Raw genomic sequence first — 288,358 nt, 5'->3', positions numbered from 1 at the left:
GATCTCATAACAAATACTTGGGTCAAAATGATGCAGTGTTGCTTTAATGCATTTGCTTTTCAGAATCCAAAATATGTTAAAAGTCAACTGAAAGCAAAGGCAAAATTAGGAACCTTATTACTAAAGCAAGGTGCTAAATTTCTCTGACATCTTGAAGGCTGTTAGAGAACCTTTGTTGAACTAGTGTCAAATCTACTTCAGCTGCAAACTATCATCTTCACTGGAAATACATCTTTGCAAAATACTGCATTTAATCAAAAATGTTTTGATCATAAAAGCCCAAAAAGAAAGTGTAAAAAAAAAAAAAAAACTTACATTAATTACACAGGCATCTTTTGCTCTACCATCTGCTGTGACGAGACAGCCAATGGGGAAGCCAGGGTTGCAGTATTTTTGCCCATCTTCAACATCATAGCACCATGTTACCGGCATGTTGTCAATTATCCTGAAAATACATTTCAAAAAACAAGTTCCTAAGATCATTTAATGTTGTTTTTCTTTAATTAGCAAAACAATAATATTTTCTTTAGAGTAAGGATGCTACAAAAGAGTGCATCTTTAACCCACCAGTGATGCTGATAGTTCAGCTGCATTCCCATCTTGAGAAATTCCAACTTTGCTGCATCATCTTTGTTGCCTGCCTTGTAACTCTTTGTGCACACCTTGTTGCATTTTAGATCTTCTTTAAAGCCAAACTGTTAAATAGAAAATTAAAAAAAGAAGATACAATAGATGTTTCAGAACATTATATAAACAAACATGTAGCTAATGCACCAACTAGCCTTCCTTAAATCGGACCTCATAATTCCGATTTTGCTTCCCTTTTAAACATTAAGGAAAGATTTTCTGCAGTTTCTCAATGCCGTTGAATTATTTTGTTGTTGTTTTTTTAATGCAGTTGTAAATGGTGGATAAACTTATTCTGATTATCATCAATAGAAAAACAAATTGAGTATTGATTTTAAGATTTTTTTTTATTATTTACAGAGGAAAACGTGTTTTCTTGGAGGAATTATGCAGGATCAAGGGAAAATTGGATGCGTTTTCAGTACATACAGTAAATTTGATGAAGTACTTTATTTTGTTTAGCACTAAAATCAAATTGAAATTAAAATCTTGGATTGTTACGGTCACTGACCTCTAGGGACTCTCTTCTTGAGAGAGCTCTCTCTTTGTGTTTCAGGTCTACCTGGCTGTTACAGGTGCAATGTGTTGAAGCTCATCAGCCACCCCCATAAATAGCTTCAAACTGGAGATGTCAGGCCCATTTCTCTTATTCCCTGGGCCTTGATCTGTACTGATCTTGTCTGAGAGCTGAGTGTTAATGTGTGATTCATGTTGAATAATTGGCTAACTAAAGCATTTTTCTGTTCACAGTGGAAGCTGCAGTTTTTGTTTCACTGTTTTCTCCTTGTTTCGTGGTTACCCAGGGTGTTCAGGTATTGCACTTTGTTTTCAGTTCTCTGTTAGAAAGTGGTTTATTTCATAACTATATAAGAGGGTGTTTAGTTTGTTGTTTTAGCCTTGGGAGACCCATCCATCCATTTTCTTACACGCTTAAGCCCAGGCGGGGTCACGAGGGGTGCTGGTGCCTATGTCCAGCTGTCTACGAGCAAGAGGCAGGGTACACTCTGGACAGGTCGCCAACATGGAGACAAACAACCATTCACACACTCACACCTTAGGAGAATCTAGAGAAACCAATTAACCTAACAGTCATGTTTTTGGACTGTGGGAGGAACCCGGAGAGATCCCACGCATGCTCAGGGAGAACATGCAAACTCCATGCAGAAAGACCCCGGGCAGGGAATAGAACCCGGAACCTTCTTGCTGCGCCACTAAGCAGCTGTTGGGAGACCCTGAGGCTTAGAGCTTCCCTGTTTTGCTGTCTGCTGTGTTTGTGAACTCCTGCAAAATTGTGAAATAAATTATATTTTTCTACTGACATCATCTTATAGGTTCCTGGCTTTTTTGTTACACCCGGTGCCAGAATTTACCCCTAGTGGTCTGGGGGCTACAAAAGAAAATTTCATTAATTTGTGTGCGGCTTAATATAAGCCGTTTGGGTTCATTTCATCAACTTTTTACATTGCCTTACTTCATTATCAAGTTATTTTGTTTTAATAATTTGAAATAAGTAAATACACTTAGTAAATACATCAATGAATGCATATTACGAATGAATAACCAAAATCATATTTACCACCTTTCACTCCTCACCTTGTAAGGGGAAGATTCAATTCTCTCACCAAACAGCACCTGTCCCAGGTTCTCAGATGGTCTCTTCTCATGGTCATCCTTGCAGAAGTCGAACCTTTAGCAAATATTCAGATCAATGGTTCAAAGTGAAATACTGATCAGGATACCGATCAATACGATTCTGATCGAAAATATAAACGGTGCGACTTACACGTCATACTCATAAGGCAGAACAGACTCCACCGAGTCCAAACGATTGACGAACAACTCGATTTGCGTCTGCAATAAAAAAAAAAAGTTTATCTTTTAAAGCACATTAAAGAAAGCGAGAGTTAAGTTGACACATTGCACGCAATAATTCCGACACCGAGATAATAGTTCAGTTGTTATTTAAACTTTTCCTTCCCATCAGCTTTCAATTTTGTTAGTTTTGTTACGTTGGCTAACAGCCGTTGCTTTATGCAGTAGTATGTGTTTAACTTTAAAGACAATTCAAGAAAAAATAAATAAATCCAGGGAGAGTATTTGTGTATAATTTACTTGCAATGGTGAAGGGGGAAAGCACAAAGTGACGACACATCATGATGTGATAATATTCTGCTCCAGCAATTAGCCGGGGCCTAGAGGACAAGTGGCTAGCTACTGCTATTACTGCCAGCTAAATTAAAACGTCCAAAAAAACATTCATGCAGAACATCAATAGATTAAATAAAACATGATTTCAAAAAGAATTGATACCCCAGTTTGAAAACCCCCATACCTGGCAATCTTTGAGATTGTTTTCGTCTTTTGGACAAAAACTCACTGGAGCTAAACCCGGAAGATAAAACGCCAAGCATGAACTGGAATATACAGCTAGCAAATAGACCAATCCAACTAGCTGTCGCGTCTTCATGTTAAGGCCGGTTCAGCTCCCCAGCACTGCTATGTCCTGTAATTTAAAAAGTAGTGTATGTCCTCGTTTAAAAGGGCCTACTGTTCGCCAGGTATATAGAGTTAACTAAAAGCTGCCTCTCTCTTGTTCGGGATGGAGAGACCGATCCAGTCTGACAACGTCCCCCCTCTGTCAAGCTATGCGGATGTCATGGGGTTATCCCTTCAAAATAAAGGTAAGCAAGAATTTGTCTGTTCTAAATACTAGATTTGTTTGTTTTCAGCTCCACTAAAACTACGAATCAAGTCATTTCCATGACGATAATTAACAAATATACATAACTCAATTATTTCAAATGTATATTATGCTACAAGTATAAAGGTATATTTTACATATGATTTATTTTGACAGGTCAAGTATTTTGACACCGTGGAACTTTACGTTGCTTATTAGCTACTATCAGCACCCTTGTTTTCCTTTAACATAGGCCTACGTGCTCTCTAGATGAATAAAAATATAAAATGCAGTACTTGACATTAGTGTTAAAGAAATGGATCTGAAAAGTGCAGGAAAAAGTGAAAACAAGAATTAAAATGAGAAATGTACTGATCATGAACATGCAAATGATGACGACTAGAAAAACCGGAATGTTTCGTTTTTCTTGTTGCAGAAGTATGGAGAGGGCATAACTTAGCGTGGCACGTGTTAAATGTTTTATAATTTGTCTAAATGGTCAACCCCATCATCACCTTCAGTAACAATATTTACTCTTTACTGCAGATGAGCTTCATCTCCAAATGTCGAGATAGGTTCATTCGATATAAAGTAATCTTATATTAAATAATAAAAAAAAAGAAATACTAATTTTAACACAAACATTAACATTTTACTCGAGTAAGATAAGCAGTATTTTGTAAAGACACTACTTACCTAAAAGTAAAAAGTATGGTGCAGTAAATCTGCTCCTAAAAGTATATTATTTAACACAAGTAAATGTAACTAACTATATATAACTAGTTACTACCCTTATGTGGTAATGAGATACATTTATTTTCATTTAGATCATCTAACAACCATGTGTATGTGTGTGTATATATATATATATATATATATATATATATATATATATATATATATATATATATATATATATATATATATATATATATATATATATATATATATGAACTCTTCCTCACCCATCGTGTGTGGTCTTCCTCCACTTTTTCCTCCAAGCTCAGTTCCTCTCCCAGAGGCCTGGGAGCTTGAGGGTTCTGCACCACTGATGCCTTGACCGTCCAGTTTTCCTCCAGCTCTTCTCTGAGCCCCTATCGTTTTTCATGTTGTGTTCCTGATGTTACAGTAACTTGGTATTGCTATGTCAATCACAATGGCTTTCCTCAGCTTTTTGTCCACCACACCAATGTCCAGTTTAATTTCCCATTACCATTCAGTCCATTTGTATCTGGAAGTCCCACAGGATATAAAAGTCATCCAACTCAAAGTCCTCATCATTTTTTATAGCTTTGGCAATTTTATAGATTCGACATCAATATCAGACATCATTTTAAAAATATATCGTATAGTACTAAGAACTGTTTAAGTCTTTTCTGCCAAAGAAATAGATAGTCCCTACCAACTGTCATAACGGGAAAAAGAAAACAGAAATGCTGTCATAGCATTATTTAAATTACCTGGTGGCGTTTTCTTGACATGTTCTTATTTCTATCTTTAAATTAACACCACAGATTATAGATCATCTGAAATAATTAAAAGGATCTTACTGTATATCCAGTTTGTCTCCATAACTGGTGGCAAGATTGATTCATTTCAATAACTGAACATATAATTGATGCTATTTGCAGTCTTTCTAATAGAGTGGGTGTCTCTCACTTTACTTCCTGTTGTCCAACACCTCCTTGGCAGCAACGCACAGCCAGCTACTTATTCTAAAAGATAATAAAATTTGTGTTTTTACCAAAACTAAGGAGAGAATGAGACAGAAACTGCTGAGAGAGACTGTCACAAAAATGACAACAAAAGGAGTGCCTTGACCTATACAGGTGGTAACTACCTTTTGTCTCTATTACTTTCGGGTCAGGCTGTGCCAGAATGAATTTCCTGAGGCAGGTTCAGAGAACCACCTAAAGGTTTTCACTTTTTGATTGGACAAAGTATTTATAACATATTGTATGCATTTGAATAAAATCCACAATTTAGGTGGTTTAAGTGCTTTAATTGTCATTAGCAGCCTGAAAGTAAGAGATGGAACTATTTTGCTGAATTTGGAACATGTGGTTTTCTCTTCGCTTTGGTTGTACCCTGATACACAATGTTAATATCATCTTAGTGATACCTAAAATAATTAGTTTGACAAACTACAAAAAGTAATCTTTGTTTCTGAGTCAGTGTATAGCCTTATTCTTGAATTATAGTTCATCCAGACAACAATGAATAACTAAGTAGTTCTTGTGAAAATCTTTAAAACAAACTTAAAAACATGGATGGGAAAGAAAAAAAGGAACTCAAAACAACCCATCAAAACCCTTAGTTGATATTTAGACATTAGAGGCATTCAAGTGCCAAGACAAGAACTAAAGGCACCCTTTTTTCAAGCCAAATGTATGACAAAACTTTAAGTCTAGGGAAAATGTATTGTGTTCATATGCACCAAAGAGCTCTGCTGTAAATTTGGTTGGGCTGCAGAGATTCACATCTCTGACAGGAATATCTGTTGACAAAAGCAAAAACAGAAAACATTTGCAGTGCACAAAACAGACCTCAACCTCTATTGAGAATGGTAGGAAGAAAGGGATTTAGAAAAATTAAAGAAAATGTAAAAAAAAAAATCTATTTTAAGTGATCACAATTGATGTAGAGAAGAAAAAAAAACATGTTAAAAATGTTTTTTCTGGTAAAAGACACAAAACCTGCAAAAACCTGGTATGTTACTAAAATCACCTTGAACATGTTCGCCCCTTCAGGAAAACTAGTGGTGGTGGCATTATAATGTGGGATGCTAATCTTCATAGGTGTAAGTCTATAATTGCTGGTTATTCCTAATTGTGTGGTGTTTTAGTACCTTTTCTATTTGACCTTATTTTTGCAATATTCTATTTTAATGTTTTTTGTGTGCTTACATTTCCAACTTATCTGCTAATTTCCCCAACTGTAGGATAAAGAACGATTCTATTCTATTCTATTCTGTGTTAGAATCAAAGTTCAGATCAAATCAAGCTCAAAGTTGGTGTTTACATAGGTTATCAATTCATTCTGACAGCCTGAGCTACTTTGCCAAGATTAGTGCTCAAATTTAATCGGATTGTAAAATCATGATTCTATTAAAAAACAAACAAACAAAAAAATGAAAAGCATGGAGACATTTTGCTCCAGACCCACCATGATTAGGTTTTATGCCACTTTTGTTGTGGCATAGAACGATTCAAAACCTGATTGGCTTTAAGGTTCTTTAATTAGTTGGTAATGTGATAATGGTCAGATTCAAAATGGGACGTCCTCTACTGTGACTGAATGATTGGTAAATTTGGATGGATGATTTATCCATGCTGAGCGGTCGCACTTACTGTAGGAGGCCCCCAGGTGGGAGTGAGAGATGAATTTGACCTTATTAGAGTTACAGGGTTAGGTTACCTAACCTAAGGTAAATGAAAGTAGTGTGTGCATAGGTAACTAACACAGCCTTCCTTTCATTAGATGAAACCCAAATTGCAGTTAAATGCTGAAAAAGTGGTCTTGAGTGATAACATTTGGTCTGTGAAATTTTGATTGTGATTACTTTTGATTGAATTTTGATTAATGCTACATCATCAGGGGGACTGTTAATTGTTTATTCCATGATTCTATGATGAAAGAAACAGCGCTTAAAGTTTCTTCTATGATTAATATCCTGTTAATGAGCAGACATTAATGTGGTTGTTTAAAGTGACATTTTTAAAGGTCACCTTTTCAGGGGGAACTGTTAGGATAATTATCATTGATGATGTGTTACACCTTAATGTTAGCTGTCAACACTGATGCTTCCCACAATATTTTATCTAATTACGACAGTTCCTCTGTCAGGATTATAATCTTAAATCTGTACGTGGCAAAATATTTGGAAATGGAGAAAGAGTGGTGTCCTTCAACTAAGGACGAAGTGTAATATTTTGATAAGGCACAAGCCATAGAGGCCTACTGATCTGATAGCATGTATGATGTAATGATATGATGATGATGCAACTCATGTAAACTCTAAGGAATTTCTCTGATCTGAGTAAGATTACAATTTATATTAAAATCTGTTGTCATGTCTCCTGGTTACTTAATACATATAAGGTACGAAGTTTTATTTAAAGAGTTTTTCCCAAGTGATCTCTTTTCAGGAAAAATAACCGGAGAGATAGAGCTTCAAGGTGCATACACATAGCTTTAACACAAATAAATAAAATTTAAATATTGTTAGAGAAATAAGAGAAATAAACAGCAATAATTTGCTAAAGGATAACACAATCTATGAATTAAATCAATGTACAGGTGCTGGTCATAAAATTAGAATATCATGAAAAAGTAGATTGATTTCAGTAATTCCATTTAAAAAGTGAAACTTGTATATTATATTCATACATTACATACAAACTCATATATTTCAGATGTTTATTTTGTTTAATTTTGATGATTACAAATGACAACAAATGAAAATCTCAAATTCATCATATCAGAAAATTAGAATATTACTGAAGACCAATAAAAACAAAGGATTTATAGAAATGTTGGCCAACTGAAAAGTATGAACATGAAAAGTATGAGCATGTACAGCACTCAGTATTTAGTTGGGCCTCCTTTGGCCTGTATTACTGCAGCAATGCGGCGTGGCATGGAGTCGATCAGTCTGTGGCACTGCTCAGGTGTTATGATAGCCCAGGTTGCTCTAATAGTGGCTTTTAGCTCTTCTGAATTGTTGGGTCTGGTGTATTGCATCTTCTTCTTCACAATACCCCATAGATTTTCTATGGGGTTAAGGTCAGGAGAGTTTGCTGGCCAATTAAGAACAGGGATACCATGGTCCTTCAACCAGGTACTGGTAGCTTTGGCACTGTGTGCAGGTGCCAAGTCCTGTTGGAAAATGAAATCTGCATCTCCAAAAAGTTGGTCAGCTGCAGGAAGCATGAAGTGCTCTAAAACTTCCTGGTATGTGGCTGCGTTGACCCTGGACCTCAGAAAACACAATGGACCAACACCAGCAGATGACATGGCACCCCAAACCATCACTGACTGTGGAAACTTTACACTGGACTTCAAGCAACGTGGATGAAGTGCCTCTCTTCTTTTCCTCCAGACTCTGGGACCTTGATTTCCAAAGGAAATGCAAAATTTACTTTCATCAGAGAACATGACTTTGGACCACTCACCAGCAGTCCAGTCCTGTTTCTCTTTAGCCCAGGCAAGACGCTTCTGACGCTGTCTGTGGTTCAAGAGTGGCTTGACACAAGGAATGCGACAGCAGAAACCCATGTCTTTCATACGTCTGTGTGTGGTGGTTCTTGAAGCACTCACTCCAGCTGCAGTCCACTCTTTGTGAATCTCCCCCACATTTTTGAATGGGTTTTGTTTCACAATCCTCTCCAGGGTGCGGTTATCTCTCTTGCTTGTACACTTTTTTCGACCACATCTTTTCCTTCCCTTCGCCTCTCTATTAATGTGCTTGGACACTGAGCTCTGTGAACAGCCAGCCTCTTTAGCGATGACCTTTTGTGTCTTGCCCTCCTTGTGCAAGGTGTCGATGGTCGTCTTTTGGACAACTGTCAAGTCAGCAGTCTTCCCCATGATTGTGTAGCCTATAGAACTAGACTGAAAGACCATTTAAAGGCTTTTGCAGGTGGTTTGAGTTAATTAGCTGATTAGAGTGTGGCACCAGGGGCCATCAATTTTGAACCTTTTCACAATATTCTAATTTTCTGATATGATGAATTTGAGATTTTCATTTGTTGTCATTTGTAATCATCAAAATTAAACAAAATAAACATCTGAAATATATGAGTTTGTATGTAATGTATGAATATAATATACAAGTTTCACTTTTTAAATGGAATTACTGAAATCAATCTACTTTTTCATGATATTCTAATTTTATGACCAGCACCTGTAATTGTAAATCACTTTACACAAAGATCAGTGGTGAGGAATGCATTACGGTGGAGCACCGCTAGGGGGCAGGAACTTGTATTTCAACCGGAAGAACGTGAATAGAAGAAGAAGAGCAACCGTTGTTCACCATTATTGTAACCTTTCAACGCCGCATATATTCTGCAGTTTCGTGTTGTAGTACGTTGTTAGCCTGCATGCTTGTAAGAGACTAACACCGTGTCGTTTTAAACGCGTTGTAAGCTGCCCATTTTATACCTTCAAATCGAAACACTGCCATTTTTTCCGGTCGTGTCTCCCCGATATCGGTGGCGCGTTTATCGCCATTTTGCGCGTTCAACTGCTCGAAACCAGCAAAAAGGTATTCGCCATATTATTAATCCGTTATTGAAAGGAACCTTTATGCTAATTGGGAATGGGAATAAAAACGAATTTCCCGCGTGTTAAACGCTTGTGGTGGTGTTTTCATTGTTTTGCAGAATGGCGGAAGCTGACCGACCCGGGAAGCTGTTTATCGGTGGACTGAACACGGAGACCACCGAGAAGGCCTTGGAGCAGTACTTCAGCAAATATGGCAGGATTGTCGAAGGTGGGACTGAGCTCTCCACGTGGATCATTCTATTTTAACACCCTGGTGCTTTTAGGTTGCTGTAATTATGATCAAAATGTAATTAACCGCACTGTTATGTTTATAGTGTTCCATTATTAGTCGCATCTTACCCTTTGGTTGAGGTATTTTCTTGTATTAAAGCTAAACGAGTTTAATTTTCTCTTTCAATGGGAATGTTTTTATTTTATTTTTTTTTGAAAAGCCACGTGTAGAAATGTTTTTTTAGAACCTTGAAAGGTTAACGTTTTAGTACATATTCTATTTGAAAGACTGAATCCCCTTTTATGCCCCATTTTATATTAGTTAAAAGCGAATCATTGAATCTCCTCATCCCCCCAAAACTCAGACATTTGATTAATGTAATTGCAAAACATTTTTGCAATGTTGAAGGCAAAACTCTTCAAATTAATGGTGATGATTTTGATGATATTTTGATGTTAAAATTGACAATGGCGCTTTTATTCAGACAAAAGATCACATTTTTTATTTTTTTATTTTTTTCAAATTAAGTTACGTTTTATTTTGATATTTAGTGAGGGGCTTTGGCGCTGCATCTGCCAGATATGTTTTCAAGTTTTTTTTTTTTTTTTAAACGTATGTTTTTATTTTTTATTTTAAATGATACTTTAAAATATAAACCAGCTATTTGGAAATTGAAAGAATAATAAAAGACCACCTCATACTAAACCAACCAAAACAAGGTTTTAGTTGGCTGAAATTTTAATAAATCCTTGCTGTAACAATTATACACTGTTGATGGGGCTGGGTGACATGGCTTAAAATGTTTTTCACCACATTGATTTTTTTATTTATTTATTTTTTTTGATGCAACAAACGATGGTCTATAGTTTTTGTTTTACCTGCTCATCAGCCTTCAAACAGCAGCAGCAGCAGACTCTAAATTGGTGACATACAGACTTAAATGACTAGTTACCCAAACCTGAGGGTCAAATACTTTTCTAAATTTTTTTGGTCTTTAAGACACATTCAAAAGAATATAAATTTAGTGATTAAAAAAATACAAAAAAAAAAACTCTGCTAACTTGAATATATCTTAAAACCTGAACATGGTTCTAACTTATTGTTTTACATTAAAATTGTCTTTAAAAAAAAAAAAAGAAAAAAAAATTTTCCAATTCTGGTCTAACATTTTGTTTCCACATTTCAGTTCTTCTAATGAAGGACCGTGAGACAAACAAATCGAGAGGATTTGCATTTGTGACCTTTGAAAATCCAGCCGATGCAAAGGATGCTGCTCGTGAGATGAATGGAAAGGTTTGTTTTTCTCCTCTTGAAGATTTTATTACATTTTAAAGGTGTGGTTTTAAATAATTTTCTTTTTTTATTCAGTCATTGGATGGCAAACCTATTAAAGTGGAGCAAGCAACAAAGCCTCAGTTTGAGAGCTCAGGGAGACGAGGGCCTCCATCCATGCATTCTCGAAGCCGGGGTCCTCCAAGAGGTCCCCGAGGATCAAGAGGAGGCATGAGGGGTCCCCCATCTAGAGGTAAGATGGCACAGAATGATTTGCTCTGAGTAGCAGTGTTTTTGTTGAAAACAAGAGAAAAAATAAGATGATCCCAAATAAAACCAGAACAAGGATGCTAACCCCCAGGCTCCACATACTCTGTCAGCGCTCCACCCCGCTGACGTACGTCGCGCGGAGCACTTTTTTTTCATGTAAATCAATGAGAGCTGTTCCACATCCACCGCTACTCCTCTGCGCGTCTCTGTCCGTCACCGACAAAATACGGAGCCGGGCTATTTTTTTGCTCCGCTCTGGCCAGGTTAAGATCCGCAATTGCAATCGCACCAAATAGGAAAAAGAACATCGAGAAATTCCGGTTCGTCAAATTAAAATATAGTAGCAACAGAACGGTAACTAGAAATTATAGCATACTTCTTATATATTCCAAAAAAACTAACACCGTTTATTTAAATGATTGGATGCAAACTATTGGTTATTCACCAACCAGGAAGCACATTTCTCATCTCCATCAAAATATTTATTTTATACCGAGGGACTAAAAGTTTAATCAAATCCATTCAAAATAAACTTCTTATTGCAGGAATGGATGAAGAGATGCTGAGTTTGAGAGTAGTAGCAGTTTTGAATTATCCTAGTTATCCCAGTTACAAAAATCTACAACAAAAAAATATATATTTGGGCCTAAACTGAACATATGCTGGATGATGGTGGGATTTTTTTTAATATGCCATATTAAATTAAGCGTTCACAGGGTTCAGACAGGAATGAGTGACTCTAATTTAATGCTATTAGAAATGATTTTAATGCTATCAACAAGAACCATGTACACAAGTTATTATTGTACATGAAATATGAAGGAGCTTTAAGCACAGTTCCATGACTCCTGTATGTATGTAAACACACACACACAGACATGCATATACGTATATATATATATATATTCTCTAGCTCTTTCTCCGCCTCCAGCTTTCTTTCCGAACATACGGCTTTATGATCAGTTCCACGCAAATTAATCGCGATATAATATATCTAACTAAATTGTTTTTATAAACCTTTTTATTAAATAATTATAAATGCCACTATAAACATATTTAATACATTTTAGAGTCAATTAAGGCCTTAATTTAATAGTAAAGCTTTAAAGGAAAAGACGAATGAAATTGAAGGTTAATGAAGATTTTTTTTTATATCTTTAAAGACTACTATGATTCAGAAGATGGAGATGGCTACTATAGTCGGATGTCATCCAGAGGTCCGCCAATGAAAAGAGGTCCCGCCATTCGAAACGGAGGTCCACCACCCAAGAGGTCTGCCCCTTCTGGTCCCATGAGCAGGCGTGAGTATTCAAAATGGTCTTTCTTGGAATCTTAAGGGTTTTATTAGCTTATCAATCTTTGTCATTTCAGCTCCTATGTCCAGAGACAGGGATCCCTATGGCCCTCCACCTCGCAGAGATTCAATGATGTCCAGGAGGGATGATTATCCATCACCAAGAGATGACCATTACAACCCCAAAGACGGGTAGGAAATATTGAAACCCGCATTCATTGTAATTAAACCAAAGTTCTGTAAAATAAAACTGTCCACTGGGGAAGCAACACTGATTGCCAATAGCAATGCTGGTGGTGCTTTCACTCATGGTAGCATGAGATTGACTCTACAACAGACACAAGGGGCTCAGGTAGTGTAGCTCATCCATGATGGCACATCAATGTGAGCTGTGGGATGAAGACTTGCTGTGTCTGGCAGTATACTGTGTAGAGGCTGGAAGCACTGCCAGGAGACTGGCCAGTACACCAGAAGGTGTTGAGGATGGCAACAACCCAGCAGAAGGGCTACTACCTCCATCTTTGTGAAAGGAGGAAAACGAGGAGCACTGCCATGGTCCTGCAATATGACCTCCAGGAGGACAGTCTGTAGCCTGAGCAACCTGCTGCCGGTTGGCCCTGGTTTCCTGCTAATGCAGGACAATGCTAGATCTCATGTGGGTCAGCAGGTCCTGCAAGATGAAGGAATTGAAGCTATGGACTGGCCCACTCAAACACATGAATACGATTGAACACATCTGGGGCGTCGTATCACGTTCCATCCTCAAACATTACGTTACACCATATACTGTCCAGGAGTTCAGTCTGGGAGGAGATCCCCCATGAGACCACCCACCACGTTATCTGGAGCAGGCCCAGGCGTTGTAGGGAGGTCATAATCAATACTGGGCCTCATTTTGACCTGTTTGAAAGACATTACATCAAAGTTGGATCCTCTTTAATTATCTGTGTGACTCCTAATCCAGGAGTCGTTAATAATTTTGATTTCCATTGAGGTTTGTTTTGGGATTTTTGTCAGCACATTCAACTTTGTTCTGTAGAAAGTATTCAATGAGAATATTTGAGTGATTCATTCAAATCTAGAATATATTGAGTGTTCCCTTTATTTTTTGTTTTGGCAATGTAGTAAAGCTTAATTGATAAGGTTTAGTAATATTCCTTGTTGTAACCCTCAATGGCTAGGTTTAAATAACGTTTTTAAATCATGTAGTTTTTGCATCCGTCTTTGATTGTTTTTAGGTACTCTAGCCGGGATTACAGTTCAAGGGACCGGGACTATGGCCCTCCCCCCAGAGATTACTCGTACAGAGAGTATTCCAGTTCTGGCTCCAGAGATGATTATGGCTCAATGTCAAGAGGATACAGGTATGATTTGATTCAGAAGTTGTAAAGGGGGGTAAAAAAAATTCTTGCTCATGCAACATCAACGCTTTATTTTAGTGACCGAGATGGTTATGGAGGTGGTCGAGAACCGAGGGGTTATATCGATCGTCCCAGTGGTGGCTCCTATCGCGATTCCTATGATGGTTATGGTAAGATACAGCTCCATGAGCATAACGAATTACAATCACACAGGGAAAAGCTGCAAAAATAATTCATGGCGCAGGCTGCAACAGAGAGCCAAGGTTCACTACATTCCAAGAGAAGAGTTTTCCCCCCTGAACAAATCTCCAACTGGCACTTGTGTATTTCGTTCAGACCATTGGCATCTAAGCCTAAAAGAAAAAAACAAACTTAAAAGCTGAGTAAACAGTCCTACTGCCATAACTATCAAGAAGTTTGTGGCAATTTCAGAAAGAGGCACTAGTTGATTAGTCTGAGTATTCAACGAAAAGGATCCCTCAAAATCCTTGGAAATGCTCGTTTAATGTTTTCTAGCAAAGCACTCCCTCAAGGAGTCATCATCAAAATCAAAAACCACCAAGACAAGGCAGAAAACCTCGTCCTTTTCTCCACCTGGAACTCTGAAAAGGGAAAAAAATGGCTACCTGAGTAAATGGCATGCAGAAAGGACTGACACTACCTACTTAATAAATGTAGTGGATGGATGTTAGTTGTTTATCAACTTCAACTGCTCATCACCTAAAATATCTACATTAATTTTAGAATCGTAATCTGATGAAGAATAAAAACTAACAATGAAATTTGTCACAGGATAAGTTCTATTGGCAGAAATTGAGCACTTAAAAGTGCAAGTAATTTGCTGCAGTTGAACCTTGCCTGAAACATTACCTGAACCATTGACCCTGCAGGTAACTCTCGCAGTGCCCCACCTTCACGGGGCCCCCCACCATCCTATGGTGGAAGCGGTGGAAGCAGTCGTTACGATGACTATGGCAGCAGCTCCAGGGACGGCTATGGAAGTCGTGACAGTTACCCCAGCAGTCGGAGTGATCCCTATCCTCCCAGCCGTGGAGAGAGAATGGGTAGACAGGAAAGGGGCCCAGCCCCGCCTGGCGATAGAGGTTACCCTCCTCGTGACTCGTATGGCTCAAGTCGTGGAGGGCCTCGTGGCGGCCGTGGCGCCGGTCGACCTGATAGAGGAATGGCTCGCAGCAGATACTAAATGGACTTGGAAGTCGCATTAATGCAAATTTCGATCTTCATACATGTTTTGGAGGAAATCTGATTTATTCAAACAGACAAAATGTGTCTAATCTGTGACTTAGGAAGTTTAGCTTTGTACTTTTACTTTCCCAGTATGTGTATTTTTATTTTTCAGTTTTTATACATAGTGTTTCTTTCCCTATGTCACAGTATAGTGTGTTTTTTTTGTCAGTTAAGTGTGATTGGAATCTGCAATGCCCTATAAAAATGGCTTTCATACGCTAATAAAGATCTTAGTTGTAAAGAAATCTGCTCATCAATTTTTCACCTCAAGATTTCTGACATGAATGTGGAAACAAAATCAACACCACCATCTCCTTTGCAAAGCTCTGTAATGCATAGGTGAGTCTGTCTGTGCTATGTGATGGAGTGGAAAGAAATATTTTTAAACAAATGTGCTTCCAACTGGACAATACTGTTGGAAAATGAAGTGGGGAAAATGTTACTGTCAAAATGTTCCAATGTAGTTCCCTTTGGAAATGGATGCATCACCATAGAGCCAATTGATGGCATGCAACGACAAAACCAAAGACAACAAGCAAACACAACTCGACATAGTCATCAGCTGGTAAGCAAAGCAAACCTCTTTTTCTCACCTGTAAATAAGTTTCTCATTGTCCTGCATTACACAATCTTCAGCCCAGACAACTTTTTGCATCAGGGGACAATGCAATGAGGAAGTCGACTGAAATAAGCCATTGTATTATAGCAGACACATCTTTTAAGAGCAACACCCATGAAGATTACTTTCCTTTGACCAACAAGATTTTGACAATTTGAACTTTTGAAACTTTTATGCCCAACAAGTTGTGAAATTTCAAACAATTGATAATATATTTCCACACAAGTGACATCTAGTAAAAGTAATCTTGGTTTAAAAAAACAAAAAAAACCAAGGAGGCATAAATTATTTTCTGTAACCAAAATTCCTCAAGCATGCCCATTCAAAACTGGAGATCTATGGAGAAACGCCATCAACCCAACAGCCAAACTGGAAAAGAATCACCATGAGGAAGCTTGAAGCTGGATTAAGGACAATATTATAACTTTCAATATCGTTTAATTTATATATATATATATATACATAGTTAGGAAAAGGACACGAAGGTTAATTGTTTTTTTCTTTATTGCAGGATAACCCTCCAGGAAACGGCAGATGAAATGTACTTGAGTAAAACCCAGTTGTTGGTCCCAATTACCAGGGCATCTTTATTGGCCCAGGTACGTCCAGTACCTTATGTAGCTTCAGCTTGAAATATGTACACTTGGACCCAATTAATTCTAATGTAGAATGTTTATACATGGTGCATGTGGGTGGCATAACCATTTTTTTTTTCTCAACAAGGGTGTATGTCTAGTATATTTCCTGAAATAAATTGCTTTCTGTCTCAAAATGTCAGTAAATCTGTGCAAATGTGAAATATGTAGGAGCAAAAACAGTATGTTACCCATTTCTAAAGCTTGGTTCAGTGTAGCTTACCTTTTGGTTTGGTAGGTAAATCATATGGAAAGCATAGCAAAGTTCAGCCCTGTTTCATAAACTGGGAGTCAGACTTCGCAGTAAGATAAGTAATTAAGTTTGAGGTTAACAAATGGCCGTTAACTCGAGATGAAATAATTGTGCAAGTTACTCATGTGGGTAGCAGCTTTTCTAAAGCTACCCAGTCTGCACATCTGAGTCAAGACCAGACAAAAAAGCCTCAGAAATGGTGTCCTTTGTTGATTGAGCTTGTAGATGTTGGAGAAAAATGCTCATAATGTGCATTGTGAGTAGATTCATCTTAATACATATTCTTTGATTTTTGAGCATCAGGGAAAATATTTTTGAGTTTCCAAGTATAATCTGAAGGGTAGAAGTCAACTACATTAACTGCTCCTTCACTAAACAAAGGATGTTTTATTTTTGTATGCTTTTTGTTTTTTTATTTAACAGGTATTTAAATCTTTTTGCTATATAATTGGCACATACTGGCTAATAGCTGGCCCTTACATGTTTTAACTTTTTTTGTAATGTATCTAGATTTACTGCTTCATCCTTCATGCACTCCTGGGTTACACCTAGACTCATTCTATGCACAAACACGCATATTTTTTCCCCCCTCAATGTTAAATTAATGTTGACAAAGCAACTTAAACTTAACTGCATGTGCAAGAAAAGCACACTTTGGGGCTTATATCTCTCCATTGCCATGATGGATGGTATTTTCTGCTTCTTATGCTCGTGTTCACCTTTATTTCTGGGCTGACTCGAGTTAAAAGTCCTACATTTCAGAGAGCCGAGTAAGTTGACTCTGAATAACTGCACTCTGATAGGTCCAGGAGAACTGGAATCCTGCATTTTTGAGGTTGTTCTCCCAACACACCTGAAAAAGATAAATGGCTTGTTGGCAAGCATCTGCAGAACTGAATGAAGATATTTAGCCATTTCATCAGGGTATTTTGGAGAGAAGATTCATCCAATATTTGCAGGGTTTTAGCTGTGGATGTTTTTGTTTCCTCGTTTCAGGCTCTTTTCGCTTGTGGCTTTAGCATTTGTTGTCATTTCATTTTTAGATCTAGACTTTTGTCTTAGTATTAGAAACTTCAGCACCGGTGCTATCGTTGTGACACATTCCAAATTTCGTTTTTATATGCTTCCTACACTCTGCTCTTTAGCATTTTTTGGGAAGTTTTTTTTTTTTTTTTTTTTATGCGAGCATCCATGGAATATATTAGTCAAAAGCTGCACCCTAGTCATTTTGTTTTGTAGTATACACACTGGTATTAAAATGGTCTATTTGCAGCATATTGCACAGCCCTACACGGATTTATTTGGAGCACTGATATTCTAAAGTCTTACCTAAATGAAAAACTTTTCATCCTAGATTAGTGTTGGCTAAATAAACTATTTGAATAATGTTGATTTATAAAACAAACTTTGCAAATGAGATGTGTGTGTGTCTATAGATCTAATTTTTTTTCTTCACTTTGTTCTCTAATTTTTAGGTGCCTTTGCAGCCCACTGCCGCAGGAGTTGGTTGAAACTCTGCGACTGGAAAAGTTGGTTGAAACGGGATTCAGACTGGAGGGCATTCTGATTTGGTTTTGTAATGAGAAATCCAGGATCGGTGAATGAACCATTATCTGATTTCCACATAAAACAATATGAAAAACAAAAAACAAGCTATTTATTTTTAATCTGTTTTCTAAGTACTTAATAAATGTTTTTTTTTTTTTTTAACCCCCTCATGATTCAGCTCCCCCTCCCTTGCCCTCTGTCTTCTGTTTTGGTACTGACCCAGTCATAGCAATGGCATAGGGACACTATTTTTTCATTTCAAAAAGTTTTTTTGTACCATTCATTTGTGTCAGAACTATTGTACTTATAGTTATTATTGCCAGTTTGCCAATTTAATTGTCGGTACACAAACAAATTTATTGAAGTAAAAAGCTATAAAGATCTGATGGTTTACCTCTTGGCCCAGTTAGAATGGGAGATGCCGTCATGTATGCCTATGGTGGTAATAACTGAAGGAACTTTATTGGGAATGTCAATGATGCGATTGTATGAATGTTTTATATTGTACCACACCTACGGTGGTGCGGATGCACACATGATTGATGAGGGAGGGAGTCGGGAAAGGATGTCTAGATTTTTTTAATTTTCGTTTTGGTCGAATTATGTTTCCCCAATTTGGGGTTTGGAAAAGCGAAAAACTGGCTTTTTCAGAAACTTTGTTATTTAAAACTAAGAAAACGGTTTGTTCTGATTTTGGATTTCTCATTACAAAACTGAAATCAAATAGCCAGCATGTACATGGACCCTGGAGACTTATTGAAATGTATTCGAATAAAGTGAGAGCTTTGATTTACTTCTTGCATTTCTCATAATAAAATAGAAGAACTGGAACCGATCTTGGTAAATAAATTTTGAGTATTTGTTTTTTAACTACATACTAGCAAATAAGCTTTAATCCTTCCATTGAGTTTGTTAAATAGTTTTGCTAGAGTTACTAGATAAAATCAGGCCTTTCACTTCTCATGGATCAAAGTATTTGAATGCAGTCTAAAAAGGTAACCTGGTTAAATCTGTAAAATCAGAGTTATGCGTGAATTGTTACTTCACTATAACGTTCACAAACATGTAACTACAATTACGATTTTATTTTAGATGCAAACTTACATTATTGTGCATTTCTATTAAACTCAAAGACTTGTATAGCAACTTCTGCTAGAAGTTCCCCCCCCCCAAACCCATCCCACAATTCCAAACACTTAATCAGATTCTAATTAAAGTGTAGTCATTAGACTGTAAAGAAAAAAAAAACAAAAAAACAATCAAAACCTGGAGTGGCTAGCTCTAGTCCTAAAAGGCTACTTCCCTGCCTTTTTTAATATATTTTTTTATCCTGACCCTTGAGAAATGCTACATGGCATATATTTAGAGGTTTCCTTGTTTCAGTCTTTTTGGTTTCATATTGCCCCTTTATGTATAATTTTTTTTCTAAACCATTAGTTTCTGAGTTGATGGAGTCAAACTGCATTCAAAGATCTAGATTGTTGAATTTTAGCATCGACCAAATCAGTGTTTGATAGAAAACTGCGGAAGCGTACAAAGTCGGTTACAGTTCTCAATACATTTCTTATATTAGTTTGCACAGAAGCTTTCATTAGTTTGTATCTTTATTGAATATACAGTTTTATTTCAATGATAAGGTTTTAACTTGACTTGCACTGAGATAAGGATCACCGTTTAATGGTTGCACCTACTGTACATGGTGGATAGCTGATCTTAAAAATCCTGAGATGCCTATTTAAATTTCGACTGATAAGGAAGTTGCCTATAACAATCCCAAATAAATGTTTTAATGTAACTTTGTTCAAAAAGGATGTGTAACAAAAACTTGTTTTAACTACACAAAACACTCAAATATAAAAGTTTTTGAGCATTGAAAGTGACTGTTGTGTTTGCCCTTTGCATAGTTAAAAAGATTGGTGGTTAAAGTCACCTTCACATCTAAGTATTGGAGAATCTCAGATCTCCCAGAATTGGGGTGACCCTAGTGTTTATGTTATATCTGGACTGTCCAGAGCCAAAGGTGGTCTTTTCAGTTCTGGTTCCCACTGAATATATCAAACGATTCTTTTGTTGGTCCCCCCACCCCATTTAAAAACAACACTGGCCCTCGTCTGGTCCCCCTGATTATTTGGGTCTAGAAACGCCACTGCCTTTAATGCTCCTGTAGCTATATAAGTCAGTCATGTTTTGGTAGGTCTTCAGTTCCTCTTACAGATAGGGTACATACTGGTGGGATCTTAACTGTAACTGGATACATGTTTAGATAGAAATAGAAAACCCCCTTATTGCCCCACTGAGGAAATTCTGGTGTTTACAGCAGCAAAAAGATGATAGAAAACATGGTCACACAAATGTGGACCTTGGAAAAATGTATAACAATGAAGAGTTAAAGAGAAAATAAAGTACTGTAAAGTGTTTTAACAATATAAATACTGTGCACCTGGAGAAAAATCTGATGTGCAAAATGACAGAAGCATTTTACTTCACTAAGGTAGAAACTGCAAAATCAGCATGAATGTAACAAGTTTGTTGGAAACGGTGGTTGTAGAGTGGTTACAGCTGCTGGGAGAAAGATCTGTGATAACGCTCCCTGGTGCATTTAGGGTGCAAGACTGTCACTGAAGGAGCTCTCTAGTTCTACAGGGGTGGCCATGGCCACCCTTATCCAATCTGTGGCCACCCCTACCATTTTTTCCCTCTAATACAGATGGTAGCAGCAGTAATACTCTCAAGTGGAATGTTCTAACTTTAATTTCCTATATGTAAACAATTACCTGACAACAAAAACACTGGTCAATTATGCACATCAATATACTAACGTTAAAGATAAATACAGAATTCATGGCCTTTTCAGAACTAGATTTTGTCTTATATGGGGTAGAGAGAAAATTATGTGCTTCTGCAAGTTATCTAGGAATTTTGACTGAAATCAGAGATAAATAACTACTTTTATATTGAGTAATCCATTTAATGTAGAGATTAGTACATGTAAATATTAATTTTATGCAGAATAATTATTAATAAAAGTAAGTAAGTAATGACAATGAATAAGATGTTCGTCCCAGAACTCAGAAATGAAAGAATTTTGTCCACTACACCTTTAATTTAGACAGCATGGATGTTTAAATATATGCGTCTATTTGTTAGGAAAGGCTGTAGGAAAATATAGTTTGTCTTTATTTAGAAAATATGGATGTTGTTATTGTTCATTTTCCTTTTGGAACTGTGTAGATTGACCCCTCAGTGTGCATTGGTTATTTCCTGGCCACCCTTATTAAACTTTTCTGGCTACAGCTCTGCAGTTCTGTAACACCTTCATGCATGGGATGGTAGATATTATCCAAAAGTGATGTTTATTTAGTTGGGATCCTTTGTTTCCCAACCCCTACACTGAGTCCAGAGGGCATCCAGTCACAGAGCTGGCCTTCCTGATCAGTTTATCCAGGACTTTCTCTCAGGTACAGATAAGCCACTGAGACAGACAGCTCCATAAAATGAAATAGCAGATAAGATAGCTAAAAAGGCTTTAGGAAAGCAGAATATAGATCAGATTCCATTTGGGAAAGGTAAATCAATAATTAAAAAGAAAGAAACAGAATTATAGCAAAAAATATGGGATGAAGATGAGAAAAGAAGGTTATATATATATATATGAAAGCAAATCGTTACCATGTTTCAAGTATTTAAAGAAGAAAATGCAAACAGGATTATTGATGACTAATTTCATTTATGAGTCAAACAATGCAGCCACATTCTTAAAAAGAAAAAGCATTTCTGAAAATGCTTTTTAATTTGAAATATGGTAATGATTTGCTTCCATATACAGGTGCTGGTCATAAAATTAGAATATCATGAAAAAGATTGATTTCAGTAATTCCATTTAAAAAGTGAAACTTGTATATTATATTCATACATTACATACAAACTCATATATTTCAGATGTTTATTTTGTTTAATTTTGATGATTACAAATGACAACAAATGAAAATCTCAAATTCATCATATCAGAAAATTAGAATATTGTGAAAAGGTTCAAAATTGATGGCCCCTGGTGCCACACTCTAATCAGCTAATTAACTCAAACCACCTGCAAAAGCCTTTAAATGGTCTTTCAGTCTAGTTCTATAGGCTACACAATCATGGGGAAGACTGCTGACTTGACAGTTGTCCAAAAGACGACCATCGACACCTTGCACAAGGAGGGCAAGACACAAAAGGTCATCGCTAAAGAGGCTGGCTGTTCACAGAGCTCAGTGTCCAAGCACATTAATAGAGAGGCGAAGGGAAGGAAAAGATGTGGTCGAAAAAAGTGTACAAGCAAGAGAGATAACCGCACCCTGGAGAGGATTGTGAAACAAAACCCATTTCAAAAATGTGGGGGAGATTCACAAAGAGTGGATTGCAGCTGGAGTGAGTGCTTCAAGAACCACCACACACAGACGTATGAAAGACATGGGTTTCTGCTGTCGCATTCCTTGTGTCAAGCCACTCTTGAACCACAGACAGCGTCAGAAGCGTCTTGCCTGGGCTAAAGAGAAACAGGACTGGACTGCTGGTGAGTGGTCCAAAGTCATGTTCTCTGATGAAAGTAAATTTTGCATTTCCTTTGGAAATCAAGGTCCCAGAGTCTGGAGGAAAAGAAGAGAGGCACTTCATCCACGTTGCTTGAAGTCCAGTGTAAAGTTTCCACAGTCAGTGATGGTTTGGGGTGCCATGTCATCTGCTGGTGTTGGTCCATTGTGTTTTCTGAGGTCCAGGGTCAACGCAGCCACATACCAGGAAGTTTTAGAGCACTTCATGCTTCCTGCAGCTGACCAACTTTTTGGAGATGCAGATTTCATTTTCCAACAGGACTTGGCACCTGCACACAGTGCCAAAGCTACCAGTACCTGGTTGAAGGACCATGGTATCCCTGTTCTTAATTGGCCAGCAAACTCTCCTGACCTTAACCCCATAGAAAATCTATGGGGTATTGTGAAGAAGAATACACCAGACCCAACAATTCAGAAGAGCTAAAAGCCACTATTAGAGCAACCTGGGCTATCATAACACCTGAGCAGTGCCACAGACTGATCGACTCCATGCCACGCCGCATTGCTGCAGTAATACAGGCCAAAGGAGGCCCAACTAAATACTGAGTGCTGTACATGCTCATACTTTTCATGTTCATACTTTTCAGTTGGCCAACATTTCTATAAATCCTTTGTTTTTATTGGTCTTCAGTAATATTCTAATTTTCTGATATGATGAATTTGAGATTTTCATTTGTTGTCATTTGTAATCATCAAAATTAAACAAAATAAACATCTGAAATATATGAGTTTGTATGTAATGTATGAATATAATATACAAGTTTCACTTTTTAAATGGAATTACTGAAATCAATCTACTTTTTCATGATATTCTAATTTTATGACCAGCACCTGTATATTGGGTTCAAAAATCTGTCATTGTAAAAATTATGGAGAAAGAAGCAGAAGGGAAGAGATCATTTATACTAGATTAAGAACTGGACATACCTACTTAAATGAGTTTTTGTTTGTACTAGGGAAGAGAAATGATATATGTGAGGGTTGTGAAATAAAATAAAATGTGGATCATGTTTTGATGGATTTCATGCAACTGAAATAGGATGAGGAAAGTAATTTTGTAAAAAGAGAATGGAGTATTAAAGGAATTTTAGGGACAGAAAGAGATAGGGAGGAAAAAATTGTTATTAATAAAGCACTGTTTTTATTTTTACATAACACGAAAATAAAAAATAGAATATGGTAAGTGGAACTATAGAGTTACACACTTGTGTACAGTAGGGGCAGTATGCACCTGTAAATTGTTTGCAATCCGCCAATCTAACAAAGAAGAACAAGACTTATTTCATATTTTTGGACTACTACAGTCTGGAAAGATACTGAAGTGTCAACGTGACAAAATTGGAAACATCGGAGTCTTTTTGCAATAAATTAAGTGTAATCTCCAAACCCTATTCCCAAATCATCAGTTTTTGGTACAGAGGCTGCTTTTCCCTTATGCAAATAAAATAAAAAAAATGATGCATTTAAGATATCTGTTACTTTCCTCTTTTTCTTAGCCTTGCTGCTCACACAGCATGTGCTTCTTTGCAGGGACATAGCATAACACAGCAGCCTGTGTATTTTTGAGGTACCGTGTTTGCCAGTAGGGGTGATCATCAGTTCTGCGTGTAGTAACTGCGTCGTCCAACCCCCCCTCTCACCGCCTCGCTTTTTTTTTTTTTTAACTTCTAGCAGAAGTGCGGATGTGAGTTGCATATTGATACGGAACAGGCCGTCGCTTTTCAGTTTTAGCAATGCGGGCTTAGGAAATGCTCATCGTGCGGAGCTATGAATCCCGAGGAGCAGACGGTAACGTGGTTGATTTCTTTAGGAGTGCTCAGCTCGCCCAAAAAGAACATAGCAGACCCAGAGGAGTTCTTGAAAACATCCCTCAAGGATGGGGTCGTCCTGTGCAAGCTCACGGAGCGACTCATACCGGGATTCACACCCAAGGTAAGCTGGTCATTTATCAAAGTAAACAAATGTCAAAACCGATCGACGGTGTGAAGAAGGGCGGGGTTTGATGAAAGTGATATCCGACAGGAACTTGTGTCTGCAGCCGCTGGCCTTGCGTTTTCTGTCCGAGCTCTAAGTTTTTTTGACAGCCGACCGGGTTTTTTTCTATATGTAAACCGAGCGCTGCATCGAATTAAAGCAATTATTTTACGAGTTTACAGACAACAGATTTCAATATTTGATTTCCTGTGGAAAAAAAATGTTCCGCATTCTTGATATGACTGAGTAGGTCAGTGGGAACAGCTACTAAAACCTTAAACTAAAACACTTTTTGTCAGGAGTGCATCAACAATTCAGCGGGCAAACAGTTCTACCAGGAGGATCCACCAGAGCAATGACTACTGATTGAGATTAAAGTTGGTTTGTATGTCAAATGGAGAGATAACAAAGTTGATCATGATAACAGTTGCAAATTTAGGTCGTCACTTCCTCTTGAGTGGCTGTACTTCCCGGTGTTGTGTCGAGATGTGTTTCCCTAATGCCTGCTTCACTGATACCTGGTTGGCCCCCTACCAATGGTGGACTAGGAAGTGTCTTTGCAGATAAAATGGTGCGAAAAATTCCTAAACACACCTGATACTAAATTGATTGACCAGACCGCATTTATATCCCAACACACGGCAGATTTCAACAGGATACCAGTAGCAAAGCAGACAGTGGTACTTTTAATTACTATGTTAATAACTGTGTATAGTTAATTAGACGGTTGGTGAAAAACACACTCATATAATATGTTTAAAACCGCAATAAAGATCTTAAAAGAACAATGTATTTGAGTATTTTTTTTCTCCAATACAACTTGGAATTATGGGTAATCCAGAGCGTAGATTAAAACCATAACCATTACCTACGATGTGTTAGCGACTGGGAGCGGGTAGGTGGGTGTTGTACTTCATATGGGCCCACCTAGGTAATGTTGCTTACGGGCCTATTTTTGTGTCATTACGCCATTGTGAATAAGGTAACTGAATTTCAGTCTCTTCACAGGCATCCTTAAAAAGTCTTAAAAGGCACTGAATTCTTCTATATAGAAATAAGGCCTTAATTGGTATTAAAATTTCTTAAATCAGTCTTTCGTAGGTCTTAAAATTGTTAACAAGTCATAAATAGGATTTTATTTTCATAGTTCATATCAAAAATTAAAATAAGTCGCAATAATTTTTTTGACATTTACCAAACAGCTTTGCTGTAACCGTTATTAGTTCCATCCTGACAGCAGAACCAATAAAAACAACGTTGCAAACAGACCTTGGGGTGATGCGGCAATAACTTTTTAACCTTTTTTTCAAGAACTTTCATTGTAAATTCAATGAAAGTTGGCTATCCAGCTAATAGTGTTGTGCATGGCTTAAAAAAGTACCAAGTAATGTATATGAGGAATGGAGTATTTTGAGAAAGAAGGCATTCAAGCTCGGCAGGATGGGAATCAAAGCTGTGGAGTCAGACCAGGGGCGGAGCTAGATGGGGGCCAAGAGTGGCCATGGCCACCCTTGGTTGAGAAATGGTTTGATAATTGATAATAATCAGTTGAAGCACCATAAAATAATTTTAAAAACAAATAAAACACTTTTTTTTTTTTGACAAAATTTTTCTGTTAATAAAAGTCAGAGATGGTTGTACCTCATAGAATGAGCCATGGGACATGTCCCCTGCACTTTTTCAAACATCCGTTTTGGTCCCCTGCATGTTTTACTGTCCAAAAACAATGTTACGCTAGAGTACAAAGACATTCGTCGAGCACTAGGACCAAGCAGAAAACCGCAGGTCAAATTGAAGCCTGCTTACCTGAGTTTAGAACGCCCACAAGCTCCTGATTGGCATTCATCTTTTCTTGTGTGATTGACTGTCACCACTGTCACTCCTGAGAAGCTCACTTTGCAAACATCTGATGCGTCACTGAATGGGTCTGTGATTGGATGGTCAAACACGCTGAGGTTAGTTATATTGAAAAATACTTAATCAAAAATTTCATCAATGGAAGGAACTGAATGCATGAGTGGTTCTAGACCGGGGCCAACGGTCTAATCTAGCTGTGGACCCTGTTATGGTCCATGTAAGGAAAACATACAGTACGAAAATTGAAAACATTTCTCATTGTAGGTTAGACAATTTTCAAACTGATTAAGATAACATTTAAAATAAAAGGAAAACAAGTTCATCTTCTTTTAGGTATGTGATATTTATATAATTTTTAAGAGCAAAAATACCAATTTCTTTGGCAAATAATCATAATTATGTTATTAAATTAGGATACATACATTTATTTTAAGAAAGTTTTACTTTTAAAGATCAGCGTTTGCATTGTAATGCTAAACCAATTTCTCAGGATGATATGCACTGGCAAAAAGAGACTACATTTGATTTACTTGTTCGGACCAATTCAATATTTTGCTATTTCCATTTACTCTAACAAGTATTTAGAAACTGCAATTAACCACAAGCTTCAGTTGTACCAAGATTGGATGATAGTATTAATCTGTTTGATCAGGAGTCTGCAACCTTTTTGGCTCAATTAACATACTTGCCCCATCAGTTTTTTTGTTCTGTGTTTTTTCTTTTCTTTTTTCTGTGTCCCCATTAAAAATCACTGAAAAACTAATGTTGATTTTGTGAATTAAGGCTCTGGATGCTGAATACACTAAGACTGAATCTCATCTCTAAATGTTGTCGGTACCTGCATACAAACACTTCTCTTTTATATGGTTAAATCAAGCTGTGTTACTGTCTATTGCAGTAGTTTTCAAGCTCAGTCTTCAAGACCAACTATACTGCAGGCGATGGTGGGTCCTGATGAATGAGCGTGATTTGACGCCACCTTAGCAGCAAATGTCTGTTGTTCCACATCATGTGACATCTGTATAATTGCAAGTCCCCATGGTAATTTATTTTAGGTCTTTGACTGTACTGTGGGTGGATGGATTTGAATCACAGTTGCATGAGGGCAACTGGTGTAAAAACCTGAATAGATGAAAGAATAAACTATGGAAAAGCAGTAATCTTTAATAGTGGTACTTGGGGCCCACTCTCCTGCACGTTTTATACGTACCGCTGGTCGCCTGAAACTCATCAGCCATCAAGGGCCAAAAAGTCAATTTATTTAGGATAGGAGTGTGGAGGCAAGGATGAGGTCTAAGTTTACATGGTGGTAAAAAATGCTAAAAACATTGATTTGAAGAGTAAATTTTCTCTGTCTAAATGTCTTATTGTATGTCTAATTTATTATATTTATATTATAACTGGACTTGTGCTGAAAGTTTCAAACAACCTGAAATAGTCACAGATTTGACTTTAGAAGTTTTTGATACACTTATGTTAACGTTGAATCTTCAGCCAATTAGCTCTATTGGATTGAGCATACTTTGTACGACTGCACCTGAATGCACCGCGAGTGCTGTCAAATAGCTGTGGACTCGACAGAACGCAACCGGAAGTCGTAGCTTCTGTTTTTACGAACCCAATTTGGTTTAGTTTCATATATTGACTCCTGCAGTCACACCCGTATTTCAAACATAAACGTTTGGCTTCGCGAACAGTCATGGCTTTTCTGCCCCTGCGTAGTTTTTGCTTGTTGGTTTTTGTAGACCTTTATTTTGAAAGTCATCAAAATGAGCCGGATGTTTTGCGTAAATGTGGCTTTTGCGTTTCATTTGCTTCACGATAAGTCGGAGTGGATTCATATGTTTGATTTATGAAGTGGCAACGCTTGGATAGCTTTTAAAATCTGATTTTGAGTGACACTAAAGCTGAAGGTCGGGGCTTGAAGAGTTAATGTGTGTCATATTCTAGCCTTTCTCACTCAGCCGAGCTGTGAGTTTATATATGTATTTTTTGTGTTCAGTATTCCCAGGATCCGAGAACTGAAGCTGACTGCCTCGGCAACATAAAGGAGTTTTTAAGAGGATGCTCGTCGTTGAAAGTGGAGGTCAGTTATTTAAGTTTTTCAACTTTTTTCGTTGTTGCTTTTTATAGTCTCATCTATCTATCTATCTATCTATCTATCTATCTATCTATCTATCTATCTATCTATCTATCTATCTATCTATCTATCTATCTATCTATCTATCTATCTATCTATCTATCTATCTATCTAACTTTTTTAAACTCCCTTATAAGATGTTGCTTTCTTTTTAATTTTTATGTAAATGAAACTCCTTTACCTGCATGTCAGGCATCTATTCTAGGTATTGGGTTATGGACTTTATTCTACTATGAGATTCCCATGGTATAAAATTGAGTAAAATAGTACAGTATTATTGAATGTGCGATTCTATTACATGATCTTATAGTCTGTATTATTAGAGAGCAACATGTCATTCATCCTGCTAACAGACCTTTCCAGTAAAAATACATTGGTGTGATTTTACACACAAGCTGAGGCTGACATTTTGAACATAACCAATAAAATGAGCTGCTTTTCATGCTTATTGGGCAGAGCATAATACACTTTTATTGCAAATGGTTATAGATGACATGGTAAAGATATCCTTATATACCAAATAAAAAGGTATCATAGTATAGTAGAGTATGACAAAAAACTGGAATAAATATCCACTAGATTTAATGATAGTTTTGTAATAAACATTCTTACTACAAAGAGTAGGACATCTTTCTGGTTAATTTGCTCATTGCAGCAGTGTAATGGTGGCAGAATCATAAATACTGTCTGCTGGCTATTTAGTCAGATTTAAGCCCAGCCAATAGTCTGCTGATAAACAGTGAGCTGTAGATTAAAAAAAGGCGATTCTAACATAAAAAATCAGTTTGATATGGGCCAAAAAAATGAGTATCTAAATGTATATCGGCCTGCATCTAAAATCTCAGATATAAGCAAGCCGAAGTAACACTCTGCTTCTGTTTAAAATTAATGTAACCCTTTGGTTAATAAACAGGCCAGTTTTTCTCATTCTTATTGTAGTTGTTCTGTTTAAGTACTGTCACTTGATCAAGACTTTTCAATGTTCCACACTACAAATGGGTCATTTGTATATGTATGACTGATGCTGATATTTTATCTGATAAATATTCAAAGTTTTGATATCTGTATCTGATATGAAAGAGTTGCATCAGTTTTAAATACACCACTATTTAAAACAGAAGCCACTACTGACTTCTCCCTTAGTTTGTGCAAAATGGTGATCGACTGCTTTTGTAAAAAATTATAATTTTTTTAAAGCAAATAAAAAATGTTTTTCTAGAGGTGAAAATCATAGAAGGCTTCCTTTTGTCAGCAGTTTCGGTCTAGCACTGTTCAGCAGCAAGTGGGAGAGTTTTTTTTTTTTTTTTATTCTGTGTTCTATACAGGCTGGAAAACGACTAATTCTGGTGTACCATGAATGTAATGAACAAATATATTTGTTTAAAAAACAACAACAAAATGACTAAAACTTTAGCAAACCTTGACAACAGCCACTAACTCATACTAAAACATGAACACTCCATGTCAGTATTAGCTTTCAAAGGAGTTGCTTTCTACATGGGGTAGCCAGCCTGCCGTAAGCTTCCTAACAGACTGAGCATTTACAGCTGACCAACATGAAAACGATGTGATCTAAGGTGAATGCTGATGCTTTAGTTTTCATGATCACGATCATCTAACATTATTTTCTCTTTTAACAACTCTTAATGTTTCCAAACAGCTGAATTTGTCTGCTGAAAAGTATAGAGCTTCTTGTCAAGCCTGCTGACAGGCAGACAATGCAACAAGTGAGGAATGCAAAAGGTGTTTGTTTGCGAATAAGTGCAGTTTTGAATCTTAACTTTATTACACTGTTATTAGATTTGTTCTTGTAAGTGTTCCTCGCTTCCAGCCGGTTTTACAACCTAACAGGACGGCGGACATTAATGCGTCTCCCAGGCTTTTATAAATAATCTGTTGTGGTTCTAAAGCACATCACTCGCTCTCTTTAAACAGCAGTTTGTGTCAGCCTGCCCAGCTCACTTTAATGGCTCAGTAGTTTTGCCCAGCTGGCTTGTTATGTCTGGGAGGTCCTCTTTGCTTTGTATCCACCTAGTGTGGTGTAGCCCATAATTAGATGTTCTGCAACCAGCCAGTAGGTCACTGGCAGGAGGTTTCGGAGAGGCACTGTCTACATGGTTACAATAAACCCTGCCCTTCCCTCAATGATTAAAGTTGGAGTGTTTTCTTTTTTTGCCTTTCGCTCTAATAAATAAATAGTGCCTGTCCTGTGACTGCATGAAGCAAGAAGGGTAACTGCTTTCACTTCTGCTTGCAGATGACAAAGAGGAAGCAGTAATTACTGCTCATTCCTAGCATTTTTATTTATTACTATCTTGTGAAATGTAGATGTGTTTGCTCCTCATTTTGCATGGTGCAACTACCACTTGGAGCAACATGTATTCATAGCATGACTTAATTAAGGTCAACACCTTTTAACCCATTTAGGCCGGGAAAGCATTACCGCATTTCTACCATTCAAGCCGGGGGCGCTGTTGCGTAATTCTACCATTGACGCCGGGAGAGCATATAAGTCAAGCAAGAAGAAAGAAGTTTTTTTCAAGCAAACATGGAGGAGTTTGACAGAGAAGAGATGTCGGAAGGCAGTGATTTTGAGGAGTGTGTCGGCTTTGATGACGGTATAGATGAAAATGATGACTTTGAACGCGCTGAACCAATCGAACTACCACCGCAATGCACGGAGTGTTTTCAACCGCACACCTGGAGTGAAAGTTGATTTGCCTGCAGACACCACACCGCTGCAGGCATTTGAGCATATTTTTAATGAAGAACTTTGGATGCATCTTGTTACCGAGACGAATAGGTACAGTGACCAAACAAACCAAACTCCAACAAGAGCAAAGATGGCAAAGTGGTCACCCGTGACTGTGACGGAGATGAAGACATTTATTGGGCTGTGTATGGGCATGGGACTTCTTGTGTTGCCAGTAGGCTACGAAGAGATTATTGGCGACAGAGTAAACCTCTCTTCAGGACGCAGTTCCCCCAAAATATGTCCCGGGACAGATTTGTGGCCATCTGGAGGTAAGTTGTATGCAATTTATAACACAGACATATGCATTATTATGCATAATAATACTGTTAATAAGTAATCATCAGATAGTTATTTATGTAATGTTTGTTCTTTATTTTAAAAACGTTTTATATTGCACATTCTCAATGAAGACATGATCACATATGGAAAAAATAAAGGTTGAATTTTTAATTTTTTTATTACTGCTTTTCACTTTTTTTTTTTGGAAGAATTTCAAAGATAAAATATATTTTGAGTTCTATCTGCTACAGAAGCTGAGATATCAATAATTTACTAGGCGTTGACACAGTTGCTGAATTTACAGAAAAACTTCAGGTTTTAGGGGTATTTTTTAAAATCGGCCATAGGTTTTTAAGGTGTTTTTTCCAGGCGTTTTAGGCCTAAATGGGTTAAAACAAGTGTACCTCAGCATTAAAACTTAGTGTTAGCGAGTTTTCTCTAAATTATGTTAGCATTTTGCCCCCTTTTCAAAAGCAATGATCATAATTGAAGCACACATTCTAAATAGGAGCTTTTTTTTATTTTATTCAAAGAAATGATATTGGAGTTTAAAAGACACTCATGATTAATTCCTTAACAAATCATATAAAAACAAAAAAACAAACACAAATGTTGAAGTACTCGCACTCTTTATTTAAGATGCATTATTTAAAATTGGAAACTTTATCTCCTGGAAGAAAGGTGATAGGTGTCTGAGTTGGGCCAACCTGCAGAGTGTGTGCAGGGATGTGGAGGCAGATTGCAAATGAGTGTCGTCAGGTTTGTTGTATTGCAAAAATAAAATAAATAAAAAGAGATATATTTACCACATATGTTTTAATCTTTGTTTAAAGCAAACCGCTTTATGTATGCTAGATTCTGTGTGGGTCTCTTTCTGCTAGTGCTGTTAGTGTGAACCATGAAACTCGCTCATGAGTTTTTCTTCTTACAGACAGGTCATTTTGGACTATTCTTAAGCTGCGTTTTTGCCAGCAGAAAACTCATGTGGGTAGTTTTCCAGGCCATTATTTAACACTATAGTTCCACTGCATCTACTTATGGTACTGCATCTACTTATGGTAGAAACAGGTTATTCGGGTGGAATTTTACTCTTAGAATAGTAGCCCTGGCAAGGGAGTAGATATGCTTTTGGAGAGAATCCTCTTAGTAATTGTTTTTTTTGTTGAACAACCTTTTTTTTTCCTGTTACCTGCAAACGACTTTAATTAGCCACTTTCTCCCCTTGGGAATCCGATTTTTATTAAGTTTGAGTTAAGTCATGAAAGCAAATACAATGGCACCCATGGACTGAATTTTGACAAAAAAAAGTCCAAGGTTTAGTGCATCTGGGCTCCGTTTTAGAAGCTGATCTAAGTTAGTCTGAGTAGAGAGCAGTCAGACTGAGTCAACTCATCCTGCTTCGTTATATTTAGGATTTTCAGAAGAAAGTAAACTGAATGATTTCAGCTCAGAGTGAGGGCAAGCAAAATAAGAAGACCTCATCAATGGAACCTAGAAAACGTGATCCACCATGGCAACGAGAGGAAATGAGAAGCCTTGAAGTGAACCTTACTCTTAAGTACAACTTAAAATATTAATGGCCGCTTATGGAGATGATCAAAATGTATGTGACAGAAAATGCAATACGCTTCCTGCTAAATAACAGAATTTATTGTAGTAGAGACCAGTCAGTGGGTGACTGGGATTTGATAGAGAATTTAAGTTTCTTTCTAATGCTACACTTACTTAACATAAGAAATAATGTGTGTGCATGAAATATATGTCTAGGTATATCTCAGCGGGCACATAAGAAATATATCAGTAAATCAAGATAAGGTATTAAAATCTAGTAAGATTAGATAAGGTCCAGTTATCAGATCTTTTTCTGTTTAAATTTACCAGCTGAATTTTGCAGCTTTCCTTGGCTTTATTACAAATGCATTTAATAATTTGTAACGTTAAACCTTGGTGTATGACATAATATTAAGAAGAGCAGATATGCAGCAGAAAAGGAATTTTCTCTGTTCCATAAGCCCCCTGTGAAATGGCTGTACAAGATGTATTTACAACAAAAATGAAAATTTATTGAAGCAAAAAGAAACGCCTGAAAAGCATAAAAATTAATATGCTATGATTAGCGAAGGAGCCCGGAAACCAGAAAATATATGAACATATTTTGATAGACATCTAAATGTTTGGCTTTGATGATAATCTAATCTTTTATTTGTCTGGAGGGTTTGTGATAAGAGAATGCCACACAACTGTGTGTGAGTGGAAAGGCATACCTTTAAATGCTTGTAAAGTTGACCTGTCTGCAAAGCTATGGTGTAAAATATAATCTAACAAACCTGAGATTAAAAAAAAAAAAAGATTTTCTAGCTACTTTATTCTCTGTCTGGGTTTCAGCCTCCTTGTCCTGCTCAGCAGCTAAATACTCTTTCCTCTCTACCAATGGAGATTGCTGATAATGACCAAAAATATTCATAAATAATAATTGGTCTCTAATTTGATCATCTAACCTGTACAATACTGGTAAGAGTATTAAATTGCAGTGTAAAACAAGAAACTTTTTGTTTATTAATTTGTCAATTTTACTGAGAGAAATTATTGAGTTGATGCTCATTGGTCTTTGAATCAGGTAGTAAAAAATGATCTAATTACACGAGGCATAACGAACATTTGCTCTCTAACATCAACAGGCCACTTCAGCCATTTCTGATGTTTTTTCTTCTGTCAGTTCTCAGCAGAAATGTCAGAAATAAAATACTAATTTCAGCAAATCCTGCTACTGACCAGACTTTATTCCGGGTTCTGACTTATCCTGCTTTCTGAAACAGGGCCCTGGAGTTCAATTTGAAATATGCCTCCTTCACATTGCAAACAGTAAAAGCTTCAGAAATAGCCTAAATAAATAAATACCCATCATTCTTATCTCACTAACATATTACTGTAAAGCCTGTAATGTCTGCTGTGTTCCATTAACTGTGTGAAAACATAAAAAGGAGAGAAATATCATATTTTGTTTCCAGTAGTAATTAGCATCATAACAGCTGGTCTATTCTGATAGTTCTGTTACTTGCATCTAAAAAGACATTACACACAGGTGTGGCATCATACCCAGATGTGACCTCTGACATTAGAGACAAATCTGACGCAGCATGAATTTTTCAATAAATGTAACATTTTAAGTTTTTACATTTGAGTGTCTTCAGCTCCTATGTTTAGAGACAGGAATGTGTTTTATGGGCCGACAATATGGACTCAAAACTCTATCTCAATATTTTTGAATGGCTAAAGGGCGATAGATATTTACCCTGATATGTTTTTTTTTTCCATTACGTACTTTTTAAAAGGAACACTTGAATCAAAGCTTTGTCCCAAATGTCACACAAGAATATTTGGTTAAAAAACACATGTTGAAAAACATAAAAAAATTGCTGAAAATAACCTACCAACATAGGTAAAAGTATAATTATAATACAATATAGACTGTTTTGATATAAAAGATATAATCTTATCTTATTTCTCTATTGAAAAAAGAGATATAAGATAGATTGCTCAGCACTATTTGTATCATAGATTAATTTTTAGGTTTTAAAGAAATTAGTCGTGTAATTCATTCGGGTTTAGCTTTTCCGCCGAGTTTGAACTTTGATTTATTTGAGTTTGGACTTTCAGATCTGCAACATTTAAACCGTTTGAACTTTTTTTTTTAGATTTGAGCAAAACCAAGGGAGGGACTACTCCTTTCATAAGACCATAGACGTTTATGAGTGCTTATGAATTTAAGGGCTGTAGACCCAGTGGTGGCATAAGGGAGAGTTTTGGGGGTTTTTTTGCAAACAAAAATTTAGAGGTGGCCAATATAGCAGTTGCATGCAATGTTATTGGAATAACAATGCGTGTATCGTTGTATTTCTATTTGTATTCTATTTGAGTTGCTTTGCATGTTATGGGCAGACTTGAGCATCCCTCAAAGCTAACACTACGCCTCAATGCCATTCTCATAAATTAGCTGCTGGGTCTCATAGACAATAGAGCAACAAGAGTCTCACTAATCTTACCTCAATCAAACCAGATTTCACTTATGAAGGTGTCCGCATTCTCATAGTGGTGTAATTTTTTTCATTGTTGTTTTAAGAAAATGGAAAAAAAAAACTGTTAAAGTATATAAACTGTTTAGGAGTTTCCACTGGAAGATTAGTGAAACAAAATGCTTTTAACATTTAACCAGTGGAGGATGTTTTTTTTCTTTGCACTTTAAAACTCCCCCCATAGTCCACGGCAGCTCCAGATTTACCTCACTCCGTCCTTTTTATAGGAAAACTGTATTATGGTTATCTTATTTACCTGTGGTTCCTGCAGTAGAAATGTAAATAATGGAGAAAATTAGTAGCTGCAGCAAAAGTTAAAACATTATGATCCCTATAAAGGACCTCAGCTCCCTTCTTCAGTGCAACTGAGCCTTTTTGCTTTGTTGGAATAGTTGTGATTGGGATATGTAGAAATTTGGAGAATGTAGGTTCAGGGTAGCAACACAAAACCTTGTTTTGTGGCCAGGATTCATGTTTGTATTAGGAGATGGTTTTTAGTTGCTTTTTTTTTGTTGACTAACTGTTTTCTTTCCTCTTGCTTTTCCATCCAGGGATTTGAACCTGAGTGGTTATACACTGGAGAGAATTTTGGCAAAGTCCTGAATACGTTGCTGGGATTCAACTTTGCCACACAAGGTAAATGGTTTTCAAACATTTTTTTATTCTTATTTTATTCAGAAAGTCCTACATTTGCTGGGTTTATTGACAATGAATAACACCTATTACTGAGATCTAGCAACATGTGTTTGGTTTTAAATTAATAATGGACTCTTTGATTAAAGTCATGTAGTCGACTTCAGTTATGAAAAGCCTGTCACTCCGAGATTCATAACGTTACATTGATTGTTTATGTAGCATTTTTTGCTTTTATTGATGGGTAGTTAGTAGAAGACTATTTTCAGCAAGCTGACAGTAAGTGTGCAGCTACAGGTGTGATAGAGGCAGCATTTGTGCTCATTAGAATTCTTATGCTATGTTCACACCTAACGGGATTGTAAAAGCAGAAGTAGCCATTTTAAATGCAGTCATTGGTTGACTCACATCAAGGCGCATCAAAAGGTCCTGCAACATTTCTAGAGAAGCAGGAGCAGCGAATCTTGATGCATCTGAGCAGATGAAGCAACGCCTCATGAGCTTCTGAGGTGCCGGACGCGCTTCACTAGCAGCAGCCGCTGGAGTTGGAAAAATTTTACTTTTCCTGCTTGACGCGTCATATCAACCAATCAGAGAAGCTGATCTGGGAGCTGGCAGGGAGACAGACACTGCAATGCTGAGGCAGATGGTATGATCACTCATCTGAAACAGTTTATTAAAGCCTAAATTTACTTAAAATCTCGAAACCTGCTGGCAGAATAAGTTTGCTATTTCTTATTCTGATGCCTGCAGTTTGTACCACATACCTTAAAAAAGCTAACACCTTCTTCCAAAAAAATTCCCCAAAAAAACGTTGGGGTCTATGCCGCTCCAACGACAAAATAATACTTTAAGGCATGATTGTAATCTTGATGAACTGACTGCACAGACTATGTTTTGAGGAGCGCTTTCTCACTTAAAAACATATTAAAACTACTTTTTACCAGCTTATCACAGCAAATATAGCAAAGCCACTCTCTTCCATTGAACACAGGACAAGCAGAAGCATCAGACGCATCTGGACACACTTTACTGGACAGGCTTTAGGAGTATCAAAGAGGCTCCTGAGGCGCGTTTGACTTTAATGTGGACAAGCATCAAAAATGAGGCAGCAGAAGCCTTTTTGCTGCTAAAATCGCGTCCGGTCTGAACCTAGCATTAAACCGTGCAAACCGTATTTTTGTAAATGTCAGAGAACTTCCTTTTTTTGGCTTATTTCTTAGAATTTAGTATATAATTACTGTTTTATATTGAGTGACACCAGTAATCAATCTGTGACATGGCTCAATTTAAAAAGTAGTGAATAAATTGGAGTTGGAATTCTGAATCATCAGGATGATAATGATGTTTGGGGATGGCCAGATATAAGTAAATCAGTTGTTCGTATTCAAGGTGATTCAGCTACATGTTTCCTGGATTTACAGACAGGCAGCTTGCATAGCAGTGAGCGCTTGTGTCATGCTGTGTGCAACATTTATTTATGCCTTATTGCACCTCAGACAGCGTCCTGCTTTTGTATGTGTTTAAAACTGTAATAAACATGTTGCTAAATCTATATGGTGTTGGAATGCGAAACCTTAACCAGTTTAAGAGAAGCTGCTTCCTGGAAGAGTCCATGCTTAGTGTCTTAGAGAAACCAACTTCCATCTTCTGTGTTGAATAAAATTAGTCCTTTAAAGGGATTAATTCACACTTTAGAGCGATATTTGCACTGCAGCTAATCAGTTTTGAGAGTCGTGTAATACCATCAATGGCACAAAGCAGATGCTTTCATCTAAAGAAATGGTACCGGTCCACTGCCTTACGTCTGAGCTGTGAATCCTATTTAGAATAAAGTGGATCATATTTAGCGGCTATGGAAAGGTTCGGTATTCGTCAAGGAAATTTTGTTTAAAAGAGGAAGGTGTAATGAACACAATCGTCATTTAGGCTAAAGTAGCCCTTTTACCCCTGAGTTAAAGTTGTTCTGTGTTGTTTTATAGGATTCATGTTTCTTTGTTGCCGCTCAGAATATAAAAGATTTGTGTCAACCATTCAGAGTAACAGGAATCAGAGCTGAATTTTAATCATTTTTTCGAGTGCAATGCTAAGGACTACATATGCAATATTATAAAAGCAAATAACCCAATAAACTTGGAGGACAAGGGGTCGGACACCAGGTGTCCTCATTTATTTATGTAAGCATGTTAGTGAGTTATGAATGAATGTTTGTTACATCTGTTAAAAAAGTAATGCATTTTAAAATTGGTGCACAGGCAAAACATGTTGAACAAGCGTTGACAATGTGAAGTTTTTATAGTTAGTTTTCACCCTTGTCATACAGTGCAAATAGGTCTTCTTAGGATTTTCCAATCTTTCTAGGGGATTGGTGTTGAGATGCATTAACCAGGCGTTTCCCATCTATATCCATTCCTATCAGATAAACGGTTTTATTCTAAGTCTGATATGTTAATTTAAAATTTTAACTTATTCTAATAGATGTTTTTTTAAACTAATCTATGCATTACAGAGATGTTTCTGCTGTGAAATCTTTTGAATCCAATGATATTTATAACAATATGGCTTTCGATACATCAGAGCCTTTCTCTAAACCTTTATATCAACAGAGCTGAAACAAGTGCGTTCTTAGACCAAAATTAAAGATTATTCACTATATGAGCCTCTGATCAACAACTGGAGGCGATCCAGGGAGGATTGTCTGATTCTAAACTATGACTATGGTTGTTCAAAATTTAAACTTTGTAATCTAACATGAAATCTGTCCTCCTGAATGCTCTCATATGTACAGATGCACACACAGAAGGGCTTTTTACGCCTGGGCTTGTTGCATATGGGATTTATGAGTACCACCTGTCACCGCCTTAAAAGCATCTGTGTTTAATCATAATTCATATGAAAGCAATGTACGCTGGCTGGTGTATGGAAAGCAGACGCTCTCCGTTTTTCAATCTAAACTTCAGAGTTGCAAGGATTTCAAATGCTAAAAAAAAAAACAAGATCACACAAAATGTGGCTGTTTTACTGCCAATAACAGAGCACATACTAAAAACATGTCAGATTTAGATCCTCCCTGCTTGAATTTTGAGGGTTCAAATGTTAAATGTCTAATTCCTGCCCGATCCATTGTGATTTTAACAATATTCGTTATTAGCAACAAAAGTGACGATTACCAATAATCCAATGACAAACCTGGCTAGCTTGAAGTTGGCACTAAATGAGTGTCGTTCTGTGAGTGCTTCTGCCTGTTGGCCTGTAGCAGATTGGCTTTGCTGTCCTGCTGTTTCCTTCTGCATGAAGGTTACAGCTCTTCTGAGAGAACTGCACTCATACTGCAGGGCAGCTTTCCTCCACTCACTCTAAATCAAAGGCTCCTCTGCAGCAGTGGCTGCTTGATGACACGGTGCAGGAGCTGACATAAATCTGATTTAAATGTTGCTACATGGCTCTACGTACAGTAAAATTCATATCAGAGGTTGGGAGCTTTGGTTAAATTATGTTCCAATAAAGCAAGGAGGATGCTGTGGGATGATCTCTGATATTCGTTTGCATTGTTCATCTGAGGGCTGCAAGCTGCTTGTTTATTTTAGGATTGCATTGTCAGGTTGGGTTAAATCTAATTATCCTATGAGAAATCAGAAGTTTGCTTTGTGCCCCAGAGCAGTGCAGAGCAGCAGAGCGTATTGACATGAATTATCTTCAGGTTGTCTGCCTTTACTGTGATTATGCACTTGAATGACATGTTTGTGAACTTTTCCAAGGTGAGAGCAGAGAAATTCAAATTTAGATCTAAACTTAATCTGAAGCTTCCTGTGTTTTTTCATGTTTGTTTATAGATTGTGCTGCTGAGCGATGTCCTAAGCCTGGATCTTCCTCCCCCAATCAGACGTCTTCACATGCGCTGTCCTCCCTCAAATCCAAAGGGTCTCTGTGTAGACAATCTAAATCAGTGGTATGATCGCTCTGTATTTTCTGCCTTTTTAAAGTTTTTTACTCTGTGTATTGTTTTATTAAAGTTGGCTTTTTTTAAAGATGTTTTTTTTCCAGCATAAACTGAAATTGCCAAACTTTCTATTAAGAATTAAATTCAAAAAGATCCAGCGTCTTGGTGGAAGGAGTCATTTAGTAAAAAATCTTGAGAAGCTGAACATATCAGACCTCAGATGATATCAACCTTTTCAGGTTATAGATTAATTGGATAGTAATAAAATGCCACATAATAACCTTCAGCTTTATTTACTGAAAAGTAAAAAAAATAGCAAAACCATTACCAAAAAGAACATTATTTCATGTTTTTTTAATTCCATTTCAAAAGGAAACACCGATTTGTTAAAAAAGGAGAAATAATTATTCTTAATATCTTTGCAGAAAAGCTCTTTAGTTCTTGACACTCAATAAATAATATATTTCCAAGTTGTTGTGAAAACCAGCTAACAACGTATTTTACTTTTTCAATCTAGTAGAATAAACAGGATAGAACAAAAAATTGAATTGAATTACCTTCCTTTGAGACAGATGGTGCTTAGCACTGTTCTACATGTAATAAATTAAATATAATCTTTGGATTTACTGTAAGGCCTACTCACACAGCGTGTCTCAGTTCAAAGTAGACAGCTTTAAATATGACTAGCATTAAAATTGGTGTGGAGTGTTTAGACTCCTTGTATCGTCTCGACATGCAAAGCATGTGGCAGGGAGATGTCAACCACACAGTTAGCAGACGGTGAGCTAAAGAGCTTATGTTGACATTGTTGTTCAGGGTAATGTGATGTGAGCGAAGAAAAGTAGACTAGCGTGAATAAAACTGACTATTTTAATCCCATAAAATCCCAGTGGATAATAGATCTTTTTAGCTAGTTTTATTTATGTATTCATTGCAAATATAAAAGCTTTGTTTAAGTTGGGATGCAGACGGCATCCCAACAAAACAAAAAAAACAAGGTTCACATAGAAAACACTGTTAGACCTATTTATTCATTATGCATCAGAGTTTACTGAACACTGTTCTTTAAAATACTTCAGATGGCTGGATAATTGTTTTTTCTGAAGTTATAAACATCTAGAATTAACCTGCAGATAATGTTATATGATTTCTTTTCAACAAATTTAGAGACACCCAGATACCAATTGCATAAATGCAAATACCTATATGTGAAATGCATTAACACTAGGAAATCCCTCTAGTGTTTTAACTTATAAACACTCGGATGAACCGGTATGCTCATTTACTTGCATAAATGGAGTCAATCGCGTAATTCTTTCTTTCCTTTTTTTGTTCAAAGCTACTCAAATGATTAAATAACGTGCTGCTCTTTCTTTGGGTTTGTTATAGCCCTCTTTTCTTTTTTTACCTGTCAAATTGATCCCAACCAGAAGAATGTTGACCTTTGTATTGTAGATTAATAAAATGTAATATATTCAAAATGCCGTACTAATTCAGTTGGTCTAAAAATAATCTTAGAGAATTTGTCCAGGATTAGTGTGATTTACATCAGTCCAAATGCATTCAGATTGTAGAGAATTGATGTTACTCTAGATGGGAATTCCTTTTAACTTTTTTAATTTTGTCTGTTTTTCTTAGTATGAGCACAATTTTCATGCTTTGATTGAGCATAATCACTAGACGAGTCAATAGTTTTTAAGTAAGGGGTCTTTCCCTCTCTCTATACCAGTCAAAGGGTCGCCAACATAATGTTTCCTCTTGAGCATATCCAGAAGTATAGAATGAGCTCTAAGTAATCTAAACATTGTTGTAAGCAGGCCTTTTTTACTGATTCTTTTATGTAATTCAGAGATACTCCACACAATTAAATTCCAGCCTGTCTCTTAGAGTAATGAGTCCACATAAATTACACAACGCTACTTTCTTACAGGGACAGTCTCTGTTGTAATGGATCAGTTTTGCATAGCATACTGCCTAGATATGGAAACATGGGCATATGTGTATTTATCCACGCAGATATGACTGAATAAATACTCAAACTATGGTGTCACTTTTTTTCTTTTATCTTTTGCTGTTGACCGTAACTGACCCTGGTCTTTGCACAGGAAATGTCTGAAAATGGTGGCGGCGGGCAGGTGATGGTGAAAGCCCGCTTCAACTTCAAGCAAAACAATGAGGATGAGCTATCCTTCAGTAAAGGTGAAGTGATCCTTGTCACGCGACAGGAGGAGGGAGGATGGTGGGAAGGGACGCTCAACGGCAAGACGGGCTGGTTCCCCAGCAACTACGTCCGAGAGATCAAACCCTGTGGTGAGTCGGGTTGCTCCTCCCTCTCCATAAAGCCTTTGTACTCTTGTAGCATTGGTGTTCATTTTTCTTCATTTTCTGTACTTAATTTCACCTTAATCTTAAAACGTCAGTAAATTTATAGAGCTTTTTTTTTTTTGCTCATAACTAATATTCTTTCACTAAAGATTGATTTAATCAGAGAATGTTAGATCAAAAATATTGACATATAAATGTTGTTTGGAGTGTAAAGGTGTTTTCGTTAATATCTCCTTATTTCTCTTCAGAAAAGCCTTTATCTCCTAAAGGAATTCCTCTGACCAAGAACTACTACAGTGTGGTGAGTCTTCTGTCAAATGTAATAAAAAAAATGCACAGTTGGGGGGTAAAATGAATTAGCACACATATGAACACCACAGTGGGATCAAAACCATTGCTCTAGGTCTTCAGATGGTAGATTGCAACAGTTTATGAAACTGTTTAGGAATTTAAAGCGGTCTCAAATACCTTGAAATCATCTGTCTCACTGTGCAAAAATATTTTAAAAAGTGTAGGGCGAGCCTAAAAATTTGAACAAGTACACTTTACATGTCCCTCAATATGCTGGGCTAAAGCCCCTGCTTGTCAGCTGCCTCTTCCCACAGTGGAGCCTGGCAGGAGTGTGCAGGCAGATAAGCATGATGACTAGATTAACAGCTATGGTACTTTTACTTGTTGGGGAAAAAACAGAGATGATATGCTCTACATTGAAGCAAAGCTGCAATCTTAAGCTTAAATGATGGTATGCAGAGGAGCGGCGTGAGCAGTGCATACACAAGAGTGATGTAAGAATGCTTATAGACAACTCTTTTTTTCCACAGATTTTTCAGAAAATAGTTAGTTTTAACAAATAGGTAAAAAAAAGTCTTTTTTTTTTTTTTACAAACATTCCCTACTGCACCTTTAAAAGCCACCATAGGACCTATAGCAGCTTCTTCCTACCGTTGATGTAAATGTACATGTACTGGTTTAACTTAATGTGTGCAAGGAGAAATGTTTTGCCACGAGAGAATGCAAATGAATACTTTTGCAAAAAACATTTTGGAACACATGAGTCTATAACTGAATTATTTGGAAACATTGACATAGGACATATTTGGAATACACCAACTACAGCTTTCCGGGAAAATAACTTCACACTGCGAATGTGTTTCCATCAATATTTTTTTTGTTTATTTTGAAGTTTTGCATCAGAAGAGCTTGATGGAAACAGCTTAATTAAAATCTGCTAAAAAGGAAACGGAAACGCGTTTTTCGATTAGGTTCTAACGTAGCGAATATTTACCTCACATGACCGATCAGCTGTTTCCCCAGCTGCTCACACCCTCATTGCAGCATTAGAGTAACACTTCTCTCTTTCAATATCTCTGGATGGCAAAAACTATTGCCAATAAGATCTGATTTGATGAAGAAGGTAGCTCCTGACTGATTAAAACACATTTATTAAAACCTCGGTTCATCACTAATCTGTAGGGTGTGTTCGGTTTCAGCAGCTGCATCCTCCAAGTACCCCTTCTATCTGGAATGGATCCTTTGACGTCCTTGAAAATAAGGAGGCCGGAAGGTTTTGGATATGGATTCAAACAGTTCTAGCCTTCTCCAGCATTCACTGCCTGTAACCCTCTGTCGCCTAGCAACAGTAATAGTTGAAACACAAAGCAGGCAAAGAATGGATGCCGAACTTCTTGCTACTGTTCTGGATGTTAATAACATTTTCGAGGAGTTTTAGCAGCAGTATCATCATCATCATGTATATCATATTTATAGTCCCCACACTGCAGATATATTAGAATCTGCGCTTAAATTGCAGCCAAACCAAATATCCGCCACATATCTGACTCAATAACCGTTTAAAAAAATTACTTTCATTCATTTCACATACTTGTATTATATTAAAGTGCACTTACAATATTCTCCACTGTTTGGCGTCATTTATCTTTTTCCTCTGAGCACGGAGCAGCCGGCTTGCTTGGACTCGCAATGAATCATGGGATACCCAAGGCTATGTAGGATACACAGGAATCGTCCTTCAAAATGAGCAAAAAGAAGGTGGCATTCATCTGTCACATAACGAGGAGTATTCCAACCTGAACAGGCCTTGGCGCCACGCTATGACGTAATCGACCGACACATCTTGCCTTCAGAGGACGCAGCCACTAAATGCAAACTCGACAGTAGTTTGCTAACTGTACTTCCTATTTACCATAGCGAATCGTAACGCCAACATTTGATGACATTACGCATGCATCGCCTCATTAATTTGCTCCAATATATAAAAAAACAAAACAAAACAAAAACGCTGCTTCTCATGCATAAAGGTGGATGTGTCTTGGAATGGGATTGCTATACAGCAACAGGATCAGGCCAGTCTACCATCATAGACGGCTTTCTCGTATGTCTTAGAGGTTGTTTGAAGAAAAATGTGAGAATATTTGTCAAGAAAATGTATAGCTGCATCCTTTAATATGACGAACCAAAACATACCAGTAAATCCATCACAGATGGGCTGAGAATTTAAACTGCTGGGTCCTGGGCCTTGTCAAAGCACAGAGCTTTTTGTCTCAAAGATCTGCCAAGACACCAAATAAGTCACAGCCATAGTGGTCATGGATATGCCGACAGCTCTGAGATAGAGTTTTGAATTTTTTAAACATAATTTATATCAGCTTAGCACAATGTTTTCATCCTATACTCAATTTGACAACAAGCCTAAATAATTTCTTTTTCATATAATGTTAGTTTCAAAACTCTTTACAGTTGACTTTTGACACAGGCTTAATGTCCCACTAAGAAAAGATGGAGAACCTTCACTGATGTAATTTCAGTAAGAGAGGGATAACATTGCTATTAAGTTCGAGACTTATCTTAGTATTAGTCACCTAAAAAAAACAAAATCTTTCTATTTTCCACAAATGGATAAAAAAATATATAGGATTATACTTTAATTTTGATACATTGGCTGATATGCAACTGAATATTTCTAGGGGTGTCCTATTTTTTTCTAGCCTGACGTAGTCCGACTCAATTCTAGTCAGAATATGAGTCTGATGCTGCTCCATAGAGCTGTAATTATGGGGCGTGTTTCGAACGAACCAGGAAAAAAAATGCCTCTGCACTCAATTGGATAGACCTACAATCAATAAGAGCAACGGAGTGCGTGACGTATGTCAAGCGAGGCATAGTTGTTGTCCACAAAAATCAAAGCGTGCAGTTTCACGCCTAGAATAAGAAGATGAGACTTGATCGCGTTTCTCTGTTCCTCTTTTAAAATTAATTTGCTGTCGATATCTTCTAGAACAGACCTAATAGCAGAATCTACTCACCCAAACTCTCCAGCGGCAGCCATTATTGTTGTCACCCTAGCGCGCTTTGGTCACGTGGTTGATTACGTTACTGTTGATCATCTGTCCATCATCGTATAAAGTCCGCCCTGACAATTTGATTGGATCACCTGACAGTGGGCGATAATACTCGCGCTACTATGGAGCAGAGCCAGACCGAACTTCCCCGAACTCAAACCTTGTGGGCGGGACTAAGTTCTGACTGGCACCCAGGCTAATTTTTTTCTCCCACATGCCTGAAAATATTACCCCATTGGCCGTTATTCAAAACATGTTACTTAGTAAATATCTATTTTTAATTCAGTTGATAATAGTGTTCAGCTTAAAACATAGTTTATTTCTGCCATGTTTCCCCCTTTTCCTCTTTGAAAAAGAAAAGCAAAAAACTATTTAAACTGTTTAATCTAATATATGTGAATTCACACTTCATCACTTTTTGTTGTGTTCCTTAAAGTTATTTTCAGGCCACCCTAAGTTTTTATGTGATCTGATCATTTGAAATGTTCTGTTTTTTTTGTCATAGGTGGTTCAGGATATCTTGGAGCATGAGAGGGAGTTTGTTAAAGAACTGCAAACAGTGCTCACTTCTTACCTGCGACCTCTGCAAGCCAGCGACAAGTAAGGGCAAAAGCACGAGATGGGTTCATTACCAAAACTTGGATGAAATGTTGTTGGGTAGTTAACAAACTGTTATCTTTCTTTTGTCGGTATGTTTATCACAAATACACTCTTTGTAAATTTTACGACACAATCTTTAACCTGCAGTTTTAAAATTTTTAAATGACCAAAGTCCAAAATTGGATAAGCAAAATTTTACGACTTTACTTAAGAATTTTATTTGTCCTCTATGCAGAAATTCTCAACAACTTTTGGTCCTGTTGAAATGTAGAATATAAACATCAGGGAGCTTCGAAATGAAATAAATTTAGCAAGAGTCGGTTCTGTGAAAGCAGAAGTTGTGACAGTTCGCTGGTCTGAGGTCTGTCTAAATATATTACCATTGAAAGAAGACAACTATGCAATGACTTCAGATAAGTGTTGAAATTATTTGAGCCCATCAATCTAAAAATGCTAAAAAAAAGCCTCTTTCAATTAATCTAAAACCCATTATCTTACAGAGAGAAATATTATTTACAAGTGGAAGTATTCACATTGGCTCCCAGTCTTTCAGAAAAAGGGACGTTCCAGCAAGTTTACGCAGAAGTTAAGATGGGCAATCCTAAGCAGAAAAGCGAAAAATATAGAAAGCTGTAACTGTAGAGTCCTTAATCTGTATGTTAAAGTTTAAATGTGCTGTTGAAGAAAAAACAAAATAAACCTATCATCAATTGGAGAACAGTTTCTATATAAGGTCTACTGTATGTTCTGCAAAAATCTACTTTTTTAATTAGCCTTTAGCTTTTCTTAAAGCTATTCCTTTACCAAAATCATGCATCAAGTGTTCTTTCCCTTGGAATATACATCTATTAATCCTTATGAGGTCTGCCATCTGAGCAGCAGCTCCTTCCTATCCTGAGAAAATGAGCAGCTGGAGAATATCTACTTATGAAGGCTTCCTCCAGGAAGCAGCTACCTTAACTGGGCTGTGCCAGCACTTTAAACAAACATCCACTTTCTCTGATCACGAAGGAGTGATGTGAGGCAGAGCATTATGATTTAGGCCAATTTGGCTTTTTTAAATGTTAATTCGCAAAGGGCTGGAAATGTGTTGTGAATATCTTTTTATTGTCGGTGAGGTATCTCAGACTGTTCAGCCTTTAGAAATGGTGTTAGATGGCAAGGTCATGAAGTGGGCGACACTCAGATGGGGGGAAAAGTGGCTTCGCTTTGAGGGCAAGAGATTTTCTTCTGGGTTGAAAACTATTTAATAGCAAATTAATTATTTCCCCATATGTTTCCCTATAGGTTACTTGGAAAAACCATAAAAAAAAAGCTTATTATAGGCAGTGTGAACTAGTTCAAAGTTCAGTTCACACATTATAAAATGAACTAGTTCAGTTCATAATTCAAATTTTTGAACTAAGTTCACATTTTCAAAAAATGAACTAGTTCAGTTCTTTTTTTTTTTTTTTCATATATTGCTCAATTACACCATAGCCTACTGTAGAACCACAGACAGCAATTATTTTATCAGTTGTAACTCTGAAGCTGCGCGTCAGATTTCATCTTCATATCCAGTTTTGAATCCTTATCCAACCAGGGTTTACATTAGCATTGAGGGGACAGCATTTCCCCATTGTTGCTTTAACGCTTTGTTGCTGTTCATTCACTTCACACTAGTAGCAGCTGCGGCTTTCACCCCTACAGTATATTCTCAAAAACATCAGGAAAAATGTGCTGCTTGAATGGTCTTTTTTATGAGGAATTATTAAAAGAAAAACAGGAAAGTAGTCTTTAAGGTGCAAATGTTTTTTTTAATTTTAATATTTTTTTCAATTTGAAATTCCATTTGAGTACATACTAAAAAGGAATACTGGAAAATTATACCAGGCAGGTTTAACAAACAAGTTACATGAATAGTAAAACCCTCAAGAACATTTTACTAACACAAACTGAGGGACCAGGCTGAGGTAGGAATTTAAGGTTTCTGAAGTGCGGATTTTTTTACTGAAAGCCGGTGGGCAAAGTTTGCAGAGAAATGTAAGATTGTTGCCATCATCCTCACCGACCACCTGGTCATAAACCTGTTTTAAGCGATCATACTGCTGCTTTGTCGCCTCCACGGTCGCCTCCACGCTGCTGTGGCTTCCACGCTGGTAGCTGGTGTTGCTAGATTGGGTGTTTTCCCCACTACATATTAAGGCTTGTTTACGGTTTGATTTAGCCGGGGTTTCGCCTGGAGGACTCTATAGAAATCTGGCAACCTATTGAACAGAGTGGAACTGAGAGAGCGTGCCGTTCACAGACACCAGAATGAACGAGTTCACAATAACGTTCATCAGGCAGTAATGCAAAAGCAAAAGCAAAGTTGTGGCTTTAAGTATTGTTTTACAAGCTGCTGAAACATTGGATGTAATTATTTTTAACAAACCACTTCTCCATTTTGATTCAGCTAAAAAAAAAAAGAAAATGTCCTACACTTTTATTCAGCTGAGGTTGTTTTAAACTAACCTCAAACGCAGTGAGGACCATTTTCCATCATATTCTCCAGTGTAAAACCTCAGGAGGGACTCTTTACAGTGAGGGTATTTGTTGCTTAATTGAACATGTTTGTGAATAGTCAGTATTACTTGCGTTCAACTTTATAAAATGTAGGAAATAGATCACAAATTAGAAAAAGTTGATTGTTTTCTGTGTTTATTCTCCTGCTTGCATGTTTAGGTTAAGTAGTGGAGACAGCGCCACCCTGTGTGGGAATCTGGAGGAGATCCTCAGCTTCCAGCAGGGCTTGTGTTTAAGTTTGGAGGACTGCACCAAGTAAGTAATGGAGGAAATGGTTTGAACATCACTGATTCATCACTTCCAACTGTTTTTTAAAGTTTAATAGACCCAGAAGGCTGGGAAGTTAATGCGATCATTCCCTGTTTTGTAGTAAGGCTCATTTCCTTTTATGTGCATTTACCGCCGTAGAGTTCTGCAAAGCTTCCCACATGTGTTTATGTTTTTGCAATCACTTCCTTCCCCCAGACATCACTGCCTGTTAATCTGTGCAAACGCCACCTTGTAAAGTCTTCACAGTTGCTGCCATGTTGGACAGATTTCTATGTATAGTCTCTTCTATGTATAGTCTATCTCTATGCAGAGAGGGAATTTCCCCAGTGTGGGATAATAAAAGGATTTACATTAAATTTTTTTACATTGTTACCAACAGGCTGGTGCCAGTCTAATCTGCCTCCATGATGAAGTCTTTCTTCATTATGGGTGCAGAAATCATAGCACATTTTTGTCATTAAAGTTAGAAACATATTAAGAAAAAGTTAAATGTTAAACTTTGAAAGCTAAGATTATTCAAATGTTTTTGTTGGTTTCCATGTTTTTCTTCTCTTAACCCAGCCCTCAGTTTCTTCCCCTTCCCATTTTTACCTCTGTTTCTCTTATTTTCCAGAGTTGCTGAGGGCCAGCAGAGAGTAGCAGGCTGCTATCTAAATCTGATGAGTCAGATCAGGAGCCTGTACCTGAATTACTGTTCGAGCCATCCCTCAGCGGTCTGCATCCTTACTGACCACAGGTCAGCCCCTGCACACAAAAACAGTACTGTACTGTCACTAAAAGGTCTCAGTATTAAACTACTGCTCTGGTTTTGATTTAGTCTCTAAATCTCCCACATTCTGTCACATATAAATTCTAATTAATTATCCTCATACCTTGAGGCCTTTCAATTCTTCTCTAAAAAAGTTTAAGATTTAATACCATCTAATACCATTAAATACCATTTAAATACCATTAATACCGTATTGCCATTTCAGAAGAGAAAGGAAATCGATATCAAAAAACATTTTTTGCTGTATTTTACTGATATTTGCAGTTCGTTTTAATAAACTTAGAAACCTAAACAAAAAACAAAAAACATAATGATACTTAATGATTGGTAAAAATCTGATGATTTCATGTTAAGGATTAAATATGTCCAGTGTGTTTAGCCCTCCTGCTTTAGCTTTAAATGTGAGGTTTGCTTGCATAATCTTTCCCTTCCACTGTTATCATAATTGGACAAATACATACGCCCTGTGATGCAGGGAAGCAGTGAATCCTATTTTATCCAAGACTTTCAAACAGCATTAAACTTTGCTGCAGAAACAGTTTTGCTGCATGTTTAGGAACTAATAGACAAAACATTTGCATTACATTATGCCCTATTCAGCTTATTTATTTTTGAAATAGTTTTTTTTTAACATAGCTTTGTTTATAACTACTAATTTAAACAGTTGACTAAAATGTACTGACAGGTATGGTGACACTTGTGCTTTAAACATTAAGAGACTCTAGTTGTAAACGCACTCTAGTCATATGCTGATAAATGCAGTAATTCGCTTATATAATGTTATTTCAGTCTTGTTAAGTCATTATATTCACAAAGTGCTGCTTTATTTATAGAATATCATATGATAGATACGCATAAAAAAAAAGAAGAGGCATCAATTTAACAAGATTTAAGTAAAGAAAACTACTTTTAATACACTGAATTTTATAAATTAGCAAAAAGATTAAATCCAAGTTAGATTATGAGATAATTTTACATGATACACTATATAAAAAGACACATCTTTATTTAACTTATTTTAGATCACACTTTATATTTTCAGTTTTAGGGCAGTTCAGATTGCCAAAATTATTTCTATTTGCTTTGTGCAAAAATTAGAAATTTTTTTTTTTTTTTTTTTTGCTCTTTAAATTCAGAAGTTTTCATATGGAGTTTAACGGTCTCAACGTTTTTCCTATTCTGTTCAGGCTTTGTGAGCTTTCAACAGGTTATTTTTAGGTAGATTTTAGTTACATGGAGCTACGCAAACACGCTTCCACATGTTTAATATAATTGGAAAAGTCTGGTTCATACAATGGCAGTAAGATCGATTTATAAACACCATGTGAATCTACCATTTCCACTGAATTTCAATGAAACCTTTTCTAAACTTCTGATTTTCTGCTGAAATGAAAGAAGATTAATGCTTTTTCCAATTATATGATGACTGTTTTCTTTTATGTGGGGGGGAACATCTGCTATTGATATGCTGTAGTTCTGCCTTTATCCAGAAGATGTCAGGGTATCCTTCTTTAAATGCAAATTACTTTTAGCTTCCTCTGAGGCACTACAGAGGGGCTTTGTGATTAAATGCTCCTTCTCTTCTTCTAAAATGCTTCATTTAGTTGTTGTTTTTTTCTGTATTTTTATTGTAAATGCCTGGATTCAAAGTGATTAAAGAATAAGCTAAGGTCCAGCCGTGATGGAGGGGTCTTACTTAACATCTATATGTCATGTGAAGCTCTGTGTTGAGCAAACCCACACACACACTGCTTACACATGTCGAGTTACACACAGGAAGTTGTCTGTTGACAGGATATATAGAGTTGCGGTTATATTGAAAACCCGACAGGCAGCTTTTTTCACAGTAAGCACATTTTCTTTTCCTCTCTTATTGCCTTCTTTGCTCAGAGTTACACATTGGTGCAAGTTGGCAGAGATACTGCAGGATTCTTTGCTACTTTTTTTCTTTGGATCATGAAAACTCATTTTGTTCCTTATGCAACACATAAGGACAGTTGCAGGGAGTTAAACTTAAGCCCGCACAATAAATCCAAATTCTGACTTGCACCTCGTTACATGATTGCTGGTTATAAGATCCTTCTTTTTCCAAATTGCTTCTTTCAATTTAGTGTTTGAGTCTGCCAGAAGATTTTAGAGACTTTATCCAGAAGCAACTAAGGATGCACCAATCGACATTCTCTCACTTCTGATACAGTATCCTGGATCTCTGCAGATCCGGATGCTTTTCCAATACCGGAGATGTGGAAAAATGGCATCCTGTAAACTAATGTGCAAAATAATGGATTCAAATTAAAATCATTTAGTAAATCAAAGAAAGATTTTTTTGAATTCAAGAGATCATTAATTTGAAATTCTTATGGAAATAGGCTCAATGGATATGCCCCTATGAATCTGAACATCTTATCTAGAATTTCCGCCAACATCAGGGCTGATACTGATATTAATATTGGATCTGTGCATCTATAGAAGCAGCAAAACCTTTTACTAAAGAACTATGTTATGATAATTTATCCACGCTGTTCATTGGAAAGTCTTTTCTTTTTGGCAACTGACTTCCATTATGCCCTTCGACTTCTATTAGTCACATCCCTTGTGTGCAGAGTTTTCGCACCTTTGTGCATACCACAAACCATACCAGTATTTATACGGTGGAAACACTACTAGACATCTATACATATTGACAAATACACAGTGACTGATTAGTAATAGTTTCAATTCTCACAAATTAGCTGTTAATGCAAAAACATGGTGTATGTCTGCATTAACTATGATGACTAACAGTGAAAAACTGAAAAAGCAAATGCCAAATTTATATGGTGAATGTACATAAAATCACTTTTTTTATCACTTTTTATTAGAATGTGCTTTTTCATTAACAATACGATGGGGGTTTGTGTGTTTTCTATAGTGATGAACTTGGTAAGTTTATGGAGAGCCAGGGAGCAAGCACTCCAGGAATCCTGACTCTGACCACCAGCCTCAGTAAGCCCTTCATGAGGCTCGACAAATACCCGACACTGCTGCAGGAGCTGGAGAGACATGTGGAGGTACACATAAATGTCTAAAAGAAAAAGAAGAAATACAAGTCAAATTGTGACGTTGAGGGTGTTGTAGTTTGATGTAGCTTTAACTAAAGACAAATTCTAAAAGTTTCCGATATTTGTAAGAATCAGTATTTGTAAGCCATGTTTACCTAACTACTGATAATTTAAGTAAGTCTAATAGTTAATTAGGTCTTACAGATTGTGGTGTAAAGGAATATTAATTAAAGACAGGAAAATATAAGCAAGCATTCAGTATTCAAATACTCAATGTTTGATATTTTTGTCTTTTTTATGTGCAAACCAGGAAGTTAGATCATCTATATTTTTGCCAATTCCCCCCATGCTAATAAATAAATTAAAATTCCCATCACCCTATGAAGTGAAGTCATTTTTTATTAGGGTGGAATATAGATGGGGATAGAAGAGAAACAGGCTCCCTACCATAATGGATCATCCACTGTGCTACATAACAGTTGGCTTGAGGTATTTTTATATTTTAACACTTTATTTGTCTGTTGTTAAAACTAAACCCAAGTATCAGTACAAGGCAATATCCCACTGATAATGAGCTCTTCCCACAGGATTAGGTTTGTGATAGCAGGAGAGTTGAAAGAAATGCTGGCTCAACTATTCCTTACGTTTATTCAGATGTTTTGTTTGTTTGGTTTTTTTTTTGTTTTTTATTCCCAGGAAGCTCATCCCGACTATCCGGACATCATAAAGGCAACAGCAGCATTTAAGAACCTAGTGGTAAGCCATTAATCCTCCGTTATTTATTGGGAGATCTTGTTTTCATGAATGCACCTCAAACCCTACTCGGTTTGTAACTCTGTTATGATAGCTTTTTTTTTTTTGTCTCATCTTTCTTCATTACTTCCGTAATTAAAACATTCAGTGTACTAGAAGCCTGTGTGAAAGGGTAAAGTAGAAGAATAATTTAATGCATCTCGATGGGAAACCTGACAAAATGTGCAAAAAGTCTATTTATATCATCAGGACGCTTTTGACAGGATTGAAACAAGCGGTGCAAATGTGTCAGTATATGCTTAGGTTTTCATTTTTTCTGAATAATCTCAGTTGATAACAGAGGAAACATGAAGTTTCCCCTCAGCCTCCTCGTCCTTTTGTGTTGCACCGTCAAACGGCAACCCTTCAAAAAATAATCTGCTCCTTTTTTTTTTCTACCTTGTGTCGAGTGATTACATTGTTCCAAAAGTAGGTGTTAAGTAAAGCACCATCATTAAAGAACTGGTTGCGAAATGGTTGACCACATTGAACCTCAGTGAACAATGCTTTGAAGCACTGTTTCCCCGGCGAGGTTCTGAGTTCCCTGTAAGAGCAGAAGTGACTCACTTGTCTTTTTAGCAGGGCTTCACTGGAAACGGGACAGAGAGAGAAAAAAAAAAACACATCAGACATCTCTGGGTGGTTTCATTTGCAAGTTTAATTTTTCTTTTGTTTCTTGGATGTGTGGTTGAATGGGTAGGTACTCAAGATTGTCTCTGTAGATCCGTGTCAACAGTCTTGATGGAAAGTCATAGATGTTGCATAGTCACTTTTTTGCATGAGAAGGGAGAGTCCCTGTATAGCACCTGAGAAAGTGCTTCTTGATGCGACTTTTTTGGCACACATTTACCCAAGAAATTGATAAAAAAAAAAGAACAAAAAAAAAGAAAATTCTGGTTGCACTGTCGTCACCAAAAATCACTTTCATTTAATATTTCTGCTAATTTCTCCAAGAAATGTTGGCGATTTTTAGGGTATTCTAAAACAATGCAGACTATTTTCAAAAACTTTATTGTAATTAGTCTGTTTGTGTGTTTTAAGGCGCAGTGCCAGGACCTAAGAAAGCGCAAGAACCTGGAGATTCAGATCCTGTCAGAACCAGTCCGGGGCTGGGAGGGAGACAGCATGAAGAGCCTGGGACAAGTGGCCTATATGTCCCAGGTTCATGTGAGAAGTGGAAGCAATGAGGTGAGAGACGGGTTTGAACTGATACCGTCTGGAACACACAGAGCAAAAATTCATCACCTGCGAGTGGTATACATTTTAAAACCATATGTTTTCCAACACCTTTGTCATTCTTCTTAAGCTCTGGTACAGTTGATATAAAATGAGGCTACTCGTATGTTAACAAACTAAACTCTGAAATTATTGAAACTTTTTTCGGTCATCAGTATGACACGTATCTAGAAAATGGAAAGTAGATCTGTTATAAGGGATAAAGAAAGATCTGAAAATCGAAGAATTACCTGCATGTCTAAATGCAGACCCAATAAAAAAACACCTTAAAGCCCTGAACACACCAAATCCGATTTTGCATCCGATCCAACAGAAAATCATTTCGTACGAGGTTGTGGCATTTAGCACTCTTTGTAAGTCAATGGGGATGATCACACCCGGCACGATTTTACTCAAGAGAATTTGCGTAGCTCCGACTGAGATACACACCAGGTCTATTTTATTCGGACTATGCAGCAATTCAGCGACAATTTCATGGGTCGGACAGGAAGAGAGACGTGGTTACAAAGTAAAACACGTCTGCTTTGGAGGAAAATACAAGACAAAATCTGTTAATCACATGGGAAAACATTCTGTTTTGGAGTCACACAATCGCATACATAACAAGTGAGAAAGACTCATGCAAATAAAACATAAAAAAAAATACTTTATCCGTTTTCTGTCCTATTTATCTCCTATCATTGGTAAAGTAGTGATCCTCTTTGAGCCTTGCTAAAACGAGGGACAGAAAGCGCAGTTAATCACTCTCCTTAAAAAACAAAACAAAATTAAGGACAGAAAACAGATATAGTAAAACAGTAATCCTCTTTGAGCCTCATAAAAAAACAAAACAATGAGGGGCAGACAGAGCAGGTCAGCGGGACTCCTCACTCTCCCCTCTTGATGGAAAAAAAAAGAAAACATAACAAATCTCTCTGTGAGAATCACCTCTCTCTGCCTCAGTCGGCATATAGCCACCCCATGGCGATTATTGCTGCATTTTTCTTTTCTTTAGACATAGATCTCATTATGTTTTTAATATAGACCTTTATGATATGAGATGCTGCACAGACCTGTTAAGTGGGGCTTTGCTTCATAGAAATCGCCCGTGGTTTTGTTTTATTTTTAATACATTTCCATAATCTGTCCAAGTCAAATGTAGGAAAGCGTTTCAATTTGTGTATAGCACAGAGACTGAAGTGAATAAAAAGATATACACAAATCTGCTCGCCCTGCCTAGTGGGAGCATACTCTATACCCAGTCAGTGTGATATTGGAAAAAAAAAACTGGATCGAATATTAAAAAGTCATATGCAGCCTGTTTGTTCAGGCCTTAATGAACTTTTAGAGTCACTTTAATTCAGGTTTTTCTGTTTTCTTGAGTAGGACTCTGATTTAAAAGATTTTGTCTACCCTTTTAGTTATATCTTAGTTATAGCTGTACAATTGTTGGGACAATTTTTGTAAAAACCTTCTTAAAAACATTTTCCCCCCTCTTAAATCATAGTTTTGGTTTATTGATTCACTTTGTTTACTTCAAATCGACTTGATGCTGTATCTTTGGTACAAAAACCAAAAAAAATAAACAAGCCTACAATTATTCACACACCTGGTGCATTAAATGATTAAAAGATATGTTTTAATTTCCCCAAAGGGTTTACAATTACAAGCTATATTAATACTTTAAGTTGCCCTACAAGAATATTGACGTGGTCCTGATCATGGAAAGTCATCTAGTTTGTCTTTTGTGGTCTGTTCCTGGTGATTGTGGATATGGTGCACTAGATTTTATCTTCCTCTGTCACTTAAAGCAATTTCTCCCTCAAGTATCACAATAGAAACCTAAATAGGCCACATGCAGAGGACAAAGAAAGATCTGCTTTATTGTGGGGTTTCTGTCTAAGGGTCTACATCGACGCCGTGGTTGGAATACAGCCCAAGATAGCTGTTTAGTTTCAGCCTTTATTAGTCATGCCGAACCACTTTCCAACCACGTTTGCTGTCATTAATTGTTTGGGTGTTTTTTCTGTTTATACAAAAAGTTTTGTTGGCTGTGCCGACCATGTTTATGCCAACAGATTGTTGGGTTTGCAAGTGTGGGCTGAGATTATGGTTTTGCATTACCAGGTGCAATCTAAGCATGCATGGGTTCTGATGAGAAATGCTATAATCTAGTTTCAAGGTTACTATGCAGTCAGAAAATGTCTGGCTTTACGTTTGATAATTTTCTAGATTCAAATTATGAATAAAAAAACATTTTCACACCTTTTTCTCATCTATTGTTGTGTACTTAAATTGATAGTATTTGTTTACACGTCTCATATTTATTCTAAGATTTAAATCAGTGTTTTATTTATTTGTAACTAACCAACTGAATTAATACAAAAAACCTAAATATTTGTTTTTGCTGTTTTTTTTGGACTTTAGAAACCTAGAGAAATAAGATTGAGGTGGGCCTTTTGTCTTTAAATGGAGTCTGGTTAAACAGTATACTTCAAAGTAAAACATTTTTTCTTTTAAGAAATGTTCCTAAATTACATAAAGCTACCAATGTACTTCAAGTCAGAATCAAAGTTTGAAGAATTTGCACCCGATAAAAAAAACCTATAGCCCACCAAGCAACAGTGAAATGATTGACATCTAAATTTGGCTGAAAAAATGAAAGCTGGAAATCCCTAACTTTCACATTTTTGTCTATTGTTGGACAAAAGTGGGACAAAATCAGACCAACCAAACACAGCCTAATTTTTAACAACAATTTCTTGACTAAATTAAGGCTATGATGAACCGACCAGCAAATCTGGCAACCAGCCAATCTGTTGTTTTGGGGGGGTCGTGTTCAGGTTGATCCAGATTGCCCCATGTCACTTTCAAGAAATCTGAACCCAGTTTCTCACTGTGTTGGTCGGTGTTTCGGGGAACCTGAAAATAAGACGATTAAAAAATCAGTTCCATGTGTTAATTAATCAAGCCTTTTTATCTGCCTTTCAGGAAAAGGAGGAGCGCTACCTAATGCTTTTCCCAAATGTCCTAGTTATGCTCTCTGCCAGTCCCCGGATGAGTGGCTTTATTTATCAGGTAAGCCATAAGGTACTGTGTTTTGCAAAATGGGAAATATTGTCAGATAAAAACATGAAATAAAAAACTTTGGATGGGGCTGCAGCTTGCGTGAAGGTTGAGAGAAGCGTTGTTTGTATGACATCTTATTTTGGTCTACAGTGCTTAGCAGCCCACCTATTGACGTTTTGCTTATTGATTCTTTTAGACGGAATGCTGATCCTTGAACATTTTTTAATACTGAAATTTTTACACTTAAATCATACAGAAATTTCTCTGAGAAGAGCTACATTAATGGAGGAGCTTGAAGAAAAAAGAAACTAGGGAAAAAGATGCAATTTCTAACTTACCACTGTATTCCTTGTTCTAACAGATCAAATCTGATGTGTATTTGTTGTAACAGCACCTTTTGGTAATTCATTTTTTTTAACATTAGAAAGCCTCCATTGTTTCCCCTTCAATTATGCCACGCTTCTGTTGGCTGGGAAGAGGAGCTGTACCCACAGAAACAAGGCTTTGACTGAGTCAGTGAGATTGGTCGACATCTCACTCATTGGAATTAACCCCAGCTTTTGTCATCACTGGAGGTCATTTTGGTGTAGAGACCAAACAAAACAGATTTCTTTATATAAAAGCAGAAATCTGAAACAACCTCAGTCTGGGGATTAATTGGTTGACCAAGGCAAGAAGACTTGAGGCTGGTTTATTTGAAACTTCTTCCAATGAAGAGAATCGGAAAGCTAGACACAGTGTTGACCTTTTTGGTCGTTAAATTTACTGCCTCTTGAAACTTCTGTCACCCAGTTTGATAATCAACACTAAATAGAGTAGGAAAAAGAACCAGCTGGTATTCAGCTAATACCAGCATTCATGAAAAATGCGTTTTTTGTGGATTTTATAAAAAAAAAAATGGAGTGACAGCGAGATCCAAAAGCAGTTTCTGGCATGCCAGTTTTGAAAAATGGTATATGCCAGTTGGGAACCAGCCTATGCCAGTTGGAAAGTGGTTTATGCCAGTTGCTAATCAGCATATGCCAGTTGGAAATTGTTTTATGCCATTTGCTAACTGACTTATGCCAGTTGGAAACTAGATTATGCAAGTTGCTAATCAGCATATGCTAGTTGGAAACTGGTTTATGCCAGTTGCTAACCAGCATTTGCCAGTTGGAAACTGGTTTATGTCAGTTGCTAAACAGCATATACCAGTTGCTAACCAGCATATGCCAGTTAGAAACTGGTTTATGCCAGTTGCTGACTTATGCCAGTTGGCAATTGGGTTATGCCAGTTACTAACCAGCATATGCCAGTTGCTAACCAGCATATGGCAGTTGCTAAACAGCATATGCCAGCTGCTAACCAGCATATGCCTGTTGGAACTGGTTTATGCCAGTTGCTAAACAGCACATACCAGTTGCTAACCAGCATATGCCAGTTGGAAACTGGTTTATGCCAGTTGCTAACCAGCATATGTCAGTTGGAAACTGGCTTATGCCAGTTGCTTATCTGCATGTGCCAGTTGGAAACTGGATTATGGAAGTTGCTAACCAGCATATGCCAGTTGGAAACCGGTTTATGCCAGTGGATAACCAGCATATGCCAGTTGGAAACTGGTTTATGTCAGTTGTTAACCGGCTTATGCCAGTTGGAAACTGGTTTATGCCAGTTGCTGACTTATGGCAGTTGGCAACTGGTTTATGCCAGTTGCTAAACAGCATATGCCAGTTGCTAACCAGCATATGCCAGTTGGAAACTGGTTTATGCCAGTTGCTAACCAGCATATGCCAGTTGGAAACCGGTTTATGCCAGTTGCTGACTTATGGCAGTTGGCAAATGGTTTATGCCAGTTGCTAAACAGCATATGCCAGTTGCTAACCAGCAAATGGCAGTTGGCAAGTGGTTTATGCCAGTTGCTAAACAGCATATGCCAGTTGCTAACCAGCAAATGCCAGTAGGAAACTGGTTTATGCCAGTTGCTAAACAGCATATGCCAGTTGGCAACTGGTTTATGCCAGTTGCTCACCAGCATATGTCAGTTGGAAACTGGCTTATGCCAGTTGCTTATCTGCATGTGCCAGTTGAAAACTGGATTATGGAAGTTGCTAACCAGCATATGCCAGTTGGAAACCGGTTTATGCCAGTTGTTAACCGGCTTATGCCAGTTGGAAACTGTTTTATGCCCATCCCTAACCAGCATATAATAACATATGACCAGCATAAAAATGTGTCTCATTAAAAAAGGAGCAAACTTTTCAAATGGCTTAAGGGTGTGTTTCCAAGTATTACAGTCAAAAATCATTCAATTGACCAAACATAAAATTCTTTTCTTCAAAAGTTTTCCTTTTTAATCACAATGTGCTTTTTTTTTCCCTTTGTGGCTTTTCTTCAAATCAGGGAAGGCTCCCGCTGATGGGCACCACGATAATGAGGCATGTAGAAGATGCAGAAAACTCTCATCATGCATTTGACATCACAGGTTGGCATCTGACAAAGAAAAACCTCAGATCACTAAGCTGCAGAGAGCTAGTTGGTCAAATAGTTGCTGCATGTTTTTTCTAAAAGATTTAAAAACGAGCACAGATATTTGGTTCACTTTTGACTGGGGCTGGGCAGTACTGTGAAAACAGATTCAGTAGTTTAGGAATCCTCCATGTTTGGGATAGACACATTGCACATCATAGCAGTGACGATATTTTTTAAATGTATCATCCAACCCGACTAGACTAGTTTTAAGTGCAATTCTAACTCTTGGTTAAATAGTGTCAATTTAAATGGTGAAGTCAAATTATAATTTTTGTTTTGTTGATTTTAAATCTATTCTTTTCTTGCAAAATTGTCAATTAACTTAAATTACTGAGTCAATCCAACAGATTTCAGCATGTTTTCACCAGATTTGGCTTTAATATTTAATTTTGTTTTCATTTCTCCGCCTCGCCTCCTCAAACAGTGCAAGTTTGAATAATGAGAATATGAAAAGTCTCGGTGACATTGAATGTTATTGTTCATTGGCTCTTCTGCTCTTAAACCCTCTTTCTCCTTTCAGTTGTGGTTGATATTATCTCACTCTAATGAGTGGTGTGTCAGCAGCACATTCCACTTTCACTGAAGGAGATCTGTTTTCCTTGCTCCTCTATAGGTAACCTGATCGATCGCTTTGCAGTATTCTGCAGCAATGCTCAAGAGTTGCAAGAGTGGCTGGAGCACCTGCAACCTTATACCAAATCAGGAAGTCCTGCCGGTACTATTTCAAAGGTCAGGACACCCACACACAATGAAAAACGCATACAGTGTATAAATTCAAAACGATACTCAGAGTGGTCCTCCCACCTCTCAAACTGTTTGACGTTGTTTGTAATTCTAAAATGACAAAATAATCGACTGCTTATTTGGTCTCCCCAGCAGAATATTGATGGGAAGCCACAGAGCACAGTCAGCACCCCTGCACACCTTCCCCACATAGGTCCGAGCGCTGTCAGCCGTGGTCCCCTGGAACCACCAAAGACCAGCAAGCCATGGACCCTCAGCTGCCTTCGTCCTGCACCGCCTCTCAAGCCCTCTGCAGCTCTGGGTTACAAGGAGGTAGGAAGCTGCAGAGCTGCACAAACCCACACCTGTTTCTCACAATCAGTCATGTAGCATCGTGGTAGACAGAACCTGCAAAAAGTCCCCCTCCTCTACATGTCCACCTTCCCATCTCTAATTGATCTCAGATATATTCATATCGTGGAGGTCCTGGGGGATTTTTTTGTTACATTTCCAGCACATCCTTATAAAAAAAAATAAAAAATAACCCACCTTTAATGAGTTTTCAGCTGAAAATGAGATAATTTCAGTCGTAAAAATCAAAGATTTATTTTTCCACACAGGCCGCTATCCTATGTAGATATTCCATGTATCACTGTGTACATGGAAAAGCTTCGAAACAAATACAAGTGTCCCTAAAATGTGGTAGGAGATGTTTATTCCAGTAATGTCTGTATGGCCATCAAATATGTGACTGGCATTTCAGAGCAGTGAGTTGACTGGTGGTTATGAATAACTTGGCTTTTGATATAAGTTGAAGCTCGACGTGTGGTCCACGTAGGCGGTGGAAGCTTTCATAAGTCAGCACTTTCAGCTAAAACTTTCAGCTATTACACATTCCTACCACACAATCAGACCCTGAACATACCGACAGACAGCCTTGTGATCCCTTATGTGTCTTCTTGAAGATGCTCCCTAACTTTAAAAAAAATGCATATTCTTTACACTTTTTTCCCCCCCTTTCATTTGGAGACAAAGGAAGAGGAGTGCTTTCAGCTACTTTAGTGTTTCTATCTACTTTTCAAAGATTGTTTCCACAGTCTCCTGAATGCAAGTGTGTTCGATTTATCACTTCCCTCATCTATATCCTTTGAGTGCATCTCTAGCCCAAAAAAGTATGCAAATTATGTAACATAAAAAAAGGGGAGAAAGACTTACAAGTTTAGTTTTATAAAATAGACAAAACATTTGAATTTTTTATGTTTTTTTTTCTTTCTGCATTTACTGCTTTTTGATTTTTCATATATACTGCTAAGGAACTAAATAAACACATTGTTTAGATAAGGCCAGATTAGTTAGGAAGTTTGACAGATTTTTTAATGAATTATATTCATAGAAAATGTTAAGGTTCCCTCTAATTATTGTGAAATTTCAACTAATTTCTTTTCGATTCTAAAACAACATTGAAACCTTTTAAAGAAAGTTTTAAAACTATAAAAAAGAGCAATTGAACTTTATAATCCACTAGAACGAAAATATTTATTTTCTTTAAAATCACTGCAAGTTACATAGTCCTTGCTCGCTGTAACTAGAATTCTATACATCACCATGAAGTTCTCCAGAGATTAAAGGACTTGTATCATCTTTATAAGTTGTTCAAAGTCACCTGTAGGAAAATATATGACGAAACTAGAAAAGCACTTGGGGAGGGCACATTTCCTCTGACATATTGTGACTTCATTTTTAAAATCTTTCCAAAAATTCCTGGATCCAGATGGTGATCCGGATCATCACCAATATATAATAATTTGTTGCCAGCCACAATGTTTACCTTCCCTGAAAATGTCATTAAAATCTGTCCATAACTTTTTTAGTTATTTTGAAAACGAAAAAGCCAACATCGATGCAAACATATTTCCTTACACAACATTTGAATTTTTATTTGAAATATTAGCTCTTGTTTTCCAGCCCCCATAGCATATATCGATACTCAAATGCTGTATCTGGATACTATACAGTACCTAATTGGTGTAGTATCGATATCAAGTAATGTTGTTTGCATGTTTTTAATTTTGCTAATTTTAGATTTCTCAATTTTTAGCACAATAAAATTATAATACTTCAGACATCGTTAAAATGTTGTCAAATTATGTTTTGTTTAGGTTATTTATTTTCCCTTTATTTGCAAAATTATTAAGGTAGCATCTGCGATTTCTGTTGAGAGAGCAGGATCCATGTTGAGATTTTTCTTTTTTTTCTCCCTATGGTGAAGAAAGCAGTATGATTTGTGGAATATTTACTTTGGTGACAATATGGATAATTCTAATACAGGCTGAAAAAAGTCTTGTGACTTCTTTAGGCCAAAGAACAGATTCTTACGACCTAGATATTAGCTAAAATAAAAGGAAAGTTTCTCCCATGTGCAGATCAGGTGTTACAAAAAAGTCACTTCGTCTTAACCTTGAGCCACAATCATCGCGCCCTGCCTCACATCACTCCTCCCTGATCAGAGAAATTGTTCATTTATTTACAGTGTTGAAGCATGGCTAAGGGAGCTGCCTCCTAAGGGGGGCTATTATGTAAACACTGTTTTTCACAGGCCAGGGAGGGGCTGCTGCTGAGCAAAGCTCATGATGATTACTCAGAGATGCATGAACCGAGCCAAATGCCACTTTTTGTATGAGTTCGATAAAGGAAGGAGCATTATGACACATGAGCAATATCAGAAAATGTCATTTTGCATGACTATGCCCTTTAATCAAGTTTATTAATCCCACAAATGTGTTATTTTGTTAGATTTTGCAGGGCGACATAAAGCAACTAACATGCTTCTGACAAGTTAATTTAATGTTGTACTCCTTTTTAAATTTAAGGCAAAGATACCTTATTGTTTTATCATTTTTAGTGCAGAAATAAAGTAAATAAGAAACAAGAAGCTCTTAAGGCGATTGTGAAGTAAAGCCCATTCTAAAGTTTGCTCAGGGATATAAGCTTGAACCGATGCTTCAAGAGGCCCCCCCCACACAAACATCTCTAGAGCAAGCTCGTCCCTTTGATTAAGCCTTTTCTAAAATAAAGACGGCATCGCAAGGTTCTGTTTTGGCCTAAAGGGGAAAAAGTTGTTCAAAGTCCTGTTTCCTGGTAAAGGCATATTTACCATTTTATAGGGAAATCAAGGTCTTAATGTTTAGAGAAATAATGTGGATCCACTTAATGTCAGGGATAGTTTTGGGAGCCATTTTATCTTGTGTTGCTGTCTGGTTTTCATTGAGCAAAATGTCAGTGCTGCGCTTTACCCAGAGATTTTACGACAGTTCACGCCTCAATCTTCTCACCAGATATCTGTAGATGCTGCTTTGATTTTCCAGCAGAACTTGTAGCAGCCAAAGCTACCAAAAGCCAAACCAATGACCATGGCTTTGTTGAGTTGCCCACAAACTCAGCGGAGTTTAACTTTTCGGGTCATTTATTGGATGTTTCCATGAGGAAAACAAGGGACTGACACATCTGAGCAGAACAGCAGGCCTATGCTACACTGCACGGATACAGTTGCTAATTCCAAAATAGCCTGACCAATTACTGAGTACCTCTACTTTGATCATAATTTATACATAACTTATTTATTCTATATCACTTTTCCAATATTGTGGTAATCTGACATTATTTTTTGACCATAATGATCACAAACACAAAAAAGTTCCAGTGCATGTTGTGGTTTGGCCATTTTCAGGTCGCGCAGAGAGCTAAATCGCAAATGCAAAGAGGACTCTGTAAAAGCTTGCAAACTTTCTGCACAGTCATCGTTATGTTACTGCTGGTGATTTCCGGCATAACCCATCTACTGCGGAGGTCTTGAAGTGCTCTTAACGCCACACAGAAGGGAAGAAATTTTAAGCCAAATCCTGGCATGCATGTGGAAGTAAATAGTTTTGCACACAGAGGTTACAGTACAGTCCTGCTGCAATGGACTCTGGACAAGTATTCAGGTCATGAAAAAAAACGGAAACCCTGAAATGAAACCTCTACATGCCTGTGGTTAGTGCACTTCCAGGCCACCGTAGGTTAGTGCAAAAGAATAAACAAAATAAAACGGCAGTTGCCGTGAAAATAATCACAATCTTGATTTTTGGCAAGATCGTTCAGCCCTTCTGCAGATATAGTCTTGTTAGATCAGGTTATCTGTTGAGGGTTGGTGCATTCAATGGCAAAAGAAAGAAAAATATAATACAGATTTGTGGTCATCAAATCGCATTTCTACTCTGTTTCATTAATAAACACATGGTCTAACCTCTATACTTATACCTGTTAGCATTCGTTGTGAGAATGAGAACAAATTGCTTTAAATAAAATGCAGTTATGGAGACTTTTTTACCTTATTTCTTTTTCTTTAGTCATGAAAATTACACACATTAGCCTTTTGATTTTTCTCCTGTCCTTTCTTGCCCTCTTGTTCACAGCATATTGATATATCCATGAGAGATTAAGGTTTTAATTGCTTACCAATTTTTTTGTAATAATTATAGAAAAATTCTTTTTATAATATCCGTTTTTCAATAAGCAGGTTTAAGCAACTAGCCACCTGCATGCAGCTTTTTAAGAACGCACATCTGCTTTCCTTGAATGTCTTGTTCTCTCTTGGAGGAGACGAGAAAGAGACCCAGGAAACAGGAAGTTGTCGATGAGCACTATAATAATCCGGTGCACAGATTAATTTAAAGATATGTTGTACAAGGATATTTATTGTATTCAAAAGAATTTGTTTGCAGGTTTTTATAAATCTTTATAAATCTTTCATAGTTACATAGTTTTCTTGAACATTTTTTTATTTTTTTGGTAAAAGGTAAAAATCACATTTTAGGCTTAAGTTTGTTAATTAACTGCATACATTTAATTAAGGTTTGGATATCTGAAATTAGTTTAAAGTAGATTCTATTACTGTGCTTACCCTCTTTTTAATGGTCTTTTTCTAAATTTTTTCTATCACTTAAATGTTAGGTTATTCATCCTGTTCTGCAAAGAGAAAAATTTTGATCCAGCAAGGGTGTTTGAAATGTTCTCTCTCTCATCAAACCCTTCACTCATTGTAATGTTTCATGCACATTTTTTCCCCTTTTTTCTCTTTTTCCGTTCTGCCTTCTTTAGAGGATGTCTTATATCATGAAGGTAAGGTTAGATGTGTCTATGTTTCTGTGTGTGTGCTTGTGGTTCAAAATGTGGGCAGGGGAGGTGGGATGGGGGTTGCCTGTATGCGAGTATGTGCGCGTGTTGAGCTGACATGCCATTGCTCTGTTTGCTTTACTCATTCTCTTTCATTCTCATCTTGTTGGTTTCCTGTTTTCTGTTGCCCTGCGAGTTTTCTTTTCCCTCCATTCCCTCTGCGACAAGTCAGTCAGCCAGCGATACCTTTTTTTTTTTCTTTTTTTCATATTTCGAAATTCTGACGCACAGGAGCAATAAAATTCCACCTGAGCAGCTACTTTTCTGGAAAGCTTAGTTGGGTTTGTCCCTCAGCGATGGATTTTTTTTGGATGCAATCGAATAAGCATACTACTTATGTTGACATCATAGAATAAAGGATGTCATTTCAAGTGACATTCTAAAGAAAGGACAAAAAAGCGAGAGTTGCTTTCCGCGCATGGGTTTCTGCAGTCTTCTACACGCTATAATCATGCAAATGATTTTCCAAGCGGCCTGGAAAACTGCCTGTGAGACATATTACTCATATTTAATTTTTTTTTTAAATTGACATACCTGTGGATTATTTGTGCACTTTTTCCTACTTTTAATGTGATCGTCATGCTTGTGCAAGGAGCACAGTATAAAATATAAAACAAATTTACCTAAACTGCAGCAAAAGTTTCTCCAGCTATGTAACATGAAAACTCAATCAATAGAGGTGTGCACTGTGGTGATTTGTTTAGCTAGAGCCAGTGTTCTGTCAGATCAGCACACCCTGTCAGACCATCATACCCATAGTTCAGATCACCATACGCTTCAAAAAATAACCCAAAAGTAAGTAATTAAATAGTTTTTTTTGTACAGGACTAAAGGGATACATACCTGTTGACGTAGTTTAAATTGTATTTCTCGAACAAAACAAAAGGGATAAACGGGTATTGACTATGGGTATGCTGGTCTGACAGAACACCAGCCCTCATGGATGCACTAAGGAATAGTGTGTTAAACCATTAATGAACCGGTGACATCAGAGTTTATTTATTTAAGTGAAGGCTAAATTTAACCATCAAGCATTTGCTTTAGCTGCAGGCAGCAATTAGGCTTAAATTAGCACTGAAGAAGTATTCAGTGTTTTTACTAAATTACACATAAACATACTTTTAACTAAATCCCATATTTAAAACAAAACAAAAAGATAATTTTTTTTAAATATCTTCAAGATCCTATTCAAAAGCACCAAATTTTATGTAAAACATTGACGCTTTTTTCCCCCTATTTATACTCATATAAAGATGAGCTTTTACTATGAATGCTTTAAAACAATAGGAGGACCATTGATTTCCAAACATTGTGTAATGCCTGCAGGGTGACTGCATGGGACAAATTACTAATAACAAAAGAAATTCCATGAGTTATTGTTTTCACTACTCAAGTGCTGACATAAGCATGTCACACAATGACTTCACTGTTTTTTGTTTGTTTTTTTCTGTGAATTTATTCATCCCACATCTGGTTTTTGATGTTTCACAGAGGAAACTTTTTTTTTTTTTGAGAATTATATAAAATATATGAAAACACAGGAGGAAGAGTTAACCCTTATATTCATAAAACCGTATCTCTGTGGTTCGATATTTAAAAGATAAAAAAAAGAATTTTAAATGTTAAGGCTTTATTTCAAAGGCTTTGCAGCGATACTAGAGATAAAATACTTAGTTGGTAGTTAGATGAGTTTTACATCGCTTTATATGTTGTCAACAGCGGAGATATTTTTGAATAAATATTGTTAGACATACAGCATATGACCTTTAGTACATGTAATTAAATCCTTTTAAAGCTACAGTGTGTAATAATTACAGGGATATACAGTCAGAAATGTAATATATTATACATAACTATATTATTTATCATCATCTACGAGCTCAGCCTCTTAACCTTAATATTTGCGTTGCCTTAGAATTCGTTATTTATAATTACATAGGAGCGGGTCTCGCAGCCATGGAGGCAGACATCTTTGCGCTACGGCAGCGCAGAGCCAACAAACTTGCGATTGCGAGAGCACCAAAACCTCACAACGATGTAGAAAAAATAACTGGTATATTTATTATCTTAAGTCTACATCTATACCCTACACAGACTAATGAAATACTATCTGTAAAATTATCTATGTAAACAAACCTCATCACTTGAGAAGGTAGGTGATGCGGACGTCGTGGAAGACATTTTGTCCCGTAACGCTCGCTGTACTGTTGGGGGGGAGAAGCGGTGGGGGGGAGATGTTCATGTTGCTGCAGTCTGCAGTCTGACCGCTAGATGTCGCTAAAAGTTACACACTGTAGCTTTAAGCAGAGTGTAGTTCTACTCAGAGACGTTTTCCTGCCAGTTTGGTCTTGGTTAACTCATGCTTGCTGCCCTGTTTGTTGATGGTCCTTTTGTTTCTTCACTGTGTGTACATTCGGGATGCACATCCCCATAAGCTTGCAATCTGTTTGGACTGGAGCCTCATGTTTCAGCTCTGTGTAGATCTGAGATGTTTGTGTTTACAGAAATTCATTGAGTTTGTTATTGTGCTCCTACAGGACTCCAGTAAAAGCCCACGACCAATGAAAAAGTTCCTGCCCGGCAACAGGAAGAAAGAACGCAAGCCCTCTGATGACGAGTTTCAGATAAGGAAAAGTAAGAGTTTCACTCTAATGGATGTTATTCTACCAGTTCAACCCGAACAGGAACCTTTCTTCAACTAAATTTCCAAATATAACGTTCTTTAACTAAAGAGGCCCTTTATTTTATTTATGAAAAGTCTTTAAAAACGTAATGACCGTAATGTCATACATCAGTTTTATCAACGTACTATGTGCAGCATTTGCAACATGGGCTTATATTTACTTCCAGCTTTCTCCTGTTCTCTGTGCTTCATTAATTGAATTTTAGAATATCTCAATTCTCTAAGACACTGCTGTGATTTACAGATTTCCATGTTTTAGTGGTAAAAAAATTTAAATTATCCATGAATTCTTATAGAATATTTCCACATTAAGGCAACGTCTTTAATTGCAGACACTTTTAAAGAACTATTAGGTTGTTATACCTCCTGATCCTGATTAGAAATCCTCAATTACATAGATTTAAACATCGTTGCTGTCATCTAAGCTTTACTCTTTCTATATTAGTTTTATAGAGCAAAGTAGAAGCAGTGTTTGAATAACCTTGTTGTATAATTATTTATGGAGGACCTAGAGAGGCACTGAAAAATAAAACCAGCCATTTAAATCCTGCATTTTCAAAAGCATTTTCTAACTGCACATTTTAAAGTGAATTATCAAAGAGGAATAGTAAATTATATGTTTTGATCCATTATTAAGTAGTGCAGCTTGAAAATGTATTTTCAAACTCTATTCCTAAATGGAGATTTAAAAATTAAAATTCATAAATCTGGTTATAAATACCTTTCCTAATCACACATTTAAAAATATCAATGATTTTTCCGTCTTCTTTGTCAACCGACATTTTCAAATCCTTCCTTAAATTGTTAAAAGAATCAAAGTTGTTCCTGAGATGTAACCAGCTCACTCTTTGGTCATTTTTTTATACCAAACATGGCGGTGGACCAGAAGGGTCACAGAAAAGGTCAATTGGAGCAGGTAAAGAAAAACAAAATACAATTTCAGTAAGGATGAAAATGCAAGTTGAAAAATAAAATAGAAATTGATAAGGAATTACTTTTTTAAATGTGTTATATGGGATGGTATTTATAATCAGATTTATGAATTTTCTTTTTTAGATTTCCATTTACAAATAGGGTTGAAAATACATTTTCAAATTCCAGTACTTAATGATGGATTAACAAATACAATTTATAATTCTTCTTTAATTGTTCAATTTAAAATATGTAACTAGAAAATACTATTTAATTTGGATTTCAGATTGCATGATTTAAATGTTTTGTTTTCTTTATCAGTGACTCTCTAAGTCCTCCTTACTTCTTAGTCTTTACTTAAAGTTACAAATGTTCAAGATGATGGTTCACTTTTTTTTAAGCAAAGCTGAATTTTTAATTAAAGAAACAACATCTCAGTAGATTGGGATATTTTAAGAGGCTATCTAGATTTTTGAGAGGGAGAACCACAAACTATTGAGATTTATGGTGATAAATTATTTACACCACTATCATAATAAATCACTCCCTAGTTTGTGCAAATCTAAGATCTCAATTGGAGTTTGGCTTTTCATTTAGAAACAGTTATTTAGGTTGGAGAAGGTTGTGGCAAAAAATGGCAATAAGTATTTTTTTGGGGGGAAGAAAAATCCTATTGATCAGTGATGAAATCACCACAGTGCCAAATAACAGCCATTGATTAATAAATGTAAATGCAAATACATAGAGCTGATGTTGTGCTTAAAAGCTAAGCATCATGATTTCAAAACCGGCATTGAGGGACCAGTGATTAGAAAGCATTTTATTAGATAAGAGGCTGATATAAACTAGTCCTGAAACAATTCATTGGATTAATCGTGATTAATCAATTATTGAAATAATCGTCAACTGATTTAGTATTCAACTAGTCGTTAAATGGAGAGTAGAGACTCTAAAATGTGTCTTTAGCTGACAGAGCGTCTCACCAATTAAACCAAAATTGTACAAAAAATATGTAAACATTTAGCATTAAGATAAAAATCTTTTTCGTCTGTCAATCTGGTCTATTCAGAACATCTCAAGTGGAAAAGTTTAAGTTTATCTTGTTTGATATTTGTAAAATGTCTTCTTTAAGAACCTTTGGCTATCCGATTATTAATCGGCTAATCAAAAAAATAATCGACAGATTAATCGATTTGCAAAATAATCGTTAGTTGCGGCCCGAATAAAAACCACCATGCTATGATTTTATGTTTGATATAGATTTTGGGCTGGACAATCTCAATAAAAAAAAAAAAAAAAAAAAAATATTTTCAAATCGCTTGGGCAGATGATTTTTGGTGACATCACATTTAACTTTCTCACAAAAATATTTTGATTTTTGGGGAACACTGCACAGCCTTAATATATGTAATAACATTTTTAAATCAATTAAAATTTTTATGCATCTTTCCGTTGGTTGAAAACATGTTGATCATGATGTTTGATTGTCTAAACAGCACAAACACAATTTATACATGCTAAGGTAGCATTTATAGTTTGTTCATACTGTAGATGAGGGAAATGCACCTTGCTTGTTTTATTGCAAACAAAACAAAAGGTATAGTGCCATTCTTTGAATTAAAACCCATAGGCTCCTTGATAGGCACAGCTGCCCTGGAGGAGGACGCTCAGATACTTCGGGTGATTGAGGCTTATTGCACAGGAGCCAGCCTTCATCAGACCACCACAGGTGTGTGGATTACACAGAGATAAATCAAAATGTTTTATATTAAGCAAAAGCTCACCTGTTTTTCCGTGTATACGTGTGCAGCTGTGCGGAAAGAGTGTATCCCCCAGGTCCTACTTCCTGAAGAAGAGAAGATCATTGTGGAAGAAATTAAAAGCAACGGACAGACGGTGACAGAGGAAAAGTATGTCGTTGCTTTCATCAATGAAAGCCTATCCTATTTTAGCATTTTCTTACAATAAAAGAAGCAGACTGCAGAACTCTATAAATTACTGCTTGCATTTTGTTATACAATATCAATCTTTTCATATTTGAACTTGCAGGAGCCTGGTTGATGCAGTTTATGCTTTAAAGGATGAGGTTCATGAGTTGAAAAAGGTAAGCTGGAAGCATTGGTATAACAACCTGAATCAGCAATTAAGCAGTGGTTGCAAACTTTTCTTAACCTATTTAAAGGTATAGTGAGGGATGTACTTTTTCTGGGTGGATCATCTCAATAAGTGGTCCTTCTAATTTTCAATCATCCTGGTGATATGTTTATGTAAGGCCGTCCTATGTGCTCGTCCCCAGTTAGCTATCTTTTTTGCACATGCACACTTTCAGGCTTACATGTGTGGTGAGCGTCATTGAAGTTTAACTCATTGAAGTTCAACTTTCTCTCTTGTGAGGCCGAGAAACAAGACCAGTTTTTTTTGGGAGATTCTTTCACATGATGGCGTACACTGAAATCGCAGGTGGGGGTTTCCATTGATGCCTCGGTTGCGAAGTTTCTACTCGACAAAAGTTTTGCACACGATTCGGAAAAATCCACTTCACATCACTGCTAGTAATAGTTATCTACCTCGATATTGTAACTTTCAGGGAAGATGCGTTTATTTATTTTGTAATTTGCATCGTTAGTAGTTATACAGTTGCCATAGATCCTTATTTACCCTGCAAACATGTCCACATTTCCACTGCAGCTCACACACATACAAGCATGTCATGATTTTTTTTAATGTACCGTATTTTCACGACCATAAGGCGCACTGTACTAAAAGGCACAGTCTCAGTTATGTGTGCCATTACTGTATTTAACACACACATAAGGCGCACCAGATTATAGGGCGCAGGTTTTTAAATACCTCTACTGCGTATTTAAAAATAGAGCGGGAGCAAAACTGAGTATGATTGTGCTTTATTCATGTATTTATTACAAAGTATTAATTGAACCCATCAAAGTCATCATCCTCTGTTTCTGAATTTAACAGCTGCGCTAAATCAGACATGCCAATTTCCCCTTCGCTGTCAGAGTCACTTTCCGTGCCGTGCGGCTCCTCGGAAATAATGCCGGCTTTTGCGAAAGCTCGAACAACAGAGCCAGCAGACACGTTAGTCCAAGCATCTACAATCCATCCGCAAACGGTGGCGTAACTTGCCCGGCGCTGCCTTCCACTTTTCGTGAAACTGTGGTCTCCGTCTTTCATCCATCGCTTCCATGCCGCTCGCAGCCTTACTTTGAACGGCCGGTTCACACCGATGTCGAGCGGTTGAAGTTCCTTTGTCAGTTCTCCCGGAATAACAGCAAGCACAGCGTTCATTTGTTTCACCTTGTTTTTCACATCAGCTGTGAGATGGGCACGCATGGAGTCACAGATTAACAGCGATGGTGATGCGTGGAAAAAACCACGTGGTCTCCTTACATACACCTCCCTCAGCCACTCTTTCATCATCTCCTCATCCATCCAGCCCTTTTCATTTGCCTTAATAACGACTCCAGCTGGAAGAGTCTTTCTCTTAAAAATCACCATAGGCGGCAGTTTCTGTCCATTTGCGTGGCAGCCAAGCACAACACAAAAAAAAGACGTTTATATGCGCCTTCTAGTCGCAAAAATACGGTACCAGTAGTCTTATTTGCGGGGAAACCTTTTATATATAAATATGGGTGAGATGAGCAATGTTGAATTCCACTTGTTAAGAAACTCTTTTTTTTTCCCCCCAGTTCTGGTGGGCAAATGAAGATAATTATCTTCAGTGTCTTTGTTTTTGTCCTAAAGAGAATTCTACCATTTTGTGCACTATTGATCCATCCGAGCTAGAGTCTTATCATTGTGTCTCCTCACCTCCTCGATGAGAAATGGATTTTTAATAGGTGTTTCCCCTCAGGAACGGGTACAGGGTTGTGCATGTGCATTGTTTTTTTAAAGTGGAAAGGGCGGGTCTTTTCAAGAATTTGCAAAAATCCTCCACTATACCTTTAACAGTTAAAGTGCGTCTGAAGTAAATTACATATTGCAAAAAATGTAGATATATAAATTAAAATCTCCTTTAAACGAAAAAACTACCGCCTTTAATGTGTAATTACTTAATGATTAACTGTTTAAGGATTCAGTATCATAACTTTTTTTTGTCAATTTTTATCCTGCCCCCCTGCAGTTAGCATTGCCCCATTCTGACTAAGCTATTAGTTGACAGGTTAGATGCTTACTGATGTAAATTCTCAGCAGAATCCATTGGATAACATGTGACCCATTGCTCAGAAAGTTGAGTTAGACGTGAGAAGTACGTAACGGCGAGGCTTAGATTGGAGTTCTTCATTGATTCCATCATCATAGGAATCTTTTTTTCCAAAGCCAATGGGTTCCTTTCCAAGTCGCCTGTTTTCATCAGTTGAAATGCCTCTTCTTGTAAAATGTTTTTAGTATCCCATCGTTCCTACTTGTTGATATTTCAAAAGAAGGAAATAGGAAACATAGTGAGATCGTCTCTCCATCATTTTGACTTAAGATCAGCTTTTACCACCAGCTTCTTGGTAGAGGAGCTAATGTTTTGACAGTCCAAACAGCTGGTGGTTAGAGTCAGATCTGACTTTGATCTCTAAATTGATCATGAAACAGCTCTGTGGAAACCCCCCTCTGTGAAGACAACAGGATGTTGGTCTAACACATTCCTGTCTGATCTGTGCTGCTTAGACTATTCTTTAATATTTCAATGTCCAGTTGTCTCCTCAGATGTGCTCTTAAACGCAGCACAGGCAGACCCGACAACCCCAAAAGGCAAAGACGGGGCCCTTTGCCCTTTGGGGTCGTCAGACCCTACTCCACTGCCGTGCCTTAGGTTGATTCTTTCTGATCTGTCATGACAGTTAGATTGGATTTAGTTGGTTGAAAAATACATGCCACACTTTTTGATTTCCAATAAAATCTTAAACATGTATCATCTTCCTTCCACTGCACACGTGTGCAGCAGCACTTTGTGTTGATGTCATATAAAGCTCATTGACATGACTTCATGATTTTATTATAAAGTTTAAAAATGGAAACGCGTCATAGAGGGTATCTATAGGACACTGTAATTGATGAATGGAATAATTGCAATTTCTCTAAGCAGTAGAAAACCATTAGTGACCCCGTTCTTCTGATCCTTCATGTTTTACAGGAGAATAAGTGGATGAAGCAGTTTCTGGAGGAGGAGCAGAAGTCTCGTAAAGAGCTGGAAAAGTTAGTGAGAAAGCTGAGTAAGCAGAAGAACGACTGTGGCTGGGAGGACAGCAACCATTGAAACAGCCAACCGTCCTCACACCACAGCTCCTTGTTCACAGGAGTAGACTTTTTGCGTGTTTATTTTTGTATGCCTGTCTTCCGTCTTCACATTTCAGTCAAAGTAAGTCAGACATTACAGACGATACTTCGAGTTTCTTTCGCCTCCATCCTGATGCACCGTTTGACAATGTGATGGAATCCGATCCGTCTTCCTGATCCAGCTGTATCAGCCTTGTTGCTCCTGCACAGCTCGGCTAATCCTCCGTGTTTCAAGCAATCTTCAGCATATGGACTGCAGGATCCATCCAGCTCATGGAGCGATTTCGGAAGAAGAGAGAAAAAAAAGGAAATCTTTTGCTGTCTTTGAAATAGAAAAGGAGTAAAAAGCCATCGAGTCGCCCCACTGACAACGTTCTCCTCTAATCATGACTTTGTCACTGTTATATTTTATCACCATAGGGCTTCCTTGTTAAGAAGTATCGACAAGTTTTTCATGAAAATACAGGATTTTTAACATAGCAAAGATTCACGTAGTTTATGTCTATGGGATTTATACAAAGATTTTAATAAAAGCCAGACTCATTTAAGCCTCCAAACGCAGCTATATGCTGTTTATTTAAAAAGTGCATGGATGTACAGTTTTTCTACATTATGAATTCTGCATCAGAAATGCGATAATCGCTATATACTCAGACATATATATATATAATCCAAAGCATTGCATCTGCATAATAAAATAGGAAAGACTTAACTGTACCATCTGTTATTATTACAATTGACAAAGAGGTAACCCCTCATTAAAGCATAAAGAAGAATCGTTTTAACATTAAATACATAACCTTTCTTTGTTTGAGGTTTTTAAATATACTCTATATTTATTGCTAACCCAAGAATTTAAAATATGATAGAAGCCTTATTTTTTACAAAGAAAGCCCTGACGTGTTTGTGTTGCTAAAGAGGAAATAGCAAATAAGTAGTTATGTTTGCATTGAGAATTTAAAAGATTTCTGTCTGGGAACAGAGGAAGTAAACAGATGTTTGTGTGGAATATTGTTAACATTTCCAAGTGCCTCCCGAATGGGTCTGAAAACCAAAAGAGTTGAAGACCGACTGGGACTAAATACATGAAATATATTCAAAGTGTCAAGCTTAGAGTTATAATGTTGTGTATGTTGGGTTTAAAAAAAAAAACAACAAAAAAACAGCGCTTATCTTTCTATTTAAGGTCGTGGCCTCTTTCTGAGGACGGGCCGCGGTACATTTCCTCATGGGGGGACGAGCGTGTGAACTGGCTACACAGTTCTGTGGTGTCGCTGTGCTGCACAGAACTGAGTGAATGTAACTATAATGCAAAAAGTGACTGCTTTACCGAGAGACGTCTGCATTAAAACCAGCAGTGATCGTTCAGATTCAAAACAACCCGCAACACTGAGGACTGAATTCATTTACTACCCAACCCCCAAAATAACGCTCCAGGCCACCATTACTGTTTGGTATTTTATTTAGCTTTATTCAATTGATTGTCTTGGCAAAAAAAAAAAAAAAAGAAAAAGCTGAGGTTAATATTTGTTCTCATGCAAATAATCAAAACTGTTGAATTTGTCTGCTGCTGCGTGGGAGGTGGCGGTTTTTGTTCTTTTTTTTGTTGTTTTAGTTTTCTTTTTTGTTGTTGCATACACCTCATTACAGAAACTTTGCAGCACTTTGTAGCGTTTGTCAGTTTGACGCTCTCTGGTCTGCAGAGGTGTAAATTTGAAGCTGAAGAACATCTGAGCTCACCAGCTAGATCTTTAACTGTGGGACACTTTCATCGGTGACGTTGCAGTGATGCACCCCCACCCCTCTCTAAATAAAAACAGTTATTAAAAAAAGCTGACTGTTTCCATTAAGCACCACACACTGTAATTCAAATTTCTCAATAGCTTCTGTAAGCACTTAAAGGTGTATTTCCACACCGCTGATTTTTTTTTTTTTTTTTTTTTTTTTAAAGCTATTTCTATGCAAAGATTGTTGCAAGTATTTTATCCTTTTATTTTCTCAACATTCTGTACTGTATGTTTGGTTTGATTGTTCTTTTAATAAAAGTTTAATATAACAAGTGGAGTTTGGATTGAAAGTCAGTTTAAACCATGAATAAGTAATGGAAATCCATAACTGGTAGGCAGGTATGTGCAAGGCAGGAATTTGTAGGTTGTTCAGCCTTGCTATCAAGAAACCCTTTACACGATGGAAGGAGTGACTAGAGATGCAACAGATACTGTAAGAGTGGGTTTCCTCTGCACCTGCACGCCTCTATGGAGATTCACACTTTCCGAGCCGTGGTAATCCATTTAAAAAGCACGTTTTACGTGCCAACTTTGACCCACAGTTTAGAGTGTTTCGCTCACTATATAAATTAATCATTCAGTACTGCTTTTAATTTTAAACCTTGTTTTACTCCCTACCTTGGCTTCCTACTTGGAGGAAATGCTTTAATTAGCAGATTACTCATTATTTAACATGACGAAACAATGTGAAACTAATTTTAAACACCTAAAGCCTCTTAAAAAAACTGGTATGAGTTAAAAGGCTATTGCTTATCCTGATTTTATTATGAAACACACTTTGATACACCTTTACAAAATAAAGAATAATAACACTGGAAAAACTATTGAAATATGAATAACTGATTTTTTCTTCAGTTTAGGAGAAAAGTGAGACACTTTTCCAATGGAACAAGAAAATTTGCATTTAAATAAGGTAAAAACAATTGCTTTGTCTTATTTCAAGTGCATTTTATCTATCTTATTTTAAGAGTAAAAATACTCATTCCATTGGCAGATCATCTTTTTTACCTACTCAAATTAAGGGTATATACACTTAATTTAAGAAATGCTGACATATTTCTAGTTCGGTTTTACAGTGAAATAAGACATTCTGAGCCTGGGCATTCTAACATGATCGTAATGACTCTCTATATAAATGTTTATAATTGTTTTTTAACACATGGAATAAATGTTTTATTAATCTCAAGCGTTTTAAAGGATCTCTGTGCAGCATGGAATTATCCTGCTGGGATATGCTTGCCCAAATTCCTGTAATTGCAGTGAATACAGTCCCTTTGCTTGCTCTGTCCGTTTTTGCAGATCTGTAGGAAACATGATTGAAGCACCACTGACATAACTTTCAAAGCTAAAGAAAAATGCTCAAGTTCCTTCCAACGCCGTGCCTTGCTGCTCTAAAAGTCATGTCAACCAAAATGGAGCACTGGGGATATATGAAAATCTGAAGGAGGAATTAAAACATTTGAGGGCAATGATGCGGTATTACAGACAAGACAAGGGTCTCTAAAGTTTCCTGGATCTGCTTCAGAGCTGCTCCTTGAACAGATGTCTGAATAGTCTCAGAAGCTTTTCACATCATCTCCATGAACTGCTGCCATCCAGCAAACCCTTCAGCAGGAAAAACTACCAGGCTGTTTTTTATGTTTTTCCCACGTGGTTCTTCTCTGTTTTAGAAAGTCAAAGAATAAATTTGTAAACCTAAATGAAGTTGCCAATTAATGGGAAAATATTACCCAATGACAAACAAAGATGGCCTCATTAGATTTCTAGAGATGCTTTCCATCTTTAGGGCATTTTTGGTTTTTGTTGGCTGCCCTAGAAAATCAAAACCACAGTGGTTCATTCTGAGCAAGAGGAAGCAGTTTATCTGCTTTGTGTCATTAAAAAGTGTTGGTTTTTTTCACTCTCAAATGCTCAGTTTTCTTCTGAAGAAATATTCTACCAGAGCCCGCTGTAACTGCAATCCTAAATTTAAACCGCAAGGATGTTGATTCTTGAAATGGACAAAAAAAAAAAAAGCCAAACAGATTATTTTAGATTGTATACAAAAATATTTTAAATATAATTCATCTTACATTAATAAATATAAAGTAATCATTGACAAAACAAATAAGGACACAATATATTTAATAAATTATAGTTTGTAAATGTGTCTATGTCACAAAAAAGGTTCGTTGATCCACTCCTTTGAGTATTCTTAGTATCTATATCCCATCCATAGTCGCAGATCCCTCTTTTGGAGTCCTGGTGCATTGTGGGTCCTACACCTTATACATCCCAAAGCTTATTGCAGAGATATCATAGTCCACAAGTGAGCGGTCCTCCACCCAGATGCTGAGCTGGTTTCCTCTTTCCAGCTCAATCATGTCCTGCTGTGTGGCTGTGCACATATGAGGGTTGGACCCAGATTTCATATCGTTGTTCAGGCTGCAGTAGGCGATCATCACTGATTTCTCCTCTTCCTTCTCGCTCTTCCTCAGCTTGACCAAGCTGACCAGCGGGGTGATGGAGCTTCCCTTGGAGAATGTCACCTTGGAGTAGACAAAGTAGATGCCAGGCTCAAGGATAGTCAGCCAGCTGTTGTGGAAGTAGTTGATGTTCTTAAAAACTGAGTGCTGCATGTCCCACTCGATATAACCAGCTAGAAAGAAAAAGTTAAAAGATTCAAGCAAACGTTGAAATATACTCTTAGAATGGAAGTTTAATAAGAAATGTGAATTTTCTTACATCGATCCCCGTATAGAGTGGATGAATTCTTCACTACCATGGATGCTAGGGCTCTGTAGGTTGTTTCCTGTTTTCCAATGGGGGGAGCACCAACTGGAAAAGGGAAAAAAAAACAAATGCATGTCAAGTTTCTTTATCTGTCTTTTCTCTCTAGAGAAACAAATACAGCTCTAATCAGTAAAATCAATGTACCTCTTCTTTGTGGCGAGGAGTAGGTTGCCTGAAAGAACAAGAAAAAAAGATATATATCAAAAGAGCAACAGACAAAAACAATTCCCCCCATGCTGTATTAGATCTACTTTTACAGAACGCTGAAGAAGGGGGGAAGAATACAAATGCATGAGGTGTGATGTTTGTGTCATATTTAGAGGAGGATTTCCTGTGCATTTAACACAAAATTGTACATGAGAGCAAACGCTTGAATCCGTATCAGTACCTGCCTCATATGTTATTGGCTTCTGATTGTTATTTAAAAAAGGAGATTTAAACATGGTGCTCAGCTAAAGACTAGTATAAAAGTAATTTTTTTCTGTATTGAATAAAAAAAAAACAAGAACAAATGTGCTACTTACTTGTGAAATTTGTCTTTCATTGTAGTAAAGATAAAAAAATCCTACAACAGATAGGAACAATTGCAGCACCACCACACAAACCAAAAAGCGCAGAAGACTTTTGCTTTGGCCTGGTGAAGGAAGAGGAGCTGGGATGAGGACCGGCTGAGATCTGCCAAGGCGAGGAGGCACCGGTGGAGGCGCCTGAGGCAGCGCCACGCTGGTCTGGTAGGTGTTGATCATGATGGAGGGGAACGGCAAAACCCAGAGAGGCCTGTCGCCCCTGACATCCCATGCGCTTCTGAGCAGATGCTCCCTGAAGCAGATGAGTTTTACTGCATGTACTTCCTGGAAGCTTTGAGCCCTTCAGATGTGTGAGAGATATGACCTTTGGTTAAGAGTGTGTTGTGTGAAATACATCATATGCAGTCTTGTTTCCTGCATGTCACTTCCATGTATTGCAGAGTTAGTTTGTATTACTCAGGAAAACCAGCACTCAAAAAAAAAAAAAACTATTTTTAGGTTATTGTAAAATGTTGCTCAGCAGAGAGCTTCCTCAATGGGTCAATTTTAAAACAGGTCTTCATAAAGATATGTTATTTAGGTTTTTGTTTTTTTACCAGTGAGCTTTTATGATCACCACAGCAGCAATTTTCACATTAATCATCTAACTATATTTGAAAGGAGTAGAAAAATCTGCAACGTTGGTTTCTGCAATATGTTGCACACTGGTGTGCATCGGTGCACATTTTCATGCCATTTAGAATTTTGTACAACTGGAAGTACATTTATATACAGGCAGGGGTTTTTTTCAGTTTGAAGTTATTCTGTAAATCTTTTTTTTTTTTTTTTTTTTTTTGGTAAGAAGTGAAGAAAAAACTCATTCTATAATATATTATCAAAATCTTTTGATAAATAATCAAAGGTAAATGGCAGCCCCTACCCAGTGACTGCTGGAATCCGGTCAGCCTATACTGCAACTCTAAACAGGATGTAGAAGTCATAGATAATTTTATAATCAACTGGATTTTGTGTCTTTTTTTCCCCCAAGACGTCCAGCAAATCATTCTTTAAGTTTTTATATATCAAAATTCCTTATTGATGGAGTTAGCCATCTGAAACTCCATGGTTAGGAAACACTGCAGATCCTCCGTTCTTGTTGTTTAGGACCGGTGAGGACCCCACACACTGTGATTAATCTTCAGATTTATGAAACAAAGCTGCTGGTTTAGCTTCCCATACATAACAGGCTGTGTATGGGAATCACTACTTCACCACAGTATATTGGTTGTGGTAGAAACAGTAAGGCTACAGTGAACCATCTGAATGTGAGACAGTTTCACTGTTGCTAATTGGATGTTGCATGCAACAGTAGAGCTGTTATAGTGTGACTTAGACTGACAAGAGTTGATGGTTCTTGGTCTACAATTTTTCTTCATAAACTCGTCCCCATATTGACTAAGTTTTTTTCTTCCCAGGTTTGAAAGAAATTGATATTTTTTTTGTTTTGTTTTTCAAAAGCACCTAAACATTTTGAATATTTAACTTTCTAACATCTTAAATGTAAATTTCTACCCAAAATGATTCTTACACTGACAGAATATGTGATTTGATTGGTTAAAATGCAACCTACTCTTTTTTTTTTCCTTTTATATGCAAATGTAGCATTTTAAAAAAATAAGAACATGTTTATTGCAATAATGTTTATTTTTCTTTTAAGTGGATATAAATTTCTATAAATTTGAATGTGGTTTAACATTTTAAAGTTCATTGAAAAAGAAATAGCCAACGAAGGAAAACATAAGCAATGGCTAAACTGAGAATATCACTTAATCCTAATATAAACCATTATTTTTGCATATGAAGAATAAAAAAACCATAATGCTATCTTTATTTTAGAAAAAAAAAAAAAAAAAAACAAGCTACTGCATTTGCATCTGTGATTGAATCCATTGACCCTGATTGAAAAGAAAAAAAAAGATACCATGAGCAAACATGAGCAATCTGCAACTTTCATTGCATGAGTGCAATACAGTTTTCTGCACTTGTCTGAACACTTAGTGTTTAATTATAGCATCATATCTACCCTTAGAATATAACTTAGTGAAGTGAGAGTGATGGTTTATGTTGACACATTTTATTGTGTATCATAGTTTCCCCCTAGTGGTTAAGAATATTCTCAGTGTCAGTAAAATAACACTGCAGAGTTTGCATTCATTCTGGTATTATAAATTGATTAACAAACTAAATGTTATTGGATCCATTATTAGGCTTAAGCACCAAATGTTTAAAATTTGATAAACTTGAGATGTTTGTAACCCAGAAAAATTATAAATTGGCTTTTGGTCATTTGACAAAAATCAACAGTGTTTTGTTTTTTTTATCAGGAATCATAATGTGTTAACACTTTCTTTATTTGTAACAATGTGTTCACACACACCTGCAGTGTGACAAATACAATTTAACGGAGAAACTCAAATGTAACAGGAAGAGAGGCTGCAAATACATATGATCCCTTTGGTTTCTTGTGCAACCTTCTTATGCGGCAATATTGCACCTGAATGTTTGTAATAATTCTGGAGAAGTCTTTAGTTTTAGAAAACTTCTTGGCAAATAGCTGTTTTCTTCTACAGAATGATTAAAGGATAATATAGGAATTAATAATAATAAAGACTTTAACAAATGGAAACCAGGCAATTGAAAATGTAAGAATGAATGTTTCATGGTGTGTAATGGACAAACAGGATGTTTTTGTCACTGCGGTGGCTGCAGGGAGTAGTTTTTCTGGTGCTGCAGAGGAACTGAGGCTGTGTTGGGCTGGAGGAGGTTTGTTTCCGACCATCAAAGGCATCTGACTTCTGAATTCTTGGAGCTGGCTTTTCCGCTCCTTGAACAGAGTGTGGTTCCCCGCTGCACTTTACAAAGGCCACGAAGCACCTGTAAAACTGTGGGAAATACAAAATCAGCCTGATGAATATCTTGTTAAAAGCACCTAAACAGGGAAAAATACATCAACATGTTAAAAAGGGAAGTTTACAGTCATTTGTTCATTTATAGTTTGGAAAAATAACTGCATAATTTGCCTTTCAAGAGCCTGTTTTAATCGTTGACAGTGGTTTTAATAGATTTTTAGCCTATTTGTAGTTTTTCTTCACCACTTAATATTTAAATTAACCCATTTTCAGTCATCTTTTTATCTTTTCACTGTAGCCAAACTGAAGGACAAAGTGAAGTCAAAAGGCAACACAGTGGAAAAGGGATAAAATTTGATTTAATTTAAATCAGATTTGATTTTCAAGTCCCACAAAACTTTATTCTATCAAACTTCTTGGATAAAAGATAAAGTATAATTTTCATTTCCATGAAACTAAGTTCTTATTTATTATTTTTTAATGGATTCAGACAAATGTGCATCAAAACAAGAGTTAGCTAATTTTAATTTTATGTAACGTCTCAATGGTTGGGTTTCAGAATATTTCAGTATATATAGGATTTATAGATTTAAAAGAAATTCCACAGAGAATGATCAAGAGCTGGACTTTAAAATCGAAAAAACAACTGATGTATCTACAGAAAATCTATGAAAACCTTTAAGAAAGACTTGAGAAGTCTTGATAACACTTAAAAGACGAAGAAAAGGGGAATGAAAGAGAACTAATCATATCCTAGCAGCCTTCTTGAGAAGTCTCCTTTGTTAAAAAACTGTTTTAGTTTTATTTGGTATTGCTCATTCAATGATGGGAGCAGATTTAAACATTCAAAATTATCTAATATATATTCTGACACTTTTGACAAATTAAACCAGGGATCTTATATATTTTATAACTTCCCTAACAAAGTTTTCCCCTCACATTTTGTCATTTTGCAGACAAAAACCTTGATTAAATCAATTGAGACAAATGAAAAATTCAGAATCTGGGTCACATTTTATTATTCCTTCATTATACATACATACATATATATAGAAAGGGATAAGGCTTTGTGTTCAGAGTCCTTAACCCTCATAGCCTTATTGTTATAGTGCTAACAATAGCCTTCAGACATCATCCTATGTGTAAACAAAATATTATTGAACAAGCAGCACTATGAATACCAAAGAACAAGGGCAAAGGGGTCATGGACAAAGTCCATGAGATCTATAATGCAGGTTTAGGTTCAACTGAGTGGCTCTGAATAATTTTGGATAAAAACCAATGAAGAACAAAGTAGTACTCTTAAAAACTGCTTATGATAATAACAGTTTTTTTTCCTTTTTTTTTTTAAAGAAAAGCTGTATAAAATATATTCCCACAACAGAATGATACTGAAATCATAGGTAATACATCTTTTAAGAACTTTATTTTTCTCGTCATGCACTTTTTTTGTTACCTTTTCCCACATGCAAAGTGTATCCATCCTCTTTTTATTTGCTTTCCTTAGTCTAAAACCTAAAAATACCATAAATGATGGAACTAACCGAAGTTTGTGCTTTTAAAATGACATGTGAAAAAGTTCAAGCACTATTCGTCATCAAGTTTTTCTTGGAAAGCTGTTTTCTGTTATCTGTCATTGTTTTAAAGATTCTCCTATTTAGAGAAAACCCTTATAATGATTGTCCCTGAGCTCTTACCTGGTTATTGAAGAATACATAGATAATCGGATTGACCACCGTGCTAAACTTGGCAAGGATGGAGGGCACCACACTGGCCAGGGGAGTGATGAGCCCAGTCCTACCAAAGGTGGCCATCAGCGCTGTGATGCCATAGGGCATCCAGCACAGCATGTAGCAGGACACCATGGACAACACCATGAGCAGAATGTGTTGCTCTCTACGCTGAGCCGCCAGTAGATTAACCTTACCGACCTGGAGCCAGGAAAAAGAGAAAAAGACTAATCAAGCGATATAGAGTTCAACTTTAAGACTTTTTTTGCCATTAGTTTTGCATAATTTGACAGATTTAAAACTTCCTGTTTGTATAGTTTGTTGATTTAGTGCCATCCAGTGGTAATGAAAAGAATAACACAAAGATAATGAATCTGTAATCCTATTCTTTAATTGTCACTTTGGATCCCTGCAGAATGGAAGGGAGCTCTATGGCGCATATAAAATTAAAAATCCTTTGCTTTCCAGTTGTTATTTAAAACTAAACACTAAGCTTTTAATTGGCTGCAGCATCCAGCTGTATCTTTTCATTTCTTTTAGATAAGTAATGCTCATGCTCCAAATGGCAGGAAGTATAGATCTATTTACATTGTGAAATTGTTATGCAATTTGGGGAATACTACATAAAAAATAGATAAAAGTTGCAGCTTTACTAAGCCTCCTCCTTCAAGGGTATTTTGGAAAATAGGCCATCCTTTTAAAATTGAGCTGAAATTATCTGTCTTAAAAAAGAAATTTGTAATGTGAATATAATATTTAGCTGCTTAAATAAAGGTTACATGCATTCAAATTGATTTTGTTCTCATTCAGCAGTCGGTTGGCAGAGAAGGGACCTGAAATCAGACAAAGGAAATCCCCCACCACCTGCTTCTGCCGTTGCTTGTACAGATTTAACACCAAGATTAATGAAAGCAGTTAAAGTAGATTTTAAGAAATTACTTCAATGAATTAAACATTTTTTCAATTAAAAAGTACTTTAATATGGATACATTACAAAGTGTTATGTATTTTTGTAAGCTGGTGTAAGCGCTATAGCTTTTATTTACTCTATGAAGTACGGTAATCTCATCTATGTTGGCACATTTAATCCACAACAATCTAGGCTTTGAATGTTGAATCTTTGCATGAATGTTCCTGCAGTTTCTGGAGTTTATTATTTTTTTTCCCCTTTAGGTTTGGTATACCGCACTGAGCTGTTAAATCAAGCCGAGGACATGCAGATTTGTTACACTGACCCTTACTATCAAACACTTTCATTTTAAAGGATTGAGCTTTGCAGAGGAATTTGTACAGGTTCTTAATACCGGTAGATGATTTTTTTAAATTAGAAGATAAAATATAGAAACTTTGCAAGCTGAACCAATGAATTTAAAGTTGATTTCTTATTATAGTTGTTAATAATTTTGATACTTCAGAAAACAGGAGACATTTAATATTTGTAAACAACCATATCTAGTAGTGTTGTCCATCTAAAATGTGTGCTGTTTTACTGCAACTGAAGACAAGATAATCTAAATAAAAATAAAATCTAATATCTTCTAAACAGATTTATATAAACTTCTTTCTTTCTTTCTGCTGCAAGAGCACATTATCCAACAGGCATATTTTTAGGCACAATCTAAAACATCCCCTTGCAAACAGCCCTAAGAAAAGCCCCTGACTTGCTTTGGAGCTGATAATCTAATGATGTCTGCTGGACCCTTTTAACGCTCCGACTCCCCTGCAAAGACAGATTCTAGAAAAAAGAAACATGCTTGTATAATATTGGGTATCCAATGGTAACAGGTAGCTCACTGGGTCTAAAAATACCATCTGGGTGATTCATTCATAACAGTAGTGGTAGCAAAGAGCAACTTAGAGCCCTTAATTACCAATTATGGAAATGATTGACATGTTTATATTAAACTCAATAAAGGCAGCTACCATTTACCTGAAACTAACAAGGAATCATTGCAGAGTGCAAGGTCGCTTTCCCTAAATAAAATCTTGCCTCTTTCCTTCTCCTGCTGTATGAATTGATTTACAGATTCTAAACACACACCAGTGGCCTCTTCAGTGCTTTTGCCTTGATGAAGGAAACTTCAGACAGACACCACCTAAACTCAGACACACACGTTTCTGTTTATTACAAGTAAGTAGGAAGAAAAAAACTTTAGCTACAAGGGTGGATAACAACAATGGAAGCTTTTGTGGGAAATATTCCCTTGAAAATTACAGCTTTTGTTTGAGCTATGTATGGTTTCAGTGAACTGAAAATTTACATTTTATTCAGTTCTGATTGCTTAAGTCTTTAGGTATTGATATGATGTGCATGATTATGCGATACAATTGAGCTGCTCAGAGATACAGCAATGGTGTAATTCTGAAAAATCTGCTCAGAAGGTTTGCTTTTCCTTTAAGGTGAAGAAGCAGCTTTTTACTGCGACATTTATATTATTTTCATTATAGATCATGGAGACTTATTTAGTGGCCATTAATTGTGGGCAGTCTAAGGCACACATGTGCACTTATCATGACATCTAATCAGCATCATGATATGGCACACCTGTGAGGTGGGATAGGTTATCTCAGCAAAGGTGAAGTGCTCACTATCACAGATTTAAACTGGTTTGTGAACAATATTTATTGTGTATGTGGAAAAAGTTGTACATCTTTGTGTTCATATCAGAAAAAATGGGAGCAAAGCAGATTTGTTGCATTTATATTTTTGTTGAGTGTAGTTTGATGGTTGATTATATAAAATATCAAGAAGGCTATCTCCATAATTATTCATTTGTTATGGAAAAACAAAACACACTACATGATGTGCAAGAAATTAATGCTCTAGATTTTATAGGATTGGCCAAAGCAACCTTAAAATAAATGGTCAAAAACCATTGAGAGAAAAAAGAATTCCTCATGGTTCCACATTCCAAATTTTTTACTTACAAAAACTGGGAGGAATATAATTTTTATTGGTTTGTGATTCTGAGATTATTAAAGCACTACGTTTATCTAAATACCACAAACAAATGCTGCAGTTTTCAAAGTTAATTATTTAACCATATCCTTTTATCCCATAATTTCACCCTATAGAATAACAGAACAACTGTAAATTGTTCTGTTAATATTGTATGTATTGTTTGTAAATACTGTATGAAAAGCATTTTCATAAAGTCTTAGTTGGATAAAATATATTTGTAAATGATTTATTGGACAAAAACAACACTGTTTGGACACACTGAGCCTGGTTCTGCTGGAGGTTTCTTCCTGTTAAAGGGGTTTTTTTCCTCTCCACTGTCGCTACAAGCATGCTTAGTGTGCGGGATTGCCTTCAAGAGTCGATAAAATAAAGTTGTTTTCCTTAGATAGAAAACTTTGAGTCAATTTGACTGTATGATCTGGTGAACTGTAACATGCCTTGAGATGACGTGTTGTGAATTGGCGCTATATATATAAACAGAATTGAAATGGCTAATTATTAACTGTCTCTTTAAATCACATTTTGAAAAAATTTAACTGTAATTCTATTCCGTATTCATTGATAAATTTGATTAAGAAAAATACACTTTTGTATTCTCGAGTAACGGTTGCACTACCCAAGTTGATGGTTAATATTGTAATCTATTGGATGACAGGTGTAATAACAACACTACCTTTGAAGGACTGAGACATTATCAACCGTGATTATAAAAGACATTCCTTTAAGACATTGCATAGTTCTAAAAACAATCTATTAATGGTTAAAGCTCACTGTTATTTTTTAGAGGGCCAATTTTTTCAGAGGTAATAGAGACTAACTGTTAACCCATGTATAATTTGTAATCAATGAACGTTTGTATGGCATTTTTCTTCAATAACAACAATAACAAAAAAGGATCTGCAAATGTGCAGAATGCTTTACGGTATACGTCACTTTCCCTTTTCCCCATTAGTTATAAAGACTGAACTCTATTTGACTAAGTTTCCCTGAGACACTGTGGCTGTGTTCAAACACAGGCACTAACCCTTGTATGAAGCACTATATATGCCATTTTATATGAGTGTCTGAACATCTAGTGGATAACTCAAATTTCTAAAATGCACCTTGAAAAGTAGGTGGATCTGTCCAAACTGTTAGTTAACAGTGTTCACTATAAAATTCCCTATATAGTCCCTGCTCTATATAGTGATTTAGTGTTGTAGAGGTTAGGGCAGATGTTAAAACGCTACGGTCTTTACAATGGTCTTCATGGGAAATGCTGTCTCCCATCTGGCAGAACAATACAGCTTTTGTCCACTGGGGGGAGCCAAAATCGAACAAAACTGAAAGTTTTTTAGTACTGCTTTCACTTTAATAAATGATCAGAGATGATGAGTCTTATATTCCAGCAGAACTTTCTATGAGTGCCTCACTGACTTTAGAAGGATGATGGCATTTTTTTATTTTTGTTTTTTTGTTTATTAAGTTCTTTTTCATTGAAGGTGAAACAATGAAATAAAAGAAACACAACAATAGAGGAATTAGTGAAAATGATCTGATATAAAACAGATGTGTTTATATTAGGATTCAAATATTTTTTTCACTTAGCTTTACAGTTACAAGCATAATACCAAAACTACTATGTGTTACTGTAGACATCTCCTCTAACTTTGCACTCACCCTCCTCAAAGCTAGTAGGATTCTCCCATAAGAGTAGATCATGAGAATCAGGGGTAGCAGCAAACAGAAGATGAAAAGACACAGCACGTAGGATACACTGGTGGGTGAGCGAAGGTGCCACTGGATGGAACAAGTGGTTCCAGGACCTTCTGGACCATAGCTGCTCCAACCCAGGAAGGGTGGCAGTGTCCAGAGGAGCGAGTAGACCCAGATGCCTCCAATGAAGAGCCAGGCCTTCCTGAAGTCTGAGATGTCTACCTTGGAGGATTGCAGCACAGCATTGTGGCGCTCGAAGGAGAGAACTGACAATGAAACCAGGGACACAATACCTAGTAAAAAGGTGAAAAGAGTGAAAATATTAAATTTGAGGGCAATGGCCTCTTCCTTTCAACTGCTTCAGTCATATAATGCGTCTCTGTAAAAGTAAATATTCATTCATTTATCTTCCAAGGCTTTCAGTTCCATCATCATAAACATGATTAAAGAAAACGTCAACGACCCATGTACGGAGGCCTTAGTCCTCGATGCGGCTGACCCGGGTTCGAATTTTACCTGTGGTCCTTTGCCGCATGCCAAAACTTAAAAAAAAAATATATATAATAAAAAATAAAAATAAATAAAACTACAGTGGGAAGACTTAAAAAAACGAGATTTGAATCAAGGGATTGTGATGGGCTAATCAAAGGGCACCTCAGTCTGATTACAATGCTCCAGCTGGATTTTAAGAGGACCATAAAAAAACTTAATGCAGAAAAAACTGAAGATGGTTGGATACAGCTCCTTTACAATGTGAGCGATAGTTATATCAAACACACCTTTCATATATCTACATAAGACATGATTAGGCATCACTCTTATGCTACACACACACACACAATTGTTGACCTAACAATCTATACATAAATAATCTAAACTAAATGTTGCCTCTTTGAAACACAATCTTTATGTGGTAGAAAGGTTTCAGTGCTCGTATGATCCAGAAAACTACTACATGTTTTCTGAGACTTAACTAAAGCTTCACCGTTCACAGGCTCTGGGTGATGGATCAGACAAATAGCATTTCAAAAGCGTTCATGATGCTAAAAAGAAAGAGCAAATCTGATGCTCACTGTTGCTCATCAAGTGAAGAACATTATAGACAGACCAGTGAGCATTGAATTTAAATGAGGTAATTAATCTTTGAAATATATTTTTTATAGCTTAAACATACTTTGTAAATGTTCAGTGGGTTTATATCAGCTCAATCACTTTCACTATTTAAAAACTTTAAATAAGATTTATTAGAAGTTGTTAAATTGTTGTCTGATGATTTTCAATTATGTCTTTGAAGGATATTAAGGGTCACCATTTTCTTATTACTGTTTGGTCTTGTCATTCTTTCTTTTCAACTCACGGTAATTGGAAATTTTAGTCTCAATCCCTGTTTGTTTTGGCCTTCTTCTTGATGAATCCTGTGGGCATAAAACACCTCCAGAAATTTGGTCAGCACATATTCTGCATTTTAAAGTCAGTTTCCCCTAAATTTTCAAATGATATTCCTTTACCTATCTCACTTATGCAATTAAAGTTAACTCAAAGTTATACATTGACAGTTTTTTTTTTTTTTTTTTAAGAATACATTAATTTAAATGACTATCAAAAAACTATATCATTCATCGCTAGCACTATTCATTTAAGGGGCCAAAAACTTATAGATTGTGTAAATTATCTCCACTAACGCTTCAATTCAACTTGTCAAAACTGCCTAAAGGAAACATTTTCCTTGTTTTAAGCAATTAAACTATAACTGATGACTGTCTACAGTAATAGCAGTCACCCTTTGAATCTCATGTCATCACCTCAGATATAATGGAGAGATGTAGCAAGTTCTCATGTCTAGCTATCTTTGGTCAAAGAGCAAAAGAAAGCAATTCTAGGATTGTGATAAATGTGCAATATTCTATAGCCACTGGTGATTTCAGAGTTTTTGATTTGTGAAACAGAATTTATATTGTCCTCTTTTCCTTAGAAGTTTTCAAAAATTCACAGTTTTTTTTAATATTTATTTTAAATATAAAACATGGGAAATGTGTCCCAAAAGTGCTTTAACCATGCACATGAAGCAACTATATAAAATCTTTTCCTTCTTTAAAGTGATTATAATTCAGTTTAACAGTTAAGTATACAGTGTGCTTTGTAATCATTTGGTTATAAAGGAACAGAGCGCTGTGCTTTCCCTTTTTGTCTCACTTCAGTGCAAGTGAATGTAAAATCTGTTTGACAAAATCCCTTTCAAATTTGTTACAGCTGCACCTTTTAATGCACAGGTTATAAACTATAAATTCAGTGGCAAAATGATCTGTTCTAGATTTAATACAGAAATCTTTTTTTTTTTTTTTTTTTTTTTTTTTTTTTTTTTTGGGGGACCCTTTCACCATACAGATGGTTTGGGAAGACATTTACAAATTGTAGAACCTAGCTGATCAGCCTCTACTGGCACAGTTTACAAAGCAGCTTTGAATCCCCCAGTGGAAAACCACACAATAAATGTACAGTGTATGATGAAGTCTCAGTATACATTTCAGGTCTAATATTTAAAACATAACTACTATGCAAGAAGAAAAAAACCCTTTGCCAGAGTCATATTTTTGGTTCAAGTCCAAAAATATCACTAGTTGACAGGGATGTTTTGTGGTTTAGATTTCTAGTGTGGGAATGTAATTTTAATGACCATGGTTCCTGTAACAGAAAACTATACTGGGTCCTGAAGAAGGGGGGTTCCTGCAGTAGGAACAGACCTTAACATGGCTAACAATGTGGTGTCAGAGACAGGCCTGACCCTAAAGTTAAAGCAACATTTAAATAGTTGTTCCCAAGCACATTTAAAATCAATCTTAACAGATGTTAACTTTAGAGAACAGTTGAATTTGTAAAAATATTAGACTTTTCAGGGAAGGAAAAAAAAAATAACGCCCAACTTTTGAATAACACAGTAACACACTATAACACTCAAATTTTGTTAAAAGAAATAAAAAGAAAAAGGAAAAAAATATGAAAAAGAAGATAGTTCTGAGTTTACTTCGCAGGGGACGTTAAAAATAAATAGGAAAACGAACAAACAAACAAAAACAGGAGACACAATGGGAAAAGAAAACCTTTTAACACCTCTGATATGATAACTTACCAAAAAGGGAATTGGCGAAGCCGTACCATTTACAGCCGAACTCTCCAATCAGCCACCTACCGCGCAGACTCGCTGCGAAGCTGAACGGCGTCCCAAAGACGCACACCAGAACGTCGCTTAGACTAATGTTCAGCAGGATGAGGTTGATGGGGGTCCTTAGAGAGCGGAACTTTGCGAAGACCAGAAGAGTCAGAGAGTTATTGAGGATCCCAGCCACTAAAATAAAGCCGAGGCAAACCGCCACCGCCGTGTGTCCGCTCCTGCTCAGCCCATCGCGGCTGTGGGGCGTCGTGGAGTTGGGCAGGGTCGCGTCGCTGCTGAAGCTGGAGCTGTCCGTGGTGCTTAAATTATAGCCCTGGAAATAGAGGACCATAGCAAAGGAGCGAGAATTCACAGGAGTTAAACAGACAGAGGGGGAGTCAGACAGCGTCTCCAAACGCTCCAGGCTGGTATTAGGGAGTTCAAAATGACCAGAGCACATCTTTATACCTGCACACATGAAATGCATAAATACTCCCACCCCTTCAGCCTGCCCGGCACTAGCACTGATGTATTTCTTTCTTTCTTTCTTTCTTTCTTTTTGTAATCTTTCATTAACTAGTATGAGTCTTTTTGATCACAACAGCCTGCATGAATAAATCCATCAAAATTGATGGCTTTCCAATTGGGAATGCGTTGCCTTTCAATGTGATGTACTTATTCGTGCAAAATTGCATCCTTACAAGTTCTATTGGGGGTCTTTGCTTTTTCATGGTAGATGTAGGTCAGATTAAGTGAGTGTCCATAATAAACTTTCAATTTCCATGTTTAGGAGGACCCAATTACTCCTGGTGCCCCACATTAGAAATACAAACTTTGTTGCATGGTTTTGCTAAGCGGTGCATTTCTTCCTCAGCTTTCTATGCCACACTGCTCCTGCATTTAGCTGCATAAACAGGATGGCAAAATATTTCTGCTCGTCACTTTTAGAGGAATCTGTTGTTCTGTTTTGATTTCATTTTTGCCCAAGTTTCTCATAAATGTTCGATTCTGTGAATTAAATTACTTCGTTCCAGTTCGCCTTTTACTCCATTTATTTTGCTTTCCTAATCTAACCCAAGGTTTATTGTTAATAGGTCTAAACATTATTTTTTCTCTGTTGATTTAGGTTATTTGAACTGGTTGATCAATTCTACATGGTAAATTTTGGTAATCACTTCAGACCGAATGCTTCACTCTTTTGCTGTCACATAGGAGCCCAACAGCAGCCCTAGTTTCACTAAAGCACGTGAAAAGAAGGGAAGATATATGTCTGCTATCACCATGTCTACCTCCTGGAGAGAAAAAGATTGGCTGCTGCTTCTCTTTTACACCTGCTGCTGGTCTTCCTCAGAAACTGTCCACAGTTTTTTCCACAGAAACAGAGAAGATGTTACTGAAAGTCCCTTCAAGTCCTTTACAGCACTACATAATGCACCACAAGAACTGGTATTTATTATTAGTTTTAATAATATAAAATATGCATAGCATAATAAGGAAATCAATAATTATGTAATAATAACTCTGCCTCCATTCAATTTATTTAACGTATAATTCAACATTTATGTACAGTTTGTGTGCAACTACTCACACACCTTCAATATGCTATATAATATCTTTTAAAGGGGTTGGGTGTATCTATTTATTTTACAAATAACGTCAGAAAAGACTGGAATTAGTCTGCATCCTTGTTCCTTCACTCTAAAACAGACAAATTTTTTTTAGCGCAATTAAACCAACAACAGTAACCTTATTAGTTATCAGAGTCCCTTTTTCCCTGATTTGATCTCAGCATAAATCAAAAATTTATAGGAAAGCCTAAGAAGGTTTCTAAAGAACATACATGAAAACATATCCTCATGAAGACCAGGAAACACCGTATATCAGGGATGTAGTTGTTGAGAAGTCTAAACATGCTGCCAAACTATAACTTCAGCTTCATAGAAAAATAAAAAAATGGATTAGATACCTAAAAAATGTGAGAACAGCAGTCTGCAGAGAGAACAGCAGAGAGGATCACCGGGGCTCCTCTTCCCTCCATTAAAGTCATTTCATCCCAGCACTGCCTGTAACATTATAAATGACCCCTCACATCCACACCATGGACTGTTCTCCCTGCTGCCCTCTGGAAAGAGACTTTGAAGCATCCGATGTAGGTCCAGCAGATTCCAGACCAGCTTCTTCCCGCTGCCATTAGACTGCTGAATGTTGATTAAATGGGGTTATAAAAAACAAACAAACAAGAAAACTGTAAATAATATACAGTCGTATGTTTACATTTTTCACTGCTCCTTACGTTTCATCACTGCTGCACTTTAAAAAATGAAAATGTCTTGTCAGCTGTACTAAATGAAATTTGTTTTTGCATACACTCTGTGTGTACAAAATGACAATGAGAGTCTGTCTAAGTCTATAAAAAAATACAAGCAGGACATGACATGTCACCAAAACTAATGGGATTAAGCCAGAAGAGCATTAATCAGGATTAGTATTAGCTGTGTACTCATTTAATCTGGCCTTTATGAAAGAGAGGAAAAAAAAAAGGATTGATAAAAAATATCAAAAACATTTTTTGTGGTTTGCCACAAAGTTAGCGCAGCACAACAAACATATGGAAGATTAGGCAGTCATTAGGTAGGGACCAAAATTTCCTTTTGGCATACTGGAAAAATTATATTCTGTTCAGAAATCATATAATAAATATCACACTGAATTAAATCCTATTCAAAGATACTTACTTAACTGATTAAATGTTGATGTAACTCATAGGAGTTTGTTAAATTAAAATTACTTATATAGCGCCTTATTAAGTGAGAGGCCTCCAAAGAGCTTAACACTGAATTTATACCCTTTCACACAGATTCATACAGCTGCCCTGCAGCTCAGTGAGCTCAGTAAGTTTCTTCCAAGACTTTAGCATTTCGATGGATATTGGAGAAGTAAGCATTCCTCCTTTTAAATCTAGGAAGAGTCATAGAACAATTTCTAGACACATTTAAATGTATTATTTAAAACCTGGGAAAAGGGATCAGTCCAAACATCAGTGGCCAGTATCACTCACTGACACAGTAAAGTTTATGAATGAACTAAAGATGAAAAAAATATTATAAAAACCAAATAAATTAAGTTGTCTATAACTCATTTGAATGAAGATTCTGTGGCAGTACCTTAATAAAGTTCTGCTTAAAAACTTTCACATGAACTTTAGGGACCTAAAACTGAAGGAAAAAGAAACTTGCAAGTATGTCTGTAGTGAAGTGGTTACAGAGAGCGATTTAGTCAAACGGTTGGCTGATACTGAAGGACACTAAGAAGGGGAAAGAGGCAGATCAATAATTGACTATGTGAATTCAAATTTCTCAGCTGAATACCAAGAAAATGCCATTTAAGATTACTATTGCGCTGCAACTGAATGGAAGTGCGTTGCTGAATTGTTTCTGAAGTGCCTCAAAGGGCATCAATGTGGGACTTAGTGCGAAACTGTCTGATTAACTATAGTTGTTAATTATAACATTTAAATGGCAATGATAACTTAAATTCCATCTGAAAAATTACACCATCTGCAAATAACAAATTACCATATGAAAAGCTGATTTAAAACTCTGGAAAGTTGGTACCCTACCTAATTCTTGTGGTTTATGCTCATGTTATACATGCAGCTTGTAGATCAAAGTACATTTGCAAAGTCCAAGATAAATTATTTCAAATTGCATGTTATGTAAACTTCCTTTTCTTTTTTATTTCAAATATACAATTCTTTTCACTTGTGATTTTAAATTCTGGATGAAGAATATAAACAGTTTTTTTTTTTTTTACATATTTATATACATACATATAGAGTGCTTGAAAGTTTACATATCCTCCCAATGAAGAAAATTGCAGATTCACTAGTAATTTGAAAAAAAAAAAAAAAAAAGTAAAAATGAATAAAACAAGTACTAAAGAGTTTTATAGTAAAATAAAATATTGATTTAGATTTTTTTTTTTTTATAAAAAAATAATTTTAAAAAACAAACTGTCCCAGATAAATTAAGTACCCGGCTCACGACCAGTAAACTAACACACCTGCAACAAGTGCAGGTCTGAACATTACACTAAACACCTGATTTCAGTGATTACTCAAGTGCACTCCTTGGTGTTGACCAACAAAATTTTAGGAGTTAGGAATTTTAGGAATTTCAGGAGTTCTATTAGGCTTGATTAAATGTATTATTTATTGATATACAAATTATTAAAGCCAATATCACATTTTATTTTTACAAAATAATTCACAGTTTAGGATGAAACAATGTGGCAAATCAATGTAGCGGATTCTAGCATCATATTAAATTGTTTCTCTTCATAGGTCAATGATTTTGTGATGGCGATGCTAGTTGTCTACGTACTGCCTTAGATAATGCAGCCCCTTTGAAAAAGAAAAACTTTAAAAATAGCCATCTTTTTTGCCATCTTTGTTGAGCCTCTAGCTGCTACAATCAGACAAACTAATGTGCTTAAAGGTATAAAAGGTATGAAAATAGAGCATAAAATTAGTCTTAGACTAATTTAGATTACTTAGATTACTCTATAAATTGGTCTATAAATCTATAGTACTACTGTTACCAATCTTTAGATTCTTCCATCTCTAAATTTCTTTGGAAGGAAAAACCCCCTCTTATCAGCTTCAAGACACTACAGAAAACCAAAGACAGAGGGGGGACTAGATTTACTTAACTTCCAAAACTACTTCTTAACAAATACAATGGATAAAACATAAGCCCTTAGATGAGCCCTGGATAGACACAGAACAGGAAATATGCAGTAATATCATAGTTTCAAATTTGCCGTTTATTAGCTCTAATATCAAGCAGCACTCATGTTTTAAAAATATTAACATCAGCTCTTCCCTGACAGCATGGTGGGAATTTCTTAAAATGACAAAGTCATCAGTTATCCTATGCAGTTGTACGCCCATCTGGAATAACCCTGACATTCTACCAAAAATAATATGATAAACTTTCCAAACTGGAGGAATAAAGGTATTACATATCTGGATAATTTATTTGAAGGTACAGAGTTGATTACATTTGCTAGATTAAATTTGCAATATGGCATTAACAAATGGATGTGAAAAAAAAATTGAACGCTGGCCTATATATACATATATATATATATATATATATATATATATATATATATATATATATATATATATATATATATATATATATATATATATATATATATATATATATATATATATATATATAGGCCAGCTTTATATATATATATATATATATATATATATATATATTTAGAGCATTTAAAAAATCTAAAAAATCATTTTAAGTCAGAATCATTAAAGGACCTAAAATTTCTTTAAAATTCCATCACAATCATTTGTAATACCCGCAGCACCCAATATAAATATAAAAACAAATATCAAAAAGAGGCATAAAAAAAGGTGCTTCAAGCTCACAGCATAACGCCATGAATGCTTATATGAGAAATAAATAGAGACTAGAGTTAGAAATAACATCATTGGGGACCTGGGGAAGATTTTCCATTTAAGGTTAGCATAACAAAGCCCAAAATTCATAACTAGAAATAACCTAAACAAATTGATTGTACTAGAGATTCAGATTCAGTAAAGTCATAGCATCTCATGGAAAGAAACTCCACGTGATCTAATACTGTAGCAACAAAGTCAAAACACTAATTTTAATATATAACTTCATAAAAATGACCTTGTATAGTAATAATATAACTAATACCTGGTTTGGATTTTACTCAAAGTAGCGAGAGGAATCGCAATTTAGAAATAATTCTGCTAATAATGAATTACATTATAATTCTTTTCACTCAATAAAATACTTAAGCTGTTTTTTGTTTTCATATGTATCAGAGTGTTAAACATAACTTTAAGTTAGGGATCAAATGACAAATTTTGAACTTTATTGCAAAATTCCAATTGTTGAGGCAGGGAGTAAAAGGAGTGCAAATGTTTTTATTGTGTCTGAGAGAAAAGTCAAATAGAAGTTGTTTCTTCCTGAATTACCAACAGTACCATCTGAGGAATGAATTTACAAATATCTCTCAATAAAGGATGTTGGCTGTGATTTAACACTGAGAGCAGCAGTACTTTGGAAATCTTTGAAATATACTTGAAATACTGAGGGAAGATTGGAGAATGACACTGAAAGCAGGTGAGATTATTAAGAGTTTAGGGACATTAGTGAAGGAGACCAAACAGGCAGATCGAGGACCAGTCCACATGGAGAAAAAAGTGCTATACTACCATTTTAAAGATGTTTTTTTTTAAGTGCACACAGAACTACTACAAAACATTGTAATGTGCATGTCTGGCCCATTAGTGGCGCTGTGACACAGCATTATAAAAACACAAAAGTGTCAAAACACAGAGCATACACTGAAAAAAAGAATTTGAATTGGTTGAATTTATTTCAGCCCCTTTAGTTACCCGATTGTTTCATTTTTTTAACCCTTTCAGCAGGATAAGATATGAAAAATAGTAATCAATAATTAAAGTGTTAAAGTAATTGAAGGGTCTTAAATAGACCCAATAGATGCTTGAATTCTTTTTTTCATTGTATACATGTCAGTTTCCCTTTTTCTACAATGTCAATTTATCAGGCTATATAAATTTCAGTGTACACTGGGAAACACAGAACCATCCATCCATCCATCTTCTCCAGCTTATTCTGCCAGGGAGGCGGTGGGGCCGGTGCGGATGCAGTCTATGGGTGAGAGGCAGGGGAAAATTCTGGACAGGTCGCCATTCTGTTGCAGGGCAACAACCATGGACACACACACTCACACATAAGGACAATTTAGAGATGCTAATTACAGTCGTGTTTTTGGACTGTGGCAGGAACCCAGAATACTCCATGTAGAAAGGCCCCAGGCCGGGAATCAAATCCGAAACCTTCTTGCTGCAAGGCAGCAGTGCCACACAGAAATGGGGTGCTACTCAGATAAGACTGTACTTTTCTGTGTGGTTTTCAAAAATTCTTTTTCGCTTTTTTAAGTTTAAAGGTATAGTGGAGGATTTTCGCAACATTTTTAGAAAGACCCACCCTCTCCACACAAAAAAAGTGCATGCACAACCCTGTGCTTCTGAGAGAGAACGAGTGCACGCTCTGCTTTAATGTTGCTGTTTGCATCGCTCATACAAGCTGACTGTCCAAGAGAAAATGTGCAATTTTCCACTATGTCAGACTCACTACAGCTAAGTGAACATGGGGATGAGCTCATAGGACGGCCTTAGATAAAACATGTCACCAGAACGATTGACAATTAGGCCGACCACTTATTTTGATGATCAACCCAGAAAAAGAACATCTTCCACTAGTCCGTTAAATTTTTCATTTTCAGGTAAAAGTTTTATTTTTTTAAAGTTTTTTCTTATAAAATTCTTTCACCACCCAGAAGATGGCATACATTTATGGATACACCCAAGCTTGTCGAGATGTGGACAGGGCCTGAGAGAAAAAGAATGTTTACCACCATATTAATTTGCAATGAATAATACAATTAATAACATCTGTTGAGCAATAATTAAAAAAATATATATACATGCAAGTATGTCAAAGCCAAGACCTTTTAAACAATGATGAAAAACTAAAATGTAATCAAAAAACAAACACCTTCACTGACTGTTCCTTTTAGTGAGGTATTAATTTTGCAACAGCTTTTAAAAAGTTTATTTAAAAAGTAATACATTTAATGCCCAACATTGTTTTTTTTTAGGAAGCTTACAGAGTTCAACCACACAGAATTAAGACCGTCTCTACATTTCAAAAGCACAAGAATGCAAATCTTACCATCAGTTCATACATTTCTGTTAAATATAAATGTTTGTGCTTTAGTAGGTTAACTTATATTTTTAAACTACATGTGCTCATAAACTGATCACCACAGTAGGAGCAAAGTGGAACATAAAAGGTGACAAAAAATTAGTTTCTTCATATAGATAATCAAATATTAACATACACAGTATAAAGAGGCTGTACTTTTCCTTACTGTCTGACAATAACTCAGTAAAACTTGAACTTATTTTGGTTATTGACAAATAATTTAATTATGACTTATTATGACTAATTATGCCAGAATAATAATAAGATGTAGTTTTTCAGGTTTTATGTGCAACTCTTCATTAACATCTTCTTACACTGTTAAACTCACAGACATCAGTCTAGTATAATTACAGTGTAAGAGGTGTTGAATACTAACTAATGCCTTTAAATATTCTCAGCAGTATTTTTCACAATACAAAAAAAAAAGTTATAATTTTCATCAACTTATCGACTAAACACAGCTTTACTTCCCTGTTTCTATAATATCCGAGAAACCTAAACCAGCCAAGTAAACTTTAGGTAGATCAGTTTTTAGTCATTTTTTACACATAATAGAGGCTCAAAAGTTTTTGTGATTTAACACTGGTATGTTGACAGCAGAAAAACCCACCCAAGTGCACTGTGTCCAACTTCACCTCCAAACATGTGAAAACACAGCCTGTGCTCAGGGTGATTTCAAGGAGGAATTAGAAAAGCTGAAGAACTGGTTTGTCGGCGAGCTTTTCTTTCAGTAGAGGCTGTCCCAGTGCGCGCTCAGGTTCTGATGTCATTTCGGTGAAGAATGGAGAAAGAACTCGTAAGGAAATCAAAATGCTGCTCTGCTCGGTGAACAGAATGAGGCCTGGTGAACTACAGCTATCCTCTGTTCATTTCACACGTCTTGCTTTCACCTCAGTACCAGTACAAGTCCTTCTTATCCGCATGTCGCCCTGAATGCAAGGGAAAAAATGATCAAATAGAGTCAAACAATGCATGGTTAGGGAATCATAATCAATCCACCATCACAGTTTTAATATATTTTTGTATGTTTTTTTACTGCATGTTAGTCTAATCTAGATTAGATTACTTTAATTACCAGGTTCAAAGACAATAGGAGAGTCCACAGACTCCCTAAACCCTGGGGGGACGCTCCAGCTTGGTAAAGGGTCCGGCTTAGAGCTAGAGGCAATGCTTGCTCCAAGTTCTCCCCTGTCACCATGCAGCAGGTTAAGCAGGGATGTGGAGTACTGCTGTCCAGTGAGATTTAACCCATCTGGGGACAGGGAGCACATGATGGTTGATAGGGCCGGACCTTCACTCGATCTGAATGTGTTCCAGGAACCCGGGGTCTCCTCTGCTGAGCTGAGGGTGAGGATGTGTCCGCCTACAGGTGGTACCTGGGATTCAGAATAAGGGACGGACATTCTACGCTGACAGTCGTCTGTGCTCTCTGTGGGGGGCAAAAAATAATAATACTCTGAGAAATTGCAGTTAAATCATGTGTGATTTCAGGTATTTATTGTAAACACCTACCCATTTTTACAGTTTTGCGGATTTTCTTTGATCTTGCAGCGGTCTCGTTTGCCTTGATTTTGCCAAGAGCTCGCGAGAAGTGTTCATCCACCATGCTGTTGATGTCCCCCTGGAAGTATGTCAGGATGATGCTGTGAGGGTTTCCCTCCACTTTCACCGCTTTGGGGCTCTCTCCTTGTTCCTCCATGGTTCAACTGCAATTAAAACACATTTTAAAACAAAGCATCAAAAGAACACATTTCTTCATTTTCTTTTCTCAATAAAAAAATAATATAATGCAACCATTTTTGGCATTTACTAAATCACATATAGTTACTTTAACACAATTGTTTCATGTTAGCAGGATAGGACACAAAACAATTGTGTAAAAATAACTAAATATGATTAAGTAAATGCCAAAAGCGGATGCATTACTTTTTTCAGTATATAGAAATTGTTTTCTTTTGCGTAAAAGAATAAAAAAGCAGATTTTTTTTAACTGTTCCTGACATAACCTATTAAAAATAGCAGCAAAGCAGCTATAGTTATCCAAAAAAAAAGTAAAACAATGACAAGTTTAGCTTACTTTGTTTAAAAAACAACAACATTTTAATTTATCTGGGAATAAACAGCCCATACAGCTTGAATAGCAGAAACACAGAACCCATCTTGTACTCCATTTTAGTCCAATGGATGCAGCCCGTCAGCAAGTTTAAAAGAAATACATCCAAGTTAGAAATTTGTCTCTAGATAGAAAGCCTCTATCAAATATCACAATACATTGTACAATGGGTTTCATTCACAAAAAACTCATGGTATTCTATTTAATTTACGTTTGAAAAAAGCCTAACAGTGATAAAACTCCTTTTAAGATCGAAGAGAATCCTTTTTTCTGGCCTTTTTCGTCACTCTCCAAAGATTCTCTATCATATTTAGTTAAAGACCTAAGACTGCTTCAAAATATTGATTTTACTTTCAATTAGACAGAGCATGTCGATCTTTAAAATATTAAAAGATGACACTTAAGTTTCAATCTCTCAAAGGTATGCACAGGTATTAGCTTAATTGTACATTTATATACATCAGAAATTTTGCAATTTGCTAAAGAAGTAGTTCATACTGTAGCTCTAAAAAAAGTTTATAGTTCATGTTGTTAATTTTTTGGTATTTCCAAAAAGGTTTGCATTTTAGTGAATATTATTAAAATAACTTTGTACATGCTTTTAACTTGTTTTAAATGTAACTGAACCTTTGCCTACTTTCTGTGTACCGACTCATCCCGTGTATCTGATAAGAAGAGACATACTTGTCTTACCCGTCCTGATGACTGAACAATGTTGAACGAGGACCACAGCTTGCATTGACTGCTCGATCGAACAGAAGAACAGCAGAGTTCACAAGAAGATTGGGAAAATAGAGCATCGATTTAGTTAGCTGCTATCGTTCTCACCGTCTCCTCTACAAAGTGAGTTTTTTTTACCCACAGAGAGTGTAAGCTCACTGGATAATTTAGCTGGGGAGGGTGACAGCTATGATTAGAATGCTATCCAGCAGGTTCCTCTGGAGTTTAAACCGCAACTTAATCAAAACATTCCTGGTTAACACAGTTCAACTACAGCTCTTCTTTGACTTTATCTCAGCCTCAACTTTACTAAGATTGCTTTTGCAGTTACTGAAGATAAAAAAATATTCTTTCTCTATTTAAAGAGCAATTTGACATCAAATGGTCCAGGGTTGTTTAGTGGTCATTTTTAACCCTCCAAATTAGTGCCTGGTTACAGAAGTTACATCCCTTTAATTTTTACGCATTTTGTCCCATCATAACCACAAATTTGGGGATTTTATGTAGTTAATGATGTAGTAAATGTAGATCAGGGCCTCTGCTACCTTTCTTTCTGGCACCAAATTGCTCTTTAAATCCTCTAAAGTGGCTCTTGATACCTTGAGATAAAAACTGATAAATATAAAATTTATGTTTAATATAGGCAAGATATATTAATGACAATTATTTTAGCAAGTTTTCTTCTTCTTAAATGGGCCAGTGGTACGGTATATCAGATTAATTCATCTGTTCTGTATTTTCAAAACTATGTCTCTTTTTTATAACATACGTTTCCCCCCAACATTAGGATCCTGTTTGGGAAAATTTATATTTTTTTATACAAAGTTTTATTTTACTCTATTTTAAATGAAAATATACTAAATTGTGGCTATTAAGAAAATGCATTTAAGTAGTAGAAATTTAAATATATAAGTAGTCTTTTTAAAAAAGGTCATATAAGATTAGCTCCAGTTTTTTTTTTTTTTTTTTGGCTGGACTCAATGTCAAAGTGGCTTTTTAGACCTTTAAGTTTGCAGACTATACAAATACACAAATATATATATTTTTAGAAACAAAGGTCTATTGCTGTATATATTTTTTTATATTCCTTAAGACAACATCTACACAAACCACCAATCTTAAACTCAGTCAGATTAGCACATTTCCATTTCCGACAATCGGATGTTTTGCAGTCTGAATGTTTCAGGGCCTTTCTAATTATGATAAATTAAATAAACTCTATTGCACCTTTGGGTTTATGCTAAGGGTTGTTACACTGTTAGTAAAATAAAACGTTTTTGTGCGCACCAAATCATAACTTACTACCTTAGAGTTTGCCATTTTTTGGCCCCGATACCGATACCTGGCTGTGCAGTATCGGCCGATACCATAATAATGTAAAATAATTGCCATCATGGCTTTGTCGAGCTGCTGCCTACCTTTGTGAAGCAGGAAAAAATCTAATACAAAGTGAATCCAGTAGAACTTTTTATTGCCTACCAGGAGTGGGTGACAATAGTTGAATAAACTTATGGCTCTCAAAATGGTATCGGTGCCCTATTTGTTGGTACTCGCCGATACCGATACCACCATTTTAGGGCAGTATCGGGGCCCCCTCCGATACTGGTATCGGTATCGGTGCAACACTAGTTTGAAGTAATGAAAAAGTAAATGTTTTTATAGTTTTAATTTCCAAATATGTATAAAGGTCCATTAATGCTTAAGATTATTTTTTTTCCTCTAACAACATTTCATTTGTTGTACTGTTTTATTTGTTAAAAGTGTTTAAATTAAAACTCATTTGAAAGTAATATATCAAATAAACTGGTATGGAGCAGGGTGGTCCAAAGGTCTTGCATAAACAAAATCAGAAATCAAATTAAAATCTGAAAACTGAAAAAATAACAACAAAAAAGATCCATCCATCCATCCATCCATCCATCCATCCATCCATCCACCCACCCATCCATCCATCCATCCATCCATCCATCCATCCATCCACCCACCCATCCATCCATCCATCCATCCATCCATCCATCCATCCATCCATCCATCCATCCATCCATCCATCCATCCATCCATCCATCCATCCAGCCAGCCAGCCAGCCAGCCAGCCAGCCAGCCAGCCAGCCAGCCAGCCAGCCAGCCATAGATACACAAATGTACAGTCATATTAATAATCTTAATAGTCATGTTTTTGGATTGAGGGAAGAAGCTGGAGTATCTGAGGAGAACACCTTTATGCACAGGGAGAACATGCAACATCCATGCTCCCAGGACCTTTTTGCTGCACCACTAAGTGAAAAATAACATTTATTTTTAGAAAATAGAAAAACATGACTTCTTTCTCGGGTAGCTTTAGAATTTCAAAGCTCTGTTGTAGCTTCAACATAAAGTGGTTTTAAAAATTAAGAACTCCAAGTAAAAAAAAAAAAAGAAAGAAAATAATTGCATTATTTTATTTCAACAATAAATTATACAGAAGATATCTTATAAATGTTATTATTCCTATGCACTCACTGTGTTTAGTTATTTACATTACATTGCTACAATTTGTCTACAATAAAACACAAATACAGGCAAAACAAAAAAGTCCAGACTCTGATTCTCATCAGCTTATTAGTTTAAATAAAGGTAAATCAAGATTGATAGGTCACTTCAAGGTCAAAATTTGTGACACTTAAAGAAAAAAGAGTTAAACAAACAAAGAGTTAAAGAAAGCAGGGGCAGCATTTTTATTAGAATATAAAATAATTTTGATGTATGTGACAATAAAAACTCTTTGTGCATCAAAGCATTACAATAACTGGACTTTTGATATAAAGGATTTTCAGTTCCTTATAACTGACCATGCTGTTTATAACAATGCTTGTCCCATGTGAAAACACCTGAAACCTAAAAAGGTCTTTTTTGTGATCTCTCATTGTTTATTACAAAAGGAAAAAAAGGCTATTTTTGGAATTTGTGTCCTATCAATGAATCTCGGTACTCATTAAAATAATCATTACTGCCACCTAGCGGTGTGAGTGTGTTGTGGATTGTTAGGTGGAGTTGTTGGATCTGATGGAGGAGCTGTTATCTGAGGGAAGGGAGTCAGAGTTGACAAGATTGCGCTTTTTGTTACGGCGGCCCACCGTTACAGAGCGAGTCCATTCTGCATGGTAGAATAAAAAGGGAATAATAATCACTGAAAACACATTATTCTTGTGTTTATTTAATGCAAGGTAGAAATCAACATACCTAAGCTTTCAATGATCCTGAAACGTCGACAGCACAAATAAATCCTCCACTGTTTCCTCACATTTTCCTTCATCAAACAGTGAAACAGAAAAACAAAAAACCCTGAATGTAAAAACAAAAACAAACAAAAAAAAAACTTTATAATTATGCAAAAAAACACATACAAAAGTCATGGTAGTAAAATGAGACAGATCAATTCACCTTGAAAAGAATTAAGTATGGCAAACAAGCACAACACGACCCCCCGTCCAGGCCCGAATGAGAGGAAGCCCACTGACCAAGTCAGGCCCAGCAGCACGGTCAGACCAACAAGCACTCCCAAGTCCTGTACAGCGGTGCGGCTGTTGGCTGACGGATTGTTGGCCCTCATTTTTTTAATCTGGATCACAACCAAAATGAACACGGTTATGTTGCCCAAGAAGATGAGGAGAATAAATCCTACCACTGTGACATTGTAGAAAACTTTCTTCTGAAGCCAGCAACTGAGGGAGCAGAAAAGAAGGAAAAGAGGTGTTTATTTTCAGTTTTCCCTAAATATCCTCACAAATTCTTTATGTTAGTGCCTTGCTGCTGTACTCACAACTTTTCACTGGATTGAAGTGCCACACCTACTAGTTCAGGTGTTGAGCTACCATAAGCATCTTTATCAATAGCAAGCACCAGACTGACTATCAGCAAAGGAACACCTGTGGAGGACAAAATATAGAAAATATGATACTCTCTTATATAGAACATAGTTGTTGTGGTGTTGTTTATTTAATTTAAACAAATTCATATTATTGCCTTATTTATTTATTTATTTTGTCATGCTGTATTTTATTTATTATTTTTTTCAATATTTTTTCATTATTTTCAGCTGTGTTCAGCACTTTGTTTTCGGCTGTAGATGTTTTAAAACGCTTTTTATAGAAAACTCATACAGTCAGATGTTTTCATAGAAGGTAACGACTAAATGAAAAAGTTAATTGTGCAGGTGTTTAAAATTTGTACTTGAATTTCATATAAAAAAATCCGGATTTTTTATTTATTATCCTTCTACAAAAACAATAGAACATTTTTTTATTTACCCATCATTACAATGTCTCTATTATCACTTTATCTTCCGTCAGACATTGGTATTTTATTAGTTAACTGAAGTTGCTTTGGATAATAGATGATTCTTAGAACAGATCAAAAAATCATTTTTTTAATTTCTATCTCTTTAAATCTGCATTGTTTAAGGGATTTGACTCCGGTTAGGAATGTAAGATCAGACAGAGTTTGAGAATTACTTTATATTCTTTCGTTTTACGAAAACAGATAGTGAACTCATAATAAATGTAGAAGAAAAAGGTTTGAACCATTTCTTCATTTAGGTTCTTTGAAGTAATTTACTAAATTTGTTGTTTTTTTAGGAGACATGTGGTTTATCGTAATGAACATTGTTTTATCCAATATGCAGACTGAAGTGAAATGTTGCAAAAAATGAATAAAACATTGAACAAACTTTACATTTTTAAAATAGTAAAGGTTTATATTAGGGTCTTTCTTACCCCATCCAATAATGCATAGTCTCAATATATAGAAGGGCATATAGATGTTGAACACCTTCACCAGTGCAATGTACATGTGAACAGCTTCCAGGCCCATCCAGGTGCAAGAGGCCAAGAGGAAATAATGGAGGAAAGCAGCTGCTGCGATACACAGACCGTAGTTGGAGAAGGATGAAAGCCAAGGGTCAACAAGAAAGAAAATGTTCAAACCCAGCAGTGCAGTGGACAGGTTGATAAGAATCTTTGATGGATAGTCCTGACGCAGCTTCCTGTACGAGAAACACAGAGTCAGTCTCTTTGGGTTGCATAGATAACTATTTCCATAACATTCAAACTGCAGATGTTAAGCCATTAGTTGGAGCCAATAAAATATGAGAAAGAAGTTCTGTTTTTTTTTTTGCTTGTTTGTTTTTTGAAAACTGTTTAATTCACCGTTTAATTTATGACGGATTGGGAAAACAAGCTTTAGGGCTGTTTTTCTTCAAAATGTTTTTGAAAAGACAGAGAAATATGTAAAAAAAAAAGAAGGAAATTGGCAAAATTTGAAAAATGGATAAAAGATTAAAAACTATGTGGCCACAGGGACAAAGTAAAAATGTTTGTTTTGAAAGATTTCAATCTAAGGCTTTTTCTCATGATCAACGTCTTCATGTGCCTTAACAAATCAGATAAAACAGCTAAACCATAAATAATACTGAAAAAATATTTAAATTTGAGTGCTAGAAGGGTCAGAAGATTTTCGATGCAAAGTTTCATGTTTTTTCATTAAATAGTGGAGAAGAGGCGGGGATGCAAAAATATGTGTCATTTTGGATTTTCGTTTGTGATTTTTGAAAACTCTCCCAATGGATTTCTACTGAGGGAGTTTGGACTTCATGCTGGTCTAAGCCAAAGTGTAAGAAAAGTGTAAATCCCACACCATTTCCTGTATCCTGACAAAAATATCTACGTTTTGATGTATAATAGTAGTTTAAACATTTAGTGAGTAAGCAGAAGTTGTTTGCCAAAAGTAAAATGTTTGAAAGCGCTAGAGTGGCCCAGTCTAGGAGCACAAAGATTCCCACATTGACTTCCATTACAAAACCAAAAATCTTTAAAAAATCTTGAAAGGTTTGAAGCTTCACTGAAGCACAACTGTAAAAGATAGCAAAAAGCTCAGTTAAACATTAATAGCTGAAGGATGCTGAAAAGTCTTAAAATTTGAATGGTATTTTTAGCTAAAAATATGCAGAAGTTGAAATTTAGACTTACTCAAGAATAAGGTAGGTGAGTAAAGTTATTCCTAGAAAGAATCCGGAGATACCACAACCAAGGTATGAGATCACTGTGAGAACCTCTGTATAAGTATCACTGAGGGGGCTTCTGGTTACATCCTGAAAAACACAAACATGAAAAAAATTTTTATTTCACTGCAATTTTCTGTCTTAATATATAATAAAGGTAAAATCTAGATATTCACTAAGGCAGTGGTTCCCTAATGGTGTGCCGCGGCACACTGGTGTGCCATGAGTAAAGTGCGGGTGTGCTGTGGAATTTTGTGACAACCATGTATGGTTATTACAATATAATAACAGAAAAATAAAAAGCCTATACGGTCATATCACTACTTTTTTTGCATTCATTTTCACAAAACAGAGGCAAACTACATTAAAATAATCTAAAAAGAAAAAAAAACCTCAAGGAGAACTCCCTGACCACGGAGATGCGCAGGTAGGAATTATCATCCTGTGGCGCAAGGCTTTGGAACAGGGCACGATGGACATGTTCCCGCTGGCATCAGCTGCGCCGCAGGCAGCAAAGGAGCACGCATTATATGCCGAACACCTTAAGAGCTTAAAAGAGAGGTTTGAGCACTACTTTCCACATGTTGCTGATTACGACTGGATCCGAGACCCATTCAACCAGGAATCTTCAACAGAAAAACTGACAATGAAAGAAAGAGAGGAGTGCGCAGAGCTCCGTGCGGACCGCACATTAATACTCAAATTTAGTGAGCTCCCACTGGATCAGTTTTGGTTGGCTTCTGCATCAGAATACCCAAACATCTCACGCCACGCAATTGAGCAACTTCTTCTTTTCCCCACTACTTACCTGTGTGAGGTGGCGTTCTCTACTCTGGTCTACATGAAGAACAACAGGAGGTTACGGCTCTCTGTTGAACAGGACTTGCGTGTGGCCCTCTCCTCAGTGCCACCAAGGATTAAAAAAATCTGTTCGCACCGACAGGCACACGTGTCTCACTAATTTGTAAGCAGACAAAATATTTACAACAGCACACGTTTCAATGCTGATAAAAAAAAATGTTACATTTATTATTTGTAGTTCAGGACAATGGACAGTGCAGCTTCCTTGCATTGACAGTTCTTTGTGCTTAATTTTTGCTGAGTTTTCTTTGCTTCGTTTTTAATTTTCTGAACCATGATTTAAATAGGCGTGTGGCTGCTTTGATGAAGCCTATTTTGATGAAGTTTCAAATTAAATTTTGGAATATTTTGTTAATAAATATTTTAATGAGTAATATTGTTGTCTTGTCACAATTTATTTTGAATTAGTACATAATTATAACAAATATTCTGCTAAACACGATGGATGACACAGGTTTTAAATGCTCTTTAGCACAATAAGTGTGCCTTGAGATTTTTACTTGTCCTTTGGTGTGCCTTGGGCACAAAAAGTTTGGGAACCACTGCACTAAGGGATGGAGAGATGAAGCCTCTAGAAGCCCTAAGCCCCTCCTTTCAATTCCTTGACTCCTAAGCCAAGATGTCAAGATGCTTCAACAGCTCTACTGTGCCATCAAGTGGACAATAAAATGAAAACAAAAGTGGTCACCTGTTGTCAAAACAAGCCTTGATTACTACTTTGCAAAAAAAATCTGTCAACATCTCCTCACTTTTTAAAAATGCCCTTACTCCGAAGGTTAAAAACTGAAATTGGTCCTCATTCTTCTTCTTCTTAGTCAGTCTCCACTATGTGGTAGGATTGATGGAAAATGGTCCTCACAGTAACTAGACAGGTACACCGTACGACTAGACTTGCATTCATTTTATATGGCCTGAATGTTACTCTAACCCTAACCTAACATATAACTAAACCTAACCCCAACCCTACCTTACCCTAACCACAACCCTAACCTCATCCTGAAAGGACAGAACTTTACCATATGGGGACCAGTTGAATGTCCCCATATGGACCTGTAAGTCCCCACATGTAGGATATCTTAGAAAATACTGCCCCCCATTGTAGGTACAACACGTCCATTTGGTCACATTATATGTCTCTAAATGCAACAGTCTTTGTACCTGAGTGCATTTGCAAACTGAAATCTGGCTTTTTTTCAGTTTCTTCTTCATAACAGAATCTGTTTTACTTGGAAAGAATTCTCCTATCAGCTTCAGCCAGTGACTTCTGAAATTAATTTGGTTTTGTTCTGGGTTAAAATGGATATTTCCAACAAAAGCCAAATCATCACCTGGGCACAAAACTTTGTGAAACGGATCATGGCTGCACACTGCCTTGTTTTTTTTTTAAAATATTGTCAGTGGTTTGAACAGATTTACATGGCACCTTCCAGCATCAGGTAAAAGTACCCATGTAGAACCAGACTTGTGGAGTTCAACAGTTAGTTTTTCTAATTTTCCGGTTGATTTAATTTTACTTTTCATTCAACTGAAAAGTAAAAGTAAATCTAATCTATGTTCTTTTTAAATCGAATAAAGTTTGAAAATGTTGACTTTGGAAGTATATATCTGGTTTCTCCTGCATAGACTACAGGAAGCTTAGGCGAGATGTCCAGCTGAATTTTTTAAGGTAAAAATAAAATAAGGATTTGCATTGTAATATCTAAGTTTAGGTTCATGGGTTTATTCTAAGGATGCTCAGCAGTGACTCACCAGCAGGACAGCAAAATGTGTGAGGTGATCACAAAGACAGCTGGTCCAGTAAGCAGATTCACTCAGGGTTTCACAGCCACTGTTATTCCAACCACCATGGCCATCTGAAAATACACACAAACAAGCAAAAGAATACATTTACGTCCTTTTAAAAAAAAACAAAAAAACCTTTCTGTCAACTCAGCCTCCTATGAGTAAAACACTTTATGAATCATGTTTGTTCCCTAACAAGGTTCAGTTACGGTAAGTCCAACTGTACACACTGAGAATAATAATCAAAGATCAACTCACCGTACTTCTGGAAATCCCAGAACATACATTGCACTTCGTCCTCTGTCTACAAACAGGGAAATATTCATCATGCAGAACAAACAGTGAAAAGATTTGATGTAAAATGAAAAAGAAATGTTTATACCATTTTGGGTGTTTTATGTTTGAGGGTCACCACCACTCTTTCCTTTAGGTTGATGACTTGGCTGTTATTAACACTGGCAGATACTACAAAAGAGTTTAATGTCATATTCCTGGTGGTTTCATTGTTTAAATATGGATCCTGTAAATGACAACACAATAGTGGCTAGTAAAGCTACCATTATAAAACATCCTTTACAAATTTACTTTCTTTATTCATATTACAAATATACTACAGTAGGTACAAATAACATTCAAATTTAACCATTTTGTTTTGAAAGCACTTCAAACTATGCTTCTTTTTCTTTGCCTGTGTGGCAAGCACAGATTTAACAATTAAAATATTAATAAAAAAAACAGATATCTCTTTCTAAAGACAGCAAAAAACACATATCTTCTTATATGTGTAAAAAAGTACTATAAAGCAAAAAGGTTACTGAGCAACCTCAAAAATTGAATACACTTAGCTAGAGAAGCAATTAAATTAAACATTTTAGATATCTATAGAGTCATTATTTTCTTTCTAAAGTTGCAATTTCTATTTCAGTAAATTTAGAACATATGGAATGTGATCACCTTACTTCTATCACTTTTTGCTTTTTAATTTAAAATATACGTTTCCTTCTTTCGTGAATTATCCGTTTATTTGTACTTATTCTAATCGCTTTTCCTTTATCCAGGACTGAGTTGCGGGAACAGCAGTCTCAGCGGAGCCGCCCACACTTCCCTTTGCTCAGACACTCTTCCAGTTCCTCTGAGGGAGGCCATTCCAAAGCCATCCGAGAGACACATTCCCCCAAGCATGTCCAGGGTCATCCCCTGGGCCTCATCTCACTGAGACATGTATCAACACCTCCCGGGGGAGGTGTCCAGGGGACGTCTGACTGATGTTTGAGCCACCTCAACTGACTCCTCTCAAAGTGGAGAAGAAGCAAGACTCTACCAGATTGCTGAGCTTCTGATCCTATCTCTAAGAGAGTGCCCAACCACTATGTGAGAAAAAATATTATTGGTGGATTTTATATGGGATTTTGTTTTTTCAGTCATGACACAATTTTCATGGCTGTAGGTGAGGGTAGGAACGTAGACTGGCAAGAAAATCCAGAGCTTTGCCTTTTGGCTCGGCTCCTTCTTCACCGTAAGACAGAGGTCTTCAACAGGGGGGCCGCGACCCCTAGGGGGTCCACAGAGGTACTGCATGGGGGTCGCAAAAGATTTAGTTGATTTAGATTTTCTTTTATATTCCCCCCTGCAATTGTTTCCACTAATTGCAATGTCTTTAAAACACACTGTAGTAGATAAATGTAGGCAGAAGATGTCTTTCAGTCAACAATGCACACATTCAGCGACACACAGGAGCTCTTTCAAGCTGGGCACCATTTCATTCACAACACCTGTCCCATCAACCAGGAATCAGAATCAGAAATACTCTAATAATCCCAATATAACATAATTTCATACAATATATATAATTAGGGGTCCCCGCTCCATCTCGCCATCAGTTCGGGGGTCCTTGGCCTAGAAAACGTTGAAGACCTCTGCCGTAAGAGACCGCTGCAGTGTCTGTATTACCACAGCAGCTGCATCGATCCATCTGTTGATCTCTTGCACCATTCTTCGCACACTTGTGAACAGGATCCCAGGATCCCCTTGAAGTCCTGCACTTGAAACATGAACTCTCGTCCAACCTGAAGAGGGGCAGCCACTTTTTTTCAGTAAAAAAACATGGAAATGGACTTGGAGGAGCTGATCTTCATCCTGGTTGCTTTACACTCAGCTGTGAGTCACCCCAGTGCATGCTGTTAGTGTTAGCAGTTCAGCATGAATTGGAAAAAAGTCCAACTTAATTCTGGAAATGCAGACCATACATTATCTCTGCTTGTAGAGAGACTGAATGGCCCCAAGTAAAGGGCAACAAACTCCATACTTCTAAATTTGCCCCCTTAGGGCACCAAGAGGAATATGTTCAAATGCCTTTTCCAAGTCCACAAAGTACATGTGGTCCAGTTGGGCAAACTCCTTTGAGAACCCTCCAGAGGGCTTAGAGTTGGTCCAGTGTTCTACAGCCGCAAAGAAAACCACACTGCTCCTCTTAAAGAGAAGGTTTGATGATCAGCTGAACTCTTCACTTCCTGAGTTTCCCTTCTTGTGAAGGGGAACCACCAGCCCAGTGTCTGCCAGTCCAGAGGCACTGTTCCTGGCTGCCCCGTGATGATGGAAAGGTGTGTCAATAACAACGGTCAAACAACATCCAGATATACTCACGGGAGTCACATCTACCCTTATATAGTCTTTCCATCATGGAGTTTTTAACAACTTCTGTGACTTTGGCCTGGATGATAAACAAGCCTGACCCTGAACATCCAGTTTCTGCCTCCAACAGGGAAAGTGTGAAAGCCAGGTTGAGGAAATGGCTTCAGTCAAGTTAGGCCATTGGTCTGACAGGTAAGACAGATATATATTGGACTATACCACTAAATGCCCACATGATGTTTTGATGACAAATGTAATGCAGTGTTGATTCCTAAAACAAACCTTGCAATATTTGTCTGCTACTACTTTCATCTTTACAACTGCATCATCTATGTCTCAATAATAGATTTATTTATTTTGTTTATCTTACCTTGTTTTATGGTTGATTTTAGTTTGATGTGTAATAGAAGAGGCTTCTGTGGTCTAATTTTATGTAATATGTAATTGTATATGTAATATAATGACAGCAAAGCTATTCTAATTTAAATTCAAATTTCTGCTAGCATATTTTTTTTATTAGAAGAATTACCTGAAAAAGGTCAAGTGTTCCGTAAAAATGAAACTGCACCCTTGTTGTGTTTCTGACTCCATGTGGAAAAAAGTTGATAAGCTCAGTGGGCAAAGAAATCGTTGCGTGTGCCTCTGCATGTGATTGGTTGACAAAACTCTGGTTAACAAAGACCTGGAAAAAAAAGTAAGACAGACATTTAAAATCTTTTCAGCTTAGATTTTCAAATTCTATCAATACAGTAAAATTTCTCCTTTACTAGCTTTTGCCGTTTTCTATTTTATGATGCCAAAATGTGACACTTTATTCACTTCATTATCATTATCTCCTCGACCATATGGCTGTATAAAGAGAGGGTTTTTATTAAGGAATTGTCTGCAGCTATTTCTTTTCAGACCATATTAACACTGTAATATCTCCTGATACATAGATCTTGAGTCCTCAGAAAGTGTATATACTGTATGTTGTCATGTCTGGGAGGATATAAAAGAGATTTTGTTTAAAAATAAATAGCAATTCTTAAAATTTTATCAAAAGATTTAACCAGATTTCTGATCTCTATTTTTCGTTTCACAGTGGGTTTGTTTGGAATAAAGTCCTCCTTGGTTTAGTAAAGTCCTTTGGCTCGAACATTCTCACATTGGATGTTTGAAGGTCACCAATCCATCATACAACAGTTACCAAACAAGTACTACCAACTTATCAAACAAATACAAACACTACTAACCATATATTTTGAGTAGTATTATCCATTATTTCAGGGTTTGTTTTTTTCATTTCACAAGAGACATGTTAGTAAAGTGCAATTTTATTGTACGAGGTGTGTGTAAAATCCACTGTGCTACTGTATCAGATGGAGTAGATTACAGTTCTGTTGTAATGTTTGTTAGGCTATCTTTATCTGCCTCTTTTCCACAGTAGAGATGTGTTGCAGCTTGTCAGCTACTACAAACAAGCTGTATCTCAAAATGCCTTTGTCCCCTCCTTAGGACCTTTTCTATTCTGAACTGCAGTTCTTTAAATGTACTGTATAAAGATTGATGTAAGTCTTTTTAAACAAAGGTGAAAACATGTTAATTGTTAAAATAAATACTTTTTTATTCTTTCGTTAAAAAATTCAAAATCTGAATTTACTCAAATGACACTATAAGTCTTAGCTGCTTAATCATTAAATGGGTTGGCCAGAAAATTGAGTTGCTCAACCTGTAATGGTTTATTTTCATCCATGAAGACAACATCTCTACATAGCACAGAGTATGTAAATTCTGTAAGGTTATTATCCGCTGTCATAAGAAGTCAAGGTACCAGGCACGCATGTTGGGCATATGAGAAGATTACATGCAGCATCAGTTTTTTGAAGAAGGAATGGGGGATGATTATCTAATTTAACGATCATACCACAGCATTATGCTGCAGTCCTGTAGTGTTGTGTACCATCAAAATGTAAGAGAGATGTCCTACGTTACCACTTTACCTCAGGGTTCATTGTAGATGAGAGGGACACACTAAATGTGAGACCGTTAAACTCTTCTGGATCGACATTGATCATGGAAAAAGCAAGTGCATGAGCCTTGATGTTTGCATATTCCCCACTGAATTCCATATTGTTACCCATCTGGTCTGTCAGATCAAGGAAACTTTCACAGAGGAAAAAAAGGAAAATTAGCAAAGTAAAATATAAGTTAAATACAGAGTTTTATTTGAATTCATTGAGTCTGTAACTTTTCTCTTACATGTCAGCCACTGGTGTTATATCAGTTTCAGAAAGCAGGATATTGGCCACAATGTGGACAATACGATTCCCAACTATAGTCTCAATGATGCTTACATCAACCACTTCACTTAGCTTTTCCATCACCGATCCCAACTCTGAGAAAGACAGCCCCGGCTTATTACTGAGCTGAGCATCGACAGCGTCCTGAATGATGTCCACAACCTCAGCTGCATTACCTAAGAATCATTCATATTTATCATTTGTATAAGTAATGCCATGTATAGAAAGAGATGTATGTGTAGCTGATTGATCCTCTTACCAGGTGTGACTGTAATGTTGCTGATCTCTGATATAGTTACGACCTTATCACAGTATTTCATATCAGGATAAGCCCAGTTGGTTGTGTCAGATTTAATGTCTAGTTTACTAAAAAAAAAATAAAAAAGACAATTAAGTTGTACAAATTAAAAGCAGTAGTATCCATAATATACAGCTGCTGATCATTAGCTCAATACGCATCAACCATCTATTGACAGACCATATAAAACTGATTATTATACAGTAATATTGTAGATAGTGAAAAGCCTTTCATTACAGCAATAATGCACGTGTATTGAATCAATTTCCTGTTCAGGCTGCAGGATGGCAAAGATTGAGCTGAATTACATAATTAGAGTTAAGTCTCTGAGGGTAGTTTGAGTCATATTGTTCATTATGTGACAGGTTCGGGTTTTTGCCATTAGGTCTCAGTGAAAACATAGCAAACATATTATTATGATCAGCTTTTGTAAAAGATAGAAAGAGAGCTACAAAAACAACATCTCTAATGATTTGAGGCTTTAAAAAAGCTGCATGTCTTGTTTAAAATATATTTGATAATAATTTGTAATACATCAAATAAAAAATATTTTTTCCATTCTTGTAGTATAGGGTTTTGCACAACATGGTAAAATCTTAAACCCCTAGCATCGTCCCTTTGCTGCAAAGACTGGTTGAAGTTGGAATGAAAAAACAGACTTCTTACCAAAGTCTGTAGGCTCTATTTGAAACTGGTTTGATACATCCCATCTCTGCAATGTCTTGTGGAAATGTTTCCGGCCAATTGTATTGCCCATAAATAGATGAAATGTCCTGTTTTAAACAGTTTTTTGGCTCTGAAAGACAAAAAATAATAACGAAAGGATTATGCAGCATGTTTATAGGTTGCCTTTAATTATGTAATTTCATTCCAACTCCTTATATTTTGACACGTTACTGTAAAAAAACTTCAAATGTAGATATTTCATTTCGGTTTTAGGAGCAAAAGCAACATAAAGTAGTGGATAATTGTGAATTTTAAGGAAAACAATTTTCTGTTTTTATATATATTTTACAAATAAAAATCTGAAAAGGATAATTTCCATTTACAGTATATTCCATGAATTTTATTTCCATACTTCTAAAACAAACTCCACTGTAAGCAAATGTCTTTAAAAGTCCATCTGTGTAAACAGTAGCTTAAATTTTACAGTATAGCTGTTCAGTGAGCGGCTCAAAGGAACGGATAACACCCTGAGGACTACAAAGATGAGGCAGCATGTCTGAGATGAGATGTGGAGAAAATAAAAGCATGATTAGGTTATAAAATGAATAATCAATAGTCAGAGAGCTGTTAGATTCATTGCTCTAAAATATGGAAAAGACATGGCACAATTATTAAACTAAAATAACGTGACCATCCACTTGAAATTACAAGCTGATTATTAATCAACAGTAAAGGTTACCCTGGAGGAGCACCACAGATCCACAGCTCAGTTGAAAAAAAATTTCACTAGGGACCTACAAGACTTCTTCACAAACTTTGATTTTTGTTTCTTTTTTTAAGTGCACCTGGACAGAGTCATTGTTAAATGACAGCCATGTGCTCGCCATAAGCTATGCAGTACTATTCAATTCAATTCAGTTTATTTATATACATGTAGCACAATTCACAACAAGTCATCTCTAGGCACTGTACAGTTCACCAGATCATACAGTGATTCAAAGTTTTCTATCTAAGGAAAACCAGTTGATTGCATCGACTCATTGACTCGAATGCAATCCTTCACACTAAGCATGCTTGTAGCGAGAGTGGAGAGGAAAAACTCCCTTTAACAGGAACAAACCTCCAGCAGAACCAGGCTCAGTGTGAGCGGCCATCTGCCGAGGCCGACTGGGGTTCAAGGAGACTGAAGCAGAGATACAAAAAGAAGCTGTAAAAGGTGTTCCCGTCCAGGAAGCACACAGCCAGGCATGTAAATGGGGATGGTTTAACCGGATGAAACCAATTTTGTACATTCTTTTTCAGAGAGCAATGAACTCTTAGAGATGTTAAAAGGATGCTTGTGCCAATGACCAATTGGTATATTTAGTCCATTGGACTGCCCTGATCCTTAATAACAAAAACAGATAAACTATGTGAAGCTTTGGATGAAAGCATATCCATCTGCAATAATAGTCTAGTCAAAATCCCAAACTTGAATTAAGTCCTGAATTAAGTCCTGAATCAGCTTTTAGTAGAATTTTCCAAGGAAGAGCTGGGAAAAACTTGGCAAAACTATTAGTTATTGCTCAGAAGACGTGCAGCAATGAAAGGTGGTTCTACAATATTGTCTCAGTAGAGCTAAAAAAATTTATAAAATTATAAATATCATCGTGTTGGTCTCTTACAGAAAATGGCAATAAGATAGGTTTGCTGTTGTAATGTGTCAAAATTAAGCTTGCGTGGAGATGTTTACGGTTTAAATGGATTGTGTTAAAAACAGCTTACCTATGTGTTTGATGGATACATTCTTTGTCTGAATTTCAAAAGAAGCATTTCCATATTTTGATATCAAGGCAAAATAAATAATGGACTCAACATCAGCCACATTGCTTTTGCGAAACTCCCGAACATGGAAGGCGCAGTTGTACCTACAGATAAGATAAATTAAAATGAAGGACATAGGACTAAACAATAAACTAACATAATATTTTACTTATAGTCACATACTGTTCCTCTTCAGTGTAGGAAGTCTGGAATACAGGAAAGCAGATATTTAAGCTTCATTTAGACTGATTTTTTTTTTTTTTTGATGATGTGGTTTGTTTTGGTACTAAACTGAAGTGAATACTTACCATCAAATTAGTATATTCTTTCATGCTTCTGTAATTCATAGAACAGTTAAAGCCAGAATTGAATTAAAAGTGTTAATGACTATGATATAGCACCAAATATACATAAAGACAAAATAATAAAAACACACCTACTAGAACTGTCCTTTATAATAAGATTCACCACTGTCATTGTGCCATTGGTCTCAAGCTGATGCTTTAGCTTTAAGGAAAGAAGGACAATGTAAATGGTTTTGGAAATATGATTTTAGAGAGATCATTTCAAGATCTTACCCAGTTCTCAATGAAGTCTTTTGGTCTTAAAAGGCTCCCTCTAATGCATAAGGTCAGATTAACCCGGAAAAACTGGTCTGGCATGACTGCAAAAGGGATTCATGGAGAGTAAGCAGACAAGTTCTATTATACATTGTACTGCAACTTACTGTATGTGCCCCTCATCAAATCCTGTGTTATACTAACTGTCACCAGTTGTGTTTCTTATAGGACACCATTTAGAGAATACTTGTTTTGTCTGACAAGCTATTTCAGAGTTCATTTTACCAGCTGTTATGCACCTTTACTTTGGACAATGATCCAGTGAAGACAAAGTGTTAGTTTTATGGCAGCAACCGTAACACCCATCCTCCAACTTATATTTTCATAAATTCCCCAAAACATGTAATTTACACATATTGCTAAAACATCTACCACTTTTCTCAAAAGCATTTTGTGTTGAATTATATACCTATAGTAAAGAAGGATCTAAGTAGTAAAGGCTGCTGGTGACCTTTCACTGAAGTCAAGTTGTCCATATTCAACTTCTAAAATTAGTTTCTATCTTGTGTAAAGCCTTTTTGTATGGTAACGGTGAGTAAAATACTGGACGCCATGCGTGATGTCAACATTAGCAAAGCCAAAGAACCGGATGGAGTACTGGGAAAGTTGTTAAAATCTCGCGTCCTTAAGCTTGCTGCAGTTTTCATTAGCATCTTTATCCATTCGCTCAAATAAGCTAAAGTTCAACACAAGCCTAAATAATGCTAAAATGATCCATGTGCCCTAATACTCTGCCTTTTAATGATCTTTTTACAATCTATATATAAATCTGGTTTCTAGAGGACTAACCCAATGCGACGGTGCGATCTAAAGGTCCTCCTGTTGTTGACTTGTTGACAGGCTGCGGTTGGGGACTCCTTGTTAGACCTTTTTCTGTAAAGAAAATGAATACTTTTATTGCAATTCCTTGCAATACACTTGTTTTATGATTTGAACCTTTGATCTAGAACCTTACCTGAGGTGGTTAATGAGGCTGAAAGGGTTGGTGGTGGTCCAGTCACATGAGGCAAAATTACTGAAAAATGGAGACTTAATCGAACCAAATATTACCAAATTATGGAAGGTTGTATTTAAAGATTTTTACAAAAAATGCATTGGAGACATTACTCATCTGTTTTAATCTGATACTTTATACAGCCTTTTATTAATGATAGTTTAACCCGAGAGCAAAACAATAAAGGAACAAAAAGAATGAAGACATGTCTAAAGTTGACACTTTATATAGCTTTAATATTACATAATGCTGGTACTACACCAGAAATGAAAAAGTAAAGTAGTTACTTTATGTGTTTAAATCAATACCGCCCCTTTACTACTGTTCTTTGTCAGTTCTGTTTGATGGGTGAATTGTAGCATACAGGACTCACCAGAAGGAAGCACCATGATGCTGTCATAAACAACCTCTATGGTGAGGAAGTTGAAAGAGAAGATTGAACTCAGTAAGGCACTAATGTCCGTCTGAACCTTTTTTACATCAGCTGTAGGATCCACAATCACATAGACCTCACAGCTGAAACTAAAGAGGGAAATTATTAGAGCTTGTCAACAGATCATTCAGACTAGTTTACATGATCCAATCTCACCATTTCTCACAAGTTGTGTTAGATCTCTCTGCCATATCCTGTAAAACGTGAACAATTTACACCTTTTAAAGCTGGATTTAAAAGTTACTTTTGTATTAAGGTATTTTCTTTGTGAGACGAATTCTTGGCTGTTTAAAATTAAATTTTCCTTGGGGATTAATAAAATATTTTCATTGCAAATTGAATTTTTACGTGCTCTTTCATCAGCATGTAGTATTTAGTTGCATACCTGCTTTTGATGTACATTGCAGGTTGGCCTGTAGAGGAGACAGAGAAGTCAGAAATGCTTTTTGCTTTATTTCTTTTTTCTTTAGTACATTTCACCTGCATCCGTAAAGACATACTATGTCAATGTATTTTGATTATGTAATTATAGATAGCGTTAAAAAAAACGTAAAGTTACACCAAATGTTTGATTAAACCTCCTAGATTCTGTGTACTTTTACTACAGTACAGCAGTTAGTTAAACACAGACTGAAAGGAGAACATATTTTACCTTTGAGATGAAATAAAAATGTCCTGGACAGAAGTGCTGTTAGGAAAAATGCTCACAAGCTGAAAAACAGAAACATAGTAAGCTACTCAACATTTTTTTTTTTGTATTTTAGCCCTCTAGCACTTTTGATTATCCACCTCATCTTACAATGACTGTTAAATATATACTGCTTAAAATAAATAACTCTAATATCAACTTTGCATGGGTCTGATATTGTAGCGTTGCATCCTTAGTGAGGCCAGACCATCAAAAACATGTTGGAGATGTTGAAAAGTTGTGACATGTGCATCAGAGCATCAGTGCTGCCACATGCCACCTGTCAAATTTCTTATGTTACACCTACATTCTTTCAAATTACAAACAGCTTTATCCTTAGACAAACATAACCAGAGTAGATACAAAGTACAGCTTTCAAATGTCGATTTCATTCATTAATAAAAAAACTATCCAAACCCCACGTAAAAAAAAAAAAAATTTATATATATATATTTAAAACAAAGCTAATCGAACTGTGTGGAAAGACCAACTAAGATATTTATGAGGCTTTAAGGCTCCAATTAACTGTCAAAAAAGGTAAAATGAAAAAACACAGAGTAGTGAACCATCCCAATAGTGACCGACCGAGCCTAAAGTATTCCAAAAAAAACACAAATTTCCCTCTGACATTTTTCATATGATACTTTTAGTGTAAAGATAACATAGCATTTATGAAAGCATTGAATACTGACAGTCAAACACAACTTTGGTAGTGTCTGCATCTGTTTTACTACCTTAGGAGGATTTGTTTTAACTAAAGAAACCAGGATTAGAGCTCTAAATCAGAAAAAGAGAATTTCAAGTCCTCAGTCTCTGATATTAAGCCTGGAAACAGATTGAAATCATTCAACAAGACAGTAAATCCACCCAAGAATAACTCTATCCAAAAGTCACAGTCGAGGCTTAAACCATTACGTGACAATGTGACCTAAAAGATGTTGTTAATGCAATAATTCCTCCACTGTACAGTAAAAGACCCAATACCCCAACTATGCATAAAGTATGGTTGCTAAAGGTGGTGGAAGCCGTTATTTGGTTTATAAGGCAATCATTTTCCTACATTAAACTTTCAGGGTTTGGACAGCTTTTCTCTGTTGAAAATTATTTCTTCATTTCAAAAAAACACATTGAACTTGTTTATCTGTGTTATTCTTCTAATTCGTATGATTGGAAGTATTTAACATTAATAAAAAAGCAAATCCTTATTAATGAAATGCTTTTTCACAGCTAATATGGACTGCTTTCAAAATTTGCCCAAGTGTTTGTTTGTTTATTTATTTATTAAAGCAAAAGCCCAATGTTCCTCATTTATTCAATTTATTAATCTTTACTCTAATGCTGTTATACCAAATGAGGATTTTCTGACATTGGCGTGCAGAATACTTGGAGGGGCATTGGTCTTTATATTAACTAATTTGATAATGATCTTAACACTCAAAGCCCCAAACAGATTGTAAACAGTCATTTGACTTTCACCTTTAGAGCTAGAATCTTCAGAAGGTTGGTGAACCATTGAGTATTACAAACTAATATTGTATATTTAACACCCTTTTTCCCAATATAGCTGTAATTGGGATCAGTATCAAAGCTTTTTTTAAATTGCTAAATTCATTTACATTTAGAACCCAACAAAACAAGTTTTTATATGCATAGCAAGTCAGGAAGCAGAATAAAGTGTTGTGTTTGTACCCAGTATCTTGTGATTTCTTCTAGTAGCAGGGAGCAGTTTTCAGAGTTTCTAGGAGGACTTATGGATGTCCACATTTGAACTTTGTATTCAGACCAGCCTAAAAATTGAAAAAAGATCATGTTAGCACAGTCAAAGAGTCCATGAACCTCAAAACAAGGTTATTCAGAAAACATGTTCTTTGATACCAAAATCAGTCAAATATAATAATTGATAGAATCACTATTTCAGGGCTTTCATAAGAAATGTACACCACTTGAACATCTTTCACATTACAGCGACATACTAGAGTATTCTCCTGGCTTATAGCATTGGTTATTGCAATGTGACTGTTAGCAAAGATCCAATTTAATACAATTGTTAAGTAGGAAATTAAAATATGAAATAGTTGGTAATCATTAGTATTCAGTCCCTCTAAATACTTCTTAAAATAACTTAGAATTTCAACTGGAAGCCTTTTGAGTTCACTATTCACAGACTTAACTGTTCCCCCAACTGTTTTATGCAAAACTGCTCCAGGTCTGTTTGACTGAATGGATAACATCTGTAAATAGTTATATTTTAAGCTTTGGCACAGACTCTTAGTTGGATTCAGGTCAGAAATTTGACTGGACCATAATCATTCTATTGCAGTTATAGTTGTTTTCTAATAAAAGGCGAAGCTCTGCCCCCCAAGAGCGGTTTTTTAATCCCTGTTTGTATCTTTATGAAGCTCATTCAAATGAGCTCGTCACATTAAAAATGGGTAATTAAATGAATTCGTTTTTTTAGAGATCAGTGCATTTTCCTTAAAAAGAATGTATTTTGCTCAGCTTTGAGTTGAAAGAGTATTATAAGTAAACATAAGAGCAAATTTGAAGAGAAACAAAAAAAAGGGTAAACCTTGAGTAAAAGTTAAGCTTCCTTTTCTCCACCACATTGGTTCTGACTTCTCTGGTCATCTATTCTGTACTGAAGAGGCTTTGAAAGAGCTGGGGCTGCTGAAATTGGTGACTTTTAATCTATCTAACAGTAACTCTGAATGAAGGAAATTTTACACTTAATAATATTCCTATCAAATGAATAGTTTTTACTTTTTAGAGAGGTTTTTTTTATCTGTGTTCAAGAAAATGTTTTATTTAAGTTGAAGACATTTTGCTCCAAACATTTCCTGTGTTTCTTCCCTGTCTTGCAGAAAGTTCTATTTTTTTATTATTCTGAGCAGAGGACTCTTTTAAAATTGGCTTGTAATAGTATTTCTTACAACAACTGTCACTCTTTAGTAAATGCCGGATTTAGCAAGTGGGCCATGTTTTATTCCCCCACTTAAACCATAAATATTTACAGCTCATCTAGGCTTGATATTGATTTCTCGAGTGGTTCTCTTAATAATGCCTTTATCAGATTTGTCAGTTTTATTTGATAGCCATCACATTTCTGCTAATAGTTTTGCATCTCTAATTGATTCAGAATTGTTTCTTGGTTGAGGTATCGCTTTCTTCACTCCATTAATTTAGAAGCATCATTACTAAGGTGTAAAGTCAGACAAATTAGAGATTATTATTTTAAGATAATTTTTTTTCTCCATTTCAAGTTAATTTGTGTTAACCTGTCACTTTAAAGAGCCCTGTAATAAAAAAGTTCACTAAGCTTTACTCTTTTAACACCAATCCCTTTGCAGACCTAAATCATCAATTATATCAGAAAAAAAAAATGCAAATACTAACTGCAGTATAGATTGTTGACAGGCACAGGAGGGCAGTCATATTCCCACTGCTGCAGATCCCATCTCAACACGTCCCCATCTGCGCAGCCCAGGCTGCTCACTTCCTCAGCGCTCCATTCTCTCCCCCACATTCTGAATAGACCTATCTCACCAAGCAGGTTGGTAGCACTCTCTGGCTGCACTTCACCATCAGGTCGAATAATATGAGACACCCCCAGAGTCAGAGTGCCATGCTGTCCCAGTTGCTGGTGTGTATCTACTGAAAAAACAGGTTCTTCTCTCAGGATGGTTCCATTTAAGTAAACCCTCAGTCTCTGGTTTTCAGCAGACCATGTAAGACAGATGGAATTCCATTCCTTTGTTCCGAGTTCCTTATATATTTTGTATTGTTTTCCAAAAAGCCAAACTTTCAAGATGTCAGCCTTGCCTCCAAGTCCCAACTCTCTCAGTTTGGAGTCTCTAGATCTATAAAGAAATCCTGTCCACTCTGTTGAGAGAGTACGTTTTAAAAGGATGCAGATGCTCAGCTCTGTCAGAGCTGGAACCTTCACTTCTGGTCGGAGCTGCCAAAGACACTGGGGGCCTTTGAACTCCAGCTTCTTTCCCCACAGACTGGCATATGCAGAGCTGGCTGCTTAAAAGACACAGAAAAGACAGATGATAATCTAAACTGTAGTTATTAGTCTCAGCATACATTGCTGCAAATGTATAAAATAATGAAAAAAGAGTTTAGAGACCCATGGATAGAGCAATGAATGCATTAATAAGCAACGTGTTAGTGGCTTTCACAGTAAACTGATTTCTAATAAGCCAACTGACATAAAAAATGTGCTAGATGTGGGTAACAAACCAAGGAAGTAACACATTAGACAAATAATGGCAAATAGATTAATAAATTATGTTTGGCTTAGGAAGCAGAATAATCAACGCCTTTATAAAAACAAGATGTGAATTATCATACACAGCCAAAGATTTCTACACATCATCTTCCACTTTATCCAGGATTGGGTTGTGTTGGAAGCCGTCTTAGCAGATGACATCACAGGGTTCTTCAATGCTGGCCTAAAGACCAGTGTGTGTTAGCCCATCCCTACTACCATCATTTCACCCAAGGCAGAAAGCATGTAATGCGCTATACAAGTTACTTTTTAAAGAGTGGAAGCAGTTTTTACAACACAACAGATGGAGGGCTTCAGAAAAATGTAGCTTGACACAACCTACCAGTTTTTTATCCGGAAAAATACCTGCAGATGTTGCTTAGTGTCAAATTAAAATATATGATTTAAAAAAAAACACTTTATTTGGCACTATATAGAGTTTTTTAGAGCCAGAGTAGTGAAGGACTTAAAAATAACCCTTGATTCTCATTATTTATTTTTTTGTTCTCCATGTCCTTAGCCTAGTACTCTGTGTGGATTAGGCATATTAGATATATTTCTAAACTATACATCTTAATTGATTCTCCTTGTATTCCTGCTGGTAGAAATTCTGGTTCTTTCAATGACTTTAAATCTAATTAAGATAATCTTGCGTATGGCAATCCATGAGAAACTACAGCTGTTCCTTATCTGGTTACTTAATGTAAGTAATAATGAGCATTTATACCCTTAAAATAAGATAATATGCACTTGAAATAAGAGACTGCAGTTGATTTTTCTTATTCTAAATGTAAATTGTTTTGTTCAATTAGCAAAATGTCACCAAAAATAAAAAATTTCTTACTTAAATTTTAATTTTTTGCAGTATAGATAGATAGATAGATAGATAGATAGATAGATAGATAGATAGATAGATAGATAGATAGATAGATAGATAGATAGATAGATAGCAGATTTGCTGCCATATGCAATATTATTCTTACCTGAAACTAGAGGACACACTAGGATCAGTATAGACAAACAGATGAACAGTGGCGTTAGGCCTCCAATTGACTTCATGACAGCAATAACTAATAGAAATAACCTCAGGACTTCTGCAGAAACCAAGTTTTCATGTGCTGCAAGAGAAAAATAAAATTAGTCATGTTTTTGTTTATTTGCTTTCTTCTCAAGAAATAATCAAATGCAAAGGATGTATCCATGACTGCATGACTACATTGAGTAAAATAAAGCTAACTTACCACCATCTTCCCACCTCAACAATAATCCAGTTTGATGGTAAAAGAAAAGAAAAAAGTCAGCTCTCACCTCAATCAAGAAGCTGCCTGGGCCGTGACATCTAGAAAATACCCCTTTATTACTCTATGGGAACATCTCCACTCCCTCTCCCTTTGGTTGCTTGAGTTACTCATTAATCACAAGCAGTAAAATTAACCAACAAACATGATATTGCTTAACACAAAACCTTATGAAACAAAAAAAATATCTTTTGTACGTCTCATAAGGTTTCATGGCGATGTTGACAATTTGTTTCTTGCAATTTGAAAGACCACGATATAGATCTCTGTCTCATTGCAAAAAAAAAAAACAAATAATCCTTTAGCTGCTTCCACAAATACATTGATTAAAGAATCAGAAACATTTTTCAGCCAAGTGTTTAATGTTTTATGTCTTAATAAGTGACCATGGTGACAGCCACATCATGTTGACGTTTCTTTTCTGCTCCTCTGTGTATGTTTGTCCAGAGGATTTATCAAGTCATGAGTTCAACTTAATATTCTTATGCTTTGAGGGTTATCTTCAAGTGATAACTATCCAAACAAACTTAATTGCCTTTTCCATGACACATAAAATGACTTTCAGTGGTAAATGTCTGAGGGTAAGAAAAGGTCACTACGACATTGAAAAGGTTTGACAATTTGTGTGTTCTAAGATATTTTTTACACTATTACCAAGATAAATTTTTCATCAAAATTGGTGCTTTGTGTTGTTTTTCCTTCTACCTCTTCTTTTCCCATCCAGTGGTAAAACCTTGTATTGCAACTTTTTGAATTCAGTGATGTTGTGCACCCTCTGTTACCCACCATATGAGTCGAGACTGCAGCAAGGTATTGCTTACAGTAGAATTTGACCCCAGAAACACAGAGACAAACAAAGGCCCTATGTTGCAAACAAGGGCCCCATTCATCTATTTTTGTCCTTCCTTTTCATTTTAGTGCTCCAGACTAAAATAAGAAGGTTCCCCATGAGAGAATCTGATACGACCAACTGGTGTGTGACGTTGGGTGCCCATTTTGGGGACTTATATCAATGGATCTAAAGGCTGATTATCTCTGGTTGGGAACCCCTACTGCGTCACTAGTGAGGTTAAAAAAAAGGGATTTCCCAAGGCTCTTTCCCACCATTGCCTTCCTCTTCAAAATTTCGAAGAAAGTTTGGGAGATGGTTGAGATCAGGAAAAACACTTAAAAATTATACCTATATAACAAAATATTTGGATCTTTTGGAATTGGGTAAGTGATTAAAGTTTTGACTCTATCTATTATTTTCACAAAATATTTTTAACATCTGAACTCATTTTATCTTTTTTAAGGTTGTGTGTGTTTTTTTGAAGCCATGTTTACTTTTCTGATTGGAACTTCCTTCATAATGATGGTATGTTTGTTCATTTATTAGTTTCCTCTTCCAGAGGCTATCAATTCAATGACAGTGAAGAGTTTGGCTGAATGTTCTGTTAATGTGTTTGAACTTTTCCTGTATTTCATTGTGTTATGTAATGCAACCAACTATTTTTTTGTGATGGACAAATACAAAGAAGTGCATCATAATGAAGTGTATAAAATATTACCTATTTTTCTACATTATATCTACAAATATGAATCTAAACGGTGTCGCTTGAACTCATATTTACCCTGTCATCACCCTTAAGGAAATCCTGTGCAAACAATTTCCTTTAAAAAAGTTGCCTAATTAGTTCAGCGTCCACATGTGTGTGATTTTATATTAGCATGAACACATCTGTTTACATGAGTTTTCTATTGAGCAATCAACAGCATCTCGGACGACACATCACATTCTAATGAGAAAGAGATTAACGTTTAAGTTTTGTTGCATCTGAAATACGTAAAGAGTGAGTAGCACTCAAAAACATTCACGTTTCACTGTGGGAATGAAAGCATCATTCAGCAGGGACAGGGCATTTATGTTTAGGTGGATAAAACTGAATACAGGAAAATACAGAAAGAAAAACTCTTGGCTATAAAAAAAAAATTTAATAAATAGCTTTTGCACATACAAAAACACAAGGACTTTTGTAGAGCAGCACTTTCCAGCAAAACTGACTTAAATAAACCCATAGCTCCAATGAAATGCTGTAGATCAGAAGTTCTCAAGTTTAAGTCCTCTGGGACCAGTGCCCTCTAAATTGTATTTTATGCTTCAACACACCGGAATAAAATGCTCAGGAGGGAATTCAATGCATGTGTTTGAAACGTCTAAAGCAGCTTCAGAGGGCAGGGGTTTCAGACCACGAACTTATATGTATAATATCCAGGTCTTAGAAATGTCAAGTCCACTTTTGTTCAACGTCAATCCTCAAGGCCTTACAACCGTACAACATAGCTGAATCAAATAAATTGTGGTTGCATGAATTTTCTCCAAAATTTTAAGATTAAAGCAATTTAATTTCATAGCAAATACTCATTAACTTTTTTTCTTTCTTTTTTTCCCCCTTCCTTTTAAAAGGGAGTTTTCCTCTCCACTGTCGCTACAAGCATCTTTGTGTTGATGCAATCAGCTGGTTTTCCTTAGATAGAAAACTTTGAACCGATCTGACTGTATGATCTGGTTGAATCAACTCTGTAAAGTGCCATGAGATGACATGTGGTGAATTGGCGCTAAATAAATAAACTGAATTTAATAGATAATTTTAACATAGACCTATTAAATAAAGCTTACACTTTGAATATTAATTTGAATGATAAAGCTTATTTATTTGAAATACATAATTATTAAATGTATATATTTAGTATAAATAAAATATACTTACTTAGAATTAATAATAATGAATGTATTTATTTCAAATACATAAAATAGTTTGTCTAAATGGCATAAAAGTTACCTGATTATTATGCTATTCAAACAATATTTAATATTCAAACTATGTATATTTTACTAATTCTAAATTAATAAACCTCACAATTATGTATTTTGAATAAATAAGCTTTACCAATCTAATTAATATGCATCATGTAAGGTTTATTCAATCGTTTTGTGTTCAAATTATCCTAAAAAAAGTTTGGAATTTGTTATGTTATAAAATTACATAAATTTGGTAGAAATATTTTGGTGAGTGTGGATTCAGTTGGTCTAAAACAATAAATATCTAAAACATGCAGGACAGCAGCTTATATATAGACACTGCACTGACTGAAAATGTATACAGCCCATTCTATATATAGCCCAACTTTTTTGCAAAGGACAGTTTCTAAAATAAAATCCCATCCTTTAGATGTTAAAAAGCTGTTAGAGATCTATCTAAAAAGGAACTGCTGTGAGATGTGGATCTAAAAAGTTATAACTCAAGGGGCAAATCACATGCAGGTAATCCGCTTTATAAAATAGTTTATGATTTTGTTTTTTGTTTTTTTTACATTTTCAGATGATGCAATACTTCGTGCTTGTCTATTACAAAATCAATAAAAATATGCTGAATGTTGTGTTTGTGGCAACCTGTGAGGAACTTTAGGTGGTAAATCTTTTGCAAGGTATCATATGCTGATGATAAAAAATAAGAATAGATCTAAGGATGGCTTGCAAAACATTTACCAGTGTGTTTCTAAACTTTGACAATCCCTGATCTTTGTGTGTGTAGGTGCTATCTGAGCCCAGATGTGATCAGACAGAGTTCTTACACCAAAATGGCACCTGTGTTGAATGCCCTGTTTGTAAGCCTGGAGAGCAGCTATCCGGGGTAATGCACCACCTTTTTAGCTGCATGATTTCCTGCATTTAAATTTGTTGACTAAATCTAAACCATGTTTGTTTTCAGGATTGTGGCTTTGGTTATGGTGGAGATGGGGTTTGCATTCTCTGTGAAAGGGGGACCTTCAGCACAGTTACAGGTGTGGAGCCCTGCAGGAGATGCACTCAGTGCAACCTGCTGAACCGCCATATGCTGACCGATTGTTTTCCCACCAGTGACACTATGTGTGGGAAGTGTCTCCCAGGGTGAATCCCATCCACAATGCTGAAGCAAACCCCAGCTACATTTCAGTAGTATTTCAAAGCTTATATATATGTATGTATGTGTTTTATGAGCAGATATTATGAACTTAAGAGCATGACAGGGGATGTGGAGCTGCTATGTATTCCTTGTGAGAGCCAGGATGCACTCCATAAAGAGTGTAGAAGCTTTGCATCTCGAGGCTCTAAAGCGCGTATGAATCAAAACTCACAGACACAACAGTGGAAAAATTATGTTTAACTTTTCGTATGTATTGATAATTGTCTAAAAACTGTCATTTTTGACATCTGACAGAGAGCGCCATCATGTTACCTGTTGGAAAGTCGGACAAACAGACCGAAACAGGTAGTTTCACAGTTCCAGAGGGAGGTTTACATGAAATCTTAATGTTCTTGGATATCATCAAAGTTTGGGGCATTTAATGATTTATTTGAACAATGTTTTATTTTTATTTTTTATTGGTTGTTTGTATTTTTATTATCATAATTAGAATGATCATATACGTTGAATTAATAAAATGCTTAAATACAAGACTTTAGAAAACAAGTTAGAATTTCTTTTGAATTAAATATAATAAAATATACTGTATTTGGAAAGATATATAAAAGTCACTGATGTTGGTTGAATGACCACAGAATCCTGAGAAAAATGCAATTTTTTTTATTTCTTATTCATGACTTTAGCATGACTGGCTTAATTGTTCTCCTTTTAGGAATGAAGGAGGAAAGTATTTCTGCTGGCCTTATTGGTGCTGTAATAGCCTCCTTGTTTCTTCTTATTGCTACGTTACTTTGGGTTGTCCTCCTGACTGCTAAAAGATTCAGTAAGTAAGATTATTTTTAATATTTCAGCCATATTTGCTGTCTTATTTATGCATGGTTAGGATATGTCAGATTCTAAACACATTACCTCGTTCAGAGCAGATTCCTGAACGATGTATAAAACCTGAGGGGTTACTGTCTGGAGCAAACCTTCGGTACGAGTGTCCCTCTGGTCACACAGGGAAAGCAACGCAACAAGACACACCTTTAGAGACCAGTTTAACCGAAGATACAAGGTACATTTTCTGTAAATGCTGGAACAAAGAACATTACAATAAGCATTCATAGAATCTAAGTCAAATTTTGTTTTTTTTTAACTACCGGTACATCCATACCCAGAGGGCAGAACTCACTGAACCATGAGAGTGAGCTGCATCCCACTTCTATCGTGATTAATGTCACCACCAACATCAAGCCCTGCAGTCAGAAACAAGATAACATCATGCAGGACGGACAAACAGGCTTTAATACAGAGGAGGTATTTTGTTTTCCTTCTTAAAACTCTGAGAATCTTGCAAAAAATACTGAGCTCTGTCTTCAGGTTTGGGCAAATAACTTTCAAACTTCAGTTTTAAAGTAAATTCTAAATAACTTTTACGTTTAAAAAAAAACACTTCAGGATACTCTGATGAAACGATTGTATTTTTTTTTATGTTGCAGAGAGTTTTACTCTGAATATTGATTAACTTGCTTTTAACCCTTTACATCAGTTTGCCAAAAATATTCATTCATTCATTTAAATCGCAGACTTTTTTTTGTTCTAATCACTTCTATTATCCTGTATGTAAAATCAGACAAATAGGTATGCAGGTTGCTTTGACCATTATTAAATCTTGTGGGGTACCATGATAGGATGTCAAGTAAGTTTAGTTAAAACATTTTCTCTATGCTATTTATTACACAGTCTGCTGTTAGCAATTTTACAACAAAAAATGATCGGGAAAAAAGCGAGTTTAGTTGCAAATGGCTCAAACCACAGACCAGGGTTTCTTTCATGGCTTAGCAGATGCATCAAGTCTTACATCACCAGGTACATTAGAATTAAATAGATGCAGCAGAGGCGTGTAATCCAGGTTCAGAAATTAACAAGCTTGAACAGAGATTACCTCCAATATTTGTGTTTCCATGTCCAAAGCAAAGGATGCAGGAAGTCTTGATGGGGAAATTTACTTTCTGGAGCTGGAATTACCCTTCTCCGGGATGCAGTGCAGGAAGGAAGTGTCTGATCTGCACAAAATTCTCATCTAAAACTGATGTCATCTAACATCAATGTCTGACCTGAGAAATTACAAAACAAAAGAAAAAAGTCCTCTGAACACACGCTGAAGCAGTGTTGATATATAATCATATATAAAGGATTTATATATTATTATGAATGATTATCCTAGTTACTAAAGTACAGTGAAAAGCCGCATTAAAAGAGTGAGGCTGTTTAAATAAACATCAATAGTCTGTAATGTGCTCTGGTTTTTGAACCAGTTAAACACTAGAGGGCAGTAAGAGGCATTTTCTTTGGGAAAACTTCAGCATCATCTTGCTTTTCTCTGTGCCTTTATGAGTATCAATATAAATGAGTAGTTGATACGGTCAAGATTATTCTAAATCAGTGTTCCGTCTTTATGATCAAATAAAATTATTTAGATACTGAACAAACAAAGGTGGAGAGTTGGCCTAGTGATTAGAGCAGTGAGCTTGTGCTCTGAAAAGGTTGCAAAGTATCCGGTTCGATCCCCACAGCCTGCATTCTGGCTCCCTGAGCAAGACCCTTAACCCCACACTGCTCCTCGGACGCTGCACAATAGCAGCCCACTGCTCCCCAAGGGGATGGGTTAAATGCAGAGGTGAATTTCTCCAGTGTTAGATCAATAAAGTTCAATTATTTATATATTTAAAAAAGTGACCATGACTAATTTTCTATATCGACTTCAGATGGAGCAAAAACTGCAGAGAATATGGGAGATTGCCCAAGGTACGTACTTTATGTTCTCTGATAAATTTCTGCCGTAAAAAGGTATTAAAGTTCTTCAATTGGATGAGTTTTTATTTTGTTAAACCTTTTTTCTGTCACTTCTGTTCTGTATTTATTCAGGTCAGAGTATTGAGATACTGAACTATGACACCATTCAGGATTTGTCCCTGCTGCTCGACTCTCCTAACCACCTTTACATTTTAAGGAAGCTGGGGCTGTCTTTGGGTGTGCCCCCTCAGCTCACTGCTCATTTTCACAGTTTCCAGGACCTTTTTCAGTATCTCCGTACCTCCACCTACACTCAGCTTCCTCAACTGGCCCAGGCCGCTGCACTCCTTCCTAATTTTGAAGTTGTTTCAAGGATATACAGAGCTCTGGTGAACAAGTGATTGCTTACACCCTGAGGGTGTGTTCCCATGACTTGAACTATACCCTGATCTGCTTTAGATGATGAACCAGTCACCTGATCACAGTGTATACCTGTACCTACTCCTGGAGCAAAAGGACAATAGAAAATACTGAAAAAAAAAATAGTCTCCAAGTGAAATGTGATATTAATGAATGTAAATTGATCATTCATAAGAGGTTTGACTACACTAACTTCCTTTGTAAATAAATGCTGAAAATCTTAAGACACTAAACTACAAATGACATATAAGTATCAGAATGCAGTAGTACAAAAGAAACAGATTTCAGACTTTGTGTGTTTTGTCAACAATTTATATTATATCCATTTTAATTCAGTCACAGCTCTAAGCAAGGGTTTTTGCCTGTTTACAAAGTAAACAGGGTTAGCAGCCCTCTGGCTAAAGCATGTGAGACAAAGCCGGACAGAGAATACTGTGTTCACGGTAAAAGAGAATAACTTGAGCTCTGAAACCATTTTCAAATCCTCTTATTGGGAGATGCCTGTGAATTGATCATCTCTAGAAATTATTTGGCACATTAAATCTGGTAAGCGTTTAAATTATTCTATTCTTTCTTGTCAAACTTATGTTGAAAACTGTTTATTTATTTTTTTTGTTATAATAATAAAAGTGTTCTTAATTTATAGTTCCCAACGTCTGAAATTAATAAAATGTTCTATCCTAATTAATAAATAACACCAGGATAAGCTGATATGTTTTAAACAATAGTACTGGAATGGGGCCTTTTTTTTTAATAAATATATATATTGCAACTTAAAAACTTTTTTTAGGCAGGTGAAATACACTCTCTGAACGCCAGAGGGCGCTTGAATCATAATAGGATATTACCACAGTTGACTCGCCTTTCTCCTTCTTTATGCGCGATCGTTTATTGAACAGATGAAGTGCTAAAAACGTTTTCAGAAAAACTGGACGGAAGTCGAGTTCGAGAAAATGTATTTAACACTTAATGAAACATGAAAAAATAATATAAAGAACGCATTTAAATACAATTAGTAGCCAAATATTTTGCTAGAAATTATAGAAATTGTGAAAAACATTGATGCATTTACCTATATTTGCAGCAGTATGTTGAGCTTGTCGAATTGTTTATTGTTATACTTTGAGTTCTCACCTTTTTTTTTTTTTTACTTGTGTGTACCTGTATGTTTATATAGCCTATTTGATCTGCCGCCAGCACTTGATTTTTTTCTCTTGATATATTTTATATTATTTACCCATGAATTTATTACTTTAAAAATAAATACTGTTTCATTACACATGAGTTGTATAGCTGTCCCTTTTTAGAATTGAGTTAACGTGACTATATTAGGACATTGTCGGGCCTTGCTTTGTGTTATGGTTTTATGTAAATGGACAGAGTGAGACCTCACCTTCAACCATCTTTGATGTCCACGTACCCGCGGTGTCCGAGTCCAACCGGCTGTGCCGCTGTGTCGCGCGCCCCTGGTGTAGAAAAAAAAACACAGAGGGAAAACTTCATAGAAATGGCGGAAAGTACTACGACGCTCAAGGGCTTGAGAGCCCAGATGGGTAAGCGAAAACAGAAGGTTAACTTGCTATCGTTTCAGTTGTTTTTGCCGCACGGTGTGGAAATAAGGCTATGATCTTTTCAGGCTGCTTTAATCGTTCACCGGTTTTTTTTTTTGAGCGGCAAGTTTTTCCTGGCTAGGAAACGTTAGCTCCCAGTTCGGTCACCTGCTTACAATGGACGCAGACAGAGCTGCAACTTCTATATCTCAAGTTAACCGTGTGTTTTCTCTTCGTTCTTTCTTTCTATTTTTCCTTTAAGTGCTTCTCAGAAGTAAGCATAAACTTTATGAAAGCCAAACCGACTAATGCCACACATTAAAAGTTGACGTATTTAGCTAAATGTGCTAATGCCGGCTGATGTATCACAACGAAATATCACTCTTGACAAATATTCTCCATTAACTTTATCACTGTGTCCTCTTTGGATAACAACGTGCCATGTTTTTAATGACAAATTGCACACAAAGGCTGCTAACTAGCTTTAAATTGCAAACTCTGATGTTTTCTATCCTTCTGTTTTTATAATAATTTAGCAATGAACATTTGTCATCTCATCTTTTACATATTGTTTACAGTGATAAACTGCTTTTTTTATGGGTGCCACGTTCTGCTCTGCTACCAGTCAGTAGGCTCATGGTGCATTCATGTTGCAGCTTCCTGTTTGAAATTCCTCTTTATCTTCTTTCGCCCCCTCCTCATATGTTGTTGGTCATTTGTTTCTGTTTTGTTGGCATATGGCATAACCCCCTCCACCCCTAAAAGGGTGTATAGCAACAACGACTGACCTGAATTTTTAGGAGAGAAAGCTGGAGTGTCAGCCTCTGATTGGATCATTTCAGTCTAAAGCTGTTTTGTTGTTGTTTTGAGAGATGCACTGATCATTGATGTCTGTTTTGTTTTTGTTTTTTTTTTGTAGGTCTGACTGGTCGATTCTTTTATATATATATATATATATATATATATATATATATATAAAAGGGGTCTGAGCTACTGAATCAGATTAATATATTTGTGTAAGAGCTTACAAATGATGATGTTTTATATAACTGTTTAATATAAAACTCCAAAAATGCAATTCTGCACTTGTTATTAGTTTGTACATTTAAAGCCTGAAACTAGATGAGGTTCCTACTTTTGTTGGAATGAATGAAGAGCTGAATGCTGATATGTATTTATTTTTGTTCCAGTATTTGACCTGCAGATTTATTTATTTTTTACAACAAGGATTTTTTTTTATCCCCTAAAGCCTACAACTCATAAAAGATTAAATGTGAATGGAATCTTGAATGCTTTGGTAATTTAGTTGAAATGTTCCTGGAGTAGAGATGCATTGATAGGGATTTTCTCTAAAGTCTCATGTCTGATTTACTGATATTTTTGTTTAATTTTTTTCACTCCACCATTAAACATAACAGATACAATGTGTAGAAGATTTGTTGATAAAGGTGATACATTTTCATTTAGCAGGAAATTAACTTCTTCCCAGTTCATGCATCGAATTGCATTTCCCCTAGCCTAATCTATTGATTTAGAAAAAAATACATATTTTTTTTGTTCCTAAGCTCATTTATAACCTGAACATACTAAGTTTCTTACATTTACAAATAATGTTAAATTAAATAAGATATTTCACTAAGTTAGCTTCAGATAAAGGGGAAATTGTCAGATTCCAGTCCCTCGATTGATTGAAACCTTAAACTAGCTTTAGTTTTAAGGTCAGAAACCTGCTTTGTTAAGCAAAAGAATCCCAGCATTTTTGGATGCGGAGACATGTGGGTAGACTGAAGCAGCAGTCTCTATCAGTGCTTTTCATCTCTGCTTAACTGGGCTCATGCAGACTTGGATGTTTACTGTGTTTGCATCTGTGGGCATGAATGCTAGGCTTGTTATGGCTGTAGCAGCAGTCAGGCTGTGTGTTCAAGCGATTTAGGGTATGAGGGAGTTCTCTGCATACCCAGTATGGGTGTAGGCACGTTTTTACTCCTGGCTACAAGTGCACCATATTTAGAACTGATCTTCCGGTTTCTCCCTTAAATTTCCAGTCAGTATTTTCTATCAGGAATTTGCGTCCACCCAGTTCTGTGGTTTTATGAAAATGTCCACTGAGTGTCGAGTTACATGTCGGAATTCAGGCTTTGTGGGAATTAAAAAAGGAATCGTTTGACTGACCTTGAATGAGACTGGAGGACTCGAATTGATAAAATAATGCAAGAAATCTTGCTAGTGAGCATTGTCTTTTCCACAAGAATGTGAAGAAGGAGAAGATTCACCCTGAAGAAGCCAAAAATGATCTAAAAAATGCATGTAAAAATGTAAGCTTGTTCAGAGCTTGGAAGAAATGCTTCTGCAGAAATAATGAAGTAATTTATTGTGTGATGTGGGCTCCTGAAAAAAAGCACAAAAAAAGCCTCAAAGCACGAAATTTCAGTTTTAGTTTGCAGCTATTGTTTTGAATTATCGCTTCAAATATGTATGTTTCCTTACTTTGAAATATGTTTATTACATTTATGAATTTAACTCAAGTTTACTGAATAAGTAAGAAGTTTAGTTTAGTCTATTTTTTATTGATTGGTTGTATAAATATTAACCTTGTTAGCTTTCTGACTGTGATGTCAACACCCTTACAAAAATGAGGTTAACATTAAGAGTAGATTGACTTGAATGCTAAAGGGTTTTTCCTTTTTAAGCAGTTAATGTGCACTAGGTAACTTTAAAACTTACATATTTTTACTTTATGCCTAAAAATGTTACTATGTACTCACAGTAACTTGCAAACGGTTATCCTTCTTTCAGAGGTGTGCATTATTGTGTAATGTAATTAGTATCTAGGTATGGGTTAGGCATGAGTATGACATCCTCACACTGTGATTATCTTTGTGCAACACTAGGAGAATAGCAAAATGATTTTAACTGCTTAATTAGTTGGGCTGTCTGCTTAGACAGCCACGTTGAACTTTCTTACCTGCTGTAGTTACAAAATAGTCATCTTTGTATGAGTGACTGGTGCTTTATTTTCCAACCAAGTCTTTCTTTTTTTAAACTATGAAAAAGTGTATTAGTCTTTCTGCCTGCTGCCTGGCAGTGTGCAGTAACAGCTATGGTAGACCCAGAGCTGTGTTGCTTTTTAGCTCCATGCAGCCTTAGAAATCCCAGTCACTTCAGCAATACAGCTGACCTCTCATTCAAGAAGACTTTAAACCTTGGCAATGCTGTGGTAGAAAAATATTGCACTTTTTAAACACTGGGACTTCGAGTCGATCCATGCCTACTCAGTTATGAACACAATTTAGCATTTTCCCAAGAAAACTATTATTTTTCCACACTATAAATTGCTACTATATATTATATATTGCTAAAAACAGTTGCCTTCTGTTTATGCTGTTAACCTGATGTTGTGTCCTTAGGTTTAAATCAATATATAGATGAATTGAATGCTCCTTTATTAGCTGAACTATTAGAATTGAATTATATCATAAGCAAAATCATAGGGGCACAGAAGCGTACAGCATACACCCAATAGAAAAGTTATATTGCAAATAAAAAAAAGTAAATTTGTTACCAAAAATAAAATTGGAAGTCAGCCTTATATCAATATGTGGGGAATAAAGGTCTGTGATATATAGTGTATTGAATATAGGGCTGAAACAAATAATGCTGATTAATTCATTATTGAAATAATTGTTAATAAAATAATTGTTAACTGGCATGCCATTTTCGAAATACTATGGGCAGTTGATAAGAATAGATAGAATAAGTATACATTTTTTGCGTTTAATATAAAAAAAAGCGTAAATTGCCAGTAAATTTGCTCTAGCCAGAGCTCCTAAAGTAGCAGTTTTAGCTTCACCTGGTTAAAATACTGTCATAGAAGTATCTTCTATTAGCAACATTTTTTTTTATTTGATAAGTATCTTGATTTAATTATACAAATACTCAACATAATAACAATGGTTAGTTGAAAAAAAAACAGGCTATATAAAAGAAGAGCATCCCTTGGTTATTGGGAGTTAAACTGAATTTATCCTGATTCTTCATTTCTGATTTGTTTTGGCTCTATGTAGCCTATAAATAAATAATTACAGAAAAATGCATAGAAACAAAGGTTGACAGCAGGCACAATGGATTTATTCTGCTTTATTATGAAATAGACAAAGTATTACAACTTGTATGTTGAATAAATATTGTTTGTGTATATGAATAAAATAATTATTGCCTGCAGCTCTAAGAAAAATGGGTCTACCTGGAGGATGGTACTCTCAAACTGTGATGTGTCATCATTTCCTGCTTATACTGCAAATAGCCATGGCTTACGGTTGCATAAACAGGCCTTGGTAATCCTACAGCAGGTTTAGTGTGTGTGTTTTAAGATTTATCAGCTGTGTCATTTGACCTGACATTATTGGATGGTTGATTGTCTGAGATGTCTGGCGTGGTACCGTTGAACATTTGGTTTGTTTTAAAAAGAAGGGAAAAAGAAAAAGATGTTTTAAATATTTTTAATAAATATTTATCTATCATAGCCCACTTCCTTTTCTGATCCACCCCATTTATCAAATTGGTAATAAAAATCATGGTATAGCAGGATCTCATTACTAAAGAGTTCTTTCATTGATATTCTTCGTGTCCTTGCTGTGGGGCTGTGGAGATCATGGGGAGAAACTTTACTCCCCTACTTCCTTCTTTGTGGGTCGTCTGTGAATGAGAAGGTGTTATACATGCAAATTATCCTTAACTCTGAAATATTGTAGTTTAGCAGATCACCATAAGATAAAGAGCAAATCTTTTAACTTTTTTCTTCTAAACTGTTGAAGAAATACTTTCATATTTCTTATCTGTTTGTTAGTCCTGAATAATTGCTAATGAGCATTTTTGTTGATTTCATATCATCACAGCAAATTTTTAAGGAGCATGTTTCTCCAACCCTCTAACTAATAGCCTATTGCCCCCAAAATTAGTTTTCTGCTTCGGTCCCTTTGCCTTTTAATCAGAATCATCTTTATTTGAGCTTGATTGTCTGCATAGTGGAAGTTGTAGTTGTGGTACAGACTCACAGCGTGCAGACATTTATATGTAAAAGTGTGCTTTTTTGTAATAAGGAAATAAAAGAAAAAGGAGGAAGGTCATGATGGTGCAGATATGCTAACTCTCTTCACAGCAGTGTGGCTGACTGACTGTGAGGTGTTTATGCTCTTCTTACTGATGGCCCATGGAAAGAGACTGTTTCTATAGAAGCTATTTTTCCAAATAGCACTCTGTATTGGCAGCTCGACATTTGTGTGCAGGTTTTGTACTTTACTGTACTATGTTTACGTAAGGCCGTCCAATGTCCCGCGGTTCTTTGAAAATGACTTGCTTTGAAATGCTTTGCACGGAGAGCTCCCCTCGCAAAGCATTATGGGATTCGCTGTAACAGCGTCCCACTGTCGCCACCGTACAGTGGTGACTAATAACTAGAGGTGAGTATTGGCATGAGTGTTGAGATTCGATACATGTCACGATACTTGGGTCACGATAAGATATTATCACGATATTGCAGTATCTCTATATATTGCCATATTTTCAAATGATGAGATAAAACAGCAAGTGCTGTATATTTTCATCAGAAAATATTGATTAGGTATTATTATCCATGTTTTTTTGGGGTTTTCTTCCACTGTGACTGCCTCAAATACAGATTTGGTGCTGCACGCACAGTTAAAGGGCTCCACAGCGCTTTCTGCCAGAGTGGTGGTGCAAAGGTTGCCCATTTTCCCATCAATGTTTTATGCAACCATTTATTTTTTAATCGATACTAAGAAGTGAAAGATCTTTATTATATTGGGCAGCCGAATATCACGATATATCGCCAAAACGATTATTTCCCACACCCCTACTAATAACAAAGATGGCGCAGGCATCGTGCAGTGAAGGAGGAGTTATATGACCAACGGGTAGCAAAAAGCACTGATCATCTGTCCGAAGGCTAAGTTAACTGGGGGTTGGGTACAGGGTTGTGCATGTTTTTCTTTTTAAAGTGGAGAGGGCGGGTCTTTTAAAAAAAATCACAGTACCTTTAAGTTATCACCTAACAGTGCCCTTTTAGCTGCGCTGTATGGTGGCGCAGCATCCACTTCTCAAATTGACACATTTTTTCAGAAGGTTAGGATGTGATAACAGCAAAGTTATTAGCATTATGCTAAGCATAAAAAACAAAACATCATGCTAACAAGCAGGGTTTTTTTTTTTAGGTCTTTTTCGAGTTAACACACTACTTGGAGCCAAGTTAAAAAAAAAAAAATTTATGAGCTATAATTACCATGTGTTTAGGACCTCTGCTAACGTTAGTGTCTCTCCAAAACAGTCATATCAGTAGCCTGGCCAGCCAGACTGACTGACGCCATATACATGACGTATCACTCTGCCAAGGAGCTGGTAGAGCCCGATTATAAAGACCCTCTCCTTATGAGAGAAAACAAAAATTTTCTGTTAAGAAAATGACCGTTCATCAACTGATTTAGTTGATAGATCAAATCAATCAACTAAATAGTTTGGAGCCATCTTGCTTTTGCATGACAGAGGAAAAATACAGTGATCAATGAACTCAGGAAAGTTTAATATCTTTACAGGCCAGTTTAAGGAAGTGTTTACTTTTTCCTTTGTGCTGAGGCCTATTTGGGCAGTCTATTAACCTTTATTTATTGAATAAATCAAATTTCATATACTTTTAATTGAATATTCAAGTCTCCATTCATGTTTAAAGATTCAATAATGTCTCATTGAACAGGAAACAAAATGTTACCTCTCATGTGAACATTGTTGCACAAATGTAATGGAGCCTTTTGCTAATCTTTGAACTCAACAGCGTGGCTGTGGTGGAGGTTGGATGTGTTACTTTGGGTAGTCCCGAAAGTTTTCAGACAAACTTTGCATATTGTGTTCTTTTGCTCAACATGGCGTAATTTTCGAACCACCGAACTGAATATAGAGCGAGAACGATGTGTATCGTTTAAACTTGCACACCCTCGTTTAAGACCGGTCTGCTGCGCGCTCAGCTCTGACAACGCTCCCTTGACGACTTCTCTGTGCGCTCAGCTTCATCTCTGCCTCGCTCAGCTCGCCAGGATTAACTGATAAACAGCAGAATTAAGTTTCTTTCATTTACTGACATGGGAAATTTGTCACCGGTTATCATAGCGAATGACGGTAACGGTAAAAGTCCGATTTGTCGCCCAGCACTATAGTCTATAGGGTTATCAAGATGCATTACTACTAGTGCTTTAAAAAAAAAATATCTACCCATTTGTTAAAAAGAATAGTTCATGACTATGACTTCCTGATGAGGCCAAAAAAATGCTATGCGAAATGTTTCATTTAAGAAGAAAGGGCCTCCAACCTGAAGGGGTTAAATATCTCATGGCTTTAAATATAACAGCTCATTAAATGGGATAAATTCAAGCCTTCTTAGCCAAAAACAGGAACTAGACAACAAAATAAATTCTTTCACATTCAGGAAAATAATTTAATATCTATGTATTTTGGTAAGCATACTGTTATCCTTTTGTGTCAGGGTTGGACAAAACATTGTGGACTTAAAGTTTTAAATACCGCAAGGTCCTCCCTTTCATTTAGTTGTTACGCTTCCTTGGCACAAAGCAATTTAGCTGCAGGGAGTGAAGCCATCAAAAAGCCACAGAAAAATAATCATACCAGCTGGTCTAACTGGATTTTTAGTCATATTATTTCCCTCATTACTTGATGGAGGCTTGTACAATATCCTTATAAATGTTGCTATAATGGACTTGTTATAATGCGGACAGGCCTGTTTCATGTTTAGTTTTTCCTTTTTTGTGCAGCCTGTCGAGCTTAGCAGCAAGGTCATCATTAGCCCTGCCTGGTGGTCTCCTACTTTAAGCAATTATTGCCCTAATAGTTCACTTTTCTTTTTTCCAGTTTCTATTAACCAAAATTCTAAAAATGCAAACAATTGATCATTCCTTTACTATCTGTGCTACTTTATTGCAAGATGAAGGGAGTTAAGATGCATTCCATTACTAAATCATATGTGAGTATCGGGCAAGTTACTTTCTGCAGGCCTGAGTTTAATTCAATACATTTAAACCGACGTCCCTCTGCTTAGAAAAAAAAAAATGCATGTCATGATTTGCATAGAAACCAGCCCTCAGCAGGCTTAATAACCAGAATGTGCTCGAGATCTTTTAAAGTGTTTTCTAAGTTTGTCTCATCATCAGTAGTGATGTATGTTAATGTGTGCAAATCTCCATAGTGATAACATGCTGAGAGGGAGCTCTTTCGTTGCCTTTTTTTCATTTCTTTGAGCACACCTGGCTCTTCTCTGCCTCTTTAGGTTAGTAACAAAGCTTTTTGTTTATCAAGGTCAGTTGACATCCTTGGAGAGCCTTGAACATTTAAATCTAAGATGTTTCTGATATAACTTAACACAAACTGAAATTGTCAGCAGTTCTAAAGTAAAATCATGAAATTATAAGTTTTTATTTATAAACTGATGTTTTTACATAGACTGGTATTATGCTTAGATACTCTCCACAGTTGGATTGAACAGCTGCTACCTCAATTCCTTCCTGTCAGCTTTTACTTCCCTCTATGAGCCAGTTTTACTGAACTTTAAAGTCTAACAACAAAAAGTGGTGGTGTTAATTATTATAACTCTTATTTTGAATATTTTGCAGTTGCTTTTGGCAGCATATTTAAAGTCAAAATGTCAGAAATATGCATTCATAACTTAAATATAGAGGACAAATTTTATTATGGGACACTTCTTATGTTAAGTCAATAATTCTTCTGTCCTTCTATTTATTTATGATTTATCCTGGTTATGAATCCAAATTTGCCTTCATATGGGCCTTTAAGTGTTCTGAGCCTTTGACTGCTCAGAGTATTACTTAGCAACTGTTACCCTGCAGCGCTCTGCCTTTCTGTCCCCATGAGAATATTAGATTGTATTGTGTAAGTTGTCATTTCAGAAGCTGTGCTTTTATTTTTTGCTTATATACATTCATTTGTACAGTAATTAGGTATGTTTAATCAGTCGGAGTCTTATGGCAGCAGATGCTCACACTGGTCATAGGTGACATGGTCCCAAATACTTAATGTCACAGGTATGATATAAATCCATGAGATAAAGAGAAAAAACACAGAACAGACATTTATAGAAACTGATTCTGTCACCTAATATTTACCAGTACTATTGCCATCAGATTTTCATATATTGTGCAGGACAATAGTCCAGACCAAATCAGTAATCAAATATTAATTGTTCACTCACAATTGGAGCAGAAGAGGTAGAATGTGGGAGTAGAAGTGACTTTTACCCAGAGGTAATTAGTATTGACTTGCATTTAATTTTGTTGCAAAAAACAACTAACAAGCTGAGCTGTTCTTATGTTATTTACTGTCTGTTTAGCCTGCTGTAGGTTTTGATGGGCAATTGGATATATTCCATCTGTCGTCACAATTTGTTTGCACTTTTCAAACCTAGAGAAATTACCCTTTAAATTTGTTTTTAACACTTTTTAACATAAAGCTAATTATTGTTGAATTATTTAACCTACCAGAATTTGCATTATATGATTTCATGACTTCCTTTACTACAATTAAAATGTTATTCTATAGTAGAGATAAAATTATTAAATGCATGTTAAAAATGCTTCACTCAACTCCTGGTCATTCAGATATCATTACCATGGTTTAAATATCCTAAAATAAAATACCCAAATGTTAATTAGTAGGATTTTGACATATGTAAATTATGCATGCACTTCTGGGAGACTTCCTCCAATAGGCTACAAAATGTACTGGCATACGTCAGGTAGGCTTGTCCCGATCCGATCCACGTATCGGATCGGGACGCCGATATTGGCAAAAAAATCCGTATCGGCAAAGCATGTAAAATGCCGATCCAGACTGCCGATCCAGTTAAAAAAAAAAAATCTGGTCCGTATTTTCCAGTTTCGCCGATTGAAACGATCCATTCCACTATTTTGCGCCAGTGTTCCCCTGTTTTGCATTTTTATTAAAACTTACAGTAATACTTGCACCTTTAACTGTTTACGGTTTTACTGCTCACTGTGCAATTTCAGATTGCTATTCATAATTTTGTCCAGTTTGTGTTTATCTCTTAATAAACAGGAAAGTTTGTTGTTACCAAACATTGTGTTTTATTCAATCTCACCTAATTCAGCTGGCTAGATGTTATCAAGAGTACTAAAACCCTTTTCAACATGAGTCTTACAACTAAGGCTAAATACTTTCACTTAAACTTAAATACATGCTCGGATAGGCTGGTATCGGCCAGTATCGGTATCGGATCGGAAGTCCAAAAACAATATCGGTATCGGATCGGAAGTGCAAAAACCTGGATCGGGACATCTCTAACGTCAGGTAGCAACTATTGCATTTCAACCATGCCTTTGATAAGTTGTGGATTTTGATGAATAACTCTAAGATAAAAGCAGCAAAGAGTTGTCTTGACCTGAAAGCTCTGCAGTCAGAGCAAAGACAGCAGAGAGGAAACTTGCTCAGTTTTCCGACAGCTAATGTTTAATGCATGCGCAAAGCTGCCAATGATTGCGCCCTGGATTACAAAGCAGTACATAATAGGACTGGGTATTTTAGCCAAAGTCCTGAATCGATTCCCTATTGATTCATACAGTTCTAAATCGGTTAATTTCGATTCGATCTGTTTTTACAATAATGAAAGTGGTTCAACTGTGTTTAAATAAAACACTCATGTATTAAATTTTTTCCTGTCATATTAAACACAAAGTGCAAACTTGTAAATCAGACAGTTAAAACTGTCTCAAAAGTGCAAACTTCTTTGTGAAAAGTGAAAAAGTGAAGCTTCACTCGGGCGAGCAGATGTGACAGGGGGGACACAGCAGACATGCATGAGCTGCATTATCTCCACTGCACAAACGGTATGTGCAGCGTTGTCTGGAACAACTACAGGATGTTTGCTGGTCATCCCCCTTTTGTAAATGTCTTCAGTCAACCTATTGACTATATTTGTAGCTGTCTGTCTTGAAGTAATCTTGAGTGCAATTTTCCTGCTCATTTGAATGTGAACAACACGCGGGTCACTATAAAATGAATTGATCTCATTCCCTAGACATCGATTTTTTTTTTTACCCAGCCCTAGTACATAAATATGTCAATATAGTGTTTTTTATCTATATAATTACCAGATTGCCACACAGTCTAAATAACTTATTCACCTCCTAACCAGCTTGCCTCTGAGTTAGAGTTGCAGCTTACGTTTATTTTGATTATCAGATAATCTGCTTATTAATATTTTTTGATTAATTATTGGATAGCAGAAGCTTCCTTAAAAGATTTTATACAGAATTTTAACCAGGTGCAGCTAGAAATATGTAACTTGATGTCTTATTAATAGAGCATATTGATAGACAATGGTTTTTAATCCTGAGAGCAAAATATATTTTTTTACAATTTTGTTGGTGAAGTAGGTTGCCTTTTCAGCAAATGACATGTTGAGAGTCTCTGTATACCAGTTAATGATAAATTGATTACCTAATTAGTTGATTATTTCATTATTCAAATTTAATCCAGCTTAATTGTTTCAGCTTTACAATGATTTCTTTTCTTTAATAAAATTAGGTGTATGAAGTGTGAATTTAGGCAATGTATAAAAATTCATGCCTTAAGTTTTTCATAGTTTGGACTAAATGGCGATCATCTATGAGGTACCCCCAGGGACATAAATCAGAATTAACTTGCATATACACTAGGGCTGCAACTAACGATTATTTTAAAAATCGATGAATCGGACGATTATTTTTTCGATTAATCGATGAATCGGACAAAAAATATTTTTTATATTAACCTCTTTATTCCAAAATAAACATTATAGACAGAACAAACAAGCACACAAGTACAGGTTGCTCATTAACTGTACTGGTGCAATATGAAAAATAAATGTTTGTGTTAAAACTACGCAAACTTACATGAGAAATGTAGATGTACATCCACAAAATATAGGGTACTTTGTTTCATAAAGCGCAAAAAAAGACATTTTTGTTTTTAAAAGCCTCTAAGGGGTTCAAACAATAGGCCCCCCCATTTCAACAAATGAGTTTTTTTTAGACTAGAAGAGTTCTGCCTTTTAAGACAGGAAAGTACAGCAGTTAAAGTTGCTACTTGAGAAAATACTGAACCATAGAGATAAAAATAGCCCTGTGATTCAAATTATAAATTGTATTTGGAATAAAAATGAGAGAACTAGGGGTGCTAAAAAACACATCCTCCAAAGACAGATATTTACATGGGAATGTGGCATATAATTAATTGACATATTACTGATCTTGCTGGATTTTATTCTGCTTTACTTCTATAAATTGCAGGATCATCTTTACTTTATCTTTGCCAGATTTAAACTTTAAAAGTCTTGCCCTCATAATTTGCAAGTTAATTTATTTATAAAGTAAATGTAAACGCTGCTTAAGCTAGTTCAAATGAAATTTAAAGTAAAATAAGTAGCCAACCTTATCACTGTCTGTAACCTACTAACAAGATAAGGAAAGCATCAGATGAGCTACCTGAGAAACTAACGTAACGTTTCCCCACTTTAAAACCAAACAAACATGGTGGTTCCGTGCCATGTTAATTTCTTTTGAAAAAAGTTGCATGTTATCACTTTTTTCACTTTACAAAGCGCAGGCTATTTTAATTATTGTGATCAATTTGCGCCGTCAATCCCGGTGCATGCGCGCTTCATTTGCAGTCTGGACGCTGAGGCTCTGACTGAGAGGGACTCCTGCGGGAAAACGCGGTTGGGGTGGGGGAGGCGCCCCACGGCAGAGTAGGAATGATACATGCTTTCACGTAAGAGTCTCCAAAAGCCACCAGTGACACCGAAAAAAGTCGCCAGATTTGTCGCTAGTCGCTTTTTTGAAAAATAGTCGCTGGAGGGGTCTGAAAAGTCGCGGAGTTGGCAACACTGCTCCTGCGGCGCTGACTCGCTCTGCCGTATTTTTTTTCCTTCCTCTTTCAGTCAAGAGGCAGTGATGACGGCGCAGCGGATGACGCAATAATCGCGCGACACAACTAATCGATGATGAAATTCGTTGCCAACGCTTTTAAAAGTCGATTTTTATCGATTTTATCGATTCGTTGTTGCAGCCCTAATATACACATATTAAATTACACTCTTCCATATAATATACTGAAAACCTCACACAAACACTAGTAAAAAGCTCTCACATAAACTAGTGAAAACATTGACCTCTTATATAATCTACTCAAAAGCTCTCATACAAAGTAGTGAGAACTGTTCATATAAACTGGTGAAAAGCTTTACCTTTCATACACACTACTAGAAAGCTTTCATATACACTATTAAAAAGCTCTCATATACACTACTAGAACACTCTCATATACACTATTAGAAAGCTCTCATATACACTATTAGAACGCTCTCATATACACTATTAGAAAGCTCTCATATACACTATTAGACCGCTCTCATAAACACTATTACAACGCTCTCATAAACACTATTAGAACGCTCTCATATACACTATTAGAACGCTCTCATAAACACTATTAGAACGCTCTCATAAACACTATTAGAACGCTCTCATATACACTATTAGAACGCTCTCATATACACTATTAGAACGCTCTCATAAACACTTTTAGAACGCTCTCATATACACTATTAGAACGCTCTCATAAACACTATTAGAACGCTCTCATAAACACTATTAGAACGCTCTCATATACACTATTAGAACACTCTCATATACACTATTAGAACGCTCTCATATACACTATTAGAACGCTCTCATAAACACTATTAGAACGCTCTCATAAACACTATTAGAACGCTCTCATAAACACTATTAGAACGCTCTCATATACGCTATTAGAACGCTCTCATACACGCTACTAGAAAGCTCTCATACACACTACTGAAAAGCTATTAGCGGATTTCAGTTGAAACGGAAGGCGTTTCAGTGAAACAGGAAGGACCGTCATTACACCGGAAGTTGTTTTAAACGGAGGTCATTCTGGCTAGCTCCGTACATTTTGTGCTATCTCCGGCCGAAATTGTATCAAATAAAATTATTGATTCATGCTCAGCTATCCGCTAAACAACTCACAGAAGCATGGGCATTACTCGACTTTATTTTTTATGTTTTTGCTTCAACAGAGATCCTTTTCCGGTGTTGTGCGAAATTCTGTTCCCATGTGAAAATCTGTTCCACCTGTGTCGGGAGCGCGCCGCGCGTTGCAGCCACATAAGCGGATCTGATCATTTCCCAGGCCTTTCGGATCATTTCTTGGTTAAATAAAAAGTCGTAAAATTATACAAGGTTGAGACATTTAGTTTAATCAGCCGCTGTTGTTTACAAAATTGTAAAATAAAAAAAATAAATGCGGTTTTCTTATTATGTTTTGTGTTGTTATTTTAAACGGCAAGAGAATCAGTCTCTTTCCAAGTTTTTTCACTTCAGCCTGACAGAAATAAAAGTCAAGTCACCAAATACCAAATTTGTATTTATAATTTTTTATTACTGATATAAGATGATGGGAAGTGCCTGATAGCAGTTCCATAATATGGAAACAAATTAATTTAGCTGCAAATCTTAAACTGTGTTTATTCCTCTCTTCATCAACAACAAACCATCTGGATTCGGTGATATTTGAGCAATGTTTGCCTAAATTAAAGGAGGGGGACCATATATTTTAGCTTTCTAATAGTGTGTATGAAAGCTTTCCAGTAGTGTGTTTGAGAGCTTTCTAGTAGCGTGTATGAGAGCGTTCTAGTAGTGTATATGAGAGCTTTCTAATAGTGTATATGAGAGCGTTCTAATAGTGTATATGACAGCTTTCTAATAGTGTATATGAGAGCGTTCTAATAGTGTATATGAGAGCTTTCTAATAGTGTATATGAGAGCGTTCTAATAGTGTATATGAGAGCTTTCTAATAGTGTATATGAGAGCTTTCTAATAGTGTTTATGAGAGCTTTCTAATAGTGTATATGAGAGCGTTCTAATAGTGTATATGAGAGCTTTCTAATAGTGTATATGAGAGCGTTCTAATAGTGTATATGAGAGCTTTCTAATAGTGTATATGAGAGCTTTCTAATAGTGTGTATGAGAGCGTTCTAATAGTGTATATGAGAGCGTTCTAATAGTGTATATGAGAGCGTTCTAATAGTGTATATGAGAGCTTTCTAGTAGCGTGTATGAGAGCGTTCTAATAGTGTATATGAGAGCGTTCTAATAGTGTTTATGAGAGCGTTCTAATAGTGTTTATGAGAGCGTTCTAGTAGTGTATATGAGAGCTTTCTAATAGTGTATATGAGAGCTTTCTAATAGTGTATATGAGAGCGTTCTAATAGTGTTTATGAGAGCTTTCTAATAGTGTATATGAGAGCGTTCTAATAGTGTTTATGAGAGCGTTCTAATAGTGTTTATGAGAGCGTTCTAATAGTGTTTATGAGAGCGTTCTAATAGTGTATATGAGAGCGTTCTAATAGTGTTTATGAGAGCGTTCTAATAGTGTATATGAGAGCGTTCTAATAGTGTATATGAGAGCGTTCTAATAGTGTATATGAGAGCGTTCTAATAGTGTATATGAGAGCGTTCTAATAGTGTATATGAGAGCTTTCTAATAGTGTATATGAGAGCTTTCTAATAGTGTATATGAGAGCGTTCTAATAGTGTATATGAGAGCGTTCTAATAGTGTATATGAGAGCTTTCTAATAGTGTATATGAGAGCTTTCTAATAGTGTATATGAGAGCATTCTAGTAGTGTATATGAGAGCTTTTTAATAGTGTATATGAAAGCTTTCTAGTAGTGTGTATGAAAGGTAAAGCTTTTCACCAGTTTATATGAACAGTTCTCACTACTTTGTATGAGAGCTTTTGAGTAGATTATATAAGAGGTCAATGTTTTCACTAGTTTATGTGAGAGCTTTTTACTAGTGTTTGTGTGAGGTTTTCAGTATATTATATGGAAGAGTGTAATTTAATATGTGTATATGCAAGTTAATTCTGATTTATGTCCCTGGGGGCACCTCATAATCATCTGTATTGTGCTTCTTTTATGCAGGGTTTGGCTTTCCTCTCCTTGCTTAGTCACTGGAAGGGAGTTTATTTCCATGCAGGCAGGCGGATATACGTATCATGTTACTCTGTAGTGTGAGAAATCATGATCACTGCATGTGGTGTATGCAGGATGATTTGGTTACCACAGAAGAATAAAGATTGAAAGAAAAACGTATGTTGTAAAACATTTCTTTAATTCTCTTGTGGTTATCTTGGTATTTAACTGCATCTGCACATTAAGTTTCACTTCTTGTTTGGTATCCATTTTGAAGGCACAATACTCTTTTAGTTTAGACAATGGATGAATTATCTTGCAGAAGTATGGTTAAATGGAAAATAAGAAAACCTAGGGAATTTATTTTTTTCTAAGCATAATCATTACTGCCATAAATAGTTGTTTTCTGTCTTTGCAGGGATGCAAGTTTTATGTCTTTAAAACTAGACCTAACAATATAAAAGCACTTTCCAGATTGCTGTCCATGTGTGCAATTTGCCAGTCATCATAGAAGTTGTAGATTTGAATTTTATTTTTAATAAACAATAGATAGTAAAATTAAGCTTTGAATTTAGTTTGTCAACAGTATTTAGTTTTGTAAGTCTCCTTGACTTTTTATTTCCTCAATATGTTCAAACTTGCTGTATAATTTGCACCTTTACACTTATATTTGGCTATATACATACTATTTAAAAAGACTTCTGTTTTTTGGTCCCTTTGTAGTAGAGATAAACTGATATTTTTGGCCGACATTAGCATTATGTGCATTCAGCAGGTTTGGAAGTTTCTTCCGGATGCTGTTTTTTCCCAGGATTTTTTCAGTTTCTTTCGGAAGAAATTGTGAAGGTCAGATTTACTGGAAAGTTTTTTTGTGTTTTTGAGACTATTTTGCAGGCCCAAATTCAGTAATAATTTTGAGGTGGGGTTCAATATCTATAAACCTAGTGCATGAATAGCAGATGTGGAAAAGGTTTTAAAATTTTAATATTGTTTCCGAATGCTACGTAGCAAGAATAAACTGAACTACTGAACTGTATTTTGCTGCTATATTGCTGCTGTTGTGTATGTGTAAATACAGTGTTTTAACACAGTTGGTACTTTGCAAGTTTTGTGACCAATAGTTATTCAGTCATCCAGATTTTTTATTAAATACCCTTAATAAATTATATAAATTCTTAATTTGTGTCTATTATCATTAGGGGTGTAAATCACATCCATCATGGCGATTCGATTCAGTATCGATTTCCTGACCCAACGATTCGATTATTTTCGATACTCAGGAATACACCACGATTCGATTCGATTAATCGGTTAATTTTTTTTTTTTTTATTATTATTATTTTTTTTACACCTTACAGGCTAAACAAAGTTTCAAGTTTGAAATAAATCAATGAAAGCTGTAATATCATTATGCATTTTCTTTAGAAACAACAGCAAATAACAGAAGTAGAAAAGTTGCATCAAAAAATACTGCAAAAATACTGCACAATATCAGTGTAATGAGTTCAATGCAATACCTTGGCTCCAGAGAAACTGTCCAACATATTTTTTTAGAATGTAATAAATATACTCAGGAAAGAGAGATGTTGCGTAGAGAGTTAGACAGGAATAAAAATAAACTAGATATAAGGAAATTGTTTCAAAGGTCATCTGGGGATGTAGTTTTTGGTAGTATTTTTAATTTTCTAAGAAGAACGGGTATTTTAGGGAGAATATAATAGTTTGTCTGGTCCATACTCCATTCTGGAAGGTGGCGGTAATGCACCTATTAAGTTGTTTGCCAACCGCCATTAAAAAAAAAGAAGAAGAAGGCTCCAGTGTCGACGTCACCGCCCCCTTGAGAGACGCTCCGCTGCACCTCTCCCAGATTGTAGCTGATTGCAAACAGTGCACCAGACAGGAGGCCGGCTTGTTTTGTTTTTATGACCGAAATTGCGGAAAACAACTCGTGAAGTTTGACCCGCTAGATGAGCGAGGTGCGCGAGAACGCTGGGACCCTTTTTCCAGCTGAATCTCCGCTCTTTTTGCCCCATTGTCCCTCCGTCGTCGGACTAAACTCGCCCCCACTTCCTCATCGCCTCGGCCGTATCTAGACCCACAGTGTGTAGCACAGACCACGGTTCAATACTGAGCATAATTTAAAAATGTCTGTGTGTAGCTTGCTGCAACAAACTGCTGTAAGAGTATAACCAGGAAGCGCGGTAGGAGGGCAAAATAGGTTTAGCGGCACCGCAGCACGGGAGGGAGAATTACGCCCAGGAGCAAATGGATAAAAATAGACCGGAGGAAAAAAAAAACATGAATCGATTATCTTGCGGACGTGTCGATGCATCGGATCGTCGGCTTTTGGATCGATGCATCGATACAAAACGATTATTATTTACACCCCTAATTATCATACAGACTTCTCCTTATGTAGCCCGGTGGATATAGTGAGTTGACTTTTCAATTGAACTATCCTGGTTCTCCTAAATATGATCTATTACCAGGACTTTACCTGGACTTTTTTCCAGTTTCTTCCACTTATCTGAAAGAAACTCAACCCTGGCATTCAGCATTCATGCCTTGAGACCTTATAGAGTGTATGCATTGCTACTCCCATACATTTGCTATGTATTATTAATGCTTTGTTTAATTCGAGAATTGCATAACATTTATCATTTAGTCATTTTTACCATGGAGGAAGGAAATGCAATTTTGGCACAAAAATCCACCCAAAAATATTGGCAGCATATATCGGGGATCGGTTTAACTGATGTCAAGGTATTGACAACTGATCTACAAAAAAACTGTATCAGTCAATCTCTACTTTAAAGTCTTGTGTAACTGGTAATCAACTTTAAAGGAGATGGTATCTTGCAAAATTTTTAATACTGAGTAAAACATTTACAAAGTCGTCACATTCCAAACTAGAAATTTGAGGAAGAAACTCTTCAGTGCAAGTTCAGTCTGATATTACATTTACCCTTTGGTACCTACACTTGTGTCCTTGGTTAAAGTTTGTTTTCCGCAATAGTAACAAGGTTTTTTTTTTTTTTTTAGGACATCCCTTTTGATAAATGTTCAAAACATCAAATTATTAAAGGACGCACATTTTAAGTAGGTTTTAGATCTGGCACAGGTTAAATTTTTACTTTTTTTTTTGTTTTGTTTTTTTTTAAATATATCGCAGGTGTAGAAGATGCATTAGTGACACTTTTATTCATGTTTTTTAATTCATTGTCAGACTGCTGTTTATGGAGTTTTGTTCAACTAATAACTGCATTCAGTTAGGTTTAAAAGATATGACCAAAACGTATATCACAATATATTTCCTCATTTTAAAAATTACGATATAATTCCAATGTTAGTACAAACATATTCTCAGAAAGACAAGGCAAGAATGTAAACAAAAGGTGCCAATACAAACTTGTGACAATTGTGCCATGTTTAGAAAACTCCTTCTATGTAACATTTAAAAAATATATTTTCTTTAAAAAGTATAAAACTACATCAAACAAGGAATGTCACTCAGGGAAAAAGGCTGTGATTATAGACTACATATTGAAGTAATTGTAAGTTAAATTATATATCAGTATACAGTATATTGATATTGAATTGTTGCCTAACCCTACAGTACATCAGGGTTTCCGCGGATCATCAAAAATAATTAAAACTTATTAAATAATTATTTTTTAAATAAAGGCCTGAATTGGCATTAAAATTGATTAAATGTGATTATTTTGGCATTTAAAATGCTTTATTTAGAAAAAAAATGTTATAAAAACAATTTATTAAACGATATATATATTTGCAAATATGCAAATATATTGCAATATATTATATCTCGATATATTTGCATATTTGCGTGGAACTGCTTCCAGCTGATTATCAAGCCATATGTTCAGAAAAGAAGCTCAAGGCGGAGAAAAAGCTGTTGAATGGGTGAAATGCTAATTTCAACAAAAGTGGCTGGAAATCGAGGAATTGCAGCCTGCCGACAGTAAAGATGAAGGAATTTGCTGTGTATATATGAGAGTCATGGGTAGTTGTTGCATTAAAATTATTTCTAAGAGCATTAAAATAGCGTTAAAAAGTGTTAAATTAGAGTTGCTCAGTCCGGTGTAAACCCTGTACATACATCCACGTATTTCAGTACACAAAGAACAAAGAAGATTTTGATATGGTTGATTTGCTTCTTCTATTTGTTTTATTTACAAGTGATTGCCAGGGTCTCATCTCAATTTATAGCCACATAAAATTTGCAGACAGCTCTGTTATTGTTTTACTCTTTAGCAGTAAGTCTAAAAATGGCCTATTTCTAAGTGCGGTCTTGAAATGATGCAAAGCTTTGTTTCTAAAAATTGGTATAGAGACAAAAGAAATGTGCCAAGAATCTGGAGAAGGACTACATCGATCTCTTTAGAAACTATCTCTAATCAAACTGTTGAACTGGTGCAACAGAATAATTACCTTGACATTGTTATTGATAAAAATAATTACATCTGAGCCACAGGTTGAGTCATTGGCCAGAAGGTCACACAAGCATGGGCACTTTTCTCAAAAGTTTTTTCATATCAGTTTTGTTTAATGTGTTTGTTTTATTAAATTTTCTTTGCTGGCAAGAGTCACTTTCACTTAAAAACAAGAAATCTGCAGGGTATTTTCAACCTCTGCAGTAATAGAAAAGACTGTATATCTCTAAATGAACTCTGTCACTTTACAACACCAGATCTATAACAGAGGTTAAAACCATCCCGCTGTGGCCATCCTTTAAGGGGAGATAACTCCCTTCTACCTACAGGAAGGAGGTACAGGATGCCACACAGTAGAAAGAGCACACCAATAATAAAAAATAAAAAAAACACATATTTTTTAGCTGCTTTCAGTTGAATGAATTAGATTTTTTATTTTAACGTTGCCCTTATGCTTGTGTTTATGTGACTGCTGTCTGGCCAACAAATTACTCCTCTGGGATGATAAAGGTTACCTTTGACCTTTTATATTGGTTTTGGAGTGAGTGAAACCTTTCTGGATCGGTTTTAAAGTGTCAGTCAATACTGTGAGTACCATAGAAGTGCTAGTCATTTTGCTCTTCGTCAGCAGTTCCATAGTGCTGAATAGACGTCAACGAGAGGAAAAGGAGCTCTTGATTGATTCCAGGCCTCATGAAAAAATAATCGCATTCTCTCCATTTCCTTGCCTTGTGGCCTTTGGGTTTTAGTGAAGCAATAGAAATGTGTCCCATATTTACTGGATCTGTTTGGTTGAAATATTCTGGAGTTCTTTTGATCTAGGATTCACATAATGTCAGTGGCATAGAATTAACTAAAATCACTTGGTATGTTGCAGTAGGGCCGGAAATTCAAAAATACTGTAATTTTATTTTATTTGTTTTTCAAAAGAGATTAGTTTTAATTTCTATTAATGTAGTCGTTTTATAATCATAATTTGGGTTATGTTTCAGCCATTTTCCATGTTTATCTACTGCTGTTTGTTCATTTATGAGCGTGTTTGGCATCTAAGACGAAGCTCTGACTTGATGGGCCTTTTTGTAATTGCTGCAGTAAAGAAAGCATCTTGATGAATATCCTATATAGCCACTGAGTTATATCGAGATATTATATTTCGCCCATATAGCTCAGTGCTTGGCTATGTCCAAGCATTCACTTCTTTTCATATGAGCTAAGAGACCAAGCCAAGCTTCTGGGAAAACACAATTCCCCTTTCACCAAATGTTATCCCTTCCTCTATAGTCAGAGAATTTGCTGTTCTTCTGGCAACTGTTAAACCCAAACTAATCCATCAGATGGCCAGATGAAGAAGAACCAATTGTTGCTGCAGGAAAATCCCCGCCACTGCTCTAGAGTCCAGAGGATGCTGCATCCAAACTTTGCATAGTGATGCTTGTTTTGGAATGCATGTTTTCACTTAATTAATCTAAATTGTATGGATTTTATCCATCAACTGATTGATAAGGGGCCATTAAAAAAACAAAACAATTTTCTCTTAATCATTAGTGCATACATATCTATTAGAATATGCTGAATCAAAAAAAAAGTGCATTGTACATCATTATATTTCAACAATTTATTAAATACTCTGAATAAAAAAACTAAACTTTTCTTGTACATTATTAGATTAGACATATTAAGAAGATATACTAAAACAGGAGCCTGGGTTACTGAATATAAAAAGATAAATAGAATATGTGAAAAGCTATCATTAAAAGAAGATATGTCGCACTGGTTTTTCAGTGGTGTGGGCTGTAATTGTGATGTAGCTCTCACTTTATGCTGCTAGCAGTGCCTTTAAACGACTGAGTGCTGATGTTTATAAGAAGGACCACATAAATTGCATTCTGCATTCTTCTCGCATTAAACACTGTAAATAATTTGCGACTGAACTCTTGATGGATTCATCTTTTTCTGCCTTTTATGCCTCCACTCCAGCATTGCTTCAAATACCAGCAAGCCTCTTCTTAACATACAGAGACATATACCTAAAATAGCTTGAAAATCTAATCTGATTTTTTTTTTTCATATCAAATTTGATTATTCATTTTTTTTCTTCTTCAAAATGTTCTTTCATTTCAATCATCTCCTCTAGGAGTTGATCTTAATTTAAAGGGCCACAGAATTCATGATTGTTTCACACTTGGTAATGTAAACATACCAAATGTTTGCACCTAGTAGAACTAAACATTGAGCTTGTTTATCAGTTATTAGCAGACCTCAAAAAAAATAAACTAATGTCAGTTTTTGCTATGGAAGCCAAAGGAATGCATTGGGGCAAAAAAACTTTTTTCTTTTCTTAAAAAGTAATCTTAACAGAAAATATGAATAATTAAAATTGATTAATCACTCTTCCCAAAGTAGAAAAAATACTTATAAATTGTGGATAAATAACCCATTAATGAATCGTAAGTCAGTTATTGTTTACATGTCTATCTCGCATACAGCTGCTCGGCCGTGAACTCCCTCCTGCTCTGTTCTTGAGCAAATCTGAAGGCCGCATGATGTTTTGAGGTCTGTAGTGATTGACTTAGAAGAAAGTGGGCAACATGCTCATTAACATCCGCCGCCTTTGCACTTTATTTATGTGGCTTAGTCGCTTCCCCTTGATTATTTTACCACCGAGCTTTTACAGTGGGATATTTACAAGTGTTGCAGAGGTGGCATCCTATTATAGTACCACATTGAATTCCCTTAGCTCTAGAGAGTAACGTCTTCTTTCACAAATGCTAATAGAAATGGTGTCCATGCCTAGGTTTTTTATGTGACACGCCTGCAGTCATGGAATTGATCGATTTGCCCAATTTTCATGATTTGGATGGGTGAATGAATACCATGGAACTAAAGTCGATTATTATGGTTTATATGTAGTTGATTTTTATAGAACATGCATGTGTTTGTCTCCTTACAGCTGCGGCTGCACAGGCACAAGCTGAGGAGCGACGTAGCTTAGCAGGGAACAGTCCGGGACCTGCAACCAACTCACCATCTAAACCTCAGGGCTGTAAGCCAGGTATACGTCACCATACACATTGACACAGATGCTCAAGGCTCTTACAGCTTTACCTTTCATATTGTTAACCATTGAAACACGATCCACCTCCGCCATCCTCCTGGTGTGGCTTAAAGGAGGTCAGTCATCATCTTATTACTGTAACAGTTGCCAAAGCTCATTAATGACAGTCACATGGACACATCTGCTAGCATGATACAAAGCCTTCCATACACTCTGCTTCTGCATAATCCACCTGCAAGTTGTACGAGTTTCTGCGCATGCTTTTAGATTTTAAACCCGATTCATACCTGCATGTTTTTAGTAATTGACGGTGCAGCACTTAGAGTAGACGACCGGCTGCGAGTGGCAAAAGAGAGGCGGGAAGAGGCTGAAAGACAGCAAGGTAAGCAACGGCATTGGTTTGTAGGAAGTTACATTTAAAATACTTTTTTTTTTTTTTTTTAACACCTAGGTAAAACTTTTCTTTTGTTCATTATGTTATACACTCTAGATGGTGTTTTGCTGTTAGTTCGAGCTTTAAGACAAAAACAAGCCCAATATGCCTTCTGGTGTTTCTGTATAGAGATTATACCACACACATACATAGAGGACAATAGATAGTCTCTCATATTCAGGGACACACTTTGACAATCCTTATGTTGTCAGCATTACGGGAGTCCCAGATCATGGAGCGTGAGCGCAAAGCTAAGCTGCAAGTAGAACGGCAGATGGAGGAACGGCAGAAAAAGGTTGAGGAGCAGCGAAGAAAGGAGGAGCAGAAACGATTGGCAGTGGAGGAGAAGAGGAAGCAGAAGCTGGAAGAGGAAAAGGTAAAATGTCAAGGATTGTTTTATTATATAGATTTTCTTATAAAGTCATTTTAAAACTATAAGATCTTGGAGTATTTTCTCTACATATAGTGGATTGATAGTGCCAGTGAAGGACATCTTAATATTTGAATCCTACTACTTCTATCTAGAAGCCAGTCAGAAGATGATGACTAGACTTTTCACAATAAACAATAAATCAGTTCATCACAAATTTGAATGACCTCAGTAATTTATGTTTACACACTCGTTTATCTTGTGTCTCCCTCTCTTCCTACTGTAGAGTCTGGATGGCTAAAGGTTTCACCCTGCTTTATTAGTCTCCATTCACCCTTATCATTTCCTTAGCATAGCGAGTGTAGCATGAGAGCCTTGTGACTGAGGCTCAGCAAGCCAGAGAAAAAAAACATTTGCCTCTTTTGAAAAACAGAATTGGAATTGAAAGCTGCTATGTGAGAGCTTTTTGTATTCAAACAGAATTAGAATATTAACAACTTCTGGGACAATTATAATCCAGAAAAAAGTTTTATTGCTGCAGGCCTAACAATGACAAGCACAACGCCGGTGCCATGAGTATAACAGCATAATTTTAACCAGGGCTGGAGATGAATTGCGTTAGCAATTAGCAGAAGCACTGGTCACGTACCATTTATCAAGACTAAGAGACAATTTGTTGAGGTGGCGGTCGTATGTTTACATTGGCTTTGCTGCCAAAAGAAAGGAAAGAAAAACTTCCAGCAAGCATGCAGATCCTATGCATGCAAGTAGAAGTAAGCACTTTCCTAGCAGAGGGTACAGTACAGTCATGGAAAAGCTGAAACCCTGGAGTAACATATTTACATATTTATATTTAGTGCAAAGGAAAATTGAAATAAAATGTACAATTGGTTGAAAATGATTGTAATTTTGATTTTTTGTTTAAATCCTTTAGCTCTTATTTTATCTTTATTAGACTCATCTAAAAATGCAATCAGTAAAGATTGTCATTGTAAAAGTTACCCAAAATTAAGCTTTGTCTTGCAGTTCAAAACATATATATAACATTATGCAATAATATCTATATTAATTAACTGTGTTATCATCACTTGAATGCAGCATAGGTCAATGTTAAGGTTGTTTTCACAACCTAAAAATTCATTCAACATAACCTTTAGGTATCTTTCTTTTTCCTTTTCTCCCTCTACTCCAATGCAATGATCCATGCTTTGATGCGCATAGCCGAGAGGAAGGTCCCTTTTGGCGAGGCAAAGTGATTTGAAAATAAAATGTGAACTTTATGTAACAATTTCAAGTAGTCAGTAATAGATTACCTGCACTTAAACTAAATAGATCAATCCGATGTTACCAAATTTGACTTAAAGACGGTAAGCAGAGCAACACACAGTGGATTCGGCTGTGTATGAATTAAATGTAGGGAGGGTTCTATTTTAATGCAATACTTTCAAAGAGTAAGGAAAAAAAACATTACGCTAAAATGTATATTTACCTTCTGCCTTAATGTAGGACGAAAACAGTGAAAGCTTCACAAATGTGTGACTCTCTTAACAGAGGTGAGCCTCTCTTCTCCCTGACTGCAGGGATGGTTTCCTGCTGAGGCTGACTGCCTCTCAGGGCTTAGGATGATTGAGGGGCTCACAGCAGTCCCAGCTGCTCGCTGAGGATGATCAACTCAGTGATCTGTGTTTTCACATTGTAACCACAATCTCCAAAAAGATGGTAGATTTGTCGCTTTCTAGAGAAGTCTGAAAAGTTGCTAAATATAGCATCCAAATTGCTAAGTTGGTACCATGTCGGATTGTAATCTATATTTTTCCTCTTAGTATCACTATGGACAGAAGCCAGCCTTGTAGACAGGAAGTAGCTAGAGTTTTTATTTTGTTTTTTTCTTTTCAAAAAAAAAAAAAACTTCTTAGGTTTCATTATATCTCAATTAATTTACAAACCTGATTCTGGTTAGGGTACATCTGCAAATGTAGGCTATGTATATATAGCTCCTATTCATTATGTCGTATTAACATATATTTGAAATAAATAAATAAATCAACTTCAGTTTGAAGGTGTGGCAACTTTTCTTAAGCTTCGGCGGTGCGCCACAATCAATTACATGAAGTGGAAACCCTGATGTCTTGTCATTCTTCAGGAGCACTACGAGGCAGTCATGAGGCGAACCCTAGAACGCAGCCAGCGTGTTGAGCAGAGACAGAAGAGGTGGTCTTGGGGAGGACTGTCGGCAGACCAAGATGGAAGAGCAGGTAAAGGATCGAGTTTTCAGTTGTTGTTTTTTTAAGGCATGATAAACTCTTAAGAACAACACATGAGGTCATCAAGTAGGTTGACATTTCAACAGAAGTTAGTAGTTAGCACATCCTTTAGGAATGTTGCACAGTCAAAATGGAAGTGTTTTTTTTTCACTATGTGATTTGGTGCCTTGAAAAGTCTATTCTCTGTTGAACATATTCCAAATTCTGGTTTTATAACTAACCAACTTCAGTGTATTTCGGTGGGATTTATTGAAAGAAGCATAAGCATAAAAGGAAAGTGAAAGGAAGATATATGAATCTCTTCAAAGTTTGATAAGATCTATATACCACTCCCTCTACTCTGATACCTCTAAATTCAATCCGGTGCAGCCACATTGCCCTCATACCATAGTTATTTCTAAATGGTGAACCTGTGTCTAATTTAACCTCAGTATGAAAGAAGCTGTTGTATGAGCGCCATAGACGTTTTTCAGAGAAAGCTAGTGAGTGGACAGTTCATAGGTCAGTTATGTGATGCTTTTTGATGATCTATCACAAACATTTCCCAAGATATGCGTTGATTGTTTTGGTTATAATGAGAAAATATTAAACTGGTATGGCTAGTTTGGATGTTGAAGCTCTATTTCTTTAGTACATTTAATAAACTTAAAGCACCTTTTTTGTTAACCAGTATTAGTATGAATTAACCATATTAACAAAGACATTTACAAAGTCCATCAATATCCTCTTCTATCACTTTGTATAGGTGTCATGTACAATATGCCATTCTGTTTATCATTTGAAGGATGTGTCCCTTCCTCATGATTTGCTCCTGTCTGAGAGTTTTGTTTTCCCACAGGAGATTCTGACACCACCATCTCTTCTCCAGTAGCTATAGTTGTCTCCTCTCCCTCGCCAGAAAAGCCACCAAGGAGTGGACAAGGTTTTGTTTGTCAATTTGTTTACCTTTGCACAGCATGGACTTTTAGTGGCATCGCAAATGGCTTGGTTGCCGTCTGTTCTTTCAGCAAGCACATGTCCCATCTATTCCTTCCATGCATTCTAACTGGCACCTTTTCACTAACATTTTTTTTTTCCTCTGGTATATTTTCCTGATGGCTTCATAAGTCTTATTAGCTTCACATGTGGCTCTCTCACCCTCACTGTTGAGTATATTTGTGAAGAATAATGGAGTTATTTCTGTTTCTGTAACTTTTATTCAGAAAATGGCATCTCTATCTAGGCTGTCGGCCTGACGTTGGCGTGGTTTAGCTGCTAGAGTAATGCTGCAGTAGAAAAAAAGCTGCATTTAAAAGAGAAATTACTATTTTCCTCATTCATTGCATAAAGAAACATGAATGGTAAGGACCTAATATCATATGAAGTATCAAAATGGGAAATTAGCATATCCACCCTCTTCAGATTCAATGCTAAACATTATGAATTAGTCAACCTGCACTGCTAACGCTTTAAGGCCTTAATCAAAATCATATTATAGTGAGTCCCTGGTGAATAAAAGAAACAGCAGGTAGTTATGTATTACAGAAGTAGAACTGTACTCTTTAAATAGTTTTGGAAGGAATTGCTTGGACTCCAAAAGGCACCGCTGATTCAGAGTGTCTACCATAGTTATATCTTAAAACACTGTGGGAAAATGTCTATACTTTTTTCGGTAATTTCAGTAAAAAAAAAATTCTTATATAGCATGATTACAAATGGTTTCATGTCTTACTTTTCTGATATTGGTAATGATTATGGCTTACAGATAATAAAAAGCCTATATTTTTTTACTGAAAATCTGAATAATGTGAATTCGTAAATATTGATAAATCGGCTTAATAACTCAAAGCAGCTGCAAAGTTTTAGCTTGTTAATGACTTCTCAGCCTTGATCAATTGGACACACATCATGGGGAGAACTGCTGAGGTGATGCATGTCCAGAGGACAGTAGTTGACATCCTCTAGAAGGAGAATGAGCTAGAAAAAGGGTTTGATAAAGAAGCTGGTTGTTTAGGGTGCTGTATATTCATAGAAAGTAGAGTTGAAGAAAACGGTTTGATAGGTAAAGCAGCAGCAAGCTTCTGCAGCATTTGAAGATATGGCTGGGACTTATACCGTATTTTCACGACCATAAGGCGCACCGTACTAAAAGGCGCACTCTCAGTTATGTGTCCCATTTCTGTATTTAACACACACATAAGGCGCACCGGACTATAGGGCGCGTTTTTTATATACCGGTACATGTCCTCTTCTACCTTTAAATACCTCAACTGCGTATTTAAAAATACAGCGGGGGCAAAACTGAGTATGACTGTGCTTTATTCATGTATTTATTACAAAGTATTAATCAAACCTGGGTGCTGGCCGTGAGACAGACACATCGCAGATGACACAGCGCTGTGATCACTCCTAAATTAACTTAAAATCCTGAAACCTGCCGACGGAATTTGTTCGCTTTTATTACCGGTATCCTGGTGCCTGCAGCTAAAATTATTTAGATGAAAAACACCTGCCAGCAGCCGCCGGTGAACCTGGAGGCTGCCCAGCCTAGAGGCTGCTGATGAAAGGATTTCTACTGTCGGTGCACCGCTGGTATGTGGGGGTCTGAGCGCCTCCGACAGAAATAGATAATCTGGATGAACTGACTGCAATTATGAAGTTTTCAGGTGGACTTTCTCACTTAAAAACATATTAAAACTAGGGCTGCAACTAACGATTATTTTAAAAATCGATGAATCGGCCGATTATTTTTTCGATTAATCGATGAATCGGACAAAAACATTTTTTATATTAACCTCTTTATTCCAAAATAAACATTTTAGACAGAACAAACAAGCACACAAGTACAGGTTGCTCATTAACTGTACTGGTGCAATATGACAAATAAATGTTTGTGTAAAAACTACGCAAATTTACATGAGAAATGTAGCTGTACATCCACAAAATATAGGGTACTTTGTTTCATAAAGCGCAAAAAGAGACAGGCATTTTTGTTTTTTAAAGCCCCTAAGGGGTTCAAACAATAGGTCCCCCCATTTCAACAAATGAGTTTTTTTAGACTAGAAGAGTTCTGCCTTTTAAGACAGGAAAGTATAGCAGTTAAAGTTGCTGCTTGAGAAAATACTGAACCATAGAGATAAAAATAGCCCTGTGATTCAAATTATAAATTGTATTTGGAATAAAAATGAGAGAATTAGGGGTGCTAAAAAACACATCCTCCAAAGACAGATATTTACATGGGAATGTGGCAGATAATTAATTGACATATTACTGATCTTGCTGGATTTTATTCTGCTTTACTTCCATAAATTGCAGGATCTTCTTTTCTTTATCTTTGCCAGAAGATTTAAACTTTAAAAGCCTTGCCCTCATAATTTGCAAGTTAATTTATTTATAAAGAAAATATAAACGCTGCTTAAACAAATTTAAATGAAATTAAAAGTAAAATAAGTAGCCAACCTTATCACTGTCTGTAACCTACTAACAAGGTAAGGAAAGCATCAGATGAGCTACCTGAGAAACTAACGTTACGTTTCCCCACTTTAAAACCAAACAAACATGGTTACTCATCCTGCTGATCAGCTCTCTTCACTGCCATCAAAGGCTCCAACGTGTTTTCTTTTCAGGTGCTGCGTCATAACAGTGGTGCTTCTGTGCCATGTTCATTTGTTTTTACAAAAGTTGCATGTTACGACTTTTTTCACTTTACAAAGCACAGGCTATTTTAATTATTGTGATCAATTTGCGCCGTCAACCCCGGCGCATGCGCGCTTCATTTGCAGTCTGGACGCTGAGGGTAAACTCCTCACTAAAATCCTGCGGCTCTGACTCTGACTGCCGCGCTGAGAGGGATTCCTGTGGGAGAGGGAGAAAGGCGTTGGGATGGGGGAGGCGCCCCACGGCAGGCAAAAGCCGCCAGTGACACCGTAAAAAGTTGCCAGTTTTGTCGCTAGTTGCTTTTTTGAAAAATAGTCGCTGGGGGGGTCTGAAGAGTCGCTGAGTTGGCAACACTGCAACTGCGGCGCTGACTCGCTCCGCCATATTTTTTTCTTCCCCCGGATGACGGCGGCGGCGGATGACGCATTAATCGCGCGACACAACTAATCGATGATTAAATTCGTTGCCAACGCTTTTAAAAGTCGATTTTTATCGATTTTATCGATTCGTTGTTGCAGCCCTAATTAAAACTACTTTATTCCCACAGCAAATATAGCTGCAAGATTTAGATTATTTAGATGAAAAAAACACCTGCCAGCCACCGCGGTGAAGAGGAGGAGACCCGGCCCAGAGGCTGCTGTTGAATTAAGTTTTCAGGTAGAAAAATAGAGCGGGAGCAAAACTGAGTATGATTGTGCTTTATTCATGTATTTATTACAAAGTATTAATCAAACCCATCAAAGTCATCATCCTCTGTTTCTGAATTAAACAGCTGCGCTAAATCAGACATGCCAGTTTCCCCTTCTGCGCTGTCAGAGTCACTTTCCGTGCAGCGCAGCTCCTCAGAAATAATGCCGGCTTTTGCGAAAGCTTGAACAACAGAGCCAGCAGACACGTTAGTCCAAGCATCTACAATCCATCCGCTAACGGTGGCATAACTTGCCCGGCGCTGCCTTCCACTTATCCTGAAACTGTGGTCTCAGTCTGTCATCCATCGCTCCCACGCCGCTCGCAGCCTTACTTTGAACGGCCGCTTCACACCGATGTCGAGCGATGGAAGTTCCTTTGTCAGACCCCCGAGATAACGGCGAGCACAGCGTTTATTTTTTATCACCATGTTTTTCACATCAGCTGTGAGATGGGCAAGCATGGAGTCACATATTAAAAGCGATGGTGATGCGTGGAAAAAAACCACCTGGTCTCCTCACATAGCCTACACCTCCCTCAGCCACGCTTTCATCATCTCCTCGTCCATCCAGCCCTTTCATTTGCTTTAAAATCATATGTCATCAGAGCGCTGTGTCTGTCTCGCTGTCAGCTCCCAGATCAGCTTCTCTGATTCGTTGAAGCGGCGCTTCCAGCAGCAAAACTTCAATTTTTTCCATCTCGAGCAGCGTATAGACGCAGAAAAAGGTCCCGCAGCGCGTTTTGAGCGAGTCGGGAGCGCACGCCAACGCGCTGCGGGACCTTTTGCTGCGTCTATACGCTCGTCAACCGTTGACTTTGCATGTAAACTCGCTGCTTCTGCTGCACCTGCTGCGTCCGGTTCACAGCGAGCACAGCATTAATTTGTTTCACCATGTTTTTCACATCAGCTGTGAGATGGGCACGCATGGAGTCAGATTAACAGCGATGGTGTGGTGATGAGTGGGAAAAAAACACCTGGTCTCCTTACATTCAGCCACTCTTTCATCATCTCCTCAATGAGGTGGTCTCAAAAGTCGCAGTTGCAACACACATAGGGCGCACCGCACCATAGGGCGCACCGCACATTTTGAGGGGAAAAAAAGACGTTTATGTGCCCCTTATAGTCGTGAAAATACGGTAATGGATTTGACTCATCAGGAATCGCTATGCATGAACAAATCCCATTCAAGGGCTCCGAGGACAAAACCTATAGGAATGATACTCAATCGTGTTATATTAGTTGTATTTTGGTAGCTTAGGGGCAATAAATCTGCACATAAAGCTCATAATGCGTTTAGAGACTACTTTAAAGACTAATACTGGTAATGCAGTAAAGAAGCGTATTTAGTGTGGTTAACTCAAATTTATTTAGATGTTTATTTATGTGCTCAAAGGTAGATAGCAGGGCAACATTCACCAACATTACTGCTGTTTTTTTTATGCTTTGCACCTCTAAACAGAAAGGGTGTTTTAATCCAGGTCATGTTTTTTTATCCCCTTCATTGTTTCGTAATTTTTTCTATTGTACCCACACAAATAAGTGGTCTGCTGAAAGGTTTTTCATGTTCAATTTGAGTCAATTTACATCCACCACAGGGAGAGTTTGTTTGTGCCTTCAAAACTAATAATGCATTTCTTCCTAATCTGTTAGACTGAAATGTGGTTGTGTGACTCATCTTACTTTGGTTTGAACAGAGCTTTTAATTCTTTATTTCTAAAAAATGTACTAAACTATGTGAGAAGTAGAGGTAGAATTGACGTTAATGGTGTGCTATTTAAAAGTGTGATATTCATTGCATATTCCATGATATATCAAATATTTAACTACCCCAAAAATAAACATATACACAACATTTTAGATGCTTTTTTACAAAGTGATATATAATTACAAATTCAAAGTATAATGGAAAGAAACGGGTCAGCAGCAGGATATTCAGAGCCTTTTCAGACACACGGATCTTGCTGTTTATTTGCCATTTGTTCCCCATTCTTTTTTCCACTGTAATGGATACAAATGGGAGCATTGATTCTTGTGATTGCTTAAGCTAATATTACCCAGCCCTACGGATATGCATTTCCCGGTGACACAGGCTTCTCATCATTGAAACCTTTTCATGTGAAATTTAACAAAGAACATCTATTGTGTCTCTACAATATAGCTATGTTGATGCTTTCTCCTTATGGTTGGTTAAACCCAACATCTGTTGTCTGCAAGCCACAAACTTGTCTCTTCCAGTTTTGTATTGTATCGCATTGGCTAAATATTTGCTGTTTTTCTAATAATGAACTCATAAGATAAAATGATATGGAAACAATAATTTAGCAGGTTATACCCCTCTAATGTTAGAGGAATAGTAAATAGTAAAACCTTGTAGTCCCTTTTTCTGCACCTAAAATCCCTTCCCTATTGCCTGGCTCCCTGTGTAAATCCCTCCTCCCATGTCTGTTCTTCCTCCCTGCTCTTAGCCGACAAACGCTCCACATCCACCACTAACCTGAAACAACCTCCCGAGGCTGGCATCAGTAAACGCTTATCCTCCTCCTCTGCCGCCCTCGGTAAATCACCTGACAAAAGTAAGTCCTTCCCTCCCTCCTCTTCTCTCCTCCTCCTCTATTGAAAAGCCAAATTTATTTATAATTTACAGTTTTTTCTTTCTCTCAGTTGAGAGTCTGCATGTAGGGCTATATTTTATTTTTGATATCAATAATCTTTGTAACTAACAAGATTTTGCTAAGCCTCTCCCTTTGTCAGTACTAATTGTATTAAAAGCTCTGACCTCAGTCTGTTTTCTAATCAAATGCTTTAAACAGTCCTTTCCTGATGTGCATGAAAAAATGGATAAAAGTGACACAGGTTTCCTCATTGACACTGCTGCCTGTGTTTACTTGTCTTTTTTTTGGCACAGTATTTTTTAGTATAAGTAAATTGACTGATATATTTAATTACCAGCTGGTAGTGTGTTCTCTCTGTGTCATTTTACTGCTATGTTTTGAACTATTTTGACTGTTTTAGCTCTAGAAAAGAGAAATCCAGCAGCCCCTTAAGCTTTCTATTTTTGTGGCCTACCCTCTATGTGAAGGTGGTCTGTGGCCATTTGCTGGACATCTGTTAATTCTGAAGTATTTCCCTTAATTATAGGAGCTGTAACAAATCTGTTTTCAGCTCTTTTTTTCCTGTAGTCTTTAGTACCTTCAACACTTTTTTTTCCTCTTTCACATTTGATTTTTTTTCACTTCATTGCATTCTCTCTCAATTGTTGTGGGTGTTTGATTATTGTCTCCCAGGTGTTAGGCTAAGGAGTTCGTCTTGTAACCGGTTGCCAAGCAAAGGCAATGATGCTCAGGCCACTAAGGAAGATGGCAAAAAGCTTCAGGTGGAACAGACAGGTGCAAATGATCCCCTCTTCTCTCATTTTGCTTTGAGAAAAAACTGTGTGCTATATGTCTCTTTCTTGTATGAAAACATATCATAAGGTATAATTATTCTTAACTGGTTTTAGAAGAAAAAGCTTGCATAGACGGTGAAGAGGCTTGTCTCTGTGTTAAGCCATTATCTCCTAAACTAGGCCATCAGCTGCTGCAAGCTCTGACCCTGGTGACTTGCATAAGGGCCAAATGAAATGCACATGACTCGCAAACTCCTTCCTGGGCTTTAACTTGTTGATTCCCTCCCAGTGTCTGGTTTTCTGTAACTCCACTTTCATGTCCGTAGGCCTTTCTGTGAAGAAGAGAAGTTCCTCCCTCACACGAGTAAGTGTGGGCAGAGCACAGACCCCTGCCAAGCCTGATAGGGGAACAACGGATGATCAAGGTGGCTAGCATATAAAATCAGCATGCTTTGCTCGGGTCTCCTTTTTAACAACAAGCTATGAGCTCTGATGGCTTCCTTCCTCTGAACTCAGAACCTTTTACAGAAATATATTATAAGTCTATTGTTGTGGAGCTCATGGTTGGTTTTCCTTTAAGCGTCTGGTCTGTGTTCTGTGCTATAACTTGTTCTTAAAGCAGAGACTATTTTTCATGATACTGTTTTTCATCCTGATAAAATGCTTAACCTTTCTGCCTTTCTAACCCACCAGATCTAACCCTGTTCAGTTTTTTCTCTGCTAATATTTTTCTTTTCCATAACTAAGCATCACTACAGAAAAGGTTTTGTTTTGTGGTGTGTGCTCTAACAGTGTTTTGCCTTGTTGTATCAAAGTGTTGGTTGTCTTCTCTCTTTAAGATGACATCATTGTTTCAATGCTGTGTCTGTCAGTGCCATCCCTCCACAGAAACAGGAGAGCTAAGGAGTAACAACAGTGGCTTTTGGCAGTCTTCATGTTGCTGTTTACCACAAGTGCCTTTTTGTTTTTGCTTCAGCCATATTTGTGCCAGTTAAGCTCCCATGATGTTGTTTTGTACTGTTCTAATTTTTTTTTTTTTTTTTTTTGTCTGTTTAACACAACTGTTATGCAAACTGAACGTTACGTCTGTAACCCAGAAATTCTTTTAAACACTGATTTTTATCTTTTCATACCTATCTGAGTCATAGAGTAAAAACTGAGTTTTGAGGTTGAATTAAACACAATTCTTCATGGAGATCCTCTTCGATAAAGCTTTTAAAAAAGGGAAATTGCTGGGGAAATATTGGTCAAATAATAAATAATTCTGTCACTTGATAGAAGTTAATCCATTTAATTTGTTGGGAAAAAAATTACAATTTGCGTTGCATTTTATCCTTTAATATTATTAGATCTAGTGAAAACTACCTTCAGAGATCAATTAATTGGTGAATTGAGTCCCTGTCTACATGATTTAATCTTGGTCATTTGGCCTCAGTAGTTTGATAAAGAATGTTAGAGGAAACAGCAGAAAGGTCTTGTTTAAGTTTTGGAGAAGTTTGAAGCAGAGTAAGAAATCCTAAGCTGGCTATCCCACAGAGCAGTGTTCATCTGAACATGGGAAGAGTTTACCTCAAAACCGGGAGATTGTCCTGAAACGACTGGTAGGAGAGTAGAGCAATCAAACAATAATGAATCTGAAGGAGATATAAAGGCGGGAGAATCTATCACTAATGGTCTGAACTAATGGGAAACTTGCATTGTGTTCATCAGTTTCATAAAGACAACAGTTCTTTGTTTCTGCTGTGATAAAATAATCCATCAAAGTGACTTAATACTATCTTTTTATTTGGATGTCTTATATATTCCACATCTTCGTGTCTTAAGATGTGCAGCAGAAGCAAAATATCCCTGCATGGTCACATTCACTCAATCTGTCACTTAGTTATAACCATTTTCCCTCTTCAAACTCAGTTAACGTATTTTTCTTTTTCATCAGCCTTCTTTCTTCCTCCTCAAGGGACCATTAATTTGACCTCGTCTGATTTACTCTCTGTTTTCAGATGATTTATCTCTGTGCTCATCCATGGCTTCCTTTTATTTACTCCACCATGTCACTGAATGTTGCGAAAGCCAAAAGGTTTCCGGATGATAAACAGCCCATGCATGACTACAGAGACTTAACTTTGAGCTCAATGTGATTCTGTCCTGTAAAATCACCTGGTGACTTCTCTTTTTGCCTTCATCCCCCCCAACTCTCATCCACCTATTCCTTCCTCTGCTGTTTTTGGGTGATTTTTCGGCCGTGTAGCCCGCAAGCCACCGGCCAGTACTGTGGATGAAGGGGTCCTTAGTCGCCTACTCACTCCCACCCAGGCCTCACTAGCTAGGAGCAAGAGCGCCGCCGCCCTGTCCGCTGAAGGATCAGATGCTTCAGGTAACTCTGACTCAGGAGACCCTGACTCAGAAGAAAGATGGCTATACCAACACCCATCTTCTGCCTATTAGAGAAGCTTAGCACATGCCGTCTCCTTTAGTAATGTTTCCCTAGGTGCATCCTAATGCCTTACTTCCCTTTTATTGATGTAGAATTACTGAACAATGTCTACAAAGCATCTGTCTTAGCAATCGACTGTTTGCTGCCTTTGCACACAAATTACTTGCAGTACATTACACTCATGTGAGAGAAGGTGTTCAGGTATCAATATTGACATGAACACTGTTCCAGCTCCCATGTTGTTCCAGTTCTGACACAATTGGCTGTTTGTTGAGCTGAGTTGTGCTGCAGCCTTGGTCACAGGCGTTTGAGAAGCGGCATGGTCCATGCTGGGAGATTTACTCTAAGCTGATTACCTATTGGTTCTAGTTACTTCCGAAAAGGTCTGCTATGTGTTTCCACACATGTTGTAGTAGTGTGACTGCCTTTCTGCTGATTTAATTTACATTTAATTATATTATGAAGTTATTTGGGTTCTGAAATCCAGTGTTTTATGTACCAGTGGATGATAGGAATACAATTCAAATATTTGCTTTTATACTCGATGTGTTACTAAGCAACAACTTACTCGATAACTGCAAGCTTTCTAGTGTTGGTGTTGTGTGTTATAGGATCCGACCCATTAACAGTAATATATTCCTGCTAATAGTAGGCCCAGTAGAAACATCATTCACAGAAGTGGTGCTAGCTCATGACAGGGTGTGTTAGTCACTCCTGCAGCCCAGTGTGCTGTCACAATGAATTACAGAGCAAGTTTGGAGCCATGTTGTGACAGGAAGAGTCTTCCAGTTCTCAGGATTATGATGGCTAATCCTCCAATCTGACACAGCAAGCTGGTGGAGAAAGCTATTTTCTCTCCCAGCTGTAAACATGATTACCATAGTTCTTAAAAGCCTCTGCCATTTACAAGTAGGCATGGGGCCAGTGACTTTAATAGGTGTTTGTTCTAGGCTTGTCTTTATTAAAACCAATTTATAATCTAGATACTGCTGACATTATTACACTAATGATAAATATGTTTTAGTTTTGTTTTTCAGAAGCACTAGCTCTGCTTGTTCCTCTCTCTGGTAGATTGGAGAGATGTATATCATCCAAATTGATCCGACAGATTTTTTGTTTGTACCTGATTTAAAAAAAAAAAAAAAAAAAAAAAAAAAAAAAAGCTTCAATGCTAGGACCCGCAGTTTTCTGTCTTCAAACACACCGACCAACAGAGCTCTCTTTAATTTAACTTTTATTTAATTTCCCTTAGGGTTTATTAATTTTTTATTTTTTTTATTGAAATGATCCCTTCAATCAAATAACCTGCAGCTCTTTTTTATCTTTGTGTTTACAAAGAAAATCTCTAATTTGTCAATATCAATTCATTCAACACTGTTCTTTAAAAAAAAAAAAAGTAATTTTAAATACTATAATCATTTATATTATCTTAAAGACCTTGACTTTTACCAAGTTATTTGTCAAAGCTAGAAACACCAATTCTGAATTTTAGATCAGTTTTTTTACCTCAAATTTACCATTAAATCTGTTTTCTATTATTAAAGCTGTAACAAAAAAGCTCCATATGACTTTTGACTCATGAAAAGTTTTTCAGATTTTATGACTTTTTTTTTTTTTTTTTTTTTTTTTTTACCCCTTTTTTAATCTTTGTAGTGAACTGTGTTTTAAGTGTTGGCGTCTGTCTTTTGACATTGTTTGTAGTATTTGTGCTCTTTTTGTTATGACGCGCTCTGTGTTTAAATGTGTGCAGAGGCTTTGGTGAAAGCAGTGCTTGTTTGGAACTTACGTTAGATTGTTGCTCGTCGCTAGTTGTATCCCCCAACTATTCCCCCATTAGAGAAACATGTAGAAATCCTCATGCTTAAATGCTACATCTAACAGATTGCTCTTTGTGTGCTTTGTTTCCTTACCAATCACCCTTCCTTCATTTCCTCCAACCATCATCTGCCTCTCCATCCTCTTTCTTTTCTCCCCAAACCTCCCTCTGTTTCCCCTTCAACTCTCTTCATTCTTTGCTCTTTTTGTTGCTGCTTTGCTGCCCGACTCGGCCGCTTCTCACCCCTCCCATTGGTTGTGCTCTCCTGGCCCTGCGATGACTGTGTCCTTTACCAGAGTATCACCTGTGTCCTCGTTCAGCCTCTGCCAGCCCCCTGAACCCACCGCGCGGACCCGTGCGCAGCCGCAGCATCGACCGACAGAAGAGCGGCATGACAACGTCAAAGTCGGCTAGCGAAGCCCTCGATACATCTATGGTGAGCGGTCTTTTATTGAATTCATTGTAGTCATTAATATTAAAAATTCCTATTCAATGTGTGTCTTTTGGAAAGTTGTGTTTTACTGGATCGCTGAAAACCGTATCCTAGTTTGGATTACATGGATGCCGCACCTGATCCCAACCATATTTAAATTCTGGAGTGACTCATTGAAAAGGGCGTCTGCTATTGGACTTTTTCTGGGTAGAAAATTATCAATATGTCAGTGTTTCAGCACTTGTAATGTTTAACAAGAGCTGGTTTTATATTTCATGCCCGGCCATTTTAACATAACGATACAGAATTCATACTATAACACTTAAATGGCTTTCTCCTGATTAGAAAATGACATGAGAGACTCAGATTTTTATGCACATATTTACATTTGACTGTCAAACTACTTCTGCAGGATGCTAACCATAGGGAAATATCCTCTCCTTTGCTTTGAACATTCCTGGTCTTTTGTATGTTGCATTTGCTTTTACTTCAGATAATTAGTTTCCTACTCCTAGGCACAAGTCTACCTCTGTTCTGACATGGTGGCTTTTGGTCCCTGACTCTCTGGCATGTCCTGCATGTTCTCATCCTCCTGTATAGTTGTGAATGGATTTATTGTTGTTTAATGACACAAAGGGATCCACAGTGGCCTGATTGTTTTTGCCTGGTTTAGGCCATGCAAAGCAGGCCCCACCTTGGTCATGGAGCCTTTGACTTCCTTTACATCATTATTCTCTCTCCTCCTGATCCGCCCATATTGGTGAGAAATAATGTAGATTTTAAGCTCCATGTATGACAGCTTAAAATTAACAATCTTTTTGATTAAATTTTTATAAGATAAGCCAACAGACATATTGATATGAAAAACTATCCATACAGTAAGAATATGCACTGCAGCTGTTCAATTCCATGTCTCAGATCCTAACAGAGTACAGAGATATTCTAATGATTGAAGGATATATTTAGCTACACGTTTTAATTTTCAGAAACTAAATTCATATGTTATACAGTTAACCATAATCTGAATTTTATTAGATTTCTTTTGCTTTGCATTGATATATAAACATAAAAATCACTCTCCTTTAGAGACTATGTTAATCTAGTTTTAAGCTAAAGGATAAACCAGGTTATTTTAAACAACAGGCTGACATGCACAGGGTTAAACATTCTGAGCAAATGGCTGAGTGTAAAGAGATTTATCTTTGCCTCTTGGAGTCCTACCGACGATCTTGCTGGCTGTTGTTATGTTTACGTTACGTTACGTTTACTAAAGCACTTGGAACATTTAAAAATATGTGGTTTTTGACTTGGGGAATCTTCCCCTTTTTGGGGCCCCTAGATTTGGAAAAAACTGACTTTTCTACTGTGACCCTGAACGCTATGTCTGATAACTGGGTAGTTGAGTATCAATAAGTACTAATTAGCATAACTGTCATTGTTGCAGTGTTTTTAAAATCATTACTTTATATTTTATGATAGATTTCAGTTAATTCTATCCCTTTTTTCCCTTAATCCACAGAAAGAGAAACGATTAACCTCCCCTGGGGGGCAGCGTCCTGCTTCACCGTCAACCCCCATAGGACGCCACCGTTCACCATCCCCAGCACCCAGTCCAAATCCAAAAAGAACCCCCTCCCCAGCAGCCAAGTAAGACCCTACAGAGGCCTTTTGTTTTTATTATGAATAAATAATTTAACCCCTCAATTTTACTGTGACAGGCAAGCTCCCAAGATGCGTCCACCTTCACCAGCTGCTACAAAACAGAGACCCCCGTCTCCCCAACCTGCATCAACCAAGCCCCCACCCATCCAGAAACCAGCACTCACTCCAGCTGGACCACCGACTTTGCGGAAGCGGGATTCTAAGTCAAAGGATCTGGGTCCTGTACAGCCTGTGGTCACACAGGCTTCTGATAACAGCAAGACCAAAGACAAAGATGGTGAGCTATGAACTATTCACATTAGTCTATTTATTTTGTACCATTTCACACTAAATTGAAACTCAAGGCAGTTTACACAAAACAAACTGGGTTCAAATCATGCTTCATTATATAGAATCCAGTTTAGTTTAGGAAATTTTGTTTTGTATACACTCTGTGTACACAAAACGACAATAAAAGTTGTCCAAGTCTATTGTCCAGATTATTTTCATACAATCCAATCATATAGTCTAATTCAGGTACAACTATATACTGAGTTTAACTGCATTCCAAATTATTAGATCTTTTGATATGAAAAAGTTCTTAAAGCAAGGTTGGATGATGCTGTAATAAGGCCTGAACAGCATAAACTATTATTATGTAACGCAGCCTTACTTTCTCAGTCAGCTGGCATTAATAGTGATTTACCCGCTCTAATACTCAAGTATCTAGGTTATTATCTGGGTTGCATCTGAAATGTTATCACTTACACCGGGCGCAAGTCAGTTTGATAAGGCGCAATATGCTCCACTCTAAAACAAACCAGCAACATCTCAAGATTGCAGCTGCAACAGAGGAACATTCTATTTATACACTTTATTATGTGCAGAACAAGCTCTTATATTCACTAACATTTCTACAACTGCCTGCTATTAAAGTGTTTTTTTAAAGATGTTTTTGATTGATTTTTTTCACTGTCCTGGATATCATAGTCATGCATTTGAAATCATGCTCCACCTGCTCCATTCCAAGTAATATATACCGTGTACATGGCTTAAATATGTCTCGTTGGACAGATTTTAAGTCTACACCAATGCTCAAAATCTGGACTGATGTTAACCCTTGGTGTGCTTTTTTTGGTTTGCTTGAATCTCAAAAATCTAATGCTGGGAAGCAATTTCTCAGTGATATCATTGAGCTACTAGGATCTGGTGACACTTAAGATCCGTCCGTGACTATTGGTACATAATCCTTTTGCATTGACCTTAGAATTGTAATCAAAAATAAATGTTTACAGATTTAGGACCTGTCAGAAGTCATAAAACAATCATCTATTTTATTTTTTTATCTCAATAAAGTTAACGCTTTTATTCCATACCACAGAGATGTTCTGTGGATTTGTCTTTTTAATTGTTTGTTTTGATGAATAAGTTGTAGCCATGCCCTTTAAAATGCTAATTTTCACAGCAACTTTTAGTTTAGTGATGTGGGTCCAAACGGAGGTCTATTTTGTCAGACTGGACAAACATTTGTTCTGATATGTTGTGGCGGATCTTGTTCTGATCATTTACATCCAAATGACTGGTTTCCTTTAGTCCTTTGCAAGTAAAATATTAAGCTCCTCCTCCTCGACTTATTATCCATGTACAGCCCAGTTGACACTACATTGACTCTCTGTCAACAGAAGTACAGCAAAATATGGCATTGCTTTATTAGATTTCTTTATTATTATTATTACATAGGTTGAGAAAACTTTCTAAATCTCTGATATCCATGAATTATCTGTTGTTATAAACAGGCCATAAGTAAAAAGAACAAACACAAACCAAACAAAACATTGTGTTTGTTGCATATTGACGTGGCAGTAGCTTTGTGAGCATTAAATCCCCTTAGAGAAGGAGACCATTATGTCCTAGCTGAAGTTACATCCATTGTAAGCTTTGTGTTTGTCGCTACTTCTGCCACCTTATGGATAGAATGGTGTACTGCAAGACGAGTGTTAATTTTTTTTATTTTATTTTAGGATGCATTTTAATGAACAAAGAGTAAATATGTGAGACTATAGCTGGACTGTTCGAGTATTAGGAAAATTAAGATGAAGTTACTAAAAATCTGTGCTGTTGAGAATATTTTCTTTGGTATGCTGTATATGGAAAAAAATGTGATTAAGGCAAATTTAAATCAGCTGTAATTGTCTGTTCTTATCCACTTTAATTCCTATATTACATGGTGTTATATCTTTGTTACTTACAGTAACAGAATCTGCTTGTACAAGAAAATGCTATACAGCTTAAATTCTGTGGAACTTCAGGAAAACTGCCAGAGGGGATGATTGAAATGAAAGCTGGTTTTTAAAAGTAATTTCTGTCCTATGCTATTCGTTTTCATGAAATGAAAGGGAGAACAAAATGGTTAATTGGGAAAACAAAAATCTTAGATTTTATTTACAAACTATATCACCTTAGGCTCTACACTACTAGTCAGGAGTTTCTTTGTATGGTTTTCTTTCAATAATTACTTCTTCCACTCCTCTATGTAACCTAGAAGGCAGTTGATTCTATGGGATTTATTGAGGGAGAAAAGTCAAGGAGGATAAATACAATGCACTTTCCCTTTAAGCCAAAATTACTTGCTACTTAGTGTTGCTTTTTCTAATGAAACCTTTCAAATTTAGGTTAAGGTTTGTTGATAAAATGTATGAAAAGAACTTTGATTGTTCTTGCAGTGCACTTCATGGCAGTATCCATGTAAAAATATAGTTTATTTGACCATAATGTTCCCTTACTCTGATTCCTGACATGAGTTTAAATACATTCTCTTGATGTAATCATGTAAAACCTATAGATCTCTATCAGGCCTGTTCACTCGTTTAGTTGTCAGGTAAAATAAGTTCACCATCCCTTTAGGTCTGCATCCTATTGATATAAAGTGCCAAACTTCTCATCTGGGTTGACTTTTCTTCCTGTTAGACTCAAAGACAACCAGCACTAACTCAGCTGCTGAGGCGGCCAAGATCTTGGCCGAAAATCGAAGACTCATGAGAGAGCAGAAGGAGCGAGAGGAGCAGCTTAGGATACAGAGGGAGGAAGAGGAGAGGTGAGTTTTAAACTGCAAAGTTATCCATTACTATTCATTTTTAGTGCAATATGTACAAATGTCTATATTCTTCTATACTATGAAAGATTGTTACTTTACACGATATTTAAAGATATTTTTATGTGAATCAAACACTTATCTAGGCAGAGAAAGGAAGAGGAGCAGCGATTAGCTGAAGAGGCTCGACTTCAACGCCTAGAGGAAGAGAAAAGGGTGGCCGAAGAAAGGAAAATAAAAGAAGAAGAAGAAGCTCGTCTAGCAGAGGAAGAAAGAAAAAGAATGGAAGAAGAAGAAGCACTAAGGCAGGTCGAGCTCCAGAAGGAACGAGAGGAGGCTGAGGCCAAGGCCCTGGAGGAGGCAGAGAGAGTCCGTCAGGAAAGAGACCGCATAATGCAGCAGAACCACCAAGAGAGGATGGAGAGGAAAAAGGTAGAATATGTGGAGCAGATCACAGCCTGGAAGAATAATTTTTCTTGCATGCATAAAGGAAGAAAGCATAGATGGTGTGTTTCATATGTCATCTGAAGTCTAAAGTATGAATCTGTACGTAAGAGTCTTTATTCTGTAACACAAATTTACAAGTTGGAGTGACCTAATCTCCGAGGTGAATGCTGTTACGATATATATATATATATATAACAAAGACAAAAACACTGTTCAGTGCAGTATTTTGCACACATACGCAGTAATAAAATTAGGGAACAACCAATGAAAATTAATTTAGGGTTGATAACAAGTATTTTGACAATAGTCTAACCGATTCCTGATATGTGCTGCCAATCTTTTTTTTTTCTTTCCGATGTTGCTTTTACTTCCTCCATTTCCTTGACAGAATTGTCACCATGATAACAAAAGTCTCAGTGTAAACAAAACAAACATTCACAAATCAAACAAAATGTCAGATTTCAGCAATGGATAGAAAAAGGGGGAAGCAGCAATCTGTGTCCTTGACCTGATCTCAAGGCTTTTGAACGCGCTAATAAATCGCTTAACTCATCCTCAAATCTGATACAAGAAAAAACACCTTAATATCGTTCTACAGGTATTTGAAACATATCATCTTATAAACACAGTAGTACCTGAGCAACTGACTGAAGGCTGCATTCACAATTAAGAAATGCTACAAACCATCAAAGTGAGAGATAGACACTGTTGATGTGAGTAGCATCCATCTGAAGTTTTGAAGTTGAAACGTTTGAGCTCAGATGACAAATGAACCATTTGTTTCTCATTTTCTCTTTGCTTCTCTCTTTCTTATTGTGTTGTCCTCTCATTCTTTTATTCTTTTATTTGTCATTTCTCCTTTTTTTCCCTTTCACCCCATAGTTCCTCTTGACTTTCCCTTTTTCTTTCATTCGCTTTCTTACTTTGGTTCCTTTTTATACCTTACTTTTTCCCTTTTTATTTTTGTTTTTATCAATTCTTTTTTTGTCCAGGTCCTACAATTTAGTGTTTTATATCTCAAGATAAAAACTGAGAACTAAATACTTAGAACTTAGAGAAGTTAAGTCTTTAATGGTTGAACATTTCCATATGAATGCCTCATATGAGCCTCGTCTTTTTGAAGTCACTTTTGTTTTTAATTTTCAGAGAATTGAGGAAATAATGAAGCGAACTAGAAAAGGGGACAACACTGACTTTAAGGTGAGATTAACCTGTGATTGCAAATTCATACGGTTTCTAAATGTTAAGTGTTTCTTTGAGTGATCAACGATGCCTTGATATTTCCGCTGTGCAGAGAGAGGACGATAAAGATGGCGATGAAGGCCTGGATGAGATGAAAAGTGAAGCCAAAGGCAAGTGTGCGAAGATTTTCACATTTAGATTATTTTTTATGTTTTAGTCTGAGTGAAAGTCTGACTTGTATCAAACTCAAACAGATGACATTAACATGGAGGACGACTGTGATAATTTGTCCACTGGTGACCCTGGACTTAGCCAAGAAGGTGAGATGAATGGGAATCCAGAGATGGAAGACAAGGAGAAGACCAACGGAACAACCTGTGAGGAAACCCAGGCAGGAAGGTGTGAAATCATTGAACGCAGCACTGACCAGACTTCTCCTTACAGTAGCTTTCTTAAGATTAAGAAATAAAATGGAAATGTTTTCCTGTAGGTTAGAATAACATATTAATAAGTTGTCTTTCCCCCGATCCATAACACCTAATTCAAGTAGAGAGTCAACTATTTCAATGAAAAATAGTGGTTTCCCTAAAGCATCTGATGTATTGTTAGTCATTCAGTTAAAGGACACCTTTTAAATGTCCTGTGCTTTTATTGTCCTTTTTTCAAATCTGGATCTCCAAAGCTACTCACACCACAATCAGTCATTCACCCATTTAAACACACACTCCCTGTTGATCCTGCCTCTGGGCAGATGACAGGAACAGACTGTAAAACCTGACATTAAATCCTACAGACAGCTCACCAAAAAAAAAAAAAAAACAGGATTCACAGTGATTTAAGTGTAATGATAACGACCCTTAGTTGGAAAACCTCAATGTGGAAACTTGGGAAACTTTGAATGAACTCTCTTTGCTCTCCTCAGTCGGTATGAATGGAACATGTGGTTGACTCCTGCAGCCAGTAATCTGATTCTTATTTTATCCTTTCTGCTCCTGTTTGTTTGCTCTTTTATGAAAAACTGATTCTTAAGAAAAGTCATATACGTTTAGAACTTTTCCTTAATCAGGATGGGAAGTTCTGTCCATCCAAATCACCCAGAGGACTGTATGATCCGATGCTGTCAGCTGGGTTTCCTTAGATCTGTTTATTTGATCTAATTGAATTGTCTCTGCAATGAGCCGTGAGGTGATATGTGCTGTGAACTGGCGCTATATTGATAAACTGAATTGAATCCGTCTATCCATTGTCTGTCTGTTCCATAGATCCTGTTCCTTGGGACCCATTGTCCCACATGTTTTAGGGCTTTTTTTCCTACCACCCATGACATAAATAATATGTGATTAGCAGACTTCTGCTGCTGTAGATTTAAAGCAATAATTTTAATCTGTGTGCTAAAGTGAAGGGCACTTGGTCCTGAGGGCCAGGGTTGATGACCACTGGTCCAGTCTGTCCAATCGGTCTTTGTCAGCCACGTGACTGACACGCCCCCTAGCGCCATTTTTGTGGTGAGCGGAAGAAAAACAAAACAGCAGAAAACAAGAGGAGAGCGCTGCAAGCCAGCAGCGAGGATTATCAGTTAAATGGAAAAGAACAAGAAAACTGAACGGATACCCTACCCACACAAACTTTCTAAAGCTGCTAGGGAACGATATTATATATTATTATTACAGTGACAAGGCAGATGTTGTGGGCAGTTGCACAGATCGCTGCAGTTATTAGAGTAGTTTGTGCTGCTCATCAGACTGAACGGAAAAACTTGTCAGAATTTTTGCACATTGATAAGTTGCACACTGTATTTGCTGTTCACTTTACCCAGGCCTGTTTTCACTGGGATCTGCAGTCTTCTTCACAGATATCACCTGTTAGGTCATATCTCTACGGAAGACCACAGTGAAAACAAGTCCAGGGAAAATGAAAATCGTCTAATTTAATCTAAAGAGCAATCTGCTATATACGAGGGAGGAAGACAAAGTAAAACATTTGAAGCTTTGCACTGTTCTGCATTATTTATGTATTTGAGATTTTGTATTGCATTTTCATAACTTCTCTGCTTGATTGAAAAGATAATAACAACGCTTGTTTCAAATTTCAAACTCCACTCTTTATTGTACACACATTTTTACAACTTCAGAAACATTGTTAATATTTGAAGTGATGGTGAAACTTATATTTGTTTTGCTGTTATTTTTCAAAAGTAACTTTAAAAAAAGCAAAATTCTATTTGTGTGAAAAGAAGAATAAAAAAAGAAGAAGAAAGTTGAAACAGTACTTGATCTGGCATTCATTTATTAGCTGGTTTCTCTGTGAAAATTTCAAAACAGTCACTAATCACTGTGACTCTATGTCCAAAGGCCTCCACAAACGGATGAGGCATAATTTTGTGCAAGGTGTCTCTATCTGGCCACACAATTGCACGCTTTAGATTTGCATATAAAAATGACACCATTTCATTGAATGTTCTGTACACTGTCTTTGGTGAAACACAGAAGAGATAAGCAAGGTGTTGTGAGGGCAGATCCAATCTCAGACGCATGAAGGTTAACAGAAGCATTTGAAATGGACTGAGAATTTTATTTTGAGCAGACATGAGAGGCAGCATAAAATTAAACAAAGCCATAAAGGTCACCAAGTTTGGTAGACCCGTATAGTACTGGACTTTTTCATTAGTGTCTCCAAAGAAGCAATCAGAGATCCGCAGCTCATCAAGTTCACGCCGCAGCTCTCTGTTTTCTTCCAAAAGATGGTTCATCTCTGCACACCTGAGCACACACAGGTTACATTCTGTCTGTCCTTCCTGACGACCACCTTCTGTGTCATCCTTGGTGTTTGGCCGGCCAACGTTTTCAGCAGCCTTCTGCGTGTCAGTCTGTTGCTGGTTAGGGTTCTCTGTCGCCTCATTTGTTACTTCATCCTGTTGCTCAAGGATTTCATCAGCCCGATGGAGCCCCGTTTCAGTTGCTTGCAGGGCATTCTTTTTCAGCTGTTCCCGATAACCACGTCTTAAAGAGCGGTCTGTGTCTGTTGGTTTGATGTCAGTGTGGCCCAGATGCAGGGATGGAGCCCAGTCTGGGTCAGTCTCCATCATCTCATATGCGGGTTGACCTGCAAAGTAGATGAAAGGTTGAGTGTTTTACACATCTATTCAAAACACTATATAAAGCACCTAAATAACAGAGCCCATTAGATTAGATGTGTAATAAATTAAGATAACCTTATGTGTCCCACAGTGGGGAAATTTGCTATACCGAAACAGCACAAGTACATCGGACTAGTAAGGCCAGAGGTAAATAAATAAACTGAAAAGCTTACAGACGAACAAGTAGATTGCACAGGATAAATAAATACAGTGAGTTGGCTGACGAGTGGGTATGTACAGTGTTTTTATATGTACAGTGTATTTACATATATTTATTCATTTAAAAAAAAAAATTGTATTGCAGATTGTGTAAATGATTATATACAGAGAATGCATTATTTATTAAATTTTAGCGGTCTAAAAAAGAAATAAAACAAACATCACTTTCCGCTTCTCTTCCACAGCATGTTTCAGTAGGTTTACATGAACTCCTGCAACTTTATAAGCAAACCATTTCAGCGTGTTGATTTCTATTAGTGTATATTTATAAGGACTTACCTTTTTGAAAATGCAAAGAGCAAACACGAGCATGAGGAGATATTTTATGAAACGTGATGTCTTTCCTTCTTACAGCAGCGACCCATGCAGCCCGACGCCTCTTTGTTAAGTCCTCTGTCTGCGGTCCGTATTTTTTTTTCCAAGTGTGGAATACGAAAAACCGTAAGGCCCCATCTGCTGTTTTCTGTTTAGAATTACTGTTGCATCCTTTGACGCAGCACCAGTGTCCCATTATTTCCAACGGAAGCAACTAGAACACCTCTACTCTCTGTTAGTTTTCTGTTGTTAGTTGCTGCTGTCTCTTCACCACAGAAATGGCGCTAACTACCCTAAATGCATTGCGCTTTTGCGGAAGTGACGCACACTGTCAAAGACCGATTAACCATTGGTTGTTGGTCTATCCTAAAAGTCAGTCTGTTATTGTAGGTTTTTCCTAATATGCATTGAAATACTTTAACTATCTTCCAAAACAATTACAATTTAGAATTCTCAGCTTTATTAATCCCAGAGGGAAATAAACTCCTGCTGAATCTGCATATTTATTCTTTAAATGTTGATTTAAAGTTGACTTAGAACTGAAAAAAGTCTGTGAAAGTAAAAAAAACAACTAGTATCTGCCCCTCGTATTAATTGTCTTCTCCACATCTCCAGTCCAGTTCCAGAGAGCCGCCTCGTTGAGGGCTCCGAATTCCTGAATGAAGAGGACTCCACCAAGGAGGAGCTGGTGTCCAGCCTCAATGGGAAGTCCAGCCAGTGGAGCTTCGAGGAGCTCATCGACACCAACGTCCACTCCAAGACTCGCATCGAGTCCGGGGACTGTAACCAGGTTTTAATCAACTGTGACGGGAGTGCAGATGGGACCAGGGTGGCCTTTGAGGACAAGGGGGCCCCCATCAGCACCCTCCACTCCTCTAATCAACCTATAGAAGCCATGTCAGGTAGGATTCCACTGCTTTAAATACTCACCATATGTAATCTCCCTGCAGACTTTAACTTTACTTTTTATCTCTGCAGAAATGTAATGCTGTAGCTGTCGCTGAGAAGCCTCTTCATGTTGCACTCCAACTTTTCCTTCCAGCTGACATCCCTAAAAGAATCTTCCAGCCGTTCCAAACAGCTTCACCTCTTTCTGCAGGAGGCGCACAAGATGAAACAGAAAGACTACCCTAAGTGCTGCATTTGCACCCCAAACAAAATAGAAACACATTGGATTAAGTTTATATATATATCTATAAATATACATGAAAATGTCACTCACACACTTCAGGGAAATGTTTCATATTCCTCTTCATTCGTTTTGTTTTCAATTCTTTACAATTTTGTGTCAGAAACTTTTTTATTAGGGGTGCATTCTTATAATTTATTAATTTTTGCTTCATTGTAATTATTATCACGTTTAGTCTTGTTTTCTCTCTTGTATGAAAAATGTTTTGTGACCAATTTAAGTCAGGCCATGTGAAATATATACTATTATTGAAAGAAATGTTAATACATCACTAGATCTGTCTGGGTTCAGACAGAATGCTTTTTATTTCATGTGGTTCAACTAAATTTACTTGACCAGCTGCTTTTTGTGGCACACAGCAACGTATGGCCTTACCTTTTATCTCCCAATGTGGAATTTTCTTCTAAGCGCTAAAAAGAGTATCAGTTTTAAGGCTCATGCTCACAGCCTGGTGACCTGCGTCCTGCTCTACAACATGGAGGTTTGTCTGTTTTTGAGGACCGGCTTTCTCACTCCCTTCGTTTGTTTTGTTTTCTGGCCACTAGAGGGCTTCATAACCACAGAGGGGAAAGGTTTTGACTCGGCACAGTTCAGTGCTGTTTATTTAGCATTCATGGTCGCTGTCTGTGAATAGAACTAATGTTTACTAACATCACTGTAATTAATCTGGTTTTGGTTTCAAACTCTTATTTTTGCATAAAAAAAAAAAAAAAACTGTCAATGTAACAAACTTGATAAAGGGATAGTTTGGATTTTTTAAAGTTGTGTGAATATATCTGTTATTCTCTTATCTGCAGCGGGCAGAGCTATTACTGATGAGAAAATCCACAGAACATCACTCCAAGCAATCCAAGGTATCTCTTTAGGATATGTTTGTTGTGAGCTTTGTAGTTCACTTTTAATTAATGTAAAAATTTGAGTGCTTGGGGTTTTTTTTCCCTCTGCCTCAGTTTCACCTCCTCTCATTAGCTGCTACGCCTGACAAAATGCATTTCAGCTTTTTTCTTGTGTAGAAATTGGCAGATTGTTTATATTTGTATTTAAGTGTTCTGTTTTGTAAATAAGCAGTATTAGGCAAGTGACGCCATGTTTAGGAAGGAGCGGCTCAGGGTGTGGTTTATAAGGGTGTTCTTATTTGTTACTGTTAGGTTTAAGATGGTTTGAAAGGTGCGCTGTGACTGGTTGGGTTCAGCTTGGCTTGCTTAAGTTAGTGGAATAAATCCTCTGACAAAGAGGCTCTGTGAAGAAAAAGGTCCAACTAGAGGTTCACTATTTGACTCACTGATATGTTCACCTTGTTTTCAGTTTGTTTAAAACTAATTAAAGCAAACGCGCAGTAGTTTTTATAGCCGGTTTGGTCCTTGGCAGCATGTTTAACCCATCGTTTCTATCCTGTTAAATGATGCGGCACATCAGCTCAGGTTTCAGCTGTCCTGCTCTAGTAAAGGGGAGCTTCTTCACCAAACAAAAAAAATGTCTTGTTTTTTTCTTTTGTCTAACTATTCCTCTTTCTCTTTTTTTTTTCTTGAAATGTGATGTAACATTAATACTTTCTTTGCTTTAATGATCCAAATCTGAGGTTTTGGGCACCTTTTTCTTTGCCTTGTTCTCTGCTGAGTAACTAAGAATCTCTTTGTACATGAACAGACTGTGGGCCTAAATTATTCGAGCTTTGATTAACAAGCTCCATGAATGTTACATAATCCATACACCGTCCTTCATGACTTACCATATTTCTAATAGCTGCTTGCTTTCAGCTTTTATTTTATAAAGTCCTGTAGCAAATGCAACGCCCTATCAGAGATGACTTGTTACTGAGTAGCTTCACTGTAAGACGAGCTAGAAGAGCTGTGATATTTTTCTGTTTCTTTTTAGCTGTTCATTCAAATCCACCCTGTTACCTTTCATCATTTTTGTAGTTGCAAATAATGTTTTTTTTTTTTTGGGTCCTGCTGCATCTAAGTACTACAACTTTAAATGATCTGTCCTCCATGTTATCATTGATAGAATAGAAAGGTGTTAGTTTGAGATGTACTGTTTTTATTGCATTCTTACAGTTGACGTTGTCTTCAACCTCCGCCTCGACAATCAGTCCACCCAACCAGGGCGACTCTGTGAATATTAATATTTCTCTGAACGATTTGCTATAAACGCCCTATCTGCAAATAAAACCTGTACTGTACATTTATCTAAAGAGAACAGATATGATACAGGCTGTTAAAACAATAAAGTCTAAAGCGGAAATATTCCTTTCTTGTGATTCTGTTTCCTGTACTGAAGGCAAAAAAAAGGGGGTTTAATGTTTTTTATTTCCTTTAAACTTCAACTTTTAATAATACAACTGGTTTATTATCCAGCTTTTTTATTTCAAATCCAGCAATATTATTAATCAAAGCAAGTATTTTCAGACAGCAGGCAGGATAAAAGCATTTCATCCAGGAACGATTCCTAGAAGGCACTGACATTCTTACAAAGCAACAGATGATCTTAAAAACATCAGAATTAAACCCTCTCATACAAATTCTGTTGCCGTGTTGCAGACGGAGTCTAGATGCAGTTTGCATGGTTGCCAGGAAGCTCTAGTGCAGAAGCAGTTTGCAGAAACCTTGAGACTAGCATGTTATTCAGAAAAAATTCATTTTAGTCATAAACTACAATTGAAGCGGTTTCCTCATGAATAAAGATGTTTTGCGTATCTGTTTACAGCTTCTTAGCGCAGTCGGGGCAGTAAATCTGCTCCGCGTTGATAACGAAGCGCTTATTGGCGAGGGAGAGGGAGCATTTCTTGCAGCTGAAGCAGTACTCGTGCCAGGAGTATCCTTCATAGTTCACCACGTTGGTGCCATGGCCAAACCCTGCAGAACAGACATTCAAAGACATCAGTGGGTATTACCTTGATTATACAGAAAAATATATTAACCTCCCCAATTGAGAACTCCATGTCAGAAAGTCTGAACTATTTCTTTAAATGCCTCATTGATGTTATATTTCCACTTATTAAAGATCTAAACTTCTGTTGCTTTAACCAGAAACAACCAATCTGGATAAGACACTCCCATACCACAGTATGGTTCCTAGCTCTTATTTAAATGCAAAATGGAACCAACCTATAAAACAGGACAGTTTGTCTACTCCTAATATTGACAGACGGGTCTAAAAGGGTCATAGTTCACATAATTTGAAGATTGTGTTGCTGTAGGTTCTGTTGTGTCTCTATGATGTACTGTTCTTGTATTCATTGAATTATTACAGTGTAAAGTTCCTCAGCATCTTCATTTTCCAAGAGTTTCCCCGTTAAGATAAAAATATATATTTTTTTTTCATATCACACATAAATACAATTATTAAATATAATTATGTAGTGAATAGGGCTGACAACAATTAATTTAATTGTGATTAATCGATTATTGAAATAATCATCAACTAATTTAGTAATCGGTTAATCGTTAGTTATGGAGACTAAAATATCCCCTTACCTGACAGAGCAACTCATTTAGAACAGCAATTATATGAAAATTAAAAAATATATCAACATTTAGCATTTAAGATAAAAAAAATAAATTTTTTCGTCTTTTCAGAACTCAAGTGGACAAGTTTTAGTTTCACCTCGTTTAATTAAGTAAAAAATCTTTTTTTAAGGAACCTTTGATTATCTGATTATTAATCAAAAAAATAGTCCACATGTTGTCCATTTGCAAAATAATCATTAGTTGCAGCCTCGAGAGACAAACACCATCTCTTGTTAAGATTTAATAAAAATCCAGTGTGTTATTTTACTTTTTCTTTATAATAAGACCATATATTTAACGTTGGTCCTACCTGTGATTGGGTTCTTGCAGCCGTGGCATTTCTTAGCCACGTCGGTCTTGTAGCAGTCCACGCAATAAACGTGGTCCTCGTGAGCGGTGAATCGAGTTCCCGCCAACGGTTTACGGCAGGTTTCGCACACAAAACACTCAGAGTGCCAGGGATGGTCCTGGTAGCTGATCCCTCCAGAGGTGATAGGCTTGATAAAACAAGGAAAGGAGCATGTTGACAAAGATGTTGAGCTGACAACGCATGTACCATAACACTGTAGCTCCCTGTACCTGCTTGCACTTATAGCATTTCTTGGCAAACTTCTTGTCATGGCAAGGAGCGCAGAAGATGTCATCACCCCTGGCAAGGAAACTCTGTGTACGGATTGGCTGCTTGCACTCAAAGCAGGTGAAGCATTCCTCATGCCACACTTTGTTCTTATACTCCACGTTCTGGGATCCTACAAAAACAAAATACAATTTTTAAATATAGTGAATTTTTATCAAATTTTTAAAGAATTTCCTCCATTTTCCATCCCGACAGTGGCTTTCTGGATGGCGTTTCAAAGTAATCTTTGGATCTTAGCTACCATTTCATGCATTTAGTGACTAGCAGTTATACTTGAACATGTCTGCACACAGCATGGCCTCTAATAACATTGAGGAATAGAAAACAAATGCTTGGGGGGCAGCAGCTTGTATCATGCAGTGTGCATCCTGCAGCATGTATAAAGTATATTAAAGTCATGCTTTCTAAGCAGTAGAATGGAATCCAGCAGACATGACAAATACATACAGTTGTGTTCGAAATAATAGCAGTGCCTTTAGAAAAATGAGTAAATGTCAAAATTCTTCAAAGAAATTGTACTTTAATGAACACAGATACATTGGGGACACAGTACATTCTATTCCAAAGCAAAACAATTGCGCAAAGTCATCAAAACTTAAATAATAATAATATTTCAAATAAAGTAAGAAATGGCATGTTCAAAAGAATAGCAGTGTTGCCATCTTTCCGTGGAAACTCAAAAATGTACTGTACAAACAAAGAAATTCTTGATAAGTGAACCTAGCTGAGTATCCTAAACTAATATTTTGTTGCAAAACCACGGTTTCTGATGACTGCTTCACATCTGTGGTGCATGGAGTCAACCAACTTCTGGCATCGTTCCACAGGTATTGCAGCCCAGGATAATTGCACTGTATTCCACAATTCCTCAGCGTTTCTTGGTTTTGCCTCATGCACTGCACTTTTTATGTCAGCCCACAAGTTTTCAATGGGATTAAGGTCCGGGGATTGTGCTGGGCACTCCATCAGTTGAATCTTGTTCATCTGGAACCATGCTTTTGCTCGCTTGCTGGTGTGTTTGGGGTCATTATCCTGTTGAAAGGTCCACCTCAAAGGCATTTCCTCCTCAGCATATGGCAGCATGACCTCTTCCAGGATCCTGATGTACTGGAACAGATCCATGATCCCTTGTATGCGGTGAATCGGACCAACACCATAGTATGAAAAACATCCCCATATCATGATGCTTGCACCACCATGCTTAATGGTCTTCAGTGAGTACTGTGGCTTGAATTCTGTGTTTGCAGGGCGTCTGACATACTGCCCGTGACCCTTAGACCCAAAAAGAACAATCTTGCTTTCATCTGTCCACAAGATATTATGCCATTTCTTTTCAGGCCAGTCAATGTGCTCTTTGGCAAATTGTAAACGCTTCTGCACATGTCTTTTTCTCAGCAGTGGGACTTTGCGGGGGCTTCTTGCTGGAAGGTTAACCTCAGTAAGACGTCTTCTGATTGTCACAGTACTCACTGTCAACTGAAGGTCTTGCTTGATCCTCTTGGATCCCATCATTGGCTGAGTCTTCGCCAGTTTGGCTATTCTTCTGTCCATTCGAGGGGTTGTCTTTCTTTTTCTTCCTCGTTTTTCAGTTTTTTGCTCCCATTTCAGGGCATTTGAGATCATTTTAGCTGAACAGCCAATGATTTTCTGCACCTCTTTGTATGTTTTCCCTTCTTTAATCAATTTTTTTATTAGGAAACGCTCATCTTCAGAACAGTGTCTTGAACGACCCATTTTCCTTGTTTTTTCAGGACAAATGCACAGCCAGCATGCCAGTTGTCTTGATCCTTAAATACGGATCACCTGTTAACACCCTTTTTTCCCAGAATACCCTCCCTAATTGATGCCCTCTCTAATTGAACTCACCACTGCTATTTTTTTGAACACACCCTTTTCAGTTAATCATTCAATTTCACAGAATCCACAGTATGCATTGCTGTCCTGTTGGGTTTGTTGGTTTTCTATACCTTTATTTTACCCCCCCAGAAACTTATCTGGGGTATAGAGTTTGAAATGTTAATAAAACAAGTGATTTTCTTGCTGCTGTTGAGGCACTGCTATTATTTCGAACACAACTGTAGCTCTTCAATTGATCATCCAAATTACTTCCCACACTTCATACCCAATTTATGTTTTTTTATAAAAAAGAAATTGGGATAAACTGAATTCACGGATTTATCCCAACAGTCATTTATAAAAACCTTAGAAGATATTTTCCATTATTTATTCATTTAAAACAAATCAGAGAGTACTTAGAAAAAACACCTGATCAACAGAGCTTTGGATTACAATAAAGTCTGCCTCCTAGGAAGCAAAATATTAAGACAGTGAGAATGACTTTTACACTGCCATTTTGAACGTGAGAAAATAAAGCCAGTTTCAACAGTGGATAATGAATAATCTGGTCAGCCAGCCTTTTCAATAAAAACCTCCTTATGGTCCAGAACGAGTCTGCTATTTAATCAGCACCTCTGTTCACCACTCTGTGGGTATCGAGGGATTTCTAGAGGCCCATAACATGTTTAAGATAATCCAAGGTGTTATTTTTGGTAAAATCACCAACTGAGCACTAGTCTAAAACAAGGATAACCTTAAAGATGGGATCTCAAACTGTAGCAAAGACAGAGGTTTTTTAATAACAAAGCACAAATCCTTGATCACCTCACTTAAGTAGAAATGTTGGCTATCTATACTGTCGTAATTATTTTTAGACAACTTTTTACTTCTACTCTTTATATTTTTTTGCAATTATTTCTACTTCTACTACTACTACTTTAATTTAATTTAAGCTCATTTTTGTTATGACTCGGTGTTTTAAAAAAAAAATGTAAACCATCTAAAAAATAATTTGGTTCATTCAGACAATTTATTTCTTTGTGGTTGAACTTGGTGCTGCACCAACCTGTTGTTTGCCACATAAATGAATCGTTATTCAAGATGATGCAAAGTTAAATTTGGCAATGTTGCCATTAGATATAAAACTAAGAAAATGAAGTACAAGGAAGATATTCAGAATTGTAGAAAAATGTTCCTTTAATAGGGTTGTGACGTAGATAATCTGTCCTTAACATGTTTTCCTGCATTACCTTTAATAGTTTTGAAAATTCTACTTTTATAGTTTTACTTGATTAAAAAGCTTAAGTTGATACTCTAATTAAACAGTAGGATTTATAATTCTACTGTACTTGAGTAATAAACATTAATACTTTTGATACCTCTGAGCACCAACCTTCTCTACTCTATTTCTGCACTTCCCACCCAAATCCCTCTCATAGAATGTGAATAGTGGTAATTTGCAAAATGCATAACCATAATATAAACTTAGTGGAGTTCAAGAAAACAGTCGTAACTATAGGAGGCGTCCAACCCACCTGGCATCACCACCTTGTAGCAGCCCTGGCAGCGGTTGCCGTCCTCTCTGGCACCACACTTGCCGCACATGATCTTGCCATCATCTCGGGCGCTGAAAGGCTCATTTGCCAGCGGCGTGTAGCATTTGGCACAGCGGAAACAGTCTTCATGCCAATAGCGGTTCTTATGGTGCAGCTCCTGAAACCAAAGAATAGGAGGTAGGTCATTCATTTTTAACATTTGAAAATGTTTTCCAGGCTTTAGCTTTAGGACAGGCCCTTTTACTTTTGTAATATAAAACAATATATATATTTTTATGGCAAAAATTTATGTCAATATAATAACAAGACACACCCGATTGCCTTAATATATTGAGAAGAATAACAAAAGTGTTTCTATAAGAGATCCATGAAAAACACACAGAGTGAATGAAACACATTTTTTTTTACAGCGTAACCATAGAGCATTAATGCTGATACAGCCACTTACAGTTTTTACTTTTTAACTCAGCTTATTAACTTTTTAACCGTTCAATTAGATTTTTAACTTTTTCATTTAGCTTTACCCTTTTTTTCTTAACTTATCTTTTTTAGAGCTTCATTTACAGTCAGTAATATATAATTCAAGGGCTCATCTACTTGGTCTAATGCCAAAATAACATGTACAGCCACACAGCTGTAGCTTTGCTGAATTGCTGATATATAAATATTGTGCTTCTAGACCTCACTGATGCTCTATAAAGGGTTATTGGTGGAAATATTAAGTGAGCCGAAGAGCCACTTGCATCCAAGGTCACCTAAGATTTAGCAGCTAAAAGCTTGAGCCTGCTGGAATTTGACATAAGCTAAATGTGGAGCAACTTAAATTTTCAATCATTATTAAAAAGAAACTGTGAGGAAAACAACCTCAATTTTTTTTATGGTTTCTGTGCCAGTGTATATCATAACTGGACATTTATTTAGTATTATTTATTTGGTTCAGGGGCCAGGGACATATCTACAGGGACACTGGCCCCTGTCCAGCCCATTAATAGGGGACTTAATAAAAAAAAGCTTCTCATTTAGAAAATGAAAAAGATAAAAGTCCTTTTCATTATGCATCATGAATATGTTCTACTTTATCTTGTCATGTAAAATCTATAAAAAAAAAAAACATTAAAGTCATATCAGTGTGTTTAGCTCAACGTGTTTAAAATTGGTTTAAATTGTGTTTGTGTTTTGGTAACTTTACCTTTGAATCAGCTCCAATCGGGCGCCGGCACTCGGCACAGGTGTTGGCACAGAGTTTGTCAAAGCACTTGGTGCACACATGCTTCTCATCCTTCTTTACATACTTCTTCCCATGCAGGTTATCCCGGCAGTAGTAACAGTCGAAGCGATCTGTCATGGTGGAGGTGAGGTAACTCCTGGGACCTAAATGGTGAAGGAAACAAATCTAGTTTGTGCTGAGTCACCAGATGGGGGCAGAGTTTCCCTAAAAATAAAAAGCAGATAAAAGCTAAAGGCTCATTTAGGAAATAGGGAGAAGGGCTGCATTTTATCCTTGGTACCATGTGTGAAGAAAAAAAAAAATGAAACAAATTTGAAACGGCAATACAACCGAAGTGTTTCCAACAGTTTTTGTCAACAAATAATTTTAAGGATGTTATATAGTAGACAATCACAGAATGGCCTATTTCTGGACTTTAACTAGGCCACTCTAATGTTCAAACATGCTTTCATCTAAACCTTTCTCCTGCAGGGCTTGCTGTGGCTTTTACCATCCAGAATGTGAACCATGGTTCTAGTGTTCAGTCTTGTGCAGCCTCTAGCTGATTGTGCAGCTATATTTTCTTTTTTGAGCATTATCCATCTTTCCCCTAAGTGCTGCTGACACCTCCACCCTCTCCCAAATTACATGCCATATCCCCACAGTATGATCGTGCCACTTCCATGTTTGACTGTGGGGGTTGTAAAAGCTTGGATTTTATGCGATAAACCAACACAAAGTCAAGCATCATTTTTAAGAAGAGAAAGGCACGGTTATTTCACAACAAAAAAATGACAAGTTAAATTGCCATTAAATTATGTTTGCACTCTCTCTCTCTCGGCTGATTTCTACAAAGGGTTTAAGTCAGTTTTCCTAGCCCTGAAAAAACAAAACAAAAACAACTCTAGCTCAGTCAGACTGAAAGATCATTTATAAAAAGTAACTTTCAGATTTTGCTAAACATCCTGTATTTGATTTAGATCTAGATTTTGACCCGCCATTTTAACACTTGGATGTGCTTTGATTAAAAACCCTTTCACTATATCTGTGGTTGTGGTTGACTCACTGAGAGGTGAGCTATCAACTTCATTAGTATTAACTAGGGCTGCACCGATCCACTTTTTTCACCTCTGATACGATACAGATATTTGAAGTTTAAAGTCGGCCGATACCGATACCAAAAACAGCACCAAAAACAGACACATTACCTAAAAAATTGTTTTATTGTGTAAAAAAAAACTGGGATCATTCTTCTGTGCATATGCTTTGACTTCCCTTTTCTTAAATAAATAAAAGTGGAAACAACCCAAATATAAAAGTTATGACTCATTTATTTAACAACTGTGCACAAAATATTAAACCAAAAGTCCTCTGACTTGATCAACATTTTTAAAAAAGTGTCATTATCAAGTATCATCTCTGTGATTTTTTTGAACTCTATACTGTTGCATGGAAAAATTTCATTTCTTTCCAAAGAAGTAAGCTGCTTCCTTTTTGTTTGCCGAATCCGATAATCTCAGCATCTTCCTTGTTATGAAACTTCTGGAAGTGTTTCAATAAGTTGGTGGCGTTATAGTTTGAAGATTTAATACCGCCCCTCGGAACATTTCTCCCACAAATATTGCACGTAGCCATTGGAGTAGTAGGCTGAGAGAGCGTGAAAAACCTCCACACCACAGATCCTTTCACTCGCTCCATTGTAAACAATATGGCCGTGTTGTGTTGTTGTGCTGCTGCATGACGGCAGAGCATAGCATAGAGTTAGAATGAATAGATCGGCCCCTATATCAATTCAATTTTCAGCGATACCGATCTATTTTTTTCCCCTTATATCTGGACCGATACCGATAAAAATATCGGATCGGTGCATCCCTTGTATTAACCATCTTTAACATGGACTGTTACATTTTCAACATTTATTTATACAATAACTTTATCTGATGTGATTTTTGCTTGGCTAGACATGTTTTCCCTTCTTGCATGTGAAGCTGGCCCTATTTTGGAGCATTAAAAAGTAGAAATGCAAACACATTTTAGGAAAAAATATATAAAATGTGGTTTTACATTTTATTCTGTCTATCTGCAATCTTTGTGACTCTTTGTCTCTCAAAATGAATTTATCAGACAACTTTACTGTAAAGCAAAACGAGAAATATAGCCTAAATGAAGGGCAAATCTTTCTCCAAATTCTGCGACAGACATGCTAGACCCGGTCAGAATTCAGGCTCTTTCAATCAGCAACATACCAAACCGATGAGAGATGTGTGAGTGAGGTAACACAGATGGCTGCTCGCTCTGGTTTTATCAGACTTCCCCTGCAAAGCCCTTGTATCTTAAAAGGCTCATTCTTCCCAAACCTCATCTGAACTCTGCATCGTTAAACTCTTCAGCTGCTTGGGTAAACAACTCAGCTTAGCCTGTATTCATCAGCAGTTTGGATTTTCACCACAGAAACTGTAGTTTCATGTAACCGGATATCTATCTACATCACCCTTTCCATCAGCTGATCATTACCTGCACAGCAGCACAGTTGTTTTGATCTGATCTACAACAACAGGAACTAAGCAGGAAACAATGGGTGGAATGACATTTTGACCGGGTAACCATGGGAACGAAGCAAATATTAATGATGCTATTTAAGTGGGATGTATTAAACAGCCATGAGTGAGCGTGTTGAGCCTCCCACAGCACGGTCTGACCCCTGTTGTGTGCGGACGGACGGATGGGAAGTTCTGGTGCCAGGCAGCAATGTGCAGCTGTGCTGCAGGGATAAGGGATGGAGTGGGGACCCAGAAATAACACAACCTGTCTGACACAGGCTTCTGGTGAGCCGAGCGGATCAGAATATCTATTTAAAGAACTAAAGGGCCACAAAGTGATGCCTGTTGGGGATAAGCAGCTATTGTTGGTCCTTACTTTAATCTTTGTTGCAAACAGAGTGCCAGCTGCCATCTGTCTATACGCACTAACCCTCAGTTATGGAGGGAGGGGGTTATAAAAATTGCGTCCACTTTGGAGAGAAGTCCTCTACAGTGGAAAGGGTCACCTCAGTTAAGAGATGATCTGACCAACAACATGACTTATAATCTATTTTTCCACAAAAAACAACGTCTGTGGCATTCTGATAGTCAGATATTAGCATGACATCCAGGGAAAATAGATTAAGGTATCTTTACGCTATAATTTCAAATTCCTCTAACAGAAATCTGGACTTATGGAGAGCATCTTTCATGACTACAGTAAAATAAGATCCATTTCAATCCCTTTAATGCCTTGACTGGGTTATCTTACATTATATAGAGGCCATAGTATCCCATTGATACAACTTGATACTCAAGTTGTATCAATCAAGCTCTTTTAGCTGATTGTGATTTATAGAGGACTATCCAGCCAGAGCCAATTTTCCTACTTTAGTGACTCTATGATAGAGTTAGTAGTGGTGAACTAATAAGAAACTCTTGATCATCCCTATTTGCATGTTAAAGCATAGGTTTAATTCCAATAGGTCCATTAAAGTACCAGCTAATGCACTGATGGACCAATAACATTACATCTTACCTAGATCTTAGTTTTAAACCATATTCAGAATAGAGAAAGTCATTATATCATAGTATCTAACCAGTTGATTGCCGACGCTCTGATTCGAATACGATCAAAGGTGTAATTTTAATAGAAATAAATGTAAAACATTCTTTCATGTTCTTAAAATACTTATTTTGTCATATAGATAAAAGCAAAATTATAAATTCTGGATTTATGTGATTGTTTCTATAATTTGTTGCTTTTAAATGAAATGTCATACAGATTTTTAGGCATTTGGCAAACGCTTTTATTTGAAGCAAATAAAAAAAAAGAGGATAACGATGTAGCTATTGTTACAGATAACATGCTGAAGCCTGTTATGAACTTTGATAGATGTTTGATAAATATTTAGGTGGTTACAATAGCAAACTATTTTTTTTTTCTGAACACAGAAAGATAATAATAAAAAGATTCTCTGTACAAAATACCTTGTTTTAGATTGATTTGTTGTCTATTGCTGAGCTTACAGGGAAACGACGTGCAGAATATATTTTTATTTGTTTTAAGCAAGCAATGCCACATTACTCAACATGTTGAATGTGTTTACAAGCTTGCAGGTGGTTGTTGTTGTTTTTTTAATATCTAATTAAGAATCATACTTTATAGATACTGCCAAAACAGCAGAAAAAATAACAATAGCATACAAAAATACAAGTAAAAGTTTCCCAAGAGCTACAAAATCCTTAGATGTAAAGAACAATAAAATAAGAATCAGAAAAATATGTAGATACTGTATAATTTTACTTTCCTAAGATTCCTTTGTAAGTTAGTTCTTAATCTTTTTAGGGAATGATGAGTAGTTTTTAATTCTTATCAAAATGAATGGTAAACACCACAATGCATTAAAATCAATAGTTAGACCATTAATTATCAGTCAAGAAATAATCAGTGTCATAGCAGTTTACAAACTATATGAGAAAAGGCAGAAAAATGATATTCCAGTTTATGGACAATAATGGATTAGCCTGCTGATTTTAACATGGTTTTATATTATTAGTAAGGCTTGTGTTGTAGAAATTAAACTACATCTTACATAATGAGTAAAAACCAGCTTCAGCATAAGGCTAAGGTGAAACATATTGCGTAAATGTGAAGTTATTCAGCACCTGATTCATTTTTTTCCTTCCGAAGAACAGGAAGTGTTATGTTTTATCATTAAAACCTTTTACACAAGTCATCTGAGAGGAGCACATCAGTTTTCTAATCAGCCAAACAAGGATAAATGTTAATGTAAATGTTCAATTTTTTTATTAGAATTTGCAAAACTAAAAATAAGATGAATCTTTGCAGGAATGAAAATGATAAATTTGATTATTGTTGATCTGATAACTATTAAAAAACTGAAGAAAAAAAGACTTTCCAAAATGCAAACTCTGTTTCTTGAGGAAAACACATTCCTTCTAATTTTTCTTTGACATTTTTTGGAATACGCTTCTGCTTAATAAAAAAAAAACACTCAACTTTTGAAGCTCTGATGATGAGAGCACGCCAAAACAAACAAGAGTCCCGGTTTTTTTTTATTGTGAAGTAAGAGGTACATTTTTAAACTCATCAATCTGCTTTTTTAGATTAATTTTTACCTGAATGTCTGTAGAAAGTCATGCTTGGTTCCAATCAGGGGAAAAAAGAGATAAAAAAAAGAAAAATGGAGTTGTAGCATCCACAGAGAGTCAGACCAAGAAACCGTGAGCATCAGTGTACTATGGCGGCCTGTTTATACCCCTCTGTGACCCAGACCACCACTGACCCCTCATCCAAATCCAACCTTCATCTCCCCTGTCCTTTTTAGGATATGGATTATAGAATATAGCTGGGTAGAGGGAGGATAGATTAGGGGATATATTTTGGATTCCATAACACTGACATCAGATATTATATAAAGAGAAAATGTGAACTAAAGGTTTACTCCACTGTGGATAACAGATACTCCCTCTGCCCTGGGATGAGATGTTTTGTTGGACAGTTTAGAACATGAACAAATGTTAAATCAACTCCTAAAGGATGAGTGACAGAGAAGACAAGCTGACACTGAGCAGAGTGGACCAGTGAAGCAGGACTATGCAGGATATTTCCCAATTTTCTTGGGAAAATACTTGAACTTGTTTAGATTGGGTGGGGACCATCTTTTAGCATCCATTTTAAGCCCTGTTAAGATAATGGGTTTGATTTAGGTCTTTTATTTTCCCTTTTCATCTTTTTTATCCATAAATCATTTTTGCCTTCTCTGTTTTGCCAAAGAGCATCATTCCACAGCATCATGTTTTCCACCATGTGTCAGTGTTTGGATGAAGAGGTCAGAATGAGCCATCTTAACACCAGAGAAGATGTTTTCCATTTTGACAAGTAAGTTTTATTTTGGTCTAACCTGACCTGAGGAACCTTTTACATCAGCTTGTCTCTAACTTTAAATGGGGTTCATAAAGCCCTAAATTTAAAGCTTTTTTCGATCACAGCAGCTCCTCTAGAGTCAATTTATAGGTTGTTCTTCCTGCCATGTCTTTAGCAAACCTCCGAGGCCTTCACAGAAAAACTGTAATTACAATAACATGTAAATACATAAAAACTGGCACTAACTATTAATTAGCTGAGATTGGCTTCCACCAGCTTTACATTTTCTGTCTGTGCTATGGAAGAGCATCCCCACAGCATAAAGCTGCCACCACCACATTTTACTCTTTAAAAAAATGTTTGAAAACCATAAATCATCTTCAACTTTAGTTATGCTTTACTTAATTCTGTTATGTCACACAATAGCCTTAAAGTACATTCATTCTTGTTTTTGTAACAAGACAAAATGTAAAAAAAAATGTAAATACTTTTACCAAACTGTTAATTTCAAGAAAAAAATATACAAAAGACAGAAAAAGCACAAACATTGGTGAATTTGTGTATCTGATGTGGCGTTTTAAAAGGCATCTGCTTGTAATTATTGATTTGATTTGCTCCATTACCACAGGACACTACATTACATTCGTCCTTCTTTTAGGATCTGTCCCCCAATTACTCTGAATCCACCAAAACCAAACCAGCCAACACATACCTCCTGAGGAGATAATTTCTCCTGCACATTATTTATTGCTTAATTTTGAAAAGGTTTTGTTTGTCATGTTTTTAATCTGGCTGAGTTGAGCTCAACCTGATTCTTCAAATTAAACTCTTTTTATCGCGGGTCTCGTGGGTCAGTGCCCACTGGGCCAACAAGATCCTGGTCCAACAAACCCAAATCAAGAGGCTGATTGGTTTTTGGAGGCATGCAGCTACATTTCTTTGTCCTGATTATTACCTGGATCTTTGACTCTGGCGAAGAAACCAAATACTGTGTAAGAAACTGCACAGTGTTGATCCTTAAGGACTGGAGTTGAAACCTCTACTCAAAAGATGGTAGTGAGTAACACAACAAAAGATGGTATCATTTCCTTCCAGCTCTTTGTGATCCACAATAATGTATGGATTCAAAACCCTAAAAACAAAATAAATAAATTGAAGGTTCTGGTTTCAATTTGACAAAACTTTAAAAAGCTCAAGAGGAATGCATACTTTCACACTGCAAAAATCACCCAGAAATAAGTAAAAATGTCTTAAAATAAACATATTTCCGCTAAATTTGAGTGGGTAAATAAGATGATTTGCAAACGAAATGAGTATTTTTCTATCTTAAAACTAGATAATTAGATAATATGCACTTGAAATAAGACAATGCAATTGTTTTTTTCTTATTTTGAATGTTAATTGTATAGTTCTGTTGGCAAAGTGTCTCACGTACCTCCTCAATTCTACAAAAAATGCAGTTATTTTAAGAAAAAATTTCATATTTAGATTTGATTGTTTTTGCAGTGCATTAAGATATTGTGTGACCCTGTCATTTAGAAGTTTTATTCCCTGATAATCATTATTACCTGAACTGAATACCTATTTGGTATAAATACATAAAATAAATTGTGATACTTTTAGTTTGAAACTTTGTTCAGGAATGTTTAGAATTAAAAAGAGTGTTTACTAGAATAATCCAACATATCATATGCGTCCAATTTCTGGGTTTATAGCAAGATACACTATATTGCCAAAAGTATTTGCTCACCCATCCAAATTATTGGAATCAGGTGTTCCAATCACTTTCATGGCCACAGGTGTATAAATTCAAGCACCTAGGCATGCAGACTGTTTTTACAAACATTTGTGAAAGAATGGGTCGCTCTCAGGAGCTCAGTGAATTCCAGCGTGGAACTGTGATAGGATGCCACCTGTGCAACAAATCCAGTCGTGAAATTTCCTCGCTCCTAAATATTCCACAGTCAACTGTCAGCTGTATTATAAGAAAATGGAAGTGTTTGGGAACGACAGCAACTCAGCCACGAAGTGGTAGGCCACGTAAACTGACGGAGCGGGGTCAGCGGATGCTGACGCGCATAGTGCGAAGAGGTCGCCAACTTTCTGCAGAGTCAATCACTACAGACCTCCAAACTTCATGTGGCCTTCAGATTAGCTCAAGAACAGTGCGCAGAGAGCTTCATGGAATGGGTTTCCATGGTCGAGCAGCTGCATCCAAGCCATACATCACCAAGTGCAATGCAAAGCGTCGGATGCGGTGGTGTAAAGCACGCCGCCACTGGACTCTAGAGCAGTGGAGACGCGTTCTCTGGAGTGACGAATCGCGCTTCTCCATCTGGCAATCTGATGGACGGGTCTGGGTTTGGCGGTTGCCAGGAGAACGGTACTTGTCTGACTGCATTGTGCCAAGTGTAAAGTTTGGTGGAGGGGGGATTATGGTGTGGGGTTGTTTTTCAGGAGCTGGGCTTGGCCCCTTAGTTCCAGTGAAAGGAACTCTGAATGCTTCAGCATACCAAGACATTTTGGACAATTCCATGCTCCCAACTTTGTGGGAACAGTTTGGAGCTGGCCCCTTCCTCTTCCAACATGACTGTGCACCAGTGCACAAAGCAAGGTCCATAAAGACATGGATGACAGAGTCTGGTGTGGATGAACTTGACTGGCCTGCACAGAGTCCTGACCTCAACCCGATAGAACACCTTTGGGATGAATTAGAGCGGAGACTGAGAGCCAGGCCTTCTCGTCCAACATCAGTGTGCAACCTCACAAATGCGCTTCTGGAAGAATGGTCAAAAATTCCCATAAACACACTCCTAAACCTTGTGGACAGCCTTCCCAGAAGAGTTGAAGCTGTTCTAGCTGCAAAGGGTGGACCGACGTCATATTGAACCCTATGGATTAGGAACGGGATGTCACTTAAGCTCATATGTGAGTCAAGGCAGGTGAGCAAATACTTTTGGCAATATAGTGTATATTAAGATGAAATGCTGGGAAATATTTTTTGCTTATCTTCATGTTCTCATGTTGGCTATAATTTAAAAATATTATATTTCAGGTTGAGAAACAGAGGAAAATTTATTTAAATTTATGACAACTGAGCTAACATGAAGTAAGGCTGCCAAGAAGAGGCCTAGTTTCCATCTACTGCCTTTAATATACCAGCAACAAATCAAAAATAATCCAGAAAAACTAACAAAACTGTTTAACTGATCTTAAATGAAATAAGTCAGGATAATATGTAACATTTTTGTAATTTTTTAAAATGCAAGATGCAAAGGGGAAGAACGTTTACAACACAGAACACATTATTTTTAAGAAGATCTAAGATCGCATCATTGAGGCATAAATGGGGAAAGAAACACCAACCTTGTCTATAAACTGCAAAAACAAAATTGTTTACATGGCAGCAACTTGTTTCCACAGATGACCTTTTGCCCTGAACTTTTATGAGACTCTGTCGCCCTCCAAATCTGGTAGCAGGCAGATGACCTGAGCCAAATGATCTCCATCAGGGGAAATGGTGACTCACCAGCACACCCAAAGCACTCCACATGCTTCCTCACACAGGGAGCCGTGTTACAGCGCAGACATAAGGTCAGGATTTGGCTGCTACACTCAGACATACCGATGTTGAAAATATGTTTGAACAAAAGGCCATGAGGAGAGCTCTATCAATACACAAACAACTTCCAACCAAAGGGGTTGGTGCTTGGAAACAATTTGGACATTTTCAGATAAGGCTGGTGTTCATTGGGCCCACACTATGGTTCAGGAAATACAGGAAAGAGGCAGTTCCTTTTGCTGATACTGGGAACTACACTTAAATTAATGTGGAAAATAACAGCTTGTATAGTTGGTTTACGTCTTATGAGGTTTTTCTACAAACTAGAGGCGGAAAAAAAGAGTAAAAGTTTGAAAATGGATGAAAAAGAACAAAATCAGAGCAGATTTAAGTTTTTCATTCTTACCTCTATAAATGAGATGTTAAGTGCATTAAAAACTAGCCCTGGTTTGTTTCTCCCCTTGGTGCAATCCAACCAAACAATCACACTATTGTGCATATCACAACATCAGCACAATGAGCCATAGGAGATGGGTGGTCTCAGTACATTCCCAAACAAACACTAAAGCGGTTGATCCAACCTCAATCTGATACATTTTTGGAATGCATAGCCGTAGTCAGGTATTCATTACATTGTGGGGTGCAGCAGAGTAAACAAACAAATAAATAAAGCCCACGGCACATTTTTGTAAAGCATTAGCACCTTAAGCAAATTTGGAGACATCTTCTCAAAATCCAGTATGTCTGAAAATGTCATGAACCTGGAACCATCAAGTGAGATGTCATTTTTGCGGAATATATTTCTAATCTCCTTATGATAACTGACAAAGCTCAAATCTGGCATTTATATATCATAGTCAATAAACATTTAATGACAGAGGTGAAGCATGAGACAGATATTCACTCAAGCAGCAGTTTTAATATGACAATAAGATTCAGCAGAATAACTCCTGAATTCCCTTCATGGTGGGAGCAGCTGCTCATAGAGAGAGAAGCCAAATGCCTCCTAGAGGAATAGATCTATGGTTGGACCAAACAAAATCTCAGCTGTTTAGCCACAATGACAAGATGAATGTTGGGAGGAGTCATGATGAGGTTTGAGTGAGGTATGACTAGCATGGTGGCGCTACCATCATGCCGAGGGTCAGTTAAAATATTAAATACAGCAAAACCTTATTTATTAAATGTTGTAATTCCTCATTTCTAAGTATTGAAAGACATTCATTCAGCAGTTAACACTTTATAATGTTGTGCATGTTACCTTGACCTTCCTTTCTTTGTAATATCACTAATATCAATATTTTATATTGGTTAAATATTACATCTGTTTATCTAATAGCAAAACTATGATTCTGATTCATTCATATTTTTCCTGGCACCTTTTTCTACTCTCACATTGCTCTATAATTCACCAAACACTCTTGCATAATTCGGTTTACGTTTTGCTCTCTTGAAGGGGACAGCAGTTTATCCTCCACAGACCTCTAAGCCCATGTAGAGAAACAGGCAGCCCTGCCTGTTTAAGGCAGCGTAGACCTGCTGAGAGCGCTGTTGCTTACCATTCATCAAAGTGGAAAGCACCGAGACGCACCCTCTTTCTCACTCTCTGCTCCATTTGCAATAATAAAAAAAGAGTGATTAGATTGTCTCTTCAACAAAAGTTTCCCTCTGGCACTGAAATACCTCCGTCTGCCAGATATCCTGATTTGTTGACCCCTGATCAACAAAAAAGATTCATTATCTCCAAAGTTGTGTTTGCTTTAGAGGTTAATGAAATGATGTGAGAGCTACAGTTAAAAACTTATCCTGGCTAAAGTAGGATTTAATTCTTTACTTAGTCACATATAAAGACTTTGTGGTTGTTAGGGGATGATGAGGTCATACTGGGGGAGATGTGGGCACAGTGGGCGAGCTAGAAAAGGAGCCTTAAGCTCCTGCTCCCCAAGATGACATCATTTCCTTGGTTTGGCAGCATCCCAGACAAAAAAGGGAGAGGACGTATGTCTTAATGGCTGAGTCACATGTAGTAGGCTCAGTATTATCCACAGCTGCCCTGGGGCAGACCAGACAGGTAAAGAGGCTGCTCAAGGACATAACTACTGAAGTCAGACTGGAAAATGTTTGTATGTTACTAGGAAATATTCAGATATTGATACTCAATCCAATTTTGTTCAAATTTTTTTCTTTCTGATAAAAATGTCAGGACACCCTTAATAGTTTTACCGTCTTCTGGAAACAACTTTGTAACTTACCAGTATCCGCCATTGGTCTAAGGAAAGCATGGCAAGAAATCAACTAATTGAAAATCACACTTTTTCTTGAAATAACTGGATTTTAATTTTTAAACTAATCTTTGCAGCGAGTTTGCCCCACTCATCACTTGCAGCTGTGAGATGCTTGACACTCTACAAAGTGTCTTCCTAGGCCTTGCCTTGTCTTTACTGGTGTCTGTTTAGCTATTGTCATACAGGGTAAGGTTTCGTTATTTTTCAGATGGTCTCTTTAGACGCTCCCTGATGCACAGTAGACTTCATAGTGGATCCTGTGAAGGTGAGCTGCCTAGCTCCAGTTACAGTTAGGCTCTCCCAAACAATAAAGCCTTTTCCATCTATTTTAATTGGGAGGAGGTTCATTTCTTTAACTTCTGTATTAAGTTTAGATTAAACATGTTCCCTGTTTCAGTGTCCAAATAGTTCAGATAAATATAAGATTATATTCTCTTTCCCCAAAACATCATTCCAGAAAATCATACTATTTATCCACTTTTTCCTTTGGAACCTTTTATTTTTTCTGCTTTTTGTACTTTTTTTCTTAAATAGCAAATGTTTCCTTAATGTATTTCTCCTAAAAAGGAACCGTAACAAACTTTGCCATATGTGTTTATAAACTATTTAAATGAAGGTTACTTGCACAATTCGACAATCATTGGCGTTCCCTTTAAGCAAGAAGATCCTGGATTTGAATCCTGATTCTGGGGTATTTCCTGCATGTTCTCCCTGTAAATGCATGGGCTCTCACTATGTAATCTTATTCTTCCAATGGTTAATTGGCCACTCTTCAATGGATAAGAGGCAGTCCATTGATAGATTTATAGTGTTTTGATTATAAAACCATGAAAAGCTATATCCCTGAACTTAATGATGCAAAATGATCTTGTTTTCTTACTGTTTTGACAACTTTTTGTTTGACTTACATCCACTGCTAATGAGCTGCCTGACTAGGTCTTCTTATATTTAGAGATACATTTTTCAGTGAATAACCAATGTGATTTCTAATTATGTCATTATCTGATACTGTTGCTCCCAGTCCAACACATTTTTCCTATGCATGGGGATCCTGGAGGATGCATCACCTTTGGCTACATTTCTTAATCATCTTTTACGTCTCAACATACAATATTGATTGCCAAGCTGTTGTTTGCTCTGATGCTTTCTATGTGCAGACAAAGCCCTGGTTGTCTAAAGGTTAGGAACTCTTTTCTGTTTAAATGACTCATAGGTAATGGGGGAGTGTTGGCCTAGTGGTTAGAGCCGTGTGTTTGTGCTCTGAGAAGGTTGCAAATACCCAATTCCATCCCCACAGCCTGCACTCTGGGTTCCTGAGCAAAACCCTTAACCCATAACTGCTCCTCTGGTGCTGCACAATGGCAGCCCACTGCTCCCCAAGGGGATGGGGGCTGATCTTAAATTCCTCCAATTTAAGATCATTTAACTTTAATTATGTAAGTGTTAAGTAGCATTATAAATAGTAATAAAACAGTTCCATGATGATGCAAGTTTAATTACCACTTATGGGATCTAACAGAACTCTGTAGCTATTAATTTCTGTTTCAGCGTTTTAAGTCCCACCCAGAGATGGCTTCTGGAAAGAAGAGTTTTTCAAAACACTAGCTAATAAGCAATTCTTTACTAAAATCCTGCTAACTTTAATTTCTTAATAAAGCTCAACTTACCTGTTTAATTACATTATCTCTTGTGTTACATGCAGCTATACTTCCCTGCTATATTCGAACAAGAAAATACCTAGAAAACCTAATAAAACTGACAACAAAGATCAATATCACATCTTTAATTTATTATTTTTTCCTCAAGAACAAAGGAAGGGGAATGGTCTCAGACATAAATCGCATGGAAATCCTGGTGAGTCAGTGATAGATGTTTAATATATTGAAAGATTGGACAAAGTTTAATTAGCTTCAAAGCAGTAAACTTACACCAGAATCAAAAGCTAAAATAACAAATAGGGCGAGTTAAAAATCATATAGGGACTCAGCATTTCCTGGTCTCTTTTAAATAATCAAATCTGTTGTTTTTTAACCTACTATCTTGAAATAATTAAGTAGTTTTGAAAAAAAAAAAGTATATGAAGTGGAATGTTGTTGTTTTTTTGTTGACGTTATTAAGGTAATTGTTTTATCAGACTTACATTTAGGACCCACCTTATCCATGATAGCAACAATAACTCTCCTAAAAGTGTTTTATTGTTTTTTGTTGTGCCAAACCTCCTGACATTATTGGTGCTGTGCATCTGGTCACATTTAAAATATCCTAGAGTTACTTCTGTTTAAACTAGGATATGTTTTTTAAAATGCGCCCTAGAGGACGTTGTGCATAAAATACGCGCATCGAGTCACTGAAAATTAAAAGAAAATATACCTTAGTACTTTTAACAAAGTAAACATTGAACCTCAGGTAAATCAACTCGGATGTGCTCTCAAATATGAAAACAGTGGCGCTTGCCTTGTCCTTAAATGCCCCCAAAACATCCTTATGAACATCCCTGCTTAACAAATTCGTGAAAATCCTTTAAAATTGACTAAATATCAGCTTAATAACCATATGCCAGATATATATGTGCGGGTTTTACTCACCTATGCAGAGAAGGAGCGCCTGTCAGTGTGCGCCAGCAGCGACGCCTCTGTTTGCTTTATTGGAGATGATTCCAATGAGCGCAAACTGCGCAGCTTTAAGACGAGCAGAGAGCGCAGCTGGAAAAAAGAAAAAAAACTCTAGAAACACTAATAAACAATGATCTCAACCAGGAATCTACAGGCACTCTTAGTTGGTTCTCATTGGCTTTGCACAAACGGAAACTGGAGAAAAGTGGTCAGAAATGTTTCTGCATAGATGAGAGCAACAAGACTCAACAGTCACAGCTCTGCTCTGAAGTAATATTCAGCTGCTACATGATTTATCTTGGCAGATCTTCAGCTGTTTACAACTATTTAAGAAAATTGAGTAATTTTCTCACTTGACACATAAGTCCCTCTTCACTTCCAGCCTCACTCATCTCCTTCTTTGGTAAAGAAACCATGATGACTCAGCCCAAAGTAAATACAGACACCCTGCTGTTACCCCCAATTTTTATTTAATAGCATCACAAAGAATGACGAAAAGCTCCGAAAGAGCAGCAACAGATGTTTGCATCATTTAAAATGTAAGACTAAAATGTAATCTTAACAGAAGAAAGTTGTTTGAGTTGTAGGAATACATTTCAGAGACCAGAAAATTGCATTGACTGTCGTAAAAGATGACGGTGTTACCAAAATATTAAGTTTAAGACATTTGTCTGACCTACAGATTTCAGTGCCCTGAGCAATACTCTTTCCACTTCACATTTTGCAACCTCAGATTCAAAGTTTGGGATTTATACTAAACGAAGTAAACAAAGTGTTGTATTGTTGTGAAGGAAAATTGTACTCCGCTTTCAAAGAATGCACAATTGTTTAGTCTTCTCTATTCACTGACCCATGAGACAACCCAGAGTCAACCTGTGTGCAATTTAATCCAGCTGTTCTGTGAAGACCTCAGAGGTTTCAGTTATGTATGACTTCATATTCATAAAAATCCAGATAAAAGACTTAGAAATTTTTGGTTTTAATGTGGAACATTTTATAAATATTTTGTAAAGTATTTTTTCTCCCCAGATTTTCTGACAAATGCTTTTGTCAGAAACGTATATGGTAGATAGTAAAACTTCACAATATAATAATAAAAAATATATCTGAACACGTTTCTAAGATGGTGTTCATTTAGAAGATCCAGTTAGTGGAGGAAAAAAGAAGAAATCCTTCATTACATCTTATTTTCTAGTTTAAACAAGACTCTCTGATTGAAGTCTACACAATAAACCTTTGCTGACTGATAATCACAATTAACATTTGGGAATGTTTAAGCAAAGTGCTCCTTGTAAATCCCTACTTCTTTGTCTAATATACATTCTTGAGCAGACTGGATGAACTTGTGTCCATATTAGGAACACGTAACCTGGAATGTGGCAGAGGGAGCATTGAATGTGACGGATTTGATTTCGGTCCAGAGACATGTCTTTGTAAACAACAGATATATACGAACATCAACAAAGTTTAAGCAAGCAATTCCATGTTGACTCAACATGGCATAAAATTACCTCATAGGTGTAAAATCGACCATTGAGAGACAAGGCTGTGCTAAAGACAAAATACCACTGAGCTCCAGGTGCAGTCCATGGTCATATCCACCCTTAACTACATCTATGCTTCCATGTCCTGGAAAGCTCTGCAGATGGTCCCACAGGTAGCCTCTGGTCTATTGCATCAAATTCAAGTTTCATTGCACAGCAAAGCACTTCATTGAACAGCTCCCATCTCTTTACATGATTCAATCCCTCCAGTCATCAAGGATTTGCTAGCAAAGCCTACAGCCCACTCAAGAGAATCAAAACACTTAAAATGTAACTCTGTAAACCCACAGAACTCCAGAACAGAGGCATGTCTATGTCTTTAAAAAACTCTTGCAGACCGTGACAGCTTTCTTACCCCACACAACTCAACCCTCTACTGCAATCTGTTTGCTCTCTTTCTACTCTGTCACCAGACATCCATTTTCTTTACGAGGGGTGCTGGTGCCTATCTCTAGATTTCAATGGGCAAGAGGTGGGGTACACCCTGGACAGGTCGCCAGTCCATCGCAGGGCAACACAGAGACAAACAGGACAAACAACCATTCATGCACACAACCATTCATGCAGCCAATTAACCTAACAGTCATGTTTTTTGGACTGTGGGAGGAAGCCAGAGTACCCAGAGAGAACCCACGCATGCTCAGGGAGAACATGCAAAGTCCATGCAGAAAGACCCCGGGCCACAAATCGAACCTTCTTGCTGCAAGGCAGCAGTGCTGCCCACTGCTCCACTGAGCAGCCCCACTCTGTCACCTATTATATAAATTGTAATTTGCTTTGGATAAGATCATCTGTCAAAAAACAACATAACAATTAAACATAAGCCCATAATAAGCTCTGAGGGCCAGACCGTATGAACTCAGCATAAGGTAATCATTTGCAGTTGATCACTATGTCTTCAAAAGTCTTTTGAACATTTCAGCTGATGATTTCATGGCTCTGAAAATCTCTGATAGCAGGACAGAAGATGCATTAAAGCTCATCCTCTAAATTTATTGAAAAAGAAAAGGTTTTTGAGGTGTAAAAGTTATTTTTTTAATGTGGTTTATTTCTGACATCCTGTACAGTTTATGTTAATTAGTTGCAGCTTAGTTCGATTGAGTCATTGTTTAGTTTACTTCAAACTAACATGGTTAGAATAATAAATAATTTAACTTTATTCATCTCACATTGCAGAAATTTACATTTGCATTTAACCCATCCCCTTGTGGAGCAGTGGGCTGCCATCGTAGGGCATCCTGGGAGCAATCGGGGGATAAGGGTCTTGCTCAGAGAGCCAGAATTGATGGCTGTGGGAGTGGGGCTCAAACTCAGAACCTCAGGATTCCAAGCTCCATGCCATAACCACTAGGCCAATACTTCCCTTTAAACTTAAAGCATGGTGTGTTTAGCAACATCTGTTTTCAGATTATTATAATTTGGATTTCCATAAAAAAAATATAGTATATTAAATTAAACTTAAATACATATTTAACTTGTCTGTTCTTTTTAATCTAAAAAAGAAAAATCTGTTGTTTCAAAAATAGCTTTTGTGTTATGTCTTAAGTTGGGTTTTCCTTCTTAATTTTAAGATGTTGAATAAAAGTAGTATTTTAAAACAATCTAAAATTGAATAGTTTTATATGAGAGGTCTGTGGATGTGCACTTTAGAGCCAAAATGCATTTTTTTTAAATATAGTTTTAGAAACAATACCAATTCTCAGAAAACTTGATTTGTGAAAAATAATGGATTTATGACATATTGCAACTGTCCCAGGGATCCAGTTGGTCGCACCAGCTTAATTTTCTTCTTTTTTTTTAATATTGCTTTATAAATACTTTTAAGTTGTCCATTAAGTTTATTTATATAGTGCCACAACACATGTCATCTCAAGGCATTTTACTGAGACAATTAACCATTTAATTATATATAAATAGTATAGACAATTAGCAGACAGGTGTACATTTGACATATTAATAAATGGTTGGTAAAAAGTGGTTCCCCTCACCATGAAACAAAAACAGTAAAAACAACAAACAGTTATTTTTCTTTATAAAAGAAAATTGCCAAAACATGAGGAATACATTTGTAGACTGTAACTCACTCAGATAAGGGGATCCACAGGGAGCACCATCTTCCCCTGATGTTCTGGTCCAGATGCTCAGATAGTTGGTATCCGAAGCATTGTAGCCTTTAAATCACTGTTAATCATCATCATCCAGATTCTGATGGTGAGGCTTATAGAGACCACAGGGCTGTTTTACAATAGTAGAATTTAGAAATTCAGAATAAAAGCTAAAGTCAGGCTCTGCCTCACCTGACTTTAGGGATGGGTCAAATGCAGATAGTTAATTTCTCCATTGTGAGATCAATAAAGTTCTATTTTTTTCCTAGCATGATCGGGTCATCCTGGCTTTATCCATTTCCCAAAGACCAAGTCGGGCTCGACTGGTGCCGTTATGTCAATCCAGCTGGTGTAAGTAATCCTAATTAATGAGGGTCCACAGCTTTCTTCAAAACAGCCTGAGGTCGGTCACAGAAATACTGATACAGCAAACAATAGTGGGCTGACTAAATGCCTAAACACCTTTCCTAAAAGCTAGAAAAATATAAAAAAATAATTTATTGAGTAACCTGTCATTTTATTAAATGAACTATAAGCTTAAAAACTAACAGTGGGAGTCAGTCCTATATTATAACATCTATTAAAGTTCTGACAGATGCCAGAATGATATTACTTTTCTGTTTTAGCATTCAGTCCATCTGTGGTGTAGCAGAATAAATCTGACTTTAATGGGGGAAACTCAGAATCAAATTCTTTGGACATCAAGAAGTGAATCTGGTATAAAAGTTTGCCATACTATGGAAATGATTCATCATTTCTGTTTTTCTGTTACTCATCTTGCTGAAATCAGACGGAACTGACATGAATTAAAGGTGCATTCAGACATATTTGATTCTCATGGTCATTTTAGGTGTTAAAAAGGCTCATGCATGTGGTGCAGGCGGTGGACCACCATTCCCAGAATTCACATTAGCAGATCTGTCCCTTCATTTAAACAAAGGGAGGCCTGTTTTAAAAGGGATCCAGGGTCGGGGACAGTCCTGGAGTTAGCCTCACACATCATCTTTAGCAGTAAGATGCGCTAGGCTAATTTAATGCACATAAAATATAAACAATAACTCACTCTTGCAAAATGTTGTAATTTTCTATTAAGAAAATCACCATGTGATCCAGAGGGGCGTGTCTTAATATAGGTGAGGTCCTTCGCACATATAGCATTAAGGAATCCTGTATTACAATCTTTTTTGATGTGTAGGCTAATTAATGCTTTCTGTAATATTGTAGAATCACTCATTGATGTTGGATCAGAGATGTTACCCAATAAAATTCTTTTTTGAAATGGTCTGTATGACTGATTTACTCAGTATTATACTTTAAAGTGACATAATCACACTAATCATGCATAACTGGTAAATATGCTTCATGATTTTTGGGAATAGGAGTGTCTCCTACTCTGACTTCTGCAGAATGGTAAAAGGCTGGATAAACAATGAGGTCACTGGACAGAGAGCTATAATCAAATGCAAAGGCTTCTGTTTATTGACCGTTGCACGCACAGAGAACAGGTGAGAGTATATTTACACAGATGTAAACAGTATCTGCAACAAAGGTAAAAAAAAAAATACAAAAAAAAAGAGAGGACACAGTATTTTTTTTTTTTTGTCGGACTCACATCCATAAACACTTGCAGGCATTTAGATACATTCACACGAAGGGAATATGCTGTATGAAGAGAATGCGGAGTGTCTGAAACACAGAGCACAGCAGGCCTCTTTGGTCAGCTACTTGAGATAATATTTCCACTGATCAAAGCTTGTTACGAGTTACCAATCAGAGAGCAGAAACAGCACACGTACTGGCAGAGCAGAAAACAACGAGACCAAGGTCGTTAACATTGATTGATGGGTCACTTGGATAGAAACAGTTCTGCTCAGATTCAGATTTTTTTTTTCCAAATATACACAATCAGCAGAAGGTCATTTGTGCTCTGAAGAAATCATGGCAAAATCCTCTTGTTGCAAACAACTTAAAAAGTACCAAAGATGGGGGGAAATAAATGCATGAAATCATCTTTACAGTTGCTGCTATGCAGAAATATATCTTTACAAAAGGAATGAAACTTTTACTAAACATGGATTTATCCGTCATTGTTAGAAATGATATTGTTTTACTGTCTTTAACATCAAAAATGTAAAAGAATGAAAAAAAAAAAAGCATACAGTGAGTGCAAATGGCAGGCTTCCTTTACTTCACTTCTTTTTGAAAAAAAAAAAAATGAACTGAAATAATGAAAAATAATACAAGTTATAAAGAATGCCTGGTTAAAGCAAAAAAAAAAAAAAAAAAAAACAAGCTAAGAAAAGAAAAAAAGTTAAATTAAAAGTTCCTGCACAGCAGAAGATAACTGAGGAAGGAAGAGTCGTTATCTACAAGCCTCCTTCTGTCAACTCTTTCCTTCTTCTTCTTCTCCATTTTTTAAATTCTTAAAAACCTTTATTTGTTCTGCATGCAATTGCTTCATTTTCTTTGGCTCACACAAAAAACTAAAACGGTTGCGTTTAGCTAAATCACCAAATGTTTTCTGGCTACAGTTTAAATAAACACAGTGTAACCATGGTGACAACCAGACCTGTGCTTCCTGTAGGGTCTGTAGCCCTGAAACTCTGCAACCTAAAGTGGCTCAAAAAGCTTTTTGTTCTTCTTTAACATGCAGAGAAATAAACCAAACGTAACAGGTGTGATTTTGCATTGACATACTTTTGTTCAAGTAAACTTATGTTTTGTTTTACCTTCAAAAGACTCATTCAGTACAAAACAAGAGGGCAACAAAAGAACATAAAACATTTAGGCTAAACTAATGCTGGTCGCTTTCAAAATGAAGACCTGTCCCAGTCCCAGTGCAAATATCTACTCCTACCAGGGAATCTGGACTATAGCATAAATATTCTGAATTATAATTAGAGCAGCACGACAGATTGAAGACCTCACAGTGAGCATTTTCAATTGACTTTTGAGATGAAGTATTAAGCTGGACATGACATTTTAGATAACTGTCTGATTTGCCGGTCTTTAGCCGTCCTCATCTGATATAATGCCATATTTTCTGCATGCTGTGCAGCCCTAATATTGAAAATGATCAAGAGTGATGACAGCATGACGATGAATACGATCCAGCACAGAAATATTCCACCAATTAATGGAATATTTAACTAATTAATATAGAATTAATTAATCAACATTAATATCCTAAATATTTTTGCTTAACATATGGGTTTTATTTGTGAATAATAAAGGCTGAAATTAAGTAACTGAGGGATGTTCGAGCAAATATATCTTAAATTAAAAGAAAAAATGCATTGAAAGATGCCAAAAGGAAGAAATAACCTAAATTTCCAAGATTATAGAAAAAAAAATTTTTTTGTCTGTGTAAAATTTTAGGCACCTAAATGTTACTTTAAGGACTTTAATGAAAACTAAACATCTTAATTGAAATGTGAACAAAGTTAGACGTGTATGACAAAAATGTTCCTTAGCAAAAAGCGTACAAAACACTTTAAGGTCAAATGGATTCAGTTTACACAGGATGTCATAATGCATGACAGGAATGGCACAGAGCTTATTTACTTCACTTCATTTGGATTTTTTTTTCTTTTTCAGAGCAGCAACCTGTCAATATGCTGTGATCGCTGTCGGCTTCCTAAGTAAGGTGCAAAATCTCTCTAATGTCACAGTCTAAGGTCACCCGCAGAGATCCGTAACTAGCTGTCACTGCTGCCCGGCGGCTTCACATTGTTTACGTGTTATTAACAAGCAAACAGCACAAGCCGATGCCACACACACCCATGCGGTATACTGAGACCTTTCTGGGTTGGAGGCTTCCATTGGACTTTAATATACATATATATATCTTTTTTTTTTTTTTGTACCACTCTAAAGCTGCGTCCTTTTTAGAAATAATCTAGTATAGAGTTGCCATGCTTAAAAACTACAATTCCCAGGCACTTGATTGAAACCAAATGTACAGTAAAGTTACCCTCTGGGTCAGCTTGCCTCTGATGCGCAGAAAAAAGTCAGCAACATTCAAAGTCAGACCCAAACCAAAAACAAAGCTTCATATTCTAAAATACAAAAATAATGACGAGCAACCTCCACATGCATGACAACATTATAGTTTCTCTTGAGATACACTGCACACTGATAAATTAGGTAGTGGTTGGCGTTTTTGCATTTACTCACTAGAACTCATGCTGCAATGCTACGGTGAAGTGACTGACAGGAGCCAGAATGGAGAAAGAAAACTGGAATGTCTGAAGTAGTATGAAAATGAGCAGAAAGAGAATGAGGTAGAGACAGGGAAGTGAGGGATGAGGAAAAAAGAAGAGGAGACAAAAAAAAAATGAAAGAGTGAAAGAAAAGAGAGAGTCAAGTAATCAATGTTTGCTGGGTGGCTTGGGTCAGTTTGAAATGGATGGTTGTCTCGGGCTGCGCTGAAACCTGCTTTTTACATCCGCAGGTGGTCGGTGAACGGAGGCTCAGAGTCGTCCATGGGGAGGACCAGACGCGTGCCCCTCATCACCAGCTCATTATCTCCGTATGCTAACTCTCTATCCAGGTCGTCTGAGGCGTGCCGGCCGCTGGTGTGGGCTCCTGTAGCGTCTGTGCTGACAGTGATGTCGCCGTAGGTCAGGCTGATGTCTCCGTCCGTCAGGATGAGGTCAGAGTCATCATCCTTCAGCTGGCACTCATTCTGGGAAGGGGGTGGACAAGAGACATATCCTGATATGTTCATCAAACGTGAACTAAATAGGTCCATATGACCCAAATTCTGACCTCATAGGCCTGAGGGCTGGTGAGGAAGCGGGCCAGGGGGTCGCAGCAGGGAGGGAGTGTAGATGTGAGAGGGGGGCCACTGTGAGTCAGGATGGGCTTCAGGTAGCTGGAGAACAGCTGGAGTAAAGGAAGCATTTCAATAACAAATGAAAAACAGAAACCCCATTATCACTAATTTTTTTATATTCCAGCAGACTTTATGCATATTGTGTGTTTTTGATGTTTTTATTGTTTATTGTTGATTCACTTTGCTCCTTAGGACCTATGGGCAAATTTTGAATGTCCCCACTGTGGGACAGTAAAGGCTATCTAATGTCTTTCATTCTGCAATCAAACAAAGTTTATTTTTATAGCACTTTACAAAAACACCAGGAGGAGCAAATATAAAAACATTGTAAAAACAAAAATCCTAAGCATAAATCAGTGTTCTATTAAAAGCCAGTTTTAAATAATGAGTCTTTAATCTGGACTTAAAAAGGGGCAGATCTGTGAGAACATGCAGCCCGGGGGGCAGGCGGCTGCACAGTTCAGGTACGGTAACCACAAAGGAACGATTGCGCCACTCTTTATACCGGGACCTGGGTATTCTGACTTACCAAAGTCTTCACACTGATGAGCTACCGTTTAAAGTGGATAATAACATACCCTGTATAATTTCAGTTAAAGCTTTTGAGTCATCCTGTGCCAGTTGTGATTACAGAAAAAATCCAAAAACAACTTTTTTATTATTATATTCTCAAAATTCAGACGTTTTTATACACACCAAGATGAGTGTTATTAAAAAAGACCCATCTGGGAAGACCCAGATGGCTATTCTTTTTTTTTATGATATTAAATCCATAGGTCCATTAACATCAGCGACTGACCCGTCTTAAGCTACTTCAGAACAAACCTCAAGCAAACAGCTTCATTCTGTGACATCATGTCAACAAAATGTAGAGAAATCAACCAGGTTTATTGTGGACCTCCATATGCGTGGTTATTTTTGTCATTAGTCTAACTGATCCCAGTTGTTGATTCTTTGAGGCCAATTTTTGAAGCCAACATTGTTTTATAATCCTCCACTGAAATGATAAATGACATACTAACAGTCTCAGTTTAAACAAAAAAGAAACATAAAAAAAAAACACAAAAAAATGGATAGCAAAGGGACGGAGCACGGATGCATGAAGCTGTTATCCAGTTAAACATAAATCCAGGACCTATGTATAAAATATGGACTTGGTGGATGAACGTGAGCATAAGAGGTTTAATATCCATAATAAAACACATCTTGTATCAGCAGTAGCTGAAAGGCTGCAGTAAATAACAACCTCAGACAGTAAAGAAGGCTATATCCTTGTATTTAGTGTAGCTCTATATCAGATTTTACTTCTGAATCTGGAGATCATTTAATTCTTAATGTATAACTTGAGCTCCCTCTGCTGGCTTAAAATATGAACACCAGCCCTTACTAACAGGCTTGAAAGCCTTTCATTTAACAAGAGCAGAAAGCAGAGCAGCTGAATCACAACGGTACGCGCTCTTTTTAAAGGATACTTGTGGTCGAAGTTGTACCAAATTCTGAACAGCCAGGCGCTTTCTTGTTTGGTGCTTCTCCTCTCTGAACCGTCTGCGAAACTCATCTGAACCAACACAGAGGACATTTTTTTTATTCATTAATGTATTTACAAATAACATCAGCTGTAAACCAGATCATCTTGTGGCATACTTACAGAGTTGTCTTGATCAGAGTCAACGCCCACTCTGTAAAGGGAAGAACAATGAATCTGTCTCTTGGTCACTTTCATAGCGCAGTCTGCTTTCATGTTTGATTGTATTTAGAAGCATTTTAATTACTGAATCCAGTGATTATATCAGACAAAGATATCAGACATAAATAAAGGATACAGTTTTCAAAAAAATTAGCAAACTAAAGCAGACGTTTTGAAAGGTGAGCCCCTGTGACCTAGAATAAAACTACAACAGATCCTGACCAATAGGGGTCCGAGTCTGAATGGCTTGATTAAAATGGTCTAGTCAAAGTTTGAGCTTAAATCTCATTAGGATTATGTCTACAGGGACTAAAGACTAATTGCTGGTTTGTCAAATGCTCGATCACAGTCGATGTCACCATGGGTGGCAAAACCAGCACATTGACTTTTTCTACATTCATGTATTTTTATGAATAAAATTATTTAAAAAAATGTTATTTGTATTTTCTTAAGTTGACAAGACTTATCTAGAAATCCTACAACTATACATTAATAAAAAAAATTAGCACCTTCTAGTTTCACATTAATGTAATCAGGCATTAGCATTTTCTTTCTGCCAGGACTTAAACAGGGATGACAATTATGAGCCGTTTGATTTAGCAGAATTTAAACAGAATCACTTAGAGCTTTTGGCATCATTTTTCAAAGTAAAAAAACCTCTTGATGTGTAAATATAGCAGCTCAAGAGCGGCAAGTCTGAAACAGCGTACCGTATTCGCTGACAGGACAGCATCTGAGTGGTGCCACCGCCACAAACCCAGACAGTGAAGAAAACTACGAGAAGATTGGTGGAGAACATCATCTGACGGGCGTACGTAGCCGTGTCCCTGATGGAAAGAGCAAAAGTCATAGCACCTCGCAGGCCTAAAAATAAAAAGAACAAAACATGAGAGAAATGTTCACATATCTTTTTTAGCTGTCAAATCTCTTCTACAGTCTGTGCTCCACTAGCCTGCAAACATCATCATGTGCTGGAAGTTGGATCTAATCTTGTTACGTCGTCCCAGATTGAGGAGGAATGACAGCGGGTAGATGTTAGCAGCTCTTCCCACAAACACTGCCAGCTGGATGGGAAGAAGGTCAAGGAAAAAACAAACAAACAGTGGAATCCAGGAGGAAATTGTCATCTTTGCATTAAATCTATCAAGACTTTACAAACAATTGTGTCTAGATGTAACTTTACATGTAGAGCATGTGATACAAGGATATTGTGATTATTAAGAGTAACTGAAATAAATAAGCATCATTTTATAAAATAGGAATAGGTTCAAACAGGTTGAAAAGATACGAAAGCTCCAACGATGAACATGGGGTTAAAGATGTGGTTCTGGAAGGTGAACAGGGTCAGACCCATGTAGGAGAAAATGAAATTCTCTGCCAGGAAATTTAACAGCTCAAACAGCTGCAAAAACAAAACAAAGATCGAGAACAAAACATTAAAACTATAATAAATTACTTTTCTTTGAGTCAAGCATATTTTTCAGCAGACATTTAAACATATTTGGTTCAGTTTCTTTCTGTTCACTCATGAACAAAGATGGTCGTTTTGACATGATTGCAGCAACAGAGAAGATAGTTGCCGGTAAATATAGCAATGTGCTGTCAGCAGTACTATTATTATATTAATTTATTATTTCAGAGATATACTGATGAGTTACAGGATACACAGATAAAGCTATAGGTTAAGCCCCTCCTGAGTGGAGACGCTAAAGTGTCATTTGTTGTTTCATAAATGCATGCAGCTTCATATATGTAAACCAGTCATGTACCAAACAGAGAAATGCATCTGCAGTGCTGCACAATTTGATGTTTTAATGAGTTTAAATAACAAAAGTGTTTAACTCTACATAAAACATAAAATGTAAATAACTTGAAACACCTTCGAAATCATATAAACTGTCAGAAATCTGACTTTTTGCTTGCATACGCATCAACAGGCACATATTTCACTCTTTTACACAAGCTGGTTGAAAAAGACTTTGTCGTGACTTTGAGGTTGGCAGAGCACTCAGGGTTTATAACCATGAAGTCAGTAGCTGTTTTAGATACTTATTACAGGGTTTCCGCGGGTCAATAAAAATCATTAAAAGTCATTAAAGTATTATTTTTTTAAGTTAAGGCCTTATTTGGCATTAAAATTCATTAAATGTGTTTATTGTGGCATTTAAGATGCTTTATTAAAAAAAATGTTTATAAAAACAATTTCGTTAGCAATATTATATCGGGATATATTTGCGAGGAATTGCTTCCGGTTGGTCGAAAAGCTGTATGTTCAGAAAAGAAGCTTGAGTCGGAGAAAAAGCTAGAGAATGCAGGGAAAAAAGCAAATTTCAACAAAAGTGGCTGGAAAACGAGGAATTTGGGACAGGGCTGCAGCCTGTCGACGGGTACCTGTTAGTGGCATTAAAAAGCATTAAATTTGACTTATTCATTCCTGTACAAACCCTGTATTAGCACATGTCAAAGTATTTCTTAAAGTGAATGATCTTACATTAGAACTTTTTTAAGTGAATCATAATTAATTTGTGATTGGTTATGAGCTTATTTTTTTTAATTCACGCATGACGCTTGTCGCCAAAGATGATCTTATCAAGTGTTTCAGAACTGAATCATCTTAGAAAAAAAAACAAATCCTAATATGGTTTGATAACGTGGCACAAGCATTTCTAAATGCCTCCGTAATCATCACCTGCTAGTGTCGCTCAGAAACTCCTCTGAGCGGCGCTCTTAATGCTGGGCCAGACTAAGACATTCTGTGACAGCACCATGCAAAAAGCCCTTCTGCAATTAAAGCCAAACCTGATCAACTTGTTGCTGATTCAGGTCTGAAATCAGTAGCTATTATTCATTGAACTCTGTTATAGAGTTCCAGATATTATGGGTTAATTTTATTTTTATGCACCTGTTGTAGAGATGAAGCTCGTTTTTTTTCGGGAACTGTTCTGTTCTAAATTTCTAAAAGAGGAACCTCTGGGTTGTCCAAACTGCACCACAGAACGATCAGATCAGATCAGAGCAGCTGTTGGACTATTGGATTTCAGGAAACCCCTGTTGTTTGACAAACAGCGTCTAACCCTAAAGTTGCTGCTCTTTTGTTTTGCTGTACGCTTGTAGTGGTTCAGAATTGAAACAGACTTAAAGTTCCCATTTTCCGAGTTTCCTTCTCTTTTGCAGACCTTTGGTTTTAGATTCAGACAGAAACAAGAATAGAAGGTGTGATAAAAACAGCCAATCATCTATAAATATTCATTAATAATCACATATAAAAAACGAAATGCTCATTTTCTGTTCCCTTCACAACTTCCCTTAAGGGTTTTTATCAAGGGCGTAGGTTTGATTTTAACTTTGGTAGGGACACGATTGGTCGGGTGTCATTGGTGCTATGCAATATGCACGCCCTTTTTTATGCTCGATGTGAGCATCCGTACTGATAAGAGGAATTCAATGTTAAAAGAGAAAAGCATAATTTTGCTACATTAATAAAAATTAAATAAAAAAAACCCTACACTCATTAGATGCTGTTTATCAATGTTTGAAGCATGAATTGATTATTTCAATAATCGTCAACTAATTTAATAATTGATTCATCATTAACTGGAGTATAAAGACTCTAAAACATAATATAAATGTAAAATGTGTCTTTTTCCAACAGAGCAACCCACTTAGATCAGTAATTATACCAAAATTGTAAAACTACAATACATATATATAATCAAAATTCTCCATCCAGAACTCCTCATGTGGAAATATTTTAGTTTCACCTGGTTTATTTAGACGTCACCTGAAGCACTGAATGGCAGCTGCTTCACCTACAAGCTGCCCTGCACCATTATTACTGGATATCTGTGTTTCCTATAATCATATAATGTATAAGTGCATTTTTAATAGTAAAGGATTAAATGTAACACAACCTTTTATCATTGTCCTATATTGCTACTGTCTGACTGTATAAATAGCTCCTTATGTATATTTTCTTTTTAGTGGCATCATCTACAAACACAACACTGAGAATGAGCCTAAGTTGATTAAAATATAAAATCACTTTTAACAATTATAAAAGACAATATAACACTATCTTATCTGTAATTTAATAATATCCAAAATAAACAGTCAGATTCCAGCATTTTTACCAGACATTAATGTTTGTACTAATTTACTTATAGACTGTGTGGAAATCTATGTAAGATAAAATCAATGTTAATATTCTTCATCTGTTTGTTCTTCTCTTTATCCTATTTCTAGAAGTATAAATAGTCAATTAAATTATTATTATTATTTGGAACCCTAATTATGCTTTTTAAACGATAAACAGCAGATGTTTAGCCGCCATTTCTTGTTGTTTTCCTCTATAAGAGAAATAACACCTGCTAATAATTATACCTGAACTTCCTCAGAGTCATCAAAAAATGAAACCAGTAACAGCAAGGTTTTTGTTTTTTAGTGTACATGATATTCATTTTTTTTATTGGGACTAGTTTCATAGTCTAATATTAATTGTAGTAACCGCTGCATTCTAGTGTGAATAAATTTTCAATGTTGTGCTCCAAGCACAGCTGACTAGAAAACAGCCAATCAGAAAGAGAGAAGGCGGGACCTAAGGCAGAACAGCCAATGAGAGTGGAGTTAAACAGCGCAGCACAGTTCAATGCGCCGCTAGGTGAAAGGGACAGGAGAGACCAGGCAGAGGAGCTGCGAGAGGAAAAGAGCCACTGCTGTAAATTATAAACATGTTGCTCACATCCAATTATTGGTCGGGACAATTAGGACGGTTCAAAACATTGGTAGGGACATGTCCCTATGGTTCCTATGCAAACCTACGCCCATGGTTTTTATACTATTTTCTGTTTCCTTTGCTTACTTAATCCTTAAATATAAAATCATTTTTGATCCCATAAATGATCAATCCTAATCTAGCCATTTAGTTTTAAACTAACGTGTTAATATATTTTATAACACACTTATCTCATTCTTTTTTTAATAAAAAAAAACGAGAAAAAAAAAAAAGAGAACTTAAGGGTCAATGTTTAGGAAAATATTTCACATCTTCAGAATTTGATACTGATATATTTGATGCTAAGAGGATTGTTTAAATTTAATTAAAAAAAGACTGATTAGAAACTTAATTCATAAATATGATTAAATGTACCATATTTTTTGGACTATAAAGCCGCTACTTCAGTGTGTGAATGTGTGCGTGAATGGGGCAATGACTGAATGTAGCGTACAGTGCTTTGGTCAAGTCCTCAGACTTGAAAAAAACGTTTTATTGGTACAGGCCACTTAACATTTACCCTTTTCCCATGCTTTGAACCACGTGGGTTATAAGACGGTACGGCTTTTCTGTGGATTTTTTCTAACCGCCAGAGGGGGAAGTCAGAGTTGGAAATTAAAGAATAAGGCGCTATTTTTAATTTAGCACAAGTACATGCTAACAGCAGGCACCACGGAGAACAAACATCCCAAATTCTGAGATTTATTTGCTGCATTAAAGCTGCTGAACCTATGAGAGAGACTGGGCCCCATCTTTCAGTAGTAGCTCTTACAGCTGTGAGCAACATCCCTACTCCAGGGGCTATATATAGAGCTCCCCCTAGAGGTGTGTGGGAGAAAGTTCAGTAGATATCTGCGGCTTATAGCCCAGTGCGGCTTATATATGCATGTTTGCAGTTTCCAGGTGCGCTCTATAGTCCGGAAAATACGGTAGGGTTAGAATTTTAACCACAATTAAACCTGGGATTTTTTTTTTTATAATGACACAACTTAACACTTTAAGATGGGTTCCGACCTGCTTTGTCCTGTCCTGAGACTCGGGAGACAGGTTGTTGAAGGTGTAGTGGGCCTGAGTGATGCCACAGAAGAGCACTGCCACCACACCTGTGGAGCACAATGTTAGGTTAGATCATATAATAGAAAGACAAAAAAAACCACATTAGGATCGCTTCTACTGGAATGCAGGAAATATTTACAACAGATCCATTTTAAATACATGAAAGTGTTTCTGGTACCTGTGAAGCCACAAGCTTCAGCCAGCAGAAAGGTGCTCCAAGACATGAGAAAGAACAGAGCCGTCTCCAGCAGCTGGAAATCCCTTAGTTTGGTGAACTTTGTTACGTACAGATCACAGTCAAGGAGTTGGTTTAAATCAACACATTGGTTTTACACTTAATGATTTAACTCAGTTTATGCAAATATCATCTCACTACAAAAATCATTCTGTGGGGTACTTCACACAAAGCTTAACTCTGGATAACTTTGCTGAGCACAATGGATGGAAAACAGAACCAGAAAAGATATAAGAGCTGTAACGATCCCTGTTGCCACTCCCAGTGAGAAGGAGCCGCTGAAAACTCCAAGGAACATCCCAAAAGACTTCAGCAAGGCCATGACCTCAAAGGTGTGGCTGTTGTCTCCCTGCGGCTGATATGCAACAATAGACCTGGTTGTAAACATAGAGAAAAACACTTATTGGCAAATATTCAGAGTTAATACCAGATATTTCAACAAAGTTTACAAAAATTTATATTTTTTGTTTTGATTGCTGTCAGACGTTAAATCCAGTTAAACTTGTACTGTTTTAGGTCTAATGAAAACCATCTCCATTTCTTAAATGTGAAAAGAACCAAAAAACAACCAAAGATTGTTTTTTCAGACTTCTTGACACTTAAACTTTTCCTACATTTCCTTAGGGCCCTGTCACACCTTGCTGATTTAGCGTCCCAGAATCAGAACGCTGGCATACGCTGCACTTTCTATGTATTTTTTTCAATTTTGGGCATATACATGGAGTAGTCCAGAACTTATGTCCAACGACAGCCTAACTTATGCATAACGTACGGCAGTGTAATGCCTATGAAATGATGCACAAGCCGGTGTCCCGAGGGGGGAGGAGAGCAGCCTGATTAAAAAGATTTCTTTGATCGCGGTATTAACCTAGCTGCTATTTGCCGCCTGCCAAAAAAAAAAAAGACTATAGAAACAGAAAGAAAGAAGGTTTGCAGTCGTAGCAGATTCAGCGTCATGTCTGCTAGGAAGATTGTTGGTCGTGGGCGTGAAGGCAGGAGGATCCATCACACTCACTTTATCGCTCACCCTATGATGCGGATGCATCCTGAAGGAGAACTTACGGTTTGCTCCTGTGAACCCCCTTTTATACCAAAACGCTAACAATACGCCATTAAACAGTAGCTTGAAGTCAGAAACATGTTCAGCGGTCGTCCTGGCACACATCAAATACGTCGATATGTGTTGGAGAAAAGTTCTTTATAAAAGTTACGCATCAGTTATACACAAGTTACTCATAGGCTTTGGATAAATAGACACCGTGACTTATGAGTAACTTACACTTAACGTATCTCAACGATCACATTACTTATTTGTAACTTATGGCCCACGTAAAAGCATACGCTGGCATACGTCAGGTAATTTTGAGCATGTTCAAAACATTTCTCGACGCACTTGCCGTATGTCGACGTGTTTCAGCGTACTCCAGCGTGCTCATGACCTATACACAACGTACCCATAATTTATTCAACGTATGCCAGCATTTTTGCCAGATTTTGCATACGTCAAGCTTAGGCTGTCTAAATAGTCTATCTGTGACAGGGGCTTTAGTAATTGGTCCAGTCTTATTTTTCTAAAATGTATGTCTTAGGTCAAACCCTATGGATATCTTTTAAAAACAGTAAGGAGGAATTCTGAGCCATTTTTCCTTGCAGAACATTGGAACTGGGTCAGATCTTTAGGCTGCACTGGTCATAAACCCCTTTTGTGCTCAAAACACACTTCTCTAGGTCCTGAGATCAGAGCTTTGACCTACTAAAATATTGACTTTGCAGATCATAATCTGTCTTTATCTTTCCCTTTCAGGCTCATATCTTTAATTGCAGCATTAATATTTCCAGATTGCTGTGTACAATCATTTAAAGTATGGTACTGCATTTTTCTTGCTCAGGAGTAAAATAAACGTAACTAAATTAAAACTTTGCAGATAAATGAAAAGCCTGTTCAGGCATTACGGCACCTATCACCCTGTCAATCTCAGTGGCCTATTAATGGAGCCAAAGTAGGTTAAGAGGATTTGGTAAACCCAGCATCCCACTCTTCTCTCCTTAAAAAGCGGCATTTGGATGTCATTCCTTATTTCTTTATTCAATATTTTCTTTCTGAAATAATGTATTTTTTAGATGAGACTTCATAACTTTAATAAAATGTTTTTGAACACTGAGCATTACCAAGGAAGCCTACAGATGTAGAGAATGCTATACAATGTATCTTACATGTTAGTTAGAGCTTAACATCAAATATCTATTTCAGCCGGAGCTTGTTTGTTTGGTTTTGATTTAATCACAGAATGATTCTAAAATTGGATTTATTTAGATTTACACCATCTCTCCTTCACAGAAATAATAAGATGATTTGTTTTAATCTGCCTTCCTTCTGTATGGCCCTGAGAGCCTTTTAAAGCTAATAATATTGTGGGGAAAATGTTTTCTTAGCCCACACAAAAAAATAAAAATAAAATGACTTAACTCAGAAAAACTTTTAGAACTTAATGTTCTAAAAATCTGTCTGGATAAGTCAGTCAGAAACAACAAAAGCCTCTGATTTGTAGTGTTTGCCCCCTGGCACTGTAGAAGCACACAAAAGAATGATCTACTTAGTGAACTAATTCAGTGAGTTAGCCTTGGTCTTTCTGCACAGTACAGAGATGAATCTCCTAGCTGCATGTTATCATGACACATTATACAAAGGAAGTTACAACAGTATTGAAGGGAGAAGTTAAAACAGAGAAACCTGGGCAAACGATTTAAAGGAGAAGTTCGGTTTTTTACACTTTAAGCCCATTTTCTGTAGTGTCCAGGATGAAATCGAATGATCGACACCAAAAGTTTGACAATTGCTCCTGTCTCTGCTTTTTGGCTCATTTAGAATCACCCCCTGGCTGCTTTAGAATGGCTAGCATAGAGCATGTCCGATAATGTCCTTAAAACAACCTTAAACGTTCTTTTTTTTAAATATGCTACTCACCGTGTCGTCAGCGCTGTTCAATGATGTTCCAAAAAAAGTTTCGCAAAGAAAAAACGTTCCTGTAGTGTTTTATTTAGCATTTTGTAAATCCCATTGAGTTCTGTAGGAATAGTCAATATTCCGCTGCCACCGGAAACGGAAATGTGGCCTGTTTACACAGTTGTAGTCTTTTCGCAAGGCCCAAGTGTTTCTGCTTCTCTCTGTGTACTCCGACGTCGAGGTGCTAACGTCTCTGTTAAACACTTTAAAAAACTCTGAAAATGGAATACGAAAGGTGGATTCTTGATTCTCGACGTCGGAGTACACAGAGTGAAGCGAAAAGACTACAACTGTGTAAACAGGCCCCATTTCCGTTTCCGGTGGCAGCGGAATATTGACTATTCCTACAGAACTCAATGGGATTTACAAAATGCTAAATAAAACACTACAGGAACGTTTTTTCTTCACGAAACTTTTTTTGGAACGTCATTGAACAGCGCCGACGACACGGTAAGTAGCATATTTTAAAAAAAGAACGTTTAAGGTTGTTTTAAGGACATTATCGGACATGCTCTATGCTAGCCATTCTAAAGCAGCCAGGGGGTGATTCTAAATGAGCCAAAAAGCAGAGACAGGACCAATTGTCAAACTTTTGGTGTCGATCATTCGATTTCATCCTGGACACTACAGAAAATGGGCTTAAAGTGTAAAAAACCGAACTTTTCCTTTAAGTTTGGTGAAATGTCTGATCAGAGGCCAAAACATACACTTTTAAAGTCATGTCTCAAACAGTCAGTGCATTTCCTTCTCTGTTTACTTGCAGATTAAGAATTATATATATAAAAAAAACAACAACTTACGAGGACAAAACCACGGCCACAGCATCATTGAGCACACTTTCTCCAAACAGCAGTGCATACAGGTCAACATCAACCTGTAGCTCATGGAAGATAGCCAGGACTGTCACTGTGAAACATACAGATACATGTTTTTTTTTCATGGTGGAAATACAAACACATGGCATTTGGAAAAACCTAGGAGCTCCTATTTATCTCTAAAGTTACCAAGGACTCTCTTGAAATATAGGTTTTAAAATCTTAACTGGAATTTCCAGTTTAAAGAAAAATGTGACCATGAACCAATACAGTTTATATTGAAAGCAGATTTAAGCAATGCCCTCAAATAAATCGATTTAAAGGAAATCTAAAAAAAATTATTGGTTTAACACAGTAATGCTATTAAAGAATTGACTCTTTAACAAATGTTTGCACAATGAGGATTAGCATGAGAGAGGTCGCTTATTATAAAAATAATTATCTGATCCAACGATTTTATTTGTCAACTTGTTTAAACCCAGTTAACCCCAAGTTAAGTTAAGATCAATGTAAACTTCTTTAGTGAGTTTTCGACAGCCTCAGAAATAAAACAGGGATCAAATCTGACTGCCTGGAAACTACAGAGTTATTGATCTGATGAACAAGATGTCAATATTTACACACCAATCAGTACTTCTCATTACTACCAGCAGGAACTGATGTCAGGGTTTAAATTGATCATTATCCTAAACTGTAAATATGTAATAAGAAATTATGATGTCTAAACTAGACAAAAGTGTAGTAAAGGTTCTCTCCTGCTCTAGAAGGAAACCTTAGTTCACCAACTGCAATGAAACAGATCAAATCTGAGTTATATGAAATGGTGTTTTTTTTTTTTTAAATAAACAGATGACATTAACTCTGGTGTACCTCTGGGATGTACACTTGGTCCCTTCAATATCTAGTAAGTATATTAAGGACATTACTGAAGTTTCCTCACCTTACCTTGGCTAAAATGTGAATTTTTTGGAACTATTGAGACTTTCCTTGAAATATAATTTAAAAATATATATATATTTATATAAATATTATATATACACACATACCTGGGTCTGTTGCTGAGACAATAGCTCCAAAGAACAGGCAGTCAGTGAAGAAGAAGTCTTCCCCCATCTGGCCCAACTGCTTCATTAGCACAACACAGCCGTACATCAACAACCTGTTGGGAGGACCAGAAGGCATCTTATCTTCAAATACATTGTAAAGGTTTGTCTTAGTAGTTTTTAAGCAACATTATCTTACCCAATAACAAAACAGGAAATCACTGTCCCCACAAAGGCATAAGCAAGGATAGATCCCATATTCCGGAAAAAATGTCTCTGTAAAATAAAAACAACTATTAGAAAAATGCACCTCTTTTTTTAATTTACGAGTAAAAGATTAGTTCAACGGAAGACAAAATGTTATCAGAAATGAAAAAGATTTGTTTGAAAATAATTGAACGTTGTACCCTTTTTAAGCTGTAGCCTGCATGGAAGATAATGGGTGGGAGAAGAATATTGAAGAAAACTTCAGGGTCAAACGTGACCTGAAATACACAAAAACAACATTTTTAGCTGAACAAAAAAGGCCAAACTTCACAAACAGTTTTATGTTGATGAATTTCAGGATACATTCAATTAACATGTATTTTTTTTAATCTAGCATGAAACATCTGGAACTTAGAATAAATTGACAAATTGACAAAAAGTGGAAGAGTGACAGTTTATCAAACATCAACTCATTAAACCTGAGACCAAATTAAAGCCTAAATCAAGATCAGCCAATAAGATTTGATAGAACAAAATAATCTAGTTATTCTGCTGTTACTTTACACTGCATCACAAAGGAAATAGCCAGCACTTTACAATACACAGATTTAAAGCTGTTTTTTCATTGTTGCTTGAGACAAAGACAAAGGTTTTCCCACCCCTTGAGCTTTTCTTTCCCCATTAAAATCCCAATAGAACACCTGCAATTTTATGTATAAAAAAGCAACACAAAGTATCACAAAGAAGCATTGAATAGTGAGCTGAATAGATTTTTTTTCTACTTAATAATAAAAGCCCAAACAGGGTGACATATTTATGTATTCAACTCCTTAAAATCGAACACACAAACTTTGAAAGCATTTTACATTCAAACCATTATCTAAAACTGAAAAGATAGGATAGAACTGCAAAGCCACAAAGGTTCACATGAAATGCTTTGAACACTGAGCCTCATCTTAATCCACCTATACAGTAAGGGGTGGTGGTGGCAGCACTACCTTGTAGGGATGCTTTTCTGCAGTAGGGGCTACTGTAAATTCAAAGAACACCTAGACGTAAACCCATTAAGAGGCTGCAGAGGATTTTAAGTTGGGGTTAAAGGTCACCTTTCCAGCAAAAAACGATGCAAAGCACAAACAGACACCCCAACACAGCAGCAATTGAATGTTTAGGAGCCAAACATATTCTAGTATTTAAATGGCTCAGTCAGAGTAACTAAATAAATACAGAGTCTGATTAGACTTGAAAATCCCTGTCAATAGCTTGAGCCATTTTGTAAGGAAGGTTGGGCAAATGTTGACATTCCTATATGAATGAACCCGAAAGCTTCAAGGATTATGTGAAAAGTAACTGACACAAACTATGCAGTTTTGCACAGAAAAACAACTAAAAATATTAAAATATCAAGATGTGTCAAATGGTAGAGACAAACCTTTAAAGTTTACCTGATACTTCAATAAACTTTAGTTTTACCAATCAGCATCTCAGAGGGGATAAATTGTGTTGATCATCAGAAAAAAATCCTACAAACATATGTTGATTTTTGTGGGTAAAATTTGACAAAATGCACAAAAAGTTAAAGCGCTCTGAATGCTTTTGCGAGAAGGATTGAAATAATGCATGCAATCAGAAAGCTGTTCTTGTTGCGTTAAACTGATGACAATAAAACAAAGATATAATAGATATAAATTAAATCCTTCTTTGCTTAATGAGCGATAACTTCAGTTTTAACAACTTCCAGGTGTTTGAATTGCAGTTGCTCTCCTTCATGATTGTGTGACCAAGCAAACTAAAACACTGAGGATGGCCCAGTACCTTGCGCAGCATTTCGTTGTCTTTCACGTCGTTCACCTCATTGGCGCTGATCTCCCCTTTCAAAGTGTACTCATAAAATTTCCCGCTGACATTAACCAGCAGGGTGGCGGGGCTGGCGTTAACAAAACAGTTTGTCGAGACCACGCTGGCATCCCGAGGGACCTGAACGACGTAACGTAAGATCACCCCCACGATGAGGCCTGGGGAAAGAGGTGAAGGATAAAAATAAAAACAGATTGGGTTAATTCAGGACAGCAAAGCTCCACTACTTTTTATATGCAATGTGTTTGGATTATTCCATCAAACAAAACTATTTAGTTTAATCTGCATTGATCAAAAAGTTAAAGTTTTAAAGCCTAATAAAAGTAAAGCTCATGCAAATAAACAAAATGAACAATTAGCTACAGTTCTAGTCAGATGCATTGTTATTTCCCAGGGTGGAAAGCATGCAACAGGAAACAAAAGACATAAATCTGGTGCAAAAATTTAGTTTTTCTCTAATCTAGTGTTAGAAATCTACATAGAATCTAAAATAATCCAGACATCCTCATCAAATGCTCATTAGCCCGTCTAGTCTTGATCACACTTATTTATCCCTTTAAAAACTTTCTGCCTAAATAAGGTTGATTTTTTAATCTAATATTAATAATATTTGCTAATATTTGCCAGCTTTATCTTTTCCAAACCTATTTTTACTGCCGGTTTTAGATCAAAGAAACCATATGTGTCAGTGTTCCAACCCTCTGTTTATTTAAAGTGAGGCCGAAGAATCTGGAGGTAATGATTCTTTTTCATATTTCCACCGACTCTTTCCAACGCTGAAGTACCGCTGCAAATAGATTAGCTGCCTTGTTAAACAGCAGGTACAATGTTCTTAGGTCTGAATGTCTCGTATTCAATGCACACATCATACTTCTTGTAAAAAAAATGCCTCAATCTCCTCAGAGGGATTGGTCATTTGGCCAGCTGCTGATTGGATCTGGAGCAGGAGCCTCTTTCTTTGTTATTGCCTTTTAAACCCTTGGTGATGAAAATGATCTCAGCTGTGTACAGTGGCGATGTTGTTTCAGCTGTTTCCTTAAAATGACACACTAACCAATATATTTTCTTAAGTTGCACTTAAATATAATAATTTCAACTGATCATAATGGAACTGAAATTTTTTAGATTGCTGAACAACACTTCTAGTTAGCATTAATCTACTTTTTTTCTTCTTAGATCTTCCTGATTCACTGAGTTTTTTTTAATTATTCAATCTATTGAGTTCAGTCAATATTTTGTTTTCATTCAGGCCACTTTAAACTACCAGCTGTAGGCATTTATAGTGATATATTTTTCACAGTGCGGAAGTTTCACTGACTCAAACTGTACAGCTTTACACATCACCCAAACCAAAGTTATCTACACCTTTATCCAAGTCAAAATACCATAATTTTCCAGACTCAAATTTTCAGAGTTCTCTGATTGAAAGTTAGAAAAATAAACTCAGAAGTTTACCTTGAACATTGAGGAGATATTTCTAAGGAGACAAGGTTCAGCAAGATGTGAAAACTGCAGAAATAACTAAAGGAGGATGCCGATTGGGAGGAAGAAGACGGAGTAAGGGCTGATGGTGAAGAAATACACAAATCATAAACCAATGACTGGACAGATAAAAACTATAAACATTGGAATGGGAGGACATTTTTTAGATAGCAGATCTGGAATGCATGTCTAAAAAAAACCCACATTGCAGAAAGCTAACTGAGACCTTAAGATACAAGAGTTTTGCAAATACTTGCTTAATTAATACTTAATAGTATTTATGGTTATGTTCCGATTGCTGGTAAATCTTAAAGAATTTCTTGTGCATTTCATTAAAAAAGTAAGGCAGAAATCAATTTATTTTAATTTAAATTGTATATAAAGATCAACATTACTTTAAGAATTAGAACTTAAATGAATGAGTAATTGGTATAAATGGAATATTTGTTCACAATTTGTACTTAGTTTACCTAATTCTTAACATCAGGACTGAAAAAGGATATATTTCTGATCTAAATAAGTAATTAGTAGTTAGTGCATGACTGATCAGGTAAATTACTCTTTTTATCAATCAAATGTTAGCAGTTTTATTGTGCAGAGGGGAAGTGAAATACTTTTAATGCTAGAAAGGGGAACAGAGGATCACCTGCTATGCATCAACCAGTTTCTTTCTAAAAGGAGCCATGGTTTAATAAGCAGCATGCGGTTTGACATCTGATCCTCAGATTCATAAGCTCTGATGGTGTCTCTCTCTCTCTCTCACCGTAAATCATGGCCAGTCCGGTTTCATGCAGAAACCTGAAGCGCCGGTGCTTGAAGAGCCAGATAGTGAGGATAGTGAGGGTGAGGAGCAGGATGAAGATGAGCAGGTCTGCGCTGTCCTGTCTGTGACTCTCCTCAGCCTTCTTCTCTGTAACGATGTTCTCCATGGCACTGTCCTTCTCCTGAGCAGGAGATGATGATGCTGCTGCTGCTGAGAAGCTGATGAACACACACAGGCTCACCATAACCAGCAGCCGCAGCGTCCTAAAACTCCCACCCGCGCTCATTTTTTATCAACCTAACGGCTGTTTTCTCATATGGTCAACGTCGTCGTAGGAAAAAAAAGAAGAATAATAGTCAAATATGAGTCACGGACTGAGGTAAGAGATGACAGCAGAAGAGACGACAGGAACAGTTTCAACCCGGAAATGGAAAAATACTTTTTTTTCCCCCTGAAAGGGTCAACTTAATTTCATATTAAAAGCTCCCCTCTGATTTATGAAGGACTAACTCTGCCATATTTAAAAATAAATACAGTGAACTAATCACTAACAAATAAACAAATAATTAAAAAAACACTGTTTAATAATACAGAGCCCTCCAATTCATGAGTTTTGGAATATTTAATGGAGTTAATTACTGAAAATTTAAATAGTTGAACTTTTCTTTTGAAATCTTCAAACTGTTTCCTCTTTGACAGGAAGTGAAGCCAACAGTAATTTATTTAGTTTTAATATCTAGGCATATATTTCGACTAATTTCTCGTGAAAGAAATTATACCTTTAAGATTAAAACAATTAAAATGTTCGCGACCATGTTAAAGACGGTTTTTTTAAATCAAAAATGGTAAAACAGAGTGGGAACTCTCGCGATACGAACGAAATGCGACGTTTGGAGTCTTTGGTTTTTTTGTACGTTTGAAAAGGTTCCGTATTTTGTTTCGTGTAGAAAAAAAACGTCTCCCTTAAAACATCAGACACTCTTTCTCTATACCAAACAAATTACTGAAAAGGTGAAACTGAAATATTAAATCAAATTTATTGTTTGTTAATGTACAACTAAAAGCAATTCTGTGTGGAAATAATGTTATATTATAATAACTCTTAATCTAACCTGTGCAATTATAATCAAAAGTTTCTGTTGATTTTTACCAAAATGCACGAATTATTATTGATTTTTGAAAATAATGATGGTTTACAGTGAAATTTAAAGAAGATAAAGAAACAGCAGTAAAAATCGAACTACAACAAATCCGAGGAGTACCTGAATGCAGCATAAGGAAGGCGTCAATCCGCGGTTCGCTGCTAATTTACGTGGTTAGACAATAACCTAGTTTTGTCGTCTAAATCATTGTGTTTACGTTTGCTTTATATTGTACTTTGCAGATTTATACATCGTTTCAACTCCGCGTCGTAAATTACGAAGCTAGATATGACTTCTAAAATTAAAGGTGAGCAGTTTTTCTTTAGCCTGGTTTGCTAACATTACCCACTACTTCCTATTTTGTTGAATTAATCACATCTGTAATACAGGAATTAATGTAAACATGTGCAGTAAAGTTGGATATTTTAGGTGTATTATATTTTATGATACAAAAAGACCTAACAATACATTGCACTGATGTTACAGCTCATAGGAATTCAGGTTGCTACGTTTCTCCGCTATCTTTGCCTTGTAAACAAAACCTGAAAGCAGGAATGATCATATTACGGAAGAGGATTAGGGACACTGAAAAAGTTAACTGATTTTTAAATATTATTTCAGTTTAATACGGGATTTTTCTGGGAATTTTGACTTTAATCTCACAATTCTGACTTTAATCTCAGAATTCTGACTTTAATCTCAAAATCCTGACTTTAATCTCAGAATTCTGACCCTTTTTTTGTCAGAATTCTGACTTTAATCTCAGAATTCTGACTTTAATCTCAGAATTCCGACTTTATTCTCAGAATTCTATTTTTCTCAGAATACTGACTTTAATCTCATAATATTGACTTTTTTTCCCCTCAGAATTCTGACCATTTTTCTTAGTATTCTGACATATTGGTGGAAAATTAGGGAATTAGGCGACTTTTTATGTGCCCAAGGGGTCCCTGGTGATGCTATTTCATTAATGGAAGAGCAGAAGGTGACAAACAAGAGAGCTAGTCTATAAAACGGACATGGCTATGGCTTGATGCGAATATGTTTTTTAGCTGTCAGAATTCAGAGATTAAAGTCAGAATTCTGACTTTTTTCTCATATTATCCATCCATCCATCCATACATCTTCCTCCGCTTATCCGGTGTCGGATCGCGGGGGCAGCAGCTTAAGAAGGGAGGCCCAGACTTCCAGCTCTTCAGGAGGAACCCCAAGGCGTTCCCAGGCCAGCCGAGAAACATAGTCTCTCCAGCGTGTCCTGGGTCTTCCCCGGGGCCTCCCCCCCGGTGGGACGTGCCCGGAACACCTCACCAGGGAGGCGTCCAGGAGGCATCCTAAACAGATGCCCAAGCCACCTCAACTGGCTCCTCTCGACGTGGAGGAGCAGCGGCTCTACTCCGAGTCCCTCCCGGATGACCGAGCTTCTCACCCTATCTCTAAGGGAGAGCCCAGCCACCCTACGGAGGAAACCCATTTCGGCCGCTTGTATCCGCGATCTCGTTCTTTCGGTCATGACCCAGAGTTCATGACCATAGATGAGGGTAGGAACGTAGATCGACCGGTAAATCGAGAGCTTCGCTTTTTGACTCAGCTCTCTCTTCACCTCGACGGACCGGTACAGCGCCAGCTTCACGGCAGACGCTGCACCAATCCGCCTGTCAATCTCCCGCTCCCTTCCCTCATTCGTGAACAAGATCCCAAGATCTCATATTATACTGAAATAAAACTTAAAAATCAGTTAACTTTTTAATTTTTTTCAGTGGCCCTAATCTTCTTCCGTATCATATAGATCTTTCTTTTTATTAACTATTATTTACTCTGCGGTTTTCTAACGCAACTGTAGATGTAGATATATGTTTAACGTGAAGATGCTGTTTTGAATTTTATTCTCCTAATGATAAATGCTTAGTAAACAAATTGAATTACACCAGAGCTGTTTCTAATTTTACATTTTCCATCCTAGTGGGGAAGGTCGGCTCCAAGAACAAAGAGGATGCTCCTTATGAACTGGAGAGCCAATTTGTTCTAAGGCTTCCTTCGGTGAGACCGTTGTTTATTAGAAAATATATTGAATTTATGGTATACTTTGTTATTGAAGTGTTACAAATTCCCTTTCTATTTTTTTTTTTCAGGAGTATGCCTCAACAGTAAGAAGGATAGCACAGTCCAGCAGTATGAACATGAAAGACAGACTGACAATCGAGCTGCACTGTAGGCTGCCTCATCAGTCGTTATGTTACTGTGTTTGAAGTGACCCATGTAACCTCTCTATTAGGCTACTGATCATATTTAATCTAATCATAACATTTCTCCTACTTAACGTCTTGCGGATTGGAGGTTTACATGCAGCCATCGTGGGAAGGAATATTTGGTTTTGGCATTTTAAAGGATGCATTTGGACCATTATTTTTAAAAGCAGTTTGCGTTCCAGGTTTAATTCTCGGCCGGGCATCTTTCACATAGAGTTTGCATGTTCTCCCTGTGAATGCGTGGGTTCTCTTCGGGTACTCCAGCTTCCTCCCACAGTCCAAAAACATGACTGTTAGGTTAATTGGCTTCTCTCCTTATGTGTGAGTGTGTGCGTGAATGGTTCTTTGTCCTGTGTGTCTCTGTGTTACTCTGCGACGGACTGGCGACCTGTCCAGGGTGTACCCCGCCTCTCGCCTGTAGACAGCTGGAGATAGGCACCAGCACCCCTCCTGACCCCAGCATGGATGAAGCATGACAGAAAATGGATGGATGGAGTTTTTACACGACATCTGTGTTCTTGTAAACGTATATAATAGAAATCTTCAAAACATCTTAACTAGAATTAGAAGATTCCTCCTGTAGTCATTTACAAACACTTGGCATTATTTGTACTGGATGTTAGACCATTTTTGATAAAAAGCTGTTAAAATTGGTTTTGTTTTCTACCATTTAGATAGCTTTAAAGCACGGCCCATAAATATTCAGTCAGGCTGTGGTTGGGCTAAGGATATTCTACTTTGGGTTTTTTTTTTTTTTCAGAATAAGCTTTAGTTTGTTTGACATTGTTGTGTGCTTTTAAGTACCAGTACCTGGAATTCCTGTCCTCTTAATTGAGATGCTTTCCACTAGTGTGACTGGCAGTGGTTTTGGTCTGAACAAAGCAGAACAGCATTAAGCCTCCAGAGGAATCCATTTCCTCAACCCTATCAGACAAATCTGGACTATAGTTACAATGCAGGTTAATGGAAGGACACCAACCACTTATAATAAACTTTACCAGTGGTCATCAAATGAAGGACCAACAAATGTCTCAGGATTATTACACAATCTCACTTATTACTTTGAGAAATATTAAAAAAAATGTCCCAATATAAAGTTGTTTTTTATATATCATTCTGTATAAATATATTTTTGACTCTATATGTACTAGAAAAAATGTTTATGCATCGTATTTTTTTTTATTAATTTAAAGCTTTTTTGATTCCAGTAAGACGAAAGCAGTTCAAATGTATCTTTCAAAGTCTAAAATTCAAACTTCATATTTTGTATAATGATGTTTTAACTAAAAGGTTAAAACATTTATTAATTTTTTTTTTACAAACTTCTTTTTGAGATTTGATCATGTGTTTCAGTGTTTTCTCTGTCTTTGCATCAGATTTTTTCTGTCTGTCCTTTGTCACATTTATTTGTTATAGACGTTTGTTTGTGCGAATTCAATTTAGTTTTGAAAATTCATGGTTAAATTTTGGGTATCAAAAATTAATTTGTTCATTTTTAGAATTAGCTCGCATAATTTCACAGCAATCCATTAAAATCATCCAATATGTTGCGATATATTTGTGTGTCTACACATTTTGTTTTAAGTTAGGAGAGTTAATATATATATTATATATATTAAGTTAATATATATATATTGTTGCCTCAGCCATCTAAATAGAGGTTAGCAAAAAACGAAGACTCTTTAATCACTTGCTTGTTTTGGTCTCTTTTTTTTTTAGCGGATGGTCGTCATGGCATAGTGAGGGTAGATCGTGTCCCTCTGGCCTGTAAATTGGTGGACCTGCCTTGCATGATCGAGTCTCTCAAAACAGTCGACAAGAAAACGTTTTACAAGACAGCTGATGTTTGCCAGGTAAACCTTGAACATTACATGATTTTTTTTTTCATATCTAATATTCCAGTAGGACATCACTGTAAAGTGGAAATTAAACAATAAATTATTTTCTAATTTCGTTTTATTTCTAATAAAACGCAGGTAACTGAGTCAAGCGTTTGTATTCATCCTTTCTAACACAACAGACAGGAAAACGTTGAGAACTCTTTCAATCTTCAAACTCTGCACAAACTTTAAACTGTTTGCACTGTTGAGATTTGAATATTGCTGTAAAAAGAAGATCCCCATCTGAGCTTCATTTGCTATTAAAAATACAGTTAGGGAAGATGCTAAGTCTATATATGTGCTGAGCATTTATATTCCTGCAGTCAAAGTCCGTATTTATTTATCATAAAATGCAAAGGAGCCTTTTCATATTTTTTGTAAAAAAAAAAAAATCTTAGAGTATATATTTTTTTTTCTTAACTATACATATTGGTCTGTTTGAAATCATCATTCAATACAGTTTGTGGTTTTCATGTAAGAAAATATGGTAAAATAACTTTAATCAATTAATAGTTAACTGGAGTATAGAGACTCTAAAACGTGTCTTTAGATGACAGAGCAACTCACTTAGAGCAGCAATTATACCAATATTGAAAATTAAATTTAAACATTTTGCTTTTAAACGAGAAGTCCGGTCAACAGGGAATAACAAATGGGTCATTATTTATACCTAAAACTTATACGTTCGTTGTGACTTAATTTAGTGTTTGCGATCACTTAGACCGGGACCGGCCATTTTTATCAAAATCCTTACAAAGCAGATCCTTACAAAGTCTTAAAAGGAATTGAATTCTTCAATTTAAAATCAAGGTCTTAATTGGTATTAAAATGTCTTAAGTCAGTCTTTCATAGGTCTTAAAATTGTTACCACATCATGAACAGTTTTATTTTTGTAATCCATATCAAAGAATTCAATAATTGGCAGTATTTTTTTTTTACATTTACCGAACCGCTCGCTGTAACCATTATTGGTTCCTTCCCGATAGCGGAACCAAATAAAATGGATATTGCGGCCAGACCTTGGAATGATGTGTCAGTAACTTTTTATCTGGACAACATGGGGAAGTTTTAAATTCAATGAAAAAATGGCTATCCATCCAAGAGTTTTCTGCATGGCTAAAACCACTACCAGGGAAGGTAGATGAAGCACGATGGGAATCAATGTAGTGGAGACACATGTGCGAAGCGTGAAACTCAAAGCGTCAAACTCAAGTTATGGAGAAGCAGCAGGTATTTCTCCATCCTGTTCCACCCTTGTCTCTGCAACGCCTCCACAGCATCTCACACATCACCAACAACGCCAGTAGAACCAAATCTCAGGAAAATGTTTGGCGGTATGCCACTATTGAAAGTAGGGGGATTGAGTAGGGAACAAAACAAAGTTAATTCAGTTCAGTAGTTGTTAAAAATATATCTGTTATTTGTTTGTTTTTAGCTTTCTTCCTATATGGAAAGTTTTTAAAAATTTGAAACATATCTACTGGGCCAGAAAGTAATGGTTTATGTTAAAATAATCATTTGGGGTACATTTGTCGCTAACAGGTTTTACTTGTGTTTATTGACAAGTTGGTCTTAAATTTTTTATTTTAAGTAGACCTCAATCCTGACATTTTCTGGCATCAATGTCACGGTGCGGTTTGACAAAGGCCATTCTCCCCATTTTACAAGCAAAATCAATGGGAACTACGAGACTGCATCTGCAATCAAGCTATAGTTAAATTGACAGTGCCCACGTGCATGGCAGTTGGATGTTGTAATAACTTGGTTAAAAGTGAAAAAACATTAGTTATTTCACCTTTTCGATTCATAATCCACCACGGGTTCATCGTTGGATTGCCAACTTGAAGAGGGAGGATATGCCATCGAACTTCTGGCCAGAGAAAGAACATGTCATTAATATGTTACTCTCTGCTTCGCATAGTGCACTGGCCTTCACCATCATGGATAATGGCGTGTTTTGGCAAACACCAGATACACCACTGGGACTTGTTCAACAGCCGATACCGCACCGTGACGTCACAAACCGTTAGGTGGCAGCAGCGCTCTATGACAAACATGGATTTCTCCGGTTAAGCACATTCAAATGAAATTTCTCTTAATTGAAAACTCTTATGATTTATTAAAAAGTATGTAATGATTTCATACTTAAAGTACTCTCAGTTTAAGGTAAATAAAAGGTTTTCGTCTGTCAATATGCTCTATCCAGAGCTCCTCAATTGAAAAAATTTTACATAGTTTAATTTCAGAAAAAAATTTCTTTAAGGAACCAATCTGATTATTAATTGATTAATCTAAAAAATAATTGACAGATTAATTGATCAGCAAAATAATAGTTGCAGCCCTAGTTTAAATAGTATCTTCATGTGTAATGATTCCCGGCTTTTTCCCAACTGCTAGATGCTGGTATGCACACTAGATGGAGACCTTTACCCTCCTCTGGAGGAGCCAACTGGCACTGACCCAAAGACCAAAAAGAAAGACAAAGACAAGGACAAGAAATTTGTCTGGAATCATGGCAGTAAGTAGTTATCTTTGCATAGCTTGTTTTTTGTTTTTACTAATGTTGCTAGAAATGTCTTGTATGAACAGACTGAGCCTCTGCAGCCGCGAATTTGATTTGCTTATGCTAACTTAGTCTTTTCTTGTCTACAGTCACCTGCCCTCTGAAGAACACACGTAAGCGAAGATTTCGGAAGACTGCGAAAAAGAAGGTTTCAACATGTTTTTTTTCTTCCCTCTGGTGCTCCCCATCTGCTTGTTTAGCATATTGTTTGATGACCCATCTATTTTCTGCCCTCCCCTCCAACAAGACATTTACATTTTATAAAACAGGCAGCGTGGTGAAAGTGAAAACTAAGATTTACATATAAATAACGCATTTTATCTTAGTTTTCCCCAAAAGGCATAAAAAAAAGCTGTTTCACAATAGCTTTGATCAAAGGGAGGGTGAGCGAGTCTGAGCACTGCACTTCTGCTTTGTCTTCTGAATGGATTGTCCTGAAGGTGTGGAGCAAAGCCATATTGATTAGGCTCCTTCTGTTTCAGCCGCTAATGCCCTTCCTGGCAGGCAGCCAGCTGATACCTTCTCCTGTTTGTGGTTCTGTGTATGTGCATGTAGGTCCACAAGTTACCAGATCCTTTTCTCTTTTTTTTCCCTCTTTCTCTTGCTGCAGTACATCGAATCTCCTGATGTGGAAAAGGAAGTGAAGAGATTGCTGAGCACTGACGCAGAGGCTGTTAGTGTTCGTATCCTTTTTAGACACCCACGGTACAAACAGTCTGTGCATCTATTAGAAAAACACGCTTTTAATCAATTTCTAGGAAAAACATTGATTTTTTTGGGGTCCCCCCCCAAGATGTTTATGGAAGAAAAACTCTTGCACAGATTAATGACAAGATGATTATGCATTTATTTATATAATAATAATCCTTAGATCCTGTGATTACACTGATGCATATTTCACCTCAATTACTCAATTAAAAAGTAAAATTTCTGCAACGTTTGTTTTTATCCTGCTAAATTCATACAGTTTATGCACTGGGGCTCCCTTTTGCATGGATTACTGCATGAGTGCAGCGTGGTCATCCATTTTGCTTTACTGGCGACGTTCAGATAATCTGTATGTTGGGTCTACAATTGCTTACTCTTGGCCTAAACCTCACCAGATTTTGATTGGTTTAGGTCAGGTGAGAAGGATGTAATGAAGCAGATATTGAAATGTTTGGTGGTTTTAGCAGATGCCAAATCCTGCTAGGCAAATAAGATCATCATCTCCAAAAACCTTGTAAACAAGCGAGCATAAAGAGCCGATAAATGTCCCTAGTAAGTAGCTGCAGTGACCTTGCTGGCTACGTGGATAATGTCAGTCACTGTTAGACAACTAGAATCCAGCCATTTTTATTATTATCATGTTAACCTTAGTTTAGTATTTCTGAATTAAGTATAATTTATATTGGCCGCATATCAAATTCTGCTTTCCTGAGAAAATGAAAGTTGAAATTCCTTTAATGTTCACAAAAAAAGCAAGATTAGCATCTAATAAACACTTAGAATTAGTAGCATTGTTTAACTTGTTTATAAGTTTTTTTTGGCTGAATTACAGATCTAGATGAAGTGTGTTTGAATAGTGATGTAATTTATTAGGTAGGACCAATTAAAAATGGATTATGGAGTTTTTAACGATACTGCCACCTGTGGCCAAAACACAGAGCTGCAGCACTCTTCTGCTCCTTCTCTTAGATCGTGCTCATACTGAACAAGGTGTTTTTATTTAATTTTTTGTATGCCTTATGCAAACAAACATCACATTCCCTGAACAGTCCTGATGTCCAACCTGAAGTAAATTTAGGAAAAAGACTATTTTAAAGATATTTTTCAGTAAAAACTTACACAATGTCTGTGTACGCTCCACCATTAATCTTTCTTCCAGTTTTACTCCAGCTGCCCTTATTATAGCTCAGTCAGCAGCCATGCCCGGTGTGTCAAAGGGCCCCTTCTTTTGTTTGAATATAATTTTGAGCTGTGACTATACAGCCATGGCGTTTATTTCATCATTTCAGTTTGACCCGATAGTTAAGCGGACCATGCTTCTTGTCTCTGATGTGACAAATGTGTATTTGCTTGAGAGCAACCCAGACTTTATTTTCCCTGTTACATTTATCCAAAACCCAGCTGGATATCCAGCCTCCCGCCCAGCTCACCTCACCTGGCTCTGTGTAGAGCCTTCATTGGAAGAGATGATGTGAAAAGAAGCTTTTAGATTCCTGACGAAGCCCTGAACTTGCCTGACAGAATAAGAGCAAAGGGAGGCCGGCTACTCGCTGTGAGCTAATTGAGACAGACTGTTCATTATCATTGCTTAGATGAGCACAGTCATACTAAATCCTGTTTACGGTTTTGTTGTTTGCATACATCCTTATGCATAAAAACAATACATGGATGTCAAAATGGGGACACAAGTTCATACTTGTGCTGTAAACGCACAATGCAGCTATTTACCATTATAGAAATCTTACAATTTTGGAGCACGCTGAGCAAGGGATGTTGTGCTTAAGCTAACAGGGCCAAGACCATGGAGGACTTTCGATTTAGTGTTTGATAAAGCAGTTCTTAGTCGTTTTGGCCAAAAAGTTTGGATTATTATCCTCTTCAAAGGCCCAGTTTACAGGTTTCTAAGGTCACTTTTTTTTTCTTACTTTTGTTGGAGAGGTTATAAAGAGTCCATGATGTACCCTGACCAAGAGCTTTTGGAGGACAACTGGTTCCACAGTATCATAGATTCTTCACCATATTTTACAGATCAACACAAAGGCTGTGCAACATGTTCAAGGATAAATCACAGTTTTAGCTTTTTATACCAGATATTATGAAAAATAGCTTTCTTATTTTAAATATTGAAACAAGTAACAGAAGAAAAAAGCAAAATCTGAATTATAATCCCATTTAAATGTAGGTATTAACCTTTAAAAATGCATCAACCCTTCCACCAATCTCCAGCTCAGGAATGGAGTTCAGGGACATTGTAGAACACAGGCAGTCATAGATTAGTAATTAGAAATAAGTAATTAGATGCTTCTGGATGTCAAAAAATTTGCTAAAATGACAATTGATGTTAGGTGTAAAGTTCAGTATATGAAAATAATGATTTAATTATCATAATTTTAAAAATGTTTTGCTTGTCAAGCTAATTTTCTGAAATTAAAGAATTAATTTTTTTAAAAATGTCAGTTTGAAAATACCCAAATGCAGTAGAAGAGTCATTTATTTTCAAGGATTTTCTTTAGTAACCTTTGATGAGGTTCATTGTTAACCAGAGGGACTAGTCATGTTATTATAACACTGTCAATAAATAAAATCTACCCTAACTCAGCATGTTCAGGATGGGAGCTGATAGCAGAGGATGAGTCCAAAGAAGCAGAGCAGCATAGCTCTCTGCCCAATTTGGACTCTTCTCCCGGTACCTCAGGACACAAGATGGGTCACGGATCCTCAGGTAAAATGAAATGTATAGTTTGTATGTGCTGTGAACAGGCATTTATGGGTTAAATTTAAACGTTTGTTCGATAACAAAGAACTCAACTCTTTTTAATAGTAGCCTCAGGCAAAAAATTATTTCCCCCACAGGGTTGCCATGGAGATATAATAGTTTGCAGATCCTCTGCTGTGCAAAAGAGATGACTTTGCATGCTCTGCATATGTTATTCAAAAATGTTTTATCTTTCCTTATCTTGATGATGCAAAAAAAAAAAAAACTGTTTTCTGTGTGGTGTCAGAATAAAATGGGTTAATAGAATTAAACACATCTACTGTAAAAGGGTGTTATAGATCATTAATTGTTGAGGAAATTATGCCAACAATAATTAATATTAGATCATCAAGACAATGTTTTTTTAAATATTTGAATTCCCTCATTACAAATGTCATTTTGATGATGAAAGGACACATTCTATAGAGGCATTAATAACACACCCAAAATTCATAATATTTTTGTGTGAGGGACGGGGGGCATTGATATATGCTGTCTGTTTTTTTTTAATGCATCTTTTCCAAGCCTGCACATTAAATTACTTCTGCAATTTTAATTTCATGCTCTGATTTTTAAGTCTACAAAATTGTTATTGGACTTTTAAGATGACACAATAGCAGGGTGTTAGACATAGTAATTTGGGACTAAACGCATAAAGCAGAAACACAAAAAAGATTTCAGAACTATTATGGTAACCCTACAAACAATCATACCTGTATAGAAACTTCAATAAAGCTACATGAAATAAGAAAAGTACATGAGAATGATCGACTCACTCTAAAAGTACAAAATGGATGTTGCCTGAGACAGGAAAATAAAATTAATAGATATAAGCACTGAAAAGGTGAATGGTCAACTAGCCTTTTAAGCTCTGTCTGTGATAACATTGCATGAGGTGAGCTACAGAGCTGTTGGAGCTCCACACCAGGCCTCACTAGTTAAAAACAACTGTCTGTAACGTTAACTCTTCTCTATTTTAAGTTTTTAGCTCTTAGGTTCCAGCATTTTTCTGTTTTATCTCATTCTCTGTGATTATTATAATAATGCAATTCTCCCTGTTCAGTTCCACATGATGAACTGAGGGAGATCTTCAACGACATCAGCAGCTCCAGCGAGGACGAGGAGGATGAAGGAGACCGACACGACGACGAGGACCTGAATATAATGGACACTGAGGAGGATCTGGTGCGACAGCTCCAAGACAAGCTGAACGAGTCGGACTCTGCTCAGAATGAAAGCGACAGAAACAACCAGATAGGTGAGAATAATGAGCAAAGCATCACTGGTTCTTTCTTTATGATGAGATCACAGCATCACTTTAAACTTTGGATGGTGTCCTCTACTAGACATGCTTTACATGAACTTTATTAAAGTTTAAAGATGTACAGAAAAGCCCAAGGATGATCACAGATGAAAGCTCAGATTAGTTAGACGCCTCATATGAATTGCAGTGCAGACTGTTTAATTTAAATATATTCACATTCAAACAACCTCCATACCTAACTGAATGAAGCAATAGCCGCCTTAAATTATGCAATCTTTCACTCTGGGCTTGCAAGTCCCACCTCGGGGTAAATGTTCCGCCTCTTAGCCAACGCAGATTTTAATGTTCCAGTCCTAGCTGTCACAGTTACAAGGTTGGACTTTGGAAGAAACTTTGACGTTAGATTAAATCAGATCCCCCTCAGGTACTTGTCAAAAATGATGTAAAAAAATAAACTGAGCCAAGTATTTGAACTTTTAACAAGATCAGATCTTTTTAGGTCAGACATCACACGCTCAGTTAAATAAGTAGCCCCTCTTTTCCTTAAATACACACGCTGTGCCCCTTAACCGCTGGGATGAACACATGGACGGCGCTCAGCTAACCAGCCTGACAGGTGTGGTATCTCAGCACGCAGCTCTGGCAGCTGTCCGGTCTGATGGCACACTGCCTCCTTATCTGCATATCCAAAGCTGTCAGTCAGCACTACTGGTCAGCTTCACTGTCCAAGCAGAGCTGCTCCCCAGTTTGTTACTGGCTAGCCAGGAATATAATCCTCAGCAGGGATGCTGCTTAGGCTTCTGCTTAAAATACAGAAATAGATGGATACAATTAGTTAGTTTGATACAGTTGATTCAATTTAATAGGAGAATTAAACCTGCATTGAACTGCTTTGGTTTCCTCCGTGTTTGCAAATCCTATATTAAACTAGTTTCTATTAGCTACAGTTTATTTTAACTATAATTTTCTGGTAAAGCAGACGGAGGTCTATATCTTATCCCCAAGGTTGACCCTACAAAAATATAGCTTCACTACACAGGAAATCAAAACACATCTTTTGAACTATACTGACACATGAACCAACATTAATTTTTTGCAGTTATGGAATACCAGGTGCAGATTAACAACGTTAAGGCCAAGCTTCAGGAAACACGGGCCCGGAAGAAGCAGCAGGAGGAGCTCATCATGAAAGTGGAAAACCAGGCACTGAAGGTAAACAGGAAGTTTACACCCCCCCCCCCCCCCCCCCCCCCCCTCTTGCAGTAATTCCAGTCTGTTTGTAACATTGTGTTGCACCCAGGGTGCTGGCATTGGCGCCAAGCCTAATTGCATCCATCCAACCATATTTTCCTTATTTGTAAAATCATTTATTTATTCACTAAATGATTTATATTTTCCATTTTCTTAATTTCTACCTAAATTGTATTCAATAAGAGCAAAGTGAAAACCACAGCCAAATTCCTTTTCATGTGCTCCAATGTGGTTAAACTGATGCTAATACTTTTCTGGTCACATTGTCTCTCTGTGGCAAAGCTCCAAGTTTAAAGGTGTGGCCAACCCAGCTTTACTAATTCTAAATAAATGTTCAAATTGAAAAGAGAGAACCTCTGAACCTATATTTTTAATTGGATCAATGTCTTTTCTTTGACTGGGCTATCCCAGCTCATATGATTGGAACAGCTGTTTGTTTAGCGTCGTTGCCCCCCAGAAAGCAAACCACAAACTAATCTGAAGTCTTTTGCAACATCTGTGTTTATTTGATTTATTTTGTAGCCCCATCCTATCATCCTTGCCCTGCAGAAGAAAAGCCTCCCTCTGAATTATGCTGCCCATCACCAATCTTTCCCTGCATAGACGTTTTGTTTAGGGTGCAGCAGTGTTAGATTTCCATCAAATATGTATTTTGAAGCCCATGCTTACAAAAGTGTTTGAGAAGAGCTGCATCTCAAAGTTGCTGGACAGTTGCTCTCGAGGACTGCAGATTGACACCTCTGCTCTAACACTGCAGCCTAACTCTGAGTTAAGCCTCTTCACAACTTTATCCCTGAGCTGTCAGCTTGCTTCCTTGTATTTTGGATGTGGTGTAGCCATCTGGGCTCCAACATGTTTTATGTTTTTAACTGTAAAATATTTTTCATGTATTTTATGGTATCCTTGAAGGCTGCTACTGGTTCTAGCTGCACTACAAGCCAGCAAAAGAAGAAAATTACCTTTCCATTTTTCCTTATTGAAAACTTTACACGTAGAACATGACCAGACATGGGTCTCTTTTATGTTGCCATTTAGAGCTCTCATTTCCTAGTGTTTTGGGAGCGTCTCAGGCTCATCACTAGTTGTTATTATCACAGTCGCACGGAAAGGTCAGCTGTCTCTGACTGGCATTCCAAGTGGCCTTTCTGTCACAGATAAGATAGTGACATGAGCAGCCCGGGCAGACACGCATTTAAAGCCATCACAGCTTAATGAGGCTCAGCATGTCGACTCATACAAATCTTGTTTGTCTCTCGCCCCTCACAGAATCGCTTCCAAGCCTTGCTGGATGAGATCATTCAGCAGGAGGAGCGGGAGATGGAGCAGGTAAGTACCTGTTTTGTAATGAGACATGATGAGTTCATGCTGTGAGCTTTTTACAGCTTTCAGCACTAAATACCATCCATGCAGATGAATCTTAATTCCTAACAGTAGCTCAAATCCACACAGGTAAAATTTAATTTGTCAGTGCTTTTTGATGCTGTGACATAATAGCTGCCTGCCATCATGGATCGTCATTATGCATTGACAAAAAGAGTGAATGTAATGTTATGTTAAGTGTTAATTATTGTCTACTTTCACTACAGTTTAATTCGGTCACTGTTGGCTCTTAAAATAAAAGCATTTATTTTGTCCCCAAACAGCTGGCCTCCCTTCAGGAGCAGTTGGACTCCCTGATAGAGAAGTAACCAGCAGGGGGCAGTCTCACATCATCTTCAGCCACATGTCATCGGAGAATGGAAAAGAGGATGATATTGGGTCTTTTATTAGCCAACTTGCATTGTCATTCTTAACCTGTCGTTTTTATGTTTCCCATCTGCAGCATTTTGATTAGTGTAACAATGATGAATAATTTAGGATTTTTACACTAGTCACTGCATTATGGATGGGCATTTCTGTTGTTTTGGAGGCGTTTGTTTTTCATTTTACAATAAAAGAAGAGCCTTGGTCAAGTGTTACTTGAGTTTTCTTTTTAAATTCCTACGTAATGAATAAAAGGGTTATAAAACCATGTAATGTCTTGATTTTAATGAGCATGTTCAGATTCAAATAGGAAGAATGTTTTCCATTTTTGTTGGTACGACTACACCATTTAAGTAAAACTAAACCTCTTTGGTGAGATTTAAATGCAAAATATTTCTTATATACGGATTGAGGATCAATGAAACTCACAGTAATGGATCAAATGAGTGACTGGTTCAGGTTTGGATATAGCTGAGGGTGCTAATAGAGTCACACTTTATTGAGTTGTTTCACACCAAAAATACGTGGAGTTACTCTATTATTCATACCTGCTGTTTTTGTTTAGCAGGCAAGCTGGTAAAAGATTTTAATTCCTCCTCATGAATAAAACATGTAATGAAACCTGAAGAAAACCAAAAGGCCTCACAGGTGTCCTTCATAAATTTCTTTATACTGGCTGGTATTTTCTTGTCCTTAACACCTATCTATCAGAAGAAAAAAAAACATGGTATAGCTAAGAAACAAGAAGTTTGGTCATCCTAGATGGTTCTGTTTAAGCTGGTAAACCTAATCAACCTTTTAAAATATTTACTCTGTGATGTTGTACAATTAAAGTAAAATAATTTACAAGTTATTCATTTAAGGGAAGCGATAGACCACTAGGGCATTTTCTGGGTGTTTCTGGTTTTTAAGAATCTTTCCAAATATGTGTTTAAAAAAAGTTTAGAAATCATTATGTAAACAATTTGAGGAATATAATGTTTATGAGTCCTATTGTTATTCATATGGCTGAACGTTTTTGTCCTCTTGTCAATTTCTGTATTGTGAGATAAACTTAATTTATTCAATTCATGTGATATTTTGCTTAATTATAAAATTAAGTGGGTCAGAGGGTAAGTAATTTGTTTATAATCTTAACTGGCTAAAAAGGAAGTTTTCACAGTTCAGTGGAAAAAAATATATTTGACTGGCTGGTCATAGACAGAAACCTTAGCCAGTTCTGATAACTGGTTGATTCATTATTACCTGCACAGAAATAAATAGGTAAATGGAAGAAGCTAATTTCATTTGTCCAATAGCTGCTTATAATTTGTTTGGCAAAAAAAAAATAAAAAGTCCAGAATGAGATATCCTATTTTTTCCTGTCTTATTAGTTAACTCAAAAGTATTTATGCTACACCTTAACATTAAAAGTACAATGACTAATAAAGTAAATCAGTCAAATCAAAATGAAACTCGGCAACATGACTGAATCAAAAAGATATTCTATATTCAATTCAGTTTATATAGCACCAATTCACAACACGTCATCTCGAGGCACACAGAGACAATTGAACCAGATCATACAGTTAAACTGATTCAAAGTTTTCAATTTAAGGAAAACCAGCTGATTGCATCGAATCATTATCTGAAAAGAAATGTAACGACAGTGGAGAGGAAAACCCCCTTTTAACAGGAAGAAAGCTCATGCAGAACTAGGCTCTGTCAGCGGTCATCTGCTGAGGCCGACTGGTGTTCAAGGAGACAGAAGCAGACAGAAAAAGAAGCAGAGATACAACAGGTAACTTTCAATCAGCTCCATAGGTGACCGCATCCAGGACACATTAAGCCAGGAAGACGAGCTCCAAGCCAGCTCCCTCTCAGAGGATGAAGGTACCTCTATATATATATATATATATATATATATATATAGAGGTATAGAGGTTGATAAATGCTATACAGCTGTTCATTTAACACTGGACAATTAGAAAGACTGTTTTAATGAAAGTAATAACTACTGTCAATAATAAGCTATAAAAAAAAAGGTATGTTTCAATTGTATGGAGGGCAGTGGTGTCCTACAGTTCCACAGAGACTAGATGGGGATATCATCACTGCTAGGGTGTTTGTTTTTGTGATACATTTTAGTCAGAATAAATTTAGATGTTCAGGAAATCCTTGAGTCTAATGGGGCCAAGGTAATTAAGCTGTGATCAACAGCCGAGACTAGTTGTTGCATGCGTTTATTTTTCAAACGTTTTTTGTATATTAATAATTCTTTGTAGTAGCTCACTACAGTGACATGTTTCTTGGTAATGTAAGTCTGAAAAATTGGGTGAGAGGGATATTAGATCTAGAACAAAACCTGGAGGAGCAGGGTAATGAATTAACTAAAGGTGATGTAGTATTAATGTATTAAAACCAAAAAAGACACCTTTATAAAAACATGTGACCTAAATTAACCTAAAGCAGTACTCTTAATCATGACGTCTCCTGAGATGATGTAACGGAAATGTGTTGTAATCAAACTCAGTTTTAGCTGCTTTTTTTAAAGTCCTGCAGAGAGCAACAATGAAGTCATTTCATGGAAAGAAAACATTTTTATGCTTTAAAATGTGAATAAGGTTTCTGCCTATTTTGATTATTAAAAGTATGGAGTCAGTTTTTAAAGTGGCATGCGCTGTAATGATCTGCCATTTTAAGCACACAATTATTTAAATCATAACAAGGGCTATTTTTTTTATAATAATCTGGGCTGGTCTTTTGCATTCATTTAAGTCATCATCAAATTCGTCTGAGTCCTCTGCTACCAGAATGGTCTTTTGTCGTCTCAGAGGAATCGAGGCCTTTCTCGTCCACATGAGCCTCGACTTTCTAACTCCTTGCTGTAAGAATTGCCCCACCAATCGTCAGGGTAGGCAAGGGATTAGCCACAGATTAGAGTGGCCATCTCCAAACCCTGGCTAATCCTGCCATCTGTCAGAGAGCAGCAAACCAGCCAAGACTCTCTTCACTGGGCTAATTAGAAAAGCCAAAGGAGAGCACACAAGAAGAAGGGGAAAAGAGAGGCTATATGTGCAATACAACATCCAAACTTTTCTGGTAATTCTTCAAATAGGAAATGGAGGAGACATACCTTCTCAACTATCCAGGGGTCAAGAAGAAAATCTTAGCAGGAGGCAAAGGACCACTGCCTCATTTTCCTCCTGGGACAAAGGTCTGTTAAAAAAATCTGTTAAAATCTGAATAATATCAAGCAAATCCATGTATTTTGTTGCAGTGAGAAACAGTCAATTTTAAGTGTTTATGTTTAGAAGGCTTTTGTGCACCAACATTAGATCCTCTTGCATTATTCATAAGGAGGGAACATTTACTCCCTGTCTGGCTCTTATGCACAAAGCAAACATTTGGTCAACCAAATTGCAACATGTATTTTTGGCCCACTTCCTGCTCATCCTCTGATCTGCCGGTTTCCAACTTTACCCCTCCTTCCCTTCATGTCCAGCCATATGGCAATGAGCCTAGACGTGACAAATATGTTCCATGACAATGCCAGCATAAATTTCCACTCACCCGGTCTATGTATCTCTCCACACTTTCCATTCCATTTAAGTGATTTCCAGTTGCTTGAATAGCTTTTAATTTGTTTTTGTTTTTTTCCTATTGTACTGGGCTATAATTAGTGAGTTGGGACCCAACATAATTTCATAGTTAGACTTATCATGGTTTTGGAAGTCTTTAATAATAACCAGATGGAAGACCTGATAAAGAACTCTCTCTGTGTTACTACAGAACCACTCACTACAAAGGAATGTTAAATGTTAAAGGCTTATTTATATTTTAAAGATATAAAAACATGGAAACATGAAAGGTATGGGGAGAAATAACTCCAAAATGAATGGAATGTTTTCCATTCTAAATACCATTAAACGTGCATCAAAAAGAAATTTTATTTTTTTTAGATTTATGACAATATTTTCAGTCTAAACCGTAATTTTTTTATGTGTATTTATTTATTGCATATTTTGTTTATAAACAAAATTTGATCTGAATTCACCTTATCACTTGACCTATTTTATGTTGCCTATACCTTTTTTTAACGTCCAAATCAATAAGTATTTAACAAGTCAGTGTTTTTTTTTATAAATATATTTATAAAGTGCCGAATGGCATAGAAACTGCACCAGATTTTGAAGATCCAGGTAATCCAAGTTTCAAGATGCCAACATTTTCTGGAGTTCTTAAAGCCTGGTTGAAAACTGTATAACACTGCTAACAGTACTCTTTTGTCATAATAAAAAAGAAAACCTCAACGCCGCTTTTCAATATAACCCCTGGGCTAGTAGGTGTATAACTCTAGCACATATATAACTGTACCTCAAGCCTGCCCTTCATTGATCTATTTCAAATATATCATCTACATAATACTTTTATATTAAATCCTGCCTCCAAACCAAATTAACAACCTCTATAATCAAGTTATCTCTGCTCAAATCCCTCAAAAAATGATCACAGTCAGTTTGTCTAATAAATTCAATAGAGATATACAAAGTAATTTCATAATTCGACTAACCAATAGCAATCCCAGTAATAAAATATCATCAGATTTATCTATTTCACTAACTGTAGATCTGTCGTACAAATTGTAAGAACATGATTCTAATGACCAAAAACTGCAACATTCAATTAATTCAGAATAAAGTGGATATTACTAGAAGGGAAATATTTAAAACTGGCTACTCTGCCAAAATCTGTTCACACTGTACCCAGAGTAAACCTGATACATCCATCCATCCATGCTCTCTGATTCTGTACTTGTATTTATCTCTTTTCAAAACAAAAATATTACAATCTCTCCATGTTCCTGGGCTGCAGGATACCAGCTTCCCTCACCCTCTGCCTTTAAGGAGAGTTTTCAACAACACAATTCAACACAAGCCAAGAACTTCTTCTGAAGTCCTTATAAACTGAAAATCAAGGTAAAATATCCAATTATCCATCCATCCATTTTCCGTCACGCTTAATCCCAAGCGGGGTCCTGAGGGGTGCTGGTGCCTATCTCCAGCTGTCAATGGGCATGAGGCGGTGTACACCCTAGACAGATCGCCAGTCCATTGCAGGGCAACACAGAGACAAACGGGACAAACAACCATTCACGCACACACTCACACCTAAGGAGAATTTAGAGAAGCCAATTAACCTTACAGTCATGTTTTTAGACTGTTGGAGGAAGCCGGAGTACCCGGCGAGAACCCACAAATGCTCAGGGAGAACATGCAAATTCCATGCAGAAAGACATGAAACCTTCTTGCTGCAAGGCAGCAGTGCTACCCACTGCACCAAGAAAAAGTTTCCTCTAATCACTATATAAAAAAAAACAAAAAACATAATCGATTATAGATCCTTTCAAGAGATCTCAATCCATATTTTTCTGCATGGTCCTATTTTATTGCATTCATTACCTTATATATGTGCTTAATAACGATTTATGTTATTAAGTCGTTTTATTTTGGTCTGTTTTTTTTTTTCCTCTTCAAAGAGACCCCATCCCCATTCAAACAGCCAAAATGATTTAGTGTTGGTTGACTTTTTAATAAATTCTCATTAGTTTAGTTATGTTGTGCAGATTCTTGCCTTTTTAGTTAAACTGGAAGGTGTGTATACCCTTCAGGTATCCACACCTAAAGGTTATGTTGCTTTTTGTATTGCACACTTATTTGTGTAAATTACTTTTGTTCTAACTGGAATATTGTGAGTTCCATGTCAGTAGCCCTATTAGAAAACTATTTACTGAGCTATCTTTGACATGTTCCAAATTTTTCGCCCCTCTGTACATACAAGCTGGTCTTCCATTTCCAAACGCTGCTGGACAACTTTGAGCGGACAGTCATCGATGACACTAGACTGGCTGGCAGACCAGCTGAGATCTTTGTTGGAAAGATGTTCAAGATGGAAGTTTGGGAGCCAATGCTGACTTCAATGAGGGTCGGGGAGGTGGCTGAATTCTGGTGTGATGCCATTGTGAGTCCTGAAGGTCTTTCTAAGCCTTGATAAAAAATAAATAAATAAATAAAAAAAAAAAAAAATTGGGTAACTTTTACTATACGTTAGATGAACTAGGCTTCCAAACAAGGTTTTTGCATAATGTAGGTGCCTTTTGTCTGAAAAAAATGTTTGCAGATTATAGCTGAGCTAGCCTATTTTGCATAAGAAATGACTGATTACTAAAGACTCCTTGTAAAAGGGGGGTCCACATAAGTAGGTGCTAATAAGTTGTATTTATTTGTTTTAGCACACAGGCATGTATCCCATTGTGTCCAAGGGAATGAGGCTGATAGCCCAAGGAAAAGACCCCCTGGATGGCCAGAAACATATGTGCGGTATGGGGAACCTGTTCCACTATCACTCCACTGGTTTCCCGGAGCTAGATGAGATCATGCGAAATCCTCAACCACTCATATTCATCATGGAGCTGTTGCAGGTAGGGTTCAGTATTCTAATAGATAAAAACTCAAGGTCCGCAGGCCCAGGCTGGTTGATCACTTTAATATATCCTCATTGTAATACCAGAGGAATTTGCTCTCTGTAAGGTAAATTCTGAAATCAAAAGTTTTGTTTATACAGTTGCAAGCTACCATTTTAAAAACTCTATCATGCCTTATCGGTCTAAAATAAAAATGAAAAGTTTGATACCTCTGTCATAAAGTGATCAAAACCAGCCCAGGCTGACGTAGACAGCTGTGTAGAGGCCTACAAACCATAGATTTGCTTTTATACGTGGGAATGGTGGTGCTGCAGAAAGAAACTTGTGATGGTCATTTAATATTTGTAATGGAAATAATTGCAATCAAATGAAACACACTTATTTACGATTTTTTTATGTTTTAGAAGTTGCCTTGCTATTTTTGTGCTCTAACATTTTCAGTACATTCCACTAAACCAAAAAGCATTGGGCAAATTGTAGTTAGCAACTAAGTGCAAAGCACAAGAAGAAAATAAAATACAATGAAATAGAAATTTGTGATTTTGAAAGTTAACTAAAAATGCAAATTTCTTCATTTTTGTTGTATTTTTATTTTATTTTTATCATAATATTTTGCTGTAAATATTGGACATTTTTTTAATCTTTTCTAAAATATTTGCAATATTCTCAGTTTCAACTTCTACTCCTTTTGCAGATGCAAACATTAACATTTTCTTCCCATTTTTATTTTTCCCTGTAAACAAAAGCATCTGCATCTACATTAGTGACCATTGTGTATTGGTTTGTTTCTGATGGAAGTTAAATGTTAGTTTAACCAGGTTGTTAACTCACAATAGAAAACGGCAAATCTGATCAATGAGGAAATGTCTGCACACATTTATCTAAACACATTATGTTGCCATTTCCATTAATTATATTTTATTCTATCTCTAATCCAAAAGGGAAATTAAACTGATGTGGTTTTGATCATAATTCAGGCCAGTTGACTCAAAAATGGAAAATGTATATTAGAAAGTAAACAATATTAAAACATATTGTACAACATATTAATTGATTTAGAAATGATAAATGGACTGTACTTATATACGGCTTGACGAAAGCATTTTACCCAACATTCAGTCATTCACCCATTCATGCACGCACTGATGGTAGCAAGCTACATGTAGCCACAGCTGCCCTGGGGCTCACTGACAGACACTAGGCTGCCATACGCAGGCGTCACCAGGCCTTCTGACCACCATCAATAGGCAATGTGGGTGAAGTGATTTGCCCAAGGACTTGAATGTTTTTCAGAGGTAGATCTAATAATTTCGCTTTCTTATATTTACAGTTACATTTACAGTATATATAATCTATATTGTGTATTGCTAAAACATGACCAAACATACTTTTACTCTGTTTCTCCTCCATTTCTGTAGGACTATTTCTACTTGTTTAGAAGTTTATCTTGCTGTGCTCTCCCCTTGTTCCCTGTTGCTTCTAGGTAGGAGACCCCTTGTCCTACCACAGAGAGTCATGGATGATGGACAAGGATGAGAAGTTGCAAGCGGTGCCAGTTCTTCACATGCAGGGCAATGCTTTGGTCAAGCAAAAACATTTCAGAGAGGCTGCCAGCAAGTACAAGGAAGCTGTCCTGCTGCTAAAAACAGTGCAGTCCAGGGTGAGTAAACTGTCAAGTCTCCTTGAAGTAGCTGACAGTAGGTATGACAGCTGGCAAAAGGTAGAAAAATAAGAAGAGCTAAGGGTTTCAAAATTAAAGCTTATGTGAATACATTCCAGAAAAGGGTTCAATTTTTCAAAGGTATGAATTGTAGACATTTCTTTTGAGCATACTGCAAATATCTTAAAAATAACTGAGGTCAGGTCCATTCCACATGGTTAGAAATGACAAATATGGCAACCACCTGGCTTATCAGAGGGCACAGTGTTCTTTGATTTAAAAGCCTAAACTTGACTCCATCTGCTTTGTCGGATTATGACCAATTAGCTGAATGCTGATGATGAACTTTACCTCAGAAGGTTGAATTGTTCTTGCAGGTTAATTTCTCTCAGTGTTGAAGGTGTTGGTTTGGACTAAGGGTATTTCTTCTTGTCTGCACACATAAGTCCTTATAGATGAAATAATTATTCCATCATGGAACACTGGTGTTCCAGCACTTTAGTTTAGGGCAAAGGTCAGTGGTTTGAAATGCACACAATAACTAAATTTAAACTTGACAGAGGGCAAAAACACGTATCCTTCTGTTTCTCTGAAGAAACAGAAGACTGAGATAGATGTTGGGAGAGAACATATCCTGCAGGGAGTGTTGGTTCTTCTGCAGGACAAGCTTACAGGCCAGGACCTGGTGATTTACTGATAATAGAGGGTAGGAATGGAACGGTTTATGAAAACCGTGCGAACCGTTCGGTTCGACTGTCTCGGTTTGCGTGTGTTGCGTTCGGTTCATGCGCTGCTCCTTTTTCTCATAGGCGAAGCGTTTACACTCCAGAGCAGAAGGTGGCGGTACTGCGACCAAAGCCAACCACCAGTAGTAAACAAGAAGAAGAAGAAGCGAAGCAGCGTAGCCGGGTGTAGCAGAAAAAAATCAGTTGTTGTGGAGAATTGTGTGGGTATGGTGAGTGGGAAAGACCAGGAGTTGGAAGACGCGCCAGCAGCACTTTATAGGTCTGCTGTATGGGACCACTTTGCATTTAGAGTGACCTACAATGACGGCGGAAAGAAAGTTGTGGATAAAAGTGCAACAGTGTGCAAGCATTGTGCAACACGTTTTGTTTATACTAACAGCAACACTACCAACATGTCAGGCTAACCCCAAAATCCCACATACTCTGTCAGCGCTCCGCTCCGCTCCAGACCACCTGCACAAAGCAAAGCATACAGCCTCCGCTGTGGGTCCCGTCCACTCCGCTCTGAGTTCCTTGGAGATCGTAGAGGGCATGAGCGAAATGATTAAATTCAAAGCAGCAAAACATGCGGAAATGATTCAGGGTTTCCGCAAATCATTAAAAATAATTCATAAAATGTTTTTGGATTTTTTTATTAATTTCATTCATTTTTATGGGATTTCGGGGTAACAACCAACATATACCAAACCAAACCGAAAACCGTGACCACGAAACCGTGAACCGAACCGAACCGTGGATTTTGTGAACCGTTCCACCCTTAACAGAGGGTGATAGTGAAAGCTGTGTGATCTTCTGGTGGAGGTTGTCAAAGTTGATGGTGTGTTGAAGCCCTTGCCATCTCCTTTAGATGTTCTAACATCAGTCTCTGAAAGATGATAATGATTACAGACACCTTGTCTACAGATCTGCAGTTATCCAAACGTGTGATTCTCTAGTCCCCCTAAGTCAGTTTCTTAGTGACTAAAGCTGAATGCCAAAATGTTCATTGATGTGCCACATTATAAAGCCACTTTGAATGTATTAACACATTTCACAGGGGTCCACATAGTTTTTATGCAAGAAAACCTTGGTAAATATGGTTTTAGCTATGGTTACTAAATCTAATTTTTAAATTGTTTGAACCATCAAGAAAATTCTAAAAAAAATACATATTTTCTTATTACATCTTAGCATAATTACCAAGACCATTTCTTTATTTTATTTTTTCCCATATTGGCTGTATTTCAGGAGATGCCAGGTGATATAGACTATATGAATTTGGGTCGAATGATTGTGCCACTGGAGCTGAACTACTGCCAGTGTATGTTGGAGCTACAGGAGTACTATGAAGTCATAGAGCACACCACTGAGCTGCTGGAGAAGCACAAAGGTAACAAAATAGTTTAGTAGGAATTACTGCTGTAATTCATGTTAAGTAAGTTATATGCTAAGAATTACATATTTGATTAATCTTCTCCTGGAGGAAATGACATTTCATGCTCTGTCTTGGTTTTTTTCTTGCGTCACCAAGCTTCACACTCCCACAGCTGTGTCACTCTATCATTCCACCGGGGTTAGCAGCTGCATCAGAGGTGCCATGCTTAATCTTGTGCATTGAGGTGATTTAACAGTGTATGGTCATTATTCACTCCAGAGATGTGAACCAGCAAAACTCTCCATATGTTCACAGTACTCTAAGCTCAAGGCTACTAATGTGCCCAAAAAAGAGGAAAACGCAATTCCTTTTTGGCCTTTATTAGTTTTTTATATTTTACATTCTGTTTTAACACTCTTTAAAAAAGAGTTTAAGCCTTTTCTTAGATGTTTTTTTTTCAGCTTTATAAAGCTAAATGCATTGAAGTTTGTCCTCAAAGTTGTGACTGAAACACATTTACTATCACTGAGTGACAGAAATTTCTAAAATTTAAAACATATGCAGTAAATACTTCACCAGGATTATATTGAGTGCACATTAACAAAGTTGGAGAACTTTTTTGAACTGCATAGATACCATTGCAAGGTTACAGCACACTTCCTGATCAAAACATTGTCATTTTCTTCGATTGGGCTTAGTGCAAAATAGGAAAATAGTTTTTAGTTAAAGTAATGATACGGGCTAATCTACAAGTCTTTAAAATATTAATTGTTACAAAAGGGGTACAAAATTAAATATAAATTCATTAGGATAAGGCTAAATGTTTAGAAAGCTACACATTTAAATAACAAGGTCAATATTTAATAGTAAGTCTCATAGCAAATGTAACTGCAGTAATTTAACTGTGCTTGATGTAGTCTTATTACAGTGACACGTGAGATGTGGGAAATGTTCACGTTCATTAAGCTGTCAGTAGTTGTAAATACAAATCATCAAGCTTGGTAATCGGTGGGCCTTCAACAATAAATCTGATCTAAATCATTAAATGAATTGAAAGAAAATTAATCCTATTTTAGAACATCAAGTACAGTAGTAGCATACATACAAGTACAGGTGTTTTTTCTAGCACTAGATGCCTGAACTGAAAATAATCAGATTTTACAGAAAGAGAGAGATAGAAAAGGGTGGTAAATATGGACTAAAGGTATCAAGGTCAGTATTTGAACCCAGGAAGGGTTAGGGTTAGGCCCATTTTAAGACTTTTTTCCTTTAGTGTTGTCTATTTCATTAATGATGACACTTGAAAATCTATAGTCTGTGGTTTTGCACACTTTTGGTTAGACTTAGAACCTGTAAAAACTAGATCTTTCAATTATTAAGAACTGAAAATTTGTGGTTATTTTTTTATGACTGTATATCACAGCTTTGGTGTGGAAGTGTTTGTTTTTCACACTAGCAGAATTTCATAAATGGAACAGTGTAAAGCGACTGTAGGGAGCCTGGTCGGATGACTTTTTAACTTAAAAAAGTAAAATTATAGTAGGGCAAAAATGGCATTAACCAGGAATAAAAGCCTGATGATCAATGCTATGTCACATAGCAAATGTGTTTATGTTTATGCATTTAACAGACGGTTTTATCCACAGCTACTTAAAAAGTAGTACCGTAAAAAAGAGTTCTGATCATTAGTAATGGTTTTATTGTACAAGCTGGGGGACCAGTCAGGAATGTGTTACCATAGTGAAGACGGTAGAAAACCATGGACTGAATTTGGAACTGGGTAGCATGTTGGGTTAGATATGGCTGGATCTTTCTCACGTTTAGAACTGTGAAGCGACAACATTGAGAGACGGATGTAACATGATCTTTAAAGGTCAGCTGGTCATAAATCATGACACCCAAGTTTCTTGCTGCCTTTGATGGAGTCATAGACAGGGATCCTGTCTGGATGAGAATATTGTGGTTTGGTTTGACTGGGAAAACAAGCAGTTCCATTTTTGAGAGATTCAGTTGGAAGTGATTGGCTTTCATCCATTTTGAGTAAAATATTGTTGTTAACTATACACCTGATGTTGATCGGAAAATGTGTAAAGATGATCTCTATTAAACATAAAGACCCTTTGCACACTTTTAAACGTTCTTGACCAGAAGTGTACTTGTTGGTGTTGATTAAACACTTAAAAAAATCTAAAACAAATTTACCAAATTTCTGCTCCAATCTAATAAAAGGGAACAGTTAATGTGATGTATATATAAAAAAAGAACAAAGAGATCCAATTATACATGCAATATGAGAACTATGTTTAAAAAGCTTGCCTGGTTTTGACTAATTTAATTATAACAGTTATTTCTAATAACTCAAAGGAAGCAAAGGTGACAGTATGGATATGTAGCAGTTTGGCTTGAAAAGTAGTTGGAAAAACCTTGCTTTCTCACAGAAGTATTTTTAATTGCTTTGTTTTAAATAAGGGAATACAATCAATGCAATCTTTAAGTACTGAAATAAAAATAGAAAGTAAAATTCATGTACTCCTGAATAGCAATTTATTATAAGCTGTTTCTGATAAACAGTCAGATCAAAATCTGGTCTCTTTGAAAATTATTCTCTTCAATATAAAAAAAACCTTTTAAACAGGGAACCAGTCCACACCTTCTCTCAGCTGTTTCAAAAAGAAAAAAAATTTATTTATTTTTCTGATTTCCACAAGAAGCTGCTGGATTTTGCATCTGTAAGCTGCGTGAAAGTACGTAGGAGGACGTGAGGTTGACATTACCGCAGGTTTTCCAGCTGGAGAAGCCCTGGGAATTGCACTGTCAAACACATGACTAGTCATATGAGCCTAAAGGAGCCTTGCAAGTTGGCGAAACCGCCACTTCAGAGCCTCATTTGCCCCCTCATCCTGTGATGGAATGCTTTCAGACAGCCTGTATTCTACAGCCTGAATTTTCAGGGGTATTTTTTTTTTCCCCATTCTGTGTTTGTTTGTATTGACATTTACAACTTTTTTTGCATGTGATAATATTCCAGTATGAATTAAACTGTAAGGTTTAATTGAATTAACGATAAGTCATTAAATCTGTTCATAACAAATGTAGAAGTGGACTCCTGAGTAATCTTGAAAGGAAGCTTTCATGCCCTTTGAACATGTCACACTTTCTCTTGCTACAGCCAAAAACTAGAACTTTGTGGAATTATATGTGATAGACCAACAATAATAACTGCATGAAATAGTGCAGGAAAAAAGGATATCCTTAACAAATAAAATCATAAAACTGTAACATGTATGTATTCAACCCGATGAGTCAAAACTGCCTTGAAGTGTATTTTTGCTGCAAGTGAAATCTGCCGCTGTTTGGCTCAACAAGATTTATTCATCAAAGATCGACATTGTTGCTATTTCATGCTCTTTATAATAAGGCTCAGGCATTAAAACCCTGTTTTACCAGGGAAATGGGAATCCTGAGAACTCGTCAGCCTGCTGTCTCCATCTAAAAGCTAAGGAATATTTATTTAAAGTCACCTGAGATAAACAATACTAAATCTCCTGTCAAGTTGGTGGCAGTTACGATATATAAGAAAACAAAACTATTTTTACCTTGCACTCCCAGATTAATCATAACCATCCTTTTACTCTCTCCAAAATGCACATTTTAATAGCCTTAACTGATGTAAAATCAGATCACAAAGTTTTGAGTCCTGTGATATATTAGTTTATTCCATAATGAAGTTAAACTTAATCCATAAACAGGAACGTTTTAAACAATTATTTGATATGTATTTTTTTAACAGCTTCCATCTGGCCACGTAGATGCTTTATAACTGCATTATGGATTTACAGTAACTACTAAAAACTTATCAACAAACTTTATTTTTTTTTTATCATGATAATAATGAGGTCAATCCCAAATCAGATATCTGTAGCAAAAACAATAAATATTTTATCAGTTATATTCAGTCTACGTTTACAGGGAATTGATAGATTGACTGTCTAATTAAAAGAAAACATCTATATCATACAGAAATTGTAGACAGTGAGGTAAGTGATGGCAGCACTCAAAAAAGGTTTCCAGAAGAAACATATAAAGCAGCATATGGAAAGCCATTTGGTCCAATTACTCATGATTTCTAACACATAGACAAAACGTCAAGGACACACAATGATCACTCCTCTGAAACAGTTTATTAACGCCTAAATTAACTTAAAATGCCAAAATCTGTTGGCAAAATATGTTCCCTTTTATTATCCTGGTGCCTGCATTTTGGATTACGCACATGAAAAACGCCTTCCAGCCACTCAAACCATGAAGAGGCGACCGTGCCAGAGGCTGCTGTTGAACGGGATTCCTAGTGACAGCACACCACCAGTATGTTGGGGTCTGAGCAGCTCCGACAGCAAAATAATATTTGAAGGCAGGATGGTAATCTTGATAAAATGACTACACAGATGACGTTTTCAGGCGGACTTTCTCACTTAAAAAACATATTAACACTACTTTTTACCCACTGATCACAGCAAATATACCTGCCATCACTACAGGCAAGGAAAGGATAGGGCAGCTCCACCCAACAAGCATCAGTCCCACTTTTCCACCGTGCAGTTGGAGCAGCAAAGAAGAACTAAACTTGTACAAGAATAAAAAATGAAGCAGCACGTGCGTTTTTGCTGCTCTTGCTGCTTGCAAGAGCATAGCCTACTCCACTAAAATATTTATTTTGATAAGTTGTGGCAAAACAGTATATAGTTGTTTCTAATTAGTTCCAAAATTAATAAAATCATATGTCAAAATCTTTCACACAAAAACATTAGATTAGACCAATGCCACCCTGGCACAAGAGGAAACCCCTTTAGGGGCAGCTGTAAGTGGGGATTCCAAGTGTTATCGCCCGGTTAGCTTTTCTAGCCTAGCAGGCAGACCAGCCTGTCAGCTGAGCTCTGCTACTTGGAAAAACAAAAGAATGTCTAAAATTAGAATCACAATCTTCCTCCCTTTCCCCCTAAACTAAAAAAGAAAAAATCTTAAAACTATTTTTCGTGAGACATTAATTGACAGTAAATGACCGAATGACAACCCCACATAATCAATATGTGAAGTACTGGGTCTGTGGTGGATGACATGTTGTATTTTTCTGATTGGTCCAGAACTGTGTGAAATGTGTGTTGTTCTCTCAAATAACATTCAAATAAAGAACATTCATGTTTGTAGCTCTAACCTTACCAAATCTGATGATTAATCTTGTAAGGCATTGGATGTGTTACAGGTTAAGAGTTTTTGCACTCCACTTCTCAAACCCAACAAGTCATGACAGCCCCACTATTCTCCTTATAATCTTTTAAAATGTTATTATTGGCTGATAATATATTATTCACCTTCCCACTCTGTTCCCATCTAATTTTACCTTTTTGTCACTTTTTTACAAACTTTCATTATCTACTCTACATTACTGCCATGCTGTTGATTCCCCTGTCAGCAGTTTCATGTTATCTGGTGAATTCATCCCCTCAATACAGCAGTTTGGTGGAAATGGCGGCCTCTCTGCAATGTTTCTTCTGCTGCCTGTGGCGACAGTGAAATCTGTTTAACTGTTGGCTGAATAAAATTTTAGCTTAGACAGAAATTAAATGCTGAGGAACACAAAACATCAGTGAGTATATCTAGCCCAAAGACAGAGGCACTGCAGTATGGGAGCATAGTGTTTCTTCACACATATGTTGGGAAGTGGTGTTGCTACCTGATGCATTTAGAAAATAGTAGTTTTAATTTATCATAAAAAGACTTTTTATGCCTTCTTTTAGTCAAAGGATAAAAAGTTGAATATGTCTAAATATGTTCAGTCAAGGTTGTCCGACAATTGCAAATTGAGCTGGACCAAAGATAGGCCAAACCATATTAACTGGCGCTGTTAAAAAAAAAAAAAAGAACTGTCTACATACTAAGTTAGCACTAATCCATATTGCAATCTCAGCTTCTGGATAACAGATTTTTACTTTAATGCAAAAAAGAAAATCTTGTTTTAAACAATCTTGTTTAAAACAATCCTGCCATGATCCTCAAGTATGACCTTAAATTTCTGCATTTTAGACTGTGTGAAGGGCTACTACAAGCGTGCCAAAGCTCATGCTGCAGTGTGGAATGAAAAAGAAGCTCGGAAAGACTTCAACATGGTGGCCCAGTTGGACATTACTCTTGCTGCGCTTGTTCGTCGAGAGTTGAATGCCTTGTCGGAGCACATGAAGGAGAAGTACTGGCAGGAAAAGGAGCAATACTGGAACATGCTGGAGAAAACAGAGGGTGGAAGCAAAGAGGCGAATGATGAGGTCCATAATGAAGAGGAGAATGAGAAAGATGAACAAAAAAACAAAGAAAGCAAAGATGACCTTAAAAGCAGTACGACTGCAGCTACATGCGGAAAGAAAAATGGTTCAACTGAGATGAAATGTGTTGAAAAAGAAGAATCTGGAGAAGAAAATGTTACACCACCTGAGGGATCCAGGGAGGAAGACGGCACCTCTGTAGTCGAAGTCGACGCTTGTGATAAAATGGAGGGGAAGGACTGGCAACAAATGTTACGACTGGTGATGTTGCTGCAGAATGAAGGAAACTTTTGCATCAAAGAAAAGCGCTTTCAAGAGGGTTCCACCAAATTCAAGGAGGCTTTGGAATATGTGGACTTCTTACAAAACAAGGTATGAGAATTACTCTGAGGAGTTTTCATTTTCCTACAGAATACAAGCATTCCATAGCTTGGTACTGTCACCATAATGTCTTACAGTGGGGATCTCATTTGGCTTTCATTGCAGACATAAAACACATTTTGCTAAAAATTCCAATAGTTAATGCTAGAGTACACAACCAGTGTTTACCCTCTGAACAAATTCTCCAACCTAAGCTATGAATCCCCCTCAGATTTACCATGTGACTATTGATGTTTTACTAATTTACGGCCTATTTACCCACCCTGTCAGGTAAGACATGTCTTGCCAAGTTAGCAGTTGTACTTTATTACCCCAGTCGCCCTCGGCAGATGGCCGCTCACACTAAGCCTAGTTCTGCTGGAGGTTTTTTTCCATTAAAAGAGAGTTTTTCCTCTCCACTGCAGCTACATGTATGCTTACTGTGAGGGATTGCATCCAAGTCAATGAGTCGATGCAATCAACTGGTTTTCCTTAGATAGAAAACTTTGAATCAATTTGACTGTATGATCTGGAGAACAGTAAAGTGCCTTGAGATGACATGGGTTGTGAAATGGCGCTAAATAAATGAACTGAATTCAAACTGAATTTAATTATTTTGTATTCCACTTAGTAATGATGACCTGAACAGTGCTTTGGCAGATGTGAGAAAACTCAATATTTAGTTTGGTCATCTAATCCCTATTTAAACCTCCCCACAATTTTTGTCTTCCTTCAATTTTGGCCTTCCTTGGTCCTGGCTTGTTCATCCTCAGTTTAAACTACATCCCAAATGGGCTCTGTAGGTGTTTGACCAGAGTAAAGGGGCTTCATTTGATTGGTCTATTGTATAAATTCCCGATATAATATGCTTAAGTTTGTGGTTGTAATGTAATAAAATTTTTTATTGTTTTAAAGACAAATGCTTTTGCCAGGAAGTGAAACCTGGTTTAATTTGAACTGTCTTAAACAACATCTTTAAAACTGATTTAAAGTGAAGAAGCAAATCTGCCCAAAAAGGGGTTTTCAAATGGCCTCTAGTTTTTAACCACATTTGATTATCTTTTTTTTTTTCTATACTGAAGAGTAGATGTGATTTGCAGGGAAACTGAAGAGCAGAGAAAGCGTGCTAAAAATAACAGAGATCCACAGAGATGTCACAGTCATAGCTCTCAAAGCTCTTCCTGTTTTTTCAGCAACTTTCCCCTAACCCATCTCACTGCTGAGTTCCACCTTATACCTTCACAAAACCCCCATGCTCTATCATTATTTTTCCTTTACATTGCGAGCCTCTTGAGTCACCCCCTACACATCATCATCATTTATTTCCTGCCTTTTTTATTGTTGTTTACTCACTCTTGTTTGGGTTTAATCTTTTTAAAATTTCCTCTCCCATATATCTCCCCCAATACCTCCCACCTGCCTCCCCTGCCCACTGCATTTCATCAGCAGGTGGATCAACACAGTGAGGACTGGGAGTCGCTGGAGAAGGTGCGTCTTCCTCTCAGTCTCAACCTCAGCCAATGTAAGCTAGAGCTGAAACAATACCAGGAGGTGGTGGAGCTAAACGACAGGCTGCTAAAGAGCCATAAAGGTAGGATTTGTCGGTGTGAAAAATGAAAGAGTCTGTTATGTTTGACAGGAAGCTGAAAAAAAATCATTCTTGATACAGAAATAGAAACACAAGTTTATTTGTATTTTTTAAGCTTAAAAGTATAAAGACGTTACCTCTGGTCCTGCTTTTACTCTAAAAAAATCTATTTGTTTACCAAGAAAACACAAGACTAGACAAGACTACACTTTGGTGTCTCTCTTTGTTCCCCTGACATCCATGGTCACCACAGTCAAAAATGAATCTTCTTTTTGCTTCCTCTGCAATGAAATATTTATAGTTAAAAGTTGTTTTCAACTAATCAGTGGGAGATTTTGCTATTTAAAAAAGACTAAATAAAATAAAAGATGAGGAAAACTTTCCATCTAAAGATGTTAAATCTTGCAGTGATGTACCTTAGAAGAATTGTTGCTGTAACTACTGTGAAGGGTAGTGTTACAAATCGTTGACTCATGGGGGCTAAAAATAAATACATTCCACAGGTTTTACATTTCTCTTTCTTGAAAATGTTGAAAACTACTTTGTGATGCTCTATTATATAAAATTCCTCCAATATGCATTGATATGAGTTATTTTTTGTACTGTGAAAAAAAAAAAAAACATCAAAAACAAAGGAAGGGCTATGAAAACGGCTCTGCATTATTCTCATTTACCTCAAATGTAGGGGTAACTATGTTTTCCACTGCTCTCAGATCCTCCATTATTTCCTCTAAGTCTTTCTCATTTCTACTCCAAAGGTAACTTTAAAGCAGTGTACCAGAGGGCTCGGGCACATGCAGCATTGTGCAACGAGGATGAAGCTCAAAGGGACTTTGTCATGGTGGAGAAATTGGATCCAAAGTTTAGACCCTTTGTTCGTCAGGAGCTGAAAATGCTGGCAGAAAACATCCGCATCATGCACGCCCGCCAGAACAAGAATTACTGGGAAACAACAAAGGAGAAGTGGGGTCCTGGTGGAAGCAGGACCAAGGGTGTAGTGAGAAAGAAGAATACTAACTCAGCTAAGCAACCCACAGAGGCAAACATCGAAATGGATAAAAAGACTGAAGAGAGTAAAGTTGAAGAGAAGGAAAGCCCAGAAGAACATCATACCATTGAGACTGAAAGAGCAGGGGACACAGAAACAGAAAAAAATCCTGTTTTGAAAGCAGAGCATTGTTATAAAGAGCAAAAGAGTGGGATGATAAGTGAATTGGGGTCAGATGAAGAAAAAGCAGTAAGGGTTGGGGCTCCTGAAGTAGATAACAGCAAAACAGATAAAGATGGTGACCCTCCATCCACCAGCTTAGATAATGTAGTAAGCAGGAGATCAGTGCGAGATAGAGGGAAAAAGAAGGTCAAACGTCAATCAAAAGGTACTCCAAACCCCAACAGAACAAAGCCAGTAACAGGAAAAGGAGACTCTAACAAAACACTCTAATAAATTGTCAGCATCCTCTACAGAGTCAAAATTAACATTTGTAAGTAAAATTACAAAGATAAATAGCCCATAGCAACAGGAATTATAACATAGCTGGAGCTAGAAAAACAAAATCAGGAAATAATGATTTTACCACCTAAAAGCCAAATACAAACACAGAAATAAATTAATATAACCAGCATTTATTTGGCCTCATTCTGAGCTAAGTCGTATTTTTTAATTCCCAAAGGGCCTACCACAGTCAAGAGAAATACAAAAAGCACACACAAACAAGCAGTTTGCCAAATACAAAGTTTTATTTCTGTACACAAAGAGTAGAAAGCAGCCGGTAACCCACTTGTTATTACAGTAAAAAGCCTCTCCTCAGAAAACCTCTTATACAGATTAAAAACTCTAGAGAATAGACAAGACAAAGTGTTGGACAATAAGAGAACAACTCTGAAACAATGAACTTCCAGGTGATAAATGAGGTATATTTTTAGTAAGTTAAACAGAATAAAGAAATGTGATGAATAAATGACTTTATGTGCAATCAAAAACTTGCTTGAGGTTAATTCATGTATGAGGCTGTGATATATGACATAGCTGAGCTTTGGGTACATGATCAAATTCGACACAGGGGGAAGCATCAGTGAAAGGCCGGACAAAATGATGCCTGTGAGCATGTTGGTCAGTGATGGCAATGTTCTTTGGAGGGGCTTGCCCAGAGGCAACTCCATCTTCAAATACACAGTTTCCATCATGCAACATGGAGTAAAGACTGTTAGTGCACATATTTGAAGAGGCAATATACCATATAAAATGGAATAACGGTATGATTGTAAATTAAACATTAAAGTTAGTGGAGGAGGTTCTTTTCCCAGGTGGATCATCAAAATAAGTAGCCCTCTTAATTGTCAATCAATTGTCCCACATGCTTGTCCCCATTTTTACTTACAGGTGGTGAGTCTGACATGGTGGAAAAATTGCAAATCTTCTTTTGAAAAGTAAGCTTGAATGAGCGATGCAAACAGCAACTTTTAAGCAGAGGATGCACAAGGAGAAATGGGCTTGTGCATGCTCTTGCACACGTTTAATAGGCGTTCCCTCTCGGGAGCAGGTACAGGGTTGTGTATATGCATTTTTTTTTTTTTTTTTTACTGAAGGGGGCGGATTTTTTTTTAAAGTTTCCAAAAATCCTCCATTATACCTTTAACTGATTACAGGTGAGAGTCAGACATTAGCACAGGCGTTATGGACTCGCTGATATTGTAGCCTTTTGTCTTGGTGGCTGTAGGACATGGCAACTAAACTCAAAAGTAAACTTTACATAAACAATGTAAAGATGTATATATCTGTAGCCGTGGAACAATAAACAACAGATGTAAGCAATAACATAGCCCAATCATTACTCATTGTTAATTGTTTTATATTCTAACTTTGGGGCTGCTCAACAGCTAGATGCTGCAGGAAGTTAGAAAAGTTAACTGCTGCATTCATTTTACTTTAAAGCTAAAATTTTAGCAATCTAAATAGGAAAATTGACTTTAAATGCCAATCAAAACCACACTAAAACAAATAAAAAAAAACCCTGAATCAAATCAAGTTCATCAGTTTGGATCTCTAAATCAAATATAGCAGACAGGAGTAACATTTGGTGATAACTGCAGTAATAAAACCTGTTTAACAATATACTGTATGGTGTAATTTAATATGATTTAACAAAAGGATAATTCTATAAGAACTGTGTGCATCAGAATAGAAAGGAATGTTTAGATTGAATATTTGGTGGATTATGACTTTGCATATACTACACATAAAAACTGCTTGCCAGTAATTTACCAAGGTGGACAGATTTTTACTGGCTTTCGTGTCCATTGGTTACATAGACAGCAACTCATTTCAATATTAATCACTGACTTTATGGCATTGTTAGCCGTGCAAACAGATTTTGATAGCTAAGGCAGGCAAAGTAAATCAGGGCAATGCACAATTATTAGATGGTAAAATAATTAAATGTCCTTTGAAAAGTAAAGGAATAAAAATTATGTTGTTATGTTTATATTCCATTATAAACACGTTCAATGATTCACTTAGATGGTAACATGTTTATATCTGAATATTTAAGTCATTAATTTTTTGTTTTATTTGACAATATAGATATTTATTTTTTAATTTATGTATTAAGCTGTGCTACTTTGCTAATAATAGCTTTCACCCTAGTGATGTTGCATCATAGATTCACTACCAGTGACCAAATGTTTTCCTGTGTGTTAAGTTGCATAAACACCATCTAAATTCCTTTTTTTTTTTTTACTTTTTTTCCAGTATGATAATTTAATTTATTTAAATTTGTATTAATAAAAGAAAAAACTTCCACTACACTTTAAAATGAAGCTTTGTGATTTAATGACTTGTGTATGCCATAGACGAATAAGGTATTCTGAATGTGCAACTGGAGAATCAAGGGAGGGGAAATGTCATTTCCACATTTAACTTCCAAGCTAATGGGAACGAAGCAGAAAATCTTTACAATGTCAATAATTTATGCCTGCATTATAGCAGTCAATTTGTCTGATTATTATTGTAGTTACTGGATTCAGGGTGTCTGAATCCTAATCAACAAGCTCTGATAATCTATGGTACTTCATTAAATATCCATTGGCTGAATTTATGTAACTGCCATGTCGGTATGATATTAAGATAAATAAAGGCTGAGATGCTCTGAATACCTCCTCATCTTTTTCACAGCTTGTCACCGCTACATGTTTTTGTTCATCAAGTATGGATACAGTGTGTGTGATGGCTAATCATTATGTAATGACATGCGTAAATACAAAGAGATAAATTACAAAGAGTAAACACTGCTTGTCATCGCTTTTCCCCCGCCACAAGCAGAGTTTCAGCCCATTGTTCTCCCCTGGAAAAAATATAAAAAGAGATTTGAAGCCGTTCAAATGCACAAAAGAAAATTTTGCTAATGATAACGACTCCCTTCAGCAGCTGAACAGCAGCAAGATCTAGTGGAGGTTACGAAATGGTAGCTTTTTTTTTTTGGAAACATGGAGCTTTCTTTTGCTGACCTTAAGGCTATTAGCATTTGTTATATGAACTGCACATGAACTATCTGTCTCGCAAACCTGCTGCGTCCTTGGGGATAGTTCCCTAGCAACTGCATCAAAACTAACAGGGAGCAAGCACTGAGGAGGATGGTGTCAAATGTGAGTGCTGTGAGCCTGCAGTCTGACAACGTAATAAATGCAGCAGACAGGTTTCAAACTTGTGTTTGTGAGGTCAGAGCACCTTCCTCTTGATAGTTAGGATGAATTTCTCAACCCATCAGTCCTTTTTGAAACAACGACATGGTTTTACTTGCAATAATACACAAAGCCAGTGTTTTAGTCTCTCAGGTAAACTCCAGTGCTGCTTATAAAAATGGGAGGCACATCAAAGTGGATCTGTTCACCAGCCCTCCACTGATAAATACAATAATTCTTTTTTTTTTTTATGTATTTTTTGCCTCCCCCTTTTATACCTTTTAGATCAGTAGTCTCTGTGAGCAGCAAGCATCATGTGTCCGGACCGGTTTGACCTGCTCTCAGTCTGATGCCTGACAAAGTTCTGTTTTTAAGGCATTAATCAGTGTCTGCAAGAAAGAGCATGCAAGAACTTACAGTGCCTCGCAAAATTTTAAAGTTTAAACACCCATTAAACTTTTCGTCAAATTACAATCAAAACATTTTATTTTATTGGGATTTGATGTGAGAATAAAACACAAACCATTGAGTGATCATAAAAGGGAAGGGAGATGCCGCTTGTCTCATGTTTAGCTCCATTCATCAATGCATATATTCTTAACTTAAATATCCTTGCTAAAGACTATCACCCCTTCAGCGGATGCTGTAATCATCGTATTTCACAGTGGTGATAGTGTATTCAGGTGCATGAGAAGCCCCAGTAACATCTTGCATTCAAAAATATTTATATCGCTAAGCTATGGATCTTTGCAGCAGCTCCTCCTGAGTTACGATGGGAATATAGTTTTTTTTTTCTTATTAAGTATATCCCTAGCCAGCTGGTCAACTAGATGGATTATCGGGTCTTTTTAGGTTTGTAGTTATGGAATTATAGGTTTCATTTTCAAATGACAAATCTAACATTAAAATAGTTGAAGCCTGTTAATTTCATAACATAACCCTGCTATTCACTTCCCTTAAACTTTTTCCTTGACCTGTTTCTCCATAATACACTTTGCTAAACCTCTGCGGAACTCAAACAACAACTTGAACCTTACCAACACTAAATTGCATATAAGAAGGACCCCTTTTACCAGTTCTTTAAGGGTACAGTGGAGGATTTTCTTTTTCCAGGTGGATCATCAAAATAAGTGGCCCTCAAAATTGTCAATCATTCTGGTCATATGTTTATTAAAGGCTGTCCTACGTGCTCGTCCCCATTTTTACTTACCGGTGGTGAGTCTGACATAGTGGAAAAATTGCAAATCTTCTTTTGGAAAGTAAGCTCGTACGAGAGAAACAAACAGCAACTTTTAAACAGAGCGTGCACGAGGAGTAATGTGCTCGTACATGCTCTTGCACGTATTTAATAGGCGTTCCCTCTCGGGAGCAGGTACAGGGTTGTGTATGTGCAGTTTTTTTTTTTTAAATAGAGAGGGCGGATCTTTTTAAAAAATTGTGAAAATCCTCCATTACACCTTTAATCTCTGAAGGCCATTACATTTACTGGATTCCTTTTGGAAGTATTGGAATAAAAGTCACTGATAATGTATGCGTAATGTGTGCATAATCATTTTCCATTTCCTTGCATGTAAAAGAGCCTGAATACTATAGATTTTTCCATTAAATATCATGGAATATATTATGTTCTTCTGCCACATAAAATCCCAATAAAGCACATGTTTTGTTTCTTTTTGTTACAACATTGGTTCCAGGTATATGAATATTCTTATAAGACGTGTAAATAATGAAGTTATTCTTCACATATCCCTTATATATGTAAATATGTGCTATCAAAGAGAAAAAACACATACAAATCTATATAAGTATTTTAAAACTGCATTGAGTGAAAAGATCGTCATGGATAATGATGCTAAAAGAGTGCATTATGGTGGTGAGCCTTACAGTGTATAGACCCCTGTTGTTTTTTAAATTGGCCTAGCGGAGAGGGGGAGGGCATCAGCTTTGAGCTCCTGTCAATTTCTCTTCTCACAGCATGAAAACAATAAGATCCCGGGGAGGGGGGGACGCATGGTGATACATATCAGCATATGCTTCCTCAATAACACAGAATTCCAGGAACAATACAAATTGGCTTGTAATTTGCTGAATTCATTGGAGGAAAAATAAATCAATCTCTCAGGTCTATGAAAGAGTATATGGGGTGCATGTTTTTGCACAGCATGTTATTAGTTTTGCAATGGGCTCTTTGTGTATTTAACCAGAATGCAGGTGGAATCTGAATAGGGTGTTTGTATAGCAGCATACGTGTGAGGGGCTCACTTAGGAGAGTGACAAGCAGAGCTAGAAGTGAAGCGCAGTGTGTGCAAACAGAGGCGCTGTGCTAGCGGGCACTTTGGGCAGTCTTTAATAGATCAGGGATTTATCTGAAGATGCACCATTCTCATAAAGGAAACAAACAAACAAAAGCGCTCTTCTGAGAGTTCTCAGCTCCAATTTGCATCTCTTATATCAAATGATATAAAATCAGCAAGCAGACCCTACGTACAATGTCTTAAAAAAAATCCCAAATATCACATTCAAACGTAAAAAAACACAAGTGAATCCCTTCTTATTCAGTTCTGTATTTTTGAAGTTCTTCATCTGGATTTTGTGCTCTGAACTGATATAAAGCTTCACACCTTTAAACGACTACACAATTACTGGTAAGCACAGTGTCTTGGTTGGACGTTAAGGTTTTTTTTTCCCCACCTCACCTTCTGCTAACAATGTATTCCTCTTTGCTCCTTAACATGCTGTCACTTAACCTACAAAGCTCAGCCTGGCCAAAAAGGGCATCAGCGTCAGCCTTCGGCAGTTTGCAAGAGAAAGGCTTTTAGTGCACAGCGCTTCAGACGAGGGTTAGTTCTCAATGTTGCAGCTGCGGCAGTTGTAGGGTTTGACGTCTCGACGTCTGACCTCATGCCTCGTTCCAGGCCATCATTCTAATTCTTTAGGGCACTCATAGGGTTAGATGTGTGATGTGGTGCCTGAAATTAGAGAACAAAAGAAATATGAACATATGTAGGCCAAGAAAAAATGAAGCCAAGAAGGCTGTATTGAAAAATGGTTATGGATCGCCTTGCATACTGGACTTTAAAAGCACAGGAGTAATTTATAAATCTGTGACAGTGACGCTAACAGTTTCTCTCTGCAGCAGTCTATGTGTCACTCTTATCTCCCTCCCCCTTTGCCATTTAATCTTTGTGTCCCTCCCTCCCTGCCTATCGACCCACAGCAGTACATATTTGCTCTCCTCTCCATCTCTCACTCTCCCTGGAGCAGAGATCGGTGCAATCTAGATGCACTCACCCGGTTCCGAGGGGAAGACGTTTCTCAGCTGTTCAATGACCTCCTGAAGCTGCAGCACTGTGTCCTGCTCACGCTCCAGACTGTCTCCTGACACACAAACACAGTTTAAACCTGTTAGGACGTGGGTGACAACTGGATATGATGGAAGAGCCTGTGGATTTACCATTTAGCATTCTTTTATTAAATTTCAGCCAAGCTGTGTGATGCTGACCTGCTGCCTCTGTGTCGGTGGTCTCCCTGCTGTGGGGCTCCCCCTGGTGACCCCCTCCTGACACTGGCGAGGACAGGGTCGACAGCTCTGATCCGTTTGCCTCTGAATCATCTTTGGGCTGGTTGAAGAAATAAAAACGACACATTCAAAAACGATTCATCACATTTAAAATTGTTCAGTGACTAAACCTTTCAAATGAAGGATAGAAATGTGATGCAATGAGAACTTCTAGGACATTTTCACATTTGTGCATTTTAACAGACTTCGTATTATACACCGACACAATGATTGAAAAATTATTTTGTAATTGCACTCAACTCCCCTGAAGCAATAATTTTTTGCAACCGTGGATGAAATATTTTCTTCACAAAAAATTTTCAAACAGAGTCAGATTGGACAGGGAGCTTCTGTGAGCAGAAACCTTCAAGTCTTGCCACAGCTTCTAATTTGGAAATAGTCCTGCACTTTGACTGGGCCATCTTAACAGATTGTTATTCTGATTAAGGCCGAACTTCTGTCCCAGTTTTAAGAGTTTAATAATATTAGAACTTTTTTCATTGGGCAGTGGGTTTTGAACCCAAATCCCTATGCCCTAGCCACTAGTGTGCCACTCCCCACAACCTGTAACAGGGTGAGTTCTTGTGTTTCTACATCTATGACTTCATTCAAACTTCCATGACATTTGATCTCTTCTCTGATCTACCTAAGGAAAAACATTCTCCCCAAATGATGATACCACCAACATGTTTCAATGTGGAAACATTACATTTGGGTTGATGTGCAGTGATTGGTTTTCAACACAGCCAGGGCAAAAAAAAAAAAAAAGGCTATCATTTATTTCAAACGAAAAGCTTACCTTCTTCCACATGTTAACTATGTACCCTATAAAACGTGTTGTAAACAGCAAATGTGTTTTTCTATGTCATTTTTACGTTAAAGGCCAGATTTATGGAGAATGAGCAGTCAACAGGCTCTTGCACGCAAGCTATAGCTATCCTAAGTTACTCCAGAGTGACTTTGGCCATATTTTCTACTCCCTTAATTAATGTTTTCTTCTAGTCAGTTTAGGTGAAAAGGGATTTCTTGTTAGTTTTGTAGCTGTGCCCTAATATCTATTGTAAATCAACTGATTAAACATGAGATGAGATCTTGAGATATTGTTTTTTACCCTAACTTTGTTTTAGATTGATTCACAGTTTTTTCCCCGACTTGCCAGATGTGTTTCTTGGTCTTTATTAAGCTATGTGTTATATAAGAAACCTCTGGGGTCATTGACAGAGCCGATGTATTTTGTCCTTTATAACCAGATTAAGTTACACACAGCTGGACTTTGCTCAGCTAGTTAGATTTCTATTTAAAATATTGAAAAGAAATATCCCAACACATTAAAGTTTGAAATTCTCTCGCACTGTGTAAGAGCATTCATGAATTCTAAGCTTTAGAGAAAGCCTTAAAACGTGCAACACCAAAGGATTAAGATCACAATCAAAGATGCATAATGCAACACAACAATACAATATTCAACATGGCATGTTTTTGTTTTCAGCAAAAAACATGCCGAAAAGCAGTCCTCTGGAGGACTTTAATTTCAGCTACTTGCAGAGGTGTCTGCAGAGATGGGCCAGATTCATATATTTCAGATTTAGTTTTTGCATACTTTAGAGAAAAAAGCTGTGATATTGTTACACAGACAGAATAACTCAGACGGCATACATTTTTCTCGAATGCAGAAATACTGTGTGAAACTCCGTCGTCCTCTTCTTCTCCCTGCTCTATTTTCCATTCACTTTCAATTTCTAAGTCTTAAAGAGCATAAGAGGCAGCATCCTGTCCTTTTTCCTAAGAATCTCTCTCATCGGTGTCCCTCTGTTTTCTCATCATTCACTGACCTGAATGTGCAATTCAGTTACTTGTACTTAATAATTTACACAACGTCATAACGGTAACAACATGAGTCAGCTCCCAGTCTCTTATGTCTCTCTTTGCTTTTTTTCCTTTATACTGCGGTGAATCTTTTTATGCGACCCATCAACGTCTTTAACTTATGTTCTTGTACTGTACTTCTTTGTATTTCCATTCCCCAACTGGTTTACATGTACTGTTGTTGTATTTATTTTGTTTATCTAGAAGTATAAACTCAAAATTTTCTCTGTGTTGCTTTCATTTTAACTGTGCTAAAAATAAAAAGTATGGAAGAAAAAAGCTCATGCAGCAAAAAAGGGAAAGGATTTGAGAAACAAAGTAAGACATTTAAAGATTGATATACATGGTAACTAGTATTTCTCCATATCAGCTGGTTATGATTAAAAAAGAAGCATGATGCCCCTTCAGTTCAGTCTTCATTCTTGTGTCATCTTTAACTTAACTCTATGATAAAACAGGCTCTTTCATTATAACTTCCAGCTAAAATGTCAAATTGGACAAAGCTGCTATCGAAAGCATGTATTTGCATGCTTCTGATTACCTGTTAAAATAAAATGAGAAGACACAAATTTCTTTTTATTTTAACAGTGTGCTAGTTCATTTAAAATACAGCAGCTCCTGTTGAAAAATTATACTTAAAAACAAATAACCTGAAGACCATCTGAACCTAACAAGACACTCTTTTTATATAAACACATAGGCAAAACTCTTTTACACTTAAATTGTAGGGAAACAGCTGTTCCAACCGTTGCATTTCAGAATTCTCCCAAGTGGTGCCCGACTTTACACGAGTGAATAAAGTGAATGTGATTGATTGATCATCAAGGGGGCGGGATGGTTGTGGCGGAAGGTTCACAAGCAAGTTTGATTGTGGCCACTTTGTTGGAAACATCTTGCTAACCAGTTAGCAACTTAGTGCTAGTAGGTCCCCAATGGGAAATTACATTGGGACCAAGTAGCACTAAATTGGTGACTTAGTAACAACACTAGCTACGTTTACATGGACACAACTAATCGGATTGAAGGCCTGATCAGATCAAAAATGTTTCATGTAAACATGTCAGACTGAAGATTCTAATCCGATTCGGTCCGATCGGATCTAAATTTAATTCCGAAAGAGAGAGGTGGTTTTTGCCGATCGCCATTCCGATTGGCGTCCATGTAAACACCCATTCGGATCTTAAGAGTAAAATAATCTTCACTGCGCATGTGTGCGACGTCAGCGTGACGTTTTTCCGCCTTGTCAACAACAGGAAACCACCGGTCGCTCTCGCTCTTGTTGTGAACAACATGGCGGGAGGAGTCTAGGAACGCCGACTTATACACTCAAGTTCATTTAAAGCTGCAGGAAGCAGGAATCCTCCTCCTCTTCCTCTTTTCTCTCTCCACAGCCCACCTGCTCTCCCACGCCGGTTCAATCGCTCATTCTCTACATTTTCTCTCGGACATTTCGCTGCCAAGCGCTTTTTTCCTCCTCTCTCCGTTTTTCTTTCCGCTCGCTCCAAGCGCATCGTTTGTCAGGCCTCCCAAAAACCAGACGCAGACAGAACTGCCAAGTTTGGCAGGAAGTTCTGCGCATGCTTAAAAGATTTAATCTGATCCAACGCTTGGTACATGTATACACACGTCATGATCGGATCATTTCATTTAGTGTCCATGTAAACGGAGATTTTGAATTTCCGATCAACCAAGGTTTGGATCGGATCGGGGAAATTTTGCGCATGTAAACGTAGCTACTGTCAAGGAACGCTATGGAGAGCGGAAACATGCAAGAGGAGGAGAGTTTTGTGTCAGAGGTCGTGGATGAGTCTTAGAGGTGGAAAGTGGGGGATGATGATATTTCAAAGAAGACACCAGGGTGGCAGAAGCTTGGTTTGATGTAGAAGGCTTACAGCCATACATGTATGAGCCCTTGACTTGCAACGCTGCCAGTTCTGTTAGCGCTACGCCTGCCGAGGACACAGACATCCATCCCCGTGAACACTGGGACGGAACTCAATGGTAAAGTAAATGATTCTTATTTCTTATTTCACTCGTTGTGAATATTAGCTGCGACATATGAATCAAAATGCTATGACCTAAAAAATGTGATTGACAGATGACCGTTGATATATGATTGGCTGAATTTAGGTGTACATGCTGACGTATAACTAACTGGCCTGCATAAAATAGCGACCCCCCCCAACAGAATTTAAGACAGGATTTTATTTTTAAACTAGAAATTTCCAAAATTTTGGAACAATATCGTCTGATAAAGAGTACATTTATATACATGTTTAAGCCAGAATGATTTGACATATAAATATGATTTCCCTACGACTTTAAAGAACCTACACAACATAAGTAGGAACTTCACTTGTGATAACTTGGAAAAGGATTACATTTCTGTTTAGATGGGTGCAGACATTCAGCATGAAGATACAGATTAATATGACATTCAAATGTTATTCTCCCAGGGTGGAAAAAGTTTACAAAATATGCAATGAACAAATAGATTTACACAATTTAATTCCCCCCTATATAGTCAGTAGCATCATCATGTGGGTATTGGATCCTCTCTAAGTTCCATTTATATATACTGCTAGGATGTTAACAGTTGGACACAGCTTGTAGCTCAAGCTTGGCAACTTTCCCAAACACAGTTTTAACAAATATTCTCACAGAGTGATCCTACAGTATCTTACCCTAAAAATCCTCTGTTAACAAGAGAGTCTATCAGCTGCTGTAGCTGCCGAGAGTTACTCTAAGCAAGGAGGCAACAGGAATTTTTATAGTGAGGAGGTGCTGTTGACCCCAATGCTAGGTGGGACACTTTCCTGTGATTGGTTGATACAACAATCAAAAGAAAAACAAAACACAAATGCGCTCCAAGTGAAATCAACCGATCATAGATATGGATAAAGAAATGTCTTTCATGTTGATGAAATTCAGCAAAGCATCAACATTTTTAAACATGCCCTATTCACATCCTCATCATTATATTAGTTTGCTTATAGTTTTATTTACGCAACATACCCCTCATTTTACCAGCTCATCGATTTAATATCAATGTGAACTCACCAGGATTTCACTATCATTGCCTGTCTGTTTAAGGCTGTTATATTTGGGAAAACAACCATAAAATGGAGATAAAAGGTGAGGAAACAGTACTGCACCTCAGCAGCGTAAACTGAAGTTACATCCTAACGACTGCATGGGAAATTCACCCTCGATATGCAGGGTATTATGCAAAACACAGCCTATTCAGGGTAATGGAGAGCGACGTGAAAGAGCTTGTTGATTTTGGTTTTTAATGCTTTATCATCCATTAACGCTAACAAATTGAACATGGGTGTGTATTCTTTCAAAATTTCTCCCCCTAGTTTCTTTAAGACCAAAGTCCTTTGTGAATAACTTACTGAGGTAAAATTATTCAGAGAAAATATAAGGGTTTTCCTGCAATGGTGTGGAGGTCAGTTCCTGTGATCATTTCTGGACAGTGCTTAAAAGTACGTTTCATGATTGTGATGCAGCTTTCAAAGTGATTCTTTCACCAAATATATTGGTGGTGTTGTACTTAGATATTTAAACATGTTTGTACAGTTTAATGCCTTTTTGGAATAAAAAAATACACTGTAAGTCAAACTAGGACCCATACAGTAATTTCATTTGTAAAAAAAAAAAAAAAAAAAAAAAAATAAAAAAGTTTATTCCACCCAGAAAAAGAACATTTTCAATTTAATTTATTCAAAATCTGTTGCAATAAATGTAAACATCTGAATACAACTTAACTCTTTCTATCAGTAATACCTACAGTCAAAGCACGTTTGCATTGCTGTTCATTCCCTATACTCCAGGTTTACCTGTAGCAGAAGCTCCCTGAGCCTGCGCAGCTGGGACTCCAGCTGTTTGTTGTGGTCCTCGAGGATCTGCATCCTAGTCTCCAGGCGTGTTTTGTGTTGCCGCAGGACCCGTGCCTCGGCCAGCAGCTCTTCATCCTGCGCTCCTCCTTCTGTCGGTGATCCTGGGCCTCCCTCACCAGCTTCAGTTAGCATGGGAAGTGCTGCTGCCTCTTCGTGCTTCCACTTGAGTCGCCTGTACTCACTCTGCAGCACCCTGAAGACACACAGGAGAGCGTGGATAACGAACAAACCTATTGATGCAGGTGCCAAAAAAACTATATTTTCTCTTCCCAAGAGAAAATGTACATAAATGTAGTTTATTGTTTAAAATTATTTAAATGGAATAATTTCCCCCAAAATGTAAATATTACCATATTTCACAGTGCAGAGTGCTATACTTACATTTGCATCCTAGTAATTTATTATCACTGTGATGCAAACTGGTGTTGACAATTTACCCAATTAACATTAATCATCTTTAATAAAACCTTTATGTACTCAGCATGCAATATTTCTCTAAATAAAAATACATTAGCGTGAATGTGGAGAGTTTATGGCCTCAGGATGTAATGTAATTAATTTAAGTTTGAAAGCTGTCTGCAGGCTACAGGCACTAATGTGTCTAAAACAGAAAACTTTAAGGACTGCTATCATATCGTTAGACTGTTCACCCTAAAAAATAGGCCAGATATAAGAGAAATATTCATAGTTTGAATTTTTATATAATGTTTCTCCATTTCAGATAACTTTTTTTTGTTTGTAACTTGTTTCCATGTATATAAGGCTAATTCTTCCTCATTGGAACAAGCTTTGTAGGTAATGCTGATCCTAGGTTAGACATATTTTCCCAGTCTGTCTTCAACATACAGGTGCTGGTCATAAAATTAGAATATCATGAAAAAGTAGATTGATTTCAGTAATTCCATTTAAAAAGTGAAACTTGTATATTATATTCATACATTACATACAAACTCATATATTTCAGATGTTTATTTTGTTTAATTTTGATGATTACAAATGACAACAAATGAAAATCTCAAATTCATCATATCAAAAAATTAGAATATTACTGAAGACCAATAAAAACAAAGGATTTATAGAAATGTTGGCCAACTGAAAAGTATGAACATGAAAAGTATGAGCATGTACAGCACTCAGTATTTAGTTGGGCCTCCTTTGGCCTGTATTACTGCAGCAATGCGGCGTGGCATGGAGTCGATCAGTCTGTGGCACTGCTCAGGTGTTATGATAGCCCAGGTTGCTCTAATAGTGGCTTTTAGCTCTTCTGAATTGTTGGGTCTGGTGTATTGCATCTTCTTCTTCACAATACCCCATAGATTTTCTATGGGGTTAAGGTCAGGAGAGTTTGCTGGCCAATTAAGAACAGGGATACCATGGTCCTTCAACCAGGTACTGGTAGCTTTGGCACTGTGTGCAGGTGCCAAGTCCTGTTGGAAAATGAAATCTGCATCTCCAAAAAGTTGGTCAGCTGCAGGAAGCATGAAGTGCTCTAAAACTTCCTGGTATGTGGCTGCGTTGACCCTGGACCTCAGAAAACACAATGGACCAACACCAGCAGATGACATGGCACCCCAAACCATCACTGACTGTGGAAACTTTACACTGGACTTCAAGCAACGTGGATGAAGTGCCTCTCTTCTTTTCCTCCAGACTCTGGGACCTTGATTTCCAAAGGAAATGCAAAATTTACTTTCATCAGAGAACATGACTTTGGACCACTCACCAGCAGTCCAGTCCTGTTTCTCTTTAGCCCAGGCAAGACGCTTCTGACGCTGTCTGTGGTTCAAGAGTGGCTTGACACAAGGAATGCGACAGCAGAAACCCATGTCTTTCATACGTCTGTGTGTGGTGGTTCTTGAAGCACTCACTCCAGCTGCAGTCCACTCTTTGTGAATCTCCCCCACATTTTTGAAATGGGTTTTGTTTCACAATCCTCTCCAGGGTGCGGTTATCTCTCTTGCTTGTACACTTTTTTCGACCACATCTTTTCCTTCCCTTCGCCTCTCTATTAATGTGCTTGGACACTGAGCTCTGTGAACAGCCAGCCTCTTTAGCGATGACCTTTTGTGTCTTGCCCTCCTTGTGCAAGGTGTCAATGGTCGTCTTTTGGACAACTGTCAAGTCAGCAGTCTTCCCCATGATTGTGTAGCCTATAGAACTAGACTGAAAGACCATTTAAAGGCTTTTGCAGGTGGTTTGAGTTAATTAGCTGATTAGAGTGTGGCACCAGGGGCCATCAATTTTGAACCTTTTCACAATATTCTAATTTTCTGATATGATGAATTTGAGATTTTCATTTGTTGTCATTTGTAATCATCAAAATTAAACAAAATAAACATCTGAAATATATGAGTTTGTATGTAATGTATGAATATAATATACAAGTTTCACTTTTTAAATGGAATTACTGAAATCAATCTACTTTTTCATGATATTCTAATTTTATGACCAGCACCTGTAAAATTGAAGGTTTAAAGATTTTCATGCTTAAAAGTGTACCGGTAGAAATAAGATAATAATAATAATAATAATAATAATAATAATAATAAAAAATTAAAAAATAAATAAATTAATTAATAAAAAATAAGTTGTTTAGCTGTTTTACTGGTCTCCAGATTGCTTACTTCAGATGGAGGTATCCAGGCGACATTAAAACAGCTGTCCAAGCTAACTCAGTAGAGTAGCAGCTATACTCCTTCTGGTTCAAAACCGCTTTGAGATGTGAGCAGTTTGAATTGTTTGTAGTCGGAACACAACCTACTTATGGAAGGGTACCATCCAAATCTGCCAGTCTGGAGGCAAGGTCCCTGACCGCCATGCAATGTTTAAGAGAGGCGTCTCAGCAACACCAGCCCATCAACATCCAAAGACTAGAAGTAATCAGGGCTGATCTCAACCACTACAGAAGTATTACCACCTCGGAGTTTCTTGATCACCTTGATGACCGTTTTTGATCACCTTGTTGATAAACACGTCTAGCTATGAGGACCTGGTCTCTGCTTCCACAAGGAAGGTGCAGTGACAGCTTGTTTGAGAAGATCTTTAGAGTATTCCACAATTTGACAACACCCTTAGTACAGGCAAACGTGGAACAAAATCACACAAAAAAATGATAAATGTCAATCTAATGTATTAACTAATGGAGGCCTGGACTTGTAGTCGCACACAAAATTCAAATGAAAAAACACAGGCTAATTCAACTTTTAAGTAATGTCCTTAAAACAGGTCAAAATGAGGCTCAGCATTGTGTTTGGCCTCAACATGGCCTTTCTACAATGCCTGGACAGGGTCCTGATGAGGTGGTGATAAAGGAAGACAATTACTGAAATTTCTTGATAAAATACTTTTTATTTACTGTGAATATATTATGGCTAAGTACCATAAAAAATATATATATATTGTTTGAGGAATACCGCAATCTATGGAAATTATTAGTGTGTGATATACGAGCCTTATACATATGAATATAATTGATTTGATATGAATGTTTTACAATTTAATACATTTTAATTAATTAAGAGATTGTTCCTTGAAAAAAACATCATATAAGAAATATGAAATAATAAATAATATAACTATACAAAAAACAAACAGTTAATGCTGTTAATCTATTTTGTTGGATATTTTTCTGCTATAGAGTAGACTTCCCTATGGTAGTCCCGATTTATTGTCTGGATAGAGGTTATAGGAACACCATACTTGAACTTTTAAAAATAAAAAAAACAAGAAAACCAAAACTGGAGTTGGTCAAGATTTCAAACATCCAAAGGCTACATATATGTGTGGAATTATGTGGCTTCAAAATGAAAGCAAAATGCTTGGGTTTGTGAAAGTGACTGGCAAAGTGAGGATGAGAGAATAATTCATATGAATTATTCACATAAAGATGCCTCTAGTGAAAAATTAAGTGGATGTGGAAGAAAACAAATTAGCCCCATTTATAGAAAATGTCTGAACCCCAAGCAAATAAATTCAAATTAAATTATTCATAGTTTGTGTTTCAGACACGCTTTTTCACTTGCATCACACCAGTCAGCTCATTGTGAGTTTTCTTTCCTCTCTGCTGGACACAGCCTGTCAAAGCACAGTTCGATATACAGCTACTCCCA

At 36.8% G+C, this 288,358-nt stretch overlaps 14 protein-coding genes across 39 annotated transcripts in view; 6 read left to right on the top strand and 8 right to left on the bottom strand.

Annotated features, from left to right (window-relative positions):
* The window catches only part of LOC119786268 (transmembrane 9 superfamily member 2), a 13,505-nt gene extending 10,223 nt beyond the window's left edge, over window positions 1–3,282 (bottom strand). Inside the window, exons 1-5 of one of the 2 annotated variants that reach the window (XM_038289503.1) lie at window positions 2,960–3,282; window positions 2,411–2,478; window positions 2,221–2,314; window positions 568–695; window positions 316–445 (exon numbers count right to left, since the gene is read on the bottom strand). In XM_038289503.1, the coding sequence (XP_038145431.1) occupies window positions 316–445; window positions 568–695; window positions 2,221–2,314; window positions 2,411–2,478; window positions 2,960–3,094 (555 nt within the window). In that variant the 5' untranslated portion in view covers window positions 3,095–3,282. The remainder of the gene's footprint in view (window positions 1–315; window positions 446–567; window positions 696–2,220; window positions 2,315–2,410; window positions 2,479–2,959) is intronic. The other variant, XM_038289504.1, reaches the window with a different exon arrangement.
* Window positions 3,283–9,301: 6,019 nt separating this feature from the next.
* On the top strand, window positions 9,302–18,405 carry rbmx (RNA binding motif protein X-linked). Its single transcript, XM_038289532.1, has 10 exons — window positions 9,302–9,575; window positions 9,694–9,803; window positions 10,993–11,099; window positions 11,175–11,331; window positions 12,512–12,649; window positions 12,720–12,834; window positions 13,881–14,006; window positions 14,082–14,173; window positions 14,894–16,469; window positions 18,234–18,405. Exons 2-9 carry the CDS (start codon window positions 9,695–9,697, stop codon window positions 15,205–15,207), a joined length of 1,158 nt encoding a protein of 385 aa, XP_038145460.1. The 5' UTR covers window positions 9,302–9,575; window position 9,694; the 3' UTR covers window positions 15,208–16,469; window positions 18,234–18,405.
* A 6,135-nt stretch (window positions 18,406–24,540) lies between these two features.
* Window positions 24,541–77,676, top strand: arhgef6 (Rac/Cdc42 guanine nucleotide exchange factor (GEF) 6). The gene is made up of 22 exons (XM_038289523.1): window positions 24,541–24,830; window positions 28,732–28,815; window positions 36,528–36,612; window positions 40,443–40,558; window positions 42,655–42,859; window positions 43,123–43,175; window positions 46,739–46,833; window positions 49,537–49,632; window positions 50,261–50,383; window positions 53,328–53,466; window positions 54,154–54,213; window positions 55,291–55,437; window positions 58,456–58,542; window positions 60,913–60,994; window positions 61,655–61,770; window positions 61,921–62,097; window positions 66,904–66,924; window positions 69,516–69,612; window positions 72,216–72,302; window positions 72,384–72,483; window positions 72,623–72,677; window positions 75,717–77,676. The coding sequence occupies exons 1-22, from the start codon at window positions 24,666–24,668 to the stop codon at window positions 75,837–75,839; spliced, it is 2,313 nt and encodes a 770-aa protein (XP_038145451.1). The 5' UTR covers window positions 24,541–24,665; the 3' UTR covers window positions 75,840–77,676.
* A 957-nt stretch (window positions 77,677–78,633) lies between these two features.
* On the bottom strand, window positions 78,634–81,331 carry cd40lg (CD40 ligand). Its single transcript, XM_038289477.1, has 4 exons — window positions 80,943–81,331; window positions 80,563–80,590; window positions 80,371–80,463; window positions 78,634–80,284 (listed from the first exon to the last, which is right to left on the bottom strand). The coding sequence occupies exons 1-4, from the start codon at window positions 81,162–81,164 to the stop codon at window positions 79,905–79,907; spliced, it is 723 nt and encodes a 240-aa protein (XP_038145405.1). The 5' UTR covers window positions 81,165–81,331; the 3' UTR covers window positions 78,634–79,904.
* A 2,007-nt stretch (window positions 81,332–83,338) lies between these two features.
* tmtops3a (teleost multiple tissue opsin 3a) lies at window positions 83,339–93,779 on the bottom strand. The gene is made up of 4 exons (XM_038289476.1): window positions 93,348–93,779; window positions 90,185–90,513; window positions 85,531–85,764; window positions 83,339–83,866 (listed from the first exon to the last, which is right to left on the bottom strand). The coding sequence occupies exons 1-4, from the start codon at window positions 93,718–93,720 to the stop codon at window positions 83,642–83,644; spliced, it is 1,161 nt and encodes a 386-aa protein (XP_038145404.1). The 5' UTR covers window positions 93,721–93,779; the 3' UTR covers window positions 83,339–83,641.
* A 7,759-nt stretch (window positions 93,780–101,538) lies between these two features.
* Window positions 101,539–104,198, bottom strand: vgll1 (vestigial like family member 1). 3 transcript variants are annotated; one of them, XM_038289462.1, is made up of 4 exons: window positions 104,019–104,198; window positions 102,734–102,927; window positions 102,297–102,650; window positions 101,539–102,150 (listed from the first exon to the last, which is right to left on the bottom strand). In XM_038289462.1, the coding sequence occupies exons 2-4, from the start codon at window positions 102,918–102,920 to the stop codon at window positions 102,113–102,115; spliced, it is 579 nt and encodes a 192-aa protein (XP_038145390.1). In that variant the 5' UTR covers window positions 102,921–102,927; window positions 104,019–104,198; the 3' UTR covers window positions 101,539–102,112. The 3 variants fall into 3 exon arrangements, with proteins under 3 accessions (XP_038145390.1, XP_038145391.1, XP_038145389.1); XM_038289463.1 differs by having other exon boundaries at window positions 102,734–102,933; window positions 104,028–104,198; XM_038289461.1 differs by having other exon boundaries at window positions 104,028–104,197.
* A 2,292-nt stretch (window positions 104,199–106,490) lies between these two features.
* Window positions 106,491–128,789, bottom strand: adgrg4a (adhesion G protein-coupled receptor G4a). Its single transcript, XM_038289514.1, has 29 exons — window positions 128,658–128,789; window positions 128,400–128,534; window positions 126,540–127,172; window positions 124,836–124,933; window positions 123,111–123,169; window positions 122,844–122,871; window positions 122,615–122,652; window positions 122,399–122,547; window positions 121,987–122,046; window positions 121,821–121,904; window positions 120,990–121,075; window positions 120,848–120,918; window positions 120,720–120,747; window positions 120,595–120,617; window positions 120,373–120,515; window positions 118,609–118,738; window positions 117,904–118,010; window positions 117,604–117,820; window positions 117,345–117,507; window positions 115,892–116,044; window positions 113,114–113,251; window positions 112,990–113,035; window positions 112,699–112,802; window positions 110,057–110,178; window positions 108,806–109,074; window positions 107,854–107,959; window positions 107,475–107,755; window positions 107,274–107,375; window positions 106,491–107,187 (listed from the first exon to the last, which is right to left on the bottom strand). The coding sequence occupies exons 2-29, from the start codon at window positions 128,473–128,475 to the stop codon at window positions 107,075–107,077; spliced, it is 3,627 nt and encodes a 1,208-aa protein (XP_038145442.1). The 5' UTR covers window positions 128,476–128,534; window positions 128,658–128,789; the 3' UTR covers window positions 106,491–107,074.
* Window positions 128,790–132,012: 3,223 nt separating this feature from the next.
* Window positions 132,013–136,511, top strand: LOC119786271 (tumor necrosis factor receptor superfamily member EDAR-like). Its single transcript, XM_038289513.1, has 10 exons — window positions 132,013–132,018; window positions 132,290–132,388; window positions 132,467–132,645; window positions 132,739–132,854; window positions 132,956–133,006; window positions 133,374–133,484; window positions 133,580–133,718; window positions 133,822–133,960; window positions 135,412–135,451; window positions 135,572–136,511. Exons 1-10 carry the CDS (start codon window positions 132,013–132,015, stop codon window positions 135,838–135,840), a joined length of 1,149 nt encoding a protein of 382 aa, XP_038145441.1. The 3' UTR covers window positions 135,841–136,511.
* A 756-nt stretch (window positions 136,512–137,267) lies between these two features.
* On the top strand, window positions 137,268–189,934 carry map7d3 (MAP7 domain containing 3). Of its 20 annotated transcripts, none has more exons than XM_038289561.1 (20): window positions 137,268–137,412; window positions 160,905–161,006; window positions 161,311–161,391; window positions 161,655–161,818; window positions 163,956–164,067; window positions 164,915–164,998; window positions 170,866–170,973; window positions 171,685–171,786; window positions 172,112–172,210; window positions 174,034–174,159; window positions 176,332–176,471; window positions 177,988–178,115; window positions 178,187–178,407; window positions 181,077–181,203; window positions 181,347–181,632; window positions 182,794–182,847; window positions 182,942–182,999; window positions 183,084–183,228; window positions 187,115–187,401; window positions 187,478–189,934. In XM_038289561.1, the coding sequence occupies exons 1-20, from the start codon at window positions 137,268–137,270 to the stop codon at window positions 187,483–187,485; spliced, it is 2,577 nt and encodes an 858-aa protein (XP_038145489.1). In that variant the 3' UTR covers window positions 187,486–189,934. The 20 variants fall into 20 exon arrangements, with proteins under 20 accessions (XP_038145489.1, XP_038145490.1, XP_038145491.1 ...); XM_038289562.1 differs by having other exon boundaries at window positions 137,291–137,412; window positions 176,356–176,471; XM_038289563.1 differs by lacking the exon at window positions 161,311–161,391 and having other exon boundaries at window positions 137,291–137,412.
* Window positions 189,935–189,978: 44 nt separating this feature from the next.
* On the bottom strand, window positions 189,979–210,909 carry fhl1a (four and a half LIM domains 1a). 2 transcript variants are annotated; one of them, XM_038289584.1, is made up of 6 exons: window positions 210,776–210,909; window positions 196,416–196,597; window positions 195,206–195,383; window positions 191,777–191,946; window positions 191,508–191,694; window positions 189,979–190,543 (listed from the first exon to the last, which is right to left on the bottom strand). In XM_038289584.1, exons 2-6 carry the CDS (start codon window positions 196,569–196,571, stop codon window positions 190,389–190,391), a joined length of 846 nt encoding a protein of 281 aa, XP_038145512.1. In that variant the 5' UTR covers window positions 196,572–196,597; window positions 210,776–210,909; the 3' UTR covers window positions 189,979–190,388. The 2 variants fall into 2 exon arrangements, with proteins under 2 accessions (XP_038145512.1, XP_038145511.1); XM_038289583.1 differs by lacking the exon at window positions 210,776–210,909 and adding an exon at window positions 201,596–201,751.
* Window positions 210,910–215,902: 4,993 nt separating this feature from the next.
* Window positions 215,903–236,624, bottom strand: slc9a6a (solute carrier family 9 member A6a). The gene is made up of 16 exons (XM_038289587.1): window positions 236,209–236,624; window positions 233,922–234,121; window positions 232,307–232,384; window positions 232,099–232,175; window positions 231,903–232,015; window positions 230,842–230,947; window positions 227,270–227,411; window positions 226,981–227,086; window positions 226,761–226,849; window positions 222,264–222,377; window positions 221,928–222,039; window positions 221,686–221,839; window positions 220,937–220,967; window positions 220,761–220,846; window positions 219,222–219,327; window positions 215,903–219,138 (listed from the first exon to the last, which is right to left on the bottom strand). Exons 1-16 carry the CDS (start codon window positions 236,492–236,494, stop codon window positions 218,893–218,895), a joined length of 2,046 nt encoding a protein of 681 aa, XP_038145515.1. The 5' UTR covers window positions 236,495–236,624; the 3' UTR covers window positions 215,903–218,892.
* Window positions 236,625–237,416: 792 nt separating this feature from the next.
* taf7 (TAF7 RNA polymerase II, TATA box binding protein (TBP)-associated factor) lies at window positions 237,417–252,028 on the top strand. Of its 2 annotated transcripts, none has more exons than XM_038289601.1 (13): window positions 237,417–237,516; window positions 237,593–237,657; window positions 239,311–239,387; window positions 239,480–239,558; window positions 241,316–241,449; window positions 243,874–243,994; window positions 244,129–244,187; window positions 244,650–244,722; window positions 247,356–247,469; window positions 248,566–248,760; window positions 249,866–249,978; window positions 251,284–251,343; window positions 251,661–252,028. In XM_038289601.1, the coding sequence occupies exons 2-13, from the start codon at window positions 237,639–237,641 to the stop codon at window positions 251,703–251,705; spliced, it is 1,089 nt and encodes a 362-aa protein (XP_038145529.1). In that variant the 5' UTR covers window positions 237,417–237,516; window positions 237,593–237,638; the 3' UTR covers window positions 251,706–252,028. The 2 variants fall into 2 exon arrangements, with proteins under 2 accessions (XP_038145529.1, XP_038145531.1); XM_038289603.1 differs by having other exon boundaries at window positions 237,445–237,503.
* A 2,699-nt stretch (window positions 252,029–254,727) lies between these two features.
* On the top strand, window positions 254,728–272,656 carry LOC119786265. The gene is made up of 8 exons (XM_038289498.1): window positions 254,728–254,956; window positions 257,581–257,760; window positions 258,032–258,220; window positions 259,707–259,883; window positions 261,857–261,998; window positions 268,065–268,669; window positions 270,104–270,248; window positions 271,004–272,656. Exons 1-8 carry the CDS (start codon window positions 254,861–254,863, stop codon window positions 271,684–271,686), a joined length of 2,217 nt encoding a protein of 738 aa, XP_038145426.1. The 5' UTR covers window positions 254,728–254,860; the 3' UTR covers window positions 271,687–272,656.
* A 3,653-nt stretch (window positions 272,657–276,309) lies between these two features.
* The window catches only part of drp2 (dystrophin related protein 2), a 143,536-nt gene continuing 131,487 nt past the window's right edge, over window positions 276,310–288,358 (bottom strand). For both annotated transcript variants that reach the window (XM_038289496.1, XM_038289497.1), the window contains exons 21-24: window positions 284,190–284,442; window positions 278,425–278,542; window positions 278,214–278,300; window positions 276,310–277,891 (exon numbers count right to left, since the gene is read on the bottom strand). In XM_038289496.1, coding sequence (XP_038145424.1) covers window positions 277,872–277,891; window positions 278,214–278,300; window positions 278,425–278,542; window positions 284,190–284,442 — 478 coding nt within the window. In that variant the 3' untranslated portion in view covers window positions 276,310–277,871. The remainder of the gene's footprint in view (window positions 277,892–278,213; window positions 278,301–278,424; window positions 278,543–284,189; window positions 284,443–288,358) is intronic.

This window comes from Cyprinodon tularosa, unplaced genomic scaffold, assembly GCF_016077235.1.
Source record: "Cyprinodon tularosa strain WSP-4 unplaced genomic scaffold, ASM1607723v1 ctg27, whole genome shotgun sequence".
Taxonomy (NCBI): Eukaryota; Metazoa; Chordata; class Actinopteri; order Cyprinodontiformes; family Cyprinodontidae; genus Cyprinodon; species Cyprinodon tularosa.
The sequence above is the reverse complement of the archived record's forward strand: the minus strand, read 5'-3'. Positions and strand labels throughout refer to the sequence as shown.

Bases quoted from the DNA above. Each gene is read 5' to 3' on its own strand.
- LOC119786265 (XM_038289498.1), top strand. From the start codon at position 254,861: ATGGAGGAGACATACCTTCTCAACTATCCAGGGGTCAAGAAGAAAATC. The intron at 254,957-257,580 runs GTCTGTTAAAAA...TGTACATACAAG, and splicing joins ATTTTCCTCCTGGGACAAAG to CTGGTCTTCCATTTCCAAAC. The intron at 261,999-268,064 runs GTAACAAAATAG...TCTGCATTTTAG, and splicing joins GCTGCTGGAGAAGCACAAAG to ACTGTGTGAAGGGCTACTAC.
- arhgef6 (XM_038289523.1), top strand. From the start codon at position 24,666: ATGAATCCCGAGGAGCAGACGGTAACGTGGTTGATTTCTTTAGGAGTG. The intron at 53,467-54,153 runs GTACACATAAAT...TTTTATTCCCAG, and splicing joins AGCTGGAGAGACATGTGGAG to GAAGCTCATCCCGACTATCC. The intron at 66,925-69,515 runs GTAAGGTTAGAT...GTGCTCCTACAG, and splicing joins GGATGTCTTATATCATGAAG to GACTCCAGTAAAAGCCCACG.
- slc9a6a (XM_038289587.1), bottom strand. From the start codon at position 236,494: ATGAGCGCGGGTGGGAGTTTTAGGACGCTGCGGCTGCTGGTTATGGTG. The intron at 234,122-236,208 runs GTGAGAGAGAGA...CTCTTTCCCCAG, and splicing joins CGGACTGGCCATGATTTACG to GCCTCATCGTGGGGGTGATC. The intron at 232,385-233,921 runs GTACTGGGCCAT...TGTGTATTTCAG, and splicing joins ACAACGAAATGCTGCGCAAG to GTCACGTTTGACCCTGAAGT.
- taf7 (XM_038289601.1), top strand. The intron at 248,761-249,865 runs GTGAGAATAATG...AATTTTTTGCAG, and splicing joins CGACAGAAACAACCAGATAG to TTATGGAATACCAGGTGCAG. The intron at 249,979-251,283 runs GTAAACAGGAAG...CGCCCCTCACAG, and splicing joins TGGAAAACCAGGCACTGAAG to AATCGCTTCCAAGCCTTGCT.
- map7d3 (XM_038289561.1), top strand. From the start codon at position 137,268: ATGTCCACGTACCCGCGGTGTCCGAGTCCAACCGGCTGTGCCGCTGTG. The intron at 171,787-172,111 runs GTGCAAATGATC...TCATGTCCGTAG, and splicing joins GCTTCAGGTGGAACAGACAG to GCCTTTCTGTGAAGAAGAGA. The intron at 181,633-182,793 runs GTAGAATATGTG...TTTAATTTTCAG, and splicing joins AGAGGATGGAGAGGAAAAAG to AGAATTGAGGAAATAATGAA.
- adgrg4a (XM_038289514.1), bottom strand. From the start codon at position 128,475: ATGAAGTCAATTGGAGGCCTAACGCCACTGTTCATCTGTTTGTCTATA. The intron at 117,508-117,603 runs GTAAGAGAAAAG...CCTCTGTGAAAG, and splicing joins ATAACACCAGTGGCTGACAT to TTTCCTTGATCTGACAGACC. The intron at 112,803-112,989 runs GTGAGTTGATCT...GTGTATTTTCAG, and splicing joins CTGGGATTTCCAGAAGTACG to ATGGCCATGGTGGTTGGAAT.
- fhl1a (XM_038289583.1), bottom strand. From the start codon at position 201,617: ATGACTTTCTACAGACATTCAG. The intron at 191,947-195,205 runs GTGGGTTGGACG...TTGTTTTTGTAG, and splicing joins CTACAAGGTGGTGATGCCAG to GATCCCAGAACGTGGAGTAT. The intron at 190,544-191,507 runs GTAGGACCAACG...TCTGTTCTGCAG, and splicing joins CTGCAAGAACCCAATCACAG to GGTTTGGCCATGGCACCAAC.
- cd40lg (XM_038289477.1), bottom strand. From the start codon at position 81,164: ATGATCAACACCTACCAGACCAGCGTGGCGCTGCCTCAGGCGCCTCCA. The intron at 80,591-80,942 runs GTAAGTAGCACA...TTGTTCTTTCAG, and splicing joins ATGAAAGACAAATTTCACAA to GCAACCTACTCCTCGCCACA. The intron at 80,285-80,370 runs GTAAGAAAATTC...TTTTCTTTCTAG, and splicing joins CACTCTATACGGGGATCGAT to CTGGTTATATCGAGTGGGAC.
- rbmx (XM_038289532.1), top strand. From the start codon at position 9,695: ATGGCGGAAGCTGACCGACCCGGGAAGCTGTTTATCGGTGGACTGAAC. The intron at 9,804-10,992 runs GTGGGACTGAGC...TCCACATTTCAG, and splicing joins ATATGGCAGGATTGTCGAAG to TTCTTCTAATGAAGGACCGT. The intron at 14,174-14,893 runs GTAAGATACAGC...TTGACCCTGCAG, and splicing joins CGATTCCTATGATGGTTATG to GTAACTCTCGCAGTGCCCCA.
- LOC119786271 (XM_038289513.1), top strand. The intron at 132,855-132,955 runs GTATGAATCAAA...GACATCTGACAG, and splicing joins ATCTCGAGGCTCTAAAGCGC to AGAGCGCCATCATGTTACCT. The intron at 133,961-135,411 runs GTATTTTGTTTT...TATCGACTTCAG, and splicing joins CAGGCTTTAATACAGAGGAG to ATGGAGCAAAAACTGCAGAG.
- vgll1 (XM_038289462.1), bottom strand. From the start codon at position 102,920: ATGGAGGAACAAGGAGAGAGCCCCAAAGCGGTGAAAGTGGAGGGAAAC. The intron at 102,651-102,733 runs GTAGGTGTTTAC...TGCCCCCCACAG, and splicing joins CCGCAAAACTGTAAAAATGG to AGAGCACAGACGACTGTCAG. The intron at 102,151-102,296 runs GTAATTAAAGTA...CCTTGCATTCAG, and splicing joins TCCTATTGTCTTTGAACCTG to GGCGACATGCGGATAAGAAG.
- tmtops3a (XM_038289476.1), bottom strand. From the start codon at position 93,720: ATGGTCCTCTATTTCCAGGGCTATAATTTAAGCACCACGGACAGCTCC. The intron at 90,514-93,347 runs GTAAGTTATCAT...CCTTTTTACTAG, and splicing joins CTTCGCCAATTCCCTTTTTG to GTATTGTGTCCCTGGTTTCA. The intron at 85,765-90,184 runs GTGAGTGCAAAG...TCCTGGCTCCAG, and splicing joins TCCTACTAGCTTTGAGGAGG to GTCGGTAAGGTTAATCTACT.